General features: G+C 43.2%; 10 protein-coding genes and 3 long non-coding RNA genes across 21 annotated transcripts in view; 4 read left to right on the forward strand and 9 right to left on the reverse strand.

Annotated features, from left to right (window-relative positions):
* Nucleotides 1-24813, forward strand: part of pnpla6 (patatin-like phospholipase domain containing 6) — a 28600-nt gene extending 3787 nt beyond the window's left edge. The window contains exons 2-37 of one of the 3 annotated variants that reach the window (XM_035636568.2): nt 1222-1310; nt 2906-2959; nt 3273-3360; nt 3466-3548; nt 3721-3812; nt 3925-4065; nt 4410-4569; nt 5002-5082; nt 5600-5728; nt 5818-5898; nt 6002-6137; nt 6285-6359; nt 6678-6778; nt 7296-7475; nt 8395-8472; nt 8980-9185; nt 9323-9454; nt 9597-9720; nt 10048-10161; nt 10248-10323; nt 10701-10850; nt 11027-11090; nt 11284-11452; nt 11537-11719; nt 11921-12039; nt 12377-12533; nt 12707-12823; nt 12938-13007; nt 16267-16383; nt 18147-18263; nt 20143-20291; nt 20493-20645; nt 20930-21046; nt 21153-21240; nt 21879-22027; nt 22791-24813. In XM_035636568.2, the coding sequence (XP_035492461.1) occupies nt 1263-1310; nt 2906-2959; nt 3273-3360; nt 3466-3548; nt 3721-3812; nt 3925-4065; nt 4410-4569; nt 5002-5082; nt 5600-5728; nt 5818-5898; nt 6002-6137; nt 6285-6359; nt 6678-6778; nt 7296-7475; nt 8395-8472; nt 8980-9185; nt 9323-9454; nt 9597-9720; nt 10048-10161; nt 10248-10323; nt 10701-10850; nt 11027-11090; nt 11284-11452; nt 11537-11719; nt 11921-12039; nt 12377-12533; nt 12707-12823; nt 12938-13007; nt 16267-16383; nt 18147-18263; nt 20143-20291; nt 20493-20645; nt 20930-21046; nt 21153-21240; nt 21879-22027; nt 22791-22865 (4173 nt within the window). In that variant the 5' untranslated portion in view covers nt 1222-1262 and the 3' untranslated portion in view covers nt 22866-24813. The remainder of the gene's footprint in view (nt 1-1221; nt 1311-2905; nt 2960-3272; nt 3361-3465; nt 3549-3720; nt 3813-3924; nt 4066-4409; nt 4570-5001; nt 5083-5599; nt 5729-5817; nt 5899-6001; nt 6138-6284; nt 6360-6677; nt 6779-7295; nt 7476-8394; nt 8473-8979; nt 9186-9322; nt 9455-9596; nt 9721-10047; nt 10162-10247; nt 10324-10700; nt 10851-11026; nt 11091-11283; nt 11453-11536; nt 11720-11920; nt 12040-12376; nt 12534-12706; nt 12824-12937; nt 13008-16266; nt 16384-18146; nt 18264-20142; nt 20292-20492; nt 20646-20929; nt 21047-21152; nt 21241-21878; nt 22028-22790) is intronic. The other 2 variants (XM_035636570.2, XM_035636569.2) reach the window with 2 other exon arrangements.
* A 2505-nt stretch (nt 24814-27318) lies between these two features.
* On the forward strand, nt 27319-31089 carry LOC118312182 (ependymin). The gene is made up of 6 exons (XM_035636572.1): nt 27319-27475; nt 27849-27883; nt 27973-28107; nt 28540-28723; nt 29622-29709; nt 30596-31089. The coding sequence occupies exons 1-6, from the start codon at nt 27400-27402 to the stop codon at nt 30744-30746; spliced, it is 669 nt and encodes a 222-aa protein (XP_035492465.1). The 5' UTR covers nt 27319-27399; the 3' UTR covers nt 30747-31089.
* Nucleotides 31090-79110: 48021 nt separating this feature from the next.
* Nucleotides 79111-81399, reverse strand: adra2a (adrenoceptor alpha 2A). Its single transcript, XM_035636571.2, has 2 exons — nt 81241-81399; nt 79111-81040 (listed from the first exon to the last, which is right to left on the reverse strand). Exon 2 carries the CDS (start codon nt 80821-80823, stop codon nt 79561-79563), a length of 1263 nt encoding a protein of 420 aa, XP_035492464.1. The 5' UTR covers nt 80824-81040; nt 81241-81399; the 3' UTR covers nt 79111-79560.
* A 1837-nt stretch (nt 81400-83236) lies between these two features.
* Nucleotides 83237-85723, reverse strand: LOC118312013. The gene is made up of 3 exons (XR_004794129.2): nt 84978-85723; nt 84799-84867; nt 83237-84629 (listed from the first exon to the last, which is right to left on the reverse strand). It is a non-coding gene; the product is annotated as an uncharacterized LOC118312013 (long non-coding RNA).
* A 1021-nt stretch (nt 85724-86744) lies between these two features.
* On the reverse strand, nt 86745-101936 carry shoc2 (SHOC2 leucine rich repeat scaffold protein). 3 transcript variants are annotated; one of them, XM_035636239.2, is made up of 9 exons: nt 101784-101936; nt 97006-98081; nt 96524-96661; nt 96279-96409; nt 95670-95858; nt 94505-94627; nt 93838-93975; nt 92842-92959; nt 86745-91437 (listed from the first exon to the last, which is right to left on the reverse strand). In XM_035636239.2, the coding sequence occupies exons 2-9, from the start codon at nt 97706-97708 to the stop codon at nt 91229-91231; spliced, it is 1749 nt and encodes a 582-aa protein (XP_035492132.1). In that variant the 5' UTR covers nt 97709-98081; nt 101784-101936; the 3' UTR covers nt 86745-91228. The 3 variants fall into 3 exon arrangements, with proteins under 3 accessions (XP_035492132.1, XP_035492134.1, XP_035492133.1); XM_035636241.2 differs by lacking the exon at nt 101784-101936 and adding an exon at nt 101621-101641; XM_035636240.2 differs by lacking the exon at nt 101784-101936 and adding an exon at nt 101310-101447.
* On the forward strand, nt 100474-104793 carry bbip1 (BBSome interacting protein 1). 2 transcript variants are annotated; one of them, XM_035636245.1, is made up of 3 exons: nt 100474-100612; nt 103354-103418; nt 104067-104793. In XM_035636245.1, exons 1-3 carry the CDS (start codon nt 100485-100487, stop codon nt 104222-104224), a joined length of 351 nt encoding a protein of 116 aa, XP_035492138.1. In that variant the 5' UTR covers nt 100474-100484; the 3' UTR covers nt 104225-104793. The 2 variants fall into 2 exon arrangements, with proteins under 2 accessions (XP_035492138.1, XP_035492139.1); XM_035636246.1 differs by lacking the exon at nt 100474-100612 and adding an exon at nt 102618-102791.
* On the reverse strand, nt 104695-113836 carry pdcd4b (programmed cell death 4b). Of its 2 annotated transcripts, none has more exons than XM_035636242.1 (12): nt 113689-113836; nt 113087-113203; nt 112428-112745; nt 110120-110214; nt 109781-109894; nt 109449-109670; nt 108219-108316; nt 107080-107194; nt 106217-106324; nt 105756-105866; nt 105503-105642; nt 104695-105403 (listed from the first exon to the last, which is right to left on the reverse strand). In XM_035636242.1, exons 2-12 carry the CDS (start codon nt 113127-113129, stop codon nt 105343-105345), a joined length of 1425 nt encoding a protein of 474 aa, XP_035492135.1. In that variant the 5' UTR covers nt 113130-113203; nt 113689-113836; the 3' UTR covers nt 104695-105342. The 2 variants fall into 2 exon arrangements, with proteins under 2 accessions (XP_035492135.1, XP_035492136.1); XM_035636243.1 differs by lacking the exon at nt 113689-113836 and adding an exon at nt 113426-113580.
* Nucleotides 113837-114490: 654 nt separating this feature from the next.
* rbm20 (RNA binding motif protein 20) lies at nt 114491-158870 on the reverse strand. Its single transcript, XM_047334121.1, has 14 exons — nt 158197-158870; nt 129036-130083; nt 128862-128926; nt 128361-128470; nt 127173-127273; nt 121719-121865; nt 121129-121260; nt 120967-121046; nt 120176-120881; nt 120012-120098; nt 119308-119887; nt 118712-118777; nt 117443-117564; nt 114491-115540 (listed from the first exon to the last, which is right to left on the reverse strand). Exons 1-14 carry the CDS (start codon nt 158316-158318, stop codon nt 115472-115474), a joined length of 3435 nt encoding a protein of 1144 aa, XP_047190077.1. The 5' UTR covers nt 158319-158870; the 3' UTR covers nt 114491-115471.
* Nucleotides 158871-170168: 11298 nt separating this feature from the next.
* On the reverse strand, nt 170169-193320 carry smc3 (structural maintenance of chromosomes 3). Its single transcript, XM_035638380.2, has 29 exons — nt 193132-193320; nt 192427-192502; nt 192191-192229; nt 192031-192098; nt 191668-191739; nt 191137-191216; nt 190956-191034; nt 190647-190764; nt 190377-190552; nt 190098-190178; nt 189527-189691; nt 188053-188174; nt 187497-187710; nt 187125-187228; nt 185660-185759; nt 184106-184266; nt 183539-183680; nt 183143-183293; nt 182680-182832; nt 180350-180501; nt 180043-180201; nt 178424-178531; nt 177977-178085; nt 177028-177275; nt 174253-174465; nt 173593-173784; nt 172731-172908; nt 171838-171944; nt 170169-171317 (listed from the first exon to the last, which is right to left on the reverse strand). Exons 1-29 carry the CDS (start codon nt 193144-193146, stop codon nt 171246-171248), a joined length of 3654 nt encoding a protein of 1217 aa, XP_035494273.1. The 5' UTR covers nt 193147-193320; the 3' UTR covers nt 170169-171245.
* An 862-nt stretch (nt 193321-194182) lies between these two features.
* dusp5 (dual specificity phosphatase 5) lies at nt 194183-199837 on the reverse strand. Its single transcript, XM_035638381.2, has 4 exons — nt 199337-199837; nt 198301-198440; nt 197396-197615; nt 194183-195048 (listed from the first exon to the last, which is right to left on the reverse strand). The coding sequence occupies exons 1-4, from the start codon at nt 199698-199700 to the stop codon at nt 194642-194644; spliced, it is 1131 nt and encodes a 376-aa protein (XP_035494274.1). The 5' UTR covers nt 199701-199837; the 3' UTR covers nt 194183-194641.
* Nucleotides 199838-199912: 75 nt separating this feature from the next.
* On the reverse strand, nt 199913-235275 carry LOC124850470. Of its 2 annotated transcripts, none has more exons than XR_007031320.1 (7): nt 234969-235275; nt 228923-229150; nt 228216-228747; nt 227624-227725; nt 227398-227522; nt 225906-226079; nt 199913-200058 (listed from the first exon to the last, which is right to left on the reverse strand). It is a non-coding gene; the product is annotated as an uncharacterized LOC124850470 (long non-coding RNA). The 2 variants fall into 2 exon arrangements; XR_007031321.1 differs by lacking the exon at nt 199913-200058 and adding an exon at nt 215642-215960.
* A 4322-nt stretch (nt 235276-239597) lies between these two features.
* mxi1 (max interactor 1, dimerization protein) lies at nt 239598-268879 on the reverse strand. Of its 2 annotated transcripts, none has more exons than XM_035638382.2 (6): nt 268402-268879; nt 265777-265882; nt 261126-261155; nt 244564-244678; nt 242894-243092; nt 239598-242386 (listed from the first exon to the last, which is right to left on the reverse strand). In XM_035638382.2, exons 1-6 carry the CDS (start codon nt 268628-268630, stop codon nt 242223-242225), a joined length of 843 nt encoding a protein of 280 aa, XP_035494275.1. In that variant the 5' UTR covers nt 268631-268879; the 3' UTR covers nt 239598-242222. The 2 variants fall into 2 exon arrangements, with proteins under 2 accessions (XP_035494275.1, XP_035494276.1); XM_035638383.2 differs by lacking the exon at nt 268402-268879 and adding an exon at nt 266121-266640.
* LOC118313116 lies at nt 250256-252303 on the forward strand. The gene is made up of 3 exons (XR_004794381.2): nt 250256-250650; nt 250803-250941; nt 251198-252303. It is a non-coding gene; the product is annotated as an uncharacterized LOC118313116 (long non-coding RNA).
* Nucleotides 268880-288358: the final 19479 nt, after the last annotated feature.

Consider the following 288358-nt stretch of genomic DNA (forward strand, 5'->3'; position numbering starts at 1 on the left):
AAAGTCACCATGCTGTATGCTGGCAAAAAAAACACAAATTCACAAACAAACAAAAAAAAAAAGTGTGAAAAGTTTGCCCACTAACTATTGTTTGTTTTTTTCCATTTTTATTTCTTTTCATCAGATTTGGCTTCGTTAAAATGTTCTTTTTAAATCCCCAGTAGAAGCGGGACCAATTTATTGGGACAGTAAGAAGATCATCCCACAGGGAGGGGAATAGAGAGGGAGGATAAAAGAGGGGAAGGGGTGACCATCTGGATAGGCCTTTATCTGTTATCTCAGCCTGCTGTGCTTGTGTGTATGTGACAGAAGCAAAAGCCCGGACCAAGTTTCCTCGGCAGCACAACAACGTACACATATACAAATGAGCAAGAAGTCAGTCACAGTAATTGCAATGAGACCAACAACTGATACAGATATAGAAGAGTCTTATACATCCACAAATTTCCAATTTAACTTGAATTTGAAGTGTTGCTCCTTTTGCAGTTATTTTCTTCCTGCATGTTCTGCAGACAATGTGACCAACTGCACACATTCCTCAGCACTCTTATTAAATCAAAATACATCAAATCACTTCAGACTCAGGCTGAAAATTCACTGCAGCTCCGCCTCCGTCTTCTGCCATTTTTTCATTGATATGAAACTAACCTACGCTTCACGCTGCACCTGGGAGTTTTTTCCTAACTTTGGTTTATGCTGGACAGTATTTACCATGAGAAGCTTGGTAATCAAAGTAATTTTAATGAAAACTTCACTGGGTAATAGTAACTCTGCGAATGTACTCTGGTCTGGTCTAACTATTTCATCCCAACTCAACAGCTTGCCACTGTAGGATGCAATAATAATCATAATCTATAATAGGCCCCCTCTAAGTGATTGTAGGAGAGATTTAGTTTAGTTGTTGTTACAAACGTTGATGGCCAGATGATGGGCAGCAGCCACACACAATCTCTGCTGAGACCTGAGGGTGAATGTTTAACTAAGGTGGCCTCTTTATTTCAGCTGCAGCTAAAATTTCAGAAGAAGATTTAATTTTGCTGTGCATGTTTGTGCATGAGGCAACACATTTTTTAATTGCCCCGAGAGGGAAGCAAATACTGTTGAGTCATCATTGACTTTATTATTCATTCATACCTCTTTAATTCATACCTGCATCATTTTCCTGCTGTGGAATATTCAAATATCTGAATGTCGAGAATGCATTTCTGCCTTTGTTTCCAGTGGCCGTTGATGGACCATCCCTATGAAGAAACAGGGTTACAATGGGACAGAGCACCTCGGAACAAGAGGTCCAAGGAGACACCCTCGAGGTTGGTCTGTTCACTCCGTAGTAGTTTGCATCATGATAAAACACATGGAGATGAAGAAAAGCCAGCTAGACAAGTGCAGTAAATGTATAGTACATGAGTGTATCATCATGAGTTGGCAAGTGGTCTGTTGGTAACAAAACTTTATGTGGGAAGGAGTGTCTCTGAATAAAACCAAACCAAAACCAAAACTAATCAAAGGAGACACTTTTTCACACACAATTTTTTAAATCCCAGGTTACAGATAACTTCCTCTATCAAGTGAGGATACATGACAATGTTCTCATATGATTAGCAGCATGTGTTGTTTATGACATGTAGAGAGTGCTGCTTTAGTTTATTTTTTTCATTTGCAGACTTTCATTGAATCAGCTTATCGCTGCCTACGCCTTAAAACTGTACACAGTTGCGCACACGTACACCTTGCACACAATTACAAACTCTGTTGTGCTTCACATCTCAAGTATATTTCTGTGTGCACATGCTGCCTGCACTCACCATCTGCCAGCCCCATTGTCATTATCCCCCAGTGTCTATCTTAGGGCTTTTTACTGCCAAATAACCCTTAGCTCCTCACACACTAATCAATAACCTCTGATAACAGACATGCAATCCCATTGGCTGTTCAGCCAGAACACTAAGAACCTATTACTCTTTCTCTTACAATACTGTGCTTGATGACTACTACACACACACACACGCGCACACAAAAACTAACAAGGTTATCTTGGCCACAGGATCTTTACACTCCCTGCTCTGCCAGTCTCGTTTTGATGAGTAAAGACGTGCTGAGTGTTGTGTTGATGAACTAAATTAACTGATCTGCTCTTTGAGTAGGTTCCTCTAATCTTCCAGGTCATTTCCTTCCCGATCTTGGATATGTGTACCCATTCTCTTTGTCTGTCTTTCTTGGGTTTATTTAGTACATAGTTGCACTCTCTCTGCACAAGGTCCAGCTTTCTCGATCACCAAGCTAGAATTTAGGGGAGCTATTTGGCCTGTGACCTTTCTGGTGGACTCCAGACCAGACCAGACCGAAGGGATTATTTTTTTCCAGAGCATCGGTCTCTCTTTATTCTCAGACTCAGTCTGCACCAGTAAACATTACAAATGCTGTTTAGCATTATCTTCATTCTTTGGATCTGTTGTAGCAAAAAACAAACGAACCTTACCTTGACCCTAGGATCTAACAGTTCCCAACAGAGACAAGGCAATTTTCAGATGAAGTAAAGGCAACATATCTCTCACTTGGGCTTTCTGTTGCCTGTATAGGTTAACAGCTGGAATCCTGACTATATAGAGCAGGAAAGGTCAGATAATATGCTACATCTTTATTCCCTTCCCTTATTGTTTGGTGGGCACTGATAGCGAAACATTCCTTCCTCCAGGGCAAAGCCCTTATTTCCACATTCCATTACACTTCAGTGGAATTGAAGCCTTCAGTCCCAGCCTTACACAGCATTTCAGTTTGAGCATACTGTACGAGGTAGCAGCCATCGGGTAAGCTTCAAATCAGTTAGCATGCCGGCTGCGGGAGTTGTGTTTTTTCTTTTTCTTTCACATTAAAAATGTTTCTCTGTATTTCTCTGTTACATTAGGACGGGTTTGATGCCATCAAGCCATTGGTGGAGGAGGAACTACAGACGAGCATGGTGAGTGTACAATGAGGTTTCATTGAGAACATATGTCCTTGCTTTCATCCAGCTGCTGTTGGGTCATTCCAGCAGGAAATGTTGTCACTACCACACGTTTCATCACGGCTTAAGTTAGAAAATAAGGAAATTCTAAAAAAGTTTGATCAATATTGTTCATAGAGTAAATGCAATCTGGTGAAATATGGAATTAATCCTTTTAGAACATTCAAGTAAATATGATTTTAGTTCTGCAGCAAGTAAGGGCCATTACATTTTTGTTTTTCAAGCGACCTTTGACCTTGCACACACATTAGCTCTCTTTCCTCGTCAGATGGTGGGGATGGTGATTGGTGCAGGCATCGCCATAGTTCTCATCGCCATCCTTATCTTCTTCATCCTGCGGAGGATCCAGCTTCGAAGTCAGTATATTGCCAAGATGCATTTTTCAACCTGTGCTTGGAACTTATGATTACCGTCATGAAGGACGGGAACTTTATAATTTGTCATGTTTTGATATTTCACAGATATAGAAGCTCAGGAGGCACCCAAATATCGCTTCCGCAAGAGGGACAAAGTAATGTTCTACGGGCGAAAGATCATGCGTAAAGTGAGTGTTCTGGCTGACAGGAAATGGTAACACCTCAGAAGCCAGCATACAAATAATAATTATCATGGACTGGCTGTGGCTCATAAAGAGTCAAATCTACCTTCCCAGGATAGTAGGTAATGCAACATTTATACCATTGTGATAATATTTAAACCAATATGTCTCCAAACAGGTCTCCCAGTCTACCTCTTCCCTGGTGGGTACATCCTCTTCCTCACGGCCACGGCTCAAGAAGAAGCAGAAGATGCTCAACATTGCCAAAAAGTAAATCAAAGTTCTCACTCTTACCAACCTCCATTATCGTCATGTACCAGTTAGCTGTGGGCACACTATCCCATGTCTTCAGCTTATCTCCCTTATGTTTCTCAATGTGTAGGATCCTGCGCTTTAAGAAGGAGGTGCCCATCCTTCAGGCTAAGGAACCTCCTCCCTCAGTGCTGGAAGCAGATCTCACAGAATTCGATGTGGCCAACTCCCACCTCCCCTCCGAGGTGCTCTACATGCTCAAAAATGTCCGGTAGGTTCGTCCTCTGTCTGATGTTTGTGTTGTGATGTTATTATGCCCTATAGAGCACAGTGTTCAAACGGCCCAAATATGACTGTACATTACAGAGTTGATTTGCATGAATATTAAAACATTAAAGCACGTGCATTACTCCTGGACCTGTGCCTTTTAAATGTAGGCTGACGCTGGGAAGCGTTTGCTTGGCTTGGCTTGTAATTAGATCTTTATCTTTACGTTAACCCATACAGGTTAGCCGTGCAGTTCGGATTTGTACAAAACCAAGTGTGAACACACCAGTTGACAGGTACATGATCACCTCTTAACCACCTAACATCTCTTTTTGTTTGTCACTACAGTGTGCTGGGTCACTTTGAGAAGCCCCTCTTCCTGGAGCTTTGTAAACACATGGTGTTTCTGCAGTTCCAACAAGGGGAGTATGTCTTCAGGCCAGGCCAGCCTGACAGCAGTATTTACGTGGTGCAGGATGGAAAACTAGAATTGTGCCTTACTGGAACGGTATGCAAGCTTGTGTGTGTGCATGTGTACCCATTTAACCTATTTACCTGTTGTTGTTTTTTATGCATGCAACACTTGCATGCAATATTTTAGGATTATGTGGTCTAATATATGTTATGGTAACAACTTAAAGCACTCAGAGGAGGCTTAGCTGTGGGATTTCATGCTTTACCAGCTCATTAGCATCTAATAATGTCTGACTCAGATAATCTCATTAGGGAACCAGTGGGCATGACTGTTTGCAAAGTTTGCTCTCGTAATGTCGAATGCGTATCCAACTGCAAGTTTCATTGAGAGTTTGTTCTCAAAGAGATTTCAGTTCAGACTTTATCTATGTCTGGAAGGCTGAGTGTAGCTGCTCAACTTCTGAGAAACACATTTGCCCACATTTGTTGCTTAATTTATGCACTGCTGCTTATTTCTGTCTGCTAGGATGGCAAAGAAAGTGTGGTGAAGGAGGTTTTCCCAGGTGACAGCGTCCACAGCCTCCTCAGCATCCTGGATGTCATCACAGTAGGTCACACCCCTTTCCAGCTACACACGCACACACACACACACACACACACACACACACACACACACACACACACACACACACACACACACACACACACACACACACACACACACACAGATCTGCTAAGACGAGGAGGCTTGCGTCAATCCTGTGCACACAGGTTTCCCCCACAGATGGGCATATATATTATTCATACACCTTGAGATATTAGCGGATGGAAGTTGGGCTCTACTCACTTCCTGCCACGGATCCCTTGTTCCATTCTCATTCATCAGCTGACTCACCAAACTTCTCCACTGGCAGCTGCATGACTCATACTGTACATCGATCTTAAGTTGTATTTCAATGACTCAGTATGACATCAAAGTCTGCGGATGGTTAAAATTATGGATTTTCTTTCTTCTTTTTTTTCCATGAACAAACAAACGAAAAGATCTCCTACTCCATAAACGGACTGAGAAAATGCATTTACAATTTTCAGAAGTATCAAATGTGTGGTATGTTTGTGTGCAGGGCCACCAGAAGCCTTACAGAACGGTGTCAGCACGGGTTGCAGAGGTATCCACTGTTCTACGTTTACCTGTAGAGGCCTTCCTCTCGATATTTGAGAAGTACCCCGAGAGCCTCGTGCGAGTAGTACAGGTGAGTTGTGGGTGTAACTCTGAAGAGAGGATTGACATAGTGCCGAGTGTAATATGTAAATTGACGCTCCTTCTGTTGCGTCTGTCCAGATCATCATGGTTCGTCTCCAAAGAGTAACAGTCTTAGCCCTGCACAACTATCTGGGACTCACCAATGAGCTCTTCAGCCATGTAAGCACACACACACACACGCACACAACACACACGCGCAAACATCTGTAGGTAGTACTGTATAAAACCTATCTCACTACATACTGCTCACATTTGTTTTCAGGAAATGCAGCCCTCGCGTCTGCCACCTCCGTCACCCCACCCGACTCGCACCAGTCCCATCCGCCACGGTAAACGCTTTGGCAGCCTGACTGTGACTGAGGAGCATCGGGAAGCTGCCATTAAGGGTGAAGCCACAGGTGGGAGAAATGACTCCTGTATATTTTGGGAAAGTTTTACCTAATGAAATGCTACCTAAGCCAACCTGACTTGACTGAGTATTTGCCACAAGTGTACATTTTGTGTTAGGTTGCTTGCTGAATGCTTCATATTTGATTTACTTACAGGGGGAGAACCAGGGAAGGATGGGGCAACAGTGCCAACTCTTAGCAGGACCATCTCCATGCCTGTGGACATCGCTGGTGAGGAATTTCTCCCCTGTTCAGAGGGATAAAGTTTCCTCAATGTTAATTACTTTAACCAATAAACAGGATATATTTTTAACTGTACTCTGTGGTGTTATTTTGATAGCGTGGAAAGATGAAGCGCTGAATAATAAGACTAACACCACAAAAGGGTTCAGCACACGTGTCATAAAAGCACCCACTCAGCTCTTCTGATGTCATAACTACAATAAACTTCATGTAGCTAATCTTTCGGCATGTTCACATGAATCATAATTGAATCACTGTAGCTGCTATAAAAGGCTTAAGAATGTTAACTCCAAGCTGTCTGTGCAGGTATGCAGAAAAGTTTAAGATCAGACTTTGACATGGCGTACGAAAGGGGACGGATCTCTGTCTCTGCAGAGGACGGCAACACTCCTCCCACATTTACTCGGGTCAGTAAACTGCAAATGAGATACGGTTGACTTTATTGATTCCCTGACATAGATGTGATGAATGCAGCAGCAATTTAAGTGGCATTTTAGAGCAAAGATTAAACTTTTGCCACAGAGTATGAATAACAAAAAAAGCAAGCATTATATTAAGTACCACAAATATCTAAAATTACCTGTTTCTTCCAAGCTACACATGTTAATTTGTGTCAACTATCAATGATCGTCTATTAATGTTATTCTGGGAACAAGGAAGAACAGCCTTCAATCGTGACATGTGTTTTTGCTCCCCTATGTGTGATATTGAAATATTAGTATGGTTTTCAAACACCTATTTCAATTTTAACATGTAAACGTGAATCTTATTGTTCAGTATAATTAAAAACACAGCTACGTATTAAGATATTTTCTGACCTTCTGTTAAACTGAAAGATTAACAAAAGTCTTTTCTAATCTTCTTATCATGACAATTCATAGAATAAGACTCCTTATGTATTTTCTTATTCGTCCTTTATTACAGTCTGTCTCCCAGGACCAGCGGGAGAGGAAGGTGACAGTAGATGAAGTTCCCTCAGGGATTTACCTGTATCCAGAAGAAGAGTCGGGAGTGGACAATATCTTCACGCCTGTATCCAATCGATCCAATGCTGCTCTGTTTGAGGAAGCTCAGAAAGAAATCCTTAAACTCATGAAGATTGAGGTTTGTCAAATTAGGTTTATTCTCAAATAGTGTTTCTGTTAGTTTGTTGTCTGTTTAATGAGACACAAAATTAAACTTGAATCTATTAAAAAGAAAAGATAGAAAAAGCTCCATAAAAAATCAAAGACATAGGGTTACTTTGAAGAAGCCACTAGAGTTTGCATCAGAAAAAATGTATATGTATATAAAGTATAATTAAAATATTTGACTTGGAAAAATCCACAAAGGTAAAGCAGGATCAAAACATTCAGTTAGTGCAGTGTTCTCCAAGTTACACCTCTTTCTATACTTAGGACCAAAATCTCGAGGATTAAGAAATGATAATAACAGGCTCGTTACATTATTCTCTCTTTGCATGAATGAACACATTGTCGCAAATCTCTCAGGAGCATCTGTTGCCCGATTATGGTGTCGAAAGGAGGTCAGTCCGCTCTCCAGGGGCTCAGCTCAGTCTATGACATGATGATGGGGAGAGGGATGCAGTATCAAGCCGTGGTCTCTTTAATGTCTGAGACATAAGTTGCACCTATTTGTTATGTAGTAATATATAAGAAAAGGAAATAATAGAAAATGCAAGTGATATAAACTTACAAAAATACTAAATTCCAGAAAAATAACCAGGATAACAAACTTGATGGATACCACTGTGCTGACAAATTAAACTCTTGCAGTTGTTGAAGTATCCAAAGTTATAAACATGCATTTGATGCAGCATGTGGTAAAACCTAGGTATGTGCCTCTTAGTAGGCACTGCTACTAATGTTTGGAAACATGTTGGCGTAACTAGATCAAAGCATGATTGTTGAAATAAATGTTCCAAAATTGTCTTCATCCAAAGGAGATTGAAAACATTTCACCCACTTTGTTACTCTACTTCGCCTGTAACCTTTTATTTTGTTTTCTGTTTTCTGAAACCCAGGACCCATCTTTGTTAAATGGGAGAGCGACTCTGCACCACGCCAAAGCTGGAGCCGTCTTAGCCCGACAGGGAGACCAGGTACTGAACACGTAGGGGCCCTTCGACCTCTTTAGCTGCATACTGCCCCACGAAGGCAGAGTGCAGTCACTACAGAAGCAGTGAAGTTGAGATAAAAAGGGTTATAAGTTGTCAGTCTTAGAAAACGGTGTCACACATTGAAGGTTTTAGTCTTATTATTGTACCCCCCAAAAATCCCTGCCATAGAATCATGGAAACATAATACTGCACTCTGTTTTTAGTTTTGTTTTGTGGTTACTGCAAACTTTAGAAGCTGTTATCTCGGAAAATGATATGATCTAATTGCATTTTTTTTTTAATAGTAGAAACAGAGAGAAAAAAGGAAAGTCATTTTCAGGTTACTGGGCTTTGCCTTTGTAGCGCAGTCTTATACATTTGCAGCATGTCAATTTTGTTGTTCAGTCACTTCACCAAAGTCGTCTGAATACACACTTATTTTAAAATGTAAAATTATTTTCATCCTCCCCTGCATTTGCTCCATCTTCTTTCCCCCTTTCACTACATAAGGACGTGAGTCTGCACTTTGTCCTGTCTGGTTGTCTGCACGTCTACCAGCGCATGATCAACAAGCAGGAAGCCGTTTGCTTGTTTGTGACCCACCCAGGGGAGATGGTGGGCCAACTCGCCGTGCTCACCGGGGAACCCCTCATCTTCACCATCAAGGCCGTCCGAGACTGTACTTACCTCAAGATCTCAAAGTCGGATTTCTACGAGTAAGACTCTTCTTCTGAATCTTCCCTAATTCTGCTGGAGCCAATTGCAGTATTGCAATAAAACATCCCCTGGTGAAAAGTGTAAAATGTGCGTATCCAGTATGTCTCAAGCCTGTGCTGTGTGTCACCACCTGCAGGATCATGAGGGAGCAGCCCAGCGTGGTGCTGAGTGCAGCCCACACAGTGGCCATCCGCATGTCTCCTTTCGTCAGGCAGATGGACTTTGCTATTGACTGGATGGCCGTAGAAGCTGGCAGGGCACTCTACAGGTACTCTTCTTAAGAGAAAGATATGGTGACATATTTTGCTTGCTTGTGAAAATGATACTTGTTTCAACATCACAGTATTCTTTTATTATTTATAGTTAATGTGAACAAGAGTTTCTGTCATGTTTTCTCTCCTTATGCACAGACAGGACGACCAGTCAGACTGCACCTACATCGTTCTGAATGGACGTCTGCGTTCAGTCATCCGCAAGACAAATGGCAAGAAAGAACTAGTGGGGGAATACGGCAGAGGCGACCTCATCGGAGTGGTGAGAACAACGCACTTTCCCTCTCAATGCTAATATCCTAATATGCTGTCAAACTGAAATGGAGCCATTATCAAGGGGTGAAGTTTTTGTTTCTCATTTGGACAGTTTGGTTAAGGTGTCATTTTTTTAAATACTGAATTTGTTGAAGTAGTAATGAAGTTTATTTTTCATTAACCGATATTGTTTTGCATAGTTATGACTGAAATGACGAACCCAACAATTTTGCTTTCAATATTGATCACATAACACCTTCAGTGCTATCCTTACTATCCTTACTTCTTTGAGTTTTGAAACAGTATCTTGTGTTGTCCTTCCCTTTTACTTAAGGTGGAGGCATTGACCAGACAGCCAAGAGCCACCACTGTCCATGCTGTGAGAGACACAGAGCTGGTCAAACTGCCCGAGGGAACACTGAACAACATCAAAAGACGGTATCCACAGGTCAGTGACTACATGAGTGAAAACTTGTCGCCGGTGAGGATTTGTGCACCGATTAAATTCAACTGATGCTTGTTGTCTTTGTTTAGGTCGTGACAAGATTGATTCACTTATTAGGCCAGAAGATTCTGGGGAACCTGCAGCAGGGTCGCGGGCCATTCTCAGGTGAATAAGGGTTAAAGTTCGCTACGACGGATTTACGTCAGTTATGTTTTAGAAACTCGTTGTATGACATCAGTGTAGGTCAAAGGGAGTGGAATGTGTCAACTTGAGCACAGAAACTATTAGATGTAGACTGTAGGCTAAGTGAAACAAAAACACACAGTTAATGATCCAAATGCAAATATTGACGTAGGCAAAGAGTGTGTAGCTACACAGTCTTCTTAGCTGCCTCCTTAAGATCACAATTTGCGATGGAATAGTGCTGTTAGAATATGCCAGAGACAGTGAGGTGATGATGAGGAGCGTAATTCCCACATAAACATCCTCAAGTAATTGTTCTCTCTAACATACTCCACTCACACACTGTGTCGGTCTCCCAGGCTCAGCCCTGAGTTTGCCCAGTATGACGACTAGTGCAGACGTAACCAACCCTGCCAGCAACCTCTCCACTGTGGCTGTGCTGCCTGTTTGTGATGAGGTGCCCATCAATGCATTCAACCTGGAGCTCAGCCATGCCCTCAGTGCCATTGGTAGGTTTTTAGTTAGTCACATCCTGGTTATAACATTTGATTAAATTTGACATAACCTTGTATTACAGATTCAATGAAAGACTATTAATAGGGGATGCACAAGTGTATATTTTACATTAACTGTTTTTTTTTTTTGTATTTATATATTTTCCTTTGCCTCTGTTGGACATTTGCAGGGCCCACTCTGCTATTAACCAGTGAAATAATCAGAGAGCGTTTGGGTGCTTCTGCTTTGGACAGGTCAGTGTGACAGTCAGAGAATCCTCTCAGTCTCATCTTTAAAGTTTCCCACCTGAAACCTTTTGTTTCTTTATACTGATCTGTATCATTTTCACTCATTCTGTATGTACCCCAATTAACATCTAAGTCACTGTATGTGCATGTTTTGGTGATGTTCTGTGTCCTTGTCTCTGATGTCCTGTCTATCCATCAGTATCCATGAGTACCGTCTGTCCGGCTGGCTGGCCCAGCAGGAGGACATCAATCGGATTGTCCTGTACCAGACTGACAACAGCATGACTCCGTGGACTCAGCGCTGCATCCGTCAGGCTGATTGCATCCTCATCGTCGGCCTGGGTGACCAGGAACCTACCCTGGGAGAGGTGTGTGTTTGTGTGTGCATTGGAGTAACGGGAATACAATACCAATACTGTAAATTCACCCTCTTTATCTGTCGTGCTCACCAGTTGGAGCAGATGCTGGAGAACACAGCAGTCCGTGCTCTGAAGCAGCTGATCCTCCTGCATAGAGAGGATGGGCCGGGACCCTCGAGGACGGTTGAGTGGCTCAACATGCGTAGCTGGTGCTCCGGGCATCTTCACCTCAATTGCCCTCGCAGGGTCTTCTCCAGACGCAGCCCCAGCAAACTGGTACGGACCAAACTGTATCTCCAGCTGTTTTTTTTAACAAATACACTATGCTAGCTGGCATCGGGTAGCTCAGTGGGTTGTAAAATGGATTAGCCACTGTAAACTAAGAATGGCGATATGGAAAGAAGGTCTGGTAAATCAATGGCACTTCAACTTGATGCTTGTACTGTATTTTCATGTGTGTTGTCTATGTGTGTGCAGAGGGACGTATATGAGAAGGTGTTTGAGAAAACAGCAGACAGACACAGTGATTTTTCTCGGCTGGCCAGAGTCCTGACTGGAAACAGCATCGCCCTGGTGCTGGGAGGAGGTGGAGCAAGGTGAGGACAGTTTACCACAACTAGCTATACAGACATGCATACATGGACGATATGTATTTTAAAACATAGTAATTTCAATGCTGACAAAAAACCTAACATGAATATCAATGTCTCAGCAACCATTATATTCCCATCAATTTTCCATTATGTATGCTAATACAGGGACACATTTCTAATGTCTAAATACACTGGTCTTATCAACCACATACACAAAGTGGAGCTGCAGTTGAAAAAACTTTTTTCTACTATTTTACACCAATGTCATTTTTGACAACTGTGCAGCCATGTACAGTTTGTGAACCTGTCTGTGTATCTAGCATTGTTTTTTCTCGTGCAGAGGTTGCTCTCATGTAGGTGTGATCAAAGCTATGGAGGAAGCGGGGATTCCTATCGACATAGTGGGTGGGACCTCGATTGGATCATTCATCGGTGCGCTGTACGCTGAGGAGAGGAGTGCCGTCAGAACCAAGCAGAGAGCTCGAGAGTGGTCCAAGGTACAATACACATCTCTGTTCTTTCATTATTCAGTCATTTTAAGATTGCCTTTTTAACTTTGCTCCTAAAATGAAAACAGAAACAAAAACCTTATGGCCTGATTGAAAAAGAACCAATAATAAACAAGACCCTTTCCCAATTTCTCTGCTGTTTTTTTCTCCCCCTTTATTAGGCAATGAATTCTGTTTTTAAAACTGTCCTGGACCTGACCTATCCCATCACCTCAATGTTCTCTGGTTCTGCCTTCAACACCAGCATCTATAAAGTGTTCCAGGACAAGCAAGCTGAGGTGAGAGGTGTATTTTATTTGTTTTAAATTTATCACTGCAGTAAGGTCTGCCAGCATCCATTGGGTAAAATTATAAAAAGTTTTATGACACTGAAATAATTTCCGTGTCCCCAGGACCTGTGGCTGCCGTACTTCAACGTCACCACTGACATCACTGCATCAGCCATGCGTGTTCATCAGGATGGTGAGTGACAGCTGAGCTGACTCCCACCTCACTTGAATGCTTTAGACAAGCTCAATACACCACTTTTGCACATCACATTATGGTTATGGTACTTTTTAGTACAGTACATTGACCAGGATTATTTAATATCTGTGGCACACATACACAATTAAGGCCATGGGTAATTGCTTAAGTCTTTCATAGCATTTAACACAATGCAATCAAATAATGCTGCTCTGAATGACAGAGAACTAATGTGTGGAATTGGCAGCGTCATGAATACATATTTCAAAAGTAATTAAGCAGTGAACAGTGCTTGCAACAGTCAGCCAGAAGTAAAATGGCACAGTGACTAAAGCTATTACCAAATTAAAATATTGTAATTGTGACTCAATCAACCCTCCAAAGGTCACTTGAGGCACAGTTATGTCCCTTATTCTTTATACAACAAGTCTATAAATATTGTATTAGCAGGATCACAACACGGTTTACTGGCCCATGCATCATCTAGAGTTACTGGGCTGCATGCCTTCAGATTTATGCCCTCAGGCGAAATTGAACGAAATTTTCGCCGATACAGCTGCTGAATATAGCACAAATGGCAGTATAGTCACTCTGACTTACGTTGGAGAGTCATGCTAGAGCTCCACAAAATTTATAATTGAATGGATATAAGCTTAAAACATGAGGCTAGAAATTGCAGCGATTCAAACGACATTATGAAAGGCTTGCAAACAAGATTGGCTTGTGGTTTATGGCTTGCAAATGTCGGGACCAAAATAAGTTTAAACGACAATTTTAAATGAATTGCTCGATTTTACTTGCAAACCACCTACATTCTTTTTTCTTTTTTTTTAAATTTAGTTTGTAGCATGCTGCAGCCGAGGGGTTGGGAGATTTTCACTAAATACACACACTACCAGTGAAAAGTTTTAGACGTCTAGAAGTTTTTCTTTTGATTTAAGCAGTTCAAGTCGAGAAAATAATTTTAAATGGTACATATGTAAAAAGAAAAAGTTTTTTCTTAACTAATCATGTACAGAAAGTTTAAAGGCAGTGTTGGAAAAAACTGTCGCTACACCTGCAGTTTTAGGATAATACTGTGCTTCAGGAAGCAGTACTGTACGTTGCGACAGACTGGTTGTTCAGAGGTTCATCCTACAACAAGATAATGAGTCGAAACCTTAGAAGAGAAGAACACGACGGTGGCTTCATAAGACGGAAGATCAGCTCAGTTACCAGACGGAGCTGCTTTAGGATGAACTGGACAGAAGAGTGAAATCTACAAGCCACGCAGCCGTGTTGTGATTGATTTTTCAAAACAAGTTTTCGTTTCCATCATAGAAAGCACGCCACACCAGTATTCTGGATGAGTCAAAACTTCAGATGAGTTTCAGGATTCCATGATTCCCATTTTAAATATTCCTTATTTGTGTGGCTTTAATGGGAGCTAACTCTGAGATATTACACTTTGTAAATATCAGTAACAGAGGAAAAATTGAGGTGTTCTAAGACTCTTTACTGGTAGTGTACATAAGAAAACACTGTAGAAGTTTCTGTCCTTGTGTCTGTGTTTCCTGATATAATGTGTTTTGTTTGACTTAAATAGAAAATGCACCATCACTAACATTAACTAACATTAACTAAAGAAGATCTGAGTCTGAAATCCGAATACCACAAAACCCAGTGTGTCATTTTAAATGCAGTTACATTTTTAACCATACTTGGTTTAAAGTTGTTGAATTATTAAGAAATTGCTAGTTTCATTGTAAAAAAATAAATTAAAAAAAGAATTATTATAATTGAGACTGCTTACTGGATTTGAGGGGTTTATGGGTGAGAAAAGTTTTGTTTGCATTTTGGCATCTGTCTGAACTAACTGCTTGAGCAAAGCCCTTTTCTCTCTCAATCACATTGTTCCCATCATCTGCCTCTTTTTATGCTTTTACTGCCCTAGTTTCTTTCTTTCTCTCTTTCTTTTAAAAATATATTTCTGAATGTATCTACAGACATTGATTTTATCTATCTATCTATTGAATACCTCATCTTCTTCCTTCTAACTTCTTCCTGTTCATACGTTAAATTGTTTTCTTTTTTTCATTTTTGTCCAAAGCATTTCTGTCTAGAACTCCCCAGATTAGTTTAATAAATATGTCTGTCACACAGACACACATCACAGAGCTGCCCATCTGTACTGTAGGTTAATTATGCGCAGACAAAATAACTTCGATGTAGTCACTGACCCCCAAACGCTGACCCTCATCCCTTGTTCATGTCAACATGTAGGATCCAGAACACTGCACCCTGCTTTCTCCCTCCTTGCTCTTTAATGACATCCCATGTTGCTTACCCTCACTCCTTCACCGCCATTCTGTGCTTTCTGTAGTTTGTTTCTATGCTGGTGTACTTTTGTCAGACATCACTTGCGTGGTGCTACTCTGAATGTGTCACTTTGGCTTCAGCGTAATTGTACATCATTTGGATGGGAGTACAGGTACATACAGTAGTGTCACAGGGTTGTATTGAATATTTTGGTTCCAGCCACAGTGTACCAGAAAAAGTTTACATATATTTGGAAAATCTATTTCCTGTAAAACCAGTTTTGTTTCCTCCTCATTCTACAGTTTGGAGAATTCAGCTTCAGGCTCTATTTCTGTATTTCTCCTTCTACATCTCTCTCTCCCTCTCCCTCCCTCTCTCTCTCTCTCTCTCTCTCTCTCTCTCTCTCTCTCTCTCTCTCTCTCTCTCTCTCTCTCTCTCTCTCTGCTCATCTTCCTCCCGTCCTTGTTTGTTGAACCAGGTATCTAACAGCTTTAAAATACCTGTAATATCTTTAATCAACACAGTAATAAAATTAATCTTGCATCAATGTTTTTAGGATATGAAGTTAATCTGCACACATCTGTCAACAGACTTGTTATTAGCACTGGTTGTTTAATTTAGTTGAAATTCAATTGTTTTTATCACGATCAAAAGATTATATTATATTATATTTATTTTTATGTGAAATCAACCTCATACTAGAATTTACAGCATTTGGTCAGAAGTAAGTAATTTTTGTTGACATTGTATTCATCTTCCTTTCTGTCTTGCTCCTCTTGCACATCTGCTCTTTGTTGCGGGTATTTCTTTTTCTCTCTTTCTCCCTTTTCCTCTCTTTCTCTTTCTTCTTCATCTACGCTTCTTTCCTCTGTTATTCTCGCTCTCTTTTTCCATCTGTGACACGGAGTCCTGCCCATATTTGATGTTTTCCTCCTTCTCCATCTCCATTTCCCGGCAGGTTGCGTCTGGCGCTATGTTAGAGCCAGCGCCTCCTACACCCCCTATTTACCTCCCCTGTGCGACCCCAAGGATGGCCACTTGCTTGTGGATGGTTGCTATGTTAACAATGTCCCAGGTCAGATTTTTAATCACCCACTCACCGGAGCTTCCTCCTCCACCCCTAAGTCGACAGCGAACCTCTCGGCTACCCTCCTCCTCTTTCTTGTCCTCTCCCTCCCGAGTTCTCACTCGTAACTAACCCCACCCTGACCAGGTGGACATTTGGGAGCCCATGGTTTGGAAGGAAAGACAAATTTCCAAAAATACATCTTTGGGCTGATCTATTCAGCCCATCATATTTTACTAAATTGTGACCAATAGCACATTGTATTCTCTCCCCCATTGGCATTGTTATTCATATACACGAAACGCTTTCTCCAGCTGGCTTAGTGCCACCTCTGAATATAACCTTCATTTACTCATTTGATTTTGAGGTTTTGCCCGTGCATGTCTGGACATCTGTGGGTCGTAGAGAGATGCATGGTGGTCTGGCCCTCTGTAAGCCAAAATACCTCCCCTACCCCTTTTTTTTTAGTTCTGAATGTGTAAACGCCGATGTGTCCATGCGCCACTGTACTCGCTAATTTCTATATATATAGCAAAGAGGCATTTGATAACTTGCAGGAAGTGCAATTGAACTGATGTAAATCAGATTTTTAAGTGTGAGACCAGGTGTAGGCAGTGTGTTTTGGATGATACGGCTTCCTTACTGGAGATAGTGAAGGGCTGCGCCATGTCAACATCACATCTGCCTGCCGTTGCTGTTGTTAACGTTGCGTCTTCCGGTGAGCCTCAGTGTGTCTCACCTCTGGACTGAGCTGCCGCTTGTTTTCCAACAAGGATATCCCTGTGAGGTTGTGTCATTTCAGTCATCTCTACCTTCAGGATCATGTTCAGTCTGTCCTGCACAGCCCATCCTCCCTGGCTTTGCTTGCTTATGTGTGCATACCAGTGTTAGATACCGTGAGCATATCTACATATTTCTCATCAATATACCATAATGTACAGTATTGATGGCATGTATTACCTCTTATTTTTTTAAATTTATTTATTTGGGGATATGTGTTCTGGATCCTGCTCTTGCCCCTTGTAGAAACTGAATAAAGTCCCAAAGTTACATGACTGTAGAGTAAAGAAATGGAAAGTTGTAGGTGGTAGTAAAATTATCTGAAGCCTTATTTCTGAAAGACAATTCTGCCTCAGCATTTACATACACTCCACGCACAGTCGCGCCCCTTGCTTTTCTCTGCGGTGGTCCTTATCCTTCCAACCCATGCAGCGCCCAGCCTGCTGCTGCCCCCTGCTGCTGCTGAGCTGCACTGCGGGACTGAGCAGGCTTGGCGCGTCCCTGCCATGTTCATGGTGATGCATCTCCAAACATTGTCACAACACCTGCTGCTGCCCCTTCTCCAGACACGCTGACAATTTTGAATGTGCCACTGCAGCTCTGTCTCTAATGATTCGTCTCATCTTCAACATACATTATAAACCTAAGAGGAGTCACGTGGCTACCTGCCTCAAAGCGCTGTTGTTGGGACATAGTTTGGAGATTCAAAAACAGCCTTGGTGCTCTGTGATGGTTGCCATTTACTTATTTACCTTCTGCACAAGTCACACAGGGTCTATGTGCGAGGTTAATGAGGTTTGCAGTGGTGTACAGCAGAGGCAAAAGGTGAGCAGAGCCACAGTCCTAGCCTTTGCAGGGGTCGGCTACCTTCCTTCAGCCAGCCTCCCGCTGGTGTTGGGATTGTGGTCTGTCAACACTAACCTGAAAACGTTTAGCAAACAATATTGAGCTGTTATCCCCCCTCCTCCCTCCTCCCCTCCCTGGTGTACCAGGCTCTCTGTGGCGCTATGTGCGGGCGAGCATGACCCTCTCAGGGTACCTGCCGCCTCTCTGCGACCCCAAAGATGGCAACTTGCTAATGGACGGTGGCTACATCAACAACCTGCCAGGCAAGTAGAGGTGGCACCCCTCCACCCCTCCACCAATGTACTGTACAAGCCTTAATGTCCACCCAACTCCTGTCCCCCAGAGGAGGGGGGAGGTGGAGTGAGGGATGAGGACGATTGTTAGGAGGGGTTTTTAATCAAGATATTTATAGGCTGGGTAAGTATGTAGTTCTAATGCTGGTGGAGAGAGGTCTGACTTTTCTTGGTGCTGAGATTTCCCCATCTGAATGTTGAGCTGGCTCCGACCATTAATTGATAGATCTGATCTGAGACGAATCAATCAAATTGAAAAAAAAAATCTAGTTTTTACTAGATGGGGAAAAGTCAGCATTCTGAATGAAACCAATATTTCACTGTTGCAGGTCTATAAAATTAATCATTAAAAGAACAAGAGTATGGGGGATGTTGTATTATGTCTGTCAAACAGCCTGGTGTCAGATACATGTATAATAAGATCGGAGATTGGGGTTTCACATTTGAACTTTGACTCTATTGTATGACTTTCACCAATTGTGACTTTTAATAAAGTAACATTTTTCAGATTTTTTTTTAAATTTCCAAGCCAAACTAAATAGTTTTTGAGGCACAGGACACCAGTCTGCTTTCAGATTAAATGTAGGTTCCCCTCATGCTGAAATAAGCACTTTAGTGTCGGGCTGGGTGATAATCCAACATTATTCATTATTGACATTTAGCAGAATTATATTGTGATCATATAATTTCTGTTTTCCAAACAATTGTCCAAAAAAGCAAGGTAAATCTTAAAAAAACTACAGATTAAAGTTTTGGTTTACACTCAGGGATTTTGCCCATGTGTAACCTGCAAACATTTGACCAATCTTGACACATATTTGTCAATATCAGATAATATCCTGATTAATATTGTGATAATGGTTTCAACCTGATCGCCCAGCCCTGCATTTTTGTTTGTTCTGCTGAAGCGTACTTTTGAAATCAGTTATCTCTTATTTTAACCAGAGGAACAATGAGTGTTTAGAAAGAGGAGCGGGGAAATCATTTTCTTTGTCTGTGGACCATTAAATACATCTTCAGTACCTGATAGTATTTGAAAATATTTGCCGTCAAATTTCACACATCCCTGCAATTATTATAATTTAAGACTTGGGTAAGACATTAACAATTTTTGGCTAACATGATGGTGTGCCGACAAAAAACTCCCCGGGATATGTCTGTGTGTATTTCTGATAAACAATGTACAATGTGCTGATGAGACAAAGCCACATTTCACAAACCTCTGTGCTGAGCCATTGTAGTTCTTTGTCTGGCCTTGGAACCGTGTCTCGTTATCTCCCGAGCGATTGCACTTCTCAGAGGTTTGTGAAATGTTGTGCTTTCTGGGCCCAAACATTGATTCAGCTGAAGGGAGTCTGATTAAATCTGCATCCTTCATGTCAGAAGTTTGTTCCTCTGTTGTCTGTGCTCCACCAGCTGCTTTTATAGTTGTTCTTGGCAACACTGGATCAGTGCTTTGGGCCCCAGGGATGTCGTCCTGTGTTTGACTTTGAATAGTCTCAGCACCACAAAAATGCTTACTGCCCCATGGCTCTTTTTAACACTAACAAGTCAGTGAGAAAAGATATGACATCAGGCCCCGAGCTTGTTGGCCAGGAAATTTTATTACTCCGAGTCACTATTTTATGATAAATGCCCTGGGGTGTGTTTCAAAAAACAATACTTTTTTTGTGGTGCTAGTCTGTTTGAATACTGTGATTACTGAAATGAAGGTTTAAAGAAACTGAGATTACCCTGAAAAAAGGATTCACTGTCTCACCATCGCCGCTGCGGGATTTTTTTTCGTGTTGTTTTTGTACGTCTGTGTGCATTTATGTGAATTGTGGTGTATACGTTACGCGTCCAACAGCCGACATTGCAAGGAACATGGGCGCCAGAACAGTCATTGCCATCGACGTGGGAAGCCAAGATGAGACTGACCTCTGTAACTACGGCGACTCCCTGTCTGGCTGGTGGTTGCTGTGGAAACGGATTAATCCCTGGGCAGAGAAAGTAAAGGTATAGTATGGGCTGGCAACACAAAGCAATAAAAACTACAGATGACTCAGCAACTTGAAACCACAGAGTGCTCCACTTGAGTCTTTAACGCCTCTGACCAATATGTCGCAGTAATATTGGTCAGAGAATCTATTCTGTGAACTCAGAATAGATTGAGCAACGTTTCTTATGGTGTCCGTGGTGAATCTTCCACTTCTGCAGGTGCCCGACATGGCAGAGATCCAGTCGCGGCTGGCTTACGTGTCTTGTGTGCGGCAGTTAGAGGTGGTGAAGAAGAGTGCATACTGCGAGTACATCAGACCGCCCATCGACCGCTTCAAGACCATGGACTTCGGAAAGTTTGACGAAATCTATGTGGGTTACCTCCTTAATATGACCTAAACATTAATTTAGGCTTTGTCTCAAATATATACTATTCCCTCCTATCTGCAGTAGGCTGTCAGTAGTTTACTGTATATTGACAGATTCAGGACACGTGTTAATCATTATTTACTAAGGGCACTATATACTGCGTAAAACTACACACAAATACAATTTGGACACTAATTTAAAAGAGTGGAGGGTAAATGTAGTGAACTATATAGTAATTGTATGTTTTTAGTCAAAACGCTTTTTAAAATCCCTACCTCGTGCCTCAGGATGTTGGCTTCCAGCACGGCATGTTGGTGTTCACCGGCTGGGCCCGAGGTGACATCATCAAGAACATGCTGAAGGACCACCGCTCAGCTGACTACAATAACAGCAAGAGAACTGACGTGAGAAGAGCCCATACACACACCAACACCATAATTTATATCACAAATGCTCCATCAAACGTATTACTTTCATACCGTGATGGCCTGCTAATTTCTCGCCTCGCAGTCCTGCACGTGTCCAGGAGCTGACTTCACTGACCTCGCAGAGATTGTGTCCAGGATAGAGCCGGTCCAAAGCTATGTCGCTGCAGAAGGTGAGTGTATAGGAATTTCTCTCCTCTTCTCCTGCAAAGATGAGTGTTTGGTTCGCTTATGCGAGGTAATCTTATCGTTGGCATGCCGGGACAGTCAATGGTTTAGCCAAAAGAGAGTTAATGCGCTCACAGGGACTGGAGTTACACAGGTTTTTGGGACGCCATGCACTGACCACTTGTTGATCTGTGTAACGGACCAGAAATCTCCTCCTTGTAATAAATACTTCTTGCTTAAGACATCAACGGTCTCCGTCTCGCCGAGTCAGCGTCAACTCAATCAATTTTTCCATTACAGTGAGGGAACGGTCCCCTTTTGTTTGGCTTAGAATGTTTCCCCTCATCATTTCAGACAATACTGGATTACTGTTAGCACAAGTATTGGCCATGAGTACACAACCATCAATACACAACCACACACAACAACATCATGTCAAAAGTCCTTGTTGCAGTTGTCTCCCTCCAGATGTACACTTCTGCTTCAAAGCAATGTTTGATTTAATCAGTGTTATAAATAAGGGATCATGGCTTTCAAATGGTGTGTTTTATTGAAATACTGTAGGCGATGTCCCTGTTATTTTATGACGTTAAATATACAATAAATCCTCTCTGTAATATCTCCTCTAAATCTCTCCGTTCAGCGGAGGAGTCGGACTGTCTGACGGAGTACGAGGAAGACGGGATGGACACGGTGAGAGAGGAGGAGGGGGAGGAAGAGGAGGAGGAGGAGGGAGAGGATCCAGACGACCACTCCCCTGGAGAGTGGGGACAGAATGGAGTCTTCCAGACTGTAAGCACTCACAAAAAAATTAAATAATAATTACACAAATAAATATAACCTCCTGAAGAAAAAATGTCCTTAAATTCATTCAATAAAATTGAAATGAACAAAAATTATATAGAGGCATAACCTTAAAAGATATATCTGGTGATCCCATAAAATGCCAACAACTACTAACAAGCATCGTCAGTGCAGGTGAGGCCTGATAGATTGTATTCCGCTGTGTTATAGATCTGACCTGTTCCAACATTACCATAGACACACACTTGGCTCTTTTCATTACATTACATTACATTCATTTAGCAGACGCTTTTGTCCAAGGCGACTTACAATAAGTGCATTCAACCATGGAGTATTACTCAAAAGTGCAAGAATTAACACAGTACATAAACATTCATCAAAAAAGCAAAAACCTTGTGTTTGTAATCATGGACCCGTGATCAAACAGAAGTAATCAGTTGTAGCAAGACAACCTATTCAGGTTCTGAACCAGTTCCAAACGCTCTGAACCGTTCACAGTTCGGTCCGCGAACCAGAACGGAGTCTGTTTCCTGTTGGTGGAAAATGTTTATTTTGCCTCAGTCCCACATTCACCATTATGTTCCACCTAATACTTACTCAACCGCCGAATGTGTGTGTTAATCTGCAGCTGAAAATAGTCCCTCCAATAGTCCCTGTTCAAACAGCACGGTAACTTCAGTGGCAGCTGAAAATGACGAAGCTTTTTTTAAAAACTAAAACTCCACATTCTTGACTCTGTTTTGCGGTGCAGGATGAGGAGAAATCTGTGAGGCAACGCAGGAAACTCGCCAGTGACTCCAACACCTCTGAAGTGTCAGACTGCTGACAGAGGATCGCTGAGAAGTGGACGGAGTTTGACCATGAACAAGGGACAAATCACGGGTCCATGAATTGTCAAGGCCACAGACGTTGCTCCTACAACTTTCGACTTTCTGAATCTCCCGTTTGTGTTTTTCGGGAGAGAATCCCAGTTGATCCACTTCACTGCTTCATCTTGTCGTATTCTGACCACGTGGGAAATGATCACCTGTGGCCTCAGAAAAAAAAGAAGGATCATCGAGGGTTTATGCCACTCTTATCACTTCTACATTAATCTGACCTATTGCCAGGATCCCAGCCTGCCAAAACATGCACTCCCACAGCAACCGACACAACAAGACATGCGCTCTTTAAACTTCAAGTTCCTCCTTCAAATCTCCTCCACATTTCATTTGCATCTCCGAATCTTTGTGTTGGTTTCTGTACAGTACCTACAGCTTTGTTGACGATTTGATGTACAAGCGCGCGTTTTTGTTTATTGCCTGCGAGTTAGAATGGCTATCTGGTACATGAGCAAAGCTTGAAATAGTCGCAGGACACTGGAAAGAAGAAATACATACAGTAGAACTGTAGTTAGTAGGTTGGGTAAGTTGAGCATAAATGTGAAATAGGCAGTCAAGCAGGGGATGATCAGCCGTGGACTCAGAAGAATTCTGAGATTTAGAATACAGTCTGGATCCCCTCCAATGGGAAGTGATTTTCTTTTGTAAACAATCAAGGCTGGCTGGCTCGCGTCGCTCAACTGACGCCACGTGATTCGTCATAGTCCGCTGGTAACGCCTCTTGGAAATCCAAAATGAACCGAGAGGTCCCCGACTAATACGCATTTGAATATTGGTCTGGCTACGTCAGGCTAGAGGAAGCTGTAGGAGGAACCAAAGTGGAGTTTGCCTTTCAATGAAAAGAGGCTGGACAAATGTTAGAAGCAGGACAAGTGTGGATTAGTATTTAAAAAAGAAAGATGTTTTATTTGCTGTTGAAAGTTTTGAGAAGTGTGTTTATGAAAATAAAGAGACAAAGGGTGTGTAGGTTAGAAAAGAGATGGACAAGTGAGCCAAGTGCTATTGTAATTTATTCAGTTTAAAATGAACGCACAGCAACAGTAGAGTGGAGAAGAAATGACGTGTCATTGAACTGAGGGATGACTGAGACGATTCAAGTGAGTGTGTGGACACGGTGTCCTGTGCACTTGAGATTTTGTGCTTCAGCTGTTTAGTTTGAGATGAAGACGATGCCTTTTGAACCGGTGTTCGATCCACTGGCAGCGACGTGACTGTGGAGACGAGAGCGATCATTTGACGGACCTGTGTGTGCCCGCCTCCGCTTGCACAAGGTCACACCGACAATAGTCGGGAGTTCCTGCGTACAACATGACATCTATGACAAAAAAAGGACTGACTGTACAGATATGGAAACATGGACACGCAGAGTCCTTGAGTAACTCGAGTAACGGATGGACTGAAATTCACTCCATGTATTTATAAGCGCTTGATTGATAGGGACCTAATGTAGAAATTGTAACAAGATTATATTATAATATACACTGTTGATATTCATATATGTATATGAGGTGGAAATTTGTAAATTGAGGCTTTGCTGCAGGACAAAGGAACCACCACCTAAACAAAAAAAGGGGTTTCCTTTCTGAAAATCCATTCTGTTTTAATGGATGGTTACCAGATTAGCTTTTAGTTTTTTATTTTATTTATAAATGTTAACTACTGGCTTTTAAAAGATGATGATTTTATTTTCTCTTCTTAAATTCTGGGGAGGGAGCGGTTTTATTTCACTTAACCTGGCTTTAGCTGTTTTGCACTGAAACATTTGAATTATTCCTTGCTCAGAAGATGTTTGGTTTAGTAATTGCCATCCACCTTGATATGCCAAGGGAAACTGAATGAAAGAGATGCTAATGAATCATGCATATTGGAAAAATAAATGTGATGTGCATCATGTTCTGCAGCATTTGAGGCTATTTTTTCCTATTAACACAAATTGTCAGCAGCAAAGTCGGTATTTGCTCAGCCGATGTTTACTTTCCCATACAAGCACATGTATGAGACACGTGCTTGCTGTGTTTTATTTTGGAAATTCAAAGTTTGTTTGAAATCCAGATGTTCAAATTCTCACAAGTGTTTGCAGAATTATCATTAGCACAGTATCAGATACCTGCACCCAAGAGACATTTCCTTAGATGACCATATTCTGCGTAGTTCATAGTTGTAGTTAGGAGATATTTTCCATGATGTTTTCATTTTTATCTTAGCTTTGGTTCTTGTTCTGAACCAACCGCATTTTAGCAACATATACCCAGGCAGCAGCCCCTTAAAAACAACATTTTAAGAAGGTCAAAAATCTGTCTTTGTTGCCAAAATCCTGGATTTACTGGACAGTACACAAGCAAATCAGATAATTCTTACATGTTGATAGATTAGAATTTCTGTGATTAAGTCACAAAACGTGATTCCACACCAGTGGCCCTGTGGGGCCTAATGGTAATTGAATCCACGCGACCTAAAACTTGCCCACTGGTTAAATAGTAATTAGCAGTACAATAGCAGAAATAAAAAGCTCATGTGCTGTCATTATTTTGCAGATATTTGTAATTAAATTCCATGTTTTGAACTTGTGGAGGACGTGAATGTCTGAGCCAAATTTCAAGGCTGAAGTTCTCAAGACATTTCAACTTGGACCGAAGTGGCACATCCACAGTCTGACAGACGCGTAGCAAATAGAAAAAAATGTTTTCCATTGTAGCGTCTGATGTGCTCCTTCCTGTGTGTTGTTGATAAACCGCCATAAATCGTCAGATAAAGACCAGGCATCTGACTCTGAGCTCACAGCTTTCATGGTCATTATCGGTGTACAGTGGTTGTTTCCATTAGAGAAGATCTAACCTGTGAACATGCGATGTCTGTCGGACATACAGCCCCTTTTTCCCCATTGACCTAATATAGAATTTCAACTGTGCTCTGATGGGAAATATTCCCATCATTGTCATCATCAATTTGAACTTCGGCCAGTATGCACTGTAAGTGAACCATACATACAATATACAATACAATAGATGTATTATACTTTCTAAATAGTGCTCTCTCTCAGAGATCAGTAACTGCCGTTTTAATTCCAAAGCTATTTCTTCATGCAGGTTTCGCATCAAAAGTCCAGAGTCACGGACTCAGACATCAGCTGCCCATCACGTCTTCAAGCCTGTTTTTTAAAAGGAAAAATGCCAAACAGGCTAAAATATCAAAATTCTAGACACCAGTACAATTTGATTTTTCAACAATAATAGTCCATTGGTTTTGATCAATTCTTTCAAAATAAATTTCAATAACGTCTAATGTAGCCAAATGAAATAATGTCTCTCATTAATTTGTCTTTAATTAAATAGAATCTAATTTATCACCATGACTTTGACAGAGGTGGCGGTCCACTGTATCTCTGTGACTCTCTGAACCTGCAGATAAGGATGGTGCACCTGACTATGACTCCAGTTTTTTTTTTTTGTTCCATTACATATTAACAATTTTCACATGATCCTGGTGATTTATGACAAAACCCTACACAAAAAGCGAATTTTAATCTGTGAGCTTATAGTCTTCGAAAGAAGGCAATGGAACAAATCTACTTTGTTTACTTACTGAATACTTTGTTAGTTTTGACAATTTACTGTTTCAGCTCATTAATACGGCACTCAGTAAAAAAGAAACCAGCAGGCAGGACCAAACGGTTTATGCTAGATGCAGATGAAGTCAAACAAATGTAAGGAAGCGCCAAGTTCCTGTAGGAAGAGGAGGTGGACGCAGCTTCTCTGTACAACACGGGACTTTTCACACCTGCATTCAAACCTGAAGCTGCCTCGAGGCCTTTAGGATAAAACTCTGTTAACTCTTCATGTACATCGATTTGTGCTTCTGAGCAAGGCACCGATTCTCTAGTTGTGAAGGACACTAACTGTAGGAGAGTTAAAAAGAAGATTTTCTCCATTAACAACACATCAATTAACTTATATAATATATCTTAATAAAATGAAATTGCATTTTTAATCAATGATACAAAATGTACATACAAATTACAGTAATCAAAAGGTTAGTATACCATTTAAAACAAAAGTGACTGAAGACCCTCTAACATCTATTTTTAAAAATATGTTTCATTAAAAACTTTATTCGACTTAAGTGTGGGATATTCGCATTCCACCAAAAGTATTCATTTCAAAACATGAGGTCTAATTCTTTCCTCAATGTGGAAAAAAATGTTCATGAGGCACAGCATCTAAAAGTGCACTCAGACTAAAGGGCGAACATAATATCTGATGAACCTGAACATAAAAAAAACAAACATGTGATGCATTGTGTAATCTCCTCGACGTCTGGATGTCACACCAAGGGGGGGCGGTTCATTATATGGTCAGAACTGTGGAGAGGCGGGTTGAACCGCGTGGCGCGGTGGGAGCAGGTATAAATGCAGGTGTTTGTCATCCCCTGAAACCAGCGTGCTCACAGGTTCCCCTCGTCCGGCTCCTAAAACCTCCCAACATGAACTTCTTCGGTGTGCTGTCCTGCTTCAGCCTGCTGCTGGCAGCTGCTGTCGCCCAGGACCCAAAACCCTGCGGTGAGTTTGGAGAACTCCCACCAGTGACCCCAGATAAATATGTTCATGTCCTTTGTGTGTAGTGTGTGTAGTGTGTGTGGTGTGTGTGGTGTGTGTGTGTGTGTGTGTGTGTGTGTGTGTGTGTGTGTGTGTGTGTGTGTGTGTGTGTGTGTGTGTGTGTGTGTGTGTGTGTGTGTGTGTGTGTGTGTGTGTGTGTGTGTGTGTGTGTGTGTGTGTGTGTGTGTGAAGCTGGACTTCCTCAAAGGAAAACAAATGGGCAGATGCATGGTGTCCAGTTAAGTGTTTTGTACGTCAGTGTACTGTTTTGTGTCTGTTTTTTAAATTGTATTTCTGTGAGTGATTTATTAATCATTTCGATTGTACTGTTCCGCAGTTTCTCCCCCGCTGATGAGTGGAGGCCTCACTGTGGTGAGTCGGTGACCTGCGTGTCGGTCAAACCACGTCAAGTGCTCAATGTCTTACTCTTGACCTTCTAACTCTTTCTCCCTCGTCTTCAGATGACTGGCGACGGGCTCTTGTTTTCCGTTGGAACGATAAGTTATGATGCTTTTGGACAGAGGATGCGGGTCAGGAACTACGGGTTTGCCAGCAATCAGACTTTCGGTCTGGACCAGCTTATGCTTTTCAACCAGGTATTTAACCATGAATCAATTGTTTCTGAAAAAGATTTTACATGATTTTGTTTTAATCTACATACATACTGAGTATGCAGCTCTGTGTTTATCTCCAGCACGTCAAATTCTCAGTTTCTTCTGGGTTTTTTAAAGGCATCAACTCCTAGATTTGGTCCCTACTAACATTTGTTTTTAATGTCAATGAAAATTAATTTTTTTTAATCATACCTCCTGTATTTCTGCCATAAGTTTTCAAATTTGAGCCCTGTGGTGTTCAAAACTGCTAAAAGCAACACGATGCAACCACGTTAAAGCTTTTTGTCTGATGGGCATCCTGAATATTAAGGGCTGACAATAATACTGATCATTTATCTCATTATAAAATAATAATCCAGCATTGACACGTGTCATTTCACAAGTTGTGAGCGTTTCCTTTCCCTATGCTTTCAGAAAGTCTATTATGAGATCGACTGGAGCAAACTGTCTTGCAAGAAGTTTGCGCTCGATGCCTCCTTCAATCCCATGCGCGTGCCCACTGATGCAAAGCTGGCTGGTCAGGTCTTCATGGGCTCCTCCTCCTCCTGGGGAATGGGTGCACTGGTCAACACCTGGCAGGGAAGCCTTCCAAACAACGGTAAGAGGGAACATGTGACCCTGGATAAGAAACGTGCCTCTATTTTGACCAAACCTGAGGGGCTGTTTGATGCAGTGACCTGTCGAAACCATTTCATGATTTTGTTTGAAAGTGACAACATCTGGCCTGAATGTGTTCATTCAAACTAATTCAGTGTATTCGGTATACATTTTTTTTCCGACTTTGGTGGTGTCTTGACATGCAGCTAGATTTGCTTTAATTTATTGAATCTTTCAGTAATGAGCTGTGCAAGAGACAATGATTTCAAATGAAGTTATATTAGGGGTGTAACTGTCGTGGAATTTTGTCTATCCTCCCTGAGGAACTCTTGGTTCTCAGGCACCAAGCAACGCCATCTTATCTATGGCAAGCCGAAACGATCAGTGAGCACCTGAAGTCTCTCTCACGAGCTGTCATAGTCGCGGGGAGATTATGACAATACTCATAGCTAAATACACTACAGAGAGTGGAGATAGGCAGACTTATCTTGGGACGCCAAACACTGTGGACCTGTTGATCTGTGTAGCGAACCGGGAGTCTCCTCAATATTGAGCTCTTGTAATAAATACTATAATAAATAGACGGTTTCTGTCTTCCTGAATTCGCATCCACTCAATTATCATCAATTATTTCATTTCAGTAAAGATACACGTATTTGTATTGAACCAGATGATGTGGACATTCTCATCTTTCTTCTGAAAAAAACGTGAAACTTGAGTAAAAACACACCATGTTCCATAAATAAAAAGATCTGCTTTTGTTTCGTATGCTGCTTCGTAATTACATATTTGCAGCAAATTCCTACTTATGAGGATAGAAACAGATGCTGCCTTGAGTCAAAATAATGTCTGTGCAGCAGTGTGAAGCCTCACATGTAACCTGTGCTCCATGTCCTCAGGCATGTACACGACCGTCTTCACTGAGATCGGCTGCATCCCACTGACCTACACCAGCTTCACACCGACTTCTGGATGGACCACCCTCAGGTGAGAGGCCGGACTGACAAAACCACGGGAGCACAGAAAGAGCTAAATAACAAGTGTTGCTACACTTGTTTATATCAACAATAATATGACCTTTCACATTCATCTTTTAGCAGTGTTCATTTTTTTTTTTACATTAATTCTAAACTGAATTAATGTATGATATATACTGTATCATTGTATTTATATAAAACAAATATCAATTTATTTAAAAAGGCACATTTGAACGCATACCAAAGTGCTTTGCAGAGAAATAGGAATAAAATTATTAAAATACAAAATATATTGAAAAATGAAAATTGGGACATTTTAACTGTGAATCAATCAACAACTACAGGTGTAAGAATCATTGAAAATATTTAAACAGCAGGCATGCTGCACAGAGAATTAATGAAGGATTAAAAACAAAGTGTAACCAGCCATGTGTTCATTATGACACTTAAAAAACAAGCAAACAATTACTTTTTTTAGAATATAATGAAGGGCAGACAGAGTTTAATCAAGATTGCTCTAAGTAAACTTGAGTTATGTTATTATCTTATCATATAATACTAATCATATTACTGTTTTTCACAAAGTGGTGCTGTTTATTGTGCAAGAGCCTGTTTTTGCAGGAGACGGCATCTGAGTGAGATGTGTATCTGTCGAGTTTCCAGGGGATTTTGAAACCCCTTCAGGATGATAACCCTATCAGAATTATTTCACCGCTATGTGTAATCATGTTCCCGCTCTTCACTGAAGGTTTAGGATTTCAGACATCAGTGTGGCGACATGATGCATGCACATGATGCCCAGTTGTTGTTCCACCCGGGACTTTTAACACCGAACTTAAACTCAAACAAAACTCAGTCACGTGTCTCACGCAGTCAAATTCGTATTTATCTTTCAGCACCTACAACTGGGTCCTGGGAAACTCAAACCCCATGGATTACATCCCACCGTTCTTTTGTGCCAAGTCTAAGCTGGAGGAGACCGAGACACCACGCACCATCTTCACTGCCCTGGAGTCTCTGGCCGTGAAGACCAAGAAAGAGGAGTAAACATGTCGAGCATCGCTCCAAAAATAATCGCCAATACTGCTCCTGTCAGTGCAGCGATCATCAAGGAAAATAAAGAAAATTGGATTAACATGATTGGACTGGAGCTACCTGTTTAACAACAAGTCTACTGCAATGTCTATGTCAAACAACTGTATGTGGCAAAGCTCGCACACCTCAATGTTTGGAAATTTGTAAGATGGTGAGAAAAATCAAATCTAGACAATCGGTGGGAAATTACAGAGAGAACTATATGTGAGGGAAACCTTTCAGCAACGCCCAGTGGAGCTCGATCTCCCGCTTTGTGTATCTCTGTCATCCTCTTCAGTAAAATCATTTAAAAGTATTGAATTGTACTGTACTTCTGTGGAGCTGTATGTCTGGGTGGGTGAATGAATAAATGGACAGGACTGGACTGTATATTTATATAGCGCTTTTCTAGTCATATAGACAACTCAAAGCGCTTTACAGGAAAGTCACATTCATACAGCGCTGCTATTTACCGCGCATTTTTCTATCACATTCATACACTGTCGGAAGAGCCGTCAGAGGCAAGTTAGGGTTAAGTGTCTTGCACAAGGACATAATGGCATGTGGACTGGCGGAAGCTGGGATCGAAGACGAACGACTCTACGTCCTGTGCCACAGCGATAAGGCAGCAGAAAATTACCATGATGTGCAAGGTTAATGCTGCATCTATTTTATATGAAAGAATCTTTGCACCAATTGGATTTTCTTATGTGTATTATCAAAGCATGCTCCCAAAAGTTGAAAAGATGAAACAGGCTTGTGTTAATGTACTTGAGTTATCCCCAAAATATCCAAAGAAGTCGGTGATTGAATCTTATTTTGAAAATTTTGTTTATGAGGCTTCTGCTGTGCATTTTAAATGGCTGTTGTTTCTGTCTAAATCCTCATGTAGCAACAAACTGCAGTACTTTCCATCCTGCAGCAGATGGAGGCAGCGCTACTCTTACGTCAGCACATCCTGCTTTGATTTATGCTTTGGCCTAACTTCTAATGGTTTTCTGAAAACAATTAATTCAAAAGACCAGTTACTCAGGTACACTCCACAACAACACGTTCTAAAATCGACCCCCGCACCACATTTTTAAACTCATGAGCAGTATATAATATAATAATTAATATTGGTTTATCAGAAGCAATAACTCAATATAATGTAGTTTTAAGCAAAGGTAGTGACAGTTTTGTGTATAAACAGATGATAAATGATTGGAATTATAATGCGACATATTTAATGTTAAATATGTGACATATGGAATTTATCATCATATCTATTATATTAATTAATTAATAATCTATTTATAAACATTTCCTCACCCTCCATGACAACCGAGACAGCTGCTGAAAGCCATCAGATGCAGCCGTAAGGTCTGGGAATTAAGAATCTACAATACTCACGTCGTCATGAGTTCAAGAGTGTTTTATGACAGATTAAGGATTTATTCAGGTGATTCATCATATATATATATATGATCACAGCGACGTTACACTGTGCCTCAGTCATTCAACTGTTTACACACCTTCCATGCTTAATAGGAGAAGTTGTCCATGAGGCAATATGATTTGTATTCAAGATAAAATACTGTAAACTGACACCAGCATGATAGCAGATGCTGCTGAGCTTGTGTCCTCAGATGAAACATCACTTTGCATGCAGTTACAGTTTCTGCAGTTACAGTTTCCTGCTGTCAAATTACACACTTTACACATAAAAATGAATAACCACATTTTTTTTTCCATTGTTGTTCCATCTTTGAATTCATTTGTAAACTCTTTTAGTGTCCGGTTTCATTCCTCCGTGTCTTATTACACGGATGACTAACCCACTGAACATCAACAAGAAGAGCATTGCTTTTTATTATCGGAGGTTCCTTACACGTGTTACTCCCTCTGGAATATGAGTCAACGTTTGATAATGAACGTCAAGGTGTTGGGTGGTGGCCACCTAAAGCCACTTTCAAAAATGACTCATCTGTCCCATGTGATTAAAGAGATGAGAGGCATTATTAGTAATAAAAGCCTCGCTAGTCGTCCCAGTTATCATTCTGATGATTATCCGAGCATGCTGGGACTTTGGCGTTGGCATGCGCAGTAAGACACAGGGCCAATTGTAAAGTCCCTGTTGTGATGAGAAAATTACATTTCAATGACAAATACAAGTCATTATTCCCTTCCAATTTCAACAAATTTAACCAAGCCTAAATGCTCGGGCGGAAGACGCTGTATGTAAATTTGTTAATTTTGTGCCTGACTGCCAGTCAATGACAAAGTCAGCAGAAAGTCGAGCACATTTCAAACCCTGTTGCCTTAGAATTCTCAGTGGTGCCACAAGTACAGGCCTAAAATAAGGTTCAGTTAACAAGTGCAAAATCTGAAAAAGCAAAGAGGGAAATTTTGCAACTTGAACATTAATGTTTCTTGTACGGACCCCAGAGATGAAGAAAAAAAAGTCTACTCTAATAGTCTAATTGTCTTTCACGGTGCAGAGGGATTAATTCTTATATTTTTAAATGATCATCCACATTCCCTATATGGGCTGAGAGGAGAGAAATGGGGGAGAGAGGAGAGGTGGGTGGAAAGAGGGAGAGAGAAGAGAGAGACCAGGAACCGTAGTGTTAAACTCTGTCCGACTGGTTCTTATGATGACAATAATAATACTGACACTTATAAATGTAATGATGTTGTATATGATAACATGAACATCCCGACAAAAATGAATCACAAGTAGTCCAGTCCAGAACCAATAAATGCATGGACTAACTTTTCCAGCATCCTGTTAAGATAAGATGTTTTTTTAATGTTCTTACTATTGCGCAGGTGAAAGAAGGCTGTCCTAGAGACTTGTCTTATGTGTGAGTCAAAGGACATCAAAAATAACTCCAAGGTTCCTCACAGTAGAGCTGGAGGCCATAGTTATGCCATCCAATGTGACTATATGCTCAGAGTGCAATGACCTCAGTTCTGTCTCAATTTAGAAGTCAAAAATTCAAAAAAAGTCTTTATGTTTTTTAAGAAAACCCTGAAGTTTGACTACCGTATTAGTTTCCTCTGGCTTCATCGGATAAAGAGTTAATCAGACTCCATCAGGGTGACTTACACCATCGCAGCGTGAGTGTAAATCCAAGCAGTTCAATTGATTAGAAGGTTTATCATCCACAACTGATGCTTCATCAGAAATGACCATATGCAAATGAATGCATGTCGTCATCTGGATCATTTTATTGACTTATTGATCCGCCAGCACTTCTCCTTGATTTGAGTCGACCACACTGTCTCTGTAAAAAGACTAACATCAACACTGACTCAAACAGTGAATCATTTAGGGCTATTGCTGGTATGATGCAGGTGGAGGGATGATGAAAGCATTAATTTTTGCTTTGAGTATTTTGGTCAGGCCACTACAGAAACGTGTCATCTTCTAGGCTCCCTTGCATGATGGATGACTTTCGAACGCTGGTGCGAGTGCGGGGAGAAGCTTTTGCAGTTTGATGTCAACAACCAAATCTCTGAACGTGCATACAGAGATTCATTCTCCTGCATCTCCTTGCCCGACCAGTCGTCCAGGAGGAAGAGGCCCATGAAATGCATGTTGCAGCTGTCTTTTGGTATCTATGGTTTTTAACATGAACGTGTCTAATCTTGATGTTCCTGATTGCAACACTAAACATCGTCAACATCTCACGGCACAGATAAATGTACCAAATACAAACTGTCACATTTACCATGCAAGTCACTTTACATCAGCATGCCCTGACAGCTTTCTGCTCGGAGCGGCATGTAGCAAAAGCGAAAAAAAATCAGCAAATGCACAAACCCACTCATTCACCCACCGCACACAACAAATGGCTCGAAAACCTCTTTTATTACTACTCAGTGTACTTATTGAGTACTCGTTGGGCCTGATCAAAGAGCCCTAATTACACGCATTAGTGAGTAATGACTCCAGTTGGTGGGCACTACAAATAAGACTGTATGTAAGAGTGTGTGTGTGTGTGTGTGTGTGTGTGTGTGTGTGTGTGTGTGTGTGTGTGTGTGTGTGTGTGTGTGCGTGTGTGTGTGTGTGTGTGTGTGTGAGAACTGCTGTGTTTATCGCAGCTTCTGTGTGCACGTGCTGCAGCTGCCCCCCGTGCACCGGAACAGTAGCAGTCACTCCGTCTCCAATATTCAGCGGAGGATGATGGACGTCGGAGGGTCGGCCACCAATTATCCTCTTTTCACTGACGAGAGCGGCTCGTCCTCCCATCGGCGAGTCATACTCTCTCCCCCTCTTTCTTTGTGGTTCATGTTCTCTCTGTTTCTCACAGTATGTTTGTCTCACCATGTGTGGATCACATTTTACTTTTCATACACCGGCATGAATGTATTAGGTTCCTAATCACTGTTCATAGTTCATAGCAGCTTTAACTTGACTGAGGAGTTACACGATCAAGTGTTTTGAGGGAGTCTACTGGCCCCATACAACATTTGCCAACAACCACCCCTAAATCTCACTAAATAACAGATTATTGGTCTATTTCTGTACAAAAACCAAAGTACCCTGGTGTACAGGGGGCTTGTGTGCCAGACTATTTATAATCAGTATTTGCTTCCATTATTTAATGAGCTTCAGACTTGTTGTCTCTCCGTGTTTCCTGTCTTCATGCAGACACACACTTTTTCCTCGCTTGAAGTGAATATAAATGAACACGCGGAGGCCAATTCTCTGTAATGTTTTTTCATTAGCTTTCATGAGAAAACAACTGCAAATGCCGTCCCACTAAATGCTGTGGATTTTTTTTTTTCTTCTTTTCTTTTTTCTCTCTCGAGAGAGCGATAAAGAAAAGCAGAGGTGACTGGGCAGTAACACACTTTATGATGTTGCCAAGTGGCTCGCTCTGTGACACATGCTTGTTCAAACAGACTCAAACATATTGGCACGGCATATGGCCATGAATATGTTTATGTACATAGAGATGCAGAATCCCAGGCAATACACATCAACCTGACATATACAGTGTCTACCATCTGTAAAAATACAATCATTATTCATGATGTGCATCACAACTCTTACAAATGATCATGGATCCTACTGGCTGACAATGGTACAAAATGTCCAAACAGCCCTCCAGAGAAAACATATTGCAGCCCTCCACAATTGTCCAAGAAACCCCCCCCCCACGGATGCCTCATCTGAGCCCGTAAACCTCTCACAGAGGGTGACTTTTAGCAAAAAGTTTAACAGGATTTACGACAGCTTTTCCAAAATTGTATGATTAAATCCAGCCACAGGCAAAACGTGTTGACAGAGGGTGTTAATCTTATTACACGGCTGGGTTTTTTCCACATCTGTCTCCTAGTGCGAATTGGTAAACTGAGAGTAGGAAATTGGCTGTGCCAGCTCGGAAAATAAATACGTCTCCCCTTTTTTTTTTCCATCGACAAAAATATTGTTTTTATTCTTAAACTCGATCATTGTTGTTGTTTACATGTACATAACCGAAGCAAACTTTTGCTTCAAGTGATAATGAGTTGACAGCTTTTACTGGTGGTATTTCATGTTTTCATTACAGGAAAAGAGTATTGTTTTTTCTCACACAGTTTTTGTTAACACAATTAAGGCTGTGAGTCTAATTTTCCATGTTAACCATCGTGATTTAGCATCTCAGCATTCTGACATTCGCCAATCATGACTTAGCGGAAAGTACATTTGATGGGGAGGTCCACCAAAAATATTGGACAAATGAAACACTGAATATGCTTTTAAATGAAAAGCCAATCCATGTCGCTCAAAACCAAAATGTCGACCACGTGGTTGCACTAGAGGAAAATGTCAGGGTCACCAAAGGCATAAGGGGTCCTCTGCAGACAATGACATTTTAGATCCAGAGTCATGAAAATGAATGGTCTAATTGGTTTGTGTGGTAGAGTCTGAACAGTGTTCTTATCAGCTACTGGTACAAAAAAAAAAGAAAGAAGAAAAGCACACTGTGTCAGGAGAGGTCTCCTCTAGTTCTCAGAGTGCTCTCTCAGTGTGTGTACGTGCAAGTGTAAGGGCAGAACAGCCATGGAAATTAAAAAATCAACAACCACACTGCTGACACTGATACAGAGCCCCGCATGCTGTGTAATGCTTCAGTTCCTTTCATCGCCGACGACCTACACACTGGGAATTTAACAGATTTGTTTCACGTGTTAAAAGCCCACACTGGTTTTTAAACATGGAGCACATAATTGCCAAGTTGTTTTTTTTCTCCTCTACTCCCGTTTCAAAAGGTCACTCAGACGCAACATCATACCAAGTGTCTTTTGAACTGAACTCACTCCTGCTAAGCCATTGGAAAGGTTAGAGCAACCTCTGAGGGAATTTTCAGATTGTCATTTTTAAAGTGCTGGTTAGAGAAAGAAAAAAAACCAACCCATTCACTTCTCTCACATGTACCCCATTTACACCCGCCATTGAAATGCAAATGTTAAGGAAATCGCCTCGTCAGGCCGCATGCGATACGTGGGCAAAGGTATGTAATTTGCCTTCAACTGTTCCAAGTCAGCGAGGTAGCAGCAAGGCAGCAGCTACTTCTTCAACACCATAACACTATTGTACGTGGAATAAACAAGAAGCAAGCCAATACATTAACACCGCCTTGAGGATCTTGTCTACTGTCTTCTTCTGCTATTGTGTTTTGTGCGAGATCAGATCTCAATGTGGACACTAGAGACACGTATTAACAACAGCTGTAAACTTAATCAGGTTAACATCATATAAAGACGCCTTTGAATGCCTGACGTAAACGGAGTCATTGTTCCTCATCCTGTTCTCTTCCAACACATCTGTCTTCAGAGACATTGCTCTAGAAACCAGGACAGGAGAGACTAATGTGACAGCCCTCTGTTGACTATCTGTCAGACACTCCCGTTAGATAAATGAACACGCCGTTCAGATGGTTGTGATTCCTGGACGCGGCGCTCCGCAGCTCAACCTTACCCATGTTGTGCTCGCTGGTTCACACGGTGCACTTTCTGTTGATTTATGCAACTCAACCCAGCGGCCAGCGGCGAGAGATCCGGCCTCGACATCCGTCATCAATGTCGCATCCCTCACGATGCCAATGTGCACGACAAATTGCAACCTTCGGTGGAAGCCATCGACTGTAGTTTTGCGTGTGTGTGTCTGGCTACGGCGCTGGGTTCGTATTTGCATTGAGGGCGAGTGTATTTGAGCGTGATCGCTCAGGTCTGTCCATTTGGGCGGTTTCTGTTTTAAGAACAAGAACGAGCAACGCGGTGTGTCTACATTTTTAAAGCCATTTACTGTTTTGACAGCTCAATCATGTAAAATTACCGCAGAACTTATGGTCAGAACAGCTTAAACAAGCTGGGGAGCTTGTTTAAATGTCATGTAAATCCAAGCTGCACGTCTGTGAACTAAGAGAACTTACAGCGGTTTTGAAATTATGGCAATTTCTTTGTTGACTGACACCTTGTAGTTGACACAACCCACAGCCAGATGATGAAAGCATTTGGATTTGATGTTCTACCCCTATGAAAGCTAAACTAAGAAAGAAAAGAATCATGGTTTGATACAATTTTACATCTATTTTGGCTTGTATTAGCACATTGCTTTTTTGTTTTGTGGGGGGCATATAATTGAATATGCCTATTCAATTATGTTTAATGGTAATCACGTCACCATCATCTCCCTAATAACCCTCAGATTCCCTACATGAAGACAATATTCTGCTTAGAACAGTTTTTAGTTATTTTATATTAAACATTTAGGTTTTTCTTGTATTTTTTCCTTTGTGCTTTTCTCAAGTGGGTGCACCATGGGTGGTGACTCAGAATCCGCTGTTTGGCCAATTGATCGACCCTGACCGAGCCACAGTCCTGATGAAGCACACAAGCTGAGTTTTTGAATGTCAGACTCAATAAGGATGAAGATAATGTTATGGTTTCCCCAACTATGATATTTGTCGATTTAGTCATGAATATTTACTGTTGTAGAGAAATGAAAAAAGATTTTGAGCTGAATTTTCCTATCACTTGCAATGAACCAAATCGATTAGTTTTTAAAAATATACTTTTTTTAATATAGTTATTTGGCCTCTCTGCATATCAGTGTTGTGTTGTGAAGTATTTCACTTGCTCTCAGCCCTCAGCTTCACAGTTCACCCATCACACTAAATGGGTTTTATTGTCTAGTTTGGGCTTGTAAAATCTGACTCGTCATGCAACAGCAATGTAAACAATGGATGATAAATCATTTGATTCGTCTGAAACTTTCTCATTCTCACAGAGTCAAGGGGAAACTAAATAAACACATTCAAATGTCTAACCGAGGGATTCTTTACAAGTGTTGTGAAGTATCTAATATTTTTAGGATATGGATTAACACATGCATTGGTGTGACCTTTTCAAACATGTATAATAATAATATCCCAAAACACACAAAAGAACTATCACCAGAACATTTCGTAATTTCTCGATTTTCCTGGCAAATTTTTTCAGATTTAATGTCCATAAGAATGCGACAGGGCTGGAAAAAAAAAAGAAGAGTCTTTTTTTAAATCTTTTATCTCAGCTGCCCAGACAGCAACTCGACCTACAGTGAAGGCCGCTGGTCCAAAAATAAAAACACCCGCATTTCTGAGCCAATTATATGAGCACCCAACAACAGATGATGGAGCCAGTCCATCAGCAGCCCACCGTTATCCACCCGTTAGTCCTCACATGTCGGTTCTAAGTTCTGTTTTTGTGCGAATATGTTTGTCCCTGTGCATGCAGCAGCTGAAATAGCACATTGAGTGGATGTGTAATGGGGAGCCGGGGTTAAGAATGGGTGGTCTCCATTACCCGCGTTGTTTCTGCTCTCAACTGGTTCTGCTCATGTTCTCCACTGATCCGACGCATGTTTTTTTTTTTTTCTATTTACATCCATTATGTGCTGTGCAGAAAGGAGGTGGGGGTTGAACCAGAGCCTATCAGCTGGTTTGTCTGTGTCTTTTTCTAATATGTTGCCAAGGTCTCCTCACGTCCTCTGTAAGTGTTGCTGAGGTCCACACTGCTCTGGTTATTTTTTATTTGTGCATTAGTTTGCATGATTCATGCATGAGTCATCACATTCATTTCCCTGGTGGACTGGTTGCAAAGTCATTACATGGGCCATGTCATTTTTGTATGAAGTTTAGTTGTTATCTTTCAAAAAGGTAGATGGTGATAGTATCCTAACAACTGCATTTCTAAATCTTACTCCAAAAAAGATCATGAAAAATGCGATGAATCTAAAAACCAAAGCAGGGGTGGAATAAGTGATCGGATCCTTTGGTCAAGTAAATGCAGGAAGAAGCAGCAATCAAGTCCTGCATTCAGATTTTTTTTACTTCAAGTTAAATTATAGCATCAAAAGTAAAACCACTCAATATGCAAAAGTTGGCCTTTCACAGCACAGAATTATAGTAATAGCATTGTAAATTATACCATTGGATTTAAAAAAAACCTATATATTAATAATAAGGCACTTTAATATCGTGGCTGTGAAGTTTAAACTCATTTACTGTACATAGTGCTGGTAGTTTAAAACAACACATCATATTTTACAATAATCAAAACTTATAAGTACATTTGTGTGTGTATTTATTGACACAACACAGGTTGTTGGCTAGAAGCGAGTCGTGGACATTGTTGGTTATGTGGTTAATGTGCATCAGGACGCCCACATGCACACGTCTTGAACCTCTAACTGCATCTTTGAGAGGGTCTGTCTTCAATCGCACTGCCTTTGAAATCCACTTTGATTTCCGTCCGAACACAGTAAAACAGGTTTAACTGTGCCACGGCTGCTTCTTGAAATTAAATTGAAAAGTGTGTGTGTGTGTGTGTACTCTCACCAGTTGTGATCATAATGATGAAAGTCAGAAAATCGAAACCGAACCGAAACTTTTGTCAAATCCTTTATGCAGGAGTCAGATTACAATTTGTTGCCCACTTAGTTTTTTTTTTAAAACACAATACAAGCAGACCTTCTCCAAAGAATACAAATGCCATTCACCAGTGCATTCGGAATTGAGACACTATTCTCAAGTTCAAGCAAATCCTTCACGTAATATAAATCTCATCACTGCTCGCACACACACACACACACACACGCACACGCACACGCACACACGCCCGGGCGCGCTCCGAAACAGAAGGACAGACGACACTCTGCGGTTGGCATCCAGTTTTTGACAGCAGAGCAGCATCCATATGCAGGTTATACCCAGCCAGAGCCTCGACACTTGGACCTGGCAGAGCTCTGAAGGACTGCAGCCAGCTGACTAACATTTGCATGGAAATCATCCACCTGCACTCATAATCCAGCCACAGATGGTGCCGGGTTTCTGCTCAGCGAAAGCAGAAAAGATGTGACCACGGATTAAGTCCGCGGCCATGTGTTTGCTAAGAGTATAGGGGTTAGGTTTGGGGTCAGGGAAGAGAGGGTCAGAGGTGACGGATGACTGCAATGGAGGAGTCTTTTCTCCCCGGGGCCACTGGAGCCATGTGAATCATTAGCTGTCGAGGTGTTTCAAGTGATATGAATGTGGTAGACTGGCCTAATGGTGAGGGACAACTTGAGGAATGGGAATGGGAAGGGGAAGGGGGGGGGGGGGGGTCAGCTCAATATAGGCAAATCTCTAAACAGCTGAGTGCAGTTTGCATAAGCCAAATTCCCTAAAATCAAAATGAAAACTATCAAAAGGTAAAGGAAGGCTAACAGTCACCTTGAAATGATTTTTTACTAAAAAAAAGGAAAGTTTTCAACGGTCCGATACAGTGAGTAATGGATTCTGTCATTCATCACCGAGTATTATCTCACAGCTGCCAAAATGGTTTCAAGGTGGAAAGACTACTACCTAACAGAGGCTGGTTCTCTGCCAAGGCCGAAGGTGTACTGACAGACTCTCCGAGACAATGTGCCAGGAAACAGTCTCCGCTTCTTATTGTGTCATTGGTTTTTTGATATTTTTTTTCCCCCCTCAGTCATTGCAGATACAAACAGCCATTTCAAAATTGAATCAGGTACAAATGCTGTGTTTCTGTTGTGTTTTCGTTTCAAAAAGGCTCAGTCATTTTTTTCTAATACTGCTGGACACTGTAGTGGCAAAAGGAGAAAGTAGTACATTTATTGGAGATTATTTTCAGTCACAGATCAATAAAGCCCAGAGTCCATAGGAACCACATCCATATACTGCACCTTATGATTTGCACGAGGAATTGGAAGTTGTGGCAATTGTTGGTGCATCTGAGTTTCATGCAGGAGAAGAGTCACAGCCCTTTAATTGACATTTTTCTTTTTAACCATATCCACGATCGTACCCCTTAACAAAGTGTTTTATTAACAGAAACGTGACCTTACCCTAACAAGGTCTTATAATGTAACGCTGATGAACAAACATTATGAATATATCCCCAAGCGATAGGGCTGGCGAGTGAGTATTTACTGCACTGGGATGTGGAACTGACTGTTTTGTTGAGGTACCTGTGACAGAAAAAAATGATTTCCCAGTATTAGCTGCACAGTATTTACTCGTCACAATTGATGGGTTTTATGTCTTTTAGATGCTATTTGCAAACATTGCGTGACAGCCTCGACTAAGCCGATAGCTGCACACATCAACTTCAGTTATGAGTAGAACTGTACACATTTAATGTGTACACAAATATGATAAGCGCCTTTCAGTGTAATTTAAACCAACGAGCAGCACTGCCAAAGAAGTTGACATATTCACCATTGACTGGCAAATACAGCAACTGCATTTTTAAGCATTTTATCACTGTTTCCTGGTTCAGCAGAGAAATCTCTTCTTTCAGAGATGTATTTCTCTGGTTGTCTTTCCAACCAGAGTTGGACTATATCCTATTAGACAAATGGCTCAGGCCTCCACCGATCAATGCTCCCCAGAGTCCACTAAAACGTAAATGAGATGAATAAAGGATATTGTCCCTTTACATTATGTCACATAAGTGTCATCATTTTATCTGTGCAACTGGCAGGTTTACTACTACTATTAATACTACTTCTACCAATACTAATACTAATACTAATACTGATGATGATGATGATTCAATAAAGAGCAATTTTTTAAATAAAAATCCATTTATTCAAGGAAGGCAGAACAATTGAAATGAATGAGGAAAGAAAAGATGACTGTTATTTGCTAAAGATATAGTGGAAGTGCAGTGATGATGATGATGATGATGATGATGATGATGCTGTTTACCATGTTAAGAAAAAAACACAAAGCCCAAAAACAGCTTTTCAAAACTAGAGAGACCTAAAGGAAGGCACGGTGTAAATGAATTTGTTGTGTACTTTTGAAATGCAGATTTCTTCAACTACAAAAAGGCTAAATACGCCTGCAAGAGACATGACTTGGACACTCAAACACATTTGCCTGAATATGTGCCCAGACAACATCGTGCAGACATGAAACAACCCACAAATTTACTCTGAAACCACAGCACTGGCACTTGGTGCCACACTGAGTCACTGCACATATCTAACCCATGTAGCCAAAAACACAAATCAAACGTACTCCAGCAACATGTTGTGTTGTCCAAACAAACACATGCAACCACACATTTCTTGTAAGTTACTTTGTGATGAGAAATCTGTATTCAAACTGATTACCTTGTTGGATTAATGCTATCATAACTGTCCAGAGTTGTCCCGTATGTCTCCGTATTGTAAGTCAATCTAAAAGTTGTGTCGTCTTAAATCTCTTGGATCTCTCTAACTGAACTTCCTGGATATTCATATTTCTGGACAATAGTCAGATTGAACCTCTCAAAATGTGAGAAGTTTCTCTGCAGCCCAGACCTCAGCGTTTCGTCGCGCTTATACATTTGTCGACGTCTTCAGGGTCGCAGCACAAGACCGGATGTCTGCGGCCCTTGAAGAGTTTCATGTTGGACCATTTCATTCCCTCGAATGGTGATGAGTGCAAGCGGGTTTAATCAAACCCTCCTCGTCTTCTATGCTTCCTTGACATGTAGAGGGAAAGTGGTGGGCTATTTTTGAGAGAACGCAAAAGCCTCACTCAGAAGATGCTGAAGTTTGTTGCGTTATCAAAGCTTAAAGAATGTTCTTCCATCATCACCTCTTTATGGCCCGTATATATCCAGATCAAGGAGGAATCTAACAGGAATATTTGTTGTCATCAGTGTGTAGCAGCGCTCGTGCAGAAGAGCCGACACACTGGCTCTTTGAAGGGTGAGGAATGTAGATATTGCTGTAAAGTTAAATAATGGCATTCGCAAGGCGCTCGCCGAGTCCTCGGGCTTTAACGACAACCTGCATGAAATCCATTTGAACCTCTCCAGCCTGGTTGGAACTTCGCTTGGGCGTGTTTGATTTTTCGAAGGAGCGCAAAATCTGTCATTGACATGTGGTGTTCCTCCCAGCCATCCATCCCTGGAAATGGGAGCATTATTTTTTCCTTCAATGCTCAAATTGGATATAATATTGGAGGTTGTTTGCTGGCAAAACCAAAAGAATCTCAGTCTAAGCGTGGCTCGCATTGTAATCCAGAGCCTTGAAATAAGCAAATCCCCGAGAGGATGAAAAAACCCTCCCCTGTCCCTCCACAGCCTCGGAATTCAAGTGACGGTAGCCAGGCAACCAACAGCAACATGATTACCATTCATGTGATAAACCACTTACTTTTACAGGAAAACTATTTTCCTCGCCGCCCCGCCCCGCTCAGTGTCCAAACATAAATGCTGAGGTCGAACAACGGAGGCTGTGACCGTCTGTGTTGTGGGAGAACAACGGTAAATACAATTTTCTGCTTCTGATACTATTTTCTTTTTCTTTTTTTAGTGCATGCATCAAACTGGGGAATGGATCTGGTTTTAACGGTGAAGAGGAAACTTTTTTGCCTCAATATGCAAGACACAAAATATTTGTTACATTTTATTTGTGTCCCTGTGACTTTGACCTCGTCTCACTGCCTATTGTGTTGGTAGCAGCAATTATACAAAGCCTTTTTATTCTGTTAAGAACGGGAACAACTCCCTGTGCAATTAAACTAATAGAGAGTAAATTGTCCCTTTTCAAACAAATTCGGTGAAGGTGATTTATTATTCCGTGAAGCAGACTACATTGTCATGCCAGTGCTCCCTCTGATTACTGCGTGTTTTCATGTTTATCCTCGCTTTGTGCAAATTTGGCCACTTTCTATTATTCAAAGCGGTGGTTTAGCCTGGCTCAGAGTATTTAATTACAATTTGCACACTTTCACTTGTTGCTGATGATGTTTTCCTAGATCAGCATTTAATTTGGTCGATTGATTCGAGGCGCGCGTTTCTGGTTTAATTTTAGTATGCAGTGGCTCAAGATTTTCCACAGATCACTCTGATTTATTCATTACTTTTACCTTTGTAAAAACTGTTAAGCCTGCTGCTGTTTCAAGCAAAGACCATTTTCAGAACTGTGCGCTGCATGACAGCAGTTGCACCATCACAGTGATTTGGGCCATAGTTGCAATATCACTATGAAATAGTGCAGCTGCAAGGCTCAACTGTCTTTTTGTTTTGTTTTTTTTCCCTCGTCCTGTTGACTTATTTAAGGACACCATGGAAAGCGGCTGAATAGCAAGAGCACACAGTGACCAAAGAGACACTCTCCATCAATATTTGTTTTCCAGAAACGATAGATGCCATAGAATTACTGCGGCACTATCGTTTTTCAGTATAGTGTTTATGAATGTCTAATTCCTTTCTGATGAGCTGCCACTTCTTTGGGGTTTTATTGAACGTTCAGAATGTGGTACCGTTATTATCATGGAACAAATAAATAAATGGAGCGGAATATCAGTTTTCTGACTATTTATGCAGAACGTATGACGGAGTGCATGTTGTCCAATAAAGTGGTCAAGGCTCACTGACAGCTCTCAACATTAATATCAGGATGGGCTGTAGTCACTGTACTGTGCGACATGTGGCCTCCCCTCTCTCCTTCACCCGTGTTGCTAATTGGGCCGTAAAATGAACTCAAGTGGTGAAGCTCAAATAGATTTAGACCCGTTCTGCCTCATTTGTCAGAGGCAGAATAATCCTCCATGTGGCCGGCAGCCCGCTCTGTGGGCCGACATTCCCTGCTGTAGTCACGACCTCCTCCTGCAACAGAAACGCTCAGATGTTCAGCGCTCGGGAGGCCGAGCTGCTCAGGTGACAGAGTTGCCGGGATGATTAGACAAACGCCTTCACAGACATTTTCTCACTGTGTCTTTCACTCTTTCATAAAACAGAACATCAAAATTAGATCTGGACTAAAAAGAACCAATCGTCTCTGCCCGTCTGATAGAGGATGTCTAAACCATGAAGTCCATCATTTTTACAAATCAGACATATTGATAATATAATTATTTGTCCTCTATACATTCAAGGAATTTATGGTAGTGATCATTCGTTAAATTATTGGATTTTGAAGAAAGGAATGGCAAATTATAACATATAAAGAAAAAGTATGAATTACTTTTCATGTATTGTTCTTGGCATTGAGCTAATGCTCCAAACCTGAGTACAAAAATATCTCTTTTCCTACCACTCTCCTCCCTCACCTGCTTTTGTTCCTCCGTCAATGGGAGAACCCTACTCTCTTCCCTGCATTGGTAACAAAACAGTTTGGGTGACGGGGTTCCTTTGTGCCATAAATGACAAACAAACTAACAAAAAAAAAAATAAGTCCCAGTGGAGAAAAAACAATAGTGTAAGCAATTTAAAGGGGACGAAAATGAACGGGGATGGTGCCGTTTTTCTATCCTCCATTACACTGTGCGATTAGTTTGAACATCACTAACAAGTTTGAGACCAAAAGTATCATAGGCTAAATGTACTGAATGAAAAGGTACAGATTGTGCAGCAGAATGGCCCCTGAGAGCGTTATGTTGCTATTAAATTAGTATTATTATCTGACTATACGATATATGGAAAGTGGCTTTTAAAAAAAACTGTCGCATGAATGAAGTGGAGGGGACATAAAGAATTAGAAAGTGGATTCACATACAGTACAGCACATAAAGTACAACTGCAACCACTAAGTGCAGTATAAGAGTAAGTGCACGTAATTGCATTCCATCAATTAATTAAATATTATTATTACTGTAATTATGAATAATGAAGTTTCCGAGTGCTCTGGCTTTTCTCACACTGGGTAAACATGGTTAAGTGCAAATGCGGCGATGCAGATTGAGATCTGTTCACAGGTTTCTGTCGAGCACGGACAGACGAGTCAGGCTCTGGATCGGGCTCCTGCTGCAACTGCTCTCGGAGGACTTTTTATACTGCAAGCTGCACATCTCTTTCCTGGGACTCACTTTAAAATGTCTATTTGTCCCCCTTTTTTTTCATCTGTTGCGCAGCGTAGCATTTTCTCATGACATTTCCGATTTCACGGCCACGTCTCTTATTCTGCGTTCAATTCAATTTATGTCTCATCTGCACAATATTCAGTTGAAAAAGAACACAACACAAATAGTTCACATTCCCTGCCTTGTTCTTGTGGGGACGCCGTGATCCGAGGTTTGTGGAAACAGACAACGCAGCGCACGTTTGTGCGAGTCTGGAGGAGCTGCCTGCCGGTGGCACTGAGTGGGAGCAGGTTGTACTGGGTGGCGGAGTATTTGTATGAAGCGCTACCCTGGAACATGAGGAGGAGGAAGAGGAGGCAGGGAGGGAGGGATGGAGGAGGAAGTCCAAAGGTAAACAACGCCGGACCGCTTACTGCACCGAGCGCTGAGCATTGTCATCCGAAATTTGCTATTGATTTGGACTGAGTTGGAACACTGCTGTCAAGTCTGGAGATTTGTGGAAGAGAATGGTGATAAAGTGTTTTCGATTAAGTTTGCCATAAGGACAGATTTTTTTGCCTTATCATTTTTCGAGGCTCCCGCTTTAATAAAACCGGACAAATGGTCACGGAGCAATGTGTCTCGATGACATGCACTGTATGCATGTCATGTTTTGTAAATCATTAAACAACATTTATTCTGCTCCAGTTTTCTTGAATACACTGTTTTCCTAATACATCAATTCAACGCACGGCCACAGACAAACAGTGCAACACGTTGCGGCAGAGAGTCGGAGACATTGTGTGAAACCTTCCCAAACATTAATAACCTTTTCATTGACACGGTCACCGTCGCTCCACCAGCTCTGTGGCCCTTGTGTGCCATTTCACACCATTAATCTTGCTCTGTTTACTCTGGTTAAACTCACTCACCCGGACTCCTGCGGGGAGGGTGTAATGACAGCTCCCGTGGAGGGACTCGTGTGGTCAGCTGAGCTGGATGATGGCCGAACTAATGCGGCGACCACTAGTCCGCAGGCTTTTGCCTCCATTTTTCTTCCCGCAAATTCCGACTGTGTGTTTCGTTTCCCTTGTGTGTTTGGCTTTTCTTCTTTTTCCTTTTATGTTCACGTTTTTCAAGTAGGCCACTCAGTATTTTCGTTGTCTCTCTCTCTCTCTCTCTCTCTCTCTCTCTCCTACATTTTTCTTTCTTCTCCATCTCCCATCATCCACTCTAACACACACGGGTTCCAACATTCATCTCGCACGCTGCCTGCTGTCCTCTCAATCTTTTGACACTTTTGCCGAGAGTATAGAAATTATAGCTGATGGCATGGTGAAAACCCCTTTTCTATTCCTTCCATGCTCTCTGTCTCTCTCTCTCTGTCTTGCACCAATTCTTTTTTTCATTTTCTTGCTCTCCACTTCCTACTCCTAGTAAATGGCTTTCTTGAAAATATCCCATTTTTCGAAGTCAATACAATACTTTTAGCTCAGTTTTTCTCTCAACCAACTTGTGAGAAAAGTCGCTTGCTCTTTAGCTGCTGGACTCACCAGCTAGACAATGTTAGAAAAGTGATTCAGAGCTGCACATTTGTGGCCAGTAAAACCAAAAACAATATATCAAATATCGACCAGTGCAGCGCTGAATTGGTATGATCCCACTTGTTAATCGTGGCGAGGTACAGGCTGTCGACAATCACTCTGAGTTTGTTTCAGGATTAACATGAACGTACGGAGCCAGAAGGAGTTATAGGATCTACTATAATACAAAGTAGGAACATGAATAAATACAAGGAAAACTCAAATGAAAACCAATTTTGAAAACATGTCTGTAGATTCCTCTGAAGCTACCGCATGTCATCATGACTGCAAATTAATCATTTCTCTTCCTCCTCACACAGCGACAAAAGCAATCAAGAGGAGTTCATTGCCTTGCGGTGGGAAGAGGAGGAGGAGGAGGGGAAGATATGAAAGTTCATTCTCAAGCTCCCTCTCATTTATCCCTCAAAAGTGCATCATTGTCATGGAAACCACCTCCCATGACTGTAGCGAGAGAGCTATGGAAAGACTGCAGGCAGAGGTTCACTGTAAAAGTCTCTTTGTGCATATACACTTTGCGACTAACTTTGATTCATGCGAGGGTTGACGCCATTCTTTATTCCTGCAAATTAAATTTCCCCGCGTTGAGACGGAGAGAGATAGACAGTCCCTTTAGCCTGAGCCGAGTTCAAACAGGAAGCAGCACAGCGAGCAGGGGAGACGATTGGGAGGATGGATTTGTCTGCAGTGCCTGACAGTTTCAGTGAAAACAAGTGTGAGAGACAGATCTGTGAGGCTTTTCACATGAAGCCACATCTCAGCCTCGGCTTTCAAAGGTTAACAGCGTTTTAGAGGAGCTTGGCATGAACTCATATATGTATCATTGGATGTGACCCATGTTAGTGTCGGAAGCATGAAATCTCACTAATATTCCATATTTATGGCCAATTAACCCTTGACCTCTTTAAAGGACCCTCTATGAATGCAAATTCATCATGTCTCCTCTATAGGGGTCATTAGGTTTCCTGAACTGTTTGCAATTTGCATAATGATTGCATGTTAGAGTACATGTGAGCAAGAAAATGAAGCCTGAAGAGGAATATCCGTACTCCACACGTACACTAAGTCGTCACTGTTGGTCACGGAGGACTTCTCCAACACGTCAATGACAGCTACAAATAGCGAAGGTGTCAGGGCCTCCTCACGAGGTTAAAGGGAAACAAAAAGAACAATCCAAAAAGTGGTTTCGTGATTGTAGCCATGATAGTGGCATGTCTGTAGGGATAGCATCAAAAGTCTTTTGCTCCACATTAGTCCAGAACAAAATATCCCAAATTCACTCAAGGGATTTGCACACATTTGTCTACAGACATTATCGCAGGGTATAGCTCAACAGATATTAGATGGATTTTGTACATATATGTTCACGTTTCCCTCCCTGTGTGAGTAGTAATCACTGGTGATTAATTTTACCCTCAAATTTTATTGGACTGTCAATTTGTGGCATTAGGATAAAGAAAAAATCACAAACTGCATCTTATCTCGACACATCTCCAGTATCTACATTTATCAATCACATCTTAAGTGATTTGATCAACCACCCCGACATTATACTACAATTTTTACAAAGACAGCAACAAGCGCACATAATGACCAAAGACAAATAACAGAGACTATATATATATATATATACATATATATTTTCATTGGCAGATTTGCACCTACGTGTTCATAGCCAGCAACGCTCTCCTAGACCACTTCAAGGAGTCACGTGGGACAAGTTCTCATGTTCCCAGAGAGGCACATGAACACATGGTTAACACTGTGAAAGAGTTTATCTTACCAGGGTTAGGGTTTGGGTAAACCAAACCTTTGGGTGCTTAAACCAACCCGCGACTGAAAACTGAATATGATAATACAACCTGGACATTATAGGTTATAAATAATAAGAAATATGTTATCATAAACTTTTGATTTCACAAGGGTTTCAAATCCATTCACCCATCACAACCACTACTCTGTCCCCCATTCTACCTCACCTGAATGTCTTGTCATCTGCCCTAATATCTGCCGCGTCTCTAGCAGGTTCAAATAGTCACCGTTTCTTTCTTTTTGGGGGGCGGCATTAAAAGTAAACAGTTGCGGCTCAAACTACTGAAACAACGAGCTGAAAGAACTCTGCAGACTTGGAGGGGAAATGAACTCAGTTGGTAAATCTCTGTGGGTCGCGGCCGATTTACCGTTTTGCATAATAATATCCAATATTAAGACATACATTTAGATCAGTGCAGCTGTAATGCCATACGAGAATAAATATGCAATAAAAAAAACCTCCTGGCTGAACACATTGAATCAAACTAGAGAATAAATCATCCAGATGAAGTAAGAAAGGTCTTGAATCTGCAAAGTCAGTGCAGAGGACATTGAGATCTGCAGACAAATGTGGACTTCACAGCTGTTGGGACGAGATAAGATAATCTGTCACCAGTCGTCAGTCGTCGTCATCAATCACCATCCCACTTTGTTGTGTGCCATGTGCATTGAGGGTCAATGCTGCTGTATTCACCCCCTTACTGAACACCACCAACACATATACGCTATTTTATTTGCTTTGATTTTCAGATAATGTCCAGATAATACTTCAAATGGATTTTAATGTTCTTAAATGTTCAGTGCGGAGGGTTTCGTGGCATCTGGCGTGAATACCCCTCCCCTCATCTTTCCGGGACCAAACGTGTAGGAGAACCTACAGTGGCCTTCAGGTACCGTAAAAATGTGAAAGGACCTCACGGGAGCAAGTGTTTGGTTTGTCCATTCTGGGCTTCTCTAGATAAAAGGTGGTGCAACATGGTGGAAAGCCTGTCAGGGGATTATACACTAATAAAATATAGCTAGAATATTATGTCCCATCTCTGGCAATCTATCCCCCTAAATCCTACACACTGGACCTTTAAGTAAATGTGTGAGCTGCTGAAAATGATGATGACACTGCTGTCACTCATTACTGCCCCGTTTTAGCGAGAGGACTCCTAATGCAGGGTTAATCCAGTGCATGCGAGAAGGAATGTTTAGTCAATTTTTCTTTCTTCTTTTTCACACGTTGTAATTCAGTCAATGTTCTCTCTCGGGGGTTCGCCGCAGGTGAATGAAAAATTCATGAGCTGTTCAAGTGCACTCGACAGCACTGATAGGAGAGAGTGATGACGGAGGAAAACAAAAGCATTCAACACAATTTCAACAATGCAATGAAATGTTCACTTTTACACCGTCCAAAGTTGCAGAAAATTTGCCTAGGGATTAATAAAAACGAAAATGGAGCATGAGAAGCGTTTAAAAATATTATGCATCATTATCTAGAGTATCGTTGTGCAAAACTGTAGAGAGGAGAAAGCACTGCATTCTGAGTGGAAGCCATACGACACGGAGGGATGAGGACACAACAATTTCTTCCAAACAATCTTCATCCGTGCCAATCTGAGTCCAGATGAGTACATCTATATTCACCCCTCATGCAGGATGTATGTTTTTTTATTTTTTGTATTCTTGTATATGTGACATAAGAGCTCCAATATTAACAGGTGGGGGGTGTTTCAAGTAGTGAATCTTCCATTTTGCCTTACTTCAGCCATATATTAATATAACTCTTCGCTTATTTCCCAAAATGTCACACTGCTCCTTCAAATTTGAATTTATATCCCCATCAAACTGCTTCAAAATGTAAAAACTAAACGTTGATGGAACGAATAACAACCCTAGAAAGTAACGTTCATTTATTTATCAAAAAAAATCTGGTGACAACCTATTTTTTTCACGAAGACACAAGAATAAATCTACATAAAAGGTAGGATGTAAGAAATTCATTTAATTAACTGTCAAACCAATGTGAAAGATAAACATGCTTTAATGTGAAGTCCTATTATCATAATAGCCTGGATGCATCTCTGGCCGCACAAACTATATCTCCTAATAACGTTGCCCCGCCGGCCAAAATTGCTCTTTTTCAGAACGTGATTTACCCGCCTGACCTGTTGCACTACTATGAATTAGAAAGACCTGACAAAATGATGTGTCTGTCAGCAATGTGATTTGATATCACCCGTTCTTGAAAGAAACAGAGACAAAGACAAAGGAAAATAGAAAAACATATTAAAACCAACAAAGATAAAATGCCTAAAATTTGACAAACTTATCACACAGTTTCGCCAAAACGAAATCAAAACCAGAAACCAAAGTGAACACTTCTTGAAAGTTCTTTTTCCCAAACAACTTTTTCCACTCCTCCAGTTTTCTAAACACGCAACGATCGCCTTCCGTCGTGCAATCTTCAGTCCAGACACGTTCTTTGTATCCTGTACCTGAGCGACCCACAGCTCACGGTAACCCTGTAAAAATCTCTGCCTGTTTTTATAACACAAAGATGAACGGGTTTCTGTCGCTGGGTTTTTTTTGTTGGGTTCTTTCTCATCCTACCGGCTTTTCTCAGTCTCTCAGATCACTCCACTCCACCTCTCTGAGATCGATTCCAGCGGTTCTAGGGGGGAAAAAAAGGTTTTCTCTGCAGACTGGTGGCACTGACCCACTCCCTGACGTTATCCCCCAGCCTGATTTAGAGGCAAGAGGGGTTTTCTTTTTTGGAATCAGCATTAGAAAAAAAATACTACATTTCAATTTTTTCAAGTTCATTACATATCATTAAGAATTATGTTTTTTCCAACTTTATGTTTACTAAAATTTTTTAAACACAAACATACATTCCAAATGTTACAATATTGCTTTCAAATCGTTTTAAATCCACCTCATCTCTTATTATCCTGTCCATCTCTTCACGTTGAGTTGCATGACACCTACAACGTTGCTTACACACAAACAATTCCCACTTTCCCCATAACCACATTCTTTGGCCCTCCATCAACCCATATGGGCGGGACTATCATCATGATTTAAATTTCTGGGGGCTTATTTTGTATATAGTTATATAGTTGCAGTGTTATTTTGAAAATTTTGATGGAAGAAAATGTTGTCAGTGAACATACAAATTGGTTGTTGTTTCACTGTTGTTAAAAACTTTGTTTACTTCACTGTAAGATAAAACAATCTGCCAGCAGAGACGTCTACGCGTCTTACTTTTCTTTTCGTGTGGACATGCATGGTTGTCTATATTCGTGTGGTCGATATATGTTTAGTGCAGTATCAACACGTTTCTGTGGCACCATACGCAGCAGGTCATGCTCCTCGTGGAATCTGGGTCATATCTAATTACAACTAACAGACCGAAAGTGTCGACATCCATTTTAAGTTTCACATGCATTTAACATTTTGAAAAGAAAGACAGTGAGGCGGGGAGAAGCCAACAAAGGTAATGAAAAGAGCGAGGAAGTGCCTGCCAGAGTACAAAGGTAGAAGTATTGACGTAATGAAAAAGGCATTTGGACGTCTCCTCTCCTGCTGCCAGCAAGCAAAGCAAGGCCATATTGGACATATCGCGCTCCACCAGGGCCGTTCGTCTGACTCAATACAGACTAAACATTGTGGGATTTCTGACAGACACGTATTTTGGCAAGTACGCGCCGCAACTGTGACTTTAAATCACCAGTCATGTTTAGCAGATCAGCATATGGAGGAGCCAATGAAGTAGTTCTGAACACTGGTGTGGAAAACACATCCTCGGGTAATCGCATCGTGGAGTTCTGCAATGCTGAAAAGTGAAAACAAATGTAGTTTCAAAGGCAGTAACACAGTTGGGCAGCTGTGACGGACACGTCTCCGAGGAAATCATGTAGAAACAAATTGCTTTTGGTTGTTAAAGCTGCATCAGTAAATCTCTCACCACAGGGCCAGAAACTCTCAGATATTTTCTTTTGGGGAAGTTGTCGCAACAAATGTTTCAGCAAAGAGCTTGGTGCTGCAGCAAAAACACTGCAATGTTGTTCTCAGAGTAGGAAGGACTTTCTGGCCACCTGACCAAGTTCAATATTCGTGTAAGTGTTAGCTTCGTTTGGTCTCCCCCAACTCCAAAATACTATATTGCATTTCATTTCATAGGTCACAAACCAATGGAATCAAATAAACCAACACCGTACGAATGGAGCCTCCTGACAGGGAAAAGCAATCCACAGGAAAAAAAAACGAAAAAAAACTGTTGGACTGCAATTGCTTATATTCTCTCATTCAAATTCAAGGTTTCGTCCTCCGATGTTTTGTAACAGCTCACTGATGCGGTTCTCTTGCTTTTGGGGAAAAATCGTCCCCTCATGACTGCTGATGAAATTACAACATTGAGAAAAGGAAAACGTTGCGAGCGATGAGCCGACCACGGGTCGTGGTGCTGTGAAGGGTCATTCAGGATGTGGTCGGAATGTAAAGCCATCCTTGGTCTCTGAATACAAAAAGGAAATATTCCATTGGCTTTTTAGTGAGCCCCTGATATTTTATGTAGCATTATCATCAAGTCAAGATTTGCCCCTAATAAACACTTTGTCCCATGACAAGCCATCGCAGAATAACCTTATTTCTCTTCAAATTTGCTGTGGATGTGAATGAATCCAAATTCTTCACGATGCCCACCGACTCGTCCTCTCGTGTCACGATAAGACCTATAATTTTTCCACTGCCGTAAAAGACCATACATGGTCACAGAAGGAACTTTCCCCAATCCTACACCACCGTTTGCCCAAAATACCAAAGGTACTTTGGCTGATACTTTTGGTCACTTGACCACCAAGTAGAAAGAAACAGATCTGCTCTCGCTCCGGTCGGTGCGGCAGAGACAAGCTGTGCCAGACCATCTGTGTGCGCATAACAAGCGGCGTCCGCACCTTGTGGGGGAATATTGCTGTTTTGATAATGTGTTCCTCAAATAATAGTGAAATGCTGCCTGGACTTCAAACAAGGCTCTTTGTTTGGTCTGAAGCCACTTTTGGTTGCCCCTCGGAATCGCGATGCTGCAACAATGGGCCTGACCACACCTCACAGATGGGCACAGGTGTAATTGCTATTGAAACAGCGTGGGCGCTGGACGGGAAAATGACCACTGTGACAGTCTGAACAAAGGAACTTGTGTCAAGCTTGGCGCCGCTTTGTGCCTGACACAAGTTCCTTTGTGTCAGGACCGGCTGTGATACAGATCATAGCCGGTCCTGTATATGCCAAGAGTTTTCCAAACAGTTCAAGTGTTCTACACGCAGCATGCTGTCTTGTGATGTGTTTGCATGTTAGAAACTTTGCCCTGCAACTGTAAGTGCCCTGTTTAACTCTTTGTCGCATGCTTGGTGCATTGCTATCATGCAGTGCAGAGATATTTCTTCTTTTTGTTTTGTAAAAGTCAGACCCTTGCCTTATTTTCAGCCGTGGCAAAGGATTTGGCGACTGGTGATTGTAGACACGCTTTATTAGTTAGCTGTGCAAGACTCCAAGGGCTCAGGAAAAATACAAGAAGCATCATGGCCGATGATTACATCTCTGTTGGCAATCGAGCTTGGAAGAATTCGTAGCTGCGAACAGCAAAACCGAGGAGCCCTGACGGTACATTTGTGTCGGTTATAGAGACAGTCTGGAGACAAAGGCAGACGTGAATTCAACAGTCGTCGTCATTGTAAAACATTAAAAGCCTTTCAAGCATACAGGCAAATAGATTGAAAAAGCAAATTGTCCTTTGCCAAAGATGGCTCAGGAGGGGAAGGGCCCCCTCATAGTGGGGCATGTTGGGATTCAAATAGAAGGACCGACAAAACACTCTGCAGAGGGAGACGGCGAGCGCGGAGCAGACGGAGCACAGGGCAGATGAAGCAATGAGGCTGGCGACTGGCAGAACAGTGAAAGTATCGTCAGCAGCACGGCACGAGCGGGAAAAGCGGGACGAGAGAACAGAATCAAAAGGACGCGGCAGAAGATGTCTACAGCAAAATACGAATAACCTGAGAGGCCATTAACACCTGAGGGGAAAACATGTTTGTTTATGACATATGGAGGAGCAGCAGGAGCAAACACCGCCGGCACACAGCCAAACACAAGAGCGCTGAAGCATTCACCACTAATTACACCTGTTCAACATTTGAAACTGTCTACAGTGAATTCGCTGGATGCTGGAGGGGGTTTTGAGCTGCTGTTTTAATAATGCCAAGTTCTTCTTTATTCAATTCTTTTTTTGGGGGGGGAAACAGATTGGTACAGTGCGTCAGTGTCAGGCCTGTGATGATAATGTTGAGAGGGAAGAGTCATATTAAATTTCCCATGTGAATCGTAACCATCAGCTCATATCTGCTCTCTCCTGTAACCCGGACGAGTTGCTCCAGTGTTGTTTAATTTTCCCGCTTCCCTTTGTCAAATAGTTTTCCTTTATAACAGCACTACATTTCTGACCACTGCTCTGTTGATGTAGCCTATGAGGTTTTTATAGACGTGGCAGATTTGTGACTTGAAGTCCTATACATTTTTATTTGCAGGATTATGCAAAAAGTACAGAAGCAATTTACGGTGGATTTACACGAGGCATGGGCCAGAGAAGAACCAATTAAATGTTGGGGTATTAAACGGACACCTCTTTCTCTAGAGTATGTTGTTTGACATTGACCTCGGTGGATGTCTGCGCTCTCTGAGGGCATTTTTCTAGTTAATGCTGAGTCCGACTAATTTTTAACTACAGCAACAGTGCTGTAAAAAAGAGTCTAGAATACGCACGTGAAGATGCACATAATATAATGCCGGAAGGCTGACGGGGACAGATTCCAGGTTGATTTAACAACAGTATTCAAATAAAGGAACAACATTGTCATTGTACTGCTCTGTGCAACTAGTAAGCGCTGGTATTACCATACAGTATACTTACTAAAATGTAATGCAGATGTTTGCTGGTAAATGCACATATTCAGAGAAAAGATGTTGACGATGAAGAACAACCTAAGAGTTTGACAAAGGTAATGTCATTTTTGGGGGGTAACAACATTGTGTGGGTGTGTGTGAATACACTGTCAATGTGTGTGGTAGGGCGACTGGTTGATTGTCCAGTCATTTAGCGGATGGTCATGCAGAGATTATCACTTCTGTTGACAAAAGCTGGAGCTGGAGTCAAACGCTAATGAGACGAAAGACACTTGCGACTCTTCCGGCATTACCTTCCTCTCCAACCGACACACTTTTAACGGAGCAGCTCCGTCGTCGCCTCATCCCAGCACCTGATCACAGAATGTCGGTTGCCAACTTCTCCGACTTTCTGAGGCGTCCCCCCAGGCTGCGTTACATAACCCAAGCTGCCGTGTTTGCCAAGCGGAGCAGATACCAGCTCCCTGTTGTCTTTGCATTAATTAATTGCACTAAATGTCAGTTGCTGCTGGCGAGGGTGAAGGCGATTAAAGACAGCCATCTCTAATGGCTTAGGTCATGATTTTGATGAGGGCGATTAGCCCACAAGCTGCCTCCCACAAATTCCCAGGGCTGAGTTTGCCGGCGGTAGGAGGAGGCAGAGGAGGGGAGAGCATCTCAGCAAGACTCATTTGAATGGAACAGCGTAGGATACAGGTGAACCCTGAGGCGTTATCGTCTCCCAGCAAGCTATGAAATGTAACACGAATTTTTATGCAAAACAGGGCCAACAAGTCGTAATTTAAACTGCTAATTGAAGATTAAAGCGGGAACATGACCTTTGTGAACTAGAGTTAGAGTAGTTAGAGTTGGACTTGGATGAAAGAAGCTCGTGTCTCACTTTCTAATGAAAGCCCGGTTTTCCAATCAAAAGTGCGCTTTCATTGGTTGCACATCATCTGGCAGTTTGAGAAGACTGATTATTTTATCACAATAAAACCCCGCAATGCTGAATGTCAACGTATAATCGATTAATTTCTGTGCCTAAATAATAACCGTCATCCCCTGAAAAGACTTGAAATGTCGATAAAAGGCTTCCCCTCTCTCTGGCTCCTCGAATATCCATCTCAGTTGCTCAGATGATGTGCCCACTTGCCAGCCACGATTCACATGCATATTAGTGATGCCGAGGGCGGATAAATCATCTAATGAATGAAATACTCTGCAGCTGACAAATGGCGGTCTTCACAGCTCAGAATTGATTAGGTTAAGCCCTCTTTTGCTGTCTCCTCGTGGCTCGGAGAAAACTGGACTTTCATCTGTGAGGTGCACACCACACAGACAATGTTCCAGGGCATTAGTTTCACTCATCCTCAAAGTGTTGATAGGCTGCTGCTGCCGCCGCTGTCTGTCAGGCGAAAGGCCTTTACCTCCCAGAGCTGTTTCCTCTGGTTGTGAGAAAACCGCTATGTGCTCGTATTGATGTATGGCTGGAATTTGACAGTGACATTTAGAGTCTCCTATACGCAGAGGCTGTAATATTGACGTTCCATGTCTGGCACATGGAATCTGTCAGCTGCAGCGTGATATTCAGTTAAAACGATGATGGAACACATTACATTCGCCAGTTGTTGTGCGTCACAGGCCCCCGGGCCACGAAAAGGTTCTTGGCACCAAAGTGATGATAAATAAAAAGAGCTAAAAGGTTTTGATAGTAGTGGTAGAACCAGCGCGAAGCATCATTTGGAGAGAATATTTCTTGACATTTAAACATTTTTGCGGGTTCATTTTCTTCAGCAGGCATTTAGTTGCATTGCGGGTAAAGGTTTTTTCAATTAAGTGACACGTTACTTTTTGGAAAACACTAAGCTGCTCTGAAAGTACAACTGTTGAACTCTACATACATTACGGTCCTTTAAATGTAATATAAATGTCAAAACATCTTGATATTCATAGGCCTGTTGCCGCTTTTCTACCAACCAGATCTGGTTTAAAATGCAATTTGACTGTCAATTGTCATCTAATAACAATTATCTAATATATCTGGCGCATTAGATACTAAAGTAATGTGGTAATCTATATAATAAAGAGTCACATTTTTAAGTGTATTTGCATAGCATTTCTCTCAACATGAACGCATTAGCCTACTGACGTGAAGTTACATCCGGGATTCGCAACAGGGAGTCAAGTCAGCAACTGCTGGCACGTGTTGGAATGAGTTCCAGAAAAGCTCATTTTCAAGCAAGCAAGAGTTTTCATGTCATTATACTGATATTACTTTAGATTCAAACAAATTTCATGCCCTCAGCATCTCCAGGCGGTATTATTCTGTGACGTCTGGTCCCCGTTGTAAAGATGCTGCAGTGGCGAAACGCCAGTGAGGATGCAGCTACTTATCCTCAGAGCTGTGAATTGCGAACACAGATTCTTCTTGCTGTGAGGCGACAGCGCTGACCACTACACCACCGTGCCGGTCCCTAGTGACGTTTCAGTGATCTTATAAGTTCATACAATGAAGAGATTTTGTTGTAAATGACTGTCACCGCTGCTGCTCACAACTGTCAGCCTGTCTTGATGCTTTATTTACCCACCTCCACCTGTGTGGTTCCGCTTTTATGCTCTATGTGAAGTCAATGCGCCATCTGACCAAAGTCCAATGTGTGTACACCAACAAGTCATAAAGAGCGAATATGGAGGGTCCAAAAAACCATGTCATAAACAGCAGCAAACAAACACACTCAGTCCTCAGTTAATATCCATTGTTTCCTTGTGTTCGTTCGATGGTGAAACACCAGGTGAGAGGCGACAGGATAACTCACAGAAATTACAGAAGGGGAACACAGCGGGGTCTTTTTTAATCAACCTCACTCTAATAAGCATATGAACATCTTATGACGTTCAATCTTTTTCAGAAGAACAAGCTCCAAGAATTGTGCCCGTGGTACGTTCTGCGCTTGTAATATTTCAGTGTTACGCTGAAAGTCTTGGTTTAGTAACCTTTTCGGTTGATTTGCATTCATTTCTCATATTGTAGATATTGAGATTTTGTAAAATCTGCACTTAATAATCAGGGTATGCCAATAATGTTGACCAGGACTGTTGATGGAAATAAAATAGTTGAACCACATTAGAGCTTGATCGCTGCTGTTTCTCCAACTTAGATAGTGTCTAAGGGTGCTTGTGGTTTTGAAGCAATTTTCAGACCTTTATGTTGGGAAATGAAACACTAATGCTCATTTTATGGATCCAGACTTTCCTGAAAGCAATGTAGTGGTAATTATAGAGTTAGAGTTAAGTGATTTTCACAGGCATTCCCTCTGCTCCATTTAAATTAAAAATGTAGCTTACAATAGAATATTACAGGGGCTAGAAAAGGGACTTCAACTCATTACTTTGACAATTGAAAAATTCAGAACAAACATAGGGGTAATGACCCTGTCTCTTAGAAATGGCTGGATTATGTTCAGAGGGAACTTTTTGTGTATCTACATTTGGGTCAAAGGCAATTTGGTTAACAGTAGGAAACAATCATGGTTTTGGATAAATGTTAATAAACGTATGTCTTACATCACTGGGAACCTATTTCTGTATGAAACCAGACTATGATCGTTTTACTTTAACTTAAACTAAGTTTACATCAGTGCCCAAACATAACCATGGAGATATCTATTATCTATGGTTATTCAGCTCCAAAAGTTAATCATCTGGAGAAACCCTCCCAAGTAATATTCCCACCAAGTGAAAATCCGTCCATGCATTTCTCTTCTCAGTTATTTTGTACACGCACACATACACTCGGGGGTGAAAAAGAATACTTGAGGGAGTTGTCTGCAAATTTCAGCCCCTTCGTATCTAACTAATCATCTACAACCTATTCAATCTGCTCCCAGAGTCGTACACTCCTCTGAAACATCTTTTTTTTTGTGTGTGATAAATGATCTCCTGCTTTCTATGAAATCAGATTCACTTCTCTTACTCAAGTCTCAGTGCAGCTTTTGATACCATACTGTAGATCACTGCACATTCCTAGAGTCATTGGAAAACCAATTTGGTGTCTGACTTATCTGAAAGAACTCTCTCGCATCTCCGACAGTAATAGTCAATATATTCTGTCGTAAAATATTCAGTACCAGCTACTCTGACTTCCGCCCCCAGTCCAAAAACCACAGATTGGAGTTAAGTTAATTGGAGATTCGAAATTGACCGTAGGTGTGAATGTGAGAGTATGTTGGCCCTGTGATGACCTGTACCATGCCTCTCGCCCAATCTCAGCTGGGATTGGCGATAATGGATGGATGGATATTACAATGATAATAATCAGCTGTATCTTAAAGCTGATGACTCGACTCAAATTATCAAATTAGAGGCCTCCATGTCTGCTTGGAAAAGGTGGATGTCAAAAAATGTCCTCCTCTTAAATTCAGATAAAACTGAGTTGCAGACCCTGGTTGGAACAAGTAACACTAACGCACAACACATTGAACACATCATAAAACTCAACTTGTTATGCTGAGACTCTAATTCACATTTTTGTTTCATCCAGACTGAATTATTATAACATTTGGTTTTCAGGCTTGCCACAGGATGTCTCTCTCTCTCTCTCTCTCTTTCTCTCTCTAACCCATTTTCTCCTCCCTGTCCTTCTTTTCACACTCAGGCTCCCTGACAGCAATCGTCCGTCCTGGGACCCCCCCCCCCCCCCCCCCACACACATGGCTTGTGGTGCGTTGTGTTGCTGGAGGCTTCGGATCTGAATGTTCATCATCCAGCAGTCCCAGCATCCACCTTACTTCTCTCTCCCTCTGTGTCATTGTTTTATTTTTTTCTAAGTGAGTGAAAGATGTGACTGGTTTTGTGGCAAAATTTGCGATTTGTGATAATGGTCTATATGAATGAAATTTGACTCGATAACTTAGTTTAAGTTTTACAGAAAAACAAGACGCCGTTATCGGTACTCAAGAGTAAAGTGTACTTTGTTATCCCTTTAGGATTAAAATGTCGTCATAATGGGTTTTTTTGTGCCATTTCATTTTTATTTCTCGGTCACAATAAAAATGCCAGAAATTGCTGACATGGCCTCTAATACCCTTGAAAGAACGCAACGGTATGTGCAGAGCTGTGGGAGGATCGGTTTCCTCTTGTTCCCTCTCAATCGCTGTGCGTCATGGCAACTTTTCCATTTAGCAGGACGGCATTGGAGTGATTCATGTGGCTGTTGCTTTTTTTTTTTTTTTTTACATAACAATGTATTTTATTAGTATCTCTTCTCTGCACATCAAGTGGGGTGTTGGTGGTGGGGGTGCTAATGCCCCGAACCCTAACACTAACTATGAAAATCTCTCCTGGGCTGAATGAAACACAATGAATCAAGCGGATCTTGCGAAGGCCAAAGAATTATATGATGAACCCATTTCTCTGAATTAGGTATTTACTCGTCTTTGTGAGAAAAACGGAAGGTATAATGTGGATTCACAGCACGGTGTTTAGCGATAATGTCACTATTTAAAACAGACTCTGGGGTTTGGGTTGCACTAAACAACCATGTGTTAGTGTCCTAAAAACCCTGTAGCCATAACCAAGGAATTACTGCCATCAATGAATATAAAGAGCCCATTTTCTTGGTGCTTGGATTTCTAACATGACGGCGTCAAGATGTTCATGCGAGCTCAGAACAGAGCACTGCCGCCACCGTTGCACTTACTTTGTTTGATCGTCTTACAGACACATTGGAGGGATGATATTGTGACATCAAACAGTTCAACAGGGTGGCGCTACAGCCTACGAAATGATATCGATAGAAAATAAATAAAGTAATGTGTTAAACTTTGAAATGGTCATTTATTTGTGTGGTGCGGTCCGCACCATTTTTGCGTGTGATGGTGAGTAATGCTGTCTGGTGCGCGGGCCAGGAAGACAGCTGGTATAGCTTAGTTGGTTACACCACTGACTTTGGAACCTGAAGGTCGGGGTCCGATTCAAGGCCCAAGTCGCTTAGGACAAAAAGGTGTCAGCAAAATGAATTGTAGTGATAAAAGGTTATTACCCAAAGCTGCAATTGCCTTCAGCTCTGCAGAGCACATTATTTTGTAGAATATCTGTATATGTCCCATTTAATGTGTATACATTAACTCATAGCTGATGTTTAAGTCTAACTAGCTGTTCATAATGTAGTATTGCCACAACAAATTGTAGTAGCCACGGCAATCTGAGATTACAAAGTTTCCCTCTGAAACAACCTCAAACTCGTTTATAAGTACTTGAGCAAATTTAGATGATAACCAGGCGGGTAGCTGCTTCGTGTCAAAAGTAGAAGAATGGAAAAGTTTCCTTTCAGTCAAGGACCACGGTAAAGTTGCTGCAGTCCATCTACACCTCTGTTCAAATCAGTCCCCAGCCTATTGTTATTCCTTTAAAGGAATTTCGGCATGTGGAGTGAAAGTACTTCAGTGATTTTTTAAAAAACACTTCACAGAGTCGTATACCAGCACTTATAACACCGGGCCAAAAAAAATTCACACAATAGAATGAATTAAAAATTTGAACAAAAGCCATTTAAAATCAGTTTAATACTGACAGACGCAAGCAGCGACAACCACAAATGGAAGAAGGTGGAATAGAACAAGTAATTTAGCCTCACACACTAATTCAGTCACTGTGTCAGGACAACACTCCTGTACATCAATGCAAACATCCAAACGCACACACACACACACACACACACACACACACACACACACACACACACACACACACACACACACACACACACACACACACACACACACACACACACACACACACACACACACACACACACACACACACACACACACACACACACACACACACACACACACACACCTTTGCTTTATGATGGACCAACGTTCCTCTGAGTAAACACTGCAATCTCTCGGCCGTGTGTGACGGACATGCCACTGAATCCGCCTTGTCCACCCATGTTCATCTGCTTGTTTTTTGCAACTAATGACCTCGGTTTTTCCCCACGTCTGCACCACACAACTAAAAAAAGAGGATTTTCCTGTTCCTTCTTTGCTGGCCTGTCATTTGGCACGGTGACGCGGTGCAATATTAATCGTAGTGTTTGTGAATTTTTCCCTGTTGGTGCTGCGTTTCCCCAGTGTCACATCAGAATGAAAAGTGAAAGTTCACCGTCCCCCTGCAAGATAAGTGTGTAATTGGAGTAGAGATGCAGCACCTTTGGGAGGCCCCCTGAAATTACGCACAAAGTCCCTGCAATTGAATCCTCCTCTGGTAATACTATAATTCCTGTCCACCGACATGTTGCAGAGATTACCTGCCTGCTACCGTATGTATGAGAGAAAGGGGTTGAGGGTTTGTGTCTGAGAGAGAGAGAGAGAGAGAGAGAGAGAAGAAAAAAATGTTGGTAGTTTTTGCTTATCTCCAGGCAACAGACACATCCCTCTGCCTTGTGTCTGACTTGTTGTTTTCATATTTCTGCAACAAGTTCCCACTTACTGAAATGGTCACAGGGGAGGGAAGGGTCACCAGATGGAAGACAAGGAAAAGGAGGAGGAGGAAGCGTGACAGAAAGAAAAAAGGGATGAAAAGGAGAGGAGAGGCCAAATTGGAGAAGGGGAGTAAAAGAGAGAAGATGAGAAATGGAGAGAGATGAAGATGTGACTAAAGGGAAATCAAGATAAACAAGGAAAGAAGAGGGGAACAGGCGGAGGGAAGGAGACGAGGAACGGAATAAAAAGAAGAGAGGAAAGGACAGGAAATGAGATGGATACGGAGGAAAGCAAAGAATGGGGAGATGAGAAAAGGAGGAAATGGGCAAGAAGAGTAACATTAGACACACAGGAAGGAGAGTGAGGGAGATAGACAGGGAAAAGGAGGGGAGAGAGCAGAAGAAGGGGGAAGGAAACAATAGAAGCAATAAGCTTGAATGTTTACCACTTAATCCCCTCAGGAGAGTTGTAACCCTGTGAGAACTAACTACTGTTGAACCCTAGACAGTCCACGCCCACACACACACACACACACACACACACACACACACACACACACACACACACACACACACACACACACACACACACACACACACACACACACACACACACACACACACACACACACACACACACACACACACACACACACACACACACACACACACACACACACACACACACACACACACACAGTTTTAACACGCCGTCGTATAGTCGACACTTTCTTCTCGCTGTCAGGACCCTGCTGATGAATAATGATGACTGATAGCCGGGATATAAACATCCGCTCACTGATCGAGCCCTGAAATGTTTTATATGATGGGAGCAGAGTTTGCGATCCATTTCTCACGCGGCCGTGCCGTAAGGGGCCTGCGTGGTCGCCGTCACATCACGTGATTCCTGATTAACGTCCAACAAGGAGCTGAAAATCTTTCTCTGATGCGTTTGCGTTTCTCCTGCATGTTATGGGAGATTGATGTCTGTGTTTCCCTCAGATAACTCCCCCATGGTCTGAGTAATTCCCCCAGAAACAAACAGGAACCCAAAAAGCATGACGGGGAGAGATTGAGAGACCACGCCAGATGTTGTCCTCCCCCGAAGCCTTCTTTTCTTTTTTCTCCTCGGACCAACGCTGACTAGCTTTTCCATGCACAATTGAATCTCAAATGATTATCCCATCAGTATTCACAGCCAGGCCCTTTCCCCGCCGCCGTCTACCTCTCTGCTGCCCATGCAGAGCCGATTTCGTTCGGTCTCATCTTTCATATTCTGCATCTCTTTTTCAACCCACCTCCAATGTCCCTTGTGAAAGGCTCTGTGAATTGAAGAGTGAAATAATTAAATCAAAGCAGGCGCCCCATATGAAATCGGTGCTCGTATGCGTCGGGCATTTTGGAGTTTTTTTCAAAATACATCCACACGGGGAGTGAAGGGAAGAGGCAGATGGAGGAGAGGAGGTTAAAGGGGAAATACCTTGTGGAGCAGATCTGGGAAGCAGATCTGCACATGGATGGATGTACAGTACAATCACACAGGAAGACACACTGCTTTGTTGCTTAACAGTGACTCGTGAAACTGAAATCAAATATTCCGGCTCACTGCAAGTCTTTTTAAAAGGCTGACCTTTGTTGGGAAGAGATGCTACGAAATTCCCTGGCAGCGTTCTTTCTGCTGAACACAACCCGAGCAAAGATCAGCGGGCAGACGCTTCGTACAGCACATTTCTCAGGTATTGTTGTCTTGTAATGGGGTTGGAAGGTTTTTGTGCAATAGTATAGACCCTCACATTTTAAACCAGTACTACTAGAGTATTATTGAAACAATAATTTATGTTCGCTTTCACAAACCTGTAATTCATACGGTGTAACGCAGTGTAACGCTGCAACAAGCCCGTATTATCAGCTTGTTTGAAGGGACAATGCCGACATGGTCGCAAAGTCCAGCTGTAGCCGCCACTTCTCCCCTGATCCAACAAAGCAATATTTGTCTCCCACCTGATTTCTATTGAGCAATTATGTTTCATGTTTCACAGCTCAAATATTTACAAATGCGCGCTCCCTCGGGGGAGCATTAAAGTCAATGAGTGCTATTTTGGAGAGGCCACGTCACAGCAAGGAGCAAAGAAAAGTAGGTCTTTAAAAACACGACACGGGGCATCGTGGGTTAAAGTAAGTAATGACGTGAGGAAGCAAAGATTTGCTTTTTTGTAAGCAAACATTATTCATTATTTATCTGTTAACATGAACACAGGATTTTCATCCATCTACCCATCCCCCAACACAACACACAAAATCCCTCCCTTAAGACGGTCCCTCCGGGTTTGTACACGTTGTACAGCACAGTCGTATTTCACAAACAGAAGGCAATCATAGGATAATAATAAATTCATAAATGATGAGAGAACCGATACGGACAAAGCCTCTCCTCAGCATTCAGCCATCGTCCCCTGCTGTAGGTGAAGCACCATCCAGAATATATAGATGCCACATAATCGCAGAATGGAGCTGAAATATACCCGTTTTACCACAAGATCAGATCAGGCTTTATTATAAATAATAAATATAATGTAAACTGAATATATACGGTGTACCGCTGCACATCAAATATTGAAATTGGCAGAAAGACAGTTAATATTGCACATTGAAGATGTCCAGATATCAAATTGTTGGACTATTATTCAAAATCAATTTCCTGCCGTTTGCTTTTATGTGCTGCACAGGTTGTCACAGACAACTATTTCATGACTGTAACCCCCCTTGACTTGTACAGTAGGTGTGGCCTTCCCAACAGAAGGCATAAATCCAGTTATTTGTCGAGAACCACATTTAACTTCTTTCATCCAGAAATCCTGACTATACAGTATGCACAGAGAGCGGGCCTCTTCGGGTCCCTCTTATATATATGAAGGTGATACAGCGACGTGAACTGTAGTTCCTTTGCTCTAGTTGGATATGTTATAGTCCCAGATACCCGTCTCTGAAGCTTCATCTCTTCCCCCCGGGTCACCAGGCCATGTTTAAGGGAAAGTGTCATTCATTTTACTGGAATTGTCAAGCACCTCTTAGCATTGTCCTACTGTAAAAGTATCACTACGAAATTTTATAGATTAATCGCTCATTTGCTGATATTTTTAAAGATTAAATTCATGCCCATTTTGGATGGTGAATAAACTTGAGGGGAAATGTGTTCTTAGTGTGTTTGTATTTCTCCCTTAGTTGCTAAAATTGCATCACCCCAGTCCCTTGTCACCCCTCGAGTAACATCTGATTGAACATGAGCTTTTTCTCCCCTTTTTCTTATTAAAATCCCAAACCTCCAATGTAGATTTGACATTACAGCCTCTGCAACCTCTGATTCCCTCTGCTTCAGGTCAAACAGGAGAGTGGCGAGTGAACATCTCACCAGTAAGAATCTGGATCATTTCATAACCACACCACCAGATACCGAAAATGAAATTTCGAAAGAGGCCAAGTCATCGTGGATGTGTTCAAACATGCAGAGTTGTTTTGTATCTTTTCAATCCCCAGAGTGACAAATGTAACTTGGCATATAAAACAGAGAATGTGGGTCCTACAGGCTTCCACAAGTGCTAAGTATGGAGAGCGTTTACTTTTTGTGATATTTCATATTGGTATAATAACTTGACCCAGTCAATACAATTTTTCTCTACACCAAATTCCTTGAATGTAAAAAACAAACAAAAAGCCCCATTCTACGCGACAAATGCCTTTTCTGCATCCAGTGAAACAACCATACCTTTAGTATGATGTCTGTTTCGGATGAAGTGTTTTTTTCTCCCAGCAATGGCCCCGGTTTGGTCATTGTTGATATTGTGTAAGGGGATTTTCTCTTAGAACCAGGAGGTTTAAATAAAAGTTTGACATCTAAGATTACCAAGCTGATAGGATGAACATTCATCCCCCGGTTGATCCTTCATAAAGAATCAGGCTGTAATGTCTGCTTCTGTAAGTGTATGTGAATAAAACCATAACTCAAGGGAGTGATGAAACAGAAGAGGTTGCACCATTTCATCATTGAACTGGTTTATATAATTCTTAGCTCAAGCAGTCATGAGCCAGGGCTTTTCCTGGTTCGTAAGATGCGGACATCCACAGTCACTTTCTCTAATGTCGTAGGACCATTCAATCCTGGTTCTTGTTAGATTAGAGCAGAAAACTTTTTAAAATCGCTCCATTAGCCCTGATGCCCCTGCCAGCTCCTCGCTTTTAAGCAGCCTCTTTGGGATAATACTTATTCATGCAATTTCTACTCAAGTTAACAAAGAGATATTCAGAGAATCCGTCCATTTCTTCACAGGGTTGGCCAAAGTTGGTAAGTTACCAAATTCCTTAAGTTTTTGTTTCGCACATTTAATATTCTGCTCTGCCCTTTGAGTGAGCAATGAACTTCATGTCACTCTGTGGCCAGAGTTGCTCTTAAATTAGTCTCAGTTGGGCTCTGGTTATATGCCCTTTCACATTCGGAGGCCTGTTTCAGAAGGCAGATTTAACAAACTCTGAACTCAACCCCGAACTCTCAGCGGATGAACCCTGAGCTGGGAAACTCTTGAGTTTTTCTGTTGCAGAACAAGTGATGTGAGTTTGTTTACTCTAAATGAAGTGTGTGCCGGGTGAATAGGAAAAGCCATCATCAAAGGAGGTCGGATACTTTGATTCACTTTGGCAACGGGGAAAATTAAGAGCAGAGCGTACATTGTAATTCAGTGGACCTGGAAAGATTGAGTTCAACATTAATCTATGAACAAAATAAATACAGCAGCAGTAAATATTTAAGAAATTAGTCTAGAAGTTTACACTATTAGAATTTATTACTGAAGTCCATTGGATGACATTATCATTATTATTTACTCATATTTGTATAACTGTTTTGCACTTTTTTATGATAATGCACTGATAGGCATGCATCCAATTTCATTGTTCATGTGCAATGACAATAAAGACTGTTCTATTCTAGCAGACTTTAATTCCCTTAATGGATGCTTAAGTGCTGACATCAGAGGATGGATTCAAATTTATTCAGCTGGAACCTCAAACAAATAAGTCATGCACCTTTATGGATCTGTGATTTTAACCTCTCAGTCTGACCCAGTAAAAGCCTGATGATTCTTGCGATTTGTAGTTGAAAATGTAAACTTTCAGATGCTTATTTGACATTTATAAATTTTGCTGGACATGGAATCACAAAAAGTAACTGACATGTTGTTGTTAAAGTGTTTTGGGCCACACCACAGTCAACCTGACTGCTCACGCCCGCTGAGTGGGATTGTTTCTCTTACCAGACAGTTCATCTCCACTCATTCTGAAAAGCCTTTGTCATAAGACCAGGTGGGGCATAAACATTTAAAATTGAAATATGACTTCACAAGACAGAAGCAGGATTATTATAGCATAACAAAGCCTTGTAGTGGTGGTGTTCTTCTTTTCTGAAGTTTCATTGGCGTTGTTTTGGAGGCCTTATGAACAGGCGCCTGTTCCCAGGGGATCACACAGACATCTAATCGTGTTTATGCCAAATTGAGCAGATTGAAACATGAAAGTCGATTTTTTGCCGCAAAAAAACGAAACTGAACACTGGAACTCATCCCTGAGGTTACAAACCCTTGCTGTCATAGCTGCTCCACTGTTTAATGTACACACGACTTGGCTGCTCCCTTCTGATTTGCTGGGAACGTTCCAGGGAGAATACCGGTGGTTTTTCTTCCATTTGTATTTGCCAGCCACATAACCCAATTCACCCATAAATATGGGCTATCATGTCCATTTTCCATACCTGGGCCTCAAACTAATTTACCACTGGCAGCGATATGAAAGATGAGCCCTTTGTCTCGGGGAAATGGGATTATTCTCACCGGAGGGAAGAGTCGGAATCACATCAGCTTTGAGAAAAAGGGTTCATGATGGTACACGAGAAGATGACGGTCAGAATGCAGTTTGGGGTAGGATGTAATATACACAGGAATCAGCGGCTTGCAGGATCGCCATTGTCATTTAAACAGAGCAGAAGGCTTACACACAACGTGTTCGCCTCCAAAGTGGCCTGTGTACTCACTTCACTGTCTCTTTTACAGACTCTCACAGAGACACAACACACACCTGCTGCTTCCAAACCCTTGACTCTGATATCAATTAGTCTTTTGCTTGAGCACATTCAGATCATCCCAGGAGTTACCCTCCTTCTCTCTTTCCAATTTTACCCTCTTGCTAAAACAAATGGAATATGTCATGACAACACCCACATATTAGATCATATTCTGCACCATTTGAATTCAAGCTCACTCAGGCACACCCCTTACAATTCTCCATGATACAGATAATTACACATAACTCATTTGTTTCTCTATGGTTTGCAGGCCTCCAGTGCTGCCTTGATTTCTACTGGAAGGTTTTAACTCCACATAAAATAGCCTGCTTCTGAATTATTCATATTTACCCAGTGCTGACGTGACCCCCATTGTACTAGTGTTGTATTTGTAATGAGTACCTATGTAGGAACATGGCATGATGGGTGTTGGAGGGATGATACGTGGATGGATGAGAGTTGGCATATCGTTGAGATAATCAGAGGGCTCAATCACATGCCATTAAATGATAAGTTGAATTGTTTGCACGAGTGTAATTACATTCTTCTCACTTGCTGTTTTACAGAAGATTGTCTCTCAAATTAAGATTGCAGCTCAGGAGGAGCTGCAGGAGAGATGATCAGAAAACTCCGGCAGCTGCTGCTGCCAGTTAGATGAAAAGTAACAATAACCAAACACAGACACTGCAGCAGCTACTGAAAGAAGCTGAACACAGACTATACAAAAACAATGGTCGGGTCATTCATTATCGTGAACCTAATGTTGTCATTGTCTATTTTGTAATCCTACCACTGATGCTTATTTGTCAAGTTTCTCTTTATCCAAACTGAGGGTTAAAGAATGAAAAGTTTCATATTTTGTACAAATAATGGGGCAACTTTGTGATTGGCTGAGGATGGACACCATTATATCATATTATTGACGGGCGAGAGGGAATACTGTACATGAAGCCTTCCATTTCTGGCATCTTTAACATGCACAACCTCAACAAAATTAATTGAACAAAAACGAAAAAACAATGTTGCTATGACAACCTGTCTGATCAACTTGTCCTGTTCTTGTACATCTGCATCTCAAAGGCCCTGAAAACTGTCATTTCTTTAATTACTTCATTACTGTGAATAATGGGCTCCCCTTCAGTAGGAACACAATTTCAATCAAAAATTTTAATCTTAAAATCTATGCCAGCGTGCATTAGCTCACATTTCAATTGCACGACCCTATGTGGGCTGTTGAAAGGGAGTTTGTGAAGGTATGACTACATCAAACCGGTCACCACCTGAAAGGTTCTGACAGTATGTAAGAGAATATGGGATATGAATGAGTGTCATCAATACGTACTATCAATACTACTAGTACTCTCCATTGCGTTTGCACAATCTTTCCATACTGATACACATTGTTGTAATGGGCATTAGAGGTCTGATAACAAAACAGAAATCAATCACAAATATTTGAAGCCTGGTAATAATAATAATAACTTAATTTTATATAGCGTCGTTCAAGGGACCCAAGGTCGCTTTACAATTCACACAAACAAACAAAAGTCATGGGGGATTGTAGGCCTTGGTGAACAGGGGGGTTTTGAGGAGTCTTTTGGAGATGTCCAGAGAGGGGGCATTTCGGATTTCTGAGGGGATGGAGTTCCAGAGGGTTAGGGGCTTTAACACAGAAGGCTGTGTCCCAAAAGTACGCAACCTGGTGTGGGGGATGGAGAGCAGACCCTTGTCTGTGCAACGCAGATTGCAACTCCGGGATGGGGAGGGTCCAGTAGGTATTGGGGGGCAAGGTCGATTTGCCCTGCTGGTGTTTATGGAGATTTGTGATCACAAAGACTAAATGAGTCACAAAGCAAACAATCTATACAGCAGTGAGTGAGCTGGACTCAGTAAAAGGTCTTTTGCTTTTTCGGTTTGAGCCCAGTGAAGTTATGTACTGTGTGCAGTTTACATAACACCTTACTGAATTTCTGGAAAACAAAAGTTCATTTATAGCGGCATCACATTATGGTTGATTTTAATCTGATGGCCTGAAGATGTGGTGCTGCACAGGAAATTGTGCTTTTTTGGGGGGGGGGGAAATCAATGAACAGAAATGAATGCAAACAATGTTGCCAGTGTACATTACACTCTCGTAATGCTTCATCCAACGAGCTGCACTTGTGACTTCACGGTGCCGCAGACGTAACGTCTTATCACGTCGAGCTGTGAAACAACAACCGAAAAGAAAAAAGATCCTTTGGCAACAGTCCTGTGATTATAAGCAGCCTAGCATGTGCAACCTGAAATAAAAAAACGCCACTTAATGAAGTCACAGTCATGCAGCATGACTTGAATCATGACATATCTGAAGATAAAACATCGACAACAGCCTACATTCGTCTCTTCACACACTATTCATGAACCCGCCGCTTCCATAAAAGTCGGCGTCATTAAGGGCCGCAGTGATGAAACAGCTTTGCGCGCAGGTGTAATCTCCTTCAAACGCCCACCGGCCTGTCCATCGGCACACACTCGTCAGCCATTACAGACACTACAGCCACCCACTTGAGCTGCCCTCTTGGCTTTCACGCTCACTTTGCCGATCCCGTGTCACCAAATAGATATATTCTTCTCCCGCCGTCTGAAACCCGCGGAGACAGGCAGCCGCAGCTCAAAGAGCCCGAGTGACGGAGAGAGAAAAGCTCTCAACTCTTGTCGCTTTTTATCTGCGATGATAATTATAGAGCCACACGGTGTGCCAAGGGCAGGAAATGTGTTATGTCGTTTCTTTGATCTTCCACCTATGATTAATGCTCCACCACGACACTCATAACCACCATTGTGCCAATAACACCGCTGGGGATGTATTAGCTGGTTGTCTCGATTGATGTGTGACAGGCGCGTGTCGTGTGTCCATCAGGGTGATTGGCTCATTAAAGTAAAGTCGCACTAGGACATATATTATACATGGTTGTAGTGCTGAAAAGATTATGCAGTTTAAATCTTTATTAATTAATTAATTAATTAATTAATTAATTAATATATATTTGATTTGTTGTTGCTGTCAAGGATACATACCACACAGCTTCCGTAGTAGCTCCACTGTGAAAACCATACTTCTCTTTCTGTTCCCTCACAAACTAAAGAATAAAGGAAAACTGCAGTTTATTTCAATGATGCGTGTTTCTCACAAACGTGGCTATTGTGTCTCTGACATTGTACTGATCGCAGAGCTACATATGAGGAAACAAGCGAGCCGGCCGAGTCACCTTGCATATCCATCCCCGCATGCCTGGTTTCTAATGTACTTACAGTATTCAAAAGAAACAAACCAGAACTAACGTTCAGCGCACGGAGGCCGGTGAAGGAAGCAGCAAACTACACTTGTAGTTTGTGTCCACACACACACACACACACACACACACACACACACACACACACACACACACACACACACACACACACACACACACACACACACACACACACACACACACACACACACACACACACACACACACACACACACACACACACACACACACACACACACAGAAAAACCACTCGTGCACCCTAGGGCTGGGCGATATGGCCTATAAAGAATATCTCCTCTAAACCACTTCAAATGCATAATTCAACCCTTTGGTGCATACAATCACACCAGTATGATGATTCTAGAGAAGTCCCTGCAATCTATGTCTGTATTTAAACATTCTTTAATCTTAATTATATTCATCAATGGTTTCTAATGAGACAATTTTTAACTAGCGTGCAAAAAAGGGGGAAATCACAACCAAGTTAAATTTAACAAAACAGTATTATTCCAACCAGTCAAAAAGACCAAGCAAGTCTCACGCCGGCGGCACAACAAAATTTCAAGTGACAATGTGTCATCGTGGTATTCACAATATCATTTAATATCTCTTTTGTACAACAAGCCGCGATACATTGAATATGTTCGCGATACCGCCCACCCCTAGTGCACCCCCACGGGAGTTAAAACACAAAAAAACTGAGGTGACCTTTCCTCCCCAGGAGACTGACACTGTGCACCACAAGTTAAAGTAAAAGGAACTACAAAGTTAAAGGAACAAATTACAGACACCAGTTCATAGCAGACATGACTTGCAAACAGCACTGGGCAAAAACAGCAGCAGCAGCAGCAGCAGCAGCAGCGAGGGGCGTTCACAGTGACACGGTTGTCCAGTCCATACTCACTGATGTGGTCCCAAAGGGTCACAGCCCCTTAGATACCCTGACTGAGAAGCTGGAACACATCTAATGCAACATCACGCCGAAGCAAACCGAGTGTTACATACCTCTCCAGTTTGAATGACGAGACGGCATCAACGACAGCACATGGCAGGACAAAGAGGAAGTGACACAGTCAAGAGTCTGACATATCACTGGGCCTTATTGGTCGGAAAGGAGGAGCTAGTGAAGGGCTACGTTCAAGATCAGAGAGGGGTGGATAGAGACAACCTTTAGTTTTGCTGTATGAAAGGCTGCTCAGATCACTTTTGGACCACATGCGTCAGCTTCACTTTCAAAACTCTGAAAGTTGTTCACATAGCTCTGCAATTAAAAACAATGTCTCAATTTTCTCGCCAAAACATATTTTTGGTACGAATTTGTCCATTTAGGGAATCGAGCCCTCATTGCTCCAACCCCCAGATGTTTTTAACTCCACCAGAACGTTAGAACCCTGCGTATATCTTGCTTTCCTCAGCCGTATAGCAAATTACCTCACAGGTCTAATAATCATGCCCCGTTATGCTGTGTGGTCTCTGGGATGATGGGAACTGATTGCTCTCCATTATAATGAGCTCCGGCAAAATAGATTTGTCTAGCCAAATTATTTTCCAGGGAAATATCCATTGCCAAGCATTGTTTTGTGTCTCCAATCAGACCCAGAGGCCTGACAGCTAATCAGCCCGCCGTTTATAAGACTCTATTTCAAATGAGACCTCTGAAACACTTTGAAGAATCCTCTGTCAAAGAGGAGACAGACAACAACGCGCAGACTGTTAATAAAATATGTTCGGACTTCAATTATATGTTCTTGGATGGTATAAAGTACCGTTTATATCACAGATGTCCAGGGAAAGTGCTACATTAAAGATGGAGAAATAAAAGTAGGAGAAAAAACAAGAGTGAGTCATCAGTAGCACAATGAGTAATTGTGTATCGCTGCAGCCACCTCAAATAGGCAGATGTCACTCGGGAAAAAAACAACTGTGCAGGTTGTAGTATGTGGGTGCCTCAGTCAATATCCATCGTCATGGTGACCTTTTCACCCCGGCCACCTACAGTACAGATGCACAAAGCAGACACACCCATCATCACTCCCACGTCCATATATTAAAAACACCCCACGCACACACTCATACTCACACATTGGCAGAAACAAACACTCAAAAGTGAGGCAGTTGAGTCAAATGCAACTTCGTTTGTCCTGTGGGATTTTTTTGCTGCTTCTGACATTTTGTCCCCGTCGTCTGTGTGAATGGTAGCTGCACTTAGCCACCATGGTTAGCCTTTTGGAGATGGATGTGCACTCTAACCTGATGATCCATGCCCCGATTCCCAGAGGCTAAGTGTGTGTGCGTGCATGTGTGTGTGCGTGCGCGTGTGTTAGTGTGTGTGTCTGTGAGGGGTCTGCTGACTTCGACAGCTGGCTCCTTCCAATAGGCTGTCAGCAAGCACGTCCGCCTAATGATATCACTGCTGCTTGTTGATGTGTGAGATACAGAGAGGCAGACGGAGAGGCAGAGGAGGACACAACAAGACACCTATTCATCGGTGAATGTCCTCTGAAAAAGTCTTTGGCTACGTCCATAATACTACATTTTCATCTCAAAACATTGTTTATTTAAACGATCCTCATCCAAACAAGCATTTTTAGCTCTGTATGAGAAACAACGTGTCCATACTAATACACCTGAAAACGCGTATCACATGACTATTCACGTACACAGGTCATGCACATGCAGGTGTTAACAAGAAGCAGATTGTCTATTTACAGGTGTTGTAAAAAATACTACGAATGAGGAACAGCAATGGCGGATGGTAAGACCCGGTTAGATCTTTACTTAAACGAAACAGCTGGAACAGTTCTTGTTATCGAGGGGAAGCAATGCTTTGCATCTCAGTTTGCAAATCTCAGTTTCTGCTTGTCCCGACGAAAACGCAACCCTTGATTTTTCAGTCTAAAACAAGGGGCCGGCAGCATTTTTCCAATAGTCTCTGGAGTCGTGTGGATGCTGGGCGTCAACGTTGCAAACCTGATGCATTTTAAAACAAAAACAAAAGAGTGTGGACGTAGCCTGCCGGGAACAAAACTTGCATACTAATACATTGAATATGTTAGAGATGGAAGACTACATCCACAGCACTCGTTCTGCACAAAAATGGAATAAATGGACCAAATGAACCAGACGCCAAGGAACCTGCAATGAACTGTGATAGTAAAAAGCCCATGTGGATGTTTCTGATCAGCCAGCAGTGTGGCTACATTTTCCATTAACTACAGTTTCACATTTAGAAAATGTGTCTACAATGAATTGGTGAAAGTTCATTGGGGGACACACGATGAACTTTCCCATTGGTTACTTTGGAGTTGCACTATGAAGATTTGTTTTTTTTCTCTTCAGGTCAAAGATAGAGAGCAGGAATAATTAGACCAACTGGTAACTCATCCAATACAATGTCAAATGTGTAGGCATGAGAGTATTATATTATGACAGACATTAAAAAGTTGTGATTAACAGCTTTGCCGGTGTGAAAAATAACTGAGACTTCACAAAGTCTCTTTTTAAAAGCATGTGTTTCACAAATGGATATCAATCAGACTCTCTCCAGATTTTTTTTGACAATATCCCTCAGTCAAACTGAACGTGGAGCATCAGCACGACTGCAGCAAACTCGTCTGTCCAGTGGGAGCTCCCCCCTTGTGTTTATATGTGCTGTAAATACAGACGCACGTTCTCACACACACACCCACCCACACACACACACACACACACACACACTCCCTCTTTCTCACAGGCTCGCCACACTTACACATTTTGTGAACGTGCACGGAAACACTCCACCAGCTGAATGGCAGCGCACACCAGCCTCTGCTGGACGGGGTCGCTGGATATCGGCGAGAAACTCCCAGAAGAACCATTTCGCTTTTCTGAAGATAGCACTGCTCAGCTGCCTCCCTGACTGTCAAAAGGAATCCATTTACTTACACTCACTCCACTGGGAAATGCCGCTTTCTCTGTATTGACTGCGCAGATGAGAGTCGCTCTTTTGTGGCGTTCACTCGTTCTCCTGGAGAAGATGGCGAGGGCGGACTGAAGACAGGCAGAGACCAGTCAATCAGGTTCTGGATTGACGAGCTCCGTGTCTTTACTTAATGACGCATGCTGCGATAACACAAAATGGAAAACGAACCACGACATCTCCACTTCTCGTGCCTTGCATTACAACTGTGTTCATCATTCACTCGTTGATTCGTGACCCGACTGTGAAATCTGGGGCCTAAGCAAACACACACTTGAAAGAAAAAAGGGAAAAAGGAGAAAAATTATTAAAAATGGAATTTCAATTGATTCTTTTCTTCTGATACCTCAGACACATCCGTCTCATCACAAACACGATCAAAAGGACATTTGCACATATTGCATTCGGGCTCATGAAGAGTTAAACTGCTTGTTAATCTCCTGCAAAGGTCAGATTCAACAGGCCATTGAATTGACACTGTTCTGTGAGAGCAGCTGAAGGACCGACTCCGCTCTCAAAATCCCTGCACAAGGGGACCTGTGGGTTTGTCCTCCTCATCCACCTTTTCACCCCTTAACATGGCAGGTTTTTCCTAATCAGGGACACTCTCTCTTGACCCCTGTTCATGCTCTGAGAGCAAATTTTAGAAGTGTTTTTTTTAAATAATTCAAATCAGTTCAGTTTTATTTGTGTAGCGCCAAATTGTAACATACATATATAATACATAATCTAAAGCTAAAGACTCTGTATTGCTGTGTGTGTGTGTGTGTGTGTGTGTGTGTGTGTGTGTGACAAAAAGAGATAAGGTTACCAACCAGATGCTTTAGTTGCTTTTGAGTCCTGAGACCAGTTCATGAAATGGGTTTTATTGTTTAAAGAGCCATCATTATCATCATCATCATCATCATCATCATCATCGTCATCACCAAAATCAATATACATTCTGACAGCTCATTTTGTACAACATACTGTCATAAAATACAACACATATCGTGGACCTCACTATGTTTGCTTGTTTTATAAAAAAAAAAAAACGTGAAAATAACTAAATAACATTTACAATAAAAACATGGTTTCACTGTGGTGTTCTACGTGAGTGATCGTGGTCATGCCAAAGCCGTGGGCGGCGGATTATTTGAAAAGAAGATGCTGCTGCATGTAAAGCTCACCCTGGCCAAGCCTATCCAAGCAGTTACACCGAGAGCATTCACAAGTCAGTGATCCATGTACTTTAAGTACTTTGCGCGATTTATGTACAACATGGTAACAAAAAAAAGTATGCACACGAAGATGGAGTCCGTCATACGTATCTTCCAGTGTCCCTCTTGCACAGTATCTTTTTGAACGACCTCCTGAAGTCATTGTTGAAGATGGTGTAAATGATGGGGTTCAGCGCGCTGTTGCAATAACCAAACCAGAAGAAGAACTTGAACAAGTTGTCGGGAACACGGCAGGACTCACACAGCGTCATCAGCATGTACGTGAAGAAGAAGGGGAACCAGCAGACGACAAACACCCCAATGACCACGGCCAGGACGAAGGTGAACCGCTTCTCCCGGTTCTGGCGGCCCTTCCAGCGGCTGCCTTTGGTGCTCTGCGCCCGCTTTTGGACGTCGTCGTCCCCCAGTTTGATTTGGCTCAGTTTGGTTTTCCCCTTGGCCGCTTTCTTCTTGATTGAGCAGGGGTTGTTCACTTTGTGGTCCGATGACGACGACTCCTCGATGTCCACGCCGTTGACCTCTCTTTTCTCCTCGTCTGCTCCCCCTTCTCCTTCCTCCTCCCTCTTCAGCTCAATGTCCCTCTTGCCATTTAGTTTCTCGTGGCAAAGGTGGTCCTCTGCGCCCACGCCGTTCTCCTTTTTGTCGACAGCAGCGGTGGTGGCCGTCATCGGAATGTCCTTCTGCTTCCTGTCCCCTGGAGGGGCCCGCGTCCTCTTTTTGGCAATCTGGTAGATCCGCACATAGACCAGCACCATGATGACACAGGGAAGGAAGAAGGAGCCGATGCAGGAGGAGATGACATACCACTTGTCATTGTTGATCTTACACACAGGGTCCTTCTCTCTGTTTTCTTTCTCCATGGTGATCAGTGGCGGGAAAGAGATGACCGCTGCCATGACCCACACGATGAAGATGATGCACTTAATGCGGCGCGGCGTCCTCTTTAGGTTGTACTCGATGGCCTGCGTGATGGACCAGTAGCGATCTAAGCTGATGGCACAGAGGTGGGCAATGGAGGCGGTGCAGAACAGAACATCAAGGGCAAGGTATATTTCACACCACACCTCCCCAAAGTACCAGTATCCCATGAGCTCATTGGCCAAGGAGAAGGGCATCACGAGGGTCGCCACCAAAATGTCCGCCGACGCCAGAGACACCAGGAATAAGTTCTGCGGAGCCCTGAGGGCCCGGCTCGTAAACACAGCGATGACCACCAGCACGTTGCCGAACACGGTCAGCAGGATCATGATCCCCACCAGCACAGTGAGGGGCACGGACATCTGGAGGCTGTACGCGGCCACCTCCGGTTGAAGAGTCTGGTTGGTCTCGTTGTCGAACTCCATTGGAGCAGATTGTCCCCACTTCCTGGGTGAGTTCAACCGAGGTTAACAAATATCATCCACCAGGAAGGAGCGCAGCTCGTAGCTCACAGCGGGGCCGAGGGGGAAAGCAACAGAATCACTCCTCTGAGGCTCTGCTGGCAGGGCTTCTCTCTGTCATCGTGCACTGCCTCCACGAAGACACGCTCTAATTACAGTATTTATAAGTATGTCAGCTCATCTGGGAATATGAGGAAACAAGGGGGGGGGGGGGACAAAATCAGATCTTTCAATATTTACACTTTATATTGCCAAATATGACATGTCTGTTATGTGAAGATTATGGCCATTAACTCGAGCGTTATACTAGTGAACTCCCTTCAACGACACCGAGAGAGAGAGAGAGATAATGAGCAAACATGAAGTGTAAAATAATCTCACCTGAGGCAACGAGCGGTGACACAAGCTCTCCAGTGCCAGAGACGCGCGGGCATCAAGGAGCCGTCAGTGGGTAACTTCTTCAGGCAGATCGGTCGCACGCAGAGAAGATCCATGTGGCAGACGAGTCGTCAGGTCTCCCACCACCCCCCCGACCCCCCGTGCCCCCCCCCGACCCCCCCTCCTCTGTCTCTCTCCCTGCGCCGCATTCACAGTCGCCGGCTCGGCGTCGGACCCGATGGAGCGCTGGTCGCGTAATGCCCGGCGTCTGCGCGCGGAGAGTCTCTGCTCAGCGTCCGCCCGCCCGCGCGCCACTCCCTCCCTTTATAGCCCGCACGCTGCAAGAAGTGTCCCGCTCCCCCCGTGCGCCCGCGGACAGTGTCAACAACCGACGACACATGCTGCGGGTCCGACAACACCGGCGGCTACAGACGAGAGGAGGTGGACGGGGGGGGGGGGGGGCAGTGACACACGCACTCTGATAATGAAATGGAACGATCATGAGCCAGACAAATAAATACAGTGAAGTGTGTCCATTTACGCGTGGAGATACACAGAGCCGGCCCTAGTCTATATGGGGCCCTAAGCAGAATAGGATTTTTCGCCCCCCCCACCGCCTCCAATATTAATTTAGACACCTTCTCTAAATCTAACACACCCATTATCAACTTTATTAGTTGTCGCTTTGTCGCTTATACATTATACCAATGTCGGACTATTCTATAGGTTTTTAAAATCTTGAAAGTAGCCAAATCACAATAGTGGTCCCGTGTTAATTTGCACTTTGATATTCAAAGTGATACAGTTCTGAGTGGCGGACTGAACTCGGTGTGCTGAAATGTACGGAAACAAACCAGCAGATCATGCGATTATTGTAAACGAGGAAACCATTTGAATTGCTCTAGGTTTGAAAAATTTGCAACAAGTGCAGAACGACAATGGACTACGAATTCCACCGACTGACTGACCGACTGCCGGTGGTTGTGTCGTGCCCATCGTTACATCGCGCATGTTGGAGCATGAACCTGAGCTCCGACAGAAGGTGGGAATTCATTAAACCAGTATTAGCTCGCCAGAACGTTTACATAATATTGAATTTTTGTATAATTGCAACTGACATAACACAACATGTATATAATTATATATATATATATATTTTAAATCAAGCTTTCTTGTGGGACATTTCAAGTGCTCTTGGGGGGCCCCTGGTGGCCATGGGGGCCCATAAGCAGCCGCTTACTCCACTAATGCCTAGGGCCGGCCCTGGACATACGTTACACACAGGCTACATACATGCATTCCGCATCATAACACACGCGGTCAACAGTGTGCTTCAAAACAATATGTAGCTCGTAGTATTAACTCATATCAACATGAGGTGTAATACTTGGCGTAGTAATGCAACAACAAGTTCCCTTGAAGTAAGTTCAGTAAATTATAATTTCTGAGCTTGTTTTGTTCTTTTTTTAAAAGTTATTTTTCCTTTTTGTCCCTGTAGAAGTGAATGACATCACCACAGAGAGCTAATTAGACCTGTAGCACCTTTTTAAACACAGAGTGATTCACACAAGGAGGTGAAAATCACACACAATCGCAGGGAAAATAAAATCGGTTATTGTAGACAGACTAATACAGTTACAGTCAGTACTGCCTTGAATCTCTATGTAGCAAATAAAAGTGTAGTAGAGAAATTCATCAAGCAAAGACACAAGAACAGCAGAGATCATTTTTTTTCTTTCATTTCCAGAAATGATTTTCAGGAGTCTCGAAGCAAAATAAAATGAATCATCAGTCAGTTGCTGTACAACGTGTTCAATCGTATCCTTGAGCCTGATAGTTGTTGTACTAAGAGTGAGAACAACCCAAAGCTGGGATCAGTTTTAATCTTCTGAAGCTGAATCGACCTACGTCCACTTTCTTTGTTCTTTAAGACTAGAAAAATTGCTGTGAAGAAATTGATAACTTTACACATTCATTGACTCTAAATGGACATGGGGGGGGGGGGGGGGGGTGCATTTTTTGCAGTGCATCAGCTGGACTCAGTTGCTAGGCAGCACCCAAAGGACACCACCTGTATACCAGCAGAGGCGTGTTATTATAAATGTTTTACGATCCACCTCTCACTCGCCAGGGGCTGCACAAGAGGGAGCCCCCGACCGCAGTCAGGAGCAGACCTCACACTGATTCACAGAGTCTGTGGCCTATCGCCGAGGGTTCGCCCACAGGAAACACCTGAAAAGCCACTTTGGTGTTTACACATGTGACTTGAGAGCAGTTACCTGTACAAACAGGGTCAGGCTGCATTTCATCTTCCTTGTACAATAAAAATATATAGAGAAAAAAAAAGGATTCTAGGGGGTAAATGTAACTCTTTTTTTTACAGTTTGACAGTCATTCTTTGATTATATGTACATTTAATAAAGCTACTCAGATATTCTCTGTCTGTACGCAGCTGTATTTGACATGACGTAATGTGTATTTGGTAAATTCAGCGTGTCATCTGCCCAACACAAACATCGAACCCTAATCTGACACCTACAATAATTTGTCCTTTGCTGTTTAACTACATCATGCACACACACAAAACGAGCTCCAACATGATTTCCCCCACATAATTAAGAAGTGTCATGTGATAGAAGACGTGAACAGTGTAAGTGAGCTAATTAACTGTCATTTTCATTAGTGGATAACTGGGTTAAGTTTGATTTGACTGAGATGTAATCAACCTGCACTAAGACGGACAGTGTGCAGGAGATTTAAAGCTGAGAATGTGAGAGAGGATGTAGCTCAAAAAAATATATAATAATAAGACCAATATTTATTGTTAGATGTAAGGAGAATTTCACCATGTTTGGTTTCATTAGACTAGTCATACTAGCTACGTCCTCTGTACCTCTGATACAAGTTTATCAGAAAGAACTCGTAGCCAATATGACTTTAAACTCCGATTCCCTGCCCTTTTATGGACGGACAACACTGTTGTTGTTCTCCATCATTTCTGCATCATTTCTTCAGATTTCATCCATCAGGGGACTCATCATTTCCCAAACTCGCAGACAGCGTCTTCCTGGAATTGGAGCCCCATCTCACCACAAAAGCTCCGGCTCTCAGCATTGTTAATGTATTGTTTGTGCTCTTCTTCTGTGGTAAGGTCAAAACTCACTGCAAGGCTTCGGCTTAGGGGAGGAAAATTCCTCAGACACTGTGGAAGTACACAGAGTGCTCGTGTGTGCGCGCGCACGTGTGTGTGTGTGTGTGTGTGTGCACAACGTGGTCACCCTGAGCATCTCAGACTCTGCGTCGTGCCCACTGGATGGACGCGTCTCTCACGTTGTTGTGATGTTGAGTGTAGTTCCTGCTTTTGGTCCCATGATCATTGCAACACGTGACGACTGCGAATTAAAAAAAACAACAACTCATCTATAGGTAAACTTATATATATTCATCTTAGCTTTGCAGTATCACAGTGTGACAAAAATCATGTTGAGTCATAAGTATTTTGAATTGATAATAATAATTATTTGAAGAAAGAGCATTTGAAAATAAATCTGTCTCACTCACACATTTCCAAAAGGAGGCCAAGATGTCTCCAAAGAAGGACGATGTTTGGTAATCTGATTCCAATGAACTCTTTCAGACAAGACATAAGTTAAACATGTTCAAATTTGTCTACAGGCAAACATGTATGTCAACACATATGAAGAATAAATCCCATAAGATGGATTTTTTTTTACATTTACCTTGGCATTTTTGGACCAAACTGCTATATTATAAATGAATAATTCAAGAATGATTACTTGATCTCCTGTGGTGTGCAGCAGTATCTGAGAACTGTGAGAAAGGTTTTTCAGCTGGAAGTGGGTGTGTCTGTCCGCTTATTCTTTCTTTCTTATTTATTTAATTTTTTTGTTCTGCTTGTCGTGGCGCTTGTTGGCGCACGAGGGCGCAGACAAAAAGCGCAAGGATACAGTGACACCTGTCGTCTCCTGCAAGAGCAAGAGCCCCCAGCTCCAGGAGGACGCGAGCGTGGGAGAGAAACAAACAACAACAACAACAACAACAGCAAAAACAACAACAACAACACAAAAAAACCATGGAGCCGGAACAAGAGAGGGTGAGGAGGTCAGTGCTCTCAGCTTCTCTCTCTCTTTGTCTTTCTTCTTTCCTGGAACCCTTTTCTGCAGGGGGACTTCGTGGAGGGAGGGTAGTGGTTCAAAGTGGATGGGTCCAGGCAAGGAATCGAATCCACGACTAGACTCCACACATCAGTGAAACAGGCGGATTTGAGTCCTGACGGTCACTGACTTCCGGACGGCACCGTGCTCCGTGTCACTGACGGAGAGACGCCTTTCAATATCCTTCACCAGCAGGGGGCGGTGTTGCACCGGAGCAGACACCGCTCAGGGCCACTGAAAAATAAGAGAAACTCAAAAATGAATATAAGAAAAACTGATTTAACATACACATGTGGCCTACTGTGCCTAGTCTTTCATTAAATATTCTTAATGCACAGGTTGTATAAGTGATGGAACATAAATCCTACACCAATGAACGGAGCAGGATTATTGACACAGTGAGCAGGTGTTGCTGTCTATGATCAATCTGTGATTAGGATTGAAAAGAGAAGTGCAGCAACACACATCCATTATATATAAATATATATATATATATATATATATATATATATATATATATATATATATATATACATGGCATTAGAATTGAAATAGATTGAATAGAAGTGAAATATGCCAGAGAAACGCTGGATGGCAAATACACACAGGTCAGGAGCAAGTGTGTGTACCTCTGCATATGATTTCCAGTGGTGTTTGCAGGTTGGTTCTCGGAATTATGTTTTCGTAACTGCAGAGGGAAACAGTGTTTCACAACAACATTTCCGAGAGCAGCATGTGGATAAGAACAAATTCAGCTCTGATACAAGTCGGAGATGACGCACAGGCGACAAACTCACTTGCATCTGTTCACCTGTAACAACAAGTCTGTTTGAGGTATTGTTTCAGAGCATTTTCAGTTTTTCACAGTCAAATTCCCTCTGAAACAAATTAAGTAATTATTAAACCATTTTTAGGACAGTGTATCGAAGTGCCTCCCTGCGTCTTTTCACATGCGCCAAGTTGAATTTTTGAACACTTTCTTTTTCTAAGACATCCTTTATCAAAAATATCTTTTCTAAATCAGTTGATACCATTCAGTCATTAACTGAACATCAGCTATACAATTAAACTTAATATGAATAGAAAAAAAATTCAATTTTCTTTTTACACTAACAAAATATTCCCCTTTGCACTAAAGGCAGTACTTCCATGGTGTCCATCTCAATAGATACGTGGACATAAAAAGGATCAATGTTTTCCAGGCGTGAAAAGACAAGAGGCAGGGGAAACCACCTGCTTAGCGACTGTTTAGTTTTCCAGCAGCTTATTGTTGTTGTCCTATGCTTTCCCCTGGCGTTCGGTGAAACCGAGTTATGCAGATGCGACGCATGATAAATTTGTAAATATTTATCGGTTTATTACAGTTAAAAAGATGTATGTACATACAGAACATCACCAAACATGGTCTTGCACTCGCAAAGTAGCACTCTGCAACCGGTCGGGTTTCAGGATATCTGTCTTACAATGGGGCGGCATCGGTAAGGTTTGTCATTTACAGCAAAGCTCACAAATCAGTCGTTTTTCCCCCTCTTTTTCATTTGCCAAATAATACTTAGTAAAGGCATATAACCCAAATAAAAACAACAGAAATATGCTTAATACAACTAACTCTTGTTGAATTGCTGGTCCAAATCCAAGGTCCTGCTGCCAACCTGCAGCTTTGTGCAGTATGTACACAGGCAGAAACACCTCAGACGGGATCTTGGTCACTGTGGTTTAGGATTGGAGACTCACAAAGAGGTAGTCATGTCTGCATCTGCTCGTCCAAGAGACGACAGACTCAACAATTCTGCTTCAATCTGTGGACCCAGATCCCTTTATTGACATTAAAGGAAGAAATTAAAAAGGGGGGGAAATGATTATCTGTTTTGGTTGATTAAATCATATGGTCAAAGGTTCTGCTTGGTGCGCATAAGGCAGTCAAGTTAATGTATGGAGATAGTACAGAGTACAGTGTGTGAGCTCTTGGGGGGGGGGGGGGTGCGCGTGCATGTGAGTGGTATACAGGGCAGTGGGAAATCACATTAAAGGGCTGTTCCAACAAAACTGGCTTGTTTTGATTGGGGAGAAAGTGAACATTTATGTATTTATGTGCTCTCAAGATGAGGTAAAAAAAAAACAACCTTTAAGTGTATTTTTCTTTCTGATAATAAAAATTATGTCTAAATTAAATTCTGAACAGTCTCATACTATTACAGCTGATGTCACATACTTTTATTTCCCCTGATCTCACAATCTAATGACTAAAAGTCTGATATGACTTATGGAGAAAAACATGAAAAAGACCAAAAAAAATCAATCTGTTAAAAAAAGGGATCTACTTTTGCAGAATAACAATGCAAGTCAGTTTTAGTGGAATTCCCCTTTAATGCCAAAGACAAGTGAGGCGCAAAGCTAATGCACATCCACTTGGTAGCATAATGGCATTACCTTCCATTACACCATTTGTCTTTTTGTAAAACTCTCATCACATTACAGATTCTGTAATACTGAGTCTACCGTAACGTCAGATCACTGTACAGAGTAAAATGAAAAATAAGACAGAAAGAAATTAGATTCCAAATTTACATTGTAACAACCAGTTGCTTGTCATCAAGTACAGTCAGTGGCCATAGACACGAGGAATAGCCAAACACATAAAAAAGACCATTAAGGCTGCTTGTCAATGTAGATTAAGTAGGATAAGCATTGCCACACAATGCTTCGATACCCTTTGCAATATACAAAAAGGGAGCATTTGCAGATACACCAAATAGCCACTAGATCGAAGTCCCCTATGCAAAAACGCCTGATTCCGACCCAGACAAATCATGTCAAATGTGTCCAACATGCTTGGTTCCTGTACAAAACAACCAGGCAAGAAAAAGACAAGTTGTACGATTCAGAGGGAGAGAGAGGGGGGGAAAAAAGAAGAAGAAAAGCTTAAGGTGCGAAATGACTTGATTCTGTGATGCTCCCCACGGCCTAAAAGTCACAGACGATAGAAAAATAACCACCAATTACACTCCCGATTGTTAAGGATGCGCCAGTATGCAATACATCGTCACCACTTTGATCCAACAGGTCGCACCTTGAACTGAGCGGGCCAGTCGGTGACGTCCAGCTCCTCCACAACACATTTGAACTACATTCCAGGATCTGATAAATGCTCTCCGGTCCATTAGCCCTGTCCAGTTTCTGCCCGTCCCCCATCATCATCATCATCATCATCATCATCATCCTCCTCTGCGTCTTCATACACTGGCATTCTCAACCTTACAGAATGGCACATGAAAAAAAGTAAAAACAGAGATCTGAATGTAAAAATGGGTCACAGCGCTGTTGCTGCATACCTAATGCACATCTCACCCAGTACTCATTGAAGGCATTTTCACACAATTGTTTACAGCTAAAAGTAAATAAAATACACCAAAAAGAAACTTCCAAAGCTTTTATAGAAAACCAGGAATGCAATGCCTCCGGTGTGTTGTTGAGCATGAACACAGAAAGCCCTTTTTACAATTTTTTTTATTTGTGTGTCTTTTTCCGACAGTCTTGTACTGTAACTGCATTAAGCTCAAATATGCACCTTGTTGTGTCGTCTCATCGTTGTGTCCAAACGATTTGATCTGTGAGAAAACCACCAGGCCGATTTGAAAAAAGGTCAGTGGATTTGTCCCTCGCCAGGGTTTTTCCGAATAAAAGTCTGTATCGGGAGTGGATCGTCTCCCACCTCCTGCCCCCCCCCAGCTCCCCCTCCGCCTTGTACAGCATATGTATCAGTCCACGAAAAGCAGCAACAAGTTCTGCTGGTAAATTAGAAGCAGCGGTACATTTGCCCCCCCCATATATACCCGCCCCCTCCGAGCACTGTGGCGCTCATCGCCCAGGAGACCGGACCACAGCTCACACAAAACACACCAAAGCTGCTGCAAAGAAATAGTAGACCCAGACATTTCAATACAAAACAGAATCATGATTGGATATAGAGTCGGGATGCAACACATTTTCAAGAAAAAAAAAAAGGTTTGGTTTGATTAACCTTTTGTTGGGGCTTTTAATGTACACACATTTGAAATAATACTAACTGAATACACATTTCATCATTTAGGAAAATCGTAAACACTCAATGTGAATTGATTTGAAATAAAACATTATGCTGAACTGACCTGCAGTAAGCCAGTTCACTTGCAATGAAGGAAGCAGGATATGGGAATTTGAAACCAATGTTTGACAGGATAAAACTTCCCCAAAAGAAAATTACTAGTATATTCTGAGCCTGGGAAACTCGAAACTTATATTCAAATTGATACAAATTAACGGATAAAATACTTATTTATGAAACAAAAACAAAAAAATGCCCCCATTCAAAAACAACCAATGAGAGGCTACTGTGTTTTTTTGTTGCCTAAATATAGTGGGTGCCAATGTATTTTAAACAAAAGTGCATGAGAGCAGCAGCATTGCTAGGACAGTGTGGGACAAAATGAATGTAATTAAGATTATTGGGAGACCCTGTTAAAAAAATAACAAAAAAAGTGTCAAGAATTTACCTGTTACCGGTTATTATGAAATCTTGTTTGAAGCTGTGATGCACTCACCACAAGCTCCAAAGACCCAGATCACGTCTTTTTAAAAAACGCTTGATATGTTGGTCAATGATCAACTGGATTACAGCTCTGCAGCCCAACACTGGAGATAATATAAAACAAGTAAACATAACTAAAATTGCACCCAAGGCAACAACCAGGACTTGTGTACATATACAAAAGCATCTCCTAGCACTTATCCCATCACATATGCATTTTTGACCCTGGGGTCGTGGCACCGCCCGTTCAAGTCCCAACTTACTTTTCTTTTTGTCCTCCCCAAGCGTGTATGATTGGCATTTCTCATATGTGTACATTACTAGCTTAATGCTGAACAACCACTGCTGCTATTTCATAAAAAGATCTCCAATTAACCTATTTTACAACTGATATCGCCCATTTTAACAGATTAATGCAACAGCAAAAATGAAAAAAAAAAAAAGTCAAAACAGCAGTAATAAAAAAAAGGAAATAATTTATATCTTTGTATTCTCATGGACAATTGTGTTTAGAAATGAACCACTCGATCACTCCTAAACATAGGCACAGTTTTTTTTTTAAATCATGAAAGATTGAAAAAAAAGAAAAAAAAGGAACACACCATCATTAGACCTTTGTTCTCTATGGTCAAAAAGCAATTGACATAATTTATCTTGAGGAAGATGATAAAAAAAGGGAATATCAAAAGAAAATATGACAAGATGACAGTTAAAATTACGGCAGCAGCAGTAAATGTGAAGTTCAAAAGACTTTTTTTGTTTGTTTTTGCATACAATTGTATCCTTGCTCACATAATAGATGCTTGTAGTTACTGTAAATACATTGGCAATGGGAGCATGGTTTATATGGTTAAAAGACTTGCCACTTAGCTCACAGTTACTCAATATATATAACTTTATATATCTTCAGTTTTGGCAAAGAGATGGACATTTTTTTTCCTCCTGTATGATTCGGAGTGAAGGACGAGCAGGGGGTGGCCGGGGTCCTAAAATGACCGTGATAAACTCTGGAGCAACACAGAAGTCAGGTCTCCAAAGATTCACCTTGTGTCTGCCCGAGGATAGTGAAAGACCTTTTTTCTCACTTCTTCCTCCTCCTTCCTCTCTCGACACTGATTGTGGAGAGTCTCGTTTGCTTTACAGTGTAAGATACACGTAATGGTGGGTGTGGGGGGGCGCCAGGCGCGAGGGTGCAGAGCAAGTGGAGGGTTTGGAGTTAAAGTGGGACTGGGATCGAGCTGCTCTTGGCTCAGACCATGGCACGGTACGGTCCCTGCATCTTGAGGAACTGGATGATGAAGGAGGGGCCCCCCGCCACAATCTGGGGCGGCAGGTGGCTGAGGGGACAGTTCTCGATGCTCATGATGGACAGCTTGCTGCAGAGGGCCAGCTCGAACGGGAGGCTGTGCAGGTTGGGGTTGTCATTGAGGTACAGTTCCTCCAGGTTCTCCAGTGTACCTGAGGACAGACATCAGGCGGGAATAAACTCTATCATCCAGGGAAACGGTTTGAAATAAACACCCTCCGAAACAGCACAAATCAACTGAATAGGATAAATGGGAACAAGGAAGTGCCTCTTACCACTCTTGATTCTACGCTTACACTAAATTTCATCTTAATATATCAAAACACAAGTTATAATACAAACGAAACAGTGATATGACTTAATGCATCACAAAATAATTTACTGAATCGTGATACTCAGGTCTGCGAGACAATTTGGGATTATTTTCACAATTGATAATCCTATTTTTCCGTGATTTACCATTTAATCTATGGTAGGATAAAAAGGGTGTGGGATCAAAGGACCACAATTCTTTAGAAACAGGGTGATGACTCCGAAATCCTTGTCTGATCAGACCATCAGTCCAAAACTCTCATATTCAATATTCAGTTTACCATCTTATATGACCTGCAAATATCAGTTTGGTATCTTTGCTTTAAAAATGGCTAAAAGGCTTAATTGACCATTAGAATCGTTTTTGTGATTCGTTTTCTGTATATTAACTAATCATCAGCTTTGATTTACTATAATTGTTCAAGTATCAGTTATTTGTCCCACCCCAGGAAAAACATGATAAGGCTGCGTGGATGAGATCTGAAGGAGAGACGACCAAAATACTGCCAAGCTCTGGGACAGGTCTAAATACTCTAAAAATACGTCCACCTTCAGATCCTTCCTGTGACCATATTAATCTCCGTCTTAACTCTTAACTTCAGCAGTGACCAGCTGAGCCAGGTTGGTCCAATCACTCGGAGGAAAAGAAGGTGGGACATGACGACTGCTAAGCTCTTAAATCCTGATGGATAAGTTTAGCTCTCATCACTATGATACACTTAAAATAAAACAAAAAGCTATGACTGCTTTGTTGGGTTGGAAAATTTGATTTTCCTAAAAGTTTAAACAAATGATGGTAGTTGAGCTGTTTGCTGACAGACATGCGATGTTCAGGTCTTACACAATGCGGGAACATTCTCCATAGACAGCAACAAGTAAATTAAGTCAAAAGAAGAGTAATGAAAAGTGATTTTATTTTGGTGGGATTCCTTGTCGACCACACACAACTCTGAATGAGAGCAAAGTGATAAAATGTTTGTGTTTAGTTTAAATTGCACAAGAGTTTTAAAGCTATCACCGTTTTCGACAGATCTGTGCCAAAAGTCACATTGTGTTTTTTAGACAATCAGCCAAGTTATCTGAATTTCCACTCACTGCTAATCTCCCAGATACAGAATCAAGTTCACTCACATTGAAGTGTCCCTGGATCAGTTCTGTTGTGATAGTGTGTGTGTGTGTAACATTTTCCCAGCCCTGAGCACGTCACCGATATAAGTTGAGCAGTCGATCAAATGAGTATTTACCAATCTCCTCGGGAAGGTGTTGCAGCAGGTTCTCTCCCAAACCCAGATGAGTCAGGTTGGTGAGGTGGCCGATGCCTCTGGGTAACGTAGTCAGCTGATTATTTGTCAACACCAATTTCTAACGAAAGAGTGAGAGCACAGGAAGTTTGTGGAAGGACATGTTACTCGGTGACACAAATCCCAGTTCATTCACACGACAATGAAAATCTGAAGATTGAATAAAAATAGAACTCGGCAAGAGCAGAGGTGACTGCAAGGTTTGTTGATACAAGACACACATTTAACATTCCCAGGCGCCAAACAGAGTGGACATGAAAACTGTCTCCTTGGTTGTCAAAACATTGATCATCTAGTTATATGCATCAGCACTGTGAATTCCTCAGATGATAACTGTGGAGGATTATCTAATGGCTAGGCAGCCTGCACATTAAATCTTAGTTTGAACCTAAAATAATTTCTATATTCACAGAGTAATAAAGCACAATTTTTTAGTCATTGTAATGACCCTTCATTAGTTTGAGCATATTTCCACCCTGTAACCTGTAGGGGTTGGGTTTCATTTAGATTTGACTGATATCAAATCTGATATTGTTTAAAAAATACATCAGAAAACAAACAAAAAAACCCTACAATTTCATCTCCTGAATAATTAAAGACGTGCATCAGTCTTGGCTGCAGCGTCTTTTATGATACTTTCACTGGGAGTTGCTGAAATCAGAATATTCAAAATCCACCTACAGGAATCTCACGCCCACACTATGACTTGAAAATAAGCTTTGAATCAATGAAATGCAACAAAAAGCAAAAAAGACCAGAGCAGTGAGAAGTTGAAGTAGATAAACATTTTAGACTGTGTCCCAGTATCTCCAATGGTAATCGTTTCCGATGTCAACACATACAAACCTGGTTTCCAAAATAAAACTCAAAATATTCTGTTAAGACCAATACAAAGAGCCACGTGCATAAAGGAGAGAACTGCATGTCTGCAAAACTTACCTGTAAATCTTTAAGATATGCAATTTCATTAGGCAGACATTCCAACTTGTTTTCCTCTAAGTCGAGCTCTCGTAGCTTCCTCAAATTCCCAATACTATGTGGTAACTTCTTGAGAAGATTATTGGACAATATTAACACCTGGAAAGAAAATGAAGTTATAAGGAAGATACCTAAAATGAAACTTCAGCATCATGACAACTTTCTGAGCTTGATTTCTTTTGTTTTTTGGAATGAATGAAGCATCACTCCTGACACAATTATCACATCACTGTCAATGGATGTCAAATAATCCACGATGAAACTGGAATATTTTGATTCAAGTGAAACCATGATATTTTCAATACTTGCAGGACCCCATCTTAAACCAATACTTGGGTCACTTTAGTTTTGAGGAAATTGGTCTGTGCAGTAGAAATTATTTTTTTCTAACCAAACCCAAAACCTAATGCCAAGATTCAGAGTAAGCACAACGATCCGTGTTTATCACACCAGCCATTAGCACTCACAAGATGACGGCTGTAATGTGTAAACATAAGGGCAAAATCACTGCTATTCTTTCTTATTGGCTGCATAAAAAAATATGATTTATGTACCGAGACTTTCTATCTCTTCATAAAACCTCCTGCACAATTCCTACCATAACACTGTGTGTGTATGCAGGACTCACCTCTAGAGAGACTAGACCACAGACGTCCTCTGGGATCTTTGTCAGCTGATTAGTGGCCAGGTTAAGCTCGACCATGCTCGTCCATGTGCCAAAGTCCAGCGGCAGAGATGTTAACTGGTTGTCCTGAGGAAGACAATGGACGACAATTCACAATGTCAACAAAAGGACTGTGTTGTTCAAGAGGATGAGCAGAGCAGTGGACAACGCCAGCTATGTCACCTGGTGCCACAATAAATGGATTTCAATCTAAACTACAACCAGTGTGGACATGAACCAGGTGACAAGGTAAGGATATTTTAATGCCTTGTTGGACGCCAACACGAGCGTTGACGGAGGTGCTGTTTAGACAGTCTTCGCTCTGAGCAACGGTTGGAACAAACATTCACTTTTTTTAAATAAATAAAGATGCATCCATGGATCTTGTTCTGTTTAAGTGTACACTTATATTCACCATTACAGTGGCAGCTCAGGTTTTATCACAAATAAATCCAAGGCCACAGTACGAAATGCTGAACGAACAAGACAGTGGATTTACCACCTCAGATTTCAGGGTTTCCCATTCATTGACCCGACTGTGGCGGCCCGTCACCTAACACGACGTGAATTATTTGCACGAATATAGATTACATACAAAGTCAATGCAAACTCAGTCACTCAGTCTGTGACCCGGCTGCGCACTGCTCATCACGTTGTACGTGATTTTCAGAGGAATTGTTAAATCGCAGGGGGAGTTTCTGCAACGTACTGTACAGTCTTGCAGTACTTCACCAAAATCGATCGAGACAACGCTTGTTGCCACAAGTGTAACAATTGTTTTGCAAGTAACACAAGCGATTTGTCGAAACATTTAGTGAAAGTGAAAGTAAACTCTAATTCTACTACTACTACTACTACTACTACTACTACTACTACTACACATAACCAGCTCACAAAAAAAAACACAGGGTGGTCTTTATATATAGTTTGTGGGCTGGAAGGATCCACAGATACCCACCTTTATGTGCACTAAACAATGAAAAGGGGATTATTGCATAATTGGTCACCTTTAACATCTTGTGATGCTGTGATAACAGGGCTAGGGGTTAAGTAACCCCAATCCTTGATTTTAGTTTTTACAAAATCAAAGTATACAGCAAAGAGTATGAAGAGGGTAATTCGTCCGTACCTTCATGTTAAGCTTGCTTAACACTTTGGCCCTGGAGAAGATACCAAAGGGGATCTTGTTGATTCGGTTGTGCTCCATGTTGAGGGAGTAGATGGTGGAGAACTGGGATGGTCCGCCCACAGGGTACGACTGGAAGCAATTCCTTGCCAGTGTTAGACTTGTCAGGTTGACCAAACTTGAAAGCAGGCCCTGGTCAAGTGCAGAAACAGAGGTATGACAGAGACCATATGATCAGGACAGGCCTCGCTATATCACTATGGGCACTGTATGCTTAGTAGTCATAAATAGACAAAAGCAGGAACTAAAGATATATGAATGTTAACAATAAGCATTCAAGATAAACCTGCAGAGTTTCTGCACAGTCTTTTGTGCTGTGATTTTTGTGTAAAACTGTGGCTAATGTTGACCAATGCATACATGGATTAAAAAAAATACATTTTAGAACACAGGTTGAGTTTCTTAAATTAATTTGATGTTTGTCAATTTGTCAAAAGCAATGTAGGAAACAACTGATATTAGTTGAATAGAAAGTAAGCCTTAATGTTATTATTATTTCCATTACCGTTAGTCTGCGTTCATTATTGAGATTAAATTCCAAGTTCTACTTACCTCTGGCAACACTGAAATGTTGTTGTTTTCAAGGTTTAGCTCCTCCAGTTCTCGACATTTGGCTAATGATCTGGGAATGGCTGATAATCTATTATATCTCAGACCTAAGCGATTTATGCTGGCCAGATTCCCTGAAACGACATCAAAGACCGTTGGCACATTTTTAGAACTAAAGATGGAGTCAGACTGGCAAAATAAAACAAAACAGAACCTTTGCTTTCGAGCCGTAAAAAAGCTTCTGTTACCTATAGTCTCTGGAAGGTCCAAGAGCTCATTGTGCTGCAGGTCGAGGTTGGTTATCTGTGTGCAATTCCCAATCTCCTTCGGTAGGTGTTCCAACTGGTTATGGGCAACATCCAGAGTAATAAGGTTGCAAAGCTCACCTATAGAAAGATGCACACAAAATACACACACTTAGTTACTTCAAGACGAATGGACTTTAACGTAACCCACCCTGAGTACAAAAGCTCCCATTCACAAAATCAGAATATTCAATACTCACAGTACGTAGTCAATGACAATTTTTGTCTTGGTGGGATCTGTGCAGAGTTTGGCACAACTTATCATGTTCTATACCCAGAACTCTCTCTGATTGTAAAATTAGACAGTGCACAAGATAATGTGATGGTGACCTACACTCCACAGTAACCTGTGGCCACTTGTGGCAAGAAGCAGAATGGTCTGCCTCGTCCAATCTTAATTTCAGTTATTTGTTGGTTTTACTCACCCATCTCTGCAGGCAGCTGTTTAATCTTGTTCTCGCGGATGCTGAGCATGGTGAGCTTGGATAGATTTCGGATGTCCTTCTCGACCGTTGTTATGCGGTTGAAGCGCAGGTACAGCGTGGTCAGAGATGTCAGCCGGTAGACGACAGCCGGTATCTCTCTCAGCTTGTTGTGCCGCAGGTCGAGCATTCGAAGCTTCTTAAGGGAGTCCAGGGAGTCGGGCAAACTGGTCAGGGAGTTCTCGCTCAGGGCCAACGTGACCAGGCCCGATAGACAACCCACCTCAGCTGGCAAGCTCTGCAGCTTGTTGCTGTATAAGTAGAGTTCAGCGAGCTGCGTCAACTCCTTGATGGAGGACGGCAGCATGTGAATGGACCGTTTAGATAGGTCCAGTCTCATGGAGTTCTCCTCCCTGCACTTGTTGAGTTCTTTGATCACCTCGGCATTACTGGACTTTTTGCGTGTACCTGCTGCCGGGTTTGGCCGCTTTATCGTATTGTCGACGGAGAAGGCAACACCCGGTGTTGAACTGCTGGTGTCCTTCTTTCCTTCTTTGGCATCTTTCCCTTTGGTCTTCGATTCTTTGCCACCATCCTTGACCAAGCCGGCCAGAGCCTTGGTCTCCTTTTCCCTTTCTTTCCCAGCGGGACCACCTTTGGGGTCCTTTTCTTTTGAATCTTTTTCTTTGCCTAAAGTACTACTCATGTCGACGTTATCGGGCCTCTTGCAGAGTTGCTCATGGGAGTCTCTTTTGTCAGGTTACTTATTTGGGGGGAAAAGGGACACAGACAGCCAAGTAGGCTTTTAAAGAAAACATCCCTGTGCAGGCCCACACATTTATGATTATCCTTGAATTAAAAGCCTTGTGATCCAACGGCTTTTGGAGACTTTTGATACTTTGTTCCTTTGTTAAAATGCCATGGAAGAAAAAATCTTTTTAAGTAGCCGGATTGTGGCATCCATGGGCCACATGCTTAAGTGTCTGAACAGCATACAATCTCAGGAGTTTCAGACAGAAGTTCTTTCAGGCTGCAAAAGGTCATCAACGTCTGTTTGTTTTTAATCCCTCGAAGATTTGCTGTTGGGGGGAGAAAAAAAAAAGAAATTGAATTTTCACACAAACATTCTCAAAATTATAAATTTCAACAGTTGAATGGTCTGTCTGAAAGTTTCTGATTTCAAAGCCCAATTCAAGTTCAATCCTTTGTTTGTTCTGGTGGGCAAGCATTCAAAAATTCCTCACTTCACCCTGTTAAATAACTGGTACGGCACAGTGAGAACAATGGGTAAAGCGAACTCGAACAGCACTAAACAATTTTAAAAACTTGAGGGCCGATGACATGTGGCAGAAAGACATGTATGCCTGAACACACAGTTGGCAATTTCTTTGTTTTGCGCCTGGTTTAGTGACATTTTGCAGGAAAACCACACCTCTAATAAACTGCCGTTAGTTGAAAAAACTTTTATTATACTGGCAAGAGAGAGGGCCTGAATGGGAGCCAGTCCAAACCTTTGTGCCACAACTAATTCACACCGACACTCCTCTTGTAACAGATATTATGCATAATACCATAGGATACTATGCAAAATATTACCAATATATTTAAATTATTTTAAGAAGGGCCTCCTGCCGCCTAAAGGTGCAGTGTAAGCTGCAGCCTGCATGTTGACACAAAGTGTAAAAACAATAAAAAAGGAGCCTCGACAATATCCTTCCTAATAAGTTGCGACGGGGGAAAAAAACACTTCCAACAGGTTTGGTGGGTTGTTAGTACCATGACATAAGTAGTACTGCGTGTGCCAGTCCACACAAAATTGTTGAATGTACTCAGCATAACCTCACTCCAACTTACTCCTACTGAACAAACATGGCCCAGCGGGTGTTGACATCACTCTAAGCTGACAAGCCCCACCTAAACATTCAGCTATTCAGCCTTCACCTATAAAGACAGCAAAGCCACAATCACACTGGAAATTGACATCTCAAACGGGCTGCCTAATGAAACCAACAACACTTGGGATCTTTACATGACAAAATGAGCCAGAATGTCTCGGGTCTGAGACTGGTCTCTGTTTAGTCTCCGTCTCCGTTGTCCCTCAGTGACTGTGTAATGCTCTCTAGCACTAGTACAAGCTAAGCCGTGGCAAAAGAGAGAGGCAGGTTTGGCTCTGGATCAGAGCTAAGTGAAAAGGTTAGGACTGCTGAGAGTAATCTTTAGAAGTGGCCTTCAAAGCATGAAGTCCCCACAACAACAGGTCATATGACCTTTGGAACAAAAGAAAAGTTGGGTCAACAGCAGCACCCCTTACATGATAAAAAATGTCTGTGAACAAAATAATTATTAACATAAAAATGAGAATAGCCAGGCCAGCCCAATTGCTGGGCCCATCCAAACCAAACTTTGCAGGCAACTTCCTTTTATGGTTGTGCTCTCCACATCCCTGCCCTGTAGTACCGTTTGTTTACATCAAACTGAATGTAAACCTTATCCGTACATTTAAAAACCTACGTTTTCATCGTAAACCTAACGAAAGACCAAATGAAAGAAAAAGAAAAGTATATGATCCAACTGAAAAGTTTGTAACAAGCCCCGTAGGTCATGCAAGAACACTATGTTTGTCCAGATCATTAAAAAATTACCAAATCGAAGCAAATGCCTCTTTCAAAGGAATGCAGGTGACCAAAAAAAAGCTCTGACTTCACAAGAATGAAAGGAAGAAGGAAAAACGGTGGGTCATAATCATGTTAGAAACCCATATAACCAGGACTTCATGAGATTCACTAACTTTTCCCATCCCTGACAGGATTAAGAAAGGGCTCACGAGTTGTTCACGAATGAAATGACTGGACTCAGCGATATGAGCAATAGAGAACGGATGTGCAGAGATGTGAATAACCCAATTAGTCGAGGACAAAATGATAGAATCAATTTGTGGCCATGCAATTGAATATCTTTAATTTGATCAAATGTCCAAAAGTGAACTCTTGATCGGCCTTCACAGCGGTCTACCATACAGGTGTGTGGGGATGGTTTCAGAGATGACGTCGTGGCGTCTGGTGGCCAAATCCATGTCGGAGCGTTAACGCCAGCCGAGACTAAACTTGCGCGCACTGTTCGACTTCCACCGAGGTTCAGACTACCCGCTCGGTCATGTCACTACGAGGCCAAACTCGTATGACATTCTAATGCCCGGAGACTAACGAATTTTCCATTAGGGATATCTTCAACCCATCTGACAATGCCAGTGGATTTAGGCCTAGGCCTGAAATGTCTAATGTTCTCCAGCTCGTGTTCGTCCATCACGGTGCATTCTGGATCCAATTAGAGACGTATCAGTGTGAGATAATCTGAGGATACAGTGAAGCTCGTGTGTGTGTGTGTGTGTGTGTGTGTGTGTGTGTGTGTGTGTGTGTGTGTGTGTGTGTGTGTGTGTGTGGGGCTGTGATATGAAATGATGGATTCAGATTGTGACAATGTAGATGAAACCCCAGCTCCCGTGTTGCTGCTCGATGGGACACTGCTGCGCCACCAGCAGCGACCGGGGCCTGTCAGCTGGAATCGGTGTCCGTGTCGCGTTCGTATTTGAGGCGAAACAGCCAAAACAGAGGTGAGGTGGCAGCTCCCGGCTGCTGCTGCTGCTGCTGCTGCTGCTGCTCCTCCGCACTGGACGCAGCTAGCTCCGTGGCTACTTGAGCCAACGGCAAATCCGTGCGACCGGATTACCGACCAAACGGCAACACGAACCTAATACCGAGGAAACCCACACCGGGGCTGGTGATACCGAGCCGGAGAGACAGTGAACAGCCTTGACACGGACAGTCCCGATGCTACATGTGAACCCATCGACTAGATAACCGGCGGTCGCTAGCCGACTCACGCAGGCTGAACACGTCTAATATTCGCCAGAGCAGCCTTCAAACTGACCGGCAGCAAACACGCACAGTTCACATCTTCGACTAGCAATCCGCCAAAACGAGGGGCGGGGGGGGGGGGGGCACTCGCTAATCCTGCCAACGACTGACAACAAGGCAGGAAATAAACGCGGCTCAGCTAAACGTCAACAGCGAAGCGAACGTCAGTTGTGGCAGACCGCTAGCATGCTAACGCCAGCTAGCGGACAGGTTAGCCAAACAAGCTAACTGGGTTTGAGCGAGCGATCGCACGAAAGGAGTGACCCCACGGCCGGGGGGGGGGGGCGCGAACATGGCAATTAAGACCGGGTGTGATGGAGCGTATCGGGCGGGCGAAGAGGGCGCGGGGGTCTCCCGCCGACACGCCGACTCGTGCTCGGCGGTTGGAGTTACCTCGAGCACGGCTAGCCGTGTGCAGGCCCGCTCAGAGCCGCTGACCCGTCGGCCGCGAGTCCCACCGAGAAAGGGGAAACCTCCGCTGCAGCCAGCTGAGCGCGATCGGGCGGCGGGCGCCCGAGGAGCGCAGCGCCGGCGGAGGCACCCCGTGTCCCCGCGGAGCGACCGCCGGAGGCGGGCCGGCTGCGGACTAGCCGCGTCGGCGTATCCGAGCGCCGTCCCCGTGCCGAACGTTAGCCGAGGAAAAAAAGAAAACACTGTGAAAAACAGCGGCCATTCCGAAGCTGAACAAAAGAGTGCGTTCGTACTCGCCACCGCGACATGACACTTGGACGGCTTCAACACCCGCCGCGAGCCGGAGCCCGACGGGGGCATCACCTCCGGAGCGGCGCGTTACCATGCCGCGGGGGGTGGGGGGGAGTCGGGGGGGACACGACGTCCACTGTTAATGTGATAATATAACTGTTTTACCTTCAGAGGTGTGACTCCGCCATCCTCGCCGCTTCCTCCTCTTTTCCTACACTGCTGCTCGGCTCCCCTCCCTCCCCTGACACCAAACTGCGTCATTCGCACGCCTAACCGCTGTTATCACGAGACTTTTATGCGAGACTTTTAGAAATAAACAAAAACAAGAGAGTGAGAGAGAGAGAGAGAGAGAGAGAGAGAGAGAGAGAGAGAGAGAGAGTGTGTGTGTGTGTGTGTGTGTTTTTATGAATATATATATAATATATATATATATATATGATTGCTGCTGATCAAAACCCCTGAAGAAGAAGTGTATTAGAGAAGAAGAAAGCATTATTAGACATATACGTTTCAAATGACTACCCTGGCGTGATTTATTAAATTGTATATGCAATACTCACTGTCTTTGTGCAAATATCCGATGAGCAATGACTGTTCACACCTATTATTTTATTCTGTATTGTTTTTTACATATATATATATTTCCTCGTGTTCATACTGCATGTTAACGTGTTCATCGCCGTATTCCTGCTGTAACAGTAGTTTCCCTCACGGTGGGACGGATTGTCTTATTGTCTGGCTTTACTCGGGGCCTGCTGTATTTGTTGAATATATTTCACTTATATATATTTCACGTAAAAAAAAAAAAAAGAGAATCAACAGTTTTGCCGAAGTCCTTCTCTCGCCAAACCCTCAGTGTAAAAGACGCACACGTGCCCATGTTCTGCAGATGTCAGAACAAACGCTGACGTGACGCGAGGGGGAGGTCACGTGGTTGTCGTGGACGCGTTGGCTTGACAACCGCCGTAATCTTCGTCCGGTGCTAAAAGGTGGGTTCGCTAACTGTTGACGTTTATCCGCGTTGTGTTGTATTTCCCGCGGTCCCACGCGGCAGCGGCAGCACACAGCAGTGTGTTGACTATACGTGACCGGTAGTTGGGTGAAAAGGAAGACGCTGTCGCCTCGGCCGGCCCTGTGGAGCTAGCCGATGTTGGCTTTCCCGTGCTACGCCTGGTTAGCATTAGCTGGTTCGAGCTATCATACGGTATTTGTTGCTCTCTGTCGCTCCGGTCGTTCGACGAGGCCCGTGGGCAGATGTGTTCGGACACTCACCAACTAACGCCGGATCAAAACGGCCTTGTGGAAACTCGGGCCGAATAAAAAACGTGACCATCAAACATATTGCAATAGCTGCATTTCACAAATCAGCGCAGGGTGAAGTGGCTAAACTACATATATATATTCCTGTTGTCACCTGACTGCAAAACAATATTTTGATTCCATTTATTCTGCATGTCAATATGCCAAAGTTCCTATTGAGCTTGTGCTACAGATTCTGCGAAATGCAGCCTCGATCAATTTGCCCTTTTTCTTCTAGTAGTTCATGAGTCAGATCCCCATCAGAGGGAAATGTACCCATTATTCATTAGCAGCAGCTTTCCTAGTGATCCCACTGTGCCAATGTTTTAAATCTTGGCCATTTCTTTTACGCTTGTCCATAATGCTTTGTTTTCATGGATGTGTGCATGATAGGATTCTGTTAAATGTAGTAAACTGATACAATTGTCTTTTCCAGCAGGCACTTGGGAGACACAATGCCAGAAGTCAAGTCAATATTCAGAGAAGTTCTGCCTAAACAAGGTTTGTACCGGGTCTTTGGACAGCAGTAGAAACAAACAAAAGGCTGCTTGTGGAGCACAATACATGTGAACTGTTCAGAAATCTGCAAAAGCTTGCAAAATGAGGAAGTGGGTGCTCTGTGGTGTGTGCTCCCTCTTTACAGTCTGTCGTGTTGCGCAGCATCATTGACTCTGGCAGTGTAACGCTGAATAAAAATGAATTTCGAGAGATACAAGTGCAATACATTTTGACGTGTTCAGGGCCAGAGTTCCAGGTGTCTAACTTATCCAGATGTTTCATGCAGTGATTTTGGAAAAAACTGACCAGTGCTGCAACTTAAATTAATAAAAAAATCTGGGAAAGTGTTTGGCCATAACCAAGGACCTACAGATATAACAAGCCTACATGAAACTTTGGGCCCCACTTCCTGGGGGTCGCAGTTATGTTCTCACAGTTGCTGTGTTTATTAGAAGTTAAATGTTATATAGCGCATTTATAAATGTATTTGTACAAATACATACATATATATATATATATATATATATATATATATATAGCAACAATCTAGTAGTTACCTCTTGTTTTTGGATTTCAAAGGCATGTAGTTGTAGAAATGTGAGATTTCATGTTGCATGTTGAGATTTTTTTCTTTCTTTTGTGCATCCACAGGGCAGCTATCCATGGAAGATGTCCCTACCATGGTTCTGTGTAAGCCAAAGCTGCTCCCACTCAAATCAGTCACCCTAGAGAAACTGGAGAAGATGCATATGGAGGCTCAAGAGGCTGTCAAGCAACAGGAACTGGCAATGAAGGAGCAGCCACAGTAGCCGCCTAATGGCGGACGTGCAACAGCAGAAGCAGCCAGACGGGCAGAAAATTCCTTTAGATGGAAGGCAGGGTGTTTTTAAGCACAAATAGACTCAGTAGTTTTATGACACTGACATGTAACATGAGGAAGTTTAATTTTTGCTACATGGAGTAGAGAGTTGTCACCTGAGCTCCAATACTATTCAGCTCTTCTTCCTGTTCACTAATCATTATCAAATGATCTATTGCACGTGCTCAATAAGCATTAAGTCTAATCGCTTGCCAGATTTTACAGAGTGGTTGGCTACTGAGACCTGTGCACATCTACAGACCTTTCATTTGTATAGTTCTACCTGTAATCTGGCCTCACTTCATACAACAAAATGTTAATGTACCACCTCCTTGTTGAAGCGAATGTAGGGAAGAGTTAATTCATGTTTCAGTTGGTAGCATGTGTTAATATTGTGACATGAACAAAAACAGCCTTTGATTGTTTAACAGTGGTTTAATGAACAAACAAGAAGCAATATGGGGTACATTTCACAAACCAGTATTGCCGAGATATAAAAATAAACACTCTTAAGAACCATTTTGTGAAGTTACCCAACTGATATTTGTTTTTGCACTGTACTCATGTCTTCATACCTTCAGTAATGACATCTTTGTGTTATTTAAAGGGGAAAAAAGAAAAGACGAGCACATCATAGAAAGAGCAGCTAGTTAGGGAGTCAGTATTTTACTGAACTGATGCGCTCCCCTTAAATTATTTTTAATACCCCCTTATAAAGCTCTTGACACAAACCAGTCATCTCTGTACAAACAATGCTCTTCTAGAAAACACAAGTGGCAGTGAAATCAAGAAAATACTGTACAAAACAACATGGAATGACTGACACAGATGTGTGGCACTTTAAGGGTTAGCTTATGTAAATGTTTATATTGAAACACCTTTGAGAAGGTGATCTTCAGTCTCAATTGAAAGTGCAGTTTTTTGTGTTTTTTTGCCTACTTCAATTTCAGAAATGTACATTCTTTTGACTGTTAGAATGAAAACAAGTTGAACCCAACTATCTTGAAAAATATGCAAGTAAAAAAGTAGCTTTATTGTCTCCATCTTGTGGCACATAAAAAGGGCTGCTCAGTAGCTTTCAAGTTTGACAACACCACCGTCTCCCTCGCTGACAAATCTCTTCCGTCCCCTGACGAGAGACAAATCACATTAACGGGAACACAAATTCAAACATCTTCCTTTAAAGATGACAGTAAGGTGTGCGTCTGAAAAAAATCAGTGCACTTACCGACAGGGGCAAAGATCTCTTAACTTTACATCAATGATTTCCATACTGAGGCTCTTATCAACAAATTGCTCCAGTATGAAGTATGCACGGGGGACGTCAATGTTGATTTCAGCAATCTCCATATAAACTCTTCCATAGCCCTGTGAAATAAAAAGTACATAAAACACAATCTCAAAGTTATCAAACAAACAAGCTGGGACTTGGTGAAATAGTTCTGCACAGTACCAAATTCAGACACCAGGTGGCACCTTACCCTTCTCATTTGGTCCAAAGTGATGACGGAGGACACAGAGAGTGACTTGAGCAGCTTCAGAACCATTTTGAATGTTTTCTCCCCTTTGGACTCCAAAGCCATCACTATCGCCTGAGGGAAGCAGCAGCAAATTGCACAGCTCTGTATCAGAACTTTGGGTAGTAGCTACTAGAAGCACAGACAACAGCAGAAAACAGTTGATTCATCTACAGGTTTTACTTCAGAACACATGGCACAAGAGGTGTGTTTACTCCTCATCGAGGACTATAAGAAAAGAAAATCTAAGATTAACTAAGGTCCAAGTTCTCAGGTGATGATGGATTGGTTTGAAAACATTTTGCAATATTTCAGCTGAACAAACATTCTTGGTCAGGTATAGAACAGCTTTTCTCCTTCTCTTTCGTTGGCCTTCTGCACAACTGCCTCTGTTGCTGCTGTAAATACTGCAGCCCAGTATTTACCTCATAAACAAACTCATGGTGGAAGTGGGGAACCTCCAGATCTCTCAGGCATCTTTCAGCCTCCATACTGTCTCCAGACAGGATGTACTCCTTCAGCAGCAGGTTCATCTGGAGGGGCAGAATGAGGTGATGTCAATTATTAAACTATGGTATTTTATTTTATCATAGCTACAGAGAGTTTTAAGAAACAATCATGAAACCAGACAGGTACATCAAAAAATTAATAGATACAAACAGAGGATACTAGGAAGCAGGATTTGCAGTTATCAAGGCAACTTCAGGTTTAACTTTGGGTTTTCAGTCCTAAGAAGCTGGTTCACTTGTAACCAGGATAAATCACCATGGTAACTTCTGCTGAAACACTAAACTTCCCCAGAGCAAGTAAAGTTCTTGATAACAGATCAAAAACTGTCACGGCCCAACTACTGACCAATCAGATCACTGGAAAAACAGTCAACATTCTACATGATCTATACAGGGACGTTTACAGTAAATTGACCAATATTAAAGAAGAATTGATATTTATAGATAAGTGGAATCATGTTGCTGTTCAAGACTTTTCACGTGTCCACTAGGGTTTTAAAACACAGCTTCTCATAAACAGAGGGAGATACATAAAGATGACTTTATTCCTGACAGTGTTTTATTGTCTTAAATATATCACTGTAGCTCAGAATAATGTGTGATGATAAATGGGAGATGATAAACAGCTTCGTAGTACAGGTGAACAGGACGGCCAATGTTAAGTTCAATTAAGCCAGAGAGCGGTATGATATCCTGGGTATGTTGAACTTGCTTTGTAAGTTCAGGCCTCTGGTCTACTACTAACGTCTTTGAGTCTAATCTACGTGTATGTAATTTACCTCTTTGATGAGCTGTGTGACAGGTGTCTGGCCCCCGCCTGCCCCCCACTGGTTGTCTATTCGAAGCCCACCCATAGTCATCTTCAGCAGCACTGCAGCCCGATCCAGTGCTGCCCTGGGAGACAAAAAAATTGAAAAAACGGTTTTGTGGGTCAAACTTATGCCTCCACCTATGTTATGTCTCCACCACCTGCAAATGATCACACTGCTTCTGTTCTAATGTGTAAAAACTGTTTTCCAACTGATGTTTCTGTTTCCTTTAATATGTTTTCACTCCTGTTTACATGCATGTTCAGTTAATATTCTCATGATCTCTCATACCCTCCTTCCTCAAATGACAATCTCTCAGAGCAATATTCAGTGAAACTGGGTTTTCCTGCTGTAATCAATCCACCTCTTCATATTGGCTGTTAAAAGCTCTCTTCTTAACACACTCTCAGTTTAAGAGATGGGCCCTCATGCCATGCAGCGAAGTATTAAAACATTGAGCAAAAATGAGACTTTGCCTCTCTGAGTCCTTTAGATTTTTTTTAATACACCTTTTATGTTGCTGCAGAGAAACACAAAGAGGGGAATTCTTTTAAAAACGTTTTTGGGTTGGGGCACTTCCTGCTTTTTAGATGGGTTACATGTAGACATCAAAATCCCCCAAAAAACCTCAGACACAAATTGTTTTTAACAAGAGTGCCCTCTTAAATTTTTATAAAATAACTAACTTTGGAAAACATTTACTCGTTTCATCAGTTATCTTAGATAACATCACATCATAGATCAACTGGAATACATTTGTACACCGGATGAGGACTGTGGACGTTGTTTCCCCTCATTTCCATTCAACATGCATCAAGATGAGATCAGTTACTTGCCAGTATGTACAGGAAGAATGATTATAGCAAGGAAATATCCAATTCAAAGTTCAAATTGACACCTGACTTTTGTTTTCAGACAGACTTGAAAAGTGTGAACATATCCTTTAAGCTATATTTAATTATAGAACTGTTCATAATGCAAAAAAACCTTTTTGACTGAATCCCCTCTCATCTTTAACAGAGAATATAATCTCCTGAAATAATCTCTGAAGAGTGTCATGATAAGAGACTATAATCAAGAGCTGCAAAGCTTTTCCAACAACCACATACCTTGTGTATTCACTGTCAACTCTGCCCTTGTAACCTTCGATGTAGCCCTTGGACAATATTTGGTCGCTAACAGCGCGTGCAATAAATTGGCCCACCAACTGTAAGAGTAGCACAAAAGGGGAAAAATGTAAACAACCCCGAACAACTTAGACAGCACCATGTTGTGGTGGACAGTTGATAGAGACTCCATTCACCGAAGGTCTCCTTAGACTTGTTGTGTCTGCTAAAATCAAAGGGGAGTGTTGTTTGTGAGTTACATGTCATGAGCCTCATGTTCATGCAAGACCAACATTAGATGTTAATGTACAAGGGCATTTTACCAGTTAACACTGAGGCATGAAGTTAATTTAGCCAACTGAAAGTTTAAATTAATTAACTCTGTGTATGTTTTTTAGAGAAAAAACTGAGTAGTGGACTACCAAAGACCTTCAACACTGCTGTTACTAATACGTGGGCCACAAGCATGGCCCTCTTTCAGTTTGAACTAGAAGCTGTGCAAAAACCCTGACATGACAGGCAGTGGCCTCAGGGGGAAAGTGTGTGAGTTTGTTTACAGTAGTTCTGATTTAGAGAAATCGAAAGGGCTGGCTTTGCTCTTCTGGCCTCCACAAAGCCTGCGCTCATCGCAGACCATTGTTTCTGTACAGACAACAAGCCGCTCCCTCTCATCTGATCCGTGGCTCTGGCTAGACTGGCAGGCACACGAGGGGGGAGAGAGAGAGAGAGAGAGAGAGAGAGAGAGAGAGAGAGGAGTGAGTGTGTGAGTGAGTGAGTGTGAGTGAGTGTATGTGGGAAACTGAAAAAAGAGTGAAAGTGTGAAGCGAAGTAGGTGGGGGCGGGGCAGAGTCATAACGGCCCTTTAAACCCACAGAGGGCTGTGAGAGTTGAACAGAACCGAAACGTGAGACTGAATGAGGCAGTGAAAGGAGGGGTGTGGGGGCAGGACCACCAATAACTCGTTGAGCGTATCTTGCTGAGCTTGCATTTTGCGAGAACAGACAGACAATGGCCAGAGATCTCATGTCTGTGCAGACTGAAAAGCGCGCGCACACACACACACACACACACACACACACACACACACACACACACACACACACACACACACACACACACACACACACACACACACACACACACACACACACACACACACACACACACACACACACACACACACACACACACACACACACACACACACACACACACACACTTAACTCCACTTACCTGCGGGGCTCCGGGTGTGTCGAGGACCAAGTCGGGCAGCTCTCTGAGAAGTTTGTCGAAGGAGTTTTCCATTTCGCTGTGTGACAGAACAGGTCCACACAAGTCAGCCAGCAGCCTGGAGGTGAGCTCGCGGTGGCTGGTTTTGGCCTCCAGGGCCAGTGACACAGCCAGTGAGGGAACCCCACTGCGCATGGGCCCCAGGTTCAGTCCGGCAAGTAGCTCCTGGATGTGGAGAGAGGCGTAACTTGGCATGGGTTCACGCAAGTGCACGCTCGTTCAATCATTGTTACGTTACGTTGTTACGCTGTCAGTCATGATGTCGTGCCACTTACGGCTACTTCATTTGTGTCGCCGTGTTCAAAGTACTCTTGCACTATGGGGGTGACGGTCTTTTCAAAGTCCCTCTCTTCCAGCGGGGGGACCACTGTCTCATACACACAGTTTTCCTGTCAAAACATTATTGATATTTTTATCCACTACATAGACAAATAATAGAAAAGATGTACAGTATGGAGCAGTTAAGAACAGGAGAGTTACAATCTACACCTTAAGAAATATCCACACAACATCAACAATGTCTTTAAAATGAAACACAGGCTCCACATGTGAGATGTATATTGTATGTTAAAAGTAATCATACTACTCAAAACACTCGACGCTGCGGTCATTACCTGAGCCTCATCATAGTTGGGGTCTTTCTGATCCACATCCTCCGGCCCATATACTTCACCGGATCTGCCCCAGACACCTTTGCCTCCAGCTCCACCTGCAGACAAAGGTCAGTGATCATGTTAAAGCAAAACGGCAGTGTCCTTTTCAAAAGATTGATTGGCCCACATATCTTGATGACCTGAAACTCAAGCTTTGACTTCATTTTATTAGTTCACAATTCCTGGTTGAGTGTCTAAAATATTGACCCCTATGAGCCTTTTCAGAACAATTGTGATAAGAGACCACGGGAGTTGAGAGTGACACAGCACATCGTCATGCCCCAAAATGCTGAGAAACAGAAAGATGGCGCTGCTCCCAGTTTGTGTTTTTGTTACATATGCCTGATTAAAAAGCTTTTAACCGATGTCCTTCTTATGAGTGACTTAGGGTAAAATGCCTACTAAAAAAAAAAAATGAAGCTAGGTCAAGGCAAACACATTTTAAGAATTTAACAGCCCCCACGCTGTAGCTCTGGGGCTCTGCAAGTTATTTTGTTGTCCTAAATGTCAGAGACATTTAGATTATTGTTGTAATATATGCAATCATTTCATTATAGGTCTAATACGGTCAAATCTCACAGATACATTTTGTGTGGTTACGGTGAAAAGGTCGAACGACGCGATAGATTTCAGCTGGTGATGCTCCATTGAAATGTATGATATATGAACACCCCTCCCCCCATCAAAATTTTTTTTTATGTCACAACCATTTACTATCTGACTTCCTTCTGTCAAACAGGAAAACCCCTCAGCCATAGTTTACAACAGGAGTTAGAAGACGTCAGCTAGGTCTTGCCCAATGGTCAAAAACAGCAATACTACAATTGATATAATAATGTAACTCAAGTTATGTAAATCATTATCTTTGTGTATGATTGTCGACCAATCCTCATGCTAATTCTTTTAACCCGAAGACCTAAACATGCTGTGACATAATCCCTCTATTCGGGGAGGTGGCACCCTGGTACATGTTACACAAACAAACATCTGCTGGCTCAGAGGCCAGCACCAACAGATTGCAGACAGTTTAGGAAGCCCAATACCAAAAGCAGCTTGTGCGACATGCTTTAAACCCCATTAGTCTCACCCAATATGTCACATGTACCATGCCACTATATTTAGCGCAGCCCACATTGGATGTGCGAACCAGTTGTACTGTAGCGTTAAAATCGTGTTGTACGCTAGTTTGTGCTCAGCTCCTCAGAGATTCTGCTTATCGTCTGTATTCGTCTTTCAAACCTGCACGGCACAGAGAAGAGCTTGCAGCTCAAATCACAGGGCACCGCTGGCATTGCAGTTTTGTTATGTAACCAGAAAAACAGACAAGATGCGGTGCCAAGAGAAACTACACTTGCTCCAGTTTTCCTGCCCATGGGGAAGAGCAAAGTGACTAAACAGTACCGCAGTCTGCACACATAAGTAGGCAACGTGTGCTTACATCAATGCACGGACACCTGCAGCGAGAGCCGGCTGGATTATCAGATGTTGACACGTACGTTTCTGGTGTGTCCGTGCTGTGTAGAAAAGACGGTGAGGTGCAGGGTGGAGGTGGATCAGAGCAGCTACATATGGCTTCATAAATGAACTGGATAGGGAATCGCAGTGAGCTAACAGTTTCAGCTGAATGTCCAATACTGCCATCAGTGTCACACACAATAGCCAAGTATATAAACATATTTCTATAGAAATCACTTTAAAACAAACAAACAATTCTTTACCTTCAGCAGCACAAATATAGATGACATATCAAACACATGACTAGAACTCATGAGACTAATACAACATGACCTAAACTTAAAAACAGCTTAAATATCTCTGTAGGCACTTTGAACGTTAAATTCATGTCCGTGATATAATGCCACTTACACATGCAACTTCTGTTACTTTACCGTTGTTTTAGAAAAGCTTGGCTGAGCAAATGGTAAGGGGGAAAGAAAAAAAAAAAGAGTGGGTGGAAAAAAGGATGTGAGCTGCTCCAGATCACCGAGCCATTTGTCCACATGCTAATTGCTTTATGGCTCCAAGATGAAAAGCCTGCAGATGGCGACAACAGTGGGTCAGGCCGTGATGACGGCCTCCTTCCCTTTGAAGCACAGGGAACGGTCACACCAAACTTTTCACTCACCCGCAGTAATGACTAGCAAAAAAGGGCAATCATTTGAAACTTGAGAGAAACTGACACATAATGATCTATCTGGTATCACACTGTTACACGACACCACATCATTGTCCTACTGGTGATTGTGCCGACTCAGAATATCAAGTCTACCTTTCTTTGGCAGGCCCCTGCCCTTTCCCAGTCTGGACTTTCTGTCCAGCAGCTTGCTCTTGGGGCTGGAGGGCGGCGCAGAGGTTCCCCTGACCACGTCCCCGTTATCGCTGAGAGAGTCGCCCCGGCCAGAGTCCCTGGACGAGTTCTTCCTCAGCCTCCGCTTGGCCTTCGCCTTGAGACGCGCCTCGTGGATGCTGTTGCTTGACGAGGACACCCAGTTGCCATTGATCTCATTATCGATGTTTTTGTTGGAGACGACCGACTTGCCGTTGTCTTCATCACCAGATAAGAAAGAGTCCCTCAGGTCCTCGGCCTCTGTTGGATTGTGAGCAATACAGAGTTAATGTTTTGCATGAGTTTGTTTGACCAAAAAAAGATTGAGCAGCTTTTGTGCATTCATACTTCATACTGATGGCCATGTGCAAATACAGTTGGATGAAGAGAAGGCCGTTCGAGTCAGTAGGAACTGTGCTACAGTCTATTTCGATGTGCAGTCACTCACTGAATGCAGGATGAGCAGCAGAATGAAATCAAAGCCATATTAAAAACCACTACACCTGCAAGCAGCGCGGGGAAATGAAAAAAAAAAAAACGGTCCACATCCGCAGTGCAACAGAAGATTCAGCTGATGGAGCATTTAAATCGCTGTCACTTACCAACGGGGTTCGCGTTCAGCCAGGCCTCGCAGTCAGTTGCCATGTTTCACAGTCGAGGGCAGATTTTGCAGCAGGACAACGTGCAAAGGAAAAAAATAAAGAGAGAGCGAGAGATACCTGCAACGAAACGAAGGCAAAGGGAAATCTAATGAGCGGACGTGCGTCAGATAACATGCGGCAACAACGCCTCCCCTCCCCCCTCCTCATTCAAAGTCACAAGTGTTGATAAACAATGGCTGACGCTGCGTTAGCTTGAACGTCCCCTGTCAAACGTGACGAACTGCGTCAAAGGGCCAAAGTCCGGGGTCTTAAACTGCACCTGTAACGCGACTCACAGACCTGAGCACCGACGACCCCTGCACTTCACGTTGTGTCTGGCGGGTTGTTATACCCCCGCTCTTGTTGTGGACACCCACACGTCAGTGCGACGTAAAAATAAAACTGCACTAAGTGCGCTGGCTCGGTGCGCACCTCCGAGCTGCGTCGAGCAAATCCTGAAATCCCCGACGACACTGTCGTATCAAAACATGCATCTCTATTTCTCTCATTCTCTCTTTCGCTCTGTTGATGAAATAAGAATACATAACGATGAGGTCACTGACCGTCTGTTGCGTTCGGGCTTTTCCAACTCCGACCGCGGACAGGACACTGTTTTTGTTTTACCGACGGCCCGACGTAGGCACGCAGCGCTGTGTTTTTCTTCTCCGATTGGCTGCAGCGGGCGTGAGTTTTTAAAGCAAGGAGCCAATGAAAATGCAACACGGGATTTTTCTTCTCGCATGTTAAGGGTCTTTGTTGTTTACTAACGGCTGCCCCCTATTGGTAAAGTAGTGGAACTGCGCCCTTTATTATGGGAGATAACTGTTTCGAGCAACAACATACTGGTTTATGGATGATGATAATGAAAATGATAATAGTGATGATAATCAATACTGTTAATTGTCCAATATTCATAATCCGTTTTTTTTTTTTTTTACTTTTTTCCCCCCTATACAGTTAATTCAATTACATAAGGTTGTGTTAAAATACCATGTGAGTAAGCTATAAATAAAATCAATGAAAACTCACAGTTATTTGGTCAGGGTCCATCTAAACTGAGTTATACACATTTATTTAAGTTAGTTTTGGCACTCAGATGTTGTTGTTGTTTTTTGCCCTTAACACTTGGGGGTGCTCTTTTACAACAGTCCCAATAATAGTCCTTTTATTAGCTACTGTACAAAATGGATGGTGAATTGTACCATATTAATTGGGGTGTTCGTGACTGTATAACCACATGGCATACACAGTAAGATAAACTATATGAAGTGTTCATTTGAGAAAAATGCAGAAATACTTATTGGAACCATTTCCAGGATCTATTTGCATGAATTTGTAACTGTTGAGATATTGATGACCAAATGAAATATTTGAAACATTTATTGAAGGTTTTCACATTAAAAATAATAAGAAAAGAAAACTTTCACTGATGTCACAGGATCATTATTCACAGTATACAAAAACAGTCTGGCTTGATAATCCTTCTGAAACAAATTACTGTAATATGAAACATTGCATGTTTAACTATGGTAAATTAAACACATGGTCCAGTTTAAGTTCATCCGATATGTCTGTATTGTCTTGGTTTAAAGTCAACATCAAATTTAGAGGAAATAAAGATCATTTTTGCATAGTTGCATCATTATTAGTCGAAATTATTTACATTTTTACCTGACCGAAAATGCAGTGCAACCTGTAAGAGCCTTTAAAGCCTCAGATATAAATAAAAATGTAAATCTTGTTTACCGTGCTATACATTAAAATCTGTTTAACAAATACAACAAACCTGAGAATCTGCCTCAGCTTTATAAATACCTGGCAGTATAAATGCTTCTTGACAGAAATGTCAAGTCATTTTGCAGCTGTAAATGTTATCTTGTTGCGAGGACAATGTGCACACCAAATTAAAGGTAACCTCATGAGAATAATTGATTTAAACTCAAGTTTGTGTTCTCACCTAACAGTTGGACATCATTGCAAAACCATTTTCATTCCAAAAAAATAACAAATTAATTCACACACAACCCAATAAAATAAAGCATAGTAAAATTGATAAACCAAAAAAACAACAACAACAAAATGCATTTAAATACAGTAGCCTCACTATACATTACACTTTAGGTACGTACAAAATCGAGAGCATCCATGACTGGTATTGTCATTGCCATACATCCAAGCATCCCTCCCACCAACGTACCAAAACCAATGCAATTGTCCACATACCTCAGTTTCCGCGTCAAATTATCCATGCTGTAGCTGGCCATAGCCTGGCACATACAGCACACACACATACACAAATCTTTCCTCTGCGCTTCACTTTACAAGAGGTGAGAGGTCAAGCTGATGTCACTGTGCAGCTGAGGTTTCAGAAAGTGTGTCCGACAGACTTTCCACCGCCAGCTGTGATAGATATTTCTGTGGATGAGCGGGAGAAAAAAGAAAAAGTAAATATCTACAATCCAAAAGAAATCACAATAGACAGTACGATAAATCTAAAATATCTTTCCTGAAATTGTGAATTTGAGTGCACAAAGTCAGCATTGAAGTGTAGCAATGATCGGGTCAATGATTTCCACCGGCAACATTGTGGAGGTAATTGTAGGATTTTACTGAACACTGTCAGCTACTTAAACGTTTTAGAAAAACTCAGTTGGTTATCAATGGTGGTACTGACGAGAAACATAGTCACCAGGAGTCAAAATAATTTTCAGTAGGATTTTCAAAAATACAATTTAGAAATGACAAATTCTAATCTGTAAAATGTGTGTATTGAATTGTGTATATCATTCAACATCATCAAATACCAGCTACAGCAAAATATCAGCCTTAGCCCCCCAAAAAATTTAATGTCGGCTAAACCTTCTTTACTAGATTGAGTTAATTTCTTATTCAGTTATATGCACTTATCAGATGCTGAAAAATGAAGAGCCAACATGAAAAAATTCTAAGGCTAAAAAAAACAGACATGAATTTGCACTGTTGTACAATGCCTGTAAAATCAGATACAGTTGATCATTTAAAAAAATGTAATCAACCAATAAATATCTGTAAATTCACACATACTGTACTTCTTTTGAATTCAGAAACAAATTCACAACAGCAAAATGTGAGTGTTGAGGTTTAACTAAGTAGATACAACCGACGTCTATGGTCAAAAGAATAACAAACAGTAAAGTTAAACCATTAAACACCAGGACACACAAACACAGAGGCTTTGACAGACAGCACAAGTGTTTATAACGTTTTCTTTTTCTACTTCTTGGAATGTAATCCATCAAATGTTAGGGAATCGCTCTCCTCAGCTGTGCAGCCGGGGATGAGAGAAATGCAAGATGGCTTCCTGCTGAATGGCCAATAATCAGAAATCTAATACAGCGACACGTTTACAGGCATGTGTGTATTTGTATGTTTGTATCAGTATGTATTGCTGCATTTGTCTAAATTTGTGTTAAACCAGCTAACTGCATTGATGTGTTTTTATTTTTGATTTAGTTGGTCTTTCATATTTTTAATTGACATTACATGTAAAGAATGACAAAAAAGGGGGGGGGGGGGGGGGGTCCAACCAACTGTACAGAGCATGATGAGATCTAATCTAAAGCCAGACAAAATCTTCAAATTCCAGACTTTGGTACCAGTGTTTAGATAACTTACTCTTAATTGATTATTTAAATTTAATATCATATTAATTATACAACAGATTTTCTCCTAGTTGTCTATTCACTTATTAAACTAATTGTTTTTCAGTACTATTCACTTTGCAAAACTACAATCTATCAGCGAACAGAAAAGAGGGTATGAAAAATAAATACAATAAAATAGTTTATTGTTGAATATATTGGCAGACTGATTTGATATTCGATTTCTCCAAAATACACATAGAGCATATTAGAATAATACGGGTAACACAGAAAACACTGTGTTGCATCAAAGTTAAATATATTCATCCCATAAATAGGACAAATATATAAAGAGAGGCAAAGCAAAAAATATGACATGAATGTGCTGAGTATGAAACACAGAGATTACTCATCTTCCCAGAAACAGGTGGTGTGATCTCTTGAATCCTACTACCAGACCACACTGACTGTCGACCACACAGGCACTAAACCCACTTACATAAAAGGAGTGGCATCGAATGAACTAGCAGACATGTTGTGCATCATGTTCATACATGCACAGACACACAGTTACTGTACTTATTCAGGGAAGAAAGACTGAACATATTGTGGATCTATCTAGTTCCAGACCATCATCATCATCATCATCATCATCGTCGTCAGCCAATAGACTGCTGTGTCACTGTGCAGTGTGTACCTGTAGGTTCCTGTAGTGTACGGTGCTGCGGCAGTGTGTGGTCTTTGCATTCTCCTCGCTGGTATAGAACAAGCTGCACAGTTTACAGTAGAAGCCGGTCCTTGGTACAACGAACTCCACTCCTGTGGGACAGAGGAACCCAATGAATAGGATTCATTTCCAAAAACAAGTATGACAGATTCTCACAAATCGAACAGTACTTTAGGGCAACACTGGAATCCTTTGGATTAAATGCTACAATTGATGTCTCACTTTGAAAATTAACATTCATATTTTAAAACCAAATCCAAGTTTGAAAAGTAAAATAAAAGTATAGTATCAATGTATTGTATCAATTTATCATATTGCATCATTTTGTATCATTTTGAATAATTTCGTACCGTATCTTGTATCATCTTGTATCTTATCTTGTATCTTATCTTGTATCTTATCTTGTATCTTATCTTGTATCTTATTTTATCCTTTTTTATTTTATCTTATCTTATCTTATCTTATCTTATCTTGTCTTGTCTTGTCATCTCATCTCATCTTGTCATCTCATCTTATCTTACTTTTTCTTATATTAGTGACAATTAAAAAAATTACCAAAATGATAAAAACAACAACCAAAAGACCCTTCGGGGGTAAATTGATCTCAGCCAGGGTATCAATGGACATGGTCTGTTCTGGACACACACACACTCACTCTTGGGGACATCATACAACAGAAATAGCCCGACAGCTCACGGCACACACAGCTCTCGGTCTGTGCTGTGGTCTATTGTTGCCACACTGCATCAGGGCTTATGTAAGTCTCCGTGCAGCAGGCCCACCACTGACAGGCCATGTGCTTGGCCATGTCATTCCAGCCCCAATGATAATATAAATAATCATCTCACTGGGGTTCGTTTCACAGCCCGCTCACTGAAATAGGTCCGCAAGTGGCCAAGCAATGCCATGTCAATTAGAGTGCTAATGCAACAGGTTGTCAGTGCACTTATTAATGGTGAACATGATAACACTGCACTAAGACCACAGGCTCAAGACTCCATGAAACCTAACGTCCTTGACAACGATTAAATATAGACCAGTCTGCTGGGATGAATCCAGCCGGGGAAACAGGATTCGTTTCTTACCATTATTCCTCCTGCAACAATTTATTTCATGCGAGATGATATTTTTCACAGAGAAAATAGGAACCGTACTGACTATGCTTCAACATCCTCCCCCATTTAATCTATTCCTAATACAGCTCTCATTCAGAATGGCAATAAAATGTGTTAGGCTTACCCAAAGGAATGCTGTGTTCACTGATAGCCTTGTCTTGCTCAGAAGAAGGCGAGGAGGCCTCAATTTCTGCAAAAGGAAAATAAATTGGAATTATAACCTCCTTACAAATCATACTTACTTTCACCTGACAACATCAAAAAGAGCTGCAGGAAGATCCCTGCAAGTGGTGCACACCTTGTGTTATATTGCTATAATCATGAATCTGTCACCAAGATTTTGAAGTTTGCGAAAACTTTCGGCAATCAAAACTTTATGTATGTACTGTATGTGCAAGAAAAATATCCTCCCAGAAGGCTCCTGTATAAATTAGGAGTATATGGGAATAGTTCAGCTTTGTTCATAGTCACCGAGTCACTGATTTTGTTAAAATCAGAACGCCCATGGTGACGATGGGGGCCTGGATGTATAAAATGGCACACGAGAGGTAAAACTTGGATTTGGAGGCAACCAGGAAACCAATGAGTCTGAGTGAATTACTACATTTGATAAAAGAGAAGCATGGCCAGAATTAATGATAGTATGAAACAATAATAACTTCATCAATTTAGATATTGTCTAATTTACAAAAAGTATTTGATTTCTCATATGGACGGTACCTTTTTCGACAATGCCATCTTTGAGTTGTGCCCCGTTAGTGATTGTTTCTGTGACCGGTCCTTCATCCTGGGTCTTGCTGTCCTCCAATACTGTAACATGATTTTCCATCGGCTCTTCTAAGGGCCCACTGTTGTTCACTTTATCCCCTAAACACGTGTCCTCCAGCGCAGCCTTGAACTCCTCACTGGGGAAGTCGCTGATGTCGGCGACTGGCAGCTCGGGAGCCACTTGACTGAGTTTCGGTTCTTCAGGACTGGTTGCAGCTAAAACACTCCCGGCTATCTCGGCAACAGGCGTTTCCGCCTGGTCTCCAGCATCCTTGCGAGACCGCTCCTCGTCAGACCTCTTGTCAGTCTCCGGCACCTCTAAGGAAGAGGCAGGTGGTGACGTGTTCTCCTCTACCGCTTCTTCCTGCGTAGTCTCTTTGGGACAGGAAGCATACTCCTCCAGCTCAGGAAGGTCCGGCTCAATAATGGAATCATCTTCTCCTCCCACTTCATCAACAGTGACCAGTTCCTCCATGTTGTTAGGATACCAACACTCCTCCTCAGACTCGACTCCACTCTCCCACTCCTTCTCCTAGGAAAACAATTGAACAAAAGAGCTGTTAGGAGGGTATACGAATGTTAACAGTTAACCTGTGGGGTTAAATTAGGGTCTGAATGAGTTTGAATAGATCATACGGATCAAAATCTTTACTTACCGCTTCCATATCCTTACTACATTCAGTAGCCTCTTTTGGTTTATTGCTTCGCTGAGGTGAAACAGATTTTTCTTTTGACTGGCGATCCTGAGGAAAGTATTGACTTAGTTGCGTCACACGAGGCAGGTATACAAGAATGATGTAGATTTACAAAAGTTACTCACAGTGTTTTCAGTAGTATTTTCCCTCTCGTGTTTTTCTGGAGTGTGCCTCCTGCTTGTCTTTTTGCTTCTGCCCCTGTCTGGTGAACTCTTCCTCTTTTCCTCCGATGATCTGCAAAGTGGCTCCTCGCTCATCTCAAACTCAGAATGCCTCGACCTACCGCGGTAATCGCCACCACCCCTTCTCTTCGACTTTGTATCGTGCCTTTGGTATGGAGGTCTGGGCGGCTTGTCTGACTTGTACATTTGTTCTTTCATGTAGAAGTCGTCCTCCATGTTCCTGTAAGAGTTGAAGGACCCGCCTTTGGGGCTGCTTCGTGGGTGCCAGTCTCTGTTGGCCCTCATCCCTTCACCACCTCCTCCTCCTCCTCGCTCATCAGCAGGTCTGGAGCTGATATGATCCAAGGGTTTCTGGTAGGCCTTCCGACGGTCGGCTGATCGTCCATTAGGCCGATCGTCATCCATGCTTCCGCCATTCCTCCAGGGATCATCCCTCTCCCTTTCTTCCTCGCCCCTTCTCAAGTGTGACGACCAATCCCAAGAGCCCCGGCAGGGGCCAAGGCCATTGCTGCTTCTCTCCAGACCCCTGCATGTTCCCCCCTGGGGGCTGTGGGCCGAGCTGCAGGATGTAAAACTGGGGCTATGGGAATGAGGGCTCAGAGAGCGGCTGACGGGGCTACGGGAGCGTGGTCTCTCTGGCATGTAGCTGCTGTAAGATAATGAAGTGGTTTGAAGATTGCAGCTGCACAAAGACAACAATTTGAGACTAAGGGGAGAATGAAAAGTTCCCTTACTGTTCATGCTCTTGTATCTCATCCCTTTCCCTCTGAGAGGTGATATCATGGATGATTGATTGAACATCTTTACCTGGTTTCTACGCGGGAAAACAACATTTTAGTAATTGGCTAAAACAACCCCGGATAAAAAAATAACCTGCTACTCTGTTTGAGTCTCACCTTGAGTTGCAGCTCCTTGTACCTCTTGGACATTCGTATGAGAAGTTTCTCATTGTTCAGCGTTGCAGGAGTAAGTTGGTAGTATTGAACCATGGCCTGAGCAGCTTCGACATACGCCATCTCCAGAAATGCCTAATGGAAAAACAGAAATTTGCTGTAAACAAAAGTCCCCTGCTGACAGTCATATGGTCTATCCTGCAATTCACACTACACATTTCACTTCTCAGATGTCAGAGTTTATTTAAGTCAGACTCTGGTTCTCACCACGACTTGCATTGTCATTTAATATCATGATTCGAATATCAATAACAACCACTTGAAATAATACAAAATGTGGGTCAGACATTACGTGTTGCCATTGGTAGTGGAAGCCCACTGACTTCTTGTTGCAAACAGCCGTGAGAGGATGGCGGTGACCCTTGACCCTACATTGTGCTTATTTTAATGTTTGGTGTTTCCATGCTCACTGCTCAGTGACACACTGGTACCAAGCATCTCATGTGCGTTGTATGATTTTTACGAAGTGCAAGCAAGATGTTTACTGCTAAATACAAAGAACAAATTATGGACAAACAACACTGTCATTGTACCTGATGGGTGGAGCGCATGAGGATGTAGTTGGTGACTTTGCCGAATGGTATTCCGAGGTTGATGACATCATTCTCCGTGCAGCTGCCTTCAGGGAGGTTGCAGATGTGAACGACTCGACCCACAGTTGCTTTTCTGGGAGGAAACGGCTGCAAAATAAAATGATAAAACTTTGAGCCACCATGAATATTATTGAACATATAACTTGTATATACTGAGCCGATCATCTGGTTTTGTTCAGTTGTTAACTTCAGTGCACAAACCAAGTCCCATTACGAGGAGAGAGCATCTGAGCTGCTGCATACAGTCACCAAACCCAAAAGTTGTTGGTCAAGATATTGAATTGCAGTGAGTGTGTGGGCTAACTGGTCCCCCTTTCTGTTTGTACGTGGCTAAATACACAAGGTATAACATTTATGTACAAAAGCACTTTGGACCGAGCCTACAGTAATAGCGTGAAGATAGACTTGATGGTCTAAGTGATCTTTTAACAATCTGTGTAGCACGTTAGAGTCCAACATACTGCAGGAAAGAGTCTGTCTAACATCAGTGTAACACGATTACACCGCCGCCATGTCGTTTTCCCTCCTTGATGGACCCCGGCTCATTGCGTCTATTAATATTCCCCTTGGCTCTGGTGTCGCAGTGATAATGAAAGTTTTCTTGTTTGGATTAAGAGACTTGTCAGCTGACTGGCCCCAGACGTTTCACACATTTGACAGAAATCCTCCAGGCTGCCAAGGATAGTTAGTGAGTGACCTGCATTTCTCATCATCCATTTGTCTTTTCCCCCTCGTCTTTGTCTTAAAGGAGAATAGATCAGTAAAACATTTCATGTAGACACAAGAGACTGCAGAGAGATACAGTGCTGAGAAAATGAAAGATATATCATCTGTTTTGGATGTAGAAGTTGTAAGATTATAATGTGCTGTTATTTCAAGCAGCCGTATTGTATTTGTGTCTGACAATCTATTATTCAGCTAAGATATTGGCACCGTCCTCTTTTCCATCGCCCTGTTGCTATATTTGTCTTCAAATCTCTTTACCTCTTTCTTTCCCAAGTCGCACCTTTCAAGAACGAGCTCGACCACAGCAGGGACTGTGGATGTTGAGATTCAGACACATGTGGAAAGGAAGACCAGCACGCATTGTGTTTCGTACAAACAGGTTCACTGTTATGATGAGCTGAAATTACCAACTTTTGCAGTGTTTATTTTCCCCATTAGTTTCCCTGAAAATGTACCCACGACATATAAAACACACATTAACGGACCACTGACTGATATATTGTTTACTGCATATTCAATATCAAATGAGTCATTGCATACCATTAGATACCTTGCGTTTCTTCAGCATCACCGCAGAGAGCAGTTGTAAACTCAGCTTGTTATATCACAGAGTCTTGTTTGTGCAGCCGTTATGCTGCAACTGCAGTTTTTTTCTGGTGCCCCTCCTCCTCCCCCTGCTTCGCGGGCCGACAGACCTGACAGACAGTCCCATGTGTGGGACAGCCTGAGGGTCCTAATTCCACCTTGGATCAGTGGCCAGGCTCTCTGTTATTACAGGGAATTTGTTCAGGGAAAACCCAACACTAACATACACTTGACACTGGGTCCAATAGCCACGGAGTGGAGAAAGAACAAAGGGCAGGCGGAGGCTTTAACAACCTCAAAGTCACTTTACTATGCATCAGGGGCACCTGATTTAACGAACCAGATCCGCTGGATTTCTGACAGTAATTTTTTTTAATCCTGGAAAGGCCACAATGTTACTGCCCATACAACCACAAACAAGAGACCTTGACGGTCTCTCTGTGGAAGAGCCGGATTCCTAGATATGCCACAACCCTAATGGTGTCTGAGTTGACTTTAACGGTTTTAGATGCAGGCGTGATAATTCTTTTGACGGCTCTGTGCCATTGCCACGGGCACCACCAGAATACACAAAAGGTCAATGCAGGTCGGGCTCAATAAACAGATCCAGGAATAAACTGTTTATACCCGTGGAAAATTAGAGAGAACAAGAGTCTTGTTCGCTGCTCGGCGCATTCGCTAATGTCTGACCTTAAAAATGTCGTCTGTCCAAAGCCCGAAAGCAGTTTCACCACAGCACTGATATCACTGTCAGGGTTGGCTCAGGCCTCGAACAGTAGTTGCTTCTATCGACCGCAGACCAGAAGTGCAGACTTATGCTCTGTCACGGCGTACTCACGAGTGTGTAGCGTGTGGAGTGCCCCCATGAACGAAAAGTCCACTTTGAAGAGGGGATTTACAACATAAGGACAAAACAGAAACTTTGAGTAGTTTGTGGAAAAATCTTTCATGCTTTGATTCATCCACAAAACATGTCAGTCACATTCATTATAGAATGAGTCTAATAATTTAAATAAATATTTATATATATATACATATAACAGAAAGTAGTATTTTTAGCCAATTTACTTGGTTAGCGCCAAATAATTATTTATATGTTTATTACATTCTTTCATTCATGGGATTTATCACATCTGTTTAAATCTAAAATTTTCTAAATTTAGCCTGAAGATAACGGCTATGAAAATGTACAAAATAAATTTTCCCTTAGTGTATTTTTTCACTCAAAGAAAATCTGTTGAGCAGATAATCAACAGGCTACAGTAAACAGGGGTAATGGCTTTGCCAGCCACAGTGTGTTCAGCCATGTGTGTTGTTGGTGAAAACATCACACTCTCAACACCACGACCTGCTCAACTGGGGCCAAATGGTGGAAAGAATAACACCCATGTCACATGGCGCCTCCCTGTTTTCACTGACAGCGGCGCTGACCGCCACTGGCTGGAATCTGTCCTAAGGACGTGCCTGTTTATTTGTACGAAGCGGTATCCATGTTGGAGGATCTAAGAAGACGGTCAGTTGGGTTTCACAGTTTTACCCCGCGTCCCTGCGCAGGGCGCTCGCACGCCGAACCCTCAGATCATTTTACCATGTCTCTCACCAGTCCTGAAACTTTACACCGAGGCCTGGGCGTGTAACTCGGGGGTCTTTGGGTCTGTGCTGCTTACAGCAGTTAGCTGTAATCCTGTGTTTATCTCTGTTTGAGTTCTGTTTTCACATGACGCTACTGGGTTACTGACACTGACAGTCTGCGGCCCAGAAAAACGGACGTCTGTGTACGCTGTGTGCTCAGGCACATCTTGAGTGTCTGCTTCTGCGTACACCTTACAGTGATTTGACCTTTATCTTTATCAGAAACAGCCGTTTCATTGAAATGTATCTTAAATGTTACTTTGATTTCTACAGTTTGATTTCTACAGTGTGTTTCTTTAATTTTTAATATTCGCGTGCACACACACAAATAGGACACTAGTTAGGTTCACAAATTGTCCGCGCATGTGTTCGCATGTGCTCTTTTATGTGGGCACTCTGCTCAACACAGGGATTTGAAACAATAAAACTCCACCTGTTCTGCTTTGACAGGTGGGCATTTATAGCGACGGACATCAGTTCATGTAGCACAGCCTATAAATATTTTCCCACAGATACAATAAAACCCTTTGTCAATAACAAACCAATGACACACGTAACTTTCACATAAGAGTTCAGGCTCCTGTTGAATAGGATCAACTGGCAATGAAGAAAAGACAAATTGTATAAACAGGCAATTGTATATGAATATATATATATATATATATGTCTGTTTATAAAAAAAACAACCATTTGTTGGAATGGAAGAAGGGATGGAATTAAAACAACATGGCTTCAGATTATGTTCCAGCTTTCTACGGAACACCCAGTTCTTTAATCTCAGCTCTAAAATGCATTAATTCATGTTTTTACTTTTCACTTAACAGTTTTAATTAACTCCTGAGCTTTTTTAAAATTTCCTTATTTTACCCGTTTAAACAGTTGTACTGTTTCCTCTAATTCTCTTCAAGTCCTGTGTTTTTACACTCTACCAAATGCACAGCAGTATAACTGCAGTATGGTCTTTACGAGTTATGTAAATTAGTATCTAATTAGTTGGTTGGGTTATTAGCACATAACAAATTAATACCTTTCCAATTTGAGTTTTGTAAAATTTTACTACACATTCCTGTGAAAATAAATAAAATGTCTCATCTAATATATATATATATTGAGAATAGCATCATACATTTGAGCAGTGTGATATACAATAGCTTAATTAAAGAGCTGGTGCAAGCAGAAAGAGATACGGACCATGCACCGATCTTTTTGTTTTGTCTGCTCGGTGTGTACAGAATGTGTCTGTGTACAGGAATGTGCTCCTGCATTATCTGCGCGTGTCACTGTGTACTAAGTGTTGAAAGCATGCGGGGCACCACGCTCGCCCTTTTCCCAGGTTCGCTGGGACTGATTTTTCACTGCGCTGATGGACGCTGATCAACAGCTGCTGTTTCTCAAGCCTTGTAAACAGCCAATTTCTCTGCACAGGCTCTCAGGAGAACTCTTGATTAATTGGAACCAATGACAAATCGATGAGATTAACATTTACTTTTACTCCATTGTTGGTAACCTATACATATTTTAAATGTCTGCACCCTCCACATTTTGACTGTGTTACATTTTGACTGTCTTTACAGATTGTATCCGATAATAAAATGATGGGGTAAACAAGTTAAATTACTTTTTAAATATTGATAAAATTATAAAGCCTTTTCTAATAGCACTACAGTTGCATGTGTGTGATGTAGCTGGATCATGGCCCTGTACAAAGCTTATGTAGACGGCTACTTTAGCTAAAATGAAACTGTTTCTGCTCTGAAAGGCAGATATTAAAGACATGGCTGACTTGTGTCTGGTCTAAACTGGTCTAATCTTTTACAGTGCAATTAGAAATAAAAGGATGCAATGGTTTACCGCAACACTACGTCTTCCTCAAAACCAAAGAGCTATTACATATCCACATTTTACCGCTTAAATTGTATCCAACTTAACTAAATGATTAGGTGGCAAAAAGCTCACCACGTTCCAGACAATATTTAATGGCACAGTTTGTCTGTTCAGTTCAGTGGAAAAGAGATGTCAGGCTCAGACAAAGCCTTCCGTTGGGCCCCAGCAGCTGTCAACAAGGGGATCCGCGTCCATTCATTACACAGAACAAATTTTGCATTCAGTAATTATTCACTTTGTATACTTGTTTCTGCTATGGATCAAGACAATATTTTTAAGATACATAAAAGAAATGAAATATATTTTTAAAAAATGCAATGTAAATGTTACTAGATATACAATAACATAACCTATAGGTCTGACTCTCTCTCTCTGCACCTCAAAAAAACAATGAAATCTGTCCAGTTCCCATCAAGTATATTATTACAAGAGTCATTGAGTCAATTATTAATGCCTCTTTAAACAGGATATAATCATGGTACAACCGTAACCATGTTCCAGTGTTTTTTTCATAACTTGTCACAAACTGTGAAGAAAAAAAAAAGAAACTCCAAACATTTGTCTGACCTTTGACTCTGGCTGGTGCGGGGCAAAGCCTGTGTCTGACATGGGATAAGTCTTCATGGCTGCAGCTGGCAAGTATGATGCATTGGCTCCTGAGGAAACATCTGCGGAAACAATTAGAACACTTTGATTTTAAATTGTCCGCATGCAAAAGACCAAGACGGGTTACACTGGTCCACTTCATGGCTCAGCGTAATAAAAAATATTACCAACGAGATGTTTCATTCAAAATTATCAGTTTTTCCACTTTAAATAGTTTGAAAAAAATAGGTCGAAAGAAAAATATTCATCCATGCTAAGAACTGACATCTGGGAAGTGTAGTGACTCTGTCTGTTATGATCTATGGTTTGTTCTAGCAGCGGTTTGGTGTTAAAAAAGTTTGGGATATCTTCATAGGTTTATTTAGAGTTGATTTGAACTCAAAAGACAATGTTTTCTAAACTTAAAATTGCATGAAGGCAATGTTAATTATAGTGGTACGGATTCAGGGTTTCTGAAAAATTATAACATTTTTGATTTGAAAAACTCAAAAGAATACATTTTATATTTACAGCTATTGTCCACCAAACTTGAAACACTGACAACTTTACACAAGGGCAAAAAAAAAAATGTAGCCATGGTTACCAGAATGAGAGACCGTCTCTCCAACTGGCGAGGTTGCGAGATTGCGAAAGGATCCATTCGATAAAAACGGTGAATTAATACACATTAAAGCCTTATTTTCTTTTTGCTCCCTGGGCCACACACGGGTGGCATGTCTTTAAGTGATAAGACATGACGGAATACATAGAGATAGAGATATGCAATGCAGTGGAAATATACTATCGCTGTGATAGAGAACAGGTGCTCAGTATGTTATGTTACAAGTCATAAGGTTTGTGGGTTTGCTGTAATAAGACGTGAACCAAAGTCATAAACCCAAGTACAAATCAAAGTTTAACTTAGTGTCATGGCCGCAATATTTTGAATTTCAAACACTTTATTCTGACGTTATAAATCAATGTATCAAAATACACCATGTCAAGTTCTAAAAACATGCCGCCTCATACTCTCACGTAGCTCTATAAATACTCCCGGACCACCAGCACTGCGTTTCGCTCAATCCAGCGATCAGAAAAACCATCCCTTTAAAATCACCAGCAGAAAAAGGGACACTTGGTTGATTGGCCGTGATGAATGTCTTCTCTTACCTTGACTCGCAGCAGAGTAGACCATGGAGTTGGTCGCTCCGGGGTTCAGACCTGCATCAGAGGGCCTGCCGGCAGCGTAGTGAACAGCTCCCGCTGATACCGCGGCGGAGCTGCAACAATCACAGAAGGCTGATTTTAGCTGCCTCTCCCCTGCCTTCCTCACACATATCTTGTGACAGAGCTCATATTCATAGAAACATTAAGGCAGCTTTATATAGAGCGAGGAAAAGGAAAATAAAATGCTTCCAGAGCTCAAGAGAGATTTGCTCTGAAATGATGGATGCGGCGCACAGCTGCAAAGAGGCGGGGAAAATTACCAAATGGTCAAGGATAATCAAAGATTTACTTATAAAGGAATTTTGACAATCAGGAAAAAACAGGATAAGTTGTGTGGAGCCAGTAGCGTTGTGACTATCTGAAGTTGTCACCCAGTAGTTAATCGACATGGGAGAAGACTCACTACCTGCTATAACCTCTGTTCAATGAATTTTAGAGTCTCACCTTTCATTTGTGTACAATGTACGATTCTGTAGGTGTAATTTTCCCTTCACGTGCTGGTCCCAGTCCTAAAAATTACAAAAAAAACCAAACATATTGGTGTAGATAGTTACACTTTGTGTTTTTGATGTTCAAATCAAGCGTGCATTCGGGTTTTGGACCGAGCAGTTCACTCGCCTTGAGGTTGTAAACCTTCTTGTCACAGATGCTGCACTGGTGGGGCAGTTGTGTGGGCGGGACCGCTTGGTAATCATTGACTTGGTAGGGCTGAAGTGTCCTGGTACATGAAGACAGGGTTTCTTCATTCCCATGCAGGGTCTGATAGCCCCCGAATCCCTGTGTGCCACTTGAACCCATGGAGGAAGCCCCACTGCTGTGATTGAACTTGGGGTCAGTGGTCGGCTCCTCTGGGTTATACATCTCAGTCCTGGAGCGAATCGGCTGCCCGGCTGCTGTCCACACGGTAGCAGCATTAGAAACCATGTCCACCTTTCCAGTGAAGCTCAAGCTGGCGGGGGCTTTCCACTGCTCCTTATGGCCGGTGGAGTTATAAACATGCCTGTTCTGCTCATTGCCACTGAATCCAGCTTGTTGCCCCTGCATATCCTGCCCATAGAAATCTCTCTGGAAACCAACATTGTTCATGTTTTTGGCCTGAGTGTGTGTCACTGTGTACTGTCCATCACCGGCAGCGGTAGATGCTGTAGACGTCCCTCCGACTAGGTTGTACTGAAGACGCCTGTCCGTATCAGAAGGGTAAGCTGACCCTGGCTTTTTACCATACTCCACACCATGTTGGCCCACTGCGCCCCCTCCACCGGGATGGTTCAGTCTCACATTTTCTGGGTTTTGGTGGAATCCCCCACCCACCAAGGCCCCCAAGGCTTGATTTGAAGTGGGAAAACCTAGCACCCCCGTGGGGAAGGTCCCCTGTGGATTACCAACCATAGCTTGAGTCCGTAGCTGATTGAACAGGGGTTGGGACATGGCGACATTGGAGAGGACCTGATTGAGGACAGTGGCGGCAGTGGCTGCGTTGGCCCCCTGGGCCAGCTTAAGGCGATGGAGGGTGAGCTGGGCCTGGAGCTGAGCAAGCTGGAGGCTGGCCGGAGTCAGGAGGAGCTGCTGGTTCTGCTGCTGGGGCCCCACCTGCACGCTGCCTGGCAACTGGCCCCCCACCTGGAGGCCTTTCTTGTCAGTGCTGTCCAAGGGTACCGCACCGATGCTGTGAGAGAAAAAAACAAAAACATCCCGTGTTTCATCAATCTCAAAGCGCAAATCCACTCGGCTGGTTAGATGTCTCATAAAAGCTGAGGAGTTTGTGTCTGCGATTGTAAGCATGCTCCAGATGTGGGATTCAGCCAAGGCACTTTACACAGAAAGAAACATCAGTCAGCTCACGTGGCTTATTGAGTCAAGCCAGTAACTAGCAGGAAGCAGAGAGAATACGGTCGGGTGGTGCCAACAATAAAATACATGTAATGTACATGTGAGACTCAGCGATTCCATTTTTCAAGATAGCTACTGGTTGAGTAAGATGAGAAAACATGGATTGGGGAGAAGGAGCAACCATCAAGTAAACAATTGAACACAGATCGATACACTTAACGTGAAGACAGAGAGTATTAGGTGAAGGTGATTAAAGTTTCCATTCTCAATTCCTAGAAAAGGAAAATGGCGCGGACGAGCAATGCATGGCCATTATTGTGAATGTTATACGAATGTCAATTGTCACCTGTATTTAAAGCAACAAGATTTCTCCTAAACATTCTGTTTTAAGAAAGAAGACTGTTTTTCTGTTTACAGTGATAGAAACACCACTTAAATGCTTGTATTCTATTATAAAACCATCAAACAACTTAGGTACAGTGGAAAAGGATTGAAGAGCACGGAAGACTCTGCTAACTAGTTTTCATCTGCAGATTTGTTAAACTATATACAACCATTCACCATAACACAACAGAAGAATATAGTGCTGGTATTTCAAACAGACATTTACGCAGTACAACACTGCCGTCCCATTTTTGTGGACAATGGGCTGTTAGAAAAGCTCCAGCTCTGTTTCGGTCACAGCTTTCGCATCAGCAAACAAGTCAAATCTTACGAGTGACCAACCGGCAGATGGCCTGCAGTTGGGCACAGCCGTCAGCCAGCTGTCAGCGCCGCTGGGTTCACGATAAACCAGTGGAAGTGATCGGTGCCATGCTGTACGGCCACGAGAGTCTGCTGCTGGTGAAGGTGTTCTCGAACTCATATTATTTTTTATAGTATAATGTAATAGTTTAATTTCAGCAAATGTATGTTTTGCGGTTCGGCTGATGAGCGTAGCAACGAAAAAGCAAATGCCCAGATGTGTTCTTTCGCGGTTTCTTTTTTTGTACACATGTCATGGTCAGTCTAGCAACTACATGCGTATGTAGCCAAACCTGGGACAATGTTTAAGGTGAACTAAACCATAGGTAATGAGAGCGAGGGTTCGCAACAGATTGTCCAGTCAACTGACGAAAAAAAACACCTGATGAATCAGTGAACCCCTAGAAAGACAATTCATTCTCAACTGCTCCTCTGAGATGAAAGAGTCAAAGCAGAAAGCCGCCTCCTTGGATCAACTGCGTAGTGTCATCAGACTCTCTCCTCCACTATTCTAGTCTCGCCACCTTTCCCACTGACCACATCATGGTGGTCTGTCCAAACCGGAGCCAGAGCCAGGAGACATTGTAACATTGTGAGATGTCTCTCTTGTGTCGCAAACATCATTCCAATTACTTTCCAGCGCCGAGGAGCGGTCGAAGCAACTCCACCGCGGCCAGGCGCAGTGACATACGTTTAATTTCATGAATAAAGAGAGAAGTTCAAATAAAAAAGGGGGCAGCTGAACAGAGCAGGATTCAAATATCAAAAGGTTAGGGAGCCAAGCGCCCGTTTTACTGCCGGTACACTGCTCTGCATGCACTGCATGCACTGCACACCACCTTCCTACGGCACAGGCTGCTGTAATGGAACCACTTCAGACCACAGCACTCACCGGAGCTGTGACCCTGTTTGACTGGTCTGCCCTGTCCTCAATTTTTGATGAATGCTCTCACATGCTGTCTAAACTTAGTCGACTCAACTATTCATCACATCATCTATGTTAAGCACCCCAACACCCCACCTATCGAGCCACTGCTCCCGCCGACCCTGCTGAAAGGAGACGGGCTCGTCGGATAATGTAGCATGAAATTGTATATATTGTTAAGCATTTAGAATTACTGACATGTTAGGTATCATGTTTACACACATCCTGCAAATGGGTTAGACAACAGGTTGCGGTCGTCCCTCTTGGAAATAAAAAAAAAGTTCCAGCGATATAAATATGAAGTTATGCAACTGAATCGTGCGCGAGATTATCACCTCTCGCTCCGTGTCCCTCCTGGCTTCTTTGGTTGTGATCGCACTGCTCATCATATCACAAGCATCACTCACACTCCTCCTGAGCTACAGCGTGAACTATGCTGCCGTAGACATGTTCCAAAAATCCATCCATCCATCGTCTACCCCTTTATCCATTTAAGGGTCACGTGGAAGGAAGCCGGAGAACCCAGAGAGGACCCACGCATACGCGGGGAGAAGATGCAAACTCCACACAGAAAGGCCCAGGTAGGTTTGAACCGGGATCCGAACCCAGAACCTTCTTGCTGTGAGGCGAAAGTGCTAACCACTACACCACCGTGCAGCCATGTTCCAAAAGTGTAATGACAAAACTTTGTTTTGAGCAATTTCACTGAGATGATTACTAATAACTGATCTGTGTACGCTGCTCTACATCAAAAGGACTTAATAACCTCAATGTAACTTTACTTTTGCTATACCTGTTCCCTTTACTAGTCATACACAGAGTTATGGTTTACTCCTGTAATGTAATCTGATCCAGCCTGCTCATTAGATAGAACTTAAGGTTTGAACACGAACACAAACTTTGACTCACTTGACCAAGACCATTTAGCATTTTGCTGGTCTAAATACTGAAAAGAATAAATATGAATAATTTGGAGCGACGGTGCATATTAAATCTACTGAATCTGCAGTTTCAAAGAAAATTATGCTTTTTGAAAATTTTTATTATAAAAAAAAACTTTTCACAATTTTTATCACTTTCACACTGATGCCTCATGCATTTCACATCAAGCAGCTTCAGTCACTGAGAGATTTATTGGTATAAAAGCAGAATGCTTAAAATACTTAAAATGTATTTTCAAGTTCATATATATAATTCAGTGATTCGATTTAAGAAAAAGACAAACAATAAAAAATAGCTTTAGAGCAAACTCCCGATAGACACTAGACTAAACATGTTTGCAGTGTAAGGGGAAAGTTTTTTATGTTTTATTAAATAAATACAAACCTGCAGTTAAAGGATCAGGTCATTTTGCATGGTACAGGTTCTATGTACCGTATTTGTAATAACTACAATATATAAAGGTTGAAACAGACCTATACACACGCCACAGTCTAAGAGATGAGCACATTTTGAAAACCGAGTAATCTTGGACGATTGACAACCCATAGTTTTGCTGCCGATCGTACACACTCTTGAGTGAGCAAGCGTGCTGATGGAGATACACATACCCCATTCCAACTTATGACTCAAAGCTATAAATACTAGAGTTGCCTTTCGCCATCCCGAGACGCGGTGTTCCTAATCTACTAATATGGACTCTGGGGCAGCTGGCAGCGTGTGCTCGACACTTCAGACCAGTCTTGTGATGGTGACAGGGAATATTGGTGTCGAAAAAAAATGGCAACCAGGTGCGTCAGGGAAGAGTCTGAACGAGTCACACAGGAGAATCATCATGCCATGAACTTTTTTAATGAAAAAAAAAATGGTCACTGTGTGTTTACGATGTTACTGAAACAGCCCTCACAACCACGGCACACACATGGGATGTGTTTGTTCCCATTCTATATTCACTTAAAATGAATGAAGGCAAGTTAAAACACTTTTGAATATTTGAAATAAACAAAAAGCACAACAATTGATTCATAATACTATATGTAATCAATTATATTATAATATATACATTTTTGTACAATATCTGTTGCTATTTGTTCCAAATAACAAACCTATTGATTGAAAAATTGGTTGACACTGACTCGGACTGATTTCAAATGGACCAGAGATCTGCTCAATCCTGAGTGTTGTTATTATCTATTTGGGCAGAGGAGCCAGGCAGCAGTGTGTTATTCACATATACTCGACTCGTTTCACTCCAACTGAGAATATAAACAGCTTTTTTAAAAAGTCATTAAAGACATGACAAATATTGAGCGACCCATAAAGCTCGTAATTTGCTAATTTATGCAATGCAAGGAACTAATATTAAGCTTTTGGTGGCAGACAAAAAAAAACAATTACTGAAGAAATGAACATGTTATCAGTGGGAAGCAGCAGAAAGAAGCTAAATTTAACATATTTAGAAATTTTAAAATACATCTTTTTTTGTGCTGGATTAGTGAGAGATATGGATATTCAGTATTATAAAAATATAGAATATTCAATTATAATTCAAAAGAGGTTTATTCAAGTATTTTCAATGTCACTACACACTTGATCTTTTTCAGGCCAAAGTCAAAGATGCTGCTTTGTAAATTCAGAATATATATTCTTTTCACAAGACTTGTTTGTGGCTGAGATGTACTGACTTCTTTACTTATTTTTTTAAAAATATAATGGCAGTACGTTTGTCATGAGTTACTCTCACGCTCGTCTTCGGCACTGCACCTAAAAGTCAAGTCATGGCGGAGTCATAAGCACAGCCTCATGTGGTCATTTAAAAAAAACGTATGCACGATAACTAATCAGCAAATTTACATTACTTCAACACATTTCTGTTTTGTGTCACTATTAAAAAGTGATAATGTAAACAAATCATAGAGAATAGATTCAAGGTTTATCATAGCTCGCCACACATGGAAATAAAAATACTATGTATGTCAGATTATTCATTAAGAAAAAATTAGGAGCAAGCATGTGTGTAAAAGAGATGGCTGACCTCCTTTTAAACAAGAGCACATTATTCTGGCCAATCAATGGAGTTAATGGCATGATTACAATGAAGACATGAGTGAAATGTATCGCTGCCTCCCTCTTCTAATTCAGCCATCTGACTTTCATTTATTTTTCTCCCTGTCCAGCTTTTTTTTTTTTATATAATTTGACCAAATTTTACAGACTATCTACTTAAAGAACGTTACATGACGTGCATCTTTTACTCTTTCAGGTGACTGCATTGAAGCTCTATTACTTTCACTGTAAAAACAACACCTCGTATTTTCTGTGGATGAATGGCCACAATATTTGAAATGACTCTCTCCTCACTTGCCCCTGAGGCAAGGCTTTTCTCATTCAGCGCTAAGCCTGACATCAGGTGCAAAGCCTGACGAGAAAGGGTGATAGTCCCAGTGTCTGACATTAACCCTGCTGAACGCATGCCTTCTTCTCCCCTGCTCAGTGTCCTTCATCCTCGACAAGACATCACGATGTCTGCAAAAGTATCGTTATTCATCAGAGCAACAAATCTCCATTTCTGGGAATAACACTACACAACGCCAATCAATACAAAAAGACGATTATTAAAGACACGTGATCCAGTGCTGCATCATTCATTTAGCAAAAAAAAAGAAGTGTTTACTGTCTTACTGAGATTTTATATAGTCTGAATACCGACTCATAAACACCTTTTAGGTTACAGTAAACAAGCAATGACACTGAATGTGTGCCTTGTAGATTGACAGCACAATAATACTTTTAACAAACTGCATCAAATAGGTTTTTTTTCAGGACAGCTTTGGATAACACACACCATCTGTCGGTCTAAGCCTCATCCACTGGCCTCACTTTGACATGGATCAAAGACAGCACCGCAGACGTGCAGGAGACGCAGCGTGGGTCCAATAGGTCTCAGCGGAGGAAGTAATGAATTAGAGGAACACGGAACAGCCCTCCACTGAGTTCCGATGGAACATCCAACACTATATGTCCCATAACCCCTCAGCTCCACAGACAACTCCCAATCCTGCGCCAACACACTACAGCTGAGGAGACACCCTAACACATTAATGACAGTACAAGAGGCCCGTATTGGAAAGCACACCTGGTCATACTGGGGGAAAAACCAACCAACAAACAAACAAACCTTGAAAAGACGGCGGAGGTCCAAGTTACACCTCTGACACTAGAACGTGCAACGCTTCTCCATGATCTGACCCCTGTCCAGCAGCTGAGATTGACATGTGCCTCTGCCCCCTGACGTGACGACTAACGCTATATGTGCTCCGGCATAACATCACTGCCAGTGGTCTTCTGCCCAACGTGAGTGACGCTGTGTTAACCCGACGGGGCAGGGGGGACGCCATGTGATGAAAAGTCACAAGTGGTCAGAATGTGTGTGTGTGTGTGTGCATGTGTGTGTGAGAGAGAGAGAGAGAGAGACGACGGGTCACAGAGGAGGCCTGTAGATGTGTACTACAGTAAATACAGCAAGCAGAGAACAACAAAATGTCCGCTTGCTGCTGACCCACTGCCACATCCATCTTTTACAGTAGCACGCGTGAGATAAGAAATTCAATTCTTTTTAAAAACTCACTCCACTCAAAGGAGTACAAATACCATAACACTACCCCACAGATGAAGCCCCATTTAGTCCGTGAGACAAAAACGATTTTACCGGATTTTGATTGACAGACACAGAGCCTGATGTAAAGTCCGCACACCCTTCTCAGTCAAAGGGAAAGTCTTTGAGTGATGGATTCAGTGGCTCAGTGGAAAGTGTGCATTCTCCACAAAGGGCCCCTTGTCCGTGTGAGATGCTCTGACGTCTACAACTACGCCACCAAAAGACAAGAGAGCACAAATAGTTAACCAGCACAAATTTATCTGAACCGACTGGAAATTCCTCCGTTTAGGTTTAATCAACTTTTCGTTGAAAGTTGACCCAACGTCAAAGCGGAAATCTATTTTACAGATTGTGCAGCTGCTACAATCTCAACTTCAAAGTATCGAGAAGCTGTCCGACATTTAGTTGAATGTAAAACATATTAAGTTATTTCTCTTTTGGACATTTAACGAAAAAAAATAAACCAGGAATGCCGGAAATGCAAATATCCCAAATGGACATTTAAATAAAAAAAACAACATTTAAAAAATTGCCGTTCAGGTAAACAGGGAGAAAATCCAAGATAAAAACAGGGACATCATTCCACATGATACACACAGCTGAAGCCACAAACTGGTGAGGTGGACACAAGTCTTTGTGAATTTGTGTTTCTCATGGATGCGGTCCGATGGAGCGCAGCGATTCAAACCTTGTTTTTGTGTTTTTACCTCCTATCGCCTGCAATGAGTGAGCAAACTAAACGTTCTTTCTTTCATAATTAGTTTGTCGCAGTGTGTGACAGACTTAAAAAAAAAAAAAACAAGTATACACTATAAAAACAGATTACCACAATTAAAAAAATTGTTAGAGCAAAATAAAAGCCGACAGTTTCATGTTGTTTTTCTTTTCCGCATTCTTCTGCAGAGCTGTGGATTCTCAGCAGCAGTAAGCACAGAAGCATTCGACTCTCAGGGAGGCATCACACTGACAGATTTACAGTCAATCCATCTGTTGGTATCACACCCAGACTGCAAAGCCCGAACCAGTCACTTTTTACCCTGCAGCGGTATAACTGGTAGAGCATAAGCACCTCTACGAATTATTATTATGATCATAACCACTAGTTACTAGTAGTCATCGATGACAACAACAACCAGGCTCAATTTCCTACTTCCTTGCTCTAATACTTATACTGATATTTTAAAACAAAGACATGGATGACCTTGTATGACAAATATATAATCAGTGTGCCAAGATATATTTCAAATGTACAAATTGAGACCAATAATATATCATGTGATGATATTGGGGTTTTTTTCCATTAGTATTCGATTACTTTTCTTTTTGTTTCATCACGTCTTGTGATGCTGTATTCTGCATTATGGAACCTTTCAACAGCTTGAACATTTTTCTTTCTATTAAGTTGTAGAAACTGCACTTTGTGTTTGACACTTTAGTATATTTTTTGTTAATTTGTATTTGTTATTTATCAAATCTTTTGTTTCCTGACACTGTGGGAGGACACCGTGTGATCAAGTGAAGGAAAAAAGGCACACACAGGCACACACACGCGCACACACACAGGCACAAACACACACACACACACACCCACACACACTAAAGCGGTCTTATGAAACACTTTTTCCATGGCCCACTAGGTGGTGCCATAACATTTTGCCATAACTTGCCCCAGTGGGTCTGACGGGAAGTGTTGTTCTGCCATGTGAGGGCGCTGTTCTCATTTCTATCAGCAGGTCCGACTGCAAGAACGAGAGCCACGATGTTTATATTTACAAGTATGATCAACATACTGTGTCTATTCATATTGCAATGCCGTGTTGATTAGTCACCTTTGGAACAGGATGGAGGAGTCACAAAGAGCTGGATGAAACTTTGCTTGGCTGCCACATGGACTGAACGCTCATGGCCGACACTTCACTTTCATTCATCCACAGAGACAAACGGACAGACATGCATGGACTCGGAATACGTGACTCGAGTCACTAATCAAAAGGAGACCGTGCAACCCCTGACTCTTCCCAATATGGCGTAAAGTGTTACTGACATTCCAGAGCCTTAATTTAACTTTTCAGCAAATCAGACACGAAGCCACGGCCTGCGAACTCAACACATAGCCACCGTCGTGCCATGAGAGACGCTTAGGGCGAGGTATGGGTGAAGACGCGGGGTCAGCTTGCCTCGCTCCACATTCGGCACAGTTGGAAGGGGGGAGTGGTCCCTGATTTATGGTGGAGTATCTTGGCCACAGGGACACGGGGTCTGGCCCCCTTACGACCCCCATAACTGTCCCGTCCACAGTAAAGCATCACTTTGATTCATGCCATGTCTCTCTGATGATGCTTGTAACACGTAAAGATTTATGCTGGGGATCAGTCACTGGGTTTTATGAAGTGGTACCAAAAGGTAAACTAAAGTTTGTGAGGTGACTAGAATCACTTTTGTCCGGCCTTTGGTCATTAACTGTGAAATAATCCTGTAAGTTCACGTGCCTGACGTGAAGTGAACTGCCCTAGTCACGCACAAACACACATTGGCCCCAGAGTCACGCAGCTAAATCCTCCGAGGCTTTAGCTGGAGAAACATTGTTCCCCGGCTTCTCGCTCGCATTCACATGGCAGAAGGAGGCGATCTTGTTTCAACCATAGGGAACGGTCAAACATTGGTTATTGGGGTCGCGGAGGAACACACAGGTCAAAGGAAACCTTCTGACTTGACAGCTGCCTCCCAACTGTGGAACTTTTAAGACCGTTCCGACAAATATGTCCCATTACGGAAAACGGCAATTAGTCTTTAAGAGCTCTGCTGACAAAGTGCCTTCTGTGACACCTGTTTGAGGCATTTGTAGGAAATAAAATATCATTGGATGCCTGATGCCAAAGCTACGGAAGAGTATAAGGGCCTAACATAAGGTAAGAAATGACTAGAGCTTTCTTTTTCAAAAAATTTCGGATTTCGAGAATAAAGTAAAAATGTTGAGAATAAATTACATCTGAGAATTACGTCAAATTAAACCAGAGGATGAATATATATATTTTGAATTTTTGAAGTCAACCCTTCAAGAACATATCAAACTACTCGTGGAAGGGCATGCAGCTGCCTCAACAGAATGCCTTGTCTGGATGAATTGGGGAAAAAAATCTTTTTCCTTTCATTTAATTACTTTAGAATCCGTTTCAGTGACGGGGAAACTATTTCTCCTTTAGCGCATAAAGACAGTGTGGTAATCAGTACGAGGACTCTGAAGAGATTGTGCCGAAAACTTTGGTCTGTGGAGGAGAAACCACACGAGCTTGGTATGCTTACACCAGCCGAAGGATGTAACGCCGTGGCAGCTCTAAATAGCTGTCAGTCGCTCCTCTGACCGGATATGATGGACCAGAAGAGTTGAATTTATGCCTGTCATTTTTTTCCCTTACGCGTGACCCTAATAAACCTCCGTATGGAGCTCTAAGAGACCAACACAAATACTCAAGAAAAACTATTTATAGGTTTCTTGTTTGGACTAGAAGACAATAAATGTCCGCACACCAGTTGATGCTCCAACAAACCTTTTAAATTAACTCAAAGCAATTTAATGAAATGTTCTGGTATTGGACACCAATCCTGACTCCTCTGTCAGGCGCCTATAGTGCTCATTCAAGTTTGGATACTTCGTCTGGACTAAAAATGTGCCCGAGATGCAGTCTTCTAAGTGAACAAGCAACGCAAACCATACATTCCAACACTACCATTTTTCTTTTCTTTTTTTCTCGACGGATTATCAACACCTGTCCTCTCTTTTCTGATCAGGTGTCGTGGTTAGTTTTGATGTGAAAGTGCTGACAAGGGCTGAGAAAAGCCCCCATTTATCCCTGCGATCTGCTGACACTGAGTGTCAAACCGGGTGCTGAGAGCCCCGGGGGCCAGGTGACCGAACCTCCGAACAGCTTGCTTGGACTTTCGACAGGGTGACATCAGAGATCCATCTGGCCTATAGGCGAAGTTGCGAAGGAGGGGCGACCGCACAGGCCGCGCAGAAAGTCTAAAGTTACCGCAGCTAAGCTCCTGCCACAGTAGCAACAAGTTTGAAAAAAACCCAGAAAAAACCCCACAAAAAAAATATGAACAGTCCCTGAAAGAAATGAATTCTAGGGGCGACATTAGAGGGAGATTTAAAATAAAACTGTGAACCCAAAATCAGAAAAAAACAACAGAAAAGATATGTTTCTTCTCCTTGGCAAGATAATGTTTATGTTGGATTAGAGAAATAATTGGGAGGTGGGAATTCAAGCAGTGGAAGCATCACAAGACTCAGAGGTGAAGTAATACGAGGAGTGGGTCAGGATTGCGTTGGCTTCGACGACTGGGCCTGACAAGCCATTTTTCCTGCTGCCCTGGAGCAGTTATTTATAGCTGCTGCCTGGGTGCAGACAGGACATTTGTCACTGGCTGCTGCCGCGCTGCCCAGTGACACATTGAAAGTCCACGATTTTTTTTCTTAGCGACATTCTACAGCCTCAAATATGAACATACAACATTGTACTTCCCACAGTCTAACTGTACACGAGCAGCTGCAGGGGCACATGGGAAAACCTCACTGGAGTCTTCCCCGACCATGGTCAGCAACATCGGAGCTATATTAGTGCACAAGGTGACGTAGGGATGCTTCCCACAGCCCCTCCTTTAGCCCCTCCCCCCTTCCGTATCACCCTCTCTGCTCTTACCTCACACCCACCATCCTCCGGCCCTGCTCAAAGCCAGCATTGCATTTTACCATCTGTCACTGCTGTCATGCTTACGAATACCGATGAAACCCAACTGTGATGTCCCACTCGCTGACTCCCAAGCAAATGGGAATACAGCGCCGGGAATGTGTAAACTGTATATTTTCAAAGATATTTTAAAATGTAGCATTTGTGATACGGAAAACGTAATTGCCATTTTAAAAAAAACGTCCGAGCCCAGCACCTCTACAGAACTTTTAAAAACCGCAACCCAATGCTTCTAGATACGTCTTCACCTCACGTGGGACATTTCCTGATAGTACGAACATGTGACTGAATCCTGTAAGACCGGCGATATCACACCCAGGGAGAAACCCACTCACTCGCCCCAACCAATTCTCTTTCTTACGCCAAGCGTGTGATTGAAATCGATATTGAACCAAGGCAAGCACGCACGGGATTCCCAATGTGAAGGTGCCTGAACCAACCCAGACGGAGGAAAAAAGAGCAGAGGAGAAAGAAAACGGTGGTGGGAAAATGTTTACATATGTTGGGGTTTTTTTTAAGTCAGGCATAGCAATACACATCTTTCCAAATAAACACATTTACTAAGAGTCAACCTTCTTTGGAGAATGCAGTGAAGAGACTGACGTTTACATATATTTTGGGGGCCAATGCCGATATTGATATTAGGGAGGAAAAACTTTCCAATACCAATATATACCGTGTATATAGAAACTAAATTTTATAATAAATAACTATAGATAAAAAGAAAACACAAACACAATTTGAAAATGAAGAATTTTTACTATATTTAAATGCACTTTTTTTCTGCTTTTTGTGTAAAATAAGTTTTCATATTTGTGCATATAGGCAAACATGAGTGCAGACACTTGGCTTAAGTGATAAGCAAGACTCCACCATCTTTATGCAAGTCCCTCTTTAATATCACACCATGCACGTAGGTCCAAAGGAAGACAGAGAAGGGAGGGGCGAGGATCTGTCAGGTGTTTTGTGCGCCCAAGGTTCGTTTGAGCTAATATTCCAGTCCATCCAATAGAGATGAATTTCCCCCAAAATGTGCTGACAATAATCTTTTAAAAACAAGACAAATGAATTGAAATATGAATATGTTCGTCTCAAGTGTCTTTAAATGCTGAGACACAGTATTGTGCCATCACACTGTTGGCCTTGTCCAAAGTGAAGACAACAGATGGCTGGAACATTTAGAGGAAAACAGTCAAACGTAAGCACACACATGGTGGCTGCACTACAGGTCGGGCCTTGGCAGGGAGGGCACAGCGGCCATATGGTTCGACATGTCTCAGTCCAGGAAGCTGCCGGCATCAGAGGGCGCTCAAATAGCCATTAGCACAAATTAGCCCAAACAATGAAAGTGAGTGATCTCGGCAAACTTTTCCGACAGCTGCTCTGCGGGATCCCCGAAAATGACAAATGGACAGAAGGGGCGGAAGGGAAAAAAGAGAAAGTCACCCAGCACAACCCCAGGGTAAGTGAGAAATCCCCCTCAAGCCGGTGGACAGAATGGGTTGGCCATGCCCCGGAGTAATGACCATCAAGGGATTTGTCTGTGGAGCCCGGTTCCTAAAAGAATACACTCATAAAACAGAGACGATAAAAACCCTTTGTGCTTTACCATTTTATGGCTGCAAATATACAGAATCAAGATCTAGCTTTACGTTAACACTCGCACAATCAAAATGTACCAACTTTTTTTTTTTTTTACACAAAGCATCTGAGGCTGTGGAAAGACCAGAGAGGAGGGGTGAGGTCGTCAGTTCTGAGGAAGAATGACATGATGGGATCTGGCACATTTGTTTAGAAAGTGCTCATATTCACTGCCTAAATCCGAGACAAATGTATGAATAAATAAATAAACTGTCACACACATACAGTGCATATCTACAGTGTGTAACATAGTACTAGCACTGCTGTGTACTGCAACATACAGTACTGTACTTGCACAGCAGCGAATAGAGGACTGCTTCATAGAGACCACAGTCATTTTCTTAAAATTATAGACGCATTAGAGTAAACGCTTTATAGACAATAGACGATTGCGTACAGCGTGAGATACATGTGTGGTTATCACCGTTACCTTTCGCGGATATTAATGTGAAAAAATATGACGCTTGTTATTTTGTCTTTCTGCAAAAAAAAATGAAGAGGGTGATAAAATGAGTTACATCGACAGGTAAGACAGGGTTAAAGAGTTCATGAGATAAAAGTATTCTGCAATGTAAACTACAGTTTATTCGATTTTTACTTTAAAGAGTGAAAAAAACTCCCTGTGAAACAATGTTTATTGTTATAAAAAAAAACACATGCGACTATCAGAGACTTTAAATGACTGTATGCTTTGTATGCCGGTTAGTCTTGTTTACTTGTCGGTAAGCCATGCTGTTTCCATTTGCTGTGAATAAAACTGTTGATTCATTAAATAATAACCAAGCCTTGTATCACCAAGAGTCCCCATAATAATAATAATAACAATAATCCACAACATCCACAAAAGTATTTCTAATAAAAACTGTCCAAACGAGGGGTCTGTGCTATTCGGTGTCAGACATTGTATCATGCTGGATCACATGTATATAAAAGCAAAAACTATCTGCATTGCAGAATATAAGAGAAAGAATATAAATGTAATAGCACATCCATAAGCCACCAGAGCCAGAGAAAGTAAAGCGCTGGCAGACAATCTTATCTGAGGAAGCTTTATCTTCACTTCACTGTCTCCAAAAGGGAAACTGGAAGAAATCCACACACCGCAGGGAGGCAGGAAGGTTGCTGCCCCGATATCTCATTCATGAGTCACTGACAGCTGTGTCTGAGCCGTTCCAGACCCACGCGCAAACGCATGAACGCAATCTTATTTACTCCGTGCCCGCCGTGCGCTCTCACTGCACAGGCTCTAGTCGAAACAGTGCATGTCACTCGGAGGAGCGTGGCCTGGAGGGAACAGATTCATATCGGCGCCGCAATTATAGCCATTTACTTAATAACAGTCGTCTCTAGGGGGAGGCCAGAAGCCACCACCTGTGCCCCCCCCCCCCGCCTCCCTAAAGTGCAATTGATTAGCTTTGAGGGTAATCGACAGGAAGCTCCTTGGCATGGGGGGTTCGCCCTCATGCTGACAAACAGAAACCCACCAGGGCCCCCACTCCCTCATCACTGTTGTATTTTAGGCGGCCCATTAGCGTGCCGGATTTCTGATCCGTTCCGCGAGCTGCCGGCAATGACAGCACCGCTCTATTATCTTCACCGTCTCTATAAAGGCCTGCGCCCCTCACTCACTGTCCCTTTTCCCGTTTAAAGCCCTTTCTACCCCCCCGGGAGAGAAAGAGGTCTCTTCATTCATCTCCGCCACTCGGTGATAGCTGTAACGGAGAGGCTGATTGCAGGAGCCAGGAATAGAGGATGATGGTACATTGTTTCTACACTGGAGCCTGCAGTGCAAAGTTGTTGTGCAAAAAATTGTTTCATACACCGGGAACAAACTCATTCAACTCTTATTCCAGGTAGAGACACAAGACAGTGCTTTCTATTGGAATATTATTTTCGATTAGCAAAGGTTTGTTTACCTCGTCAGCTTGAGCCATAACTCTATCACCTTGTCACATGGCCAGGTGATCCGGCGTCTATTTTGTCGGACACAAGGGGCAACGGGCCGTGACGTCACCCGTTGGCTGGTCAGCTTCTGTTTTGAAGCCTCAAGTTTAGCGTTCCGACCAGCGCCATGTAGTTGTTTTACTGGAATCTGACGCATGGGAGCGATGGGTGGGCACCAAATCGGATGGTACTATAGCTGTCAATCGCGCTGTACCCGCGCTCCAGTGTGTTCTGTGCTTTATTGTCCATTTTACTCCAAAGGACACCACCGTTCACAGAATGAACGTCATTGCAGCATTGAAGAAGACTTGAAACTAGCGATTGAACCATAAACTCCTCAGGGAAATGTTTACTGACGTTATAAATCAAGTGAGACGTAGAGTCATTTTCTCATTGACTTCTTTGAGCGACCAGTGGAGTCGCCCTCTGCTGGTCATTCCAGAGAATACAGGCTTCGAGCACTTGCGAACACTAGAGAGGGAAAACTTCCAAAACCAAAAGTCAGACGAATTGGAATCAGATTTGTTTTTCGACTTTACCCTCCACAAAAATCTAACATCTGGAGTGATGCGAAACAAATCACACACACGGTAGGTCTCTGTAAACTTTTCTGAGAGGAGCTGGACCAAAGAGCAGGTGTGATCGCACCTCTGCGCAGCCATCCGACCCAGTGTGGGCGAGCATATGTTATGTGACCACAAATGTGCGTGCATGTGGGAAGAGAAAATAAGGGCAAAGGATGATGATGGAGTAAAACAAAAGAAGGAGTTAAACAAAGCGTAACAGACTGAAAGAGATGGAGAGGATTACATAAAAACTGTGAATCAACCGCAACAGTAAAATGAAGAGGTTCTGTTGCTTTCACTCGCTCATGAGTCATTAACCTGTGACCATGAAGTGAAAAACATTTCTGTTCAAGTTCCAGCACAAGTATATTTTTTTAATGATAATCATCACAGCCACCAAAAGAGAGAAAGAACATTGCTTGTGGTCACATCAACACAATGGAGAAGCCCTGACATGGTTTCCAGCAGTCTGGGCTGTTTTGGCGTTGTGTGAGGCTTGTGACGTCGGACAGCGCAGTGACTCACCCCAGAGCCCACGAAGCTTTACGTGACTCACCACTACACCCAAAATAATCGACAACATCCCCAGCCCCTGCCACGACAGGGTCCGTCCACTCACTGAGCCGTCGGTCTAAATGTGCCGCGCGGGGGAAAAAAGAAGAGAAAAATAAAGGTTTCAGTATATCGGCATCTTTAATTACTGACCAACTGCGTGTAAATCCATATTATAATCCCCCAGTCCATAAATACCTTCTCTAATTCCCTTCCCCCTCATCACGGCTCCTCCAAAAAAAAAAACGTGGAATCGTTTTCTAATGTAAAAGCATTGGATGGACACACACAGGCTGAACTATGTGGTTACAGGGAGGCACTGTGAGACCACCTCACTTTGGACAACATATTCGTAAACGGCCGCCATTAAATCATTTATTATTACGGTGCAGAGAGTTTGGCGTGGTGGCGTGGTTTTTGATTACACGACAGATAATACAAAGTGGGCTCGGTGACAGACTGAGTGGTTCTCACTGGTGGCACCGTTTTCTCCTGAGGGTCTCTGTTCCCGATTGCCCATTTCAATCTAATCCCTGAACGTAAACGTGTTCCAAGGTTCTGTGGGATCCCGCTGGTGTAAAATCTGTGGCTAAAGTGTGAAATAGCTCAAGGGGAGAGTGGCTACGTCGATGTGAAACCGTAGCCGCAGTGTTTATCTCGAATAGAGTTCCATTATTGCAGACGTGTCCCCCCCGTACAGCACCCAGGAGACGTACCATCGCACATGAAACTCTCCGCTCACCACAGCATTCGACAGACACTGTCGACAACATCATCATACATCATACACCTGCAGAACCAACTCAAACTACACAAGTTTAAAGACAAAATTACAGCGGGAGAGCTGAAGACAGTCTTGGAGCAAAGGGAAGCTCAAACTGTTTCGCATAAACTTTAATCTCAACTAATCAAAAGCAAAAATCTAGTTAATCCCTGGGTGAAAGGATGACATGCAGCAGCTGGTTATTGCTCATGGCTCCACATGAAGACGCAGACAGGGCAGTTGGACAAGAGGGACGGCACAACATGTTGGTGTTGTGTTGATTTTGTACTTCAACAGGGTGGAATTCAAATTTAATTAAATTACATCCCCCTAAAAAAAAACTGTATAATACTTATGGAGTGTTATGAAATGTTATGTTGTCTACTAATTTTTGGAGAAAAGACAGTAATTCAGAAAATAACACACTTCAAAAAAGGCATCCTATTTGTGTCACATATGTGGCCTCAAATCCTTTAAAGCCAAAGACATCACACCTCTCATCCTCTATGGCGATGCTCAACGAGGCCTGTCCTGCAAACGTCCTCACTCCTGCTCCTCGTATGTATGTGTCTCTGACCATTGCCCTGCTGCACTGTCTTTAAATTCCTGCACAGCTCATCCGCAAACACGCTTAAACACCAATGGGAACATTACTTTTGGAGGGTATCTTCAGATGATTAGCTCTTTGCAGCTGATCAGGGGGCAGCTGGGGGGGGGGGGGGGGGGGTGACACATGCGCACACAGAGCGGGGTGTTAAGCCGAGGTCCGTCTGCCAGCTGAGAAGTGTACATTTGTCGCATGAACGCGCACGGTGAGGGTGGTTACTGCTGAGTTTATATGGAATTCTGTCCGCCCTGCTGAAGGCGATGAAAATAAAAAAGATGGATGTTCTAACGGGACACTGACACGAGTGGATTTATCCTGGAGCTCTGACCGTGACACACGGTCAATGTAAGCGTGTGTGTATTTCCAAAAGTGAAACCATCATCAGTGATCTAATAGTTTCTGTCTGGACTGTGTGTAAAGTTTAAACTATCTTGACGACAGAGTGCCTTCGTCTGTTGACAGAGACTGATCACACGATGAAGACACAACGCTTACAGACATAAGTATCCATCATCATCAATGAAGATCGGATCTACAGTTACAAATGCTGAATTGTAAATGTATTCATTAACCCCTATGACTATTAGTGTTATTCCAAATGCACCTGCTGGTAAATGTAGGTGGGTCGGGCCGGAGGGTGGCCTGGGGTTTATGTCATGTCTGGTAAGTGATACACTGCCCACCTGGTGCCACTTCAGAAAGCATACGTTCTAAATGTACCAGGGCGAGAAAAACATTTTACTATCTGCCGACTCAGCCCGGCTTTCCCTTTCACCTCCGGAGGGAGAAAACGAATAGGAACGGGTCAAAACGCAACATGAACCAACCTCGTTACATGCTGAACCGTAATACCCCCACAAATCACTGAGCATCTTTACGCTGTCACTCATTGCCAAAGTCAAATGCATACACAAGTGCGAACAGTGCTGCCTAGCCTCCTTTAATACATAGATACATACATATAGTGTAATAAACACAGTGAAATCACAGCGGCAGTTAATGCGACGGAATGGGACTGAATTGTGGTGGTCTCCTATCTTTGATTGAAAAGAACATCTATGTCCTCATTGGACGCTGGTGACCACAGACCCATAAATCTGGATCTGTATGACAAGGTAACACGATACACGTAAAAGAACCTACACATATTGCTTTACATACCCAAAAACAAACAAGTCCGTTTGGAAACGCTTAAGTGCTTTGCACACACAAGACATGTAAAACATTAAACTGAATAATCACACAAGGCCTGGCATCCGAAAGAGTCGTTTGTGTGTGTGTGTGTGTGTGTGTGTGTGTGGAACCCATCCCTTGTCTGCCAGTTATAGTTGCATTCCCCACAATCGCATTCCTACTTCCAGCTATTTACTTCACACACACACACACAAAAAGATCCCCACACTGAAAGAGATGCCAGTCTCTACTGTGCAGCATTCTTTACATTGCGTTTGCAGAACACACAAAAGTTGCACTATATCAGGAAATATGCCAGAGGTATCGTGAACTATGTGGGCCTAATGTGTGCTCATGGTAAATTAAACTCTAATATCTTATAGCAGGGTTATTACTTTGTGTTCATCTATGTACGGTGATTTAAGTGCAGTAAGTCTAAGTGCATAGAACTGCTCTGATGAAAATTTGGTGTGGTGACCCTTTATGAATAAAACATAATTTAGAGAAGTCGGCGTTTCCCATTAATCACTTAGACCGTGGCAGCCCGTCATAGTTTGAATTGTCCCGCCACAGTTTCATAATGAACCCAAAACGTTTTTGCACCCTAACAATAACGTACAACATCTCTAACTTTGTGTTTCACGCCGTTGCGACACTGTAGAACCGCGACATGGATTCGCACCCACGTCGGTCTGCCATCAAAGCATCCACAGAGTTTTAACTGTGCTGGCGGGTCATCGTCGGTCGGCTGTGTAGGTGTACGGGTTCCCAAGATGGTCATGCAGTTCTCAGCAGGCAGGGAGACTGTAGCCTTTCACCTGCCACTCGAGCCCCGTTGCACATGACGACCCGCCCCCGCACGCATCCACCGCCACAGATTGATCCACACCGGAAAAAGAATATTGAATATGATACTTCAAATTCATTAAGTTTTGTCAACTTAAAATTAACAAGTCAAGAAGTTATCAACTTGAGAAAAAAATTTAAATTAATTAGTTTGTTTCCAATTGAAGTTTTTTTTAAAGCTGTAAGCACTTATTTTTCTTTTTTCAGTGTAATTGTGTGGAGGTTGACTTACTGCGGCGGACAAAGTTGTTAACCTTGTGGCAGAATCATACAACTTGGGTCAAATACTAATTTTTTTTTATCACCCTCACCTGTAATTATGTGGTTTAAAAAACCAAACAAACGCGAGAAAAAAAGGATGAAAAGTGGAAGAAAGTCATAAAGAGTGACTATGCGCGAGACAAACTGCGAACTATCCATCAGAATCCCAGTTGAGGTGTGTAGGTCCATCACTGGTGGATGTGTTTCAGCTGAGGGGGGAGGCGCACATGCCTTGGCACTGACTTGCGACCGAGTTACACCACATAATAAAAGTTATGAGGAGGCTTGACATCATATCAACCATTTAATACAGCTAAAGCCTTGGCCGGTGGACTTTAACACATAAATATCTCCTGGTCCGCAGCAGTTAGCGAACACAATCAGACGCTGTCACTCCACCTACTGACGTCAGGAGGGGTGAATCACATTTCACTCACAGATCATTTATCTGGTGATTATGAATAATTATAGGCAGGTGATTATCACCCTGCCTCGCCTCCCTTCTGCTCACCATGGTGCTCCCTCCTGAGCATGTCTCTCTCTTCTAGGGCTACGAGAGGGAGCCTGGCATCTCTATACATAGCCAGACCCCTGCTGATGGGAGGGGGGGGCAAATGCTCATCCTCACACTGAACGTGATGGAATTCAAGCCATAATTCAGTAATCACTAACGGTCGACCTCGCTTCATTTATATAAACAACTATTTTCACATCCTAAGTACAAAGTTAGAGCAAGTCCTTGATATAGAAGCGACCATATCTGCAGATCACATTGTGGGTCTCGTATCCGTTTTTTCAGTCGGACTCCGTACATCCCTGTCCACACATTCACATTCACTGCCTCTTTCAAAACAAGGAGGGGTTGTACTAACAGTGATTATCGCCATGCGGTGACATAAATTCACTGTGTGATCAGGTTATGTGCTGCCCCTATGACAAACACACACATACACACACAGCAAACACAAGAACACGTGTATACGTAACAGACGTAAACATGGATCCATACAGACTCTTTAAAAAATGAGTAAAAATGAGAACTAATGTCTGCAACGAAATCCCAGTCAGTATGTGAATTTGTGATCGTTATGGTCAAACTAACCTATAGAAAGGCTACTGAAATTCATCAAACATACATCCAATATTTTTTTCTAGAGAATGACATTAATGGGTGACAATCATATGAATGTGACCAGTGTCACATCTGACCCAGCACTCAGAGGAGACAGCGGTCATGGGAGGAGGCGGTGGACAAGCTGACGACTCTTTATTTGTGTGTCCGGCTTCTAGCAGAAGGAATGTGTGGTAAATTCATGCAACTGTAAAACCATGAATTACTTCCAGCTGCTTTCCTGACATGAACTCCGGAAAATGGGTCCGAAAACATTTTCCGCAATTTGCCGTTCACATATACAATGCAGCAGGAGATTGACCAACAGCAAGGGGAAATATTCAGGTGAGGGGCGGTGCCCTGGTAGAGAGCGGCCACTCACTCGCCGCGAGTGTTCTCCAGACGATTACTGCTGAATTCTCAAATGGGCTCAATGTGACATTTTCTGGAAATTTGACTAGGGGGCTGGCAGGAAAATGATTTATGATTTACAGAAATTGTCTGGACTACAGTGCATGTCTGAAAGCAGCTTTAGTGTGGTGGAATATCTATGGAGACAAATCAGTCTTTTGGAAAGCAGACAAATTACATTCTTCTCTGTTTGTATGGTCCTTTCATTTGTTATTATTACAGTATCATTTCTGACCCTGTGCATGTGTGTGTGTGTGTGTGTGTGTGTGTGTGTGCTGCACCCCGTTTGTGACGGAGGTACATTAAAATTGATTCCAACCCTCCCGCCATGTGGACGACAGCAGGATGCCTTTGGGGTGAGCACACGTGTTACCGTCTCCCCAGGCTTCAGCTGTTTGTGCCCCGGCCCGACAGAGCAGAGCCGTGCGGCCGCGTGGGACTTAAAACAGGAGGAGGCTTTATATGTCACTTAAACACCCCGTTCCCCAACTGTTTCGCCTGCAGTGCAACATGCATTTGGTACATTTCTCCAAATGAATAGCTGTGGCTCTATGGTGACATGAAAGCAAATATTTCTATTAATTAGGGGAATACGGAAGATACAGCAAAGCCGATGCTGACATTATTAATAAAATGAGAGTCAATTCGACTTTCTTGCTTCAAATTGCATCTCACTTGCAGGTCAAACACATTGCTATGCTTTTCCAGGTTGACACACGCCCAGCTGAAACCTCAACCACAACACACAATAAAGTCCCACATTTCCGTTAGAGCGTTTGTGTTGTATGTTATATGTTAGAGATATGAGTAGAGATAAAAACCTCATTATTATATAGCGTCAGGAAAATGAATGTGATGTAGAACTACGCAACAAGTGAAGTGCTTCAGAATAAGCACGGCGTGAAAATATGTAGATGCTAGTGTATTTGGTCACTCTGCAGTGTGACAGTGTCTCTCGTGACAAATGTTCCACAAGTCAACTCTTAACTGTAGAAAAGTCTAAATGGCAATTTTCAAATACTCGCAGCTACAAGAGTTCCCGAGGGGCCAGGTGTCCATGTGGACCCCCTCTGTCAGCGTGAGCTTCGGCGCACTGGACCGGACTGTCACAGTAGTGAGCAGCTTTTGATTTACACGCTTCTCCCCCCAACTATCTCCTGAACAAATACCAATCGACCTCTAATTGCCGACGTGGAAAATAGATCCGCAGAGGCAGTAGAGGTAAGATCTTAAAACAGGATCTGACTCACTTGTGACTCATGGGACCAAATGAAGGGATTCATTCTAGTGAATTCACAGTGCCCACATATTTGAACCTACCTGATACTGATACTACTTGCTATAGTTTTATTTCTGCCAAACAGTTAACCAACTCCCAACTAATATTTTACTGCCAAAATGCCCTTCACTTCAGTTTGTGTAGCGCGAAAACAGGATTTTCCTACGGTTTAATATACTATTCCATTTATAAATAAAAGGATTTGGAAAAAAAGGATGTCACGTTACATGAAATCATATTGTGGAAAAAAGAAATTCTGTTTCTGGAAATAAAATCCGACCTGTCCAAAAGAGGTTTCATTACTGTCCATCTTTCTTTCTATCGGAATAACATCTGGTCTGAGTTAATCTGACAATGGGTACAGGTCTGCATGTGTGAGGAAAAAAGACAGTCAGCTAGAAAAGTATATGCAAAATGTTATGTATTTTTATTTATAATTATAATCCATGAGGAAATAACTGGTGATGGTTGTCATTGTGTAAATTTAGACTTATACAGTATATAATTCCCATATATTCATATTAAACACACACACACACACATTGAGTATTTAAGATTTTTAACATATATTAATGAAAATCACACTCACAGCCTCCACTTTATGTTCCAAAGGGGACAGTGCACTGCCTTTGTTTAATTTAGATGTTCTTCACACCAAGACCTTTAAATTCTGCCTGTCATATATTGAAGCATTAACAGTTTTTTTTTGTCTGAATCATATCAGCAGGCCTTCGCTCCACCTGAGTCACATCGCACCACAGCTCCAGCCGCCCGAGAACTAAACCCTGAGACTGTGATGATTTTTGGATTCATCTGGTTCGTCCCACTGCAGCCTGTCCAAGTTATGTGCAAATCTCCCTGGTTAATATACAGTATATAGATGGAAATAGTTGAAATGCTGTTTTCTCTCTGCTATCTTTTAATGTTGATAGTGCGTATAAAGACATTTAAGCCTCCTTAACTCCGTCGACTGTCCTTGTTCCAGATGGTTAACCCTGCTAAGTCTACCAACTCAACACCTGTAAACCATTTTGCACTGTGACGTCACAGTCCGTGGTGCAGGATGAGAAGCACAGTGAGCAACCTGCAGTACGGGATCTGATCACGTTTACTAATACAATCTGACATTACCGACATAACGGTAAAGGGGAATGCAAATCTGACTTTACAAAACTGAATTGATAACACAACAGATCGACCAAAATAGCTTCTGGAGCTGCAGTAGATTTCTGTATACACTTTTTTACTGTCTATTGTATTTTCTCCACACATCCAGGACATGATGACCTTTTTATGAATATTCTGTCAATTTTTTAAGAATATCCACAAGTATTTTTGGCAATAAATCATAGTGTTGAATAATGTGTACTAAATCAACCGAAATGTCGCAGAGTGTCCCTGCGTATCATAAATCACAAAGTGCGGCTCCGGTAGACAAGATTATCCCATTCACCATGACTATTGAGTCGTACGTGCACGACGTTTGTGCGAATAAAATGTTGGGACTGGTGAATCAAAATGGTTACGGTTAACTCAGTTTCATATCACATTACATTACATTGAGCTTTTGTCAAAAAACAACTTTCAACAATTGCATTCAAATTCAAGAGGAACGAGAGCGAGATATCGCCATAGTCATTCCCACCCTCCCATCGTGTTGAGTGTGAGGTTGATGTACCTGCACGTCACGTACTCTTCCTGCCCAAACAACACAAGTGTGCTTGTTGTTTCACAGGAACAACACTGTGCTGATTTGACGATCCGATCGCAGGATGCACACACACACACACGCCGTCAAAGTGGACGCCACCATGGCCATGGCAACGATGAGGCCTCGGAGGTCCCCGTCTGGTGCCGCGCAACTGTCGGCCATTTAACATCCAGATTAGCCGCAGTTGCTGCCACGTGTCAACACAGCAATGAACACATGCTTAAGGTGGTGGTGGTGGGGGAGGGGGAGATAGTTGGACGACTACAGGAGGTGACACGCAAAAAATTCACAAAGGCCGAAAGCGAAGGGGAGACAAAACCTTTCACCCATGAGTGGACGGCCTGGACACAGCTAATCGACTCCCGACCACAGGTAGGTGCACCGATAAGAGCTCTGCCGCTGAGGAAAAGATGACATCTGGTCCCTGGGGGCAGCGAGGGTTTTATGTTAATACCACAAAGTCCCCCTAATGGTGTTTTCAAAATGGCACTTGTTGTTCATACACTTCCTTTCCGTAAAACGGCCTGAATGGATAAACTATGACCAACTGTTGAGCGGCTCATGGAAAAACAAAAGGGAAATAAAAGACTTTGGCGTCCCTCTTTGAAATAACTAACTAAATTACTCATGGCATTTATATTTTGCTCAGCCCTGTTCAAACAAATGCCACGGGCTTTCAAAGCAGTCCCCTGCCGTCGCAGAGCCGTGAAGCCAGCTCACTAATCAATCGCCACATCTAAGTTCCGACAAAGCGCTGGGCCGGAGCCGCGGGGGCCGCGGGGAGAGCCCCGGCACATTAGGCCTCGCTAATCGGTGAGGACTGAAACTCTCACTTTGCCGGTCGAATTGAGTCACGTGTGGAGATTTGTGCCCATGTTTGGAGAGATCGGAGACGGAGAGATGGACGTGGCCTTCTCTTGGTGAGACGATCATACCTCAGTCATTTACAACAGGCTCAAAACAAGCCACACCATGAAAAGGAAACAAAGCATCTAAAGGGTTTATTCTTTACAGCTTCACAGCGGCCTTTTATTATACCACGTGTCATAAAGGCAATGCGACAACATTTGGTGCCTTCAGGTTACGTCATTGAACGCAGCTATGGCTTTGCCGCCACCACAGTTCAAGGGGAAACGAACCCTGCGAGCACCTGAAAAGCGCGAGCCCAACTAAGGCGGAATAAATTAGAGAGGAGCACAGCTCGGAGGGATCTACCATTCCCGAGACCCTTTCAGGATTTAATGTGCCGCTGAGGGCCTGCAGCGACTGCGGTCGGCTTGGACAACTTTCCCCTCCGTGACATGCTGCCAGAGTGATATAGAGCCAGCAGGTGGGACAGAGCGGTGAGATGAGGAGCGTGAAAGAGGAAAAAAAAGAGGGACAGTATGAGGGCTAATGTGAAAATGATTAGAGACAACATGTTAACCATGCCTAACTAATCTCTCGGACCACAAATCTGTTGAAGTGCTCATCACCGAAACCAAAACAGAAAAGAGAGACTACCCAGCCACAACTCTGGCCACCTGGATCATCCAAGGCCCGTCACTCATCATACCACATGTCTACAAACAGTTTCTAGCGACATTTATAAATTCATTGGACTCGTTTTCCAATGACACAATGCTCCGCTTTTTTAACTTTACAACTATGAGTGTTTATTTTTTCACAGATTTACGCGGTGGTCCATGAACTTAACTGTCACAAAAAGTGCATACATGGACCAGCACACACCGAACTCACTTGAACTTGAACACATAGAAAGTCTTCATAATAAAATGATAGTTTTAGCTTTGCCTGTTATAGGATTATATTAACAGCTGTGTTCACGGGCTTATAGCTTGTAATGTATCTTACATTATCGGAACTTTAACCTGAGTAATGAGGAAGTTAAAAACATCTGATTAGTTAAAAGTTAAAAACATCTGATTTATTGATTCATGTACTGATGCAACATATTCAAATATCAAATTCATCTCATATTCTGCATTCTACTCTTGAACTTGAATTTTAACTTCCTTTGTGGAATTGCAAACATGTGGAAATTAATAATAATAAAAATAATACATCTAATTTATAAAGCGCTTTTCTAAATGCTCAAAGACGCTTAATGAATCATACACCAGATTCAAAGACTGACCACAAAGGTGATGACTGTGGTTAAAATTGTAGCATCTGACAAAATGGGTCTTTGTCATTCACTGAACATGTGCATGATATAAATTTAAAATTAGTTTATCTAAAAAAAAAAAAATCTCCAAATTTATCAAAATTTCTCTAAATATTTTTCATTAGAATTGGACAGCCTGAGCCAAATAATATTGGGCTAAATAAAGTAGATTTTATCAGAAACAGCAGAACGATTCCATTTTGTGATCAGATGCATGGTTGCATTTTTTTATTTATCTTGGAAAATATAAAGGTTGTTTGTTGGACAGCTTGTATAAACCCATTTGCCAAATGTTATATTCAAACATTGACTTGACAAACTGTATTGTAAATCTTGTGCTGGCAACGTAAAGCCAATAAATTAACCCAAGTGTAACTGTCAACTCATTTTAACAGTAGGCCTATCACCTTTATACAAAATATCTCACAGAACAAATCTGACACAGTATTTCACAAAACGCTGCTGGGGCGACAGTCCAACCTGGATAAGTCGATGATCTCACATAAGCAGCTGGTTCTAAATCCATGTTTGGACTTTGACTTGTCATTCATTATCTCTGTCCAGTACGGTCAGCCTCGAGTATACAGGCAAATTAAATACTGACATCTTGATATTGTGAGACAAATCACAAATTATATGCTTGTTCACATCACTGTTTGATAATGGGGACAGTGTAACGGAAAAATAAAAATAATGAAAATAAGTTATCATTTTAAAAATCATCGTTTAATTTCAACTTTAAGTCTTTGGGGGGAAAAAATCTGTAGAATACACAGAAATTGGCAAAACACATTATGGAGCTAGGATTTGTTAAAGAGCATTTACTGCACTTTGTTTTATCGGATAATGGTTGAAATGGGACGTAAAGTCTATAAAGTGTAAACTGTTTTACAACCGCACGCTGTTACTGTATCTGGTAGAGCTGAAAAACTCAACGCGGGGCTTTGACGTGTTTTCACAGCAAGAGGTCTGACTTCAATGACTTTACCACATGCTTTTTTTGTCCAGCATGAATTAAGCTGTCCCATACAGCACTTCGTCGAAAAAACATAAATATCTCCTGTTCAGTGTTTAAGTTCAAATGACAAATACAGTTATTGACGTTGCTGTGTATGAAGATACTTATTTAATCCCCTGTAGGTAAAAATGCAAATAAGATAACACAGCAGCAAGCAGATCAGTTGATAATATTTGATTAAATGAATTGTCAAAAAATGTGCTTGTAAATTAAAATATTTACGTGTTTAAATTCTCGTAACAGTTCAACTCTGCAACTTGTTTCTCTGTGAAAAATGTAAGAATGAAAACAACAATATATGGTACTAATTTAGTGGAATTAACTGTGGTTTTATAACAAAATTTAAAAAAAATTGTTTTTGAGACAACAAAACTTTCAATTACAGATATGAAAGGTTGATGTAAGGAAGTGGAAAAGGAACCTTTCACGATTTCTCTGCCTCTGTGTGGCACCCCACCTGATTAAAAATCAAAAGTTAATGTTTTATACTTTTCATACAATTCAAACTCTTTCATATTTTACCCTTTTACTTTAACAATAGAGTCCAGTATGTACAACTCCACCACACTGCCTTAGATAGTCCAGTACTTTACAGTTAACATCCAAATACTTTTACTGTTTTTGATACAGACATCAAATTCAGACCAGACACAGTGTGGGACATTCTGTGAAGGTGGACGTTCCAGCACAGATACAATTCCTCCTCCAGAAACACGTCCTACCAACACAGCAACCTTTGGAAATTGTAGTGTACTCGTGAATGGCATCACTCAAATCCCCGTGGAACAAATGAATTTTTCATACAGCCATGTGAGCAGCAGGCATGTGTGTGTGCACTGTACACGCCTTCTGATTTTGTGCTGGACATAATTTCCCCCTTACCTCTGCAAGAGTTCACCCGTAGTCTCATGTGGATATCCGCCACTTTGTCCTTTTCCCAGCATTTTTGTAGGGCCCTTCTTGACACTCTCAGCGTGACTCGTCCGATCCCAAGATTGCTGCATGGCAAAACAAACTCCCTAGCACCACCTGCAGCTTTAACACCCCTGACCTCCAAAAACACCCCCCTCAAAAATAACTACCCACGATCCCAAGGCAGCAAATCCTGATGAGGCAACTTTCTCTAGCCTGCTCTGGTTCTCTCTCGCCTCACTACATGGACAGATGACAGGGAGGCCAGCGGGCAGGGAGAGACCGGCTGGTGAGCACTTCAGCGGGGGCTCTTCCACAAAGCTACTCCTGATCGACAGCAGCAAAGCCCCCTGAGCCCCTTCTCTCTCTGAATCAGTTCCCCTGTAAACTACGCCATACACACCTCCGAGACTTCCCTTCCCCTAGTCTGTCCAGTGTCAAAAAGTGGGGAAATCAAAGCAGAGCCTCTTCAAAGGGGGAAACAGGAGGTTGACTGGGGGAAGTCAAAGAGGGGATAACAGAGGAGGTGGGCTCAGGGGACGGCAGGAGGGGGGGTGAAGTTGAAAGGCACCAACTGGGAGACCCTGCGCGGGACAGCTCCACGCGGCACAACAACAGGGACGAGAGACTCCCTCCGGCCACCGATGATTATCACCTCCACAGACACACACCCAGAGACACATGCGACCTCGCATAGTCTGGCCAATGAAGGGACGCACCGGGGTTCTGGGAATGCCATCAGTCACTCAATAGGTGTCTGGATTAATTTAGCTGCTGAATCACTAGAGGGGTCCCGACTGCAGCCGCTGGTGAACGGCGTCAGATTATTCACATATTGAATTTGGTCTGGGGTTTCAAATCTGTGGGCCAAAAGGTTGGGCGTGTTTGGTAATAAATCACTGCCAAGGGAAGAAAAGTACAGAGTGGCAGGACGTCAGCAACCCTCAAAGGGTACGCCACATCTCAAAAAAAGGAGAATAAAAGCGGTCTAGGTTGTTGGATTTTTATTTATTCATTTATTTATACATTGATTTATTTTGATAGAATAGGAAATTGTCATTTGGCAGGGGGAATAATATTGTGACTGGGAACCAAGACAGATTCCAAAAGATCAGCCGAGGAAATCTGAGTGGGGTTTCCTGTAAACGCTTGGAGGATTTAAACGCGATGAGAAATCAATGGATGGATTTTATATGTGAACCAAAAAAAAAAAAATCAAAAACCATACACAGAGAGGAAAAGAAGAAAAGGAGATTCATAGAAAGAAATGGAAGGAAATGGATATCCTGCTGATATGTGAGATCACTCACACGTGTGTGGAGCTCACTCACTCAACACACATGGTCGGTGATTTGGTAGTTAGCTTACAGAAAAAATAAAAAATTAAAACTTTAACATGCGTCTGAGTGACAAGTATTACCTAAAATGACAGAAACCTTCTTTGAGGAATTTTTTTTTTTTAACATATAGTATTTTGACTGGGGGTGGGATTTATGACCTAAACAGCAGCCAGCCACCAGGGGGCGATCAAGTTGACTTGGCTTCACTATTGGGAAGTTGTGATGTCTTCCATCTTTCTAACAAGTGTACGCATTGGCCGTTCAGGGCGGATAAACACAGATTGCAGATGCAGTCAGTCACACACTTGGTGTCAAATTTGAGAAAATGAGGCAAAGGCAACAACTTTGCAGAGAAAGCCAATTCAAACGGCTCTCAACCGCAAAAGAATATCACCTGAAGCCAGGGGTGGCCGTCCTTTACCACTCCTGTAGATTATTCAGCACTGACCTTATTCATTCCTGCTCAGATCTCACAACAAGCTGCCTCCCAGCACTGAGCACGGACCTACACTGTAAATCATTGTAAAACAGAGAATATCTGACGGATTCCTTGCCGACAACAATCACCAAACTCTCCCCACCCATTGTGTGAGTGTGCAAGCGCACATGCATATATTCATGTGACAAGTCTACACAATAATCCCCCCCCCCCCCCCCCCACACACACACACACTTATTTTTGGCCCTGGGAGAAAGCAGATACCACTGTAGCATGAAGTGGTTTCTATAATGGTGTGTGCCTCGGTGACTGCATGGCAGTAACAGGGATAGATTACAATTAAGCTGTTTGTCCAGTGAATCTCCTGCAATTAAAAAAAAAAAAAAAAAGCATCATCAAAGTCAACGTCCGCAACACAATAGTTACCTGCACAAAAGTTAAATATAAACTTTATTTTTATCGGAGATTCTTTATCGGACAGATTTTCGTTCTCGAGGGCTTTTCAGAGAACAGTGCACCAATCGGAAAGTGGTGTTTCTCCACCAAATAACGATAAGCAGCTTGTTACGACCTACGTGGTCGTTTTAAAGGCCGCAGACATCTCGCGGTTGTTATCAACACGGCCGCTAGAGGTCAGCGGTAGAACTACCATGGACCTTGTAAGTCCGTCAAGTTTGTGTATTTAAATGGCTTTTGTTATCATGCTGATTCTCTGCAATGTAACCCCTTAACGTTACAAGCTCATCAACCATGCTTTGGTAAATCAAATAAAACCCCACAATGCTCTGAGGCGAAAACTATTTGTGCCGCACCTCCTGTCACCAGTAGAGAATTTAGGAAACGGTCGATTTTGGTCTTGTTAGAGCACATACAACATAGTTTGTGGTAGGAGTTGGAGGACTTTTTGACCAATCTACAAGTAAAGTGGGATATGAATAAGAATAAGGCAATGTGAGACTTCATTTAAAAAATAATTTTTAAAAAGAAATAGTTTTTCATCCTTTTCAAAAGAAAGATGAGCCACTTACACTTCACCTGCAGCAATTTAAGAAAAATAGGAGAAACAGTTTTGAAACCCAACACCTCCATACCCACGTCAGACGCACATTCTGATCCCGTGACATTATCACAGTGACACCCGTGTTAAAGAACTTCCCAGTCATGCATCTGAGGGAGTCTGTGTGCCTGTGTCGGCCCATGTGCTACAATTCTGATACCTAATGCGTATGGTCGTTGTAGTCAATCACAGAATACTTGTAAGGCCTTCTTACTACTCTAAAAGTGTGCTATCGAACAACATTTCCCATAATCAGCACAGTCATATGAATGTCCCATCTCTCTAACTCTGATACAAACCAGATACAGGAGAGATCAGCCCTACCAGCCGGGTTTTAAATGATTACATTTTCCTGAAATATTGTAAATGTCTGCATAAAGGAATTTTGTAAAATATATTTTGGCAAATAATCATGACAGATTTCAAGGATATGAGGCAAGGAAGTTGTAGTGGTGTGTGCGTGTGTGTCCGGGTTCAAGCCTGCTGGACGTGTGTCCAAACTGGTATGTGTGGATTTGAAATCGGCGCGGTATATCTTACCATGCATACAGTCATTAGGAGGAAAGTGAGAGGTACTTAGAGTGTTTCTAGTTTTACAGGGATAAGGGGAACACATTCTTGTGCTAATCTTGATGGATGTCACAGCGCCACAACTTCCCCGCATCAGTATCGCCGTTACATTTTGTGACACGAAACAAAGAGACCACCACAAATCCGTGCGATTTGCCAAATGCTGGAACAAGACTGCGCGGGGTAGGAAGCCGCTCTCTCCCCCCACAGCTATCGATTTCTCCGGGAAACGCTCCCAGTGCAGCTGAGAGTGGCCCTCTGGAGCGGCTGCCTTCCCATGAAGAGGGGAATGTTTATTTTGCAGAGGGTTTAAGCTGACATGTGTGAAGCCATTAAGCAGACTTAGTCTGTTCATTACAACTCTAATTTTCTACCTTTAGCCTCATTATAGTGAGACCTCAGAGTTGAGGACTGAGCAGGCCACAGTATATGTGACAAGCCAGGGCTCACACATCCATTAACGTAAGCATACTAACACACACACACACACACACACACACACACACACACACACACACACACACACACACACACACACACACACACACACACACACACACACACACACACACACACACACACACACACACACACACACACAAGGTCAAATGTAATTATGGTCATTGCATGAGAAGGAGGTAGCCGTTGCGGCAAGCCTTATTTTAGTTGTGTGAGTACACCTGTATCTGGTTTTGGGTTGAACACTCAGGATAATTGCATCATCTTATTATATTTTATTCAGTGTTCTTCATTACAAATCCTTTAAATGGAAAAGAAAGAAATGGAGAAGTCTATTGAAAGTGCAGGATGGAAAAGCTTTGGACAGCATTTCAATAGTCACAGACAAATAAAACTCACCATTATTACCATGCCAAGAAAAACCCTATCTCATTAAAGTAAGGCCATGCAGATTTCATTGCATGTGTATATTTTTTAATCCTAAAGCGTTATCACTTCCAAAGTAGCTTCGCTTTTCTCATTTTAGAGGACCAACTCATCAACTGAAAGATGTGTATGTGCATACGCAGCCAGGAGGACATAGACACACACACACACACACACACACACACACACACACACACACACACACAACTATAGTGCAAAACGTTCATCCAAAATCACCACTCAAAGAGACAAAGAGACGAGAGTCGTTTCGAGACGTAGCCGCCGGTGCCCTTGTGGCTAACCCAGACATCAGAGAAGTTATGACCTGCCACCAGCATTTGGCCAAGGATCCAGAGAGCACATGACCTCATAAAACAGGCTTAAAAAAAGAATGAGGCACCAGCAATCACTGACAACAACAGCCTGTAAATTCCATTGTTCACGATGGGACAGCAGTTGCAGATTTTCTTTTTATTGTTGAACTAAAATTACACGGTGACACGCGGCATACGGAATTAATATTGTTCCAGTTGCGTTTCTGGTTTTATAGAGGGCGAACGCAAAAAGGGGCCTGCGTTAAACAGCCAAAAGTGGAGGCAGGTTTGTAAACACTTCATGTTTTACAGACCCTGAGCAACAACTAACACCAGCAGAGGAAACTGCATCAGATCCTGTGCGAATGGATTTCACCCCAAACCTGACGAGCTTTGAACAGCTGAGAACAGGGGAGAGTTTGTTAACACATTCACATTTTAAAGACTTGAACTACGCCTGCATTAACTAGCTTATAACCTAGTGTCAAATCTTGTTAAAAAAATGAATAATAATAATTGCTAATTAACTGCTACGGGTAAATACAAATTAAGCTGTGAATTTATGACCTCACACATTAATTCACCACTGAATCTTGATTGCACTTAGATCAAATCGCAGAATGAAGCTGTTCAAACAACGCGGAGCCATCTCAAGCTCGCCACACTTCGCTCCAGGCCAGGAGCTTGGTTCATTAGTGAAATCAGGGGCCAGGCCGGCTGGTGACCTCTGGTTCCACGGAGTCTGAGCCAGGGCCTCCTGCGGGGCTCCAGGAGCTCAACAGCAGGCCAGCGGGGGTTAATGTCTGTCGCCTGTCAGCAGATTGGTGTCAGCTAAATAAACATTACCCTGGGAATATCTCTTGACACAAAACTAATAATATGCTTTATTATTTAAACCCTTACACATTTGATCCATATTCGTTTCCTGTATAATAAACTCAATTGACTAGTTCACAGAAATTGAATATATTGTCCATAACTATGTGTTAATATAAGTATAATCACCTGCAACAAAGAACTAAAGTTTTTTTTCGTCAACTTTGAATGAGTTCAATATAGTTACTGTACATTAAGGGGACCCGACCTCCATGTAGGTCGCCATCTTTTCAGGGAGGTCGGGAAAAAAATCACCACCTCGACTGCCGGGGGTCCGAGTTCCGAGGTATAATGGACCGCAGCACTAGGTTGCAGAAAACCGTGTGGTTAACTAGCCAACTCAATAGGTGACATGAACTTGGAAGGTAATTGGCTCAAGATGTAGTTTACCAAAACTGTTATAAGTAAACTGTGGCAACTCTGGCAAACAGTTCATTCACTACATTGTCCTAACTGGGTTAGTAAAGAACCGCACAGACGAAAGGATACGTTAAACACCTCCTGACTTCAAACACTGCAGTGAGCATTAGATCGCTCTGTGAGACACATGAATCCCTCACACATACACCTGCTGCCACCAAAGCCACCTGCAGGACGCAACGTGACTGAAATAACGCAGCTCTCAAGGTCAGCTGTTTGGTTATCACAATACACACATTGGGCATTTCGTCTGTGCTGCCAATTATCCGCAGAAATTCTCCAGCTTTGCTCGTGTTAGCAACCTATTACTTGCAAAGCTAAAAGGTAATTAACACAGAAGATATTTTGAATGCGCGGTTTGTCCTGAACATTAATATCAGCATAAACCTTAAAGCTAGTTGTCGTTACCAGATAAGGTGCAACCATTGCAACACGAGAGCATGTGTTCATGTTTTGTTCTTAAGGTAATTTAATTCACCGACTCATATGCTCCTATCCACTGTATGTGTCTGAAATAAAGATTAATAATAATAGCTTAACTCATATCCAAGTCTTCGATATTGTCTGGAGATAATATATTAACTGGAGACTCTCTTAAAATATGGAGTCTTGCTACAAACTTATTTTTGAATGAATGATTTTTGATATAAGACTAATTATTGCTTTCTCATAAAATTTTGAGAATTCTTTGAATCCATCAAAACTCATAATTTAACAATGATTGGGAGCAAGCTAACATAAACTGGTCAGAAGACATTGAAATAATATTTCTTGGTAATAATATTGATAATAATAAAACTTTATTTCTATAGCACTTATCTAAACTAGGTTACAAAGTGCTTTAATAAAATACACTGGAATTAATCTGCACAGAATAAACAAGACAAAACAAACAAAAGATTAACATAAAGGAAAACAATAAAACCACACAAAATCAATTAAAACCAGTTAAAAATCAGGCAATAAAAGGCTTTCCTATAAAAATTTGTTTTAAGCAATGAGTTAAAAACAGGCAAATTGCTGGTAAAGTCTAATCTCCTCAGGCAAGGAACTCCATGATGGATGAAGCCTGGTCACCCCCGGTTACCAGCCTTGACTTGGGAACTACAAGCAAGTGTTGATCTTAGGTTACGGCTTGGAGCATACGTAGTTAGAAGCTCCGTCTGGGGGCAGGACCACGCTGAACTTTAAAATCAATCCTAAAATTGAACTGGCAGCCAATGAAGGGAGGCAAGACTTGGGGAGTTTTGGGCTCTATGCTTGGTGTTGGTGATCCTCTGCACATTCACCCTGGACTTCCATAACTCAATTCCCCTTGTTTGTGAAGTGAGGAGTTGGTCTATGATGTCAACCCAACACTCTGCTCAACCTGCCCGTGAGAATGGGCCCCACTTTGCATGGATGTGGGTTTACTGGGACAGGAGGCCCATGAAAGGGATAAGACTAGTTTTGTCCTCTGGGGCCCCTATGTGGACCATGTGGGCATGTCCCGCCCGACCAAAACCCTCACCAGTCCTCAGTGGGTCAGCTCACAGCAGTTTTGCCTTTATGGGCCCCGAGGAGTATTTTCTTTTTTGTGGGCATCCCACTGTGGTCTTGCCCCTAATTGTGATATGATATAAATGGTAAGGTGCTGAATCCTGAATACAGATGTAAGAGTTTTTGAATGTTACATGTTGGCTGGGACACACTGTCATGCACCAGCATTTAACTGTAATCAGTCAACGTTTTGGGTCTTACAGGGATTAACATCAATTAATGGGGTTATTTACCTCCAGAGCACAAACAAAAAAAAAGCAAATAAAACCACAACTGTCATCAGTGATACTTTCCTTGGCGGCAACTCATCCCTCACCACAACGTCCAGGCCCAAGCTCAGGCTCTACGGACAGTAACACAGACCAGAATCACATGTCGGTGACAGGCAGTGAGACGAGCAGACAGATGACAGACATGATGATCAACCCACTGGCAGATAAACCAGATGGATGTGGAGATGGCTTTAGAGCAGCAGAGACAGACAGCCAGTGAACACGTCAGGCCCGCATGGCAGATGGACCACCATGAAGTGCAAGGCCAGAACCAATCTGTTCACAGGGTTCCCTTTTCCTCCTCCTCCTCCTCCTCCTCCTCCTCCTCCCAATCTCCACCACAGTTGATGAACACCTGACAACAATTTAACTTGTCGGCCGTAAAAAAAACCCAGCTTTAACAGCTTCAATCCTGTTTTTATGATAAAGAGCTTGATTGTGGGAGCCGGTATTATCTGCTCATTATACTGTACCCCACGTTCAGCCTGAGAGGGCAGAGGGGGCGGGCGGGTGGTTGGAAAGAAATGGTGTTTATTGTCAGAGAACGGAGAGGAGCGGGGAGGGAGATGTGTACGGGGCCAGAGGAGAACACAAGAGACGGTGTAATCATTACGAATACACTCACGTTAACAGGTTTTAGGCCACGATTGATGAATAACAAGAAATGATTTCGACATTTGACAAATTACGAAGGGCGACAATTCCATTTACTTGTTTCAGTGTCAGGGTGGTGATACTGTACGTGCTGGCACGGTCACACATGATGTTTATGTTACTTAAAGCAGCTGCACTTTTCTGTGACAAGACATTATGTCTGCTGTGGTGAGGGGCCCTGTGGGAAAGTTGGATGAAATGCTACATTAGCACATACACATGAGCTTCTGTTAAATGTTCACATCGAACATCAGAAAGAGGAACAAAATATGATCTCAGTGTCATTGACCGTGGCATGATTGTTGGGCGCAGGTTTGGTTTGAGTATTCCTACTGAACAGTCTCTTGAGTTTTTACACAGAATCATGCAATAAACAAACAAACATGATCCAGTGAGCAGCAGTTGTGCAGATGAAAACACCACATTGTTGATGAAAGAGGTCAGAGGCTGGTTGGAGCTGCATGAGAGAAAGGCTGCTGTAACTCACTCTTGACAACAGTGGTGATCAGAAGAGCCTCTCAGAATGAACAACACGTCCGACCATGACGCAGTTGGGCTTCGGCCACACGAGACCACGTCAGCTCTCAGTCCCGTGAGCCAATATAAGAAATCTGAAGCTGCGCGGCCACAAAGACTAACCAACAGTGGACAGTTGTGGATTTGGAAAAACGCAGCCTGGTCTGATGAATCTGGATTATTCATTTATTTATTTATTGACACTGCAGATGGTTGGATCAGAATTTGGCGTCAGCAGCTTGAATCTATGGAACCAACCTGCTGTGTCTCATAAATCCAGGCTGGTTGCTGTGAGGATTTTTTTGGGGTTTCTTTTTGGCACACTTAAGGTAATACCAATCAGTCATCGCTTCAACGCCACAGTCTGTCTGAGTACAGTAGAGCAGGGGATAGGCAGCATGAAGCATGTATGGATGCACCTGACAAATCCGCAGAAATGATGGGATGCAGTCATGTCGTAATCCAATAATTTGAACGTGTTGGATAAGGGCCTGGATTAAAAGATGGCGAGGAAGTAATGTAGGTGGGTAAAAAACAGTAAAGACCTTATAAATGAATGAAAAAATATCCAGCGTCTATCCCCCAGGAGAGAAGGCCAACCAACCTCAGCACACAGTGATGATGATAAGTCCCTATTGAAGAATGTTTGTATTAAATGACTAATTGGGAAGTTTCCTCAATAAGCATCCTTCTACAGAGCATAAGAGAATTTAAAAGAAAAATCTGCCGACCAGTTTAGACACATTTAAAAGCCATCTAAATTCCAAAACTTTTTTCAATACTTGTACCGTATCCAATGGATGGAAGGAAATTGAAATCTGTAGGAGACGAGACTTGGAATGCGGCAGAGCGGTTATGCGGCGAAACGAAGCGCCGGCCCCCCTGAGCCTCATCATCCGTCAGCTGACCTGGCGACAGACAGCTGGGTGCGGGGCTGTTGATATATGACGGGCAGAGCAACAGACCCGCTCTGTGCTGGCAGGCAGAGGCCCGGGCCACAGAGGGATGAGGTGTGCTGTCAGTGCCACGCTGGCTCACTGGGTGACGAGTGGACACCGGTGTTTCTTTTTTTGCAGCTCACATGTAATGATAATTAATATTTGAGTATAACAGTGGAAAAAGGCTTACGCAAGTCACACAACACATGTCGCAAATTTACATGCTGTAAATCTAAATTTGTAAAAATATTCAGGAACGTTTTCGTTCTCTCTTTCTCCGTATGTGTTCTTATGCTTATTGTCCGGTTCTTTTATTGTTTCATTTGTGAAGCACTTTGTTACTTGCTCTGTGAAAGGTGCAGTATTAAATAAACATGACTTACTTAGATACATTTCAGCCCCTTTGCATTTGTCTTTTTTTGGTTCCAGGGTGCTGTAACAGAAAAGAAAATGTGCCTTGTTAGAGAATGGACACTTATATTACTCTTGTGTATAGGAACAAATAAATCAGTGATAATATTATTTAGTATATACGGTGGCGAGTTTCTATGGAAAATTGGTATTATTATTAAAGAGAGTTTTAAATTGCAATGCAAGATCCAATGACAAAATGCAGGCATTCTGCTGCATGTGATGATAATATACTGGCCTTTGGGTTTATTTTATTTTTAATATCTACTCATCAATTTCCTCTCACGTTCTTTATTATTTAATTTGCTCTACAAACTTGCCTTCCTCAGACCTCCCTGCCTCTCACCAATCTCAGTAAACGGGCAGATAAATATAAACTAACAATCATTTTTGCATTATTGTTTTTCAGCCAAGTGAAGCTCTCATCCAGAATAACTGAAAGCGATTGCCATTGTGTAACTCACTTCTGACAATCAGAAAAATACAATATGTAAATGAGTGTTCTTCACACTCCAGTGTAAAAAAGTATATTAATGTACTTTAAATACCAGAATATCGCCTGTGGCAGTGGGAATAAGAGCTGCGAACTCAGATGTGGTGGGATGGTGGGTTGTTATTTGTATTTTCACTTCAGAAGTGTGAATTATTGGTGGGAGAACCTGGAGGAGGGCAGAGAGAGAATAATGTGAAACAGTGGTTGAGTACAGCGAGGGAGTGGAAAATTAAAAGTCTGAATGAGTTGTTTCGGTTTCACTCTCACCAGCCATCTCATCCCACGAACTCCAGACCAGAGTAAGATCTCATCCAACAACACGACTATTGTCATAAAGCTCAGTACAGTGCTTTAAGAAAATCACAAGTGCTTTCCTAGGTCAAAAAACAGCTGAAGTCAGTTACCGAGTCCCGGAGAACCCCGTGCAACCGAGATGCTCTGGAGGTCTGAGATGTCACAATGAGGATCTGTAAATCCATCTCAGGAGGTCACGACCTTTCAGATACAGTGCGTGCCGGCACAAGGTGATGTTACAGCAGAGTGACAGCTCCGCCATGTGGGAGATTCCCCTGGAACACCGCAATTCAACAGGATCATTGATATCAGCAACAGAATATAACGGAGGTGTTAGCGCTGTGCAATGTGAGCAGGATTGTGACCTTGGTGCCAGACGGTTGCTGACCTTATGTCTACAATATACGGTGTAGAGCTGCTGTGGATGGAGATCACCAGCTATATCAAAATTAATTTTAAGTTGAAGGGTGACATCCAGGCATGCACATACAAAATATATAGATATTAAAGAAACAATGAAGATAACCATGGACGATAAGACATGTTGACATTTCAAACTTTTGTCAAGTACATGAAATACAAATATTTTCTAGTCAAAGATGTTTCCATAGTATTATTTTTTTTCTTTAATTTTTTTTTCATATAAATCTTATACCCTATAATACTACTCTTAGTAATGAATGTGAAGACAGGTTAAGGCAGGATTAATTTGCAACATATTTGCTGTATGAATTACAAATATATATGTTCAGCCAGACATTTTTCTCTATAATAATGAAGCATATTTCCTCAAAGATTGCACCTAATCCAAGCCAGGCAGGCCTCTGAGTGAAAACCACTCTAACCTTGTTAGATGTTAGGTATCAGTGGCACAGCACCACCTAGTGGTCCTTCAAAATGACATGTCACAGCTGTAGCAAACAGTTTTAAGTTTTTAAATCTTTTATTATTTTTGTGAGTTTTCTAATTACATAAAAAAGAAACAAAACCATTTTAAAAAAGCAGATTTGAACCTAGGTACAACATATGATAAGTTAAACCACAAACAATATATCCATTGAGAAAATATAGGATTACGCACAACTTGGTTTAGGACTGAAGTAATGATACATTTCAGGATCACTGCATCACTTCTGGGTTTTTTGTTTTTTTTATATCAACTCAGGAGGCCAAGTTCTTTTTCCAAAATGGATATCTGGTGGAATTTAACCTTTCACATGTTGAAGTGACCTAAAAAGAGGGAAATACACAGAACAGTAACAACCATTAAAAGGAACCATGGCCTATAAACATTAAAGCCGTGTGGTTGGTTATGACAGATACATGTTAGCATTGAGTACAAAGATTATACAACACAGAAACCTCGGAGTGAACAGGTTCTCTTCTTTTTCTAAGGGTGTCAACAAATACCCATATAAGCTGAAAAGCCGCTCCTCTCCACCGGGCTTTAAGATTCCAGATAAACAGTCTCCATCTATGTCATATTAAAAGTGTTTTCATTGTACACAGATGACTTGTTTTCTGAAAAAAGGTCCAGAGGTTTGTTACCACTCGACTCAAATGGCAGATTACCAAACCTCAGCTCAAGACTAATGTCTGTGACACTTAAGTCACCCAGTGATCTCCTCAGGACCTGTTCAGGAAGTGTGAGAGAACTGCATTTCTGTTATTATCCGAATCCACACAGAGGCACTGCAACACAGGAAAATGTGGCAAAACAAAAGTCTGCTGGTTGGAGATTTTCAAAAAAAAACACCACATCTTCTCAAACTCGTAGTTTAATCAGCCTGAAACATAGAGAACTTGAAGTTTAATCTGAACAACATATCCAATGAAATCCTCACATTTAGAGAAAGTCTGGAGTTGAGGACTAAAAACAAAAGCTGGTAGATTGGGGGAGATATTTCTGTCCTTGGGCCCAGTTGTAAAAGGCTTCGAGCTAAGCAGTGCACTGGAGAGGAGGAGAAAGGAGGAGGAGGAGGAGGATGAAGAGCTGACGACTTAACCATGGGTGGTGTCGTCCTCCACAAAGTCTTTGGCCTGCTCCGCTGTGATCACATCAATGTGACTCACCTAAAAACACAAAAAGAGTGAACATTGTGGGTGTTGGTCTGTTCACTGTTCACCTTTATTTACAGAAAACAGTGACCTCATGGTGAACATGAACCTGTTTCTGTGAAAACAAATCAATGACAACAGAAATGTGGAAACGTGGCTGAATGGGATGGGAAAATTTGTATGGCTCAGGAAACACCTAGTTATTCTACTTTCTAATAACAAAGTTATGTTTGCTCTTCGCAACTACTGATTCACAGAGAAGCTGGAGAATGTTTATTTATTAACTTGCTCACGGAAAAATCAGTAGGTCCAAAGTTTAAAGTCATGTTCTTAACTGTAAATGCAGACTGACTAGGACACCCTGCTGACCCCGAAACATGAATGATGTTATATAGAATAAATCTTTACAATGCGTTATTCACTACCATCCCAAAATATAGACTTGCACTACTGGTGTGCAGACAATAATCTGAGGGAAGACTAAGAGAAGGACAAACAGCCGAGCCGTTGCCCCCATCATCAGCAGAACACTCACCTTGTTTCTGAACTTAACACCGTAGAACTTGTCGGCGGACTCGAGCAGCTCAGGCCTGAACGTGGTGGTGATGAACTGTGCGTGTCCTGCCAGCTCCACGATCATGTCTTAAATGGACACGACATAAAAAAGATTGAAAGATGAGTTGCAATTTTCTAACAAAGAATGGAAACCACGATGTTCTGTTACAAACATAAGTAAAACAATTTTTTATTTAAAAAAAATTATTGAATAGAAATCCACCCCACCCCCACTATGATTTTTTTTGTCAAGAACAATAATCCATTTCAGTGCGCGTGTGTTAAAAAAATTACTCAAAAACACATGGACTAACTTTTACAGATTTAACGAGTGGATTGGTTAAAGGTAAAGTTCAACTAATTTATTGTCTTTAAAAAAATATAAATAAAAATAAATCCCCAAATTCTCAACAAATAATCGAGTTAGAGAGACAATCTATGGCCTATATAGTTCAGAGAATGATTCCCTATCATATAAAAAATATGACAAGTGACATCATGAAGAAGTCTGAAAATGACGCATGCTGCACAATTCAAAATTCGATTTTTCAAGATATCTCTGCATCCTATAGGACTATGAACACGACCGTAAGCTTATATACAGTAGAGGCTAAAATAATTTATGATCAAATGGTAGGGATGATGTCATTGTGATGTCCCTGTGAAGTCAGAAACATACATCATGTTATGTAGTAACATTAGAGTCATGAACTACAGCGTATACAGACCTATCCATTAATCATAATATGGTATAAATTACATCACGATGACATCATTTTAAAATAAAATTACTACAATATAATTTTTTTTTTGCATTGCCTGTTTTGGATATTCAGAGTGTAATGCTCTGTTTGAGATTCACTCGCACTGTACCTGACACGGCCTTCCTGTGCTGGGCGTCAAGCGCCTGGTCGATCTCATCAAACAGGTAGAAAGGGGCGGGGTCACACTTCTGGATGGCAAATATCAGAGCCAGAGCCACCAGAGACTTCTGACCTCCAGACAGCTGCTGCATCTCCCTCATCTCGCCCTGCTTCCCTGTGAACGACACCTACCAGAAGACACGTGGGGAAATATTAGATTGTCATATTACACAAAAAGGCAGAAACATAAAGAAATTTGTTGTTTTTGGTTACAGGTTTTCATTTTCTTAGTTTTTCTGTTTTGGAGAGATGTGATACAATAACACACTAAAAGGACTGTGCCTTTGTGAAAGCTAATGATTAGGATGAATTCAGAATAAGGAGAATCATGTGTTTCACATTGCATGACCCGTTTAGTGGGAATTGATCAGCTATCTAAGGATATGTTTGCAATACTCCAGAAATACACACTCCCATGTTTCAAGCTGAAAACTAAAGAAGACCTAAATAAACTGGAAGTAGACAGTGACACAAAATAAATGATTTTCAACCACTTGTGAAGAAAAAAAAGAGAGAAAAATATGAGATCATTCTAATGCTTAACATAGCTCTGATTAAATGTGTGGATTATGTAATCATAACATGATTATCCATTAGTATATACAAAATATATTTGATTGACCTAAAAACTGAATGAAGGGGAGATTTTTATTTCACATTTTGATTTTAAAATATATAATAATAAATCCATATTATCTGTTAGAATTGACAATGCTGATTGCTGTAAAGGAATAAGTACATAATAAGTAAGTAAGTATTACGCATTCTCGGTCAAAAGGGGATAAAATGAATAACTGAAGAACGATTCTGACCCTGATTCCGACTCCAGTGAACTGGTCGACTGAGGGAACGCTGCTCTGTGAGCCGGAGCCCCTCTCGCTGTCCGCACCGCCCTCGCCCTCATCCTGGGACTGGCTGCCTTCAGCGTCGCCCTTCTTCATCACCAGTGTAGCTTTGCCACCCGGCACCAGCTTCTGGAAAACCTCACTGAAGTTCTTCGACACCTACGACAGAGAAGGTGGTTACAGAGTGAATAATTAGTCAGGCTAAATTACAGAGTGTGAAAATACTGCAGATCAAATTACAATATAATAATGTGGTCTTTTATGATGATAATATAATACTTGAAAGTACTACTAAGAGGACGAATTGCTGAGTTAAATCGTTGATCAGATGTCCAAAAAATAGAAAAAAAGGACACTAACACTATTGATATGCTGTATATTTGCAGGTATCCTGCAAAATACCAAAGGAAAACCATTAAAACTACGATAATTTAGTTGGAACACTTCAAATTTTCAGGAAATCAAACAATTACAACTGCAAGTTAAGCGTTTCTGCAACATCTGGATCACTGACAGCAAAAATGTTTCAGTCCTTTACACTAGCTTACTGTTGATAAACCATCTCAACTATCTAACTAACCATTTTAGCGAAGTGACGTCAGTGGATGCACGTCCCTGTGGACTCACCTGTTTGAAGGTGAGCTGGATGGCCTCGTACTTTCGCAGCTCCAGGACGTTCATGAGCTCCATGATGGATTTGTGGCCGCGGTCCAGCTCATCCTGGCGCTTGATGAGTTTCTCTTTCTGCTCAGAGAAGTTGACAAACTGGTCCAGAGCTTTCTTGTTGACATGGCTGTACTTCTTCAGCTCCGTGTTGCACTGCTCCAGTTTTCGGAACAACTGTCGGAAGAGATAGAAAGGAATTCATCTTTCTTTATCTTTATAATTCTCAAAACATGCTTGTTGTTTTCATTAGCTAGAGACTAGTGATGGAAACCGAGGGCAGCAGAATTCCCAACAGAGTAAGGTGGGAGAGCATGACTCATTTCTGTTGGCTACTCTCAGCTCTTAAGTCTGGCTGACAGCACTATCACACCGGGCAAGAGACACACTCCACTATGCAGTCGGATTATTAAAACTGAGCTATGACCAAGACGACAACTTTTACTTGCTCCAACTACGTTCATCATCTGGGATGTAAAAACATCAGATTTTGTCAGAGTGTTGCGTGTGGAGTTTAAAACGCAGGAGTGCAGGAGAGTGAATGATAGACTACAACTAGCATTTTGAGATAAGGTGCAATAATAAAATACATCAGTAATAATGTTGAGTGCTGAGAAAAGCTGAACTGACTTGTGAGGCAGCTCTACAGTATTGCCAGCAAATTATTAGAGGTAAAACAAACTGATAATTGATTATAAATGATTTTTCAAGCAATATATGGAATAATGTTGTTGGTTTCCTTTATAAATGTGCACAATCACACCCCTGGGACAAAGATCCAAATCTACTGTGTATTTCAAATTATTTAAAAGTGCTTTGCTAGAATCTATTCATGTCTGAAGAAGACACGACCTGATTAATTAACAACTTGGTTAAATGTGAAAGCATTCTCCACACACTCTAAATGACTAATGACCAAGGGAACATGAGCAGGAATCATTCCTCTCCATCCTCTCATCCACTTGTGCAATCAATGGCACCATCTTGCCCTTGAGCAGTGTCCTGTGGAGAAAGATCAACTGTAGAGTGTTTATGAGAAAGTGTGAGGCTATTTTCAGCAATTTGAAGGAGGGCAATTGACACACACACACACACACACACACACACACACACACACACACACACACACACACACACACACACACACACACACACACACACACACACACACACACACACACACACACACACACACACACACACACACACACACACACACACACACACACACACACACTTATGAAAGTCCACTCACCACTCAGTCTGTGCTCCCAGTGGCGGCTGGTTGAAAATAACCCGGAGACAAAGCACTAACTAGTGTCTGAGTCACAGCTGAGTGGGTGGGAGGCGCTGGCCTTGGGGCTTATTCCTAAGGAGACCAGGGTCTATCTGTGTGTATGTGAACACACTCATAAGAGTGACAAACATGGATCTTCGGTGTATTTACCTTGGTATTGTGGTTGGTTGTGGTGCTGCTGTGGCATTAGTGTCAATGTCCTTATCTAGGATCATGTTCATGTGGTAAAAAGAGGATTAAGAGGACGACAGCTTTGAGTCTACAAAGTGGAAACCAGAACTGTCTTTCCAAGCATCAGGCACTACGATCTTTTTCATTCTTAGCACCATCAAGGGCCCAAAGCTGCAGTAAAAGTTTTTTCATTAATTACCAAGGCTGGAGTGGCCCAACTTTTTTTTTTTTACCTTCTCAAAATAACATAAAAGATATCCAACTTGGCATTTTGTGCCATTGCTTTTATAGTGTGCAGCCTCTCTTTGTCCGGCTTTGTCACAAACACATTCACCAGCTGTCATATTCAGGCAGGCCATTGGCAACACTGAGAAAACCCTGTCGTACCGGTGGGCCATCTCAAAATCCAGACATTTTTTACCATTTGCTGCAGGCAAGCAGAATTTCGAATATCGTCAGTAGTTTCCACTTAGGGCATTCAGTTCTCAGCAAGCTGGCAGACCTCAGAATAACACTTGGTTACTGCTGGAAAATAACAATTATCACCCCTCATCCTTATCAAGAGTTGGTGAGCAGTAGCCCAGAGAAAAAGGAAGTGAACATTCGACCTGACAGTCATATGACTCCAAATTAATGCTAATGTTTCTCTTTGTTGGCTGTTCCTAAGCAACTCTTCGCTAAGCACATTCACTATATCGACTTTATAAGTCAATCATATCTCAACACTGTGTTTACAGTTTGTTCTGCAGAGTAAAGAGTAAAATAATTTGTTGCTTGCTTCTAACACCTGATATTCTGACATTTATATGGGGAAGTATTAAAGGTAGCAGATAGCAATTGTTATAATATCAGCCATAAGATTAATATAATATTGTGTATGCATAACCCAGAGCATCAACCATCTCCCCCAGGCCTTGGTAGGCCTAGGTACAAACCACTGCAGACCAGGAACACCACACAAGATCACTATTTTTGGAGATGCGATCGACTAGCAATCACAATTTGGCACAAGTCGAAGTCGCTTAGATACTCATGGTTGCCCACTTTACCTGCTGCCTAATATATCCCAACTCTTGACACATTATGTAATGACATAATCAATGTTATTCCCACTCACGTGTCAGGGGGTTTAACATTGTGGCTGTTCAGTGAATAAATCCACATTCAACAGCCACACTGTAACACAGCTCCTCTGAATGATGCTGCTGTTGGCTTGAAAGAAATGACAATGAAACATGAAGGCCCATTAAGCCCAGTCTGTGTCTGTGTACCTGTTTGAGTGTGAGGGTCTGGTACTTCTCAAAGGCCTCTTGTGGAAGTGAGCCGAGCTCTCTGATCTTCTTCATGCACTCCTCTTTCTTCTTGAGCAACATGCCTTGCCTGTTGGTCATTTTCTCCAGCTCCTTGGTGTCGTGGTTGATGGCGTCGTTTTGCTCCTTCTCAATGTTCTTCCAGCGATCCATGCTCTTTATGTGATCCTTGATCTCACCCTCTGTCTTGTCAACCAGGGTATCCAGATCTGGAAAAGACATTGTAGGTGGCAGTAAGGTATTGGGTATAAGGGCATACATAAAGTCTCCAAGTCCCTGGCTCAGAGAATCTGAAATACTCTGTCACAGGTTTGATTCTCTGGTTTTAAAAATTAGTGAGAATAACTTTTAAACACAGACTTTAAAAACATCTGCCACTCCTTGAAAATTTTTTTCATCTTCAATCCACAGCTACAATGACATCCTTCATCAATGACAGACCAATGTGCAGGGTATTTCTCCCATTTAGTTACAAGAGAAAATCAAACTGAAAATCAGACTGTTCCAAGGATCATCTATAATGAGAGACAATGACTCAATATGAATCCCTGAAAATGTATTCTATCCAGGAACAAGTGCTTCTTGGCAACTGCAGTGTATCAACCTCATTTGAACCATAGCACCACAAGAACATTTATACAACTGTGTGACCAGGCTGTCTGAAGAACATGTTGTCCAAGATGTGAGTCAAACACAGAGATTGACACCATCTGCTGGCGATACCAACCCCTCAATTCTCAATTTAAACAACTGATGGTAATAAATTAGTAAAGATTATAGATGCCAGACTAACATATAACGAGTACTACAATAAAAGGTTGCTAAAAGGAATTATAAAAGCATATTTGTTCCCCTAGGTGGACTGCCTGGTGGAGGGAGGGGGGTCCTGTACATTCAGCATATTTCGTACCTTCTGATCGAGACAAAGTATCTTTGACACGTTTATTGATGCCATCCAGCTCAGATGTTGTTGCTGTGAGCACTGTGCCTCCCTCAGTCTCTCGCAGCTCGTTCAGCTCCTGTGTCAATGCAAATTAGAAAACATTTGAAAAAGAGGGTCACGCAAATTCAAATAGGCCTCTTCTGATTTGTATGAGTGAATTTGAATCCAAGACTTCATTTATGAAGGCCACAATTTCAACACATTAAATCAACTCAATCATTTAACAGCTGCAAAAAAACAACAAGTTCAAAAACATTGAACTTGTTGGCAAGTAATGATATACAATTTACCACTTCAAATATCAAACAGTAGTTTTACATAAATCTTACATTAAGTCATATAAAATATTCAGCATACACAGCCGAACAATGAGACTTATGACACGTTCCTTGGGAGTTTCAAGGGTCAACATACCTGCTCCACTTGGTCAAGACGTTTCCGTAAGTTTTCATTGAGATAGGTTTCCACTCTGGTCATGATGCCCTCTAGTTTGATCCTTTCATTCAACAACTGTCTGTTGTCCTGTGGTTGGGCAAAGAGATCAACATGAAACACAAAGCGGTTAGACCTGTATGGTTTTGGCCAAGTGAAGATAAAAAAGGGATATGAAGATATTCATCAGCTTATTATCTAAGACTTCCTAACCCAGTTCTTTCTTTCTCTGTGTATCAGAACAGCATTAGAAACATGAGGATTGTCAGCAATAATTAATTTAAAGCCAATTTTGATAATATCTGAACCTGAACTGACCTCATGTGACATCTACTTCTCACTGGGATAGAACTGTTGTAAAAACTGTGTAAGTAGCCTCTGATTATTATCTGCTACATATGTACATCTCTGAACTACATATGAAGACAGCTAATACGTCTGAATAGCATTTAATTATTTCCAGGAATTAAAAAGTGTTATGTCTCAAGTGAAAGTCATCTGACAACTGCCAGCGCTGCAGCATCGCACATGAAAAAGCTCCAATGGCCACGGGCGGAGCTGTTGTGCAACGATTGCAGGAATGGCTGAGAGTTCATTGAGGTGAGAGATGAGAGCAGCTGGCAGCGAGAGAGAAAAGAGAGGACAACGCTGGATCACAGGAACAGCCCACACACAGCTGCTGCCCGCTCCTCTCACCTCAATCAGGTCATTTGAATACACGAGCAGGAGGCAGCGAGGGAGGGTAAACAAAGAAACAACTAAATGTGGGGAACAGGCCGTTTCTCTCATCTAAATAAAATGATGTCATCCACGCACCACATTGTGGCTGAACAAAATTCAAACATCGTTTAGTGTTGCTTCATGTAATTTTCTTGAGATTGTAATATTTTTTTCATTCAAATGTTATATTCTATATTTATTTTTTTTTTTAACAATATCTCAGATAGTTGGGAACATATCTATTTTAATGTATATAATAAAAATCAATGGAGTTAATATGAATATATTGAGGATGAATTGTGTTTGTAAATCCATCTTCCATTTTGTAGTTGGCTACAAAGCAATAAAAATACTAATGATAATAGTTGAGCAATAATAACATAATGAATGGCTATATCTTGAGATAATATTCCATATAACAAGTGTTAAAGAATGTTGTCATTTTTTTAATCCAATGAATAAAATCAATAGAAGAGTAAGTCCTAACTTGAGTGAAAAGCATCGGAGGGGAGATGTATACCCTGTGCGTGCATTGTATATAGACTATTATATACACTTCTGTATTTGCCCTGCCAGATTCATAATGATACGAAAACACTAGAATGCTTGAAAATGTTTTTACATAGTGGATCATTTCAAAAATAGGTATATGATAAAAATATAAACAGTGCAAGGAACAGGTGAAAACACCTTCCCACAGGTAGCTTGTTGTTGCTGCTTTTAAATGATGGTCCACTTCACTGAGCAGTAGCTCACTACCCCGGGCCACCTCACCACAAATGTTCTCATTCAAATCCAGAGTGCCAACAGAAATCTGTGACTGTCAGTTATTTCAAAGTGAGACCAAATGTGCCACAGGTCCTATGTCTCTGATTCCTGACCTGCTGGAGCTGACGGATCTCATCATTGAGGTCATCGACACGCCTCTGGTCCTCCAGGCTTAGTTGAGAAAGCAGATCTGTACCCAGCTCGGCCTTCAGTGACTCCCTGGTGGACTCCATGGCGTGGAGACTGGCCTCCAGACTCTGGAGACTGCGTTGCTGAAGAAAATTATGTAGAACAGACAGACATCAGTGAACAGCACAGACACACTTGCAGAAACAACATTCACTACAGTCAGGTCATCATGACCATGAGCCCTGGTCTTGTGAACAAGTTTAATTTGTGACAACATCAGTATTTGATCACCTTGGGCATGAACGTTTTCTCTGACTGCTGCCTCTTCTCCTTCAGCATCTTCATCTCTGACAGAATACTGTCTCTGGAGGCCTTGAACTTTCTCTGTTGTGTTTCAATCTGCTGCATTTGGTTCATCAGTTGGTCGATCTCGTTGTTGATGCGTGGAGGAAGCCATTAAGGAAATATAATGCTAGTGTTGGATAAATGCACGGTTCCATTTTTTTTTTTTCAGTAGTCGGTCAGCAAAGACAATTTCTAAGTTGAGTTGACCAGTCCAACTTTATCTTCTTATACTTCTTACAGTCTTTCCAACTTGGTGTGACAGTGTCCACAGGAAATAGGTGATATGTCTGCTGTTCTGCATTTACCTTGTACAAGACTCATTGCATACTGTAATTTTACTCTAAAAAGACCAGGACAGAAAAGCATTGCGCACATAAGCTTATACAGTAAGGGCGCAGTGTGTTGGCTTTTTACTGCAAACCAGTGTTTCAATAATGTGATTGGGCTTCCAAAGGAAGACTGTCATCATTGACATCCAGGCAGAGGATTAGAGGGAGCTGCACATACTCATCATGAAGCCAATTTAACAGACAGGCGTATTGATCCTCCAGGACTGCAACACACCTCTGGTCCTTTGAGGTTTAACAAGACTCAATAAAACACTGAGGCCAATCAATTTGCTGATTTAAAAGGGCCACTGGAAGTCAGAGGACCGGTCTGCTAACTGTGCAGGTAAGACGGAAAGAAAATGGATGGCTTAAGAGCATCTAATAATTTTCTTGAATAGGATCAGCTGTCAACAGGCCACTACCTTCACTGAACTAAATAATTATTAAAAGAATAACATGTATCCATATCAGAGACAGGTTCATCACTAAAAGAATCAAATATTCATCAGATGAATAACACCATACATTTGATTACAGATGTGGCAGTTATGAGCAGTCAAAATCCAAGGTCACTGCATGACCTCAACAGTTTCACTGGAGTGTGGTGCTGATGGCAAAACGAAAATGGCAACTTAAAATAGAAGGGGTAGAGAAGGTGCATAATCACATGCTTATCGACAGGGCAGAGGTGGAGAGGGAACAACAAGAGGCTTTTAAATAATTGATCTGTTCGCTGACTCAGCGCTGCAGGAGGGAAAGACAAGAGCCATGTCATCGGCTCAGTCATCCATTTCCTCCGCCTCCACACACGTGCGTAATCGCCAGGCGCACACATTTATCTGCATACACAACACCTGCTGTGAGTGAGAGGCTATGCACAATCACACAGGTGTGCAAACACACAGATAATATCATGGTATAACGTAAAGATGCCGTACATGCAAACACAATCCCTGTCTGTTTTCACAAGCTGACAAGCAGTGAGTCATGGCTCTGGACGATATGACCTAACATGTACTAATCTTTCTAGACCTGCTTAGATCCTCTCTTGTGCCAGAGTCAGCCTCCTGTTGGCTTTGAGGGAGCTCCACAACCCGGATTGATTTAATCCACATTTAATTACAGTATCAGCCATATGACATCAGTTGATGTCATGATGAGGGCAGCACTGAATGGTCTTCTAACCTTTTACTGACGCACCTAGATAAAGGACAGGTTGTCACATACTGCATGGCGGCATATGAATTCAAACATTCTATTGACAGAAGGCAACAGTGTGATGATTGCCTTTTTTGGACCGACACTTTTGTTTTCCAGCACATTTAGTAAGAATATTGACTGAGCACAACCACAATGTCTCCTTTTCTTTTGCCATTTCATTTCCTATTTTCATTTTAAAGACACTGGAGGAGGCTGTGGTGCAGGAGAAGGGATGGGTTTCAAACCAAATCTGCACTGCATGCAGAATACCTATATCACCAGAGACTACAATTTGATCACACCTGCTCTTTAATTTTAGTTTACTCCAGACACCAGCTCTCTAAAGCTCAACTTGAACTGCGTGCTGTCCTTAAAATATATGACAATCTTCAATATTGGGACGAATGAGGAATATTTCAATGGGGAAACTCATTTGTAACAACGTTTAAAATGAAATATTGAATTTAACATTTCAAAGGAGTAGTTGATTCAATCTTTAAAAAATATATATATTACAAGGAGACAAGAAACTGGTTTTCTGTCCAACTGTATCTAATGTTTGTAAAATACCCTTAGAATATTATAATATCCAAAGGGTTAAAACTTTTAGTTTATAACTCATGTCCAACTATGTAATAATAACTAGTATTTTACAAATGTTTTTATTTGATTAATGTGGGTTCCACTACTGATATGAAAAATTACCATCATTACCAACAAGCCCATATGTTTTAGTAAAAAGGATATGTTCAATGTTCCTGCGCAGGTTCTCATTGAGTTTGGCCTCCAGCTCACCCAACTCCTCCTCAGCCTTCCTCATGTCTTTCTGCAGCTCCAGGCGAGACTTTCTGGTGTCATAGTAGCCTCCGGTCAGCGCTCCACGGTGGCTCACCTGGTCACCTAGGGGGACACAACACAATGTACTGTATTTCAGAGATACTGTATGTAGAAATGAAAGGTAAAATTAAATTACAGCTACTTGCAATGTTCTCTGATGAGAGATACCACAAATATTGGCAATATAAATTTTACTTGGACGCAGTTAACAACTAACAACTCAGATGGACCTAAATACCAACTAATAGATACATGTGTTTATTTTTTGTTTTAACAGATAAATCTTTTAGTCTGAAACTCAAAATTGTTCTTTGTCCTATTATGTTCTTGTGGGATTGATGTAAACTGTGCTGTTGCAGGATTTTCCTCTTACCCTCCAAAGTTATACAATCCATGGTGAATGCCCTGGCCAGCTGGGTGGAGACCTCCATGCTGCGACAAATCAGGGTCTTCCCGAACACATGCTTGAAGGCCTTGTCAAAGTTGGTGCTGTAACGCAGTTTGCTGATCATGGGAATGGCGTCCTTGAGGGAAAAAAGGACATTGGTATGAGCACAGTGGCAAATACTAAAAGCAGTTAAATAAACGCTTTATGTAATTGAGAAAATAAAGGTAATGGTTAAAAAATATTAAGTTCATGGTTGTTTTAAAATTCATCAAAAGAGAATATTTTATGATAATAGTCCCAGAATTAGTTTAACCACTTTGCTGCCAAGGCCTGAATTAACTACCTACTTAGTACCAGATCTAATTTATGTATGTCCCTTACATTGGTCTCTGGATAGGCTGTGTCCCTGACGTCCAGCTTGGTCAAGGGCAGGAATGTGACTTCTCCAGGCAGGTTCATTTTGTTGAACTCCATCAATATTTTGGTGCTGACTTCATCAGTCTCCACAATGTGGTAGAACAGTCTGGGAAACCAGAATAGGTAGGCAGAACAAGTGTAAAAAGGAAAAGGAGAGAAATAAAGGTGTGAGTGAAGGTTTGCCACAACTACGAACCAAGGTAACAATATTATAAGAAAAAAAAACTGAGGGATATCAGTCTATTGTGAAATGTACAACATATTTACATCATCTCTTCCAATAATGATTAGACATTAAGCTATGACTGCTTTTTGGATTTTTCTTCTATTATAATCAAATATGTTATTAAAATACAAAATAATTACAATCCCCAAGGCACATGGTATAGTACCAACTTAACACAAAACATTTTAATCAGTCTGTTGGCAAGAACCTGCTCCTTATGTCCACAGGACACATTAACATGGAGGAAGTGGAGCTACTGTTGATTTAAAATGAGACTGCATGTTTTTTTGATAAACGGTCCTCACCTGGTACCAGCAGTCACCTCCACACAGGTATAAAAAGCAGGCTCGCACTCAAAGTTATTCATGACGATGCCGTGGTAACCATTGATGACATGCTGGTTGATGCCTTTCCGACGGAAATGCTCAAGGACTTTGTTGATGCTGTCAATGCCGTTCAGAATGGCCTGAAGGAGCACAAGAAAAAGAGTAGGGTGGCTTTTAATCCAGTAAAAAGCAGTTACATCTAAACATGTATCACACTAAGCAGCATCACATACATGAAAACAAACCAAGTCCTTATTACAATGTTCACTAAACTATTTTTTTTTCTTAAATTACAAAAGCAGCCTTGATCCTCTTTGTAAGTAGAACATTTTACAGAATGATTTCTAAACAGATGAAATCATGTGCTATAAATAATTGGTGGAAATGGCAAAACTGCAAACTGAAGATTTACAAACTGCCTCCATCTCTCCATCCGTAGCTCATATTTTGAGACAGTATGAACTGTACTGTAGAGGAGATAGAGTCCATCAAAGACTTGAGGCAGGGTGACTCAGCCAGGACCAATGAAAGAAAAATAAATGCAAGACATTGATGTGTGTGTGTCCATGAAGCCACACTCAGCCTCCTTTCATGTCAGCCAGACATAATTCAGAAGAATCGGCTGGCAGTTGTTGGATGAGGCAGAGACGAGTGATTCATATGTTAATTCAGCCAGCTGAGATAAGGTGCCAGTGGCGAAGCGGATGAGTGATTATATTTGATGTACCTATCCTGATAACTGCCTCAGTTACAATGTGAGTCCTTTGCCGATGCACTATCTTTGTCAAGATGATATTATTCCAGAGGTGTGGGTGGATCCAGCAAGGCCAGTCCCGCAGATTGGCTACTTGGAGGCTGCCAGGTCTATGGTTTTCATCATTTGCACCACTAGGGTATTGCTGTTCTTTCAGGGTGAGCTTCCTTAGCCTTGCCTCAAGGGACTTACCCAAAAGGCAGAGTGGCTATAAACTGACCCACCTATAGGTCCTCTGAAATACTCTGAAAAAGACAGTAACAGTGATGCTATAATCACCCAGGAAAAGCTTTAACGGCTAGGTTATGGGGTAAAAATGTGCCCAATTTGGCCGCGTCAAGTGCTACATGGCCAGCAACACACTGGACGATGCCCTCCCAGTGGGCAGAGGAAGTGTTAAAGGGGCCTATAAGATGCTGCGTTGTAAGGAAATGCTGAATCAGACATGAAGGCATGAAGGAGGCTGCTGCTGACTGAAAGACCTGGAGGGAGCGTTCCTGGATGGGACCCATATGCCGAGGAGGAAAGGATAGCCAGGAGAAAGCAACACACCTGTGGATGCTGATACCACTACCAACACATTCACATATCCCACCTGATAACAAGACAGAAGCGGACGTCATCATCAGATTGGAAGGAAAGCCCTCAACAACCTTGTTTTTCATACCTCAAATATGTCATGAATTTTACTTTCCCTAGTGTCCAGACGGAAGCATTAGGTATCCTGTAGACGAGTTATGCAAGTCAGTTATTACGCAGTCATGCACATAGTAACGAACCTTGCCAGTGGCCGCTCGAAGGAGCTGCTGTTTCTTCTCCAGATCCTCGCGTTTGGCTGCCAGGGCCTGCTGCTCTGCGTTCTCCTCTCGCCACAGGTAGCTGGACAGACACAGAAAGTCACACACTGTTACACTTATGTCACCAGAAACACAATTGTAGCCATGATGCTCACAGAAAGAGAACAGTGAGTAAGGAAAAACACAAAAAACTACGACATGATGATGAACTTATGGTGTTCTTTTTTTTAAATGTGAATAAATCTTTTTATGGATAAAACCACAGAAAACACAAATCTTGATAGAAAACTAAGTTGGTTTGGGAAGGGAATTTACTACTCAAATGACTTTAACATAAACAAAAAACTAACTAACTAATTAACTAACTTAACCCAGACTGATCCAGACTTTAACTAACATTATAAAGACTCTTGGGTCCATTATTGTATAAAACTAAGTCTGTTGGTTTGCCCATCCATCACTTTTATTAGGAGCTTTAGGAGGGGATCTGGTGACAGCCAGTGTCAACAGGAGGAATGATTACAGCAAACAAACACAGTCTCAACATAGATATGAGCAGATGAGTATTTTATTAAGACACTTGTGAAAAATGGTAACCTCTCATCAATAATTAAAACAAAGAAATTACCAAAACAATCTCCCTCCTGTTTCCATTAGCGTAATTTTTCATTTGTTCACATTTTTAGATCATACACTACCGATAGCTTGCAGCTGTGGGGTGTGCATGTTGTGTTCCCTCTATCAAAGCAGTCATTATGCTGCCTTTTCACCCACTTGACTGAAACAATGGATCACAGTCAACTGGAGGGTGCATGACGGATTTAACATGAAAACACAAACATACTAATGAATACTATTATTATGTAGTTATGGCAATTGTCTGTTATTCAACTGACTGGCATTTGATCGAGGAAGGATAATACACACTTTTTATACTTAAAACCATTTTCGGGGTTTATTCTGAGTGTAGTATTTTTAATGAAAAGATGGAGAATGGATTGGAAAAGCTCCGTTTGTCGTTTTTCATGAAGCAGGGAAGAATCTCTCTTGAATGTGTTTTCACTCTATACAATTCATCAAGCCTAGAAGACCTTTTAAAAGCTAAAAAAAAAAGTGTCTGCCAGCAGTGGCATCATCCTCTGTGTCATATAAACAAACCGCATTGTTTTAGTGGACAGGGAAGGCACAGTGACATTCAGAGAAGACAATATGTGGATGTAACTAAAGGTTGCCATCCAGAAACAGCATATTGGCTTAGAAGAGGGGTGAACAATTCAACCTTTTTTATCGTAATGCAGGATACTCCTGAAAATATTCATCACAAGTATGTGGCACTGTACTTTGTATAACCAGACAATAAAAATAAAAAGCATGCGCACAAGCAAGGGCTGAAGTTTAAACTAAATTAAGTCAAAGGAAATGCTTGAGGGAAAGAGAAGGTTCTTACTTTCTTTCGCTCTGCAGCTCATCTTTCCTGTTCTTCACTTCATAATACTTTTTGTCCAGCTCCTCCACACGGGTCTTGACCTCATTTAGATCTTGATCGAGTTTCTAAAGAGACAAGTTGAATGTAGGTCAGGTAGAATTTTGACAAAGAAGTGTAAGATTAGCACTTGTTAGAAGCAGCTATAATAGTAGAAATATTCTCATAAATGTAGCAGGAATTGCAATCGACTAATACATTTAACTAATACATTTCTACCACTGCTGCAAAAGATACCATGCCTGCAAATAGGTCTGAAAAACACCCGTCCCATTAGCAACAAATAATCTTCCTGAAACAGTGAAAAAGTATATTCCACCTTCCAGGTTATCTTACACTGTACTGTTCCAGGTTCTTCTCCTTATTCGTCTCCGTGTCTTCCAGGTCTTTGTGGATGGCTGCGATCTGCCTCTTCTTATCATTGATGGCCTGGTCCAGAGACTTCAGCTCCTTCTTAATCCACTTGTCCCTCTCCTCCTTGGAGGTGAACTGGCTGCCACGTCCCTGCTTGGCGTACAGGTCTGTCCTCTCCTGAGTAGCCTGGGCCAATCTGAAAGGAAATGGGACACAGACAGAATTTGTCAACTAACTAGTGTTTTTCAGACACTAAGCTTCAGTACATTTAATCTGAAATAAAATAGTGGATACTATATTTAAGTACCATGTATCAGCTACATGTTCTATTTCAAATTGAATGTGCTGAAGCTCAGAACCTGAAGAAAAAGAAAATGAACAACCGTCCAAATATTTCCAGTCTTGACATTATCTTATGTGCATCCACCTCTTGAACTCTCACAATGAAAATGTATTCAGAATGTAATGACTGACTCATCACGTTACGCCTGTTCTCTGGCTGCTCGAGGGACCGTAGCTGAAGATGAGTCATCCCTACCTGGAGATACCCCGCTCCTCTTTTTCCTTCACCATGTTGAATTTGGGCTCGGTCTCCTGCAGCTCTTTTTGCTTCTCCTCGATTTTCTCCAGCAGCTTCTGACGTTCCTTTAGCAGGCGTTTCTAGAAGAGCAAAAACGTGACATTTTACATCAAATCTTCAAGAACTTCTGAGAGGCGGAGACAACAATAATTTAATTAAAATATTATTAACAGCGTAGGGATGATTGATCTATGTAAAGATAGAAGATACAATTGCCGACATACACTAAAAAGACATTTAAACAAAGACTGTCTAAGGTGCGAGGTTACCACATCACCTCAGTGCATGTATATAATTTCAGACTTTTTTTGTCCAAATGTAATTCCTGATGCACTTGACAGTGAAATGTTTAGTTTCAGCACAATTTGTACTGTTCTTGTATTTCCAAAAATAATCTTAAAACAGCTAGAACTATTCATATACAATTCTTCCCAGGTGTCATACTCAAATATTTTGTACTCCGGACTTATTTCATGAAAAACTCTACCTTCCGTTCTGTGTGTCAAAGCCAGCTCAAACCTGATAAAACTTGGACCATCAGCAGCTAGTGACGCAGTCCAGCTTCCCTTTGCTTTTCACATTGCTCCAACAACTTTTGATGCTGTGCCAGCGATAGCCAGGTGGGCTTAATCCAACCACCGGCCAACATGCTCTCGAACACCCATCATAGCTCACACACAGGCTGAGCCAGTAAATCCCTTTGTATGATTATTATCTTCAGACTCACACGTGCACACAAAACCACACTGAACACGAGGCCATACGGAGAGTTATCTGTGCCAGCTCTGTACACAAACCTTGTGCCAGGAATGATGTATAGTGAAGCTTATGGAAAAAAAGTCTGAGACGCAGGCTGGTGCTTCCTCTGATTTGGTTCTCAATCTCTTATTCTCAGTCCAGCAAATGTTCTGCTTAAAGATTCAGCACGAAAACTGAACTTTAAGACAGAACATCTTGTTTGAGCAATGAATTGGACTGAAAAACATTTGGATCAGTGGTATTTGATTTGGTAATATATTTCAGAGAGATTTTCAACATTAAAGGAATCAGCAATCATGTGGTTAATTAATCATTTAACAGTCAGTTTGCCATTCTCTGATTTGTATTACTAAAACCAAAAAAAAGGATGTTTTTAATTGTTGGTCAGCATACAATAACAATTAAACCATTTTAATAACTGCATAATTAATTGATTTGCTGTTTTCTTTATCCAAATATTAAATCAACAGAGTTCACCAAGTTGACTATATTAGTTACTTGAAAATCAGTGGACATGAACTCCTTTTCCAACGTCTAATAAGGCTGCGTGGAGTTTTTTGACAGACACTACATCCCTCTCTCCACACAGTGATGATGCGGGGGACGGGGGAGAGGGAGTGTTGTTGGTGCAGCATCACGTGTGCAGAGTGACGCAGATGGGAGGCTTCCGTACCCTCTGTTCGCTGTTGCCTGCCAGCTCGTCCTGCAGGTCCTTGGCCTTCAGCTCGAGCTTGGTCCTCTGCTTGATCTGCTCCTGGCGTTCGGTCGACAGCTGCTCTCTTTCCTCCTTCATGGCAGAGATCTTGGACTTCAGCTCCCGCACAACACGCTCCGTCTCCTACAAAAATGAGCCGATATAAAGGAATATGGTGTGAGATTTAATTCAAAGCAACAACAACTAACTTCTGCTTCAGTGAATTAATGTCAAATAATTTATTCACCAAGGACAGTGACGTTGGGAGGCTTGATTGGATTCACAATATTAGTTCATATTACAGATGATTAAGGTTAAATCTGTCACCGTATGAGGTAGTAACAATGTGTTTTAAAGATTCGAGCAGTTCTGGATTCATAAATGTGACAGATTCAATCTCTGGAACACAAATTTGATATTTAACAATGTCATTTTGAATATCTCACTTCACGATAACTTGTTAAAGATAATGCTGTGATAATTTCATCAGACTTAACCCCACACCTGAACTCAGACATGGATATAATTTCTCACTAGTGGAATTCTTTACCTCTACTTTGTCTCTGGCATCTTGCTGAGCATCACGCAGCTGTCTGGATTTGTCACCACAGGTCTCCCTCTTAGAAGACAACTGCAAAAAAACAACAAAACCGAATGTTGAAAAGAAAATATTGGTACTGAAGATTGAACACAACAGAACAGATCTAAATCTTCAGTGATAACCACAGTGGCAAAACAGCAGTTATACAGCATTTTTTACTTTCTTGTTAAAGTGCAATATTCTGAATAGCAGTTAGTAGTGATTCCAAATGTAGCCACAAAGCATTACCTCGTCCAGCTTGGCGCGGGTTTCGTTCAGCTCCTGGTTGTAGATGGTGTACTCCAGGGCTCTTCTCATCTTGTCCCATTTCTGGTACTGAGCCAGCTCCTCCTTCTCGTCCTCCAAGGTGTGCAGACGCTCCTCAATGTACTTCAGCAACTCATTGATCTTCTCTCGTTTCCCCTCTGCGTAACATACACACCAGGTTGTTTTTAAAAGTGCAAACCACTATTATACAGTATTGTTGTCTAAGAAACAATGATGTTAAGAAGCTGTTACCGGTCTCCTTCATGAGAGAAATACTCTCCTCCTTGCGCTCATCATAAACACGTGTCCCTGCCACCTCTCGAAGCAGCTTAAGACGCTGGGAGTCAGGTGCTGTGGCCATTTGGTTGATCTAGATGGAACATGGAAAAAATCACCACCACTTTCAATTTTCAAATACCCCTAGATACTGGCATGGCTTTAACATGAAGCAAAGACACCAGAGCTCTCATCAGCCAGCTTGCATACACTAACATATTACATGGCACAGAAACAAAAACTCTTGTGTTGTGTATGTGAGGTTGCCACCCACTCCTTTCTCACCTTTCCCTGCTTGACGATGTAGTAGGGGTTACTGCGGGAGAAGCCCGCACTCTCCAGAAGGTTCATGACATCATTCTTACTGCAACAATAACAGACGCCATCAAACAAGTGATTGCATGGAAACACAGAATTGCAATTTCCTGTGATTACAGGGACACAGTCACCCCAGAGCAATACTTACGTCACCATCTTCTTGTCTAAGAAGTACTGGTCCTTCTTGGCGCCAATGACGCGGCGAAGGGAGACTTCCTCTTTGTCAATCTGGAAGAAGATAAATTTATCTCTTATCAAGAAGGGAACAGCAGAACTGGCTAGTTATGCCACAGTATTAGCAGGCTGCATGATTGCAGTTTGACGCCCAGTTAAAAACAATCTTGGGATTTATAGATTGGTTCCACCACCCTGTCTTCATCATCAGAATAACAAGCACTGTGTGTACTGGAGGGTGCATTACAGGAAGTAGGACTACAATCAGTGATCACAACAGTCAGCAATTTAGGAAGGCTGTTCAATATTATCTGAATAGCACAATATCTGGCACAAGTCTTGCACAAATGTGCTAATTCAAATATAATAGCTTCAACAAAGTAGCAATTTATTATTAATCACACATAAACAGAGCAGATGGGGAATAGTATAAAGTTGAAAAGAATCAATTAGTGTGTCAGCAATTAAAGTAATGGGATCAATATGAATATTCTGCCATCCCTACCGGCAACCGGTTGTCAGAGTTGTCAAATATAATCTCCACAAAAGCAGAAATGACACGTGGACCAGTTCCCTCCTACAGTGACAGGGGGAGGAAGCACAGGCAAGTTTATGTTGAGAGATTTACCTGTTAAAATAGGTTTACACACGCTGTTTCAATATCCTATAACACAAACTTCAAATTTTAACAAAATTACAGCTAATCATATTAAGACTTTCATAAACCACCAGTTACTATAAACTTCCACTTTTGTCAACATAAGCATGTGAGGGGTGAAAAAACTTTGACACAACCACTGTTGCAGAGAGCCACTTCTAAAAGCCGCGGCTGAGATCTGCAGTGTGTCCCATGTTTGCCTGGACTTACATGGAGCAGGGCCAGACGCTGCTCAGGCCGCAGGTGGCTGAACTCATCACTGAGCACAAACTGAATGGCTGTGAAAACAGAGAGGAGCGTCAATGTTAGACGACAGACAAGAGAAGGTAGCAAACGTTGGTTGCAACCTGGTAAATTGAGGCGCACGTACCGTAGAAAAAGTTACTTTTTCCCGACCCGTTCCTTCCGACTGTAACAAGAAAAGCACATGAGGAGGACATAATGATGTACATGTCCAGAGCTCTGAACGGGAGAAGTCTTTGCACACCTACGTCAGTCTGTTCAAGCCAGTCCTCCTCTTGTTGTACACCCTCAAGCATTGATTGTTGATAAATAAAGGATAATGCAAACGTGTGAGTGAAGGGTGGGGGTGGAGCATGTACTCACCGATGACATTGTGCTTCGGACTGAACGGGTCTACCACAGTCTGGTCCCTGTAACTTCGGAACCCCTGGATGATGACCTGCAAAATAACCCAGACACCTGTAGCATTGCCTTCACCGCGCACAGCAGCCGCATGTAGTCGAGTGACGTGACATCAGTAACGAACCGGGAATTGTCCCTGACTGCAGGATCGTTGCAACATCGTCCCTGGGATGTCTAACGCGTTATCTTCTGTGCTGCGCGCAGCCACACATGCATTGTGAGCGGGGCATGGTTTCCACCAGGGCCTCGACTGACGGCCACTGTGGGAGCACTCGTGGTGTTGACCGGTGCGCGTGTTTGCTATCGCTTAGAACCACCTCGCGGCAGACACAATGCCGCCAGAAGTTTGTGTTGGGTCGTGGGGAAACCGCTTATCGTGCGGCGAAACATCTGCGAACCCTGCGTTAGCCCCGTAGCGTTAGCTTAGCATCTTGAGGAGGGGGGCGGGCAATTCGGGTAGCGCTAGCTAGCATTAGCAGGCTAGCTATTTAACATATATGTGCTCATGGCGCGGTTCTGCTTTGCTCTGAGATCCAGTTCGTGCTAGACTGTGTGCACAAGTTCAATATCCCGGACACAGCCATTTGTCGGAACAGCCTCAAGGCAGCGCGATCAACGTAAGGCCAGTGACAGTCGGCAACCCCGACAAGTCCGCCGCTAGCTTACCTGCTTGATGTACATGGTCGTCTGTGCAGGCGGACTCCTTGGCTGTATTTGGAGTCAAACTCCCCTCTCCGCTGAACTGGAGCAGCCGGGAATTTAATAGCCCAAAACTCAACGATATATTAACAAGTTATTGCATTAAAAAAAAAAAGTGTGAACCGCTGTGTGGCCGAGGAGAATAACATAGAAAATGGCGGCGGGGGCGGGATGAAATGGACTATACCATTGTGTGAAAACAGGGTTGTGGCATTAAACATAAACTAAGTCGTTTGTGATGGTTGTATAGATTAGGCAACGTGCGTTTGTGAAAAATATCAATTATTTTCATGTAGTATTCCAAAAATTGCCGCTCGCTACGTTTTTGTACGCGCACAACACGTTTGCTGTTCATCTTCCTCTCTGATTGTACAGTTGGTACAGCCCAGACTTCCGCCGTCTGGGCGCCAAACACAGACGACGGTGGGATGCGGAGTAATGTCTGAGGTCGAGGTGGAAACTACAAGCACTAATCGACAAAAGCTTCTGATGATTGATGATTACCAAACATTAAACATTGAGACAATTTAATCTTATTCTGTTTACGCTTTGGAATTTTCTTTAACTGTGATTTTGATGTTCGAACTATAATGCCTTAATATGCAGGTTTTCATGGTGTATAGTTTGCATCTAGGTGTGCAGTCGATTTAACTAACCTGACCATGAATCTGGGAACATGCAGTCTGATTTTAACTATGCACTTACAAGTGGGTGAAGGCCGACTTAAAGTCACTGCAGGTGTCACTGTTGACTCCTGTTCAGGCCTTTCCTGACAGATGTACAATGTACAAATGTTTTAGAAATAACACTGATTATACCTCTGTCTTTCTGTTTGCAGGAATAGGTGTGCGGGAAATTATGTGGGGAAAAAAGGTGCACTTGCAATCCAATTTGACTTCTTAGCTACGGGTCCAGCGATAATGCTACAATAATTACATGACTACAATTTTATTTCTGTGCTGAAAACATTTATTAAACACATTAATATACACATTATTGAAAAAGATCTGACAGACTGTAATTTTCAAATAAATTAAATTTATTACATGACCTTATTTGTGAATAGGCAAATAAATCACAATATCAACCTAAGGCATGTATATTGCAGTTCATCACTGTGCTGTGTTATTTCATCTCCGCAGTTCAGAAGGAAGGAAAACTGCATCAATGCCTGCTGAAGGCCATTCTTCTCATAGACTTTTTACCACAGAAGACATTTTTGACATGCCACAGCAGGAAATGTACAGGAGTGGATGATGAAATTAATTACTGGGACCATTGAATAGAACAGCCAACGTTAATGTCATCAGGATCAACTGGGCCTGTCCCACAGTGTCAAAAAGTCTTACTGTGAAAAAGGTCCTATGAACAGAACTATTATCTGAACTCCAGTCTATCTGCTGGTTTCAACACCAGGCACACAGAGAGGATTACTTTTTACTTTTTCAATTAAGACTACAAGCAGTCACAGTTCATTTTAAGGCAGTGCAGTTATTGGGCTCAGTTTGAACTGGTGGTGGACTGGGGACTGCAGGTAAGAGGTAGGGAGGGTGATCACGGATGGCTCAAAGTTTTTGGTGTTGAAGGTGGCGGCGAAGTCGTTGGCAAAAAATGACGCAGACTCCGGGACACAGGGCGTGGCTGGTTCAGGTGTGGCAGCATGAGCTGGAGCCATGGAGAGAACTTCTGACTCGAACTGCAACAGCTGACCCATGAAGCTGAAGTTGGGTGAAACGACGTCCCGGCGCTGCTTGATGATGTCAAAGGCTGCATCCAGCTGCAGCTGCTGTGTCCTCATGATGTAGGCCATGCAGATGGTGGGGGAACGTGAGATGCCTGCTTCGCAGTGGACCAGAACTTTCCCCCCTGATTGCTTCACGTGATCTGGAAGGAGAAGGGGAGAAGCCAGCGTTAATAATAGACTGAGGTAGGGCAAATTTGCTTTCTTTCTGTGATTATCAGCAAAATTAGAGCACAAAATCAAATGAATTACAAATTACTGTCAGCCACAGTTTTTCTGTCGGGTATAATTTTTGTTTTGTTAGTCTGTCTCTGTAATTGTTTTTTCAAAATCAAGGGATGATAGAGAGGTTGAAATAAACTAACAGGGAGTTCCGAACAGTGAACATTAACAAATGAAAAATCACATTTTAACTGTACCAATATTCCCCACGCCTTCTCCCACACAATAATTAGTGTGAACACTTTGCTGAACATTCTATGGAGATTATTTCTCACACACAAACACCCACACCCACACAAAAGCACCAGGATATATGGACAAACGGGAAAATCAACCCTTTCAGAAAAACAGCACAGGCAGGAACAGAGACATTTACACATATCCTATACCAGTTTCAGTTTAGCACACAGACACTAGTGAGTCACTGAGCGCAGCTGTACATGAGGCTTTCTTTCTCCTACGCTGCTGTGGGGGCGCTGGGTGCTGCTGCAGAGTTCACTGTGGCACAGAGCTGTGTGTTCTAATTCAGAGCTGCATAGCTCCTACACACTTATCCACTTATCTGGATGTCACTCATGAGACATTTCAAGATTTTAATTCTAAGAACTGCTGCATACGCATACATGCCTCCTTTTCTGTGTCCCGTATGTATTCATCTACTTACAGAAACTCATCTCCACAAGCCTACTGCAGACACCTACACATCTCCCCCTCACTCCATTAAATACAGTAGAAACATTGAGGGCCACTTATGTCTGGTCCTGAGAGCCACTGCAGCGAGAACAAATATTTCTGACAACTCTGATCGTTGATAACCCACACAAATTAATCATGAATTTCCCATCTGAATTTGCAGATGCAACAAGAGGGAAGAGGGGTTTAAAAAAAGAGGACTGGTGGGTGTTTTAATGACCATCCTCGAGTGACCCGCCCTCAATTGCTGGAGATGTCATGACAGCAGCTGTTTTCATCCAAGGGGTCAATAATATTTATCATCTCTGCCCCAACTGTACATTCGTCACAAGGTCAGAAGGGTTGTTGATTGGCGATTGATTTTCATTTGGGTACCGGCGGAAACTCGATGAGGATTTGTACGGAAGCGCATTTCTAATGACTTGGCATGGTTGATGAATTTCGGAGGCCCTCCCTGAAAGTAGGCTAAACCCTCCCCCTGGACAAATTTGCTGCCTTGTGTAATAGACAGACTCACTAGAGGCATCATAAATGTAACAAACAATGCACAATACCAACAATAGCATCCACCCAATGGTCAGCCAAAGTGCTCGTGGGCGAGCTTTGTCCTTGGATATGCCTGACTATAAATAGCTATCAGCACATTGTGTACTTCTTTTGCTGCTGCCGCTGCTGCTATTATCCTGCACCCCTCTGCTCTCCGGCACACACACACACACACTCCCTCATCCTCAGTAACACATTCATTGCCCTCCGACTGCCCTCGGGTAAATCAACGATTCCCACTTGTAAACAACCAACAACTTTGCTTTCATCCCCCACCCAACTATCATAAATGACTGTGTGTGTGTGTGTGTGTGTGTGTGTGTGTGTGTGTGTGTGTGTGTGTGTGTGTGTCAGTCAGCCCCCAACCTCCTCCACCCTGCCACATTACTAAACAAGGACAGCTCACCCAGTTGTCACACTGACTGGCCACACCCGGTGGAGTAAGCCACAGAGATTAGGCCTGGGAGGCAATGACGGCATGGGAGCGTCTTTTAAAAGTTAAGACGGAAGGGAGGGAGGAAGAGGAAGGGGAAGGGGGGGAAGTGAGCAAATCCTGAATGAAAGCAGACTGGCTGGATTGGGGGGAGGTGAATGCAAGCGGTCAAGTTAAACTGATTACAGCTGGGTTTCTTTAAGCCCTCTATTTGTGAATGGCAGCAGGTGAGAGACGGAGATAAAGGAGATTTATTTGAAGACGTATTCTTAAAAATAAACATATCTATGTATAGGTGTCTCTCTCTAATGCACCTCAAGTATTTTTTAGACTCCTTGAGGTGTTGTCGCACTATAAATATACAGACGGCGAAGCTGAGGGTCCAGGAAAGGACTTCGTGGTGGTGTATTTATTTCCCTCCCTAGCTGGTTCGAGTGAGTAAGCTGTTATGAATGTTCAGAGAGCAAAACAGAAAGGCACCATCCTCACACAAACATTTAAATGCAAGCCCCGTGATTGGGAAAATAGTGTAGCTCTTGTCTCAGACAGAAGGAGAGACATAGGCACAACAGTCAGGTCATTCCCCTTCAACTCACCAATAAACTCTATGGCCTCCTGGAAGTGGGAGCTGATGTCGGCCATGTGGTTGTCCTCCACTGGGATCCACTTGTAGTCATAGTGGCCCTTGGCCGGCTGCATGTCCCTGCGTGACACGTTGAGCAAGGCCGTGATGTGAAGGTCGCTGAGATAGTCCTGTCTGGAGGCGTGGTAGGCACTACCGAGGTAGAGGAAAGGCAGGATCTCTACAGGTTTACCCTGGGAGCAAAAGGAGAAGACAAAATACGTGAGACAAGCAGATAAGGACTCGAGTCAACAGCAAACCGCCTCCTCACAAGACATAACATGGGACCCTAAAGCCTTGATGGGTCTGCTTCCACCCATCCTCAGTGCCTCCCTGAGAAAAATAGACCCATGGCCGAAGCCACAATATGCAAGCAGAACATTATGTTTATCCGGAGACAAAACGTACATGGATACACGACGCTGGAGAAACTATGTGAACGACGAAGTGAAATAACCAACAACACGTCGGCCTCAGACACAACCGCGTTCTCTGAGATGTGAAGCAGTGGCAGCCTGTGACGCGCTTTCTATTTGGGCAGAGGAGGTTATTAACGAAAGGTCAAAGATGAAAGAGTGTTTTTCTCTATGGGGCGTCCTGATGTCGGGCCGGGCATCAGTGAGTGGTCTCTCCCCTTTTTTGAGCCAAATATAAGATGGCTGGGAAGCAGCGAAGGTCAGAGAATATCATATGTATGATGAGAAAATGTTTTGATGAGCTGATGCCAAATATAAGTCTCAGTAATGTCAGCGGGGCTGGCATGCATTTTCTTTTTTAATAAGGTTAAAAATAAAAAGGCCGACAGTGGCTGTGTGCCCCTGTGGCTGCGTGAGAGAAGAAAGACTGGACTGCAGAACTGTGAAAGGGGTGTTTCCGTACCTGATCATAATCTGGTTTGAGGACAGAAAGCTTCTCGCAGTGGGTGTTGACTATTTTCTCGGTTTCAGTTCCGCTCTGGTCGATGGTTTTCACCTCAGTGCAAAGTTCAGGGTATTGAGAGTGGAAGTTCTCGTATCCTCCTGAGCAAAAAAATTGGGGGGGAGGGAGAAGAAAAGACCATGAACACATACTCTTAGTGTAAGCTCAGAATTATACCACCTGACACACACACACACACACACACACACACATGTTGTGAAATGGCAGCGTTGATGAAACAGTCTTAGCCCCGGATTATAACCTTTATAACCTGATTATAAGCGCGTAATTATGGCGCGCGAGGCTGAAGGAGCGGTAATCCCTTCAGGCCGACGTCCGGAGGAGGACGCAGAGGTGACAGACGGGGAAACGGGTGTGTCTCAGCACATCATCACGTCGTCCAGGGATCTCAATTAGCTTGAAGAAAAATGTTTCACTTTTCTTTTTCATCAGCGAAAACTATTGCACCACCAATCCCTGCCTGCGTTTCTCCCGCACTGACTCATCCGCTCCGTTGACGCACGCACAACATGTACCTCCCCACGACGTGAGAGAGAAACACGGGCTGCCCTCGACACCGATGAGAAGCATGTGGGGAGAAGGAAGAAGACGTGGCTTCATTCAACAATAAAGTGTGTTACTGGGAGGAGTCCAATTCAAAATATGGGCTACGGTCCCCAGTATAGTCCCTTGGATATATACCTTTAGAAATAAAAAAGTGGACAACCTTTTCTTTACATCCTGTTCGCCTCAACCATAAAACATATTCAACACTGTCAAGACTTGGTTTAGTAGCCTATTTTTAGCCTCTGACATAACCGCATGAGTCGTATAAAGACGAAGTTTGATTTCCAACATTTGAATGAAAATGAACTCGTCTGAGTTTGTCAAAGAAGAGGGGGGAAAAAAGAAGGAAATAGAAACGAAGACAAACACACAAAAAAAGGCCATTTCCCTCTTTCTGGGTGAAACCCGTTGAATGTCCAAAAGCTCTCACCTTTCAGGAAACAGATGTTGGCTCCGCTCGCCAGATGCGACAGGGTGTTTATTACTATTTGTGCTACACTGTCCTTTTTCAGTTTCTGCCAGTGGGACGTCCGGTCGTCCAGAGCCACGATGGCCGAAATGCTGCCCTCCCGGAGCCGGAGCAGGGCTCTCTCGTCCGGGATGACGAACTGCAGCGGCACCGGGCCCCCGCGGGACCTGCGCACCACCACCGAGTTGAGGTTGACGTTGACGGAGCCCCGGACGCTGGAGCTGGTGAAGGAGAAGTACGGTCGGCAGTCCACGACGAGGCAGCTGGCGCTCTCCTTCCGGATGATCCGCCTCAGGCGCCGGCCGTCTATGCTGGACACTTTCATGATGTCGTCGTCGTCGTCGTCGTCGTCGCTGTTGTTGTTGTTGTTCTTCTTATTGCCTCGGAGAGTGACACTGGATGGCACCGGAGCGGCGGAGTCCCGTGCGCGTCTGTGCCTACATTTCCTCCGAGGGGATTCCGGCCGATCGGTTTTATGTGAATGGGACCTCCGGTGCGTGACGTCACGAACCACATATGGACACCGGCGAGGTGTGATCACTGCGAGTGGACCCGCCCACAACTGGGACTGGGCCGTGGCTCCTCCCCCCGGGGCCTGGTGGATAAAAGCCCCACAGCTCCCATTCGTCACTGCGTGTCCTGCCCCGGCCCCCACACCGGCCCTCTCGTTCTCGGGTTGCCTCCTTCCAAAGGACATGAAATCAGAGGTGCTTTTTTTTAAGGTTTGCTCATTGAAATATTCTTACAATGCTGTAAATTCGACTGACTCAAAAAGGACGTGATGTGTCGAGAAGGATGCTCCATTAAGCACCCAGACCGGAATGACAAGAATTTCCAGGAAAAGAAATACAATAATAGACACGATGAATCAATGGCACCCACTTTAAACCAGACAGAAGGTCTCACAGGGCTGTATCGCATGTAACAATTATTTCCCTGACCCATCAATCTGCTGATAAATATTCTTGGCTCATTCATTATGTGTTGTGTGGTCTGCAAAATGTCAGAGGATAGGGAAAAACTGGAGCACAATTTTCCAGACCCCACGATGACATCTTCTAATGTCTTGATTTTTTCTGACCAACAATCCACAAGTAATCGAGTGACACAACATGAGAAAAGATTTGAAAAGAAATAAAATAATCCTAGCAACTAAGAATATGGAAACTGGGGAATGTTCATCATGTTTTGCTTAAGAAATGACGTGAAATGATTTTAGGGTATAATTGCTGATTATTCTTCTGTAAGTCAGCAAAAAATAATGAATGACCTAATCATTTAGGCCCAATCCAAAAATGTGGGTATGGTCACACATTGTAAACATATCAATGTATACCATACACACAAACATGTTACTGACACACAAACAAGCACACTAATGGGAATGTTACAGAAAAACATCTAGTCATATTATAAGAACTGGATTTCCTATAACACGCTGCAGGTCGTCCCAAAAATGACATTTACAGTGAGAGAATAGCGAAGGAAAAGTGAGAAATAATATCACATGGTAACACTAGAAACACGTGCGCTACCACATCCACTCTACTGTAAATCCCCCCAATTCTTCTGTGCTACTCAAGAGGAGCTCAGTGGTTGGATGACAGGGAGCTGACAAGAGCAACTCCTAACTTCCGCTTGTGTCCCATGTATAGCCCAGTGAACCTGCCGTATACCCATCAGCGTGTAAGCCTAATACCCCGTAATGAATAAACAGGTTTAAACGTCACACTCCCTGCACTCACATGACAGCCAATCAATCCTCACACACGACTTAGGACTGTGTTTGGACCTTGTGTGCATGCGTCTGTGTTTGGATTTCAATGTGTAACCACTGACTGTAGTTCTGTGTAATCCAACTGAAGACATTTTGAATTCACACTGACATACTTGCTGTAACGGTGGTACCCAAGAACAAGAGTACTGCCATATCCAACTGTACAGTATACGGCAGTTATTATTCATTTAACAGATTTGTAACCAAATCACATCAAAATGAATTATTCTCATCATAGCGATTCTTATACTTTTGGTTTAAGCAGTAGTTTGACTTTTTTGGAAATGTGTGTGTGTGTGTGTGTGTATGTGTGTGTGTGTGTGTGCGCACACGTGTTTCATTGAAAGCTTAAACAGAAATAAGACAGACAGGAATCAATTAATTACTTAATTAAATCAGTCCACAGGACTTATGTCCACTGCCAGATATACCTGTTCAGTGTATCTTGACCTTTAGCAAGGAGTCACATAATTGTTGATAATTTGACAACTAATCTGAATCTCTGAATAATTACAATACTGTATGCATTGAAAAAATAAATTGTGTTTTCCTGCCCAGACTGGAACAAAAGTTCAAAATTCAAGGGCCAAACCATGTTGCATGCAAATGTATACTCAGTATTGCTAACCAGAGGTACCGAAAGCCCCTTTGGTCAACCGAATCCAACAAGTGCATGTGTTACATCATGATCATGTTGTGTCTGCTGCATGAATGCGTGGGAAGGCTAACTAGGGCAAAGCAGAGACAGAGTAGCACAAAAAATGTGACAAATGGTCAGACAGCAAGGCAGACGCACAGACGGCTCCAGGCACAGACGTGCACCGGATAAAAAACAAAGCAAAAGAACAAAATAAACAACAGCTAGTCAAGACTTCAGATTAAAAAAACTAGGAGTAGAACAAGCACACCGAAATTATGAATTTGTCCTCCCGGTCATCACAGTCTTATGCAGCAGGGGAGAAAAGAACAAAGAAAAAGATGCAGTGGGGATAGATAGGTTGGGTAGGTAGGTAGGGAGATAGATAGATAGATAGGCATGTAGGTAGGAAGGTAGGTAGGTAGGTAGGTAGGTAGGTAGGTAGATAGATAGATAGGCATGTAGGTAGGTAAGCAGGTAGGTAGGTAGGTAGGTAGGTAAGCAGGTAGGTAGGTAGGTAGGTAGGTAGATAGATAAGGGTTGGGGTTGGGTATGGAGAGATGCCTGGATGTGTCTGAGGATTAGAGGGACAGCAGGCAGTGTGCCATATGGTCCAGTCTAATCTGGACCTGTGACATCATGGCTGATGAGCGGGGAGGCCCAACATCCGTTTGAAGCCCTCATTTCATTACGGGGTCTGTTAGTGTCAGCTGGAGATAACAACAGTGGACGCAGACAAGCCTGATAAACAAGATGTGTGTTCCACTGGCTTATGACTCAATCGCTCTCTTTTGATTTCCTCTCTTTTTCCTCTTTGACTTTCTGTCCTCTCCTCGCGGCCTCTTTCCTCTCCCACTCCCCTCCAGCCACAGTGCTGCTCGCACAGAGCCCTGGAGTCAGCTGAAGGCCTATTAGGACTGTTGTGTCAACTGTGGTCGTGTCTGACGCAGTATTTTCACAAAGTGTGCCATCTGTGTACTGATGTCCTCGGGTCAGTAGTTCAAGGGTTCAATTTGAATTTTGTTGTTCGGGGTTATTGATTATGGAGTAGGAGATTGGGGTCACACAAGGTGATGTACGTTAAAGAGGTTTTATACAATAGAAGAAGATATTCTCCTCAAACACCTCCAACTCGCTGTGGGATGGTGAGGAGTAGAGATGAAGCTATTATTTGATGAATTGATTTGTTCATCTGCAGAAATTCATTTGATTATTGATAAATTGTTAAAACAATCCCCCCCCCCCCCCGATCTCACGTGTTATTATTTTCTGGTTTCATACTCGGTATAAATTGAATTTATACCATGTACATGTCAGACATTTTTAAGATTTCTCTATGGGCTCTGGAAAATAATCACTAGTTTACTTTGAATCAATTAAATAATCAGTAGAACAACTGATTATAAAATATTCATTGGTCCATAATAGGTGCTTGTTAATAGCAGAACATAAGCTAAAACTATCCGGAGTCTGTCAACATTAGATATACAGCCTTTGTTGTCCTTGTTCTTGCATATCGCCTCAGTGATCCCATCAAAGCTCGGTTTCTTATCAGTGTACGGCCGACGTACCGGGGGATCTCCACAGTTTCCTTGGAAGAAAGTCTAGAAGGTGAAAGTGAATGTTGTTTTCTGAAGTGATTGACCATATCTTTGGTTTTCTGGAAATGTTCAATCTGAGAAATCACACCACTGACGCACGTGCGATGACTCATTTTCACAAAGCCGACTGACTACTACTGCGTCGTCTGCAAATTTAACATATTAAACTGGCTTCTTCAGTTGTTGTTGTCGAGAATGAACAGCACTGGGATCAGGACAGACACCTGTGGGGAGCCTGTGGAGTTTAGTTTAGATGGAACATCCTTAACTCTGACCCTCTGAAAAAGAAAAACAGAAGAAAACTCATCGTAATAAGTAAGAATATTGCATGCATTTCTGTTCCGTCAAGGTGCTTCAGTAAAGAGGTCGTTGCACCATCGACCCCTCTGTTTGCCCTGTCGTGAAAGACTTTCAAAATACAAAAATGCCCAAAAGTATGTGCGTGATACATTGTTTGAGGATTATTTTTCACATGACGTATATTTCATAAATTAAGAGGATGACTCTCTCTCTCATATTTCTTGTTTTCCTTATTTGTTGACAGAATACTTGTGTGTCTGTTTTCATGCTCGTATACCAAACTACTTGTTGTTTACACCAGACAATAACCGCTGGCCAGTTCACACTGGTACGGCATGTGAGTGCGTCAAGTCACTTCCTGTCCAGAATGTCCCTTTTTTTTCTCCACGTGACTTATAAAAAGCCCTCAAACACAATAGGCCACCTCCTCTAGGACATGTGCCCCCGCTCAGCACTGCAGCTGGACAGGTGCTTCCTGGTTTGCTGACGGAGCCTCCAGATGATGATGCTGTTTCCCAATAAGGCTCACATTACTCATTTCACATCAGCTGACCACCGAGAACAACGGGCTTGGATCCCACCAAACATGACTCAAAGAAGGAGTTTCGGTGCAGAACTATGATCGGTATTCAGCAGAACTTTCATTGGAATAACGGCAACGTCAATTCTGGTAATGCCTCCCACAGAATAGAAAAGAAAACCATCGCAATAAACTCATAATAATCCAAATATGGTGTGATATTTGCTTCAAAACTAGCACTGAGTGCTGATGATGAGGGAAGGTCTGTGCACTCTGAATACACATTCAATGATTATTGGAAGAGGATGGAAGAGAACATTCAGTTCCTTTGCAAAGTCTGTTTTCATTTTTCTGACTTCTTATTGGTTTTTGTGTGAAATACTGACTGATTAGAACAGTTATTTAAATGAAAACCATCTGAGGAGTTTTACAGGGGAAATGTCCCTTTGGTAGAAACTGGAAACAACACAGACATCAGAGGATCACAACTAGATTAGCTTTTTTTGTAATGGGTCACAATCCAAAAAGACTGGGGAACACTGGTTTAATCCATGTATTGTATTTCATAAGCTTATTATATGAAGCTTATCATACACAGTACAGCTGTCAGATACATGTAGTGGAAGGAAATGCAATAATATAAATGAAGGCCCAAGTAAACAGTACCACAAACGGTACTTTACTTAGGTACATGAGTAAATGTACTTCTTTACTTTCCATCACTGCCCGTCCGTCCCTCATTATGAACTCACAAAGACAAGTTGCTGACAAACAGCAACAGACTCAACTCCAGTCATAACTTTTTAAACTGATTTAATTTCAATCAAAATCTTAACCAACATCAAGTCAAAACTATTGCGGGAAAATTGCTTGAAAGTTAGAGTGGTGTGAATATTCCTGGAGGTTGGAGGGTTTCAAGTTTGGAGGGAGTGGAAATAGAACGCACTGTATATGAACCCTCAGTTTGTATAAGAATAAAGTTGTCATTAAAGCTCTTTCTTATCTTTCTCATGCACAGCATTAAGTTAATAGAGTACATCAAATTAAAAACATATATTAAGTCCCAGTGTGTCAAACATTCTGTTGTTACCAAAAAAACATTATTAACCATGATGGGTTTCTCAGTGACACTATTACAGTATATGGAATCAGGTAATGCTGATGGCTTGTTGTCACATGCCGGTTCTTGTTTGTGCGACGTATGATCAACGACCGACGTGAGCACTGTGAGTAACCACACACTCTGAACGCATCATGTCCAATTCACCAGCCGACGTGTGGCTGCCAAATTCAATACGAGGCAAGAATGTTTGGTATTCCTGGGTTCAAGTCATGATATGATGTCCCGGATGACACATGCTGCGCGCGCACACACACACACACACACACACACACACACACACACACACACACAAGGCTTGAGTCACTCCTCTATTTCCACCCACTGCCTACCATCATGTCATGACTCCTCGAGGGATGCTAAACCTCTGAAGCAAGAGAGAGAGACAGAAGATGTGTGTGTGTGTGTGTGTGTGTGTGTGTGTGTGTGTGTGTGTGTGTGTGTGTGTGTGTGTGTGTGTGTGTGTGTGCGTGCGTGTTTTGTATTTCATCCTTTCCCTGCTCCCAGTTGTTATTCGAGAGGAAAGTCACTCCGGGGTCTTCAGGTGAAATTCAGGTGTGTAAAAATAGTTGAGGCCTCGGGCGCTGACCAGTTTGGTAGAGGTGAGTGTGCTGTGGGAATTCACTGTGGCGCTCGAGGCTTTAATGTGCTGCTCGATGGCGTGTTCAATTTAAAGAAAAACCAAACCCACTTGATACTTTTTTTTTCTTTTTCTTAAATCCATATCATCATTTTGTGTCGCGATGTTCCACTAAACAGACACACAGTATTTCCTGTATCTGTAACTCCGAGGAAAGCAGAACTACACTCTATTGCCGTCAATCACAACGCATGATGTTGTTATGACCATTCACTCTCATATTCACACCTACGGTCAATTTAGAGTCTCCAATGAACCTAACCCCATTCTGCATGTCTTTGGACTGTGGGAGGAAGCCGGAGAACCCGGAGAGAACCCACGCAGACACGGGGAGAACATGCAAACTCCACACAGAAAGGCCCTAGTTGAACCGGGATTCAAACCCAGAACCTTCTTGCTGTGAGGCGAAAGCGCTAACCACTACACCACCGTGCAGCCCCCAAATTTCTCACATCTCCTAAAATAACACAAGTGTGTACGTAGATCTGTGAAAAGCTGCCATGACCATATGCACTTCACCCTGCTTCACATTCACACAACCTAGAAGTGGATCATCCAGGTGTTTTGACATCAGAACCCACAGTACAATGAATGTGTCCTTTACCACTGACATGAGTAAGTTATTTACAACATTGCCGGTGACATACATCACCACTTTGAAGAGCATAGTCATTTCCTGTTTTGGACGGAAAAAATGTTTGGTGTTTTTCAATCAAATGTGCTGCAACGCTGAAAGTCTGTTCACCGGCAAACAAAAGTGTCCCGAAATGATGAGGAGTTTTTGTTGTTGGTTGCCACGGATACAACGAAAAGACCAGAAGCAACAATAAGTTGATATGACAAATAATGTGTTCGTACAAAGTCTTGTTGAATCAATTCAAGTTTTTCCTCCATGCCATCGATAGCGAGTTTTATTCTGACGTGAGAAACGGTCACTAGAGAACTACATGTGCATTGACCCACAGGTGAAAAAAGTCCCCAACAAATGATTAGCCAAATATTTATTTTTTAATGAAACCGTATGTTTGAAACACCTTTTATAAGATTTACAATAATAACATGGAAAAAAGGAGGACGTCACCCAGTATAGTGACAGAGGGAATAGCACATTGTTGGTTTTGTTGATGATAAGAAAGATATTGAACAACACAAGTCATATTCCTTCAACCAGAAGATATCATTGGTACCCACCAACCCTATTTAAGCCCCCTAGATACTGGACTGTATATTATTGCTCATTATGTCATATGGGAGAGTAGAAAGTAGTGGAAAAATTCTGGACTCTCAACAATACAGTCTATTTTCAGAAAAAGAAGATATTTGCCACACACTGTATTTCAAATCTCTCTGTTCTTGAACACCGCAGACATCATCTTTTTCTTCTTTTATTTTGCTAAACTGGCTTACTCCCTGTTTCAGCAGAAAAATCGAGACAGAAATACACCAGTGATTTATTGTCACAGCCTCCGTAATTAATCAAGTTGAGAGTATGAACACAGGCCAAGAGCGAATGGAAACACTCAACCCTCCTGTCTGCCTGCTTTGCATTATTTTAACACATCCTTTAGCATTATATGTACAAACAGTACTGCATACTGTCTGCGACTATATTTGTATCTGTCCTCACTTGCACGTGCAAAGTGCACCATAGAAGTGGAGGCAGAAGGAGGCCAGGAGATAAATAAGTAGCAGCACTGAAAAATGTAGCCAGTGTTTGCCGCTCTGAAGGTGTTAATGTTACTTTGAGGAGGCAATAAATATCACTCAAAGCCTTTGGCGGTGAGTCAGTCGATGGATTATCAACATGCACTATGTGCATCAAGCTTGTGTGAATGGAAAAAAATAATAATCCCGTATTCAGGACGTGAAAGCTTTTAATATGATGGACTTTGTGGAGAACTCATTCCGGCCACAGTTGCACTGTGAACTTGTTCACCCCGGCACATAAGATACGCAGATGTGAGTACGGGAAATAAAGAAAAAAAGAAAAACCCCACGGGATTTTCATTTAGCCACGAGGCTGCAGAACTGGTTTTGGGAAGCCTCGTAAAAGTTTTCAGAAAGAGTGGCGGTTGGTGTTTGGGGTGCATTGTTTCCTTCTCCTCTGCCTTTGAAGACCATTGTCAGCTAACAAACGCCTGAGGGAAATCATACTGATCTACAGGCACAACAGCCTGCAGCGTCTACTGAGGATTTCCCAATGTCCTGGCAAGCCGGCCTTTGTTGTACAAGGAAGTGCAAATCTCTCGCAGCACAAAAACATTCCTGCAGACAATATGTTGGACATGTTTGCATCTGCAGCTGTGTGCATTTTTAAAGGTGAAAGTGTGAAAGCATAGTGTGACCTACAGAAGCCTTAGGGACCAGTGAAACGACCTCATGCATTCTGTTCATGCAATCTCAGTTTAAAGTGCAAACCATGCTGTATTGTTCAATGAAACCGATTCGTTTGAATGAATAAATGGCACATCAGTACCGCAAGTTCTGAACAGGAGGCAAGAATTAAAAATAACATAAATAATAATAATAATAGTAATATATTGGATTTATAAAGCGCTTTTCAAGTACCCAAAGCGCTCAAATGACCCCAGTGGGTATGGTGAGGCATTGGGAAGTAAAGAAGACACAATTCAAAGAAGAATGCAAATATTATGAAACAACAATAAAACACGTAGAATACATATAACAGCAAATGGGAAAATATGCATCCTAAATATAAGTGTGTGGGGTCCAGATAGTTTGTGTCTTCAAACCAGCAGACTAAAAAAACACTGTGGGGTCGGCAGTCAAACTGCGGCTCATTATGGGACCAAATAGTATGTGACCTAAGTGCGAAGCCATTTCAGAAATCCTCCCCCGCGCAGACGCACCGAGATAAGCGATTTTCACAAAAACGTATAATAAAGACCGGAACTCCTGCTCCCACCCCTCCCTCTGTCTGTCTGTCTGTACCAACCCCCGCTCCCGCCCCCCTTCCCCGCTCTGTGTTCCACTTCCATCCTCTTCTCTCCTCCCCTGTCGTCCAGCCTGTCTCCCCCACCGCTCTCCATCCTCCCCTCTCATCACCTGTGTGGGAGGCACAAAGCCAAATCCACTCAGCTGGAATTAAACTCACTGGGACCTTACAGATTGCACTGCTATGCTTTAATCTCACACACAGACACAGACACACGGACACGCACAGACACACACGGACACGCGCACACACACACACACACACACACACACACACACACACACACACACACACACACACACACACACACACACACACACACACACACACACACACACACACACACACACACACACACACACACACACACACACACTGCTGCTCTCCCACTCAGGGGATGGAAAGACCGAGGCTGGGATGGAAAGATGTGATAGATAGGAGCACTGGGAGTGGGTGGCGACTGGGGAGCACCCACGTCATAGGAAGTAGGTACAAGCATTACTGTCACAAACACATACTGTACGTATATATCTATACACACACACACACACACACACACAGTATACACACAAAGCCTGTTATCATCGGGAGCAGGTGCAAGTGTGTCGGAGAAGTGGAGGAAAACATTTGTGGTGAGGATTGAACTGATTCTGCAGACATAATAGCTGATAACACACACACACACACACACACACACACACACACACACACACATCATCATCATTGCCCCGATGGTGGCAGCTGAAGCTCTGCACCTCGAAATTACACCATTTTCACAATTTAGTTTTTGGAGTATTTGGTTGTGCTCATGTAAATGGCAGCTAGCACCTGTTCGTAGTAAAGTAAGGCCGATTGCTGGAGTCGTGAAACTTTTCCCACAGTCGGTGACTTTAAGTTTCGCCTCCATTTCTGATTCTCTTTGACATCTGGAGAATTTCAGCGTTGATAAACTGAATTCTTTCACTCAAGTCGAAGCATTTTCAACTCACTTGGATGCATCTATATTCACATTTCCTGGCGAGAGCTCATTTGTATCTTTGCATTGACTTTGTATGTGATAAATAAAATACTGCCTCAAAAAAAACAACTATGATTTGATTACAACTCATTTGAAGCACATCTATCAATCTGTCCGTCACACAGTGTTTTTGTGAATAGAAAAGGACGCGTCGCATTCAAACCGAGACACCACACTCGAATGAAGGCCTGTGATTAGGCTCCACATTGCATAATGCTCACTGACAGATTATCATTTCATTAAAATTCATTTGTAAAGTTGGAGCAAGCCCCTTGCATACACTGAATATTCATCAAGCAGATCATTGGCTCGTGACCATGATGGTTGCGTTGAAGCTGGTTGGATTCGGTTCACTGAAGATGGCCGTGGGTCTGTCCAGACAGTCAGCAGGGTTTTGACATTTCCTCCTTTCTTTAACAATCTCTCAGAGGAGCCGAGATAGGGGCCAGGCTGGTGACTCATACGTTGTCTGTCTCTATCTAACTTCCCCTATTCCCTGACAGAGGGAGGGGGTGATGTGGGAGGTCTGACTCTCAGTTTCTTGTGCTTTTCCTTCTTCTTATATTGACTTCAATTCCCCGGGCAACCGGAGTGTGGTTGTCTGAGAGAACACGAAGGTTCCTCTTTTTTTTTTGTTGCTATGAGGCATTCCTCCCCTGCTCCCCCTGTATCACACCCCTTCCTTCCTTCCTTCCTTGCTTCCTTAAGCACAGAGCTATCAGATAGAAAGAGGGACTAATTTTATCTGGATAACCCAGCTGCTTCGATCAGGAGCATCCAAAGCTTCCTGATAAGGCTGGTCTGTGGGCGGGGTGGGAGGTGGTGGGGTGAGGTGGGGCGGAAAGGGAAAGACACCTGTAGGGCAATAAAAGACAAAAGAGTTCCAACAATCAAGTGGCCGCATCCTACACCGGACAAGATTGTGAGTCCAGATCAGGTTGGATGAGAAACTACATATTTTTGAATTGAATTGTCTGAAAATGGTTGAGTTTTCTTCAAAGTAAAGTCAAACACAGAGGCTGCACAAAACATCGACTAGAAAACATAATTTCATCACTACTGCACGTCCTGCTACAAAGGTGGCTAATGTGAGTTAGCATTTATACACATACGAAAAATGATCTACTGCATAGAATTTAGATCTAATCATTTGTAAGATGTAAAGTATACTTTGACCAATTTTATCAATAGATTATATTATATATATTAATTTATTCATATTTATATGTATATAATACCTTTATTTATGTCGAATGACCTGTTTGTCTGCTTTCATTGATTGTTTAAAAAGCTCCCAATTAGGCCATTCACATGTGTATTTTTCTTAGAGTGGCATGAATCAATATTTTTATACTGTCAATTGATCAGATTGTGACAATAAAAAAAAGAGCAAAAGTTAGTGACTATAAACTCAGTGGAGCATTTGGCTGTTAAAAATCCAACTACAGCTAAAAGAGGAGGGTTATGGAAGATTTGGTTAGTTATTGAGTTATTGCTCAGGTGGCCAGAAACAGCTCCACGTGGTTGATAATGTTGCTCATATCTCCTGAATGCATAAATGCAATGTGTTCCACAATAAGGTGACAGTGCTGTGCTTATAGCAAGTTCCACTGTCCCAAACGCATGATACGGTCAGTAGATGCTGCTCTACATTTTTGTTAACAATTGACAAAAGGAAATGTTGACCTTTGTTGCATGAAACCCAGAGTCGTGCCAACACGGGCTGGTTCGACATGATGCACACTTCAGTCATGAGTGAGTCACAGATGAGGAGCAGGCCATGTGGGCGACGTGGACAACGTCCGGACCACATTTGAGCCGTTCGCTTGCGACCTCGATACTGAGCCAAGTATGAGAGTCGGGCTAAGGCAACGAAACAGTGGTGAGAGGTTTGTACTCATCTGCTGATCTCAATGAGACGATATGACCAGTGAGAACATGGGAGTGTCATTACAGTAAATGTCGGCGGGAGGAAAGATCTTTTGCTCCAGTACGTCTCCGAAAGTAAGTTTTAAACCAAGAGAACTTGACTTGTGTGCACAGAAGGATGCTGAGTCACACATATTGGCTGACGTGGGATTAGATTTTTTATCAAAAAATGATCATCTATGTATGAAAGTTATTTTGTACCACCAGGAAGAACATGTTTTTTGAAGATGGTGGTATAAAAAAAAGAACTGACTGGTACTATCTGTAAACCAAAGACACATTGATTTGTATAACTGGGTGAGAAATGGACAGTGGAGTATTGAGGTCAATGAGTAGCCAACGTGTGTGTGTGTGTGTGTGTGTGTGTGTGTGTGTGTGTGGGTGTGTTTGGGCTGTGTGACGGTGTGTTTGTGGGTGCTGAGGCAGATTGACATTAAGCTGCTGTGGTGCGTCATCATTGAGAAAACAACATTAATCCTCCAGCATCCCGCAGCGGCAGAAGAGAGCAGATATGTGGGTCAGAGATGCCGGAGCTGCCGTGCGCGCGCGTGTGTGTGTTCAATCAAAAGTTTTGAGACAGGAGTTTGTCTTTCTTCACATTTTTTCTTATCATTATTAGAGACTACATACAGTATGCACATTAATACTACAATATAAAAGTAATACATTGATTTCAAGTGTACTTTATTGACAGTTAGTGTTCAAGAAATGAATGTAATGGAGCAGAGCAGGGTCAAGCACTTCAACCACGCTTGACTCAGCTTAGTGGCACCAGCTGCTTCATTCATGCCGAACAACTGACTAGTGACCTGCGATCACATTTATGCAGGCTTGAAGCAGCAAGGTCATAATAACCTGACACTGCTCAAATTTACTCTGCGGGTACCTTCATGCCAAACTCTCCCTTCACTACTCCAACGTTTTGTGATTCACTTAGAAATGGTCAATGTCAAAATTGATCATAATGCTCTGTGTTGTAATGTGTCATTTGAACACTAAAAACCTAAAACGTGTAGAAGTAGTATGTTGGATACAGATTTTTCTCCAGTGACAGTTGAGAAACAGTTGAGCTCTCGAGCCATTAATCCACCACAATTGATTTGTTCCCAGTGATCAATAGGTCATTTTACTTCTCTTGCCACTGCAAGGTTACCTCCATGGATTGACCATCACACTGATGAATGGATGTGAATCGACAAATGACCTCAGACAGGGATGTGTGAGTGTGTGTTGGGTAATGATACCGAAAGGTCAGGAAAATACAGGGTATTGTATATGTTTATGTACTGTATGTATGTATGTCGAACTTTCGTAAATTTATTGGCCACAAACACAGAATATATGATCATATTCACTGACTTTTCAGGTCATGGAATAATGTTGCTTAAAAACTCGCACTGCCCTCTGTTGATGAGAAGATCACTTCAAACGTGTGACCTTTTCTCTCGAACCAACAGTTTGTGACAGATATCGAGACGGTGACCGTGGATGAGTCACAAGCGTCATTCCTGAGTCATTCAGAGACAAATGACGAGTCCGTCACAGGAAGTGGACAGACATGTCTGCAGGGAATACCCTCACACCGCCGTTTATGTTTCCGCAGAAGAACAGCGGGCAAACGGCGCCCTTCGACACCGAGACAGAGCAAAGTGACCGGCCTTACAAAGAGTTCAGACATGACAGGAAAAGTCCATCTGAACACACAAGGGCACAATCCAAACCTGCTCTGTTCGCCTGTTTACCGTCTTGGCCCCGTTTCTTGCAGAATTAAACAGCAACTGGAGCAACATTAAAAAAAAACATGGAACAAGTTCGGACATGTTCTCTTCCGAGGTTCTGATTTTCATTGACCGACAGAAAAAAGAAAAAGAAGATGATGAAGATGACGATAAGGCAAGTTGATGCAAAGAAGGAAGACTGGGAAGGAAATGTGTAAGAGCATCCAAAGACACACATCTCCTTTAATTATTAACGGGAACATCGCTTCCCTTTTTCCCCACTAATATCCAATGGCATTAATCTACCTCCTTCTCATCTATTTTCCTCCGTTGTCCGCGTCTTTGCCCCTTCTGACGCACATTACAGAGGCAACCCACGAGGGTGTAAATGAGAAATGCAGTTGGGCATCTTCGTCTGACTCATCCAGTATGCCGTCGGTTGGACCAGAGAATAGCATCGGCACAGTAGTGACTTGTCAGAATTGCTGGGAAATTGTTGCTCGGGACAATTCATTCTTGTCTGCTCTTCCAGCCACTCTGGCACTGTTTGTTTTCATGTTATTAAAAAAAAAAAGCAAAAAAAAAAGCATTTCGCTCAGTGAAAATAGGTAAAAGAAATGATCAGAAGGTAATTTCCTGTTTCCTGAAAGTCAAGCCTCTGACGCACACTAATGGCCATTTCATCTACCGCTGCCACTGATGGAGCATTTTGCAACGATGACTCCCTTTGTACGAGTGGAAGGAGATACAGCCAAAGCCAGGTTATCTCTGTCCTTTGTTTGTCTGAGCTTCGCCGCTATTAATGCAAAGACAGGAGTCTGGCTGCGAAAGGGCTCCGCGGTGTCTGTTCATTAAGGAAGAGATCAATTCCCCAGTAAAGAGCCCTCCTACCTGAATTCAATCAGTGGCGGGGCTAAAGTCTGTTATCACGAAGCATCTCTGGCCCAGATGAAAGGGAACGAGACAGGCAGACGTCCCACCGGCCGAGAGGAGCCGGGCAGGGCTGGATGCTCGCGAGGCACTTCCCCTTTTGAGTGGAATTCCTGGAGAGGATCTCGGGAGCAGGGAGCGAGGAAACGGTCGCTGGTATCTCACGGCGCTTTGCGAGCACATTGCCGGGGCTTCGGAAGAGCTCCAGAAGACAAATGTCACACAACAAAAAAAACAGACATCCATCCGGGATTCAGCGCCTTTGGATGACTATGAGATGGATGGATGACAATCTCCACAGACGTTGAAATAATAGATATGTGCATCTGTTTTATACTGTATATCTCTAAAGCAGCTCAGTCAAAAAATAAATCCAGTTAAGTTTTCTTCTGATTATTTTTGCTGGATGTGAAAAAGTAGGACAGCTCATCAATACCAACAGACAGTTTCTTTTGCACCGAGTGTTCAAAGATAATGTACGACCTGTCACTATTGAAACAGCTGTGAAGTTTCACACTCAAAGTCCAATGCCAATCTGATGAAACAAACTACATTTTTCCGAGCAGAATATTTTTTAATTAGTCCAAATGAGGACTTGGCACAGACATGTAGACATTATAATATAATACTGCTGTATGAAATAGAGTACAGACCCACACAATATTCATCCCAGCACAAAAAACCCATTGCTGTTGGGTCACATGGTTATTTTGGGAAGCAATGACAAGCAGGAACCTATTATGACTAAATGTCAACCACCATCCTGTCTGTTCAGCACAACGTCTGAACATCATACTACTTCCTGTTGTCACCGAATGTTACCACTGATTAAAAACCGCCAGCACAGAATCCTTTCATGTGAATGTATCTCGTAGGTGACAAGGTTGAAACACAGTCATACCCATTCACAAATACCCCCACATAAAACACACACACACACACACACACACACACACACACACACACACACACACACACACACACACACGTGAAGGAGGTCATTCGCAGAAAGAGCCTCCGCATACATGAGTCACAGTGCCATGGCTGAAGGACCTTGATGAACAAAATGAATGAGTTACAGGACTGACCACCGCCCATCGCGCCTACACTCTTGCTCAGTGACAGCTGAGCCTTAAACGCTTATTTCATTCCATTTGATGGCAGTTACCTTGCCTTTTGACACATCCTTCCAACTTGCACTCTAGTTCGTTCACTAAACACACCTGATAAATGTCTCACACACACTAACACACACCTACAGCCAACTGCACCAGCTGTGCGCTCCTCCTCATTGGTCCGCGCAAATTTCCACCTGACGTCATCACCTTTTCATTTAGCCAGCATCCATTTTGTCTGACTGTGGGGGTCGGGCATCACTCGATGAGTCACCGCCATGCCGGCGCCACCGCCGCCGCCCGCCTGCATCCTCTTATTAGCAGCTGCAATAGTCAATGTGTTAATGATGCCGACGACCTCAGTGTCTACAATCATCTGAAGACACAATTTGAGATTCCACTGAGACGGTCGATGTGTGATTTTGGCGTGAGCGGGAGGGGCAGTGTGAGAATGCGGTGACACTGTGACGGTGTGAAAATACACAAGATGAAGACGGCCAGAGTGGTTCCTGTTTTATGTGACGCCCTTTCGATACAGTCTGTGTAGCTGAACATCTGTAGCCAAGACCACTGTCATGATCGTGAACTAAAATTAAACTTGACATGAGAACAGAATTCAACTGTTTGCTCTACATGGACGTAATGACACAAACACCAAATTAAACTATGGACAATTTGCAGATGGCCTGGCAATGTGGGAAATTCTCGAGTGTTGGGCCCGTCTGTGGTTGTTTTGTTAGTGACACTATTCCTGTTCTGCTTTCCTTGGTCTTTTTAAAATAAGAGATGGTTTTGTCTTGCTGGATATTGTCAATTGTGAAAGACAGATCCATAACTGAATGTTCAAAATCAGTTCATCTAATTTGACTTTTTGAAACTAATTTAGTTAAAAATGTGAAGTTTCCTATATAGGCAAACATCAGCATTACAGGCGTCCCACTCCAAGGGCTGGGAGGACTGAGCCTCACCTCGAAAGTCTATGGAGTTTGCCTTTGATTAAGTTGACATTGTCGTAATAAAATAGACTTTTATGATTAATTTTTTAAATTACAATATATTGTCCCTTTTTCCAAAACATACCAAAAGTGACTTAAAAAGTAAATAGTCTGCGATAAATGAGATATTTAAAAATGTAAAGGAACAAAATCTCCATTAATTGATACTGACAATGACGTATGTTCACTTTATTATTAATTGGGTGCAATTGTTCCATAAAGTATGCTTTCATTATGCCATTCAGTTTAAGCCCATAGTTAGTGGTTGGCGTTGAACTACTTTGTATTGAGAGATGTCTTATAATTTGTCAACATCATATGTGGGATAAAAGAAGTTAAGAAATACCTCTCAATATAGTATAGTGCAATTCAACACCACCATGTCCTTAATTAACATATAAGTGAATTTACACAATTGACAATGTCACAAAAACTGTACATTATCCAAACAAACAATACTGACCACGTTAAGACATCGTCCAGCATCAGTCCCTTCTCTCACACACTAACTCATTGTAGATTTATAGCATCAACATGTACAGGACTAGTATTATTACTTAACATGTGTAAAACAAAACTGTGGATTCAGCACTAACGGCCCTGATAGGAAAGGTCATCCAAACATTGCCGTGGACAATGTTTGGCACGCCGAAGGGAACGGTTTCCTGTTGGCCAGCGTGCGGTCTTCCTGTCGCTATTCTGGGAAGTGACACGTCTGAGGAAATGGACCCAGTTTTGTCAGGAAGTTTGCGGCCGGATGGTGAACTTTGCAGATAAACAGCAGGTTGCACGGATAAATGAAATGTTTCAGTACCTTTTATTTATCCAGGGTAGGAATTGGACTTGGCATTGGGAAATAGTTTTATATTGCAGACACCCAGTGCAAGTTTTAGTCAGATCTGCTTCACTGTGGCAGCTGGAAGGTTTATTTTTGGCTTAATGGCAACATTTGGAAAAGCAGCAAGAATACTGCACAACCATCCTTCCCATTTAATTTTTCAATACACTTGTCTGGAGAGGCCAACCAGGACCATCCAGTGTCCTATACTTCCCAGCCTCTCCAACTTTTCAGCTTTACTGGCCTCACCGGGGCTAATGAACAACACATGACACAGAGGACCTAAAGATGTGGTCAGTGGCAGCTAAACAGCTATCAGCAGACATATCTCATCACCACAGGGTGTGTTTGAGTCACCGCGTCCAGCTCAGGGCCCCGTCAGCATTAAAGGTGGCAACCGTTGCAAAAAAGAAAAACCCTCAAAACAAAACCTGTTCCTGTCAATGAGTGCACACACAGTACAGTACATCACTGTGTGTGAGAGAGTCGGTGTGTGTGCTTAAGGAAAAGAAAAATGTGTGAATAGGAAATAAGTAAGAGCGCCTTTGCACGTTTGACTACTCGTCAGCTTGTGCCCCGACAAATGTGCAAGTCTTTGCTCCTTCGTATCACTGACACCCACATGTACAGTAGTTCTCCTGCGGTGAAACACGAAAAACGCATCACCAGGAAGGACTGTAGTTTCCTCAGGCAGATCCCGTTTCATTTGACATTCAAGTGTCACTTCCTATTGTGGGCCTGCTCAGTCAAAGTGTTTTCTGTTGAAATGATTTGAACACGGCGTGTGCGTGGATATAATCACTCGCACTTGGCAGAATATTTCTATGGTCGAACCGTCGGCAAGTGCACCGTGACATGTTCATTCCCATGGTGCATGCTCTGGCTCCAATCAGGGTGTATTTGAGTGCAATGGTGGTCACATACTAAACCAATACACCAGCTCACCGGTGCTTGACTGCATGAGCAGGATGACATCAACAAGCATTGATCTCCTCATCTCAGCTCTAAGCAAAATAAGGTTTGAAATTTTACCGAGAATAGTGTGTCTTGAATTTTTTATGTCCGTCATCTACCCGGATGACCACATCTTTATATTTCACATCACCCTCAGCGGCATAAGTCCACATTTTGGGTTCAGCCTCCTTCAACCAATATATGATCAAAGAAAAACACTCCCACAAAAATCTGTGAGTGCTTGCCGTGAATTCTAGAACTCTCCACCTGTTCCACAGTTGAGTTAGGTGGTGTAAAGTGCTCCTGGTAACAGTGTGATGTCTACACGGTGTGTGTTATCAACCAATCTGGAGCAAGTGTCCTCCTCAGTTCTCATAGTGCAGCTTGATTTGCATCTTCTATTTAACACTTGCTGTCAAACTGTCTGGATCCTGGGGGGGGAAGGAAACAGACGGGAGGTGTCCGCGCCTTACCCTTCAGGCCCCCCGACTCCCCCTGTTTACCGACCAACATCCTGCACAAACAGGCCTCCGATACAGACAACAGTGAGTAATCTCGCTCCGGTCTGTTCCTCCACTCCTCTGGCGTCTGCTTCCACCCGGCAGGACGCAGCCCCCCGAGCCAAGAGCTCAGCTCTTCAGCGTCACGGAGAGCCGCCAGGCGGGAGAGCGGCGCACTGATTGCGCACGCAGCCGAGCTGGCTGATACACCAGGCGTGATCTCGAAGGACGACGATGATAACGGGGCCTCGTGTCAGAGAGGATGATGATGATGACGAGGCTGATGTGCTGTACAGTAATAGTGCTGATCAGAATCAGGGTGGAGCTCCAGTTTTACAGGGAACAGGATTTGATGTATTTTCATCTTGACATAATAACTGTTTATGCCGGCTGTGTGATTTCAGTTGGAACACGAACAAATACAGAACAGGCGAGTGGCCAACAACGGGAGAGGATGCGGTCGCACCGTGGCGACCAACAGGTGTGACCAGAGTGTCACTTTCACTACTTCTCAAACCAGCAAATCAAGTTCACTGTGTCTCAGAGAGAGAGCAAAACCGAAAGACGTTAAGTCCAAGGAAACACAAGTTAGAAAGTGAAACACCCAGTGGAAACCACCTTCAAGTCCCTTTCCCTGCATCTGTTTTACATCCGCCAAGGAAGGTTGAATGGTTTCAACCCATGTCGGATTGTTGGTTTGTTGGTTGGGTGTGGTTAGTTTGTTAGTTTGTCAGTAGGACTACGAAAAAAACTACCAAACAGATTTCCACAAAACATAGTGGAAGGATGGGACATGGGCCAAAAAAGAAGATATTAAATTTTGGCGTGCGTCTGGAGCATAGACTGTACATAAATATGAACAAAGTCACAGGGTCGGGAAAGTGAAGCCAATGTGGAGGTGCCTAAAACCTGGATTCTCTGGAATGACCAGCAGGGAGCGACTCCACTGACTTCCATGATAAATCAGTTCCCACAGAAGTCTATGAGAAATGACCCAGTAACATAAGTCATCAATTACCTGAGGAGTTAATGGTCTCAATCACTAGTCTTCTTTAATAAAGCACAATGTTCATTTGGGTAATTATGGTCTCATTTAGAGTAAAATATTTGCTAAGGCACCGTATGCATTGGAGCGTGGATACAGCATGATTGACAGCTGGTACCGTCCAATGGGTGCAGGTCGCAGGTGTAGGTGGACGTGCAGTGGACGAGCTCTCGGGTCAGGTCCAACTCTCGCTCCTCCAAATATACGCTTATCTCAGGTTTCCAAAAAACAAGATGGCGATGACTGAAGTGCTTAACTCGAAGCTTCAAGACGGTGGTTCACAAACCAATGGGTGACCACGCTATGATGGGTTAGCCACTTGTTCTGGACAAAGGAATACAGGAAATTTTTTTTATCACATTCTTTGACATCGTCATGCATGGATCTTGATGAAAAGAAAATCTGGCAAACAGTATTTAGGGGACTGGTGTTTAGGGTTGGTGTGGATCCACATAAAAATCTGGCTCTAGTAGATTTAAATGTGGTTTCATGAGGGGACTGCTATGCGCTCTACTGTGGGACATTCTAGTTCCTATTTTATTGGGCTTGGTTTGCTGTTGCACAAGAAACTTTCCACCCCAAACTTCAAGTCTGGCAGACTTAAATAAAGTGAAGACAACGATTTAGGTTTTCATAAGCCTCGTCTTTCTCACCCTAAAGCAATATTTGACTGAGTAGCTTTTGGCTCCATCTTCATATCTGAGATACAAATAAGCATATTTCCCGAAATGACAGAGAAAGTGTGCTCTGCCAACATTCTTAGTTAAATAAAGATTGGTAATCAATGCGTTTAGTTTAGTTTACTTTCTTACCCCGCAGGCAGGAGCGATGACACCTTCGTTAACAAGACAGGGAGTGCTGCTCAGAGGCGAGGCTGAGAGATGTGACTCAGCCGTGACAGCGCTGTGCCATCAGCAGGACTCCAACAAGTTTCCTTCCAGCTCCGTGACTGTACCGACGACCTATTTAACATTATCGTTTATTCATCATTGTCTTTTGGTTTCATATTGTCATCGTTGTGGTATTTATAGTAACACAACACATACTTATTTTGATATTTCATACCATGTTTTCGTGCGAGGTGTGTAATGAAAGAAGTGATTCACATCTGAATAGTTTGCTGTTGACATTTCAGTCACAAGACACCCCTCAGATCAGTAAACATCCCTCTAGGTGATGATGTGATGTGACGGTGTGTGCGTTGAATCAGGTTTGCCGACTCGCAGAGGAACGATCGTCAAACAACAGTTGCTGGACATGCCCCTTGTTTGCACACAAACCAACTATCCAATGTTCATCCGGTCACACCCATCCACTTGTGTGTGCGCATTCTTTCCCATGCGAGTCACCTACATTTCGTGTTTTTTGGTAAACTTGTCACATGACACCCCGCTGAGTCTGCACAGGTCGCTCTGCAGACCCATTAGATGTTTTCAGGGGCCTGAACATTACTTTGTAGAGTTGGCTCTATGGCCCTCTTACCTGCAGGTGCTACAAACAGATACCGGTGCAACGTTCTTTCCAATCAATCAATCAGTCAGTCAGTCAGCAATCTTGTTCAAAGAATGCTTCAGCCTTCATCATTTACTTTTTCTCATAAGGCTTACTTTTGAGTTTTACTGTATTAAGATCAATTAACCATTAACTTTATGTCATCTTAATCTTCCAGAAAGATTCCAGAAAAATTCAATGGAACATAAAACTTTAAATGAATGCAACGAAGTGATTGGTTAGCAAAGAAAATTCACTAAGAAAACTCCCAGCTGTCATTTTCCGGAACTTTTACTGCCAGCCCCCCCCCGAGGAGAATTTCCGTAACTTGTCAAAGAGAGCCCATGTGAGAATACAACACATCTCCTGGAAAACTCACAGCAAGCGAGTGGGTGTGTTGATGACCGTAAACAAAAACACTGCTTTCCTCAGAGGAATTTCCGTCATGCATGCTCGACCCAGATGCCACAGAATGTCCCAGAAACGTTGTTGGGACAAAATTTCTGACTCTGAAAAATCTGCCGCTTCCATCATATGTGAACAGCAATTTTCCGGAAATATGTTGTCCACCTCTGGACCGTCCATTCATCAATTAAAGACAAAAATCCCCACAAACTAACCAAGAAGATAAAAGATAATAGTTTCAATTTGTGTTAGTTTTTATTCCAAAGCCTCTACACCAAACCTCCCCCTCCTCTCCAGGACGTAACACGCCCAACACCGTCAAAGTGAGGCCTCCATTATACTCTATTGTGGACGTGCACGTGGACAGCTGCACACGATGTCCGCTCGGAGTCTGGCGCTCACCGTCTGATGACGACGTTTATGCCACACACTCCCAAACCCTTTGCATGCGCGTGGATGCAGATGCTGTGATCTCTATAATAAGTCCTAATTGTGACTGCCTAAACAATAACTTCTGACCATAGCAACTAGTCACCGTGTGTCAGACACACACCCTCGGATTCCGATGCGTTTCAGCAGCGCCTCTGGCAACTACCTGCCCTGACAACCAGAGACACCAGCCCACTCCCTCAGGCCTTCCGATGACTCAAACTGCGATACAGTCCTCTGCAGCTGGGGAAAATGGGTTTTTTTTTGGTATCACAACCTCTCCTTGGAGCGGCTTGGTTAAGGCCACAGTCATCACCACCACTGCGTTGCAACCTCCCACCGGGGGGCCAGAGCAGTGGCAGATAAAGGGCGGGGTGTTATTTTGAGCTCCTGACTTGCGTACGGAGGTGCATCATCCTGTAAAGCTGCGTTTAGTTACCAGTACGAGTTGGACGGAGACAAAGGAGAGAGCACTAATGGCTGAATCATATACCACTAATCACACTCCCCGCTCTGCCCGCGGCTAAGACGACTTTGCATGCATGTGTTTAAGTGTCTGTGTAGGCGAGAGGGAGAGACACCGCGTGTGCATAAGCGTGAAAATAACGTATGTGTGAGGATGGGGTTGAGCGAGGAATGAGAGCAGGCGTGTGTGTGTGTGTGTGTGTGTGTGTGTCCGCCCTGCCTCTCTATCAATACATGACCTGCATGAGGCTTCAGCGGGTTCGTGGATGACGCACATGACAACAGGCCCCACTCTGATCACGAGGAGCCTCTGCGGCCTCTCCAGATGTGATAACTCACAAACCGTGAAACCAATGTGCTGTAGTCCTTTTTATTCGTATTTGTCGGGGATTAAAAAAACAGAAAAGCTATTTTCAGTGTCACCAGTTTCAGTGTAAACAGCTACCATCCTTAAAGTTTTTATGAAATTGAACTCAACATTTATAGTCTGCCATTGTGTTGTAGCAACAGCCAGTACACTCAGTCCAGCCCTATCTAAACTGTAGTTTTTATTGATGGTGATCCAGTCTGCTATTTCAATTTATTGACATCAGTGTTCACTCCCTAAACTCAATAAGGAAGTTAACACAACAAACATTTCCTACAGCTGCTGTTTCACAGCGATCACGGCCGCTGGGAAGCGTGCAAAGAAAACACCACTGATCATTCATCAAAACTGATCAGTGGAGCATTTCACAGATGTAGCAGAGAGAAATGGATGATGGTATGTGAGCTGCAGCAACACACTGCACACCTACTACTTCTCAAACCAGCAAATCAAGTTCACTGTGTCCTGCTGCTGTGTGGGAAAACTACTCGGGCCGAATGAAGTGTGAAAAATACGATTTCGGCAGACATTTTTCACTGATTCATGAAAGCAGGATGATTGGCTGCATTGTAAACCGATTTCTCTTTGCTCTCCTGTTGCACTTCTGACAAAGTGCTGGAGGAGAAGCGAACTGCACTCGCTGTTTCCACCAATTCAACCAGAACGTAAATCTTAAAGGTCCAGTGTGGATTCAGGGTGATCTTTCATGTTTTCATATGTTTAGTGAATAATTATCCAAAAGATGAATTGCTGTGTTTTTTGGGGGACATTAGAATGAGCCCTTCACGTCGACGTCGGGCGTGGGTGAGTCCACCATGTACCATTCTTACATTAGCTGAAAGTCACTGTACGGGTTCACCTGCATGCGTGGAACAGGAGGGGGGAGTCAGTTGGATGAGAAATGCAACCTCATCGCTAAATGGCACTAAATCCTTTATGGGTGATTCATTGCATAAGACTTGTGACACACGCACACACAAAAACAATAACACACTGGGTTGTACAGTTACATACCATAGTAAATGGCTGGTAAAGTCATTTCCCAGGAATGTGCCCAAAACAAACTGTGTCCACACATCGGGGGGACATATATAGACATGGCACATTTCAGATCCCAACCCATAGAAATACCGTCCATGGGATGAGAAAGTTGAACATTATGTTTGTGTTTAGTAGTTATTTAAATGCTATGCTGTATATACATGTTTGGGGATTAAAAATGTGCTTGTACTCTAATAATCACACTGACCTACCATGTTGTTTCTCTTCATTTGTTGAGCCTAATATTGTTTTGCACTTTAGCCAACTACTGTTTTTCAAGGGAGTTTTCACCTTTGTTTTGTTCTGCTCTATCCAATCAGCAGCGAGTGACTAATCTGCACATGTCCTATTCACAACCAACAACTTAGAAATTCTGTAATTATGTCGATCAAATGTTAAATGGTCATCACCATGCTTGTCAGTGTGTGTGCGGCTGGTTTCTAATTGTTGATTTCCAAGCTTGTATCCAGGTAACTAGGTAATTAGTGTGAGTAGGAAGATGACTTCCTCATTATCAAGCCTGAAAATGATTGGTCGTTTTTTACAAGCTGGGGAACAGATGTCAGTGAGCACAGCACTGGAGGTCAAAAACATTTTCACTACCCCAAATTGTAGGTTTACAGCTACTTTTGATCTTCTCTAAAGAAGCAAACAGCTGCAGCTAGCCTGCATTTCAAATAACAAATGTCAAAAGTCAAAAAAGTAATGTAGATAGCAAGTCCAGTGAGGCGTCAACATCATGGCTGTTTATTTTATTCTAGAGGCTTTTTGTCTGCGATTGGTTGTCTCCAGTCATGTCGCTGAATATCGACTTCAGGAGGCATGACAAAGCTAAAGGAAGACGTGGTGTGTGTGTGTGTGTGTGTGTGTGTGTGTGTGTGTGTGTGTGTGTGTGTGTGTGTGTGTGTGTGTGTCATGGGATGGTCATGGGCCGTTTAGCACACTGGACAGAGATCAATTTTCATACAGGTCGTGAAGTATTCTTCACACACCACACACAAACAAACTACACCAACAATTTTGTTCCTGCCCAGGACCAAAACAAAGGTACAAAATGAGTGCTGGCAACGTATAGATTTTTTGTTAACATGTTAATCATTTTAGAGTATAATGCTCAATATTCTAAGAGAATAAAACAGAACTTGTTAAAATTAAAAAGTTATGATTAATGTCATACCAGGTTATTGTGTTTAAAGGTCAATTTGGTGACGCGAACGTCCGTATATCAGGAGTTGGGCTTACGCTCGAGTCATGACGCACTGAAACACACACGCAGGGCCTGCAGGCACACGCAGAGAGAGAGAGGGAGAGAGAGAGCGCGAGAGGCTTCAGGACGTAAACGCACAGAAAGAAAAAGAGCGAGACAGAGGGACGAGGAAAAGGAGAAAATGATAGATAGATAGATAGATTGATAGATAGTCTTGGGCACAAGCAGAGCAAAGGATGTAATACACAAAGATGAAGCTTTAATATAAAGTCAAGTGGAGACTCATAATCTTTCATCACACACACATTGGCTTCGAGCAGCCCTTTGAAGTTGTGAGGACCGTCCTCGCAGCGATGGTTTCCGATTAAATGTGTCCACACAACCATAGTGAGACGTGTACAAACACACACATGTGAATCATTGGCTGCCTCTCTCCCCTGCTTCTTTTCATAACAGCAGAGAAAGGAGGCAGGCCGCTGGAGACTGAGATGGCAGGGTGACCCACCACTCCTAAACAGCTCGATGGACTGACCTGCCAAAATCACGACCTCTGCGCATCATCGACCGGGCCACAAACTCCTCTTCAGCGCTTCCTCTCTGCTCCCAAAATGGTTTTTCCATGGCCTGTGACAAAAACTGCCCCCGTAAAGTCAATCTTGATCCTGCTGAGATGGCCTGTGCCCAAGCGCATCTTCCGATTGGCTGCCTGGGGAGAAACAGATAGTCGCTGATGCCTAATTGGCTGATCTGATTCGACATCTCTTTCTTCTGTTAGCTTGATTACTTATTGCAGCCAAAAGGCATTTGCTGATTCCTTAACAAAGCTGCAAGTTGTGCTGCAAAAGTACAGTCAGTCTATACTGTATTTTTTTCAATCAGAAACATGAACAAAATATATGACAATATTCACACGTGAATCTGAGCAGCAGATACAGACAGTAGTGCAATAGGGGCGTATTGTCTGTGTTTCATTATTGTTGGCTAGCTTCACTTCTGGTCTGTTGTCTTTGGTTGAGGTTGTACTAGTGTAGACTTATGTGAAACATACATAAAGGGGAATGAATGTCTAAACACTTAATGAAAATGTTGGCCCTATTTGAGTAGTCTTGCTCTGAGGTGACGTGTGGACAGACAAAGGTACAGACAGATCAACAGAAGTGAATTGCACACATGCTCAATGGGAAGATGTCAACAGATTCAAATTCACCCTGGGTGGTGTGAAATGATGCAGAGATGAGTTCTATCGGCCTAATGCATCTGCGTCAAAGAGACGAGGGGGGACTAATAAGACACAGGCACGGTTGGCGGATCTATTCGTAGCTATTTTGCAGCTCACGTTTGTACAGTTGGTTCATTAGCTGTTTGGGGGAAAAATCACCAATGTATTAACCATTTTTTTTAAAACAAACTGTATTAAAATATACTGATTACAAAATCAACAGGACGCGAGATGGAAACTGAAGCCACAACAATTGCAACAATGATATGCGATACAAATGGATTTTAATTCACAAAATTGCGACGTGTTACATGTGAGACTTCATCAGGCTAAATGTCCTTCAATGTAAAATTAGTATTTACTGTGCTGATAAGGACAACAAATAGATTGTCGGACTCGTTCGTCTCAGATAGGTCGCGGTTGTAAATCTAGACAGATCAGTTTTAGAAGGTAATATACTCTATGGAAGTAAAGAAAAAGAGGGCTGATACAGAGAAGTCACTCTTCCACTGGTGGTGTTTTATATGAAGCACTGGCGACTCCCGACCTCTTGTCACAAAGGCTTCATTAAGACGCTGATGACAATGCAGTGTTCCCAGTGTGATTCACCCCTCCTCATTTCCTGTTGACTGCGGTCGGGGAGCCACAAAGTGCCACGCGGATCAAGGCGGACAGAGAGCAGACCGGAGGCAGATAGGGCGAGCGACAACGTGACTCCATCACGAACGCCGTGGCCTCGGAGAGTTCTCATTAGTGGCGGTGCATGATATGATAAGGTGTGAATGATGGCGGGTGTAAGGCTTACCAGATCTTACACTGCATGTCGCAGTCTCACGTCTAATTGGACTGGTGGCAGCTTTACTCATGTTGATGTTGTTGTTGTTGTTGTTGTTGTTGTTGTTGTGGAGGCACAGCAGGCCGCAGGAGGCTCTAAGACAAAGACAAAGGAATATCTTTGATGCTTCACGCAAATTAAAACACACACACACACACACACGCACATGCACAGAGATGACACACAGAATCCTCACCTACTGTTAAAAAAGAAGTGGTAGGGGTGTGGGGGGTAGGGGGGTGGGGGTGCTGTTGACCTAGCAATTATCATCGTGCGTGCTCCAGTATTACAGCCAATCCTGGAGGATTAAGGGCACAGAAGAGGCAGAGTTAGTTATTACCCTCGCACGAGCGTTATCCCCATCATACCAGTCGTCTGCAGATATGTTAATTGAAGGGTCGGAGCTGCAACGACGCCGAAAAAAAACGGTGCGGGCGCCTGCACCCAGGCCCGTGGGAGACACAGCAGAGGAGGAACGCTTTTCTGACGTGCGTCCAGCGGAGCTTCCTCCGGCCTCCGTGTGAAGCAAGCCGCAGGTGACAAAGGGAATGTGAAACACTGCTTAATAAGGAACTGTGCCGTTCACATGATTTGAATAGTATCACGGGTGTTGTTCGAGAAAAGGACACCGCTTTATCAACCTGAATCCATTATAGTTTTATTCTACTGAATGCTGAACAACACAGTGAAATGCAGAAGATGAATTGGGTACATTATGGACACCATTCAGGGCCTCTCTGTGAGTACTTGGCTCTGCTGTGGAGACAATGAAGACAAACAGATCCCACCTTCACTCCGTCACACAGCCTGGGGCTTGATATCACATGCTCGTCATGGGAGCCCAGATTAACGCCTGGAAGAGAGGCAGTCAGAGAGAGTGAGAGAGACGGGATGATGGAGACATGACTGGGCTGATGCTGTGTCCTGTCATACATACCAACAACACTGGTGACTCATCAGCCACCCCCCCCCCCCGCCCCCGCCCCCTCTTTTCTTTTTTTTCTTGAACTTGTTCACTATCTTATCTGCATAATGTGTCACTTTCCTTCAGCCCCTCGAACCGTTTACCCCCTCACACACACACAGAAACACACACACTCGGAGTCAGATGCCCGTGGATGATGTGCCGCTGACACTTTCCATGATGCGCTCCTGTCTCGGCGCTGACATGTTTGCTGTGATAATCAGACCTCGCTCCCTGTCCCCCGCGCACACAGAGCTGCATTCATAAATCTGCCTCCACAAAAGCAAAAACCAGGTGCACGGCCGGTGAATCAGTCGCACAAGAACCAGGTGGGAGGCAGCAGCACTCGCGCTGGCCTGGAAAAGAAGTTGTACATGTTTGGTAAAAACCAAAGAAATCTTCATCATGTTAATTCATCCATATGTTATCTTTCTTTGCAATGTCACTTACGATGGAAAACAAGGCACACACCAATTTGGAGTATATACTGTGCTTATGTATGTTTTTCTTTGTGAAGAAATATGAACTTACGTGGCATCATGCGCTGTTTACTCTGTGAATGGGCTTGTGGTTGCACAAATCACCTGCCAAGCCCCGAAACTCTGAGTCAACAACATGAGTGCGGATGATTATCATCTGAGACATCTCCAGGGCAGCTGCTGCGACTGGCTCAGTCCTCACTCACTCTGCCGTGCCCTTAAAAACTCCAGTACTTTCCTCTGCCTCAGCAAAACCCCCGCATGTGCAGCAGAAGTCGGCCTAGGTGCGGAGAGAGAAAGACAGGAAGTTACATCTCTGTCATCGTAGAAACATGTGAGGACAGAGACAGACTTATTATTTATGATATAAGGATCTGTTTCAATATCTGTGGGTCAGTTTCACAGGAAACAATCGATGGATCTTGGTGTAAAAAAAATGCCAAAAATGTGGGTGCGGCCTTTAATTTCCGTCGTGTCCCCCTCATCTAGAGAAAACAATTTTAAGCTGAACCTCTCAGCACTGGCTTCCTGACTAGTGTCCCGCTTGATAAAGCAGGAGATGCCAGGATTCCCACTAAATCCTCCTGATTGGTTAGACCCATAAATATTTGATAAAGCGTTTTCTGGCCTTCCCTGTCAAAATGTGCTATGCACACCCCCGCTCACTGCAGTGCTTCACTGTCACCGATTTGTTCACAGTGTGTGAGGAGTGACGGGGCACTGAGAGGGGAGGCATATTCAAGGGCAAGTGAAGCAAGGAGGATGGATCCCTGCGGCCCCTTTTCACAATAGCTGCGTATTCGTCACCTCTCCAGCAGCCATGAACTGTGACGAGTCAAAACGACACCGAGCCAGAGCGAGACAAACAGAGGAGAGGAGGTTATCATGCCAAAGACAGAGAGTGAGACGGAGGGAGAAGAGGAAGTGAGGTGGAGGTTAAAAGATAAATAAATAAGTAAAAGATAAAGAGAAGTGGACAAACGGTCAGTCCTTACAGCACTGTACTGACAGCTTAACAAAAAATACAGCACAGCTAACCTTGAATTCTCAGCAGCCTGTCTGTGTGGCAAGTGACATGGTGACCGAGTCAGCGTAATGCGGACGTGTGTCACCTACATGTGTCAGTGGCTGTTATCCATGTCTGTGACTGTGTGGGTGTGCGTGCGTGTGTGTGGGGTGAAGAACAGTGGAAAAGACACGCAACTCCATCAGCAAAGTGCCACTTCTCATTTTGCAACAATCACATTTAAAGAGAGTGTGCTCAGCAAAACAGAGAGGAAGGTGGAGTGTGTGTGTGTGTGTGTGTGTGTGTGTGTGTGTGTGTGTGTGTGTGTGTGTGTGTGTGTGTTCCTTCAGAATATTGTTATATATTTCGTTCATGTTTCTGATTGAACACACACACACACACACACACACACACACACACACACACACACACACACACACACACACACACACACACACACACACACACACACACACACACACACACACACACACACAGGGCGTGTAATTAAACATCAAAAAGCTTCAATTCAATTCTATTTGTATGGCGCCAAATCACAACATACATTATCTCAAGGCTCTTTACATAGTGAGGTCGCGACCTCACACTAATACAGAGAAACCCAACGGTTCCCACACTGAGCGACCACTTGGCGACCGTGGAGAGAGAAATTGTCAGTTGGCGAGAAAAAGTCTCAAATTAATTTAATGAATGAATGAATTAATTGATTTATGTAATGTCAAATATACACAAAAATCCGAAATACTTTAAACTTCTGGAAATGCTCAGCAAGTGCAACCCAAATGATACACCAAGCATCACCACCACTACCAACAACCTCATCCCTACTTCCTGTTATGAAGCTGGTCTTTAGAAAAAAAAATAGTTGTTTCCATAGCCTCCAGCATAACTTACATTATTAAAGTATCTTCACAGTGTTTTACGGGAGGTAGAAACATGTTGATAATGTTAAATTAGGCACTTTCAGCCTTCAGAGGTAAAAATTGTATCAAATTGGTGAGTGATCGAATTATCTCCAGCAGCCACAATCCCCGTTTAAATGAGGTTCAGATGAGTTTTCACTGACAACACTGAAGCAGCTGTCACTTCTAATTTTCCACGTGCGCTTGAAAAGGCCTGCCTAGCCGTTTTTGAATTACCTGGTGAATCACAGAGGAGATGGGCTGCAAAAATACCATGAACATTGTGTTTGAAATTTTCCTTGAGGAGTTTATGGTCTCAATGTTTACTTTCAAATCTTCTTCAATACAGCATGATGTTCATTTAGTAAATTACGGTCCCATTTAGAGTCAAACAGACGATAAAGTACGGTACGCATTGGGACGTACAGCTCGATTGACAGCTGGTACCGTCCAATGGGTGGAGGTCCCAGGTGTAGGTGGATGTGCGGCAGTAGAGCTCTCAGACAGACCCTGCTCCTACTTCTGGTTTTACAAAAAACAAAGATGGCGCTGGTCAAATGCTAAACTCAACTTCTAAACGGCAGTTCACAAAACCAATGGGTGACGTCACATGAGTGTGAATGTGCGTCAGTTCAGCCTGGGAGCCAAGATGGGTCTCAAAATTAATTTCTGGCAGTTAGGGCAGAGCAGTGGAGCACAGTGACTACACATTGATGCAATTTTTCACCCAAACTACTTGAAAGTAACTGGCAAACGAGCTGTACTGAGAGCCTCTGTTTATCTGGGTGACTCACGGGTCTCAACGAGCTAAATTTCCATCCAGGCTTTTCACATCGTGTTCACCGAGGGAATGAAAAGGCTGGACTACGTGAGGCGAGGGGGGGGGGGCTTCGTGCCTGAGCAAGACAAGCCCCACTGCAGAGACAGAGGGACAGAGAAAGAGACAGAGACAGACAGCTCCGGAGTCTGGTCCGAGCATGACGTTGACCCGCCTGCAGACCAGTCCCTCTCCTCGCAACTACAATTACTCTCACTGTCTGTCACACTGATGCACGCTGACACACACACGCACACGCGCACACACACACCTGCCTCCACATTTCAGAATTGACAACACACCTCAGGTCTTGACTAACATGCCGCCGGTCTCCCGAGAGACGTCATGCATAGTTTGTTTTGCTGTGAGCCCCTCCCCCCTCCTTTTCCTCATCCTCCTCCTCAATCAGCAGTGAAGGACATTTGTGAGGAATTGCCTCCCCCCCACCCTCCCTGTGATAAGGCTGCTGTGATGTCAGAGGCCCCCAGTCGCCGTGGGGACGATGACTCATGCGCATCACCAGAGGAAACCCGGCCGCCTACCCCCAGCGTATCCCCACAGAGTCAGCCCCTCTGTCCGGCTTCATTTCAGCTCCACATAACCACCCATGGACTCCCACTGTTGCAGTATCAGTGCAGCAATTCGCTGCAGGAGTTTGCCTCCCTGCAGTGTGTGTGTGTGGGGGGGGGGACGACGACAACAACTATGGAGATGAGGTCTGGAGTATGAGTCATGAAGGGAGTGAAAGTGGAGCAGAGCTCCTCCTGTGACATTCCTCACAAGCGGCAGGCGCAGCCAACTACCAACTCTCTCATGTCAGTCCAGGAAACCAAGAGCCCGGCAGAAACATTTTAATTAGGCAGTGTAACCTACTTTTCTCTATATGCAATTCAATTGTCAATGACACCTGACACGTGATCCCGAGGAACTTCACCTGTCAGTGGCTCTGCCACAGCCAATCCAGAGCAGAAAAAAGGCTATGTGAGTGTCTCTACAGTTTTTTGGGGGGGTTTGAAAGAAGTAGAGCAGACCTTGACGGAAGTACTTTCCAAAAAGCAACATTTTTGACTTCTAAATGCAGTGTTAGGTCAATCCAGTGTTTATATTCAGCTGTCACTTGTCAATGTCCATGGATAATGTCCCTCATGCTGCCTAACCCTCATCCCAGCTCAGTTTTAATGTCTCGTTTCCACCACGAAATACCACAAGAAGAGATTTTGGTGACATTTCTCTATTTAGCGACCATCCCCAGAAAAAAAAGAGTAGTGTAGCTACTATAAATTAATAAATATTTAAAAAAATGTCCTTCTTTTTTTGTAACTCACAGTTGTCAAGCTCTTAATTATCAGTGGGCTCAGTCTCCGTGTGAGGTGTCACTTCCTCTCAGAGGAAACAGGCATCACTGTGACAGTAGTGATCAGTCTCCTCGGGGTCGTCTCTTCTGAATTGACTGGGCTCGCTGGGATTTCTGTGTGGCGTTCGGAGCAGGAGGCTGAGAAGAACTTGACAAATTAACTCCGAGAAGAAACCACAATAAATTCCAGGCCTGATGTCCTGTGACAACGACCAAACACATTTCTGAAAAGTCCTTAACCCTTGACAGACGATTTCTGGATTGAATTGATCGATGTCTCAATTTGTATTTAACGAATTAAAGGTTTTCTGTTTCAGAAAATTCCTTCAACCATCCCCCTTGTGTCGGATTTTCAGTGAAACTCAAGTCATTTGTCGCCTCGCTGTGCGAGGCTCTTTGATGTGGGAGTCACGGGAGCCTTGGTGCTTTTGTGCAGCCTAGTGGTGCAATGAGAGACAACTCCTCACAAAAGTCAGTCCGGCAGGCTCCTCGTTGATTCTCCAGCGTTTCATTAATGTCTCTGAATGCAAGTTTCGACTTCAGCCAGAAGGCAACATTTTTTGTAAATATTAAAGAGAACTGAAATTGGAGAAATATATCTTAGTTTGAGAAGCATGGATTTGCAGAGCAGATAAACTCACTGTCACAAGTGAAGCTCCTCTAGACTGCAGACCACCATCTTAATTGAACAGCTCTTACAGAAAGAACATAATGAATATAAATGGATTTGATTCAAAGCTGGGTTTGACCCATACTGGCCCGGATTAACACCCTAGGGTTCCCTATATATATATATTTGCACCTGAATTGCAATTCTTCTTTTTTTGTACTTCTTTGGATCTCTTCCAGTAAATCAAATATAAATTTTAAAAAATCCTACCTGACTTATGAGCCTCAATTACACCTGACACCCCAGTGCCCCCACTACAATCCTCCTTCCTTTACAACCGTTTGCTCCATCTGTCAGTCTAAGAATAAATACATCTATACAGAACAGAATGAGTCATAAACAAACTATATTTATTGACGATCTGGCATCTCCACTACTGACAAATTTAAGCATAGCAACTGTAAATTATAGATCATATTTATTAATTATCAGCTCCATCAGCTCCATTCAAACTGGCCCCCCAAATATTTCCTAAAAAATACATTTCAAATGTAAAATACTATTTATTAGTGCATTTTTAAAATGATGTGTGGCTATTAGGAGTGACATCATCACATCCATATATTGTCTGGACTGGTTCCTCACAGGTTGCTGCTTGAAATTGCGAGTTGCAGCTTGTGCACGCGAATGTGAACATGTGTTTACTCCGTTATCTTTTCCGAGCCGCAATTCGTAAACTGCAACAACTGCGTCGTGACCTCGTGAGTTCCCTCGACGCACGCACACACACAGTTCTGACTCAGGATGAGCACTTTATTGTTTGACACTTTATTGTTTGACACTTTATTGTTTGACACGCGTGAATGTGCACGCGCACACGTTTGTCTCTATAGTTGTGAGGACCCCCATTGACATAATGCATTCTCTAGTCCCTTACCCAAACCCCTAACCATTAACCATCACAACTAAATGCCAAACCCTAACCCACACCTTAACCCAATTCTAACCCTAAAACCAAGTCTTAACGCTCAAACAGCCCCTTGAAGTTGTGAGCACCGGACAACATGTCCTCACAACGATGGTGTAGAGTCAAAATTGGTGCTCTCAACGAGACACACACACACACACACACACACACACACACACACACACACACACACACACAGTCCTTCCATTCCACACGCTGCCTGACACGGAAGTGATGATCAGCCAATCAGCGCACCTGCCACTGAGACGCTGTGCTCACGACGGTTATTTGTTGTCATCAGACTTGGAGAAAGAGAGAACGCACGTTTACCCGACTGCTGTTTTTCAAACTGTTCACTTCCTTGGAGATTTCTTTCCCCCCACAGTTACGATTCATCCTCTGGCAATATTGACTAACTTACTTTGACACGAGGGGCGGGGCCTTGCTTCATTTTGCGAGGGCCGGCACAGGTGTGGTGCCAAAAAGTGATCCTCCGCCAGAATCAGATTTTTATCTGGATCGAACTCCCATAACGGGCACATATGCACAACTTTGTGTCCGTAGTAATATCAAGTCAATCGTGTCTGTCATAAAACACAGGTGTAAGTTTTTTGTTGAAACATTGAGGGGGAAAAAAAGGTGTTTGGGATCAAACACAGTACAATCCGAGTGTGGAGATGTGCCGAGCAGATTTCTGATATGATGAGAAATATCTGATCAGGAACACAAGACACCCACGTGTGACCAAGGAGGCTGTGAGGAGGCAGTGATGCTGAGCATTTCCGGGCCTCTGGTGCCACCTAGTGGTTGGTTTTGTGTTGAATTACAGAGACAGGGCAGTTAAAGCAGTTGAGTTGTCCATCATCTACCGCTTTATCCATTTAAGGGTCATGGGGCTGGAGCCAATCCCAGCTGACATTGGGCGAGAGGCTGGGTTCACCCTGGACAGGTCGCCAGCCTATCACAGGGCCACATACAGAGACAAACAACCATTCACTCTCACATTCACACCTACAGTCAATTTAGAGTCTCCAATGAACCTAACTCCATTCTGCATGTCTCTGGACTGTGGGAGGAAGCCGGAGAACCCGGAGAGAACCCACGCAGACACGGGGAGAACATGCAAACTCCACACAGAAAGGCCCTGGTTGGTTTGAACCGGGACTCAAACCCAGAACCTTCTTGCTGTGAGGTGAAAGTGCTGACCACTACATCACCGTGCAGCCCCAGTTGAGTAGTTCTTCAGTAAATTATGGGTTTTGTTCACTCTGACTGATTTGACCTCAGGCTGTTTGAAGTGTGTGGATTTCACACATTAATACAGCTGAGCAGATGTCGCCTCTTTTTTTCTTATAAATAAGATGGAGAACGTCTGTCTGACAGAAAAAGACCCTGGACTCTGTTTAATCTAAATGAAAACATAATTTTTGTAATTTGTGTATTTTTATTTTACATTTGTTTGTGTAAATATTGCATATATTTTTTGAAAGTGTGCTGTGTGAAACGTGCTGCTGTTACATCGGAATTTCCGAGCTTGGGATAAATAAAAGTAACTATCTATCTAAACAAAGAAAAAGAAATATGCATAGAGACTGTACTATTTCAAATGTCTGTTGAAGGGAGGCTGCTCAACAAACACCACTGACAGTGTCTGACCTCTAGGTGGGAGCATTCGACTGAATATGACAATGATGAACCGGCCTGCATGGAGCATGTGTGACCAAGGGTTTCATCCATAGACTGTATCCTAATGGTCCCACTGATTATGAAAGTAAAACCGTGATGGAGAGGGCGAAAAACATGTCCTACATGCCTCTCGAGAAAGGTGATTCCGATGACTGACCCTTCTCTTTGTAAATCATCCAACCGGAGACACACAAATCATGTTGTCAAGAAATATATGTATATGATAATATATCTTAAACAACTGAGAGGAACTGGCAACACAGCTTGGTTCAGTTGAAACGGGCCGATCAGCATTCTCATTTATTTCAACCATGTAGACTGTATTTTACTACCTTCTCTAATGAGACATGTTCTTCCTCTTTGTCTTCTTCTTTTAAAAACTCATCCTTGTCTCCAGTTCAACGTGTGACATAATTCGCAAAAAACGCAGACGAACGAGGCCGGCGTGTTGAAATGTCAGTGACAGTTGTTGCGGGGTCGTGACCCCAGACAGATTATCTGCAGTTGCGGCGGAGGAGAGGCATCTTCTTTATCACGGTGTTCCATCGCTGCAGTGTGGGACATGCTGGTTTGGTTTTTTTATGTACAAAACGGGATGTTGAGCCCCAAACCCCCCAAAAGCCTCTCAGACACTTTTCACGAGCCGTGACCACTTGAGAGGAATAGTATGTGTGGTGGGAGCTCATGTGGCCTCTTAAGGAGAGAGAGAGAGAGAGGGAGAAAAACAAAAACATATCTCTCCTTTGATCACGCAGACATCATGTGATCTCGGACAGATTTACAAGCACGTGTCGAAAGGCTGGAGTTAATCTCACGTGCACTACACGCCATTTTGATAAATGTGACGCCGTCAGCTGGATAAAATGACATTAGTCGAGTATAAGGGAGCACAGCGGAGTACGGTGCCTTTAGATATTAGAAACACAGAGCAGTGGTTGCCAACCTTTTTTTTTTAAAATAAGATATTTGACAGGAACATTCTTAATTCAAAATCACCATACAAGCCTTTTCCCCGAACTTCCAGCCACATCCCACTGTTTTCATCAGCAGATGAAGTTTGTTTGAGTTGGGATTTTTTTCTTTCTTCTTCCAGTTTTCTGTCTATCTTTTTTATTTTTTTTATCATTATTTCGCAAAGTGCTATTTCAAAGGTCCAGCATGAACATCGAGGTTCAGAATTTGGGTCAAAGTTCGACCCAAATTCAAAAACTGAGTATAAATACATACTCTATATACACAAACACTGTACGTGAACTCATATGTAAAGTCTTAATGTATGGCCATCTTCTCTATCCATTCACTTATACTATGTTCTACCACAATGATTCCCCGAACCACTTTTGGTCTGTGATCATTTAAACTGCAGCCAAATGTTTTTCGTGCCTCTTTCTCATTTGTCCGTAAACTGAGAGCAGTTCAAGTTGATTCACGACTGCTCCTCATGTCATTTGATTTACAGGCCAGAGGAGATAATACTCGACAGATTTCAGAACGAATGTTGGATGAAGTGATAAACAAACTTTTCTTTAAACTCTGGGCCGTAGGAATCGTAGTTGTTTTTGGATACATCAGCATGTGGTATAAACAGTCCGCTCAAGTCGTTGCAGGTTTGAAAATCTTGTTGTTTTTTATTTTAAGTATTGCATCTCCAACTTACACGTCTAGAATCATTTATCAGAGTGCATGTTTCACAAAGGATGGCCACAGGTTCAGAACAACAGGACTCCTCCCCTCGCTTGGTTCGGCTCACTTCACCTCCTGGACCCGTTTCTATGCTCAAAGTCGAACCTCCTGAGAGACCGACGCCAGAACGGAGAGGGGTTCAAGGAAACGCCACCGGGACTTTTACTTTGCCGGGCTGGTACACGTCTAGTCAAGCTGCAAGAGTGGAACGCAACGCCCCCGGAGAGTATGACACCGACCTGAACCACGGGCAGGACTGTGGCTCTATCCCTGACCTTACACAGAGGTAAAAAATATAGCATTGTGATCGCCAGCTTATGAAGATATTCTATCGTTATGAATCTCCAGTGTTGCTAGAAACTCTTTATTAGACCACCCGCAGTTACCTGGGCTGATCCTAGACCGGTCGGCACTGAACTTGACAAGTCTTTCAACCTCAAATGCAAAATGATACCTGCAGTTTAACTCGTCTGTCTAGTTCTTATATCTCACACTGGACAGACTGGCATGACAGGGACTCCAGACGTCGGATATGTACCAAGTAGCAGGCAGGAAACTGAGATCAGTGCAGACTAGTCGTGGACCAGGAGCCATTTTGAGCACACGCACGCACGCGCGCGCGCACACAAAAGCACGCGCGCGCGCACACACACACACACACACACACGAGAGAGAGGACAGAGACCTGGCTTCTGTCAAAGTTTTTATAATCTGTTGTCATCCCGTTTTAGAATACAAGATCTGAGTCGTTCAACACAATGAGTGCCAGAGTTTTCACACACATTTTCTTCTGTGATAGATGGCCGACCCAACATTGTCCGATTTGTTCCAAGTGCCGTAAAAATACTTTGGAACCCAAAGCAGGTTAAAAGACAAGTGTCTGATTCCGCAGAAAGAGTGAATTTTTATTTGTCAAACATGGGACCTTTTGACCTGACAGCAATGCAGGTTCATAAAACCAACGTACGGAGAAGGAAACGGAAACAAAGAGGAGATGGAGGTTAATAACTTAAAGTGGGGCAGGATAAATGCAAACTGTCCCTCGGAGAGAGAGAGAGAGATCGAGAGAGAGAGGGATCGAGAGAGAGAGATCGAGAGAGAGAGGGATCGAGAGAGAGAGGGATCGAGAGAGAGAGGGATCGAGAGAGAGAGATCGAGAGAGAGAGGGATCGAGAGAGAGAGATCGAGAGAGAGAGGGAGAAAGAGAGAGAGATCGAGAGAGAGAGGGATCGAGAGAGAGAGATCGAGAGAGAGAGGGAGAAAGAGAGAGAGGGAGAAAGAGAGAGAGATCGAGAGAGAGAGGGATCGAGAGAGAGAGATCGAGAGAGAGAGGGATCGAGAGAGAGAGATCGAGAGAGAGAGGGAGAAAGAGAGAGAGATCGAGAGAGAGAGGGATCGAGAGAGAGAGATCGAGAGAGAGAGGGAGAAAGAGAGAGGACACTGAGGTGTTCCGAGGTGGTTTTGGCATTTGTCAGGGTTTGTTTTTTTTGGAGTGACCGAGCACCAGAAGTGGAGACTTTCTGATTCAGTGCCAAGTCCAACAACCTCAACGAGCTCCGCGGAGGGCTCACATGTCAAACTCTACACCTGGATGATGTCCTTCAGAGAAAACCGAAGGATTTGTTCTTCTTTCTTTTTTATTCTTTAAACCCTCTTGTATATGTAAGACACTTTTTTTTTCCAACTAAAACTAAAGTCTAATAGAGACTACAGTCCTCCGAATGGAGGAAAGTGGAGTGTTAGACCCCTTTTATTGTGTAGCAGCCGGCTCAATATTTGCCAGTAAAGTCTGGGCTATCAATACGCCTTGTGCAGAGAAAGCACCCCCCCCCCCCCCAGAACCCAAAACACCCGGACAGGCTTCTATCAGCAGGCTGGCCATGGAGGTTCAGCCATTTTGTCTCTGAGCCCATCCGTTTTTTTTAAAGGTCTGGATTCATCATCACAGGCATACAGCGAAAGAGGCGGGGAAGTCGGCTCCGGACGAGGCAGACGACTCAGGACAGGCGAGGCTCAGCACTAGGAGCAGCTTAGGGGCCAATTACATTTCAAGTGTCCATTGGAAAGAAAAAACAAAAAAATCAACAAAAAAAAAAAATTGGCTACATTTTCATCTTATTCCCTCCCACCCTCTGTACCCTCCCTCAAAGAAATTCCCCCAAAAATAATAATAACAACAATAACCCATAAAATATACAATTCTTAAAATAAGGAATGAGAAATGATCATCAACAGGAGTAAAATAAGACCGAACCAAAATAAGTTAACCCCCCCGGCCCCCCTCAATGCTTGTGTTCTTTGAGGGATTGAGAAATAAATATTCAAAGGGTGGCGCTGTGTGTTTTTTCTTCCAAACACAAAAAGGATTCAGGGGAACTGAGAGAGAAAAATTAAATTAAAGGGAACTGTGGTTGAAGTGCAATCCTTAATACCAGATGAGCTGGGATGGCGAACAGTGACATCATCATATAAACCATTTTCTTCTCCCTGCACTTCAGACGTTCCCTCCACAGATCGCCTGACCACCAGTGGAATGCCATATGCAGCTTTTTTTTTAATCTCCCATTCATGAACAGAAAAAAAAAAAAGAGTCTAATAAATAAAGAGGGCCTCGCATACTCTCCAACATTTAGTTCAACTGCGACGCTTCTCTCACAAAGTTGTTCTGTTGGGTTTGTTTTTTTCTTTCTTTGTCGTGTTGAAGAGGAACTCGTCTGTCCTCCTCTGGGGAGCAACACAACGGCTAACTTTCAAATGCCTCCGTCAATAAAACGGAACAAAATCAAAATAGTGTCCATGCCACATCCACTGCTGCTCTGTAGAGGACAAAATCTTTCCATACACTTGAATTTAAAGAGCACAATAAACACAGGTCAAACAGCAACAGAGGCAATAGTTATATCTGTGAGCTCTTTAAAAAACAAAACTATTTCTTAAAGTTTAATTTATTTAGTTATTTGTATGTACAAAGAAAAAACTAGAAATTTGCTTCTTTTTTTTGGACGGACACACAAAAGTGTCTTTAGAAGAAGAAGAGGGGGGAAAAACAGGAGGGAGTTCAAACTGATGGGACAAAAAAAAAACGACTACAAGAGTTATTGCTTGTTACTGCTGGAAAGAGGATGGGCTTCTGTTCCAAAGTTTGCTGTCGTTGTTTGGACTTTTTCTTTTCTTTTTACTTCTTGGTTTGTGCCGTTTCTATACACAGCTCTAAAGTAGGCAAGTGCAGGATGGCTTGTTGTAGCTGCTTTGTCGAGGGGAAATAAACCAAAACAAAAGAACACACACGCACACACACACACATACACATACACGCACACGCACACACACACACACACACACACACACACACAGTTACAATTTCCACTCTTTGAAAATGCACTGAAGCACCCACATTCGACAGGAATGTTTTTTTTTTCACCCTCCATTATTTTTTCGTGTGGTTGTTTCCCTCCATGCTTGGTTGGAAACAATCACGACAGACACGCTTGTGTTTGCTTTAAAAGCTTAGTGGTGTTGTATCTGATCTGCTTACCCGATGGGTTTGTTTCACAATAGCACCAATTCAAGTGTCCAAGCTTCTGCGGTGTTGAGCAGAGGTAATGAAAAAAAACAACAACAATAAGACAGGGGCTGGGAGGACGTCTTCATCGGGGACCGCGTTGTGTTGATATGGCAAAGTTCACCCACAGTGTCCTTTTAAAGTCCAGATCAGATGTGCTCCCGGTCATCCAGGCCCGACAGCAGAACATCATGGCGGGATACAAAGGATCAGCTCAACACACACAAGCACCAACAGGAGGGAGAACCGCACCGAAACTCGGAATTCTTTCAATGTTAGAGGGACTTAAGTGCATTTCGCATCGAATTGGGGATTGTGAATCTTTTAAAAAATCCAGACATTGATGAAATAAATAGTAAAAACCATTCATTTCAATTGCAGGATTTAAAAACGACGAGGATGTATAATTTTTCACGTCAACCAAGTCTCTGATCTCCCTTTAAAAGAAGAGACGAAGATCAAAACCAATTGTCAGTCTTACATCACTGTGTTTGGATCCCTGGTGTCTGTTTTTTTTTTTTTTGGTGGGGTGGGGGGGTACAAACTAAAAGGCTAGGAGCAGGAGAGGGGGGCACTGCTCAGCCATTAGCTGGGGCCCCGGGCGTTGTCTGAGGTGACTGGATTTTTGCATGTAGACATGGCTGGATGGATAAACAGACGGGAGGGCAGGTGGGTTTGGCAGGGAGGAGGAGGAGGAGGAGGTGGTGGTGGTGGTGGTGGTGGCGGCGGCGTCGGTGTGGGGCTCTAGGAGGAGAAGGCAAGTTTGACACTGCAGGAGGAGTAGCCCTCGTCACTGGCCATGCTCTGCAGGCTGCTGTGGTCGTCCAGGTCGCTGGTGCTGGCCGTGCTCACACTGTCCAGCTCTCCATGGGAGAACTCCGTGCTTTCCACGTCCACCTCGATCTCCTCTGTGGCCGACAGCAGACAGATGGGAACAGAGAGGACAGATCTATCAGTGACTGCTGAAAAACGTGTTCTGTGCAGTAAAACAATGGAATGCGGAGTAGTGGAAAGTACAGTAGTGTCAGGATGCTGGGGCGGCTTTCATGAGCTTGGGCCAATGAACAGACCAAGATCAACAGCGCTGTAGTCTTTATATTTATATTTCCAGCATCTGTGGAATCATTTCCAAGCTCATTCGTTGCTTCTGAGGTTTGGAAATCTTTAAAAGCTGCTACAGATATACAGAATACTGCCCAACAATATGGGCTTTAATACTTGGATGTCAGCTGACAAAAGTCGACTTTAACACCGACCGAGAAGCATTCGCATTTTAAACCTCTCTCTGAGAACTCGTGTTGATTATTTTCAGCGTTGGCTCCGACCAGTACGACCTCAGTGTTGTAAAATTAGCAGCGGGAAGATTTGCATTGGCCACCGTGGAAATCCCCTCCAAAGACTGCGGCCCTGCTCACCTTGCTCAGAGTCGGAGCGGTCGGAACAGAGGGTGGAGCCCACGCTGTCCATGCGTATCCTCTCGCCCTCTCCCGGGCCACTCTGGGCTGCAGCACCGCTGCCTCCCCTCAGCAGCTCCAGCTGCCGCTGGAGGTGCCTCTGCTCGCGCTCCAGAGACTCCAGCTGGTACTGGCTCTTCCTGTCCGCGTCTTCAAGTTTCTGACAGTGGAGAGAGAGAGAGAGAGAGAGAGAGAGAGAGAGAGGGGAGGTGAATTATTTGTAGCAGGGACCAGGGCGAGAGTAGAGTCTGTGGACACGTGAGAGTAGCCAGGCTAAAGATGAGGACAAAGGTGAGACAAAAAGAATATTTGGAGATGGAGGAGATGGAGGGACAGACTGTGAATGAAGATGGAGCAGATGAGAGTGAGGAAAGGCGAGCCGGAAGAACAGCGTACACAAGAAGGCTGCTGTACCGAGGAGATGGATGTTCCGCCTGTACAGAAATTCCTTTCCTATTTATAAAGGCTGTCAGAATAAAGACGTTCGGAAGCATCCGTTTTAAAACTTGCCGCGTCCACTCACGTCTTTGTCAACTTGCTACATGATTCTCCTCACCTGCCTTGTATACACCCCGTGGACTTCTCCACTCTCCGTTCACTTCTTGTGGCATTATAACAGAAGCGAGGGGCCGCGGACGCAGGCACTGATACAGCCGCGCTGCGCTCTAACCTTGTGGCCTTATGTCACGGCGACGGAGCAAAACAATAGGCCATCAATAAGCGATGAAGAGTCGAGTTGACAGCACAAGTGTAGAGTGGTGGCAGTAATATACAGAGCGTGTGTGTGTGTGTGTTTGTGTGTGTGTGTGTGTGTGTGTGTGTGTGTGTGTGTGTGTGTGTGTGTGTGGAGGCAACAACAATACCGGCTCTATGCTTCCCCGGTCTGTGACGAGAACGCACGCTACGCAGGACTTCTCACACGCAGCCTGCTCCGTCTCAGTCACATGCCCGTTGTTAGCGTGGACGGGAAAAGCATGAAGCTGATGTCTTAACACGTTATACGCTTCCCAGGATTGTCGGGCGGGGAAATGATCAACAGTGGCTGACGTTTGCATGCATGGTGCATTATTCATCAACGCATCCGCGGCACGTTGGACGTTTTTGCGTGGATTTATTCACTGAGGTACTCGCAGTTGAATTCAGAATTGTCGAAAAACAACAAAGCGCCGACAGACAAATCCTTCCATTACAGAGGCTCAACAATGCAGGTGTTGCCTGTATTCGATATATCCGTATTTTATTTATTTACGTGTTCATGTTCTAAAAAGATTCATACGGACTTGACTGAAAACATCTAGTCAATCAAAGCTGCAATAAACACACACACGGCAGTCAATAACCACAAAACGCCTCTGTAGAAACACAAATGAAAGACGCATTAACAGCGATCCAGGTGCAGGATAGTTGAATATGGCAACAAAGGTCGGAACAAATAAAATCTAAGCATGGGCTTATTTTTAGGCATGGGAGTATTTTTATTTTTTATTTGTATCAATATGTTATTACCTTGACTCGCCATTTAAGTAATGCATTTTTTTTTTCTTTGCTCAGTTTTGTTGCAAAATACTTTTTCCCCCCGATCTGTGGTTGATATTTTTGTTCAACCCTTCAACCAGGACCTTCTCCTTTACCTTTATGTGTGCTTTGGCTTTGTTGAGCAGGCCCAGGGTGGTGTGGCGGTTGCACTCGGGTCCCAGGGGGATGAGGGCCTTCAACCGCTCCAGACACAGCCTCAGGTGAGCTCGTCTGCAGAAAAGACCGTAAGAGAAAGAGGAAGAAACGGATGAGGACAACAGAAGAGAAGGGCTGAGGCCTGCACAGTCAAAACCTGAATTGCATTTCATCATCATGGGTAAGTGAGTCACTTTCCCTCAACTTGTCTTGTACAGGTAGTTTTAATCAATACCATCCAGTTTCAAACTTAAAAAATAAATAATTGTGTCCATTGCAACCTTTTCTCGAAGGCCTGAAAGCTCTTAAAGGAACAGTTCACCCAAAACCCTATTCAGGAACAGCTACTGCTGATGCTATCTTCATCTTCCCACATTCTGCGGTACGTCTCTCTATTACCTTGAACACATTTAACCGGCTAAATGCGGGTTTCGAGCTATTCACGACGTCGAGCCCGCCTTGAGCAAAAGCAACAAATATTGCAGCTGTTTTCCACAGCTGATGATTTCTAACCGGAGCATCTAATCGTGGATTTTTCGCTTTAAACAAATCTTCAGTTCACCGAGAGAACAGTGTACTGTCACCTTGGCGTGTGGTCTCATTAAGACACACAATCCCCAGCTTATAGTTCAACAGCACAGTGGGTTACATATGATTCATGTCTCATGTAAGACAGACGATACTTTAGCGTTTGCTGGTATTTGTTGCGCCCAGCTTTAGTTACTCTACTTGCCCTCATTACAAACAACATGTTTCAGCCAAGGGCGAAGGGCAGGGCAGAAATGTGTAAAGGCATTTCCTGGACCTTGCTTGTCTCGTACGCTTCATCATCCTGACAGTCCCTTATTCCGAACTATCTATCCTGCTAATGGCCCGAGTCGAGACGTAAAGAGAGATAATTGTGGCTATAACACAATCAGCGCTCCATTAGCAGGAGCTGCCCTTTCAGCCGGCCTGTAGGGAACGGTGGAGAAACATTAAGAGTCAGTGGAGCGACCCGGGCCTCAGGAACCAGCTCTGAGGGAGCCCCAAGGAGAGGAGCACGGGGGGGGGGGGGGGGGGGGGGAGGTTAAGCTATGCATGGGTGGTGCTGATAAGAACACGAGAGCAGCACAAGCCATTAAACCATTACAGTAAGCGTGAGTGTGTGTGTGTGTGTGTGTGTGTGTGTGCGCGCGCACACATGTGTGTGTACATGAACAAGATGAGTGCTGCATGTCTGGGGAGTGAAAGAAGAGGTGCCTTGATTCACACACACACACACACACACACACACACACACACACACACACACACACACACACACACACACACACACACACACACACACACACACACACACACACACACACACACACACACACACACACACACACACACACACACACACACACTTTCAGTTCAGAAGTTTGAATGATGACTATCAGTCTGGCTCAGGTCATCTGTCTGCGTAATCCGCTCTATTCATGGTAGAGAGCAGAGCCCACCTTTGTTTCTTATCTGTGATCACACACACACACACACACACACACACACACACACACACACACACACACACACACACACACACACACACACACACACACACACACACACACACACACACACACACACACACACACACACACACAGTCTCTCTCACACACACACACACACACACACACACACACACACACACACACACACACACACACACACACACACACACACACACACACACACACACACACACACACACACACACACACACACACACACACACACACACACACACACACGCGCACACACACACACACACGCGCACACACACCAGTTGACAATTAATCACACTGTACTCGTTCACAGCAGCCAGGGGGGTTAACAGACAGCTCCACCTGGGAGACGGTGTGGACGACACGGCTGAATATTTGTCTCCGCGATTACAAATCTGTCCATTTTGTTCAACGCTGTAATTAAGATTAGATCAAGATGCGGTCGTGTGGAAACAAGGCACCGAGTGTACGTTTTCCATACGACACTTTTCTAGTTATGTGGGCCGTGTACAAGGAATGTTTCAACATCGCTGATATGCCAATAAATTATTAATTGTGCAGCTGTGGCCGACGGGCTGACACAAATATAGTTCCACGTTGCTTAAAAGAACAAAAATACAATTGATCATGAATGTCCCATTTTTTTAGTTGTAAAGCTCGTGCACTCTATAAGGACATCCTGCCTGCTCTGTCTGGTTTCCTTAGTCATGGAATACATAGCATTTTTTTTTTCCCACACGTGGCCACGGACCGCCTGATGGAGACGGCGGTGAGGGCAGAGCAGGACACACTGGTCATGTATAGGCCTGCGTGTCTGTGCGTCTGGCCTGCCAGGCGTCAAGTTAACAAACTCCAGACACCGGAGACCACAATCTTCTCCCCCACACCCATCCAGATTAAAACAACCATCTCAGCAGACAACCTCAGATAACCTCCACTTACAACCACTCCTGTCCGTCTCCCGCCCGCCCTTCTCCCCCGCCACACTGACATGACGGATGTACCGAGGACGCGGCGGTGCGGCTGACCGCAGAGGCGGCTCCGCAGAGAGTATCGCCACATTTCTGACGGTGCCTTTGACCAAAACACCCCATTATGGTGCTTAGTGCTGAGACCTCTATTAGTGAGGCATAACTTGTCGGGCTGCTGAGTCACCACTTTTTGCCAAGTCAGTGGGAAACCACAAACACCCCTCCACACCCATGTGATGATGATGGTGGTGATGATGAAGGGCAGGGGGACAAGCAGTCTGCCATGCTCTCCCTCTCACAGCTACAGTATATTCAGTGTGATCTCCTCTCATGGCGAGCGAATGGCTTGCAGCATTCAGACACCCTCCCTTTGGCTCTTATCGATTGACAGACATGTGAGACGCCTGCGTGGCGTTTTTCCTAATCTCCTCTGTGGAGCACTCTGATAACCCCCAAAAAAGCATCGAAGGGAGCGGCGGAGGAACAGTGTGTACTACCGTGTAATGCGTGGCACTCGCACTGGACTGGACTGTCTGCTGAAGGGGAAAGTCGAACTGGAACTTTCATTCTCAGCCGGCAAGTATTTTCAAATGAACTCTCCGAGGAGAAAAAAATCTGCCAAATGTTTCCCCGGGAGGCGCGGGCGACTTCAGATAAAGCCGGAGACACGTTTATCATGTCCGTCTGCTGCAGCAGCACCGCTGCTATCTCACTGAGCAGCGAGTGATGTCAGACGCTGAGAGCTACCGGTGAGGCCACCAAGACAGGTACCTCAACCCCCGAAAGGGCTTGTTTATCATGTAGACCCAAGGCTAAGGAGCTTAAGCCATTCGCAGCTTACAATATGAGCGGCGGCTCATGACCATAAATACCTGCGAGCTGCGGCCAGAGTCTCTCTTTGCCTCCGCCCTCTCTGTAGCCACGTGACGCAGCAGGCGGTTACGGAACCTACTTCTCCCCCCTAAGTTCTTGGAAAAGACCTAGTGGTGCTTAAACAGCCATGGATTTACTGCGCAGCAGCCCTCGTAACTTCTCAGTGCTCAGCTGCCAGGACTGGTAGAGTAAACCTGGTTAGAGGGCGTCACATCGCGTCGGGATCACAGGCACGATCAACAGGTTGGCGTGGCAGGCATGTGGCGTCGTTTTCGTCGAAGGTTAAACAGCTCTGCCAGCGAAGGCTTGCTTAGAGAGGCCAAAATTTGATCCTAAAATGAGGTGTGGTCAGGTGGTTTTGCGCGACATCCTGTTCATGGACTTGCTTTTATATTGTTCGGTACAATTATGTCTTTGATTCGCCACTCAAACTAACTCAAACACAAAGCTCGGTTATCTTTTGTCTGACCTACAGAGATGAATATGAGCAATGTCCTGACATTAGCCGTGGGCAGTTGAAATTGATTTTTACATGATTGACCAACAAAACCCTGGTCTGAAATCAGTGCCGCAGAACTTCATTGTCATTTTAAGGGCAAGGTGTCATGATAGTTACATGCACCTACATAGGCTGCAGTTGAACAATGAATGCAAAACACACACACACACACACACACACAAAACAAGACCAACTGCTACTGCACGATGACCAACAGTTATGGTGAAAAATGGTTGTTAAGGGGGAAAAAAGGGACAAAGGATGAAATGTAATCAGATCTGTAATGCAGACCAACAGCAACGAGTGCGATCAGTTTCTATTTCATATTGTCTGCGTTTCATGAACGGCACGGCGATCTGTGCTTTGCCTCAAATGGTTGAACTCTCCATCTGTGCCATATTACATAACACGTGGTTATGTTGCTACCAGGACCAGTGCTCCAAACTGTCACGCACAGCAGGGACATTAAATCCCTCACTGACAACAAGACAACACGGGCAGAGTGGAGCTGCCATGTTTTTTTGGTCTCACTCAGCAGAGGGAGCATCTGGCACTATAAGCGAACACAATAGCATCTTTCATTTGGTAGTTGTTGATTTCGCTGTATTATGGGTATATGCCTCAGCAAGCAGCTGCTTTTGAAAATGCCTCGCTCTCCTCTGGCCGTGAGCCACTGAGCTCCCCCGGACTTTAATGCAGATTGATTTATAATGCCACTGGCTATGGAAAGGAAACCACATTTAATGCGGCTGCTGATCCCCCGCGGGTTCACTGGAGTCACCTGAAACTCAAAGAATCAACTTGCACAGTCGTGCATCTGCTGTGGGTTTGGAAACGACGATTTTGAAATGTATTGGGGGAAACAACTGCTCTCGTGGACTAAATTGAACCATCTTAAACTTCACCTTTGCTATAGCACTAAATCTGAATGTGTTTGTATATTCAAAAAAATAACAAAAATCACAGTATCTGAAATGAAGCTTCCTCTTCCTGCACTCCACCGTGATCACTGCCCCTTGTTGGCCTCTGCAGGTGATTCATGGAAGTGTAAACAGGAGATCCTCTCTGGTTCCTTCTTACCGCCAGGAGAAGAACATGTTTACAATGTTAATTTCATCCATATTGCATAACCGACAAAAAGAGTGAAGATTCAGGCGAGCAATATCCCCCAACACAGTACCCGTATGTACACACTCCTATCCTAGAGGCAGGACTTGCAGGTTCACCACGGACACAGGCAGCCTTCCCTTTCCTCCTGAGACAATGGGGCACTTCCACTCTTACCAATGTGTGTGTGTGTGTGTGTGTGTGTGTGTGTGTGTGTGTGTGTGTGTGTGTGTGTGTGTGTGTCTCTTCCATGTGTCTGTGTTCCTGTGGCTTGTGTTCCTGATGGGCCCCAGATGGGTTCGCAGGCAGCCAGCTCTGCCTTTTGGCTTTGACATGTGAGCCAGCAGCCAGTCGGCCCCGGGTCACTGCACCACACCTTTCCTCCTCACCCACCCTCCTCTGTCATCTGGACTCCCTGTGAACCACGCGAGCACACACGCTTTACCTTTTTTTCTCAAATACGATGACGTTCTGTTCTTCCCCACTTGCTTGGGTGCAATGCGAGTACAAATACAAAGCGTTGCCTTGTTTTGTAAGGTTAGCTAAGACTGCAACACGGGTAGGCCAGTTAAAATTGTGACAGGCCATTGTTTCTATACTGAAAAGAAATTATAAATCCTGCTGTACTTTTCTGCACTGCTCTCCATCCCTCTCTTGTTGCTGTAATGCGACAAACTGCCTCCAAAGTAACCGAGGCACTTTGAACCAACACACGTCAGACACCTCTCGTCAGCACCGCCCGAACAATGGCTCTGCAATATCCCCCTTCGTCCTTGTCACAGACGTGCAGCCTCACACGTAGACTGCATGTGCCTTTGGCCACACTGAAGGGCGAACACACTGCAATATACAGACGCAGACGTGTTCTGATATGTGATATATATAGATATATCTGCATTAACGGACAGCTTAAAGACAAAAAAAACTTTTAAAATTGTATCAGTGTGCCAGGAACAACGTGCAACACGCTGCAATTTCAGCATCGTCGAGACGGCGAGAGCAATCACTGCTGTAGAGTTCGGAGAACAGTCCAGTGACTCTGGAGAGGAGTTTGGAGACAGACGTGTGAGTACAGTGTGAGCAGAAAAGTAAAGCCCACTAGAACAGACACAGGCAGCTTCAGTCCTTTCATTTAATTTGTTAAAATACCAACACGAGGGTCGTGTCTTTTAAGGTGATACATTTTTGCACAGGAATCTTTTTTGGGACACTTGCAGGCGCTTCACCTGTATTTCCACCGCACGAGCCTTGTTCCAGTTTTTCAGATGGGAAACAAAGGATGTTGTCGGGATAACTGTGTTGTTGACCTAAGCCGATTGGTCAGACACAAGCCTCCGGAGTGATCCGTGTCAATCTGTAAGTGAGAACTCGCTGTGTGTATATTAGAACTCGGGTTTGGGACTTCCTTTGCTTTGGTGCTAATTGTCAAAAAAAGAGGAAAAAAGGAGTGCTCACATTTCCTATGGGTAGGGAGTGTTGAACGGAGAGGGGTGGTGAGCAGACACATGTCCTTTGTGTGGAACAAAAAGTAAATGATGATAACAGAACACCTGGGTCTTAAGAGGGATGTGGACCGAACAGTGTTTTTTTCTCTTCTCCTTATTCCTTTCAGGAAACCAAAGCGGCTGAAAACAGCACTGACAAAGCAACCCCAGTCCTCTGGAACCAACACCATTAGTCCATGCTGGAGCGGTGGGGGGAGAAGAAAAAAATTTGCTGCCCTAGATTCCGAACTTGTGGATACGTAAATAATGGATAACTTCTCATGCCATCCAAGATGTCTGACATAATTACTGAACGTGCTCTTAAAGGGAAGGGTCAGATTCCCAGCCCAGATACCAGTTGAAACACTTCGCTTTGGCAAATCCCCGCTCTCTCGAACCCATTTAACACACACACACACACACACACACACACACACACACACACACACACACACACACACACACACACACACACACACACACACACACACACACACACACACACACACACACACACACACACACACACACACACACACACACACACACACACACACACACACACAATTTGACCTACTTCTGATATAGTATGTGTGGTGGGAGAGGAAATCTGACCCTTCACCCACTTATTACACTAATCACACATCACCAATGATCGTCTCAGTGGTAAAGTTCCTGAACTGACATGCAAAAGGAAAATGAAGACATCATTACACAGCGACTTGACTTTATGAGGGATTTCACTTGTTCTCTTCCCTGCTTTACTCCCTCTCCGGTGTCGAGGCTCATTTAAGGCAGCCATGAATCACGACTACCGGTGATGTCAAAGATTATTAGAGTAATTTGAGTATTTTGTAATTCAAAGCCTCATTTATATCAGATTAAGCCATCTCCATTGAGCACTACGCCAACTCAAGGGCAAATTAATTTGAGGAGAAGAGCAATTAAATCAAAACCAAGCGTGTGAGCGCAGATGTGTGTGTTTTGTTTCCTCTTTTTGTGCTTTGAGTATTATTTTCCCTATATCATTAATTCCATGGTTAAAAATAGACAACGTGAAATTTAAAGCCAGCTGGTGGTCCACAGCAGTCGCACGGTCGAATCACTTGGAGGGCTTTATTCTCCAACATTGTAAACGGTGAAACGACATGTGAACATGTGGTGCGCCGATCCACGCACTGCATATGGTGACATGTAATATACATGGGGAGGGGCAGGGCTCGAGCCACATGGCTGCCGATATACATTTGTCACCCCACGATGCTTTGCTGTGGCTGTAGGAACCCATTCAAAAACTCTGGACCACCTTCAGTTGCACAACATCATAAAATGACGTCGCTGCACTGGGCAAGTTACGGGAGAGCGTGAACCTACCTGAAACAAACAGAAAAACTGTGTGCCCTATGAGTTACATTACAACCACAGGAAATACAATGGCCCTCAGTGTTTTCTCACTACCTTTGTTTGCTGGTCCGCTTGGCTAAAACAAAGAGCAGGGTTGTGTTTTTCTGCGAAAGATGCCCCTTCTAGGATTCTCTTGGCGGGGGGTGGGAAGGGGGTCGGTCATTCTCTCTCACCCTCCCTCTCTCACATGACTGCTGCCGGGTTGCAGTCAAGGTCACATGGTCACCCACACAGACAGTGGCACCTGACTGAATGGGTTGTTTTTAAAAAAAAAAATATATATATATAGGGGAAACTACCACTCACTAGGTCGACTACTGGAACGGTCATCAGAGAGCCTGTATCCTGACGGAGGCCGCTTTATGTGCTTTAACCGACTACAGCTTTATCATCTGAGCTATAGATGGATGGTTGGTGAAATGACACGTGCAGATGGAGACGAGCTTAAATGTGGACAGGGTCTGGATTTGGATGTGGAAATCATTATTCTGGGCTGCATTATTCCTTCCATGTGGAAGATTTACGCTGGTGATTTGTGATTTGACAGATGGCTCGTGGGCGGCACATGATGTGTGACTCGTTCTGGAGTCATTGATACCTTGACAATGCGCCGGCTCGCGCCGCTGACTCTCAAGACCTATGGAACTTGAAGACTTTAAAGGACATCCTCGTCACCGAGGCAACTGGAAAAACAAATACGAGAGGTGTATGCTGAAAGTTCTGTCTCGCCTGACGGTGACGAGTGACTCGGTCCGTCACATTTTGTGCACACGCATACACAAGATTAGAGCAATCTTTGCCCTGCAGCAACTGTAGGCACTCTCTTTTTTCTTTTTTTTTCCCCTGACAGACTGATGATTCCCTCCCCTCTTTTATGAAACACAGACAGATGGGATAGATGCAGCAAGAGTCAGAGCAACATAGAGAGGGGGAGAGATGTGGAGAGTGGGGGAGGGAGGGGGAGTGTTCTGCCTGTGTAATCTGCCCAGAAACTAGCCACGGGCATAAAAACCAGAGCCAATCTGTCAGGAGTTCCACCGGGTTAAGCGACAGAAACGACAAAAATCCAGTCTCTTCATTTCAACTTCCCCCGTTCGAATGTGATATGTATATCTAAAATGAAAGACGGACATGCTTTGTGTTGAGCACATTCGTGCAAAATGTCACGAGTGCATGTATTTTGCTCACGGGTGCACCAGGAGAAATTTAACCCCCAACCCTTAAAGATTAAGAGGCGTCCTCTCTGCTCATGGAGCTCGACAGGACAGAGGACTGAGAGAACTGAGCCAGTAACAGTCGACTCTTGGCCTGTTTTAACAGTGTCAACTCTAAGTTACTGAAAAGTTACATTCATCTCGGGTTAGTCCGTCATCTAACCGACAGTGAACATGAACACAACTTTTTGTGAAATGTACAGATCCTATGACGATGCACTCTGGGAAAAGAAAATTCTCTCGCTCGCCTTCTGTATAACGGGTCCGAAGCTGTTCAACCATCCGCTGAGGATTTTACTACACTGACAGTCAATTGTTAAATCTAACAACAGGGGCTGGGGACTGGGGGAAAGGCTCCTCGCTCTCCTACACACAGGGAATGCTTTCTGTTCTGAGGGATTAGGCAATTATTAGTAAACCTTGGGATTCCATGGGACCGGTGCTGAATGATGACCTGTATTCTAGATGGCCTGGCGCAAAAATGAAGGGGTAAAAAAAAAGGAGAAAAAAAAGGCAATAATGCATGGGGATGGGTGATTGGGAATGGGACTTTGATATCTCTGAGCGTTTAGGGAGTTGTGACCTCAATCCCAAAAGAGATTGAGTGTGGGAGGGGGAGAGCGTCTTTCCGACTGGCAGTAAAGCTCAGTGTAAAAACTGCATATGGATTCAGGGCTGAACTCGCACTGGAAACTGGGGGCAAAAAAATGCAAATGGGAGATGAAAAATCAATGTGGGCAGAACCCCACCCTGCTGAAACCAGTCTCGTGGACAAAAAAAGTGCAAGGTAAAAACGGTGAAACACAGCTGATTCCTGTGCAGACAGCTACCGTTGTCACGCGAAAAACCCCAACGCACAGCATCCGTCATGACGCAAAGCAAGAGGGAGGGATGACGGACGGATGGGGACCAAGTGGAAACGGAGGATGGTTGCACTCGCTGTACGGCAGGGCCGAGAGACTCTGGGGCTGAGACCCAGCACTAACACACAGATTAGTTCACACGTGCACACTGCCCTTTAATCTGCTCCACTGACACAGGTCGGAAGAGAGAGCATGAAGAAGGAGGAGAGAAACAAATATGTGAGTTCACGAGATGATGAGATGAAGGACGGAGGGCGTGAGTTTAGGCGGCGCGCTGCACAACATTCACGTCAAACAAGTCACGTGATTAATACACTTGTCTTTGGAAAACGACACGTTCAGATCATGAACAAAATGGAAAATGTTGGCGTGCGTTTGTGTTCCTACGGGTGGTAGGGGGCTGCCTTGTGAGACCGCATCCTCTTCGCAGTATGGAGGGTGGGGGGCAGGCGTCTGATCCAAAAGGCTCTACATCAGCCCTCTGATGCACAAACACACATTCACGTGTTCGAAAGCACAGATGCTCTCACACACACTTTCTCCCTCGCCCGGGTTAAACACCACGAGTCTCGTTAAGTGACTTAGCCCAGTTGGCGTGTAGGTCGCTCCACCGGGGTTAGACCCCAGTTCTTCACACGTAATGACAATCAGCGTATGCTCTTTTAGATGATGAGTAAGAATGTGAGTTGGCTGAAGCGGGAGTAAGGGGTGGGGGCTCCTGCCTGCTGCCGTTTCATCGCACTGCTGTCATTGGTGGAAATAAAGAACCGCTGTGATTGGTCACACACCAGCGGTGTTTCCCCCTTTTTCCCCAGCTGTACGGCTAAAAATAGAAGCCACAGTCAGATTTAGCCTAATTGAGTCTGTCTTGCGTCTTCAACAAGCAAACTCTCTCTCTCTCTCTCTCTCTCTCTCTCTCTCTCTCTCTCTCTCTCTCTCTCTCTCTCTCTCTCTCTCTCTCTCTCTCTCTCTCTCTCTCTCTCTCTCTCTCTCTCTCTCTCTCTCTCTCTCTCTCTCTCTCTCTCTCTCTCTCTCTCTCTCTCTCTCTCTCTCTCTCTCTCTCTCTCCTTTAGGTGCAGATTAAGTTAGTTCAGCTGCTAACATGACATGCTGCTCCAGGAAGGAGGAAGCAAAACAGACGCAGTTCTTCCTGGAACAGCATGTAACTGCAGCCTCGTCCAACTGGGCCAAAGTGGGCTTATCAACGAGCCCGGAACAGTGTCGTTAATGGCACAGGTTGAACAACACACTGTGTGGGAGGAACTGAACACTTTGCACGATGTTGCAGTACAGCCCCGAACACACAGTCCCTGCTTCAAGATGATTCATTTGAACACCTACAAGCGAATCAATTTCAGTGAAAATGGTCCTATACGAGTCAGACAGAATTAAAAACCAGCCCCGGGTCAGACAGCCCGGGCTCGAACCTGCTGACTAAGCCCGTATGCCTGTCAAGGCCGCATTCCGCTTGGTTACACTGTCCTTTCGCAGAACGCTGCGCAGGATAAGGGCACAACAAGAGGGCGCCAAGATAAAAGACGAGTCGTGGCTCATTAGAGCGAAATGAGACGAGAGCGATGGGTGAGCGTTCAAGTGCCGACATCCGGCCCCCCTGGGCGAGGCCTTCTTAACACCTGTCTACAGAACATCTGTGTGGGACCGGAGGATGTGACGCAAAAGACTGGTCCGCAGTCCTCACATCAGAGCTCTCACTTCACACTCATCAAGAAACCGTTCCCATTATCAAATTATGTCGCATTTGATACTGAGATTACAGCAAAGAGACACAGATTAGTTGTGGATAACAATAAATTAGATACGCCATGATGCTACTCCATATAGCGAATCCATGAAAAATTGCTTTTAACAATGCTTTGGCCCCTCGTTTCATGATGCTGGTATTTTCTCTCAGTTTGGCCTATCAGTAAATTAGAACGCCTGGTCTATTTCATTCTCTTCTGCTTATCTTTAGGCCTGTGAATTGTTTTTTGCCTTTTAAAGGCATGTTGCTCTCTTAACAATCTATGTGACTGGCCCACTGGGAGTGGCATCTAAGAATACTTACTGTCAGAAACCTGGAGTGGACGGGGGGAATAATACGGCAAATCAATGAAGGGTAATTTACTGCTCTCCACCTCCACTAAGAGATGCACACCCACATGACACAATGGAAAACACAAGCACCTTGTCTTATGTACGGCAGTTGTCCTATGTGCATGTGAATATGTGCAACTCCGGTTTGAGCACTGGCACTTTTAAGAGTGCAGAAGTGCACAGCAAAAACAAGGACGACGTCTAAACACGGCGACGATTCGTCACCGCCTCAATGTTTGTGGTGGCTGGTGCGAAAATCCCATCCTCAATAAGGCCTCATGTCCGACTGTGCACACACACACACACACACACACACACACACACACACACATACACACACCACACACACCACACACACACACACACACACACACACACACACACACACACACACACACACACACACACACACACACACACACACACACACACACACACACACACACACACACACACACAGACACAGAGGGACTGTGGGTCAGGCTTGCGTGCTGCTCAAGACATCCCTTAGTCAGGTGTGTTTGACCTATCCCTCGGCTCATCCCATCAGCCTGTCAATTACGTCCTCGTACTCTGACACTGTCGTTATCTAAGCCAAAGCCAAGCTAGTTTATTAAGGACTTGCACCGGGTGGCCTGAAGAAGAGGGAGGGGGCTGGGAGGTGGTGGGGTTGCTGGGGGGCTGAGGGGCAGCACGTGTGCGTGCTCTAGCTGTGCTCACCAGACCAAAGATCAAGTCCCTTAAGCTGCTTTTCTGAGCCAAGGAAAAGCTTACAAGTCGTCACGTTGATCAGAACAAATGGTCCCAGTTATAGAGCCTGCAGCAGAGCCTGAGAATAGGCTGCACTCAGTTTGGCGGACAACAGAAAAGCCCGGTGAAGCGGTTTGGCTTTCTTCAAGGAGCCTCGGCACAGCGAGGCAAAGTGTAGCCCAGGCTTATTCATGTTCGACTGTGCATTCGACCCCAATGCCGGAACAACGGGAGTGAGTTTATAGCCCACTGGTTTTGAAAGAATAGAAAAGATATGGACAGAGTTCCAACAGAGATATGTACCATTTGGATAATGTGACACCAAGTGGTATTCAACGGCAGGGCTGGATATCATTTAAAGATTTCCGATGCCTCTGAACCGTTAACTTTGATAAGGGTTAAGTGTTAATTCAAATTCATTGTGTTAGTGGTCGGCAATGTTCTCTTTGCGTTTATTGCATTACACACTATTGACATCGAGCCTGATGGAATGGGGCCACATGTCTGATCTCCTCTTCACCTTTAACACATACGTGAGCACCGTCTCTGTGTTTTTCCTGCATGCCTCCAGGCATTTTAGCCAAACACCAGCTTCATTAGATCAGGTATAAGCATAATGCATTCTGATTGGATCGCTGACACTGATCAGACTTACTCTTTAGATATTGAAATTTGATACTGAACGCCGTGGCATTTTTTGATCTACGTTACTTGGTCATTGCCATTAAGGTACTGAAGTTCAGTACCAAGCCCTTTTCAGTGGTGAGTTTTGGTGTCACACGTGTAGAAAAAATAAAAAGTGACCCACAACAACCTTAAGTTGATCGCAAATGAGGAGTGACCATCCTCATTTACCATTTCACGTGCCACTGAGCCAAAGTTAATCCCATAAGGGCAAACCTGATGGATGCTCCTTACCTGCCACCCAAGGACAACAGGCCCTGACTCTAATGCGCAGGAGTGAGCCTCTTTAATATTCCACATGCACACACTGAAAGGTGTTTATCTCACGCTGTTTGCCCAACTCCCCTCATAAAGAATCAAGCAGAAAAGCCAATATTGCATCCACTGTCTGGGTAGTGGGCACTAGGGGGGGAATTATTTTCCGCTAGCATTATGAGCCTGGCCTAGTAAACAATATTAAAATGAATAGGTTACAGTGGAGACGTAAAGTAAACAGTGAGTGATTGTTCTTGTGGATTTGTTGTAGCAGGTAAAAGCGTGTGTTGTAGTGATAATCCATAAATAATCCGATGGGCGGGAAAAAACAACAGCCATGGAATAACTTTACTGTAAAATATTCTCTATGTTAAAACAAACAAGGATCAACTAACCCGAGCTGGAAAATCTGTTTCCAACATGTTTGAAAGAAAAAAGGACTAATGGGCAAAAGGCAGTGAGATCAAAGCAGTGAAACTGCAACACACGGGCGAACAGGCTTCTGACTGTTTAACTCGACTGAGGCAGTGTAATTTAGTGGTGCCACGTGGAATTGAAATGGGGCTGTTAGGAGGTACATGATCAAAGAGGCAGAGCCGGCACGTTATCAGGTCCTGTTGCACCGTGTGAGCATCTACAATGGGGGCTTTTTTCCCCCCTCTTTCGGCGCCTTTTATCCGTGTCCTGTGGTCTCTGCTGTCACGACCAGTCTGCTTGTCAAAGAGGTTATCAAGACCTGTGTGGTAGCCATGCAAGGCAAATCGTCTCGCCGGCAGCAGATATACAGTGTTGATAAGAGTTGAAAAAAAAAAGGGGGGGGGGGGGGGCTCAGTCAGGCTGGACCATAAAAGAGATGCCTCCAATTTACAAGACCTGGAAGTTTGCTGAGATGGAACGAATGCTGTTGCCGCTGCTGTTATAGAATCACAGTATGAGCCTGACACACTTGGGTGAACAACTATGCCGGATACGTATAGCTTACAGTGGGGCATGTGCTTAAAGGGAATTGGATTAACTGCTGCCAAAAAAAAGGGGGGGGGGGATTACTAACGATTCTGACTTTAACTGTACTTCTAAAAAGATGGATTACCATTTCAATTTGTATCCTCTTCCTTCGCTAATGGAAATTCAAATTAGTTCTGTGCCGTTCGACTTCTACGCAACAGCACCCAGCTCACTGTGTCAACATGAAAACCAAGACAAGGGCAGGAGGGGGAAAAGGCAGGCTGCCAGTATCTGGATGAGGTACAGTGTGGTGTGTTACAGGACAGCCTGTTCTTAGCCCACTCTGTCGTGGTGCAGCTCTGTCTCTCTCCGAGTCTGCACGGATCAGCCAGGTGGAGTCAGGAAAGAGAGGAGGCACAAGAAGGTTCTCAAGATGTAGTACACCTCACGGGAATGAAAACTAACATGGGTGGGTAGATCACTATTTTTAGTTTTATGATGCGTGAAGTCTCAATCCACTACTTAAACGAATGATCTATCTAATGGTTCATAACACTGCAGCAACCACAATTCAGTGTTATGCCACCATTTAGAACTGAGAAAGCTCTGATGCCTTCTGTTCTGTCATCTCCAGCCTCTACACTACTCTGCTCTGATTGGCAGATTATTCTAGCCGATAAATGGCCATAGGAACCGTGGCTGCAAAAAAATGTGGAAGGAGTGCTGAAAACAGCCTTCACACTGTGTTGTAGGAACAAACAACTGTTCTGGCACATTTTTTGGGAAATGGATTTGTGTGGGTGGAACACCGGGGGGGGGGGGGGGGGGTAACGCAGCCCTGCATTGATGCCGCAATCTGCCGAGGCCAGTCAGTCGACCGGCTGGCTTTGTGGGGCATCGCATATGAGCACCGAGATGACACATCAACTCTTGTCTATATTTAACTCACTGGACGCCTCTCCTTCCAATGTTCCCATCCTTTTAGGAGAGGCTGCCAGTGAGAATGGTGAGAAAAACAGGCCGAGGTGATATGCAATTACACTGAATGGATCCATCCTCCCACATCCTTTCATTGTACCCACACCCTCGGCAATAATGCAATGGAGGGCGACGCTTGTTTGTTTTTTCTATTTGCCATAAATCCAGCAAGTCTAGTCGCTCTTATTTATGGTGGTGAAGGAAACCCTTAACAGCTCGTCTCTCGAAGCACGCAAAGTCACAGAGCATAAACACAAGCGAGCAACCTATGTGGGTGGTGGACTCAATCTGATGAGGGCTTCTGGGAAAACCAGAGTTTGCTCTCTTCAAAAGAGGACGTGGAAAACCATCATATCCCAAGGTCTCCCTGAATACCCCACATTTCTTTCACTGCAGATACCATCTTGAATGCAGAGATATTACTCAGTATAGAACTATGCTCGGGCGTGAACCACACTGAAAGGACATTTTGTCCAGATATAGGGCTGACTTTGTTTTCACTACTCCATGCAAATGAAAACAAACATGTAACTTTTCACTTGACTTCCAGCTCAGCCCAGGGCCGCCAAACTGTTGCATAAAGGTGCAAAGAGTGTGAGCACGAGAGGGGGAAAACGAGGTGGTGAAATGAGAAGAGGGGAACGTCCTTAACTGGACACAAGTGGGTCACCCCTTACTTATGTTTTTCAGGAGCCACAGAACAGGAAGTGATTATTAAAAGAAGGGCAAGAATCTTGTGGGGCAAAATGAAAGTAGGGCATGATGGACTTATTCACATGTCAGGTCAGGGTGTGCATGTGCCTGTAGGCTGCGCTCTATGATTTAATGGATGGCTCAAAGTGTTTTTTGAATATTTAATGCCAACTCACCTATTCTTCTCCAGTTCATTATGTGTGGACCTGCAGAGACAAAAAAACAGAGGTTATGAAATAAAGAGCAGATGTAGACCTTTTCATGCAGGACAAGCAAAGAACAGATAGACAGTATTCGAAAAAGACAATGCACTCTCTGTAACTAAGGTGTAATACTATATTCATAACTATACGAGGTAGACAAACAGGGGTAGAAAATGCATAGCAAATTAGCTTGTCCAAATTGATTTTATAAATGTATTAATTAATCTCCAGTGAGATGAACTCTAGACCCAGAGCAAAGGAGATAACAAAATGTGACAGCCAGGCCTGCACAGTGGCATTATACAGCCTCCTCCTCAATAATGCACAGCACAACTGTGTGTGTGTGTGTGTGTGTGTGTGTGTGTGTGTGTGTGTGTGTGTGTGTGTGTGTGTGTGTGTGTGTGTGTGTGTGTGGGTGTAAATTTAAGTGAGCATAAGTGGCTGCAGTGTGACACACACACACACACACACACACACACACACACACCTCAGCATGCAGCACCCAGGGTTCAGTGCTCTGTTAATAATGTAAAGTGAATCAGCTGGTCCCTAAGTGTGTCTTTTTGTGTGGCAACATACTGAAGGGAGACAAGCCCTACTCCTGATAACTTAAATGGCTGAGTTCCCATCCACACAAACTGCACTCCACCTCGCCTTGGGGGGTAAAGTTTTTGTGTGTGTGTGTGTGTGTGTGTGTGTGTGTGTGTGTGTGTGTGTGTGTGTGTGTGTGGTGGGGTTGGGGGAGCCTCTCCTGAGTCATGTAGAATTTATCTTTATTGTGGGTTTGCAATAGACGTTCACGTCAGCTCAGCTGCCATCTTGTTGATGTGGAAGCAGGATGTATGGAGAAAACATGGATATAAGAATGGGGGAGGAAGGGGATAAGACTGTCCGACTACAGACAGTTCTGTGGTCGAGTCTACAAAAATCGGCCCCTCCTCAGAGGAAATAATTTTTGTGTGTTTAATTATTCACACCAATAAAAACACCATATGTCCACATTAGAGCTGCTCATGTTATTTGGGTATGCACGACTGCATGTATGGTCTAATGTGGCCGTATGTTTGATTCAATGTGACAAGTTCAATGGCCGGGTTGAGCCGCAGCTATCGCAGCGAAGAACGCAGTGCTAACACGGGCCAAATCCTGAAAACCTGCCACAGCCTACGTGCGCACACACGCGCACACACACACACACTCTTGACAGGTTTCAACTTACATATTCTACAACCACCGTTATGGTCATTCATGACTGCACCCTGCAGCCACACACATTTAAAAACGAAAGAAATCACAAAACGGACAAATCTAAGGCGACTTGATCTTTTCTGTTCACGGTCAAAAGCTCCATTTTAAAAATGGACTTGGACTGGAGAAAAGACTCGTGTTGAATTGCAGGCTTTGAAAGCGACATATCATTTACTTTCTACTCGCAGTCAATCCACTGATTTCTGTAACCGAGTGTGACGATGAGTGTTTTGGAGTTCATCATTTGCGTCATCAGCTGTCACTGCGCACTAATTTTGTGTTGCTTGGCAACCCACACGCCATTTGTAATCTTTTCCAAACTCTGAGCGTTTCCCCATAAAAAGATTCAGTGTGAACATGTGTAATAATGTTGGCTTTCTGGCTGATTATTCCCCTTGAAGAATGAAAGAAGCACTGTGGGGAACTATTACAGTTGTGGCCAGGTCAAGCAGCGTGGCAATGATTTTTTTTAAATAACTACTTCATCTTAAAAATGACAGCAGGGAATCAAAATATAGAGTGTCATCGGAGAAAGAAAGAGTAGTAGGTAAAAAAAATGTTTAAAAAGGTTATGAAAAGGGAGTAATAACACGGATAGTGAAGAAACACGTCATGTGAGAATTCTGTTATTTTTCCATAGAAGAATAACTTAAGAACAGGAAGTTCTTTTCAACTGAAATTCTGTTGTCACACTGTCCCTTAATCTGAAAATAAAACAGGCCTTGGTTCAGCCCTGGACCAAATCCCCCTCCACAGCCAAAAACAAAATCTTAGTCTGGCCTCTTGTTCTGAGAGTCCCGAGTCAATTTGGTTTCCCGTCGGCTTTTATTATCACAAACCCCTCAGCCTGCCTCCTGAATCAGATATCTGCGTGTGTGGACCTCGACAACAATGCAATACAGATTATAAACGGGCTCAAAGCCACACACAACTGCAGCATTTTCTTTATGCAGGTGTGTGTGTATGTGTGTATGTACACACCGAGTGGGTCAATGAGATAAAGCAACCCTGCTATAAACAGTAGGCAACAGAGGACAGGGTCAGATAAGCTCATCACTTTAAGCCTCCGCACGCTACAGAGAAGGAGAAGGTAGCTAACGCTGGAGCAAGCTCGTGCCAGAAAGAAAACTACTGGGGGCGTTTAAAAAAAATGTCAAGTTAATGTAAATAATCACGAAATTACCATAATCAGTACAAAAGTCAGATGAACCATAACTGTGGAGCCGACTGTCACTGAGGAATGAACAGAAACAGTAATACGACAGAGGTGCAGGTAGAGCACCACGCTCTCATTTGTTCAGACCTCTTTCGGGCCGAAGGGCGATGCATTTATTTCAGTGGACACTGTAATTACGTGACAGTGTGAGATGGTGAAGATGGCTCACAGCTTGGACCAATTAGCAAGATGTCTCACCTATTCCAGCAAACCACGAACAGGACTGTTGAATATAAGTGGAGTAATAGTGAACCTGACAGAAGTGGGCACGCACGTCCATATGATGCTGTTTTGTTGGTTTGCACAGTGTGCAGCTCCAACGGGGAGGAAATAAAATGCACAATGGTATGAGGCTGATGAATGGTGCTAGATGCTGAATGGTGTTACCTCACTCTGTGAGCTGGTCTCCATGGAGGGCAAGACAAACACCGAACATCAATATCGCACATTCTCTGTGCTTCTTCCTGACACTCTCACCTCCTGGGAGGTTTTGTGATTGGTTTGGTTTGTCTGTTTGTTTGTTTGCAGGATTACTCAAAAAATTTAGGACAGATTTGCATAGACATTTTATTAAAGGTAGGTCTTGGGCATGGCAACAGGTGAATTACATTTTGGGAGGGATCCGGGATTTTTTTTCCAAAGGATTAATCCCCATTGCGAAATAAGGCAAAACCGCTCAGCCAGTGGAGGTCTGCGCTCTCCGAGTGCTCCTGTTTTCTCCTGAGTGCTCATCTCTATTCTAAAGTTGTTCACCACATAGGAGCCGTCTCCGCTTTCCCCGCAATTTATTTTTAGATGAACAAGTAAATTATTCCAAAACATCATTAAATGATGCATTCTCACAGAGTTTCTCTATTAGAACCAAATCTGTGAACGCATGATCATGGCCTCAGACCTACAGTATATCTGATGATGACTGTTACTATGCAGAACTAGGCAGCGTTCTGCGCTCATGATGAGTAATGCGCAGTTCCTGTTTGTGGCCCACTCTTGCATTAATATTAAAAGGCTCAGAAAGGGAGAAAGAGAGAGAGAGAGAGCGCGCGAGTGGAGCTTGCATTTGATGTATGGCTGTCAATGACCAGATTAATGTAAGCAGCCTAGCACCAAGAGAAAACACAATGCCGGTGGGTCTTAACTTGAGAGATTCCTGCCTGCCTCTCCAAATAATAAATGCAAGTTTGTTTCATCAGTGAAAGCACCGTGCTCAACAAGGGCCTTAATCTGTGTGGCAGCTAATCACGTGATTATCAGTGACATGAAGGAACACAACAGAATAGATAACTTAACATGTGTTCCACAAAAACACATCATCGGCTTTGAACCGATGCACACAAAAAGGTGTATGAATGCTTTCCTTTATACAATAAAACTGTATATAGAGGTGAAACAGGAAATCACTGATAACCCTAAACATCACGAGTCCTGAAAAGGCTCCACGTAGTCACCTTTGGATGTCTGCAAACAACACCAGCCATAAATAGCAGCTCTTCCCCTTAAGGGCACAGGAGAAAACTACCCTCCTCTCCCACAGTGTAGAACACACGTGGCATGCAAAAAAACCCAAAAAAACCTGGAGCACCACCAAGACCTACAAAAGCCCCTCACTTTGAAATAAGGCAACATGTCATGGGTTTATTAAATCAGGCAGACCGCACGACACGACAGTTGACTTTTTCTTCGTTTTTCGAGTCGTCACTTTGACCGCGGTCCCTAACCTCAGCCACTGCAGTCCGTTTGACAATCAGCTGATGAGAAGCGAGCGGAGCCGTTGCTGCTGCTGCTGCTGCCCCCTCCCCCAGGCCGGCAGCACAACGGTGTGTGTGTGTGTGTGTGTGTGTGTGTGTGTGTGTGTGTGTGTGTGTGTGTGTGTGTGTGTGTGTGTGTGCGTGTGTGTGTGTGTGTGAGAGAGAGAATTTCCATACGTGCAAATTACCATTATACATGCCCCTACTAGTTAAAGAAACGTTTTTTCCCCCCAAAGATCGTGTGGACGCTGCTGGTGACAGCTCTCTTGTTTACCAAGCCTTACCAGAGAGCGTTGGCACGTAATCATATGTTGCCTGCAGCACACTCGCCCGGGTTCATCGTCACATCGCGTTAAAAAGACAGTTTTACCTAAAAGACTGGGGTGACACGTGAAGGAGAGCAGCCTCTTACCTATTGTGGTTACTGCTGAACTTCTTATTTCGGAATTTCCGCTGCCGCTGATAGTTTGTGTCCTCCTGGTTTGACGGGAACGCGGAGGCATATCCATGTTCGCACTCTGCAGCAAGAGAAACGTGCGGTTCACAGTCAGCCACACATTCGAACACTTTTTTTTATCTTGTATTATTTTCACTCGATCCTATGCATCGATTCGCGAGGATGACACGAGCCCCCGGGTCAAACATCTCCATGTCACGAATGAAATGTGATTCCTTAATTTTACGAGTGGAGAAAACGCCAGTGCCGTTCACTTTGCTGTCTTCTCCAGCTTTACACACGGTAGAATATACAATTACCTCTGTCTTTCCTCTCGAGATAATCCGCAGCTTCCAGTAGCCGCTGGATATTTATCAGCTGAACGGCCGTCATGCTCTCCCGAGGCAGGCTGCCGTGGTCGTTTGCTGTGCTCCCTTCGGGGCTTGAACTGTTAGCTGTGCAAACGGCAGCAACGACCGAACGCTTCTAACTACAGGGAAGACGGCGCATCAGTTATCATTCAACTGATGTGTACACAAAGGTTGTATTATTATCTTCTTTTGTGTATTCGCTGGCTCATCAGCAGCTTTTGTCGAACGCGGAGAGAGAGGGGGACCAGTGTTTCCGAGCTAGCGAGCTAAGCCAATCCTTCCCCGGTTTAGTTGTAAGAAAAAATGTCAAAACGAGAGTATCAAAGTATTAAAAGTTACTACGAAACACGATATTATCATGACTATCTGTTTTTACAAAAGCTGGTAAAAACTATACAAAACTTCCCCGAGGAAACCCCGAGCCAGCAGAGTGCCGTGCCGCTGGTCGCGTCCTCTCCTCTCCTGTTTGTTTACCTAGCTGCACAGCTGAGGGGCGGGGCCCCGACGGAGGAGAGGCCGGCCTAGCCGCGTTGCATTATGGGAAACAGAGTCTTTCGCCGCGCATGTGAAAATGACTGTCATACATGCACAATTTGTTATTTTCATGAGTTATTCTGAGGTAAGTGTCAGTGATCAACTGAGACGTCGTCGGTGGTGACGTCATGATGTAGACGCGATTGACGCAGGCGAGTTTAATGGCTCAATATGTGGGATAGGGCAAGTTTGAAGGGCTACATATATTATTTATAAATGACATGCCGATTATTCATGGTAGTTTCAATAGAGTTCGTGGCTGCGACAAATGACAATGAAGAAAAATATTTAATTTAAAGATATAAATGAAATATGCAACATTGTTTTCAGATGACTGACCAGTGATGTATCATACCAGGACTGTTGATGTATTTACACATGTGAGTCACCCTGAACAAACTTAGGTCATCAATCATTTACTTTTCGATTGAGGGTCTTATTGATATGTTAAGGACTGAGCACAAGTACCCCTCGTGTGTCATCACTTCCCCCCTCACGCGCATCCACGCCACTCTCCTCCACAACTCCTACAAGTCCCGCGATTCACTGCGACAGTGGGGGCGTACGTGCCGGCTGAAGCCAGGCCCAGCAACACGTGACGTCACCGTCGAGCGCGCCTCTGATTGGCGGGAGGTTTTGACAAGCGTCGTGGGTTGAGCTCGCACCCGACCAACCGCGGAGGAGCTCTGCGCCATGTGGAAACCAGTGCGACACACCCACAAATAGCAGGAAGCAAACAACCGAGAGGAAGGAGAGCGGAGGAGCCGCGGCGATCTGCTCCTGTACAAAATTTCCACGTTACATTACAATAGATGACATTACTCAGAGGACTTGTGCACATTAAAGCCACTCCATCCACGAAAATATCCCTCTGCACGGACAGATGCACGCGGAAGTGGTGGGGAAGAAACAGCCCTATATTCCCAGTGTTTTTTCATAAAGCATGACTCGTTAAAACGGAAACGGGGACATCCTTGATCTTAATCGTTTTTAATGTTGCGTTTCTTTAAAATCCTGTTAGATGCAGGTCGGCGTCTACTTGTAATTTGTGAGATGTATATGCCACATACAAGGAACCCCATATATGTGGAGAACTGCTAAATTCCTCATGTATTCCTTAGAAATCATAAATAATAAAGTTAAACAGCCAGGCACCCGCGTGTCTCATAAATGTCGGATCTACCCATCGGCTAAAAGTCCTGAGCGTTTTTATCTATTGGGCTGTTTTTATTTTTTTTTTCCTGTCTTCGATCGAGTCTGCGGGGGCACAATGACATCATCACAAACTGGGTTGGAGGGCGCTGCGATGTGGTCAGATTAATCATATCGGTGTGGTGGGCCGACACACACACCTGATCATTATGTCATATTGCTATATCTATGCTGCGGAGGGGGACATGTCAGATCCCTGAGTCGGGAGCTGTGCAGGCGACGCACACGATGCAGATCAAGTACGGTCCATAACGTTCTGTATCTGGGTTAAAACTCCCCTCGTGCTCGTCTGGTGCCCGGGCAGCAGCTGTGCTCCACAGAAGACAGTGGTGCTTAGTTGGATGAACTCAGCCCTTTGTTGTCTGCGTCCCCATGACAATGAAGTCTTGTTTTTTTGTTGTTTTTTTCCCTGAAAACTAAAGAGGGCGAGCGGGAGGGTGGGGGGGGGGAGAAGGATCAAACAACGCAGCACGAATAGACTCACTTCCGTCCTTCCTCTCGGCGCTCTCCAGAAAGCGAGCCGCCTCCAGCAGAACTTGCACGTTTTTCAGAAAAGTGTTGATCTGCTCCATGTGAGAGTCTCCGGAGCGGAAGACGTCATCGAAGGGGCAACTGGACATGTCGAAGTCTCGCTGGTCCAAGAGCGACGCCTCGGAGTCGAAGAAGAACTCCTCGCTCTTCAAACTTCTTCTCTGCCGCTCGCTTTTGGCCATCTCTCTCTTCTCTCTCTCTTCTCTCTCTCTCTCTCTCTCTTCTCTCTCTCTCTCTCTCTCTCTCTCTCTCGTCTCTCTCTCTCTCTCTCTCTCTTCTCTCGTCTCTCTCTTCCCTCGCCTCCTCCTCTGAGTTTCGCGTGGCTTCTGCTCCGGAGACGTGCTGTGCGCAGTGGACGGGGAGGCAGGCGGCTACCTCTTGACAGACGGCTCCTCCGTTCCGTTCTTTTTTCAGTTTTATGAATGCGGGGTGTTTAATGTGGAGCGGTGGCCAATGTCAGTAGATGGTGGTGCATGGGAGAACCAGAGCCCCCCCCCCCTCCCCCTGCCTGTGTCTGAGGAGTCCGCATGGTCCCTGCGCCCGTCCGCAAAACTCTTTCCACCACAGAATCAAACCAAACACCAATGACTACATGTTCATGTTCATGTGTAACCATTACATTCAACAAGCTATGTACAAATAACAAGTACATATAAGACAGAGAATCACATTAGCGCAGGAAGCAATTTACTGGCAATAAAAGTTGTAATAACACAGTATATAGGGAAGATGTTACTAGCAGTTAAAGCAGCATCATATCATTTGTATTATTAAGTATTTTCTATTAGTAACTCATGTAAAAAAAATATTCTTAAAGGTTCTCAAAACTTTGTTTTGATATAAAGTTGCGCAATTAGTAATTTTGTTTCTTAAAAGCACATATTGGTTTATATATGGTATATTCATTATGTTATGGAAGTGGGTTAGTAACAGCAGTGGTAGATTGTAGAAGACAGCAGCAGGAGTAGTTGTGATAGTTGTGTGTGTCTGCAGACCCTCCTGAGTGTGTCAGACATGGTAACTGAGAGATAAGTCCTTATAGCCTTGATCTTGTGCCATTCTCAGCAGACCTTTAGCAGAGCTGTTTTTAAACCACGACAGAGTCCATTCTGAAACGGAACATGTCAAGGCAGAGGCCTGTATTCAGCTCTGAACAACCCCCCCCCCGCCACTTCAAAGAGCCAACAGTAGCTCATGATCGTTTGATGTAAGGTTCACAGAGATAGAAAACTTTCAAGTCCGACACACGGGGGAATCTCTGAAGGTCCCTCCCGCCCTGCTCCACCTCTCCACCCGTCAGCCATTCAGACGTAGCTGTAGAGGAAGGAAACACATTTGAGAGTGTCCCTGTATGGACTCTGAAAGGTGCCACAGGCAGAACATTCAAGCAGTCAGTCAACATCCCCTTATGGCTTACAGGCGCCAGGTTCCCCATTTTGAGTCGATGGGTGCAGTTTTGTTGTAGTGTAGTTTTTAGGTTTCATTTGCCTACTGCGGGGATCGGCTTCAGGGAAACAGGAATGAAACGTAATGCCGGAAAACTGGTCACAGCCTGGCCATTTTATTTTTTCATTCTCGTGAAAAGTCACAGGGGGTCACAAGCCCAACAGATCAGTTGGGGCCGGTCAGGTCATTTGCCGCGGAGAGGGTAGAATAGTGGAATGCTGCAAAGCAGGAGGGCGTCATGAGTCTCGGGCGGAAGCTGTGGTCACAGAGTGAAGGTACAGATTTAAGAGAGACTATATAGCTCAGGGGTATGGATGTCCTACAGACACATTGTTTCCAGCCTCCTCCTACACAGACAGGTCAAACCATTCCTCGTCACGGTATCATTCCGATTGAAGGCAGCCCCGCATGCTCTTTTAATTAAAAGGCAACACCCAAGTCAAAACAAGGAGGCGAGCTTAGTCATGAAGCTACATAACCAGAGGACAGACCGGGTCAAAGGTCAAAGTAAGACAAGCTAATTTTTCCAAGCCATGGGCGCATACAACAACAACCACCACCAGATCATTTGTAAGTGGAATAGGGGGGAAAGCAACTTACAAGACAAATGCTAATACATGCTAAATGAAACGGTGGACGGCAGGGATTGTCCATTAACTGTACATGTCCTTTGGTCATCAGTTACAAATTGGCCTGCAACTAACTTACTCACTTGATTTTTTTTTCTTGATTCATCATTTAGTCTTGGAATGTGTCTATAAATGTGATGTTTTTCAAATTACTATTTTTTTCTGACCAGTTGCCGAAAACCAAGAAGTCCACAGAGGAAATAGAGAAAAGAAGTAAATCGTCACGTTGGAGAAGTTCAAACCAGGGAATATTTGAAGAGCATTATATTTTTTGTGGAAATTCATGGTCCCAAGAAAAGGAACCCTAAACACTTTGGTGACCGTTTCTTTTGCTAAATTCCTTTTGATGGTTTGCTGTGATTCCCCCACTTCTCAGTTAAGTGTTCAGTTGTCTGCTTGATGCTTTGTTTTATGGTCAAACACCTGCAAAGCTAATGATATACATTTAGTACATCAGCTAATTATCAAATGTTGGTTTGCCTACCTACTAAACTAAGCCGGTGAACATTACACCTTCTAAAAATCTGCATGTTAGCAGCTCAAAGCTCTGCTGTGCTTAAATACAGTCTCACAGAAGTGCTGGCATGGTTGTTGACTCGTCTTGTCACTTTATGAATTACTTTTGTTTATCAACTGATTCTTTTATTACTATTATCACATCATTCTGGGGAGTTAAAATGAAGAGTTGTAGTTCTTCAAATTGTAAAGCTGATGCTGCAGCTTACAATGATACATGCTGATGACAATGAGCGCCCACAACTATGTTTTCAGAGGATATCATTGTAATATATTATTATATATTATATAATGTTACAACACTTAGGGGCACATGGATCGTCTCATTACATTTTGCCGGAGAGAAATTGCAGACTTTGTCTCACAGCCGCCGTTTTGCATCATTCCTGAGTCAACAGCATCTCCTCAGCCCCTGTGGATCGAGGCCACATTAGACTGAATGGCAAAATGAAAGTCAAATCTTCTGAAGGCAGTAACGGAGGGATGGAAGACGCATCGACACAATAAAAATGCTCGGCTATAATGGGGTCTCTTTCGTCCGTTATTGCTTCCTCTGAAAACCCACTGACATTTTCGTAAATGTCACCCATTTACATCATTCTCGGAGGACCACTTGAGCTGTTGGTGTTCATGGGTAATTAGGCAACGTCCACCACGTGCACCTCTGCGCCCAGGCATGAGGAACGGGTGGAAGGGAAAGAAACAAAGTGGAAAGGAGTCATGTGAGGAGGAGGAAAGAGAGGAAAGAGGGGGTTCAAAGAAATGGAGTGATAGTTGAGAGAATATTTTCACGATAAACACAAACAGCCCTCCAGAGTGAAACCTTTTGTTCTGGCAGCGGGGCATAGCGATTGAAGAGTGTCTATTCATGCTGCTAACCTTTTTACAGCCTTGTCTTTCTGTCTGTTTGGCTTTCCTAAACACCGGGTGCACCCTTCTGCTTCCCATTCACCCGAGTGGCCTTTTGACCTCAGCTTACACTATGTCCACAAGGTGATTTAATTCAAGTAGGAACTTTATTCATAACTGGGAAATTACAGTAAAAGTGAAACACAAAAGTACAGTGAGCATGTCGCATTAAACGGTGCATATAAACAATGATTTCCCAAGTGCGAGGATAGAGAGTATGAATCTCAGCGGAAGGGTAGCGCCTTCCTAAATCAACCTTTCGCTTTTGTTTTGGCCTCTGTCAACTGGTGTGGTTAACTAGGCCCCTAAAAGAGACCCTCGTCCTCCACATCTGTGTCCTCTTTTCATCAGCCACAATAGGTATTTGTTCTCCGTGGGAGGTCAAGCCTGATCACACAAGCGCTGGATATGTGTCCTGCCTGATGTTTTCTTTGCTCCACAGATCAATTACTGTAATTGTTGGATTACATGTAAACTTGCCATGGTGACACACACACACACACACATGCACACACACATGCAAATCCCGGGTTGAATTGACCCAGCTACACAACAAATAGCTACCACTGTTTTTCAGTGAGGTCTTATTTACAAAACTCGCTATGCAAACTCAGGGCGAGCTGGTGCAGGTGTCTGTGCGCAATCGCTGCCTGCTCAAAACACCGTCCGTCAGATAGAGGGAACACTGTTTGGAGGGAAATGACTGGGGGGATGACAAAGCATTTTTTTTCGTGGGAGCCTCTTGCACTGACCTCATGTTGACACCACGGGCTCTGCTACTGTCCGTGTGCTTATTTTCCCAAGGGTCCCGAGCTGTGCGGTTGTCCGCTTTGTCAGGGCTTTCTGGCCAAGATAATAATCTGTCTTCCATCAAGATTGCAGTCAGGCTTTTTCTTTTGTTTGGCTCGAACCGTGCGGCCACTGGGGAAAGGCTTCCTGGGTATTATCTCCATTGCAGGATATTCTCAGCCCTTCCCTGTGATACAGTATCAAAACAACACATTACATCGCTGCACCGCGCCCGCTTCCTCGAATCGGCGCTGCTGATTTTGCTACTACTGCACCTCTCAATCTCAATTGTCTCTTCCTGTCTCACTTGTCTCCCTGGTGCATATTTTCATCATTTTAATTTGTTTTTTACTGTGGTGAGAAGAGACGCCCGAAACCCTCACAGCACCCACTCACTCACAAACATGCCGATGAAACGAGAGGGTGGATGAAACACAAACCTGTTAGACGACAGACTGTTGTCACCCCTCCCCAGGCGATTGCCCTTTGCCTCTCGGTGACCATTGTTTGCCTCTGTTCCCAGGCACTGACATCTGGTGACAATGGCCACGGCGGGAATGAGGACAGCGGGCGCACACATGCACAAATCCATACATACAAACACGTACACAGACATTTGAAGCCCTATGGAAACAAACAAACTTGAATGAAACAACACATGAGCACATGCGCCCACATTTTGAGCGCACAAACTTTCAAAATCCCTGGACAGAAATGAACTCGAAAGGCAAGTGCTATAAACCAAAAATGAATGATAACACAAACAAATACACTCGCTTTTGCAGACGATTACAAACACACAGACACACACAGACACACACACACACACACACACACACGCACACACATATAGACACACACGGAGTACATGGAGAGCCTTACAAAATAATGTACACATCAGTCAAATTTGAAGATGCTTATCACAGTAGGCGTTCAAGGGATCACAGAAACACAGAGTCACGCATGTTCTGTCCCAGTTAAAGGGCAAAGTTAGACAAATAGGCACTGAAGAGGAAACACATATCCAGCTCGTCCTGTATCTGCTGTTGGTGGCACCGGCGACGACACGCCAGTCGGGATATTGTTTGCTTCAGGTGCCGTGCAAACCTGTCATTTATCCACGGGGGCCTCAGACTGCTGTCTGTAGTCTCTGCAGCTCCACTGGAGGTGGGGCACCAAACTCCCCTAAAACATCAAAACAACCCCCCCCCCCCTGATGTGAGGTGCTGCCAAATTAGCTGGGGGGGCCTTGGGGCTGTGTGTCTCCTCTGCAAATTAAAGGGAGAGAAAGAGGGGGTGTGCAGAGGAGAGCGAGAGGAAGAAGGAGACGGAGAGAGGTTCAAAGAACTAATGACCTGCACAGGAGGGAAGCAGTAACGGGAGTTGTGTAGAGGGAGTCGGTGGACAAACGCGACGAGAAGGAGACATGACCTCATCCCTCTCGACTGTGCCGTCTGATCCGACCAGAGAGCGGCACAAGGACATTCACTTTCACACTCTCACATAACAAAGGGTCCTTGAAACTTACCGATATTGTGACAACAAGCTCTAGGTCACTAGATAAAACCCAGTCCATTCAAAACACTTCATTCGGGAGAATAGGTTTGCATGATCCACTGCTGACACAAAACCAACTGAAAACCATGCTGCATCTCTTTCCTGGAGCAGAGGCAGAGGAAGGACATATTGAATTGGATTATGTGACACAGCCGTTGTCATTCCATCCTCCACTTTTGGAGACTCTGGGTCTCTCTGTCCCCCCCAATAATTTGTGCATTTCAGTCATTTCAGTGGTCAATTTTAACCAAACTCTACACCTTGGATCTTCATGAAATTTTTTGGAATCAGAGAGCAAATCCACTGACCACTGCAAAATTCAAATCAGTAGATTTATGGGCTGCTATAAATGCTGGTCTCATTGGAAACCAAAGGCAGTTCAAAAATAATAAAAAAGTTAAATGCATTTCTTAAAGGACGAAGAACAGCGTGTTAGTTTCAGTCCCTTCTGACCCCTTGACCCTGTGTGTGGAACACTACCCTGAATCCGTTAGGTCCAACTGAAGATGTAATTCCTTACAACGATTGGTGTATGTATGTAATGTAAATAATCATGCAAGGCTTGGCAGGGAAATTACTTCTATTTCTTTGTTCTGACAAGGATTTGTTAGAAGACTTGTCGCTTTAAGTGTGACCTGCTGACTGTGGCTGTATACAACGAAACGTGTATGTCTTTGTTTTTCCCTTTCAGTTGAAAGCATGGCCGACATTCGCCGATCCTAAAACACACGCAGCACAAACAAACAAACCAACCAGCCACAAGCACAGCTTTCGTCCCCAGCACACGCACAATAATGCAGACACAATTACGCACACTCCTTCTCTCATCTGTCTTGTAGCAGTGGACAAGTGGCCCAGGAGACACCACGGCCCGACGACTGTGTGCACTCAGAGAAGCTGATGGAGGAGTGTGAAGAGGAGTCCGGGGAGACGAAGACAGCGACAAGGAAATGGAGGAGAGGAGAGAAGACGGGGGAGGAGATGCTGCGGTGATCCTCACTCTGTTGTTTTCACGTAGGCTTCCTGTTGTCACTGCTCCCATTTCCTGTCCCACAGGAACCGTGCACGCACATCCCATAATTCTCCTCTGTGTTTGTGTTTATCTCTCAGTCTGGCCCCCGTAAACACAATTTTATTTTGGAGAGTGACTACCTGTGGTACTTCAATTCCCAGTTTCCTGTTTTGGTGGAAGTATACACGAATCATTAGACACATACAGACAGGGAGAAAAATAAGGGAAAAACCTGAAAATCTTGTGGAAAACCAGATAGCAATGCTCCATTTATAGGGCACAGGGGTCACTGGATGGTTTGATAAGTTTGAAAATGGCCTGAATCCTATGCGGCCTCCTACCCATGCAGGTAGGAGGACGTCAGCTGGGTAGGCTGGTCCATCAACGTGGCCCCGGACGCATGTGGGTTCATTGGTCCCAGACCACCTCCGGATGTCCTCCGAGTGATCGCATCTCGAAGGTGTCCTCAATGCGTCCCGAGGCTCTGCCACCTGTGCTCAGAGCTGACCACGTGTGATTGGATCACTCACGTGAACACCAGGTCTGACCGGGGCGCAAGAGCTGTCTGTACGTGAGGTTCGATCTTTGTTCTGTTGAAATCCCTCCCATGTCTTACCAATCAAATGGCCCCCGCCATTCAGACGACTGATCTTATTAGATCATCACACGCATTCCCCCTCGGCCGTAGCTTCCCTTCACCAACCATCTTATTTTCCCATTTGCCCCCCCCCCCCCCCCCCCCCCCCCCCCCCAGCAATTTTTTGAAAAACTCTTTTTTAACCTTCCTCCATCAGGCTCTGGCTGCAAATCTCCTCCTCTTTCTCTCGTCCTCCTCCCTTCTTGTGGGTTTCTGACGGAGAGAGGGTGCAGTCTGTCTGGGGATACTGCCTGCCATTGAGGAGCAGTAACCTTTTCTTTGGGTCCTTGCTGATTTCATTATATTCATTATTGGGCGACTTCCACCGTGGCAATCCCATTAGGATAAGACGGGCCCCAGTAGGATAGGGCGCGCTGTCTGTGGGGGAAGAGGTCGGGGGTGTGTGTGTGTGTGTGTGTGTGTGCGTGTCCTTGAGTTTATGGCGTGGGTGTCCCGCAGGATGAGAAAAAGACCTAAGCATGGCTGCATTTCCCCAGATTGTCAGGGGGTCTAAACTATAAATGTCTCAGTTGGGATATTTGACTGTTCAACTATAACAGCTTGCAAATAGGGTCAAAAGGGTTGGAGCCACTACACAGAAGCAAAACCAGAAGGAAATCTACACTAAAGACCGACATTAAACGTTTCATACGGACTCAATTTTACTGGATGTGCTGTATTTGTCCCAGAGCAAATAAAGCTAGAGAGCAGCATCTTGCAATGGGATCACAAAGCTGCAACGTCCGTCAACACATTGGCAGTTCCAGCCCATGACTACTCAACGGTAGTCAATGGTAGATTTAAAAGGTGGCTTCAACCAGAGCAAACACGTCATCACTCTGGGCAAACTGAAATCATCTCAATCATCGTGTTTGCATTGTAACATGTTGAGTGCTAATCTAATCAGCCACGGTAACTGAAAACACTTGGGTGTATGAGTGGGACTTTCAGACCTTTAAAAGAAAAATTCCACAACAGAAAGCAAGTACCTCCTGTCCCCTCTCGGCTCCCCCGCGCCTCCGGTGAAACCCTTTGAGAGCCGTCGAGGATCGGGTGGGCTTTCAAGTGTGAGTCACTGCAGGCCGCATCAGTGGCTGGAGTAAAACTGGATGTTTACAGAGGCCGTGATTGTCCAACTCTGTCAAAGCCTCGCTATAGGGCACACAATAACACTTGAGGTGACAGAAGCCTGCACAGACACTTCATACTGGTACGGCTCCAGGTAAAAGGCTAAGTGGATAACACTGGTCTGAATGTATGTAACCGGGTGTCAGTCTAATCCCATTAACACGGATGAACTTTCACCGGGACACACACGTGTATTTTCTATCATCTGCTGAAGGCCCATGGTCAGGAAGACCTGTATACATATATCTTGTCTGAGAAATCCCCCTGTTGGTCCATATCCCTCGTCTGTGTCTCAGTGCTGTGTCTCTGATATGATAACTGCAGTGCTCTAAATGAATATAAGCAGCAGGCAGTTTATTCCTGTTTTCGAGCAAACAATGCAAATTCATCACTTTGTTTCCATTGTTTACGGCCACATCCCTGAGCTCACTTGTGTCTCTGTGAGGTACCGAGGCGGCAGAGGAGCGTAGCAGCCAATGAATCAGCATGAAACTGAAGGGGGTGCGAACCTCAGCGGCCTCCTTATATCATCATCATTTGGAGCAGTACTCCGGCCCTGCGCTCACCACTTTAACGCCCCATTTAACGTCCTTTCTATGTGTGTGTGTGTGTGTGTAGGAGGGTAGCAGGAGTGGGTGAAAGACCGAGGGGCCTCATTTCAACTGAAGGGAGTTCAGACACATACGCCGACACGTATACACAGAACATTTGCACATACCACAAACAGTCACATACTAAATAGGCTGCACACACACAGACACACATACATGCTCACAAACACACACTCACACGCAGCCTCCATGCACCTATAATGGCCTTTAGCACAAACAAATCCATGCCACCTAAACACAGCTGCTAAATCCTTATAAATCTAATACTACAATTTATTTACTGCTGTCAGCTAAATAAATTAACTTAGTACCACGAATTTGGTTTTACAGGAAGCCCGGGTCACGCAAGTGAAGATCACAGGACATGTATGTACAGTGCTTTTTGTTGTGCTCACTGTTTGTTGTTGGCAAGATTGCGATCAATAGAGCACACATCTGACCCCCTTCTTATGACCCATCCATCTCTGTCAACTGTTTTGCTGTTTTGAACCAGTTACAACCTGTGTCACTTTTTCTTCTAAAGGAAATTATTGTCACATGGAATCGCCAGCTCTGTCTCACAGATGTTCTCCCCCCCTTCACCTTTTAGACTTTTGGACCAAATGTTCGGGAACAACCTGTCTTGCTTTCAGGTGTTGTACTGGGTAAACTGTGAGCATTCATTACTGTAATCACTGATCCCAAAAAATCTTTATAGTACAAGTTCACATTCACTCCATGGTTCAAGTCATCTTTAATGTTTAATGATTTTGAATGGGTTATAATGTAATGTCATGTAGGTGTTCTTCCTCAGGCTAGATGTTGTCCAGAATGCTGCAGCTCAGCTTCTAACAGGAAAACACTCCTGAGAATGAATTTCCCCCACCATGGCCTCCCTTCTCTGGCTTCCACGTTTTAGGATTGATTGTATGATCGTATTGTTCACCTTTAAATCATTAAATGGGTCCCAGTGAGCCCCAACCCTTATCTCTGACCTTTAGAACCACATGTCTCAGCACGGTCACTCAGGTCTGAGGACCAGTTGTTTCAGATTGTCCACAGTACAGTGGAGGATTGTGCGTTTGCAGTCGTGACCCCCAAAGTCCTGAAGGAGTTGCATGTTGGGCTGGGCCTACACCGCCTGCTTTTTCTTCTTAACTGCGCTTTGTATTTATATTGTGTTTTTTTGGGGTTTTCACTATTTTGAATGTACAGCACTTTCAACTATCAGTGTTGTTAAAAAGATTTGGCTTGACTCAACTTTCAATATGATATTTTTGGAAAATGTACAAATAGGATAGAAAAGACATGGGAGGTTGCACACAGATAAAAGCTCAATAATGAAATTAGGGCTGAGACTCTGCAACAAGCTGTTTGTTATCCTCTTGGTTACCATGGCACCACGCACACACACACACACACACACACACACACACACACACACACAAACCCTTGTATTCTTATCTTGATGAGGATCAATCCCTGACAACATTAATTCCCTGTATTTCCTAAATCTCATTCATCAGTGTTGCACGTGAAATCCTGAAGCCTTACTCCAATCCCTAATTTAATCCAAACCCTAAACATAATCAGTCTCCTTGCTAACAAAATTATGAAGATATGAAGTTCGAAGATAGAAGATGTGAATCTCTAAGTTAGAAGGACCAACACATGTCAACCCATTGCTTGGTTTCTTCACCTGTCTTTCTAAATAAACAAATAATGAAAAGTCTTCGGTGCAGTTAAGACTTGCTCTTCGGTGGAAGAATATGATTATGGAAAACGAATGTCTACTGTTGCAAATACACCACTAGGAATACTGAGATCCCCTCCCAGCCTCAAACACATTCACCTGCATTCACTGTATTGTAGTTTGCCATCGTTTCAAATCTGCTTTTGTAGAATATGCTTCGGTACTATGATTTTGCATCAATGTTATCCACGGCCAACGCTACAAACCCGTTGTGTTCATTGGTTGGTGACGTCAGGTGTCGGACATGTTACTGACAAACTCAAAGCCTCTCTTATACGGGAAGGTCCAGGTTCCACACCACAGAGGGTGAATTGAATGAACACAAGTGAATGGAGGAGAGTCCATCCACTGCGAAATCTATTTTATTGCAGTTATACTTCCCTGAAGTGAAGGTTCTGTCACAAAACCTATATTGTTTGTATCCTTGCGCATTTATGTGTGGCTGAAGCCTGGAGCTTTGTCAGCGAGTATACAGTGTATACTTGCGAATCATGGAGACTACACCACTGACAAATGGTACCAACTGACTTCCTCTATGGCTGCTGTAAGCTGTGTTACATTACCTGAGAGCCCTTATGGGCTTTTTGCACATAAGGGCAAGTTTGTTCTTTAAAAAAAGTAATTTTTCGAAATGTGTGCTGATGCAAAGTAAATTAACGGCATCACGTCAATGTGGGTTATGTGAAACATTTTGAGAAGTTCAAGAATTCTGTCGTAAGAGCAACTCAACACCGAAGTTTTCATAGTAATATGTGCACTTTATTAATAAGACACTGCGCAGGGGCCTCCAGTGAGGCAGAGGCCCAGTCAAACAATAGGAACCAAAGAGAAAGAGTGGTGGAGAGGGTCCTCCAGCCTCTACCACCAAAAACTAGGTCTTCTATTCACTGAGCTGTTCTCCATAGACAATGGGACGGGATGCGAGGGAGTGAGCGGGTGAATGGCTGAGTGAGTGAGTTTATGGGCATGTTGAGATTGCCGGTGGCAAGGCGAGCACATGTATTTTTGTGCGCCTTGTGTTTTTTGGGGGGGTTTTCTTCTACATAAACTATAAACATAAGCGCACACTCGCGCACAGAAGCACATGTACGTAGAAGGAGCCCCTCTGCAGTCTAAGTATGTCTCCCTATTGAGCATCTGTGCTTTATCAGAAGTGAAGGGCATTCCTTTATTAATCTCACACTATTATATCTTGTGAATGGCGATTTGATGTGTCTTGTTCAGCCCTCTGGTCATGAACCCTGCTCTGTCATATTTTACTCCCAGGGAGATTTTTTTAAAAAGTGGAATGGTCCTTTAGTATCCAATTTCCATGGCTGATTACATGTCAGATGTGCCTTTTTAAAAAAACCCTCTTTTATCCATTCTGATTTTCATCGGCCATTAAAATGAGTTATGAGTCAAGCTATGGCTGGGAGGCGTTCTTTTCTGTTGTCTGCTTTTTGCCTTTGCATCATGTTTGATGTTCAAATGTGAGACTCTTAATCCACTGTTTGGTGAAAATGACTTTGGTCAGGAGTTATTTCTCCATTGAGTAATTCAAACATCTTTCAGGGGGGGGGGGGGGGGGGGGGGGGGGGGGGGTCTGGTATTTCTTTCCCAAAAAGTCTGGGCAGAAACAGTGAGCTATGGGAACAAATTTGGCGAGTCAATCGTCAACTCCCGGGCAAACACAGCCAGTCATTGTGTGCCAGTGAGATGAGAGAAGAGACTGAGGAAAAGAAAGGAGGGGAAAAAGATATGATATTTTATACTGAGCGAGTGAGAGGAGGGGCAGGGCTCAACTGAGCCACCTGGCTCAATAAGAATAATTTCTTTCTTTCTTCCTTTCTCAAGACGGGGAAAGATGGAGGGAACAAATAGATGAAGGAGAGGGAAGAAATCTTAAAATTCTGTCCCTCTTTTCCTCCTTGTGGTTGTGTGTGTGTGTGTGTGTGTGTGTGTGTGTGTGTGTGTGTGTGTGTGTGTGTGTGTGTGTGCGTAGGGGTGCGTAGAAAAGAAATGAGGTGGCTATCCCCCTCCTTAGACAAAGGGCGCAGATGGCTGGCCCTCCTCAGCTTTGGGGTGGGGTGGGGTGGTGTGAGCAGACGCCTGCGACAGAGCGCTGTGCCCTCCCATGGAGTTCATTTCAGTTCCCCACTGAAAGAGACGGCAGACAAGGGGGGCCTACTTATAACAAGAAGGGCTTAGAAACCCCCTTCAACACCCCGACGCACCCTCGCCACTGGCCCATGACCCCTGCTCCGTACCAGGTCATATGCAGTTACAAAGGTGGGAGGAATGCCAAAGCGGCGGAGGGAGAACAAGAGAACAAGAGAGAGGCAGACAGAGAACGCGAGGGTTAGAAACAGAAACTCCTTCTACTGTACTGTAGGAAAGACAAGAGCCGCAAGAAAGAGTAAAACATATGGTATCTCTAAGAAGTTCTTTAAACAAGTGGCAAGATTGGCTGGACTAAGTACTGTATTTTTCCACTTCAATGTACATTTGTGGAAAGAATAATGGTAGTCATGTGACATAAACACATAGTGGAAAAGTACTTACAACTCTGAAATAACTTGATCCAAACAGTCGTTTTTAACAGACATTCTGTTGAACGCAAATCAGGTCAAATTTCTCAGCTCAAGACATGAAGCAGTTCACACATGAGGCGACTTCCATATCAGAAGTAATCCACGTCCATACTAACAGACGGGAAAACACATATCTGGGCACGTGTGTGCCGGTGTAAACAGGAAGCAGACGGTTGCTCACAGAAAATACTCATAATCGGCAACAGCAATGGTGAAAAGTAAGACTGGGGATTTCTTTCCTGGGCCGAGAACAAGGTGTCGGCAACGCTTTGCCTTCACAGCTGGTGGTCGAGTCGTGAGTTTGAAAAGTACAATTTAGAAGTGTGGATTTAGCAATCTAAAACAAAGAAATACGCCATTGCAGGAGTTGTTACCTAAAAGGAGTAGTTAGACTTTTTTTTTTCATCAAAATGATATGGTCTGCTTAGCTTAGCTGCACTGGACTCCTACTAAACCCTCAGAAAATAAGACTAACAATCAAAATGTATAAATGTTCATTTAAAAAAAATGCCAGATCATTTAATATGTCAATAATTGAACACGTATTGGGTAAAAACTCAAAAAGTATGGTTTGCCACAAACAAGCAGCATCAACAAAGGGCAACATCAGACGGACGCAAACAGACAGAGAAGGAGGACGCAACGATCGTGACGGAGAAAATAGGCAGAAATATGATAAAAGAAAAGACAGTAAACCACAATGATCAGTTCTTTACACCTGTCTCAAATATTTATGATATGATTATTTTGGTGCTCATGTTCATGTCACAGTCATCCCTCCTTAACATGTCTGGTCACTCTAACCCACTTCAGATAGCCTGTTCTCGCTGCGGAGGATCCCTCAGGTCCGCGGGGACAACACGGTCAAACTGTTCCAACTCGCCTGATTAGCGGTGAGCCAATCCCGCTCATGTTCAGCCTGCACCGAAAACATGTCGACATGCACTGTCGACTTTCTCTAAGCGGAGTTTGATTAAGGGCAGCATTCGATGAGGGATAATCTGCAGGTGATTATCTGTGGTAGACGGGGAAGAGGAGAGGGGATGCACATTCATAATTCCGATGTAATACACAGCACTTAGTCCCTTTGACCCAATGACCCATATCCTGTCTTGTAGAAGGGGGAGCCTATATTGTGATACTGAAAGGCTTACAATGGCTTATCTGGAGGGACCTCGGGCACAGTGAGGCGCTTGTCAGCCCACTCCTGATCCAGGGGGATTTGTCCACAATGTGTGCATTATAATGGGCAGTAGGGTGTATGTAGGCACTCTAGCAGCTGACCCATACACTGTACAGAAAGTATATTAGTTGTATGTGTTAATGGAAGAAGAAGAAGGGGGGGGGGGGGGGGGGGGGGGGGGGGTGTTTGCGAGTGTAATAAAGACTGAAAAGGCAGGAGAATATTGTTTGCCAGTTGAAGTATTGTATTGTATTGTATTGTGCAAGTGTGTGCCTATGGGCATCAGTGTACTGTGCGTGTGTGTGTGTGTGTGTGTGTGTGTGTGTGTGTGTGTGTGTGTGAGGCTTGTATAAACCAGTTCCTGCTGAGGCGAGAGCAGGACATGCACATACATATTAAACATTTATGAATATGTACACCCAGATGAGGATTGTTTGCAATTCTGAGTATGTACTGTTCAGTATGTGTGGTGTGTGTGTGTGTGTGTGTGTGTGTGTGTGTGTGTGTGCGCGCGTTTGTTTGAGTACGTGTGTGCATTGCTTTGTGGAGTGAGAGGGATAAAGGACAGATTGTTGTCAAGGCAGTGAGCATGAAAACACTGTGTGTAATTGGAATGAGGGAGAAAAATGCAAGTTTTGTTTTGCAGTTGTACAGTGTGTGTGTGTGTGTGTGTGTGTGTGTGTGGAGTCCCAGAGTGTAGCGTTACAGTGCGTAGGCTAGGGGCCCTTGTTAGTATCTTGTGAATGGAGGTCAGTGTGACTCCTGAAAAGCACGGATGAGAGAGTAAAAACATGACAGATAGAGGATGAATCAACAACTACTCCTCGCCTCGCTCTCTCCGCCCCATTTGACGGTCCACTCCCTCCATCCCCAGCCACAGTCAAAGCAGGGGAACAGCCCTGTAACTAGTTGTATTTAAATCACTCTGATGTTATGTGAATTTGCGTAACTTTTTACAAATGTGAAGCAGGACGGTGTAGAAAATGACTTTTAAGAAGTTAAGTTCCACAATCTGACAGTGAAAAATCACTGCAGTGCATTGTTATAGCATAACAAGTACTGCTGTAGTTGTAGTGGTAAATTCTCAACATTGGACCAAGGACTTTAGATGAAAAAAAAACAACTAAATAAAAATGACCACATGTAAAATATTATGAATTCGCGGACATTAAACAAGAGAATGATATTTTACTATCTAAAGGCAAGAAGGGTACAGAGTGTAAACAGGTAAAACAGAAACCTTTCAATGGAAATGCAAACTCAAAGTCAGCCACCACAGGATCAGTGTCTTTACTGCAGCTTACCTCGGAGCTGTTTGACTAAAAACTGTCAAGTCAGTCACTCCAGGTCAGTCACTTCAGGCCCCGGCAGTGACCCGGGCTGTGTGACGCTGGCGCGAATGGGTCAACATCGAGACTGACCCGCGACCCTGCTCCACACCTGTGTTTGATGTGGGTTAACAAACCGCTCGGCTCTGGTGTGAAAGGACAAACAGACACGGGTCGGGATCCTGTGCGTGATCCCAGATCAAACACAGCGTTTTCGCGTGAAAGGGGTTTTGGTCTCATCAGCAAATGAAGATGATTTCCCCTGCGGGCACCATGAAATTGGGCAAATTCTGCCAGCAAATGTGATTAATATCGTTATTTTTCCACCCTGTTTTTATGATGTATGATGAACAATGGATGTTACACATATTATTCCAACAGAACATCTTTGGACAATAATATTGAATCTCTTACCTCAAGGTCTCATTTTTCATTATAGTGTATATTTTGCTGTCTAACTAAAAACACGACCCACATTCCGCATCTTTGTATTCTCATATTGTTATATTTATTCTATGACATATTATATTCTCAGCCTGTATATTTCTTGCATCATGAGTCTCCGCACATCAGCTCAAGATCAGTGTGTACAATATACATGCAAATGTAGTGGGGAGGAAGATTGATTCGGAGGCAATCATTTTCATTTTTGTTCGGCTGTCAAAAAAGACACGTTTCGGTTAACTTCTCAAATTACTACTATCTATATTTGTCATTGGACGACTGTCTCCATCTTCAGACTGATGTATCTAAAGTGCAGAAAAAATTGAAACTCCCTTTTGATTGTGCTTGTCTTTTCCCCCCGGACCCATCGTTGCTATTTCTATATCACGGCCTCTTCCAGTGCCTCCCTCGCACAAGCATGAGCTCAATTTCCTCAAAAGCACGAAAAAAGAGCCAAGCAGAAAGTTTATCCTGATCCATACTCCCCCCCCCGCCCCCCACAGTCCTCCAGCTCTTCTCCACATCTCACATGTCTCGTCCGAGCGCTGCACCTTCTCTCCCCTTTGCCCTCCATCCCCTCCGTCCACCTCTCCCAGAGATGGTCACTGGGGAGTCACACTTCTGTCTCTCCTCCCTTCAAAATTCCCCACTGTTGTTGCCCTCCAAATCTCTGCTGGCGTACTGTGGGGAGAGCAAGAGAGGCAGACAGAAGGAAATAGACTTATACCCCCCCCCCCCACACACACACACACAGCCCTCACCTCACCATCCCCCACTGTTGTCGTCCCCTTCATTCGTCTGCTGGTGGGCAAAGGGAAGATGGGGCGAGACGGAGAGGGAGAGAGAGGTTTGGGAGACTTCGCGACAGGGGGATAGTTCTCAGGACGGCAGGAAATAACCCATGTTGTTTTTTGGGGTAATCCCTTTTTAATATCAGGTTCTGGGACCACGGGGTGGGAGGGGATAAGGAGGCAGGAGTGGGGAGAGAGAGAAAGAAGGAGAGAGACAAAAGAGGGATCCAGGCCAGACAAAACGATTGGCGGCTCCCAGGGGGACGATACGGAGTCTGTGTGTACATAACACACATCTCGAGTGCTGAAAATGAATAGCATTATGAGACTCACACAGTATGTCTCCGCTGCTCATTCATACAGCTTTTTTTTAAACGTTTTTTCTCTTTTTATTTGCTGGTTCCAATATGACAAATACATTGTGGAATGAAACACAGCTTACCACTACATGCAAATAATTCAGAGTAACAATCCACTCAATGGGATGGCCTGACATCAATTATATGTCAAGCAATTAATTCCTGATTTTGCAAATAATATTTGAGACAGCTGCATTTCCCTGTCTTTTTCCGAATTTGTCTAGCATTTATATCATTCCACATTTTAACTAAGGTGCAAAAGAACTTTGTTCCCAGTCACCCAGTAGACAACTGCTCCAGCAAAAAAAAATAACGTGCTATGGCAGCTGCACCCTCCCCACTCAGAAGCATAAGACAGACAAACTAATTAGCAACTGGCTGGTGAAAAAAGTTGAACATTTTGCAGCTAAAGACAACACAATTTCAATTAATGAGACAAGTACAGAGCTACAATAGTGTCCTTACAGTATGGGCTGGGAACATGAAAGCTACTGTTGCCCTTTGTCGATTATATAATATAATAATATAATCTCTTGAGACAATATGTCAAATAGGACCTCCGATCAGGGAGTTCTTCCACTCCCAAGTGGCTTTAAAGAGGTTAAAGAACGAGCTAAACGTTATGAAACTAATCAGTACCTTTATATTAAAAGATGTGGTGTTACTTGATGTCGCAAAACCAACTCAGATTTTGAGTGTCTTTCATCACAGTGCTTCAGTTTTATGACCCGAAACTAAACTGCTTTTTGTTTTTGACGAGCCAGTGGGCCGAGTGTAACATTCCCTGTGTCTCCTTCGGAGCATCATCTGGACCTCAGGAGTTGGTGGAGACCAAGCTCGAGCTAAAAGGAGGTCCAGGTCTGCTGGATGTTTAAACTGGCAGTTGTTTTCCAACATGTCTGCCTCAATAACTTCACAAAGTTTAGATATGTTGGTGTTGTTGCCAACAGTGCCCAGTCAAGCCCTCTTATGGGCAGAAATAGGTGCCACAGGCGGATATTCTTCCTCCATTACTATATAAATTATTCATAAATAATATCATTCTTCCCGCTCATGTACGTCAATATTCTTTCTTTTCTTTTTGTCAGATGACACGATTGTACATGCCCCAGCCAAGACTGTAATTTATCTTCATCTGCCTTTGATGCTTTCCAATTAACACTTCTTAGTCACGGCCCAGTGAGTTTCAAATGCAGACCGGACCAAGTGCACGGCATTCTCCAGCTCCACCAGTGACTCGGATTGTCCCCCAGTTCAAATTTTTGTCTCTCTTGCTTCTATTAGTTGCGTCTTGGTTGTGTTACACCTGTCCGCCCTGTGAAAAAGAGAAACCATTCTCAATGAGTCTACCCTCTTGAAAAAGAGATTGAAATCAAAAATGAAAAGCATGTTGTGTTACGGCTTGTGCTCCCGCAACATGCCAGAGGGGAAAAGAATAAATAACAGGTGATGCTGCTGAAGACGGATCTGAGGATATTCTTTCTTCACTTTAAAGAAACTTCATTGAACTTCTAACTGGAAGTCGGAACATTCCTTCAAAGGCACACTTCTGTTCGTACTTCAAGGCTGGATCAGCATGGGCTTGTACTGATAAGGGAGCGAGGGATCTCCCTGCGTTCTCAGCCATTAATCAGTGTCACTTGGGGAAATCTAAGCCTCCCATTAGCGTTCCATTGTCGAGATAGTGGCTGACACAAAAGAGGAGGATCAGCCCACAAGACACAACTCACAGTAGCCTGGTTGTACCTTACTGACCCCCTTTATGGCAGATGCACCCCTTTGGCAGGGGAGTTAGGCATCTGTCTTAGCTGTCTCCTCCCCCACCGCCTTTCTCATATGGGGTGTGGCAGATAGAGGATGGAACAAAAAAGGGAAGGGAAGGAGGGAAAAAAGAAAACGATACAGTGTCTCTATTAAGTCATTGTCAGCGAACATGTACGTCACCCTCTTTTCAGGATGCCTCGTGACCCTTGCATTTAGCACAGCGGTGATATATATGCACCCGCCACACATGTGCGCAGTATTTGTCCAGCAGGAGACGGACAATTGCTGAAATTCCTGGTGGTCAAGGGAAAAGGGTGTTTCACTCCAGTCAGTGTAACGTACCCCTCTCTCAACACGAACCCCCTGCGGCAGGGATGGTTTGAAATTCTGCCTTGCCTTATCATTGTGTCCACCTGAAGCCTTCAGCGTTTTACATTTTGCTTAAGTTCATCATTTTAAGAAGTTCCTGGTTAAAGAGGCAGCATTAGAGGCACTAGGGCAT

This window comes from Scophthalmus maximus, chromosome 8 (assembly GCF_022379125.1).
Source record: "Scophthalmus maximus strain ysfricsl-2021 chromosome 8, ASM2237912v1, whole genome shotgun sequence".
Lineage (NCBI taxonomy): Eukaryota > Metazoa > Chordata > Actinopteri > Pleuronectiformes > Scophthalmidae > Scophthalmus > Scophthalmus maximus.

Excerpts from the sequence above, each read along its gene's own strand:
- LOC118312182 (XM_035636572.1), top strand. The coding sequence starts at position 27,400 with ATGAACTTCTTCGGTGTGCTGTCCTGCTTCAGCCTGCTGCTGGCAGCT. Across the intron at positions 27,476-27,848 it reads CCAGGACCCAAAACCCTGCG|TTTCTCCCCCGCTGATGAGT; the intron begins GTGAGTTTGGAG and ends ACTGTTCCGCAG. Across the intron at positions 28,724-29,621 it reads GGGAAGCCTTCCAAACAACG|GCATGTACACGACCGTCTTC; the intron begins GTAAGAGGGAAC and ends CCATGTCCTCAG.
- adra2a (XM_035636571.2), bottom strand. The coding sequence starts at position 80,823 with ATGGAGTTCGACAACGAGACCAACCAGACTCTTCAACCGGAGGTGGCC.
- shoc2 (XM_035636239.2), bottom strand. The coding sequence starts at position 97,708 with ATGAGTAGTACTTTAGGCAAAGAAAAAGATTCAAAAGAAAAGGACCCC. Across the intron at positions 95,859-96,278 it reads ACATTTCAGTGTTGCCAGAG|GGCCTGCTTTCAAGTTTGGT; the intron begins GTAAGTAGAACT and ends GCACTTGACCAG. Across the intron at positions 92,960-93,837 it reads CATATCTTAAAGATTTACAG|AAATTGGTGTTGACAAATAA; the intron begins GTAAGTTTTGCA and ends CTCTTTCGTTAG.
- bbip1 (XM_035636245.1), top strand. The coding sequence starts at position 100,485 with ATGAAACCCCAGCTCCCGTGTTGCTGCTCGATGGGACACTGCTGCGCC. Across the intron at positions 100,613-103,353 it reads GCGAAACAGCCAAAACAGAG|CAGGCACTTGGGAGACACAA; the intron begins GTGAGGTGGCAG and ends TGTCTTTTCCAG. Across the intron at positions 103,419-104,066 it reads AGAAGTTCTGCCTAAACAAG|GGCAGCTATCCATGGAAGAT; the intron begins GTTTGTACCGGG and ends GTGCATCCACAG.
- pdcd4b (XM_035636242.1), bottom strand. The coding sequence starts at position 113,129 with ATGGCAACTGACTGCGAGGCCTGGCTGAACGCGAACCCCGTTG. Across the intron at positions 110,215-112,427 it reads CAGGGGCCTGCCAAAGAAAG|GTGGAGCTGGAGGCAAAGGT; the intron begins GTAGACTTGATA and ends CTTTGTCTGCAG. Across the intron at positions 105,404-105,502 it reads AGAGATCTTTGCCCCTGTCG|GGGACGGAAGAGATTTGTCA; the intron begins GTAAGTGCACTG and ends GTCTCTCGTCAG.
- rbm20 (XM_047334121.1), bottom strand. The coding sequence starts at position 158,318 with ATGCAGCAATCTTGGGATCGGACGAGTCACGCTGAGAGTGTCAAGAAG. Across the intron at positions 118,778-119,307 it reads AGATGGCATTGTCGAAAAAG|AAATTGAGGCCTCCTCGCCT; the intron begins GTACCGTCCATA and ends TTCCTTTTGCAG. Across the intron at positions 117,565-118,711 it reads TGAACACAGCATTCCTTTGG|GAGTGGAGTTCGTTGTACCA; the intron begins GTAAGCCTAACA and ends TCTGTCCCACAG.
- smc3 (XM_035638380.2), bottom strand. Across the intron at positions 191,740-192,030 it reads AGCGTCTGGCCCTGCTCCAT|GAGGGAACTGGTCCACGTGT; the intron begins GTAAGTCCAGGC and ends CTGTCACTGTAG. Across the intron at positions 177,276-177,976 it reads TACTTTGTCTCGATCAGAAG|ATCTGGATACCCTGGTTGAC; the intron begins GTACGAAATATG and ends TGTCTTTTCCAG.
- dusp5 (XM_035638381.2), bottom strand. The coding sequence starts at position 199,700 with ATGAAAGTGTCCAGCATAGACGGCCGGCGCCTGAGGCGGATCATCCGG. Across the intron at positions 197,616-198,300 it reads TCAAACCAGATTATGATCAG|GGTAAACCTGTAGAGATCCT; the intron begins GTACGGAAACAC and ends TTTTGCTCCCAG. Across the intron at positions 195,049-197,395 it reads GGAGGCCATAGAGTTTATTG|ATCACGTGAAGCAATCAGGG; the intron begins GTGAGTTGAAGG and ends TTCTCCTTCCAG.
- mxi1 (XM_035638382.2), bottom strand. The coding sequence starts at position 268,630 with ATGGCCAAAAGCGAGCGGCAGAGAAGAAGTTTGAAGAGCGAGGAGTTC. Across the intron at positions 265,883-268,401 it reads CGCCGAGAGGAAGGACGGAA|AGTGCGAACATGGATATGCC; the intron begins GTGAGTCTATTC and ends CTCTTGCTGCAG. Across the intron at positions 244,679-261,125 it reads AATGAACTGGAGAAGAATAG|ACGAGCTCACCTGAGGCTGT; the intron begins GTGAGTTGGCAT and ends TCTTTTCTGCAG.